We start from the raw sequence: 288,358 nt of genomic DNA, 5'->3' as shown, positions 1-288,358 counted from the left end.
ACCATTGCTCTGTGAAAATCATATTCTAGGGATCAAAATAAGAAACTTTGCCGAAGGAACCATACATCTAAAACGAATTCTGATGCCCCCCAATTTGGGTCGAACTTTTTAGTTTCATTTCTCATGTAAAGACCAAAAATGGTGATATTTTGAAATGATTGTATGGGGAACCCCCCAGGGGAGTTCCAGGGGGTGTGTCACTGGCATGGGTGGATCGGCCGTCCAAAGTTAGTGGGGGTCGGTCATACATTTGAACTCGATTGGAGCACTCTAAATGGGTCAAAGTGGGATTTTTCGTTCGACCCAAATTGGGGGACATCAGAATCCGTCTTAGATGTATGGTTCCTTCGGCAAAGTTTCTTATTTTGATCCCTAGAATACGATTTTCACAGAGCAATGAGCGATTTTTAAATCGACCCGCCCTAATATATATAATTTTAATAAAATAAATGATATATGAAAATTTCAATCGGAAGAAACTGAAATTGATACATTTGCCACTAAATTATTCCTACTTCCTGAAATATAACACCCTTTATATATGGTTTGTCCACATTAGCTCCATTCAATTCGGTGTCGAATTTATGCTGACCGAATACTATCCTGCGGAATTTGACGCTTCTATTTGGTTGATTCGAGAATTGCCACTACCATATATAAGGGCAAATTTAAAATCTGGCACAGTTTTCAGTGAAAATCGTATTTAATGTGCTAATTTTTTCTCATTAACTCGGTGTTTGCCTTTTATATCATAATTTGAAGCATTTATGTGGAGTGGTAAGATTTACAGCCACCATTTTGTTATACATTATTCGTCCATAAGACGCATATAATCACACTCGACACATACCGTTTTGCAATAAGGTTAATAACAGTAAAATTTTATAATCCAATAAAATTGTTAGTACATTGAGAAAAATTTCCAAATTCAGTAATTCATGCCATTAGGGATTCGGCATTTGACACTGAGGTTGAGTTTGTACTGATTAACTTGAACCACTTGAACCGAAGTGCACTCCACTCCTCACTCACATTAGTTTAAATGTGTTTTGAATATTTGGGGCTGACTTAAATGCTGCTGTAACGTTTAATTAACCTCATAACAGGGAATTACAAAATACAAACAAATATTTGTTGCAATAATGGGCTACTCGGCTACTGTGTCTTGGGTTAATAAACTGGATACTGAGTTCCGTAAAGCGGAAGTAATGGACAGTATACTACTGGAGTTAATCTGGTCACACGTGAGTAATCAGAACACACTGAAATTTATTGCGGCTATTGCACCCTTATGCGTGAATTTTATTCTACAAGCGAGGAGTATCAAAACACCGTACTCACCAAATTGGATTTGCATTGCCATTGTATTGACGGTTCCGCTCAATAATGCAAATCTGGTTACCAGCATTTAATAAAATCACAAAAATTATTTGGAATTTTGTGCATAAATTTATTATTTTAAAATATATATATAATAATTAATCTGGATTTAATGACTGAGTTTTAATTAAACTCAACCTACAATTCAATTAATTAGCTGATTTGTGACTGGTCAGGTCAAGCCAATGTGTGCATCGGATTGCGGGCGGAGGTGTTTTGTTTTTGTTTAAGACGATAATTAATTTGGTTTTTTACAACACATTTCGCTCTAGAATTTTTAATCAGTTTTTAAATTTCTAAATTTCTTCAATAGATATTAGCTGCTCGTCAAACTACCCAACTGCAAGTGGGAGTGATTCGCATTTAAAGCCACGCAAAACAAGAAAATAAATTGGGAGTTTTCAACAGGAACATAACATAACTTTCGGAGAGGCTATTTGAGATTCGGTAGCGGCGGGCTGATCACCTACCTGCCAGAAAGCAAAATAGATTAACGAAACCAACTCAAGACTGAGTCTTGTCGAGGCCCCATGCTCCCGAGTGGAGTGAACAAGGAAAAAAAAATTTGAGAATCGGTGGGAAATTTTTATAAAGTCTAAACGTTGTTCGTCGGGGAGCGCCTTTTTTGAATAGACAAGAAATTATGGCTTTTTGGAACGAGGTTGGAATTTGCTTTTTAAAAGTATTGTTTTTTGAGTGCATTTCAAAAGGTGCATCCAGAAACGGAACAGAGATGGCCGGCATGGTCCAATGTACTATATGTATAGGAAACCCGTCATTCTGGCGGAGCAACAAAGATTTGAAATGATCGTAAAATTCAGAAATTGAAGGGCTATTAGAAACTCTGGGCGAAGGTTTGGTCCAAGTACTACTTTGGACTGCGTTTGAGAGAAAGATTCTGTGGAAGATTTTTGGACCTTTGCACGTTAGTGACGGCGAGTATCGCAAGCGATGGAACGATGTGTATGAGCTTTACGATGTCATAGACATCGCGCAGCGAGTAAAGATTCAGCGGCTTCGTTGGCTGGGTCATGTCGTCCGAATGGATATGAACGCTCCCTACGATACGAATGTATTCGATTTGGTACCAGCTGGTGGTAGCACAGGAAGAGGAAGGCTTTCTCTGTGTTGGGAAGATTAGATGGAAAAGGACTTGGCTGGAAAAAGAAGAAAAAAAGAAGAAGAAGAAGTAATGGAAATACAAACTGGCGCAAAATTCATCACCCTATCGAAATATTTATAATTTTTGCAAATGGTGTCGTAGGTCAATCATATTTGACACTTGTAAACTAGATAGCTGCAGTATATAGACACAGACAACCAACGTGGCGCGTAAAGGTCAAAATAAAGATTTCTATTGCTCAAAATATTTTTTTTTATCATTTAGCAAAAAAATTATTAAAAAACAAAATTGGATTATTATTTTTGCGTCCCCCTGCTGCATCTCTATTATTTGAAAAGCCATTTGTTTTTCGGTTTCAGAACTAGTTTCTTTTTTATTGCATTTTGCTCTATTGGCCGCATCATCCGTAACACTTTTTTTCACTATTGCTTCAGCGCATACATAATTTTCGTTATTTATGTCAGGGATAAATAATAATATAAAATAATAATAAATAAATAAAATAAAATTAATTGCACGATTTGTTTGAAATATGTCTTTATAGCCTAGACTGATGGTATTAGTCTTTATTAATGACGTTAATCGGTATTAACGACTTAATTGGGAATTATCTCAGAAATTAAGTGCAACTAATGAGAACTTAACTAGACTTAAATCTCATTATTTAAACGAATTAGGGAAATTTTCGTTGGGAACATTGCCAAAAATTAACAGTTATTATTATTGTGAATGAAAAATATTTTTTTTTTCCTTGTTCATATCTCTCGCGAACATAGGGCCTCGACAAGACTCTTCCATCGTACACGGTTCTGTGCTGCTGCTTTCGCACCGTCCCATGAGATGTCGGCGTCTACTAGTTCACGTAGCATTGACCTTCTCCAAGTGTTTTGTGGTTGACCGCGACCTCTGCTCCCTTTGCGGGTTCCAGTCCAGTGCCAATCTCGTGATGCTAGCTGGTGGTTCTCGCAATAGCCACTTCCTGCGTTTGATTTGCCTAAGGAAGGGTTCCTCGTTCGTTATCTCCACAGTACGTCGTTACTGATGGTGTTTGGTCAGAATATTCTGCAGATGATGCGGAGGAATTTGTTGATAGAGGATTGTAGCCTCTATGTGATGGTGTTAGAGACCAGCCATGTTTCGCTTCCAACAATACTGACTTCAGGCATGAACCGAATATTCGTAGTTTTGTGAACTCCCCATACTCTACGCATTCGCCCGAATGTCGCCCTTGCTTTGTTTAGCCTGCAGTTGACATCTTCATCTGCGGTGATGATGCGGCCGAGGTAGCAGAAGCTTTCGACGAATTCCACCAGGCATCTGGTTATAGAGACTTATAAAAAGAAGAACAAGAAAGACTGAAAACAATCATTGCAGCATTCAAATTCCGAATATGATGAGCAAAACAGGAGTAAATATTTTATAGCAATTTTTGAGATTAAAAATGCGTTTGTCCAATTAAAGATGGCAAGCAGAAAGGAATGTTCGACTTGTACGGAAAGGGATGAGCAGGCGCTCATAACCGGATATAACGCGCTAATGATTTGTGCGCAAAAAGAAATGCCCACCTATACAATGGGCAAGTACAGCGCGATGGAGATCCATGTAAAAATAAAAAACGTGATGAAAAAATACAGATTGTTTAACAAAATTTTTCCATTTTACCCATTAACTAACTTGCTAAGTTTTGCAGAAAAGTGAAAGGCGGAAATTGAGAAATAGCTCTTTAAGATTTTTTTTAAATTATTTTTTGGTACCAAGGCAGCTAATACCCGTATTGTCACCTGCCATCCATCTTTTAATGACAAAGTTATCCAATAGACAAATCAGCTGTCTGCCACGCCATAATTTTAATCACAATTAACCGCGCCTTTAATCCCGATTAACGCCGCCGTCCGTCTAGGCCATTATCCAAAACTCTATGTATATGTCTAGAAAAAACACCCGTTTCTTACGAGTGTAAGAACAGCAATCAATATATACATCACTAAATCGTTACGAACAACGTTACGTAGTTTTATTTTCATTTAATCATAATTAACTTTTCAAGTGCAAGAAATTTATTTGACTAAATTTTTATGCTTTTCCTTAAAGGCCACATTTGCATTTTAAAGTGAAATTTTTAATATTATACTTACCACTTCCAAATGCATATAATTACTCTTCGTTGCAAGTTTAATTGCTTCCATTAATTTTATCGTTGCACTTCTAATTGCGCATCAATGAAAAAAGCAATTTTTGAATGGCATACGAGTACTTGGTTAGGGTTAGAGCAAACCAGAAAGGGCGCGAGCATCGTAGGCGGCTTGAAGGGAATATCACGTTTAATAAAAATCACGATTGATTTTAATGATCGCGTAACGAAGTTTTACATCATTCTATCTTAAGTGATCAATTTTACGTTTTTTATGTAGGTACACCTGCTGGCAAATGTTAATGTGTTATTTTATTTCGTTGTCTTCGTTGCCTATGTGCAGCGAAAAGTTTTTCTTGAGGTTTGGAATTTTAACCCAGCTCTCTATTTGTAGGAAAATATCAAGATACTCACCATAAACGGAGAGGAAGATCGGCATATTATATTCAAGGGGGGTTCAATAAGTACCCGTGTTAGAAATGAAAACCATTTTTTTAACATTTTTTTTTTAATTTTCAACATAGTTCCCCTTTAGAAAGATACACTTCTCCCAACGCTCCGCCCAATTTTTAGCCCCTCCAAAAATAGGATTTGTCGAACTCTCCAAAATACGTCTCTGTCTCGACGATGATTTCCTCGTTTGAACTAAATTTTTTTCCCGCGAGCCATTTCTTCATGTTAGGGGAGAAGAAAAATTCACAGGGAGCCAGATTGGGTGAATACGGGGCATGCGGCAGCAATTCATGCAGTTTGGCGGTGACAACTCCGGATGAATGTGTTGGTGCGCTGTCGTAAGGAAACCGATGGGACTGTCTTCGCATTCTTTGGAGCAGAATCACCAGGAGAAATCCATTGTTTTGATTGTTGCTTATTTTCTGATGTATAATGATGAGTCCAGGTTTCATCATCGGTGATAACTTGACGCAAAAATTTCTTTCGGGTCTCGCTTAGAAGTTAACAGCCGCATACGCTTGTTGTTGCTTTTGAACAATCGCGGCACCCATCGGGTATACAATTTTTTCATCGTCAACTTATTGGGTAAAATATTAATTGCCGTTCCGGTGGACAAACCTATGGTCTCTGTTACTTCGCGCACTTTCGTTCGTCGATCAGCGAGAAGCGAGAATCATGTCGTAGACTTTTTGAATGATTTCCTCGGTAACCACGTCTGCCGGGCGTCCTGGTCGCTCCTCATCAAAAACGGATGTTCGCCCACGCTTAAACTGTGGGGGTGAATTGCTACACGACACTGGAGATGGTTAGGAAACAAAAGCGGGAGCATCTGGCGCAGCTCGATGATCTATTCTCGGCCCCGTTATCTGGAATCTAAGCTACGACGAGACCTTGAGCATAGAAATTCCGGAAGATACATATCTAATGGGATATAGGTATATATATATATAATATATAATTGGCACGTACACCCTGTTTGGGTGTTTGGCCTAGCTCCTCCTCCTGTGGAGGGACCTACAGTTTCAAGTCGACTCCGAACGGCAGATATTTTTATGAGGAGCTTTTTCATAGGACCGAAGTCATGCTCATGACACGAGATCACATGCAAATCGAGGAGAGCATGCAAAAAGGCGACATGGCTCTAGTGATCCAAAATGTAATGAAATAGACCTTGACATAGATATGTATATTACAATAAAGCTAAGCCTCACAAGCAAACACGCAGAAGACGAGCCTACAGCATGAAAGCTAGTAACAAATTCGGTGAACCTAGACGTGGGTGAATAGAATTGGTCTTTATGGATGCCGTTCTGGGCCCTCCCGAAGTAATGCAGAAAGTAGTGCCAGGTAGGGTGACTCCCCAGAAGGAGAGGAGGGACTCTTTTGGTGGCCACACACCACTCAAAGCAGTCGACGACGGTCGCATTCTGAACCGTACCTCACCCAACACAAAAAAATTAAAAAAAAAATATGGGGTTAAGCTAAATTAGTTTTTAGAACTTTTTCTAAACACATTCAAGATTTTTTAGGAATCAATTTTTCAGTAAAAAATATTTACATTTGGAGAGGTTATAGGATTTTGTATGCAATTTTTTGAAATTGCGAATTTTTAAGCAAACATATTTGTTTAGTTTTCTGCTTTATTATAGTTTTATTATATAAGTTAAAAAAATGCTTCTGCGACAAGTCTACTACCGACATGTTACAAATATATACTTATATGTGTGTGTATAATTAGTGCTTACACCCGTTTCGAATATTCTGTCGAGCTCTTTCTCCTATTTGGGGTGTGCGTGTTGCAGTTTTTACAGTTTCAAGCCGACTCCTAATGGTAGATATTTTTTATGAGGAGCGGAAATACACTCGGAGGTTTGCCATTGCCTGCCGATGGGCTACCGCTCTTAGAAAACCTTTTTCTTAATTTTGGTGTTTCACCGAGATTCGAGCCTACGTTCTCTCCAAATTCCGAGTGGTAGTCATGCACCAACCATTCGGCTACGGCAGACGCCATTTATTTATTTTTTGTTAGCGCAAGCAATTATTACGTAGACTCTTAGAACTACTTAGATCTACTGTATGCTGAGCATTAGAAACGGTAAACAGACCGCTCCTGATGTTGGGGAGGTAGGGTAGTCGGACTGACCTGCTAACATGGTAATATTTTGGAGTATCTGATGCAGGTGCTTATAAATCAGGTTGTTTAATGGACTACGAATTGTGATCTAAAATTCATATACTTTCTGGTAGGTTGAAGTGCCTGGGTTGTAGTTAGAACTGAAATCACCCTGAAAATTCTATATTGCAGAATCCAATGTGGCCACTCGCTCAATCTTAAATATTTTTCTTTAAACATTTTTGTTAAAGACTTGATATAACAGGGAATTAATTTCTGGTAAATTGCGTAAGTAATTCTGCTTCTGCTAAAAGTTAGAGCTCACATCATAAACGAGAATCTGATAAGTGCGAAAATATGTCATGCAGACTACGACTTAACAATAAACAAATTCCAGCTTGAAGCTTAAATAAGAACGCAAGTATGCTTAGATGCTACCGTAGATAGGTATGTGCATATGTGTCTTGGCCAGTTTTTCATGCGGCAATGTTCTAATTAATATGCAAATTACGGCAAATATTTTTGCGAATGTTAATAGTAATTTATTAATTTGTTATTTTCTGGGATTGTTTTAATTAATTTCTTAGCGAGTGTTTGGACGTGAAATCGATTCAAGTCGTCTTATATATTTATATACATACATACATATATTTGTTGGCGCCAGTGAGCTGGCATTTATGGAGATTAATTGCACAGTTACAAAAAATGCAAAAATTTTTCTTAATATTTATTGCTCTTCTCCTTTCTTTAACACATCGGTTATTTGATAAATGTTGCTGTTGATAGGAATTGAAATTTCTCTTCTCCACTCATTTGTTGATGCTCATAAGGTAGTTCCAGTATTTTACTTCTAGAGATTTTATTGCTAAATAAAATTTTAATAGAGAAGTAAAATAAAGGGCCACAAATGCTTTATTGAATGCTTTTATATCCAATTATCTAAAAATTGCCTACCCTTATTCCGATCTGAAGAAAAAAAGACAATATTCGCGACAGTATTCGTACAGTCTGTACTAAAAGAGCTATATTTTCTCAGTAAATATTTGGGCAGCATGATACTCTGAGTATGATGTACCGAATGCAGGGGTGTGGCCAATATCAGACTGTTAATTCGCTCTCTTCGAATTTGAAAAATTAGCGATTAACTAACGTAACCGGAGTCATACTAGCGTTTTTTTTACGAAAAAACTCAAACTTTAGTGATATGCGAAAAAAATCAATACAATCTACCTTCACGTTACTTCATTGCCGTCTGAACAATGGCTAATTGGACGAGTGTCGGAATAAGTGTGAAATGAGTGAGCGGAATTCTGCTACTGAGAGCCCAGTGACGTGGCAGCCGAAGTTACTCTCACAATTTTGCTTCGGATAGCCAAACTTGGTAATTTATCATCCTTAGTTCTGAGGATGGGAGCACTCAGGTTTGCATGAGCTTGGCCGCTCTGCGTGCTCCGGTTGTTCATAGAAAGAGATTGGCTTAAATTTTATAGAATATTGCATGTGCCGGCCGACATTATTCTGCAGTACAAATGTATTTTGTTGTTGTTGTAGCAGTAACTTTGTGCTGTCACTGTTATGTAATCACCGGTCATCTTCGTCTAGCTCATTTATTGGTAGGCTCAGGAAACATGTTGTTTCGACAGGTTTGGTCCAGAGGGAGAGGGGTGTTAGATGAGTCGGTTTGAAGGGGCATGTGAAGAGGTGGTTAGTGTCGTGCGGGGTACCTTCACATGCCGGACATGTGTTTGGTATATCGAGGTCGATTCTGGATAAGTAGGAGTTTAACCTGCTACAGTATCCAGAACGTAAGTGTGCCAAGCTTACGCGAGACTCTCGGGGAAGTTGGAGCTCTTCGTCTGCAATGGGTGGTGGTTGGACTCCGATGACGGCATTCGGGGGCCGGGAGCTTAAGAAAGTGGTAAGAGTCTCCCGATGAATGTCGTTGATTGTCTGTCTGTACACTATCCGATCCAGTAGTTGCCGGTCTCTTTTGTCCTGACATGCCTGGGAGGGGGCTTAGGCTCAAGTAGGTGTCTGCATGGGTGAGACCTGCGGTAACATCCTAGCAGGAACTGCTTGCTGAGCAGTTTATTATGCTCCTTCACTGGTTGTATATGCGCCTCGTCGTCATGAAGATGTTGTGTTGGGGACATCAGAAGACTGTCGCAGTCTTTATGTCAGTGTTTTGGCAGGTCTGTAGCTTTGTCCACTGCGAATCACTGGTTTCAGGCGACCAGACAGGCGCAGCATAGTTTAGAACCAGCCGGCCTATATTGCCTTAAATGTCGAAAGCAACATTTCTTTGTCTTTGTCCCAAGTGCTGCCGCCAAGCGATTTGAGGATCTTGTTGCGATTCTGGGCTTTAGTGGCAATAGTGGTTGTGTGCGCAGAGAAGGAGAGCAAACTGTCGAAGGTAACTCCCAATATTCTGGGGTTGTTTACAGTCGGGATTGGAGTGCCATCGACTTTTACCTTTTACCCTGCCTAGTGCACCGTAAAAATTTATTTTGTCTCAAGCCTTGGTTTTTTATTCAAGTTCAAGGTTTTTAGTTACACATAATCTAAAATCATAGTACTTGTATGAATTTCTGGTACCTTTGAGTCACTTTAAATAGCACTTGTCCTTCGATAACTACTGAAAAGCAAATACTTTCACAGAGACGGAAATATCTCCGAAATTTACATATAAGTAGAAACATCATGGTTGTAAAGGGTTAAGGTGTGGCCCTTTAGCACTGCGACCATATTGATCTATTGTGCACCCTATGCTGTCTATTGACTGTTAAGTATGCTTATGAATTGTACCAGCTCCTTCTGAGGGAGTGATTGAAGGTCTTCATCTGTAAGCATGAACTTGTTTAAAAACCTTTTCCTTCTATGCGTCAACCCCGGACATTCGATAATGAGATGTTCTATAGACTCCTCATCTTCGCAGCAGAATCTGCAGGTGCTGGTGTTAGTTATGCCTAATTTATGTAAGTGTTTGTTGCAGGTGAAGTGACCCGTGAGGGCCATGTTAGTTCTTTTACATATAAGTAATAATTTATATTGCGATTTAAAATTAAATTAAACGCACGACATATTTTTTAGCGTTTGCCTCTGTGTTGTTAGCTATTAAATTCCACTGTCGTACATGTAACAGCCACTAATAATTTATTTGGGAAACGAAATGTAAATATTTTAGCTTTTTATATTTTAATTAGCGCCACTTCATAAAAAGACAGGGGCGAAAGTAATGACTAGTTGGAGCACGTCTTCTGTCGCTTGCCAATATAGTGTGACAGAAAAGAAATGTGTCGGAAACAACACATATTTCTGTATGTTAAGTCTAAATGATTAGAGCGATGTTGCAAAGTATAAAAACAAAACAAAAATAAACTATTTAATTGATTATTCAGCATCACTGAACTGATAAGGCATACCTATATACCCGCGGTATTAGGGGTGTCATTACTTGTATGGTTTTTTGTTATTGTTTGTGATGAAATTTGGAATCTTTGAATTTTGAGTTTATATAAGAAACTAGATTAGAAATTATATTAAAAGCAGCCAAATATGCGTATTAATGGGACGATGTCAAAGTCAGATAATCAAAGCCACAATTTTGGACAATCTCCCAAAAATTCAGCATTGAATGAAGGGCGTCGCAATTATTGGGAGAAAGTGGAAGAAATTTTGCCAGTTTTTGTCGAGGCGCAGGAGTTTGATCTTACCTTAAGAATAAAAGTGTTGAAGCTACTGAAAAAGTAAAGAAAAAATCACTGTACAGGATTGCCCGTATTCGACGGACCCATGTGTTTTTTGGGCCCATTCCAACCGACGAGGCTTGTCCGCAGGCAACAATCTTTGCGTTTGAATCTTATACGGGAATAAATGCAAATCAATGCGGATAATTCGTTGTAAAGTGGTCCGAGCAATGCCCAACTGCTGAGAACGGCGATATTGGGATGTCCTTGGCGACGTCTCAACACTGGCAAGAGCAATATTCTCATCCGATCGCTTTGGTCGTACAAACCTTTTATACGCACGTTGAGTTTTCACAATTGACTTCTTTTGTTGAATGTAAATTTCAACAATTTGTGAGCGTTCGCGTGGCGTGTACTGTTCCATGATAAAAATTTGCTTGGACTGACGCTTCCAACGCGGTATGTCATTAAGCGATCTGACGTCTTTGTCAAAAGATACAGGGTTGCCAGATGGGTCCGACGAATATTGGCTACCCTGTAATATTTCCAGTTCTTAAATTGTTGTTTTTTAATAGTTAGTTTTTTATAAGGTAGCAAACTTGGAGGTTAATGATGCAGGAGGTTCCAATCTGATGAACTTTTTAGACTAAATAAGTCGCAACACTTCATTATGGTGTGATCTCCAAAAGGAAATATATGAGTACACTGGAAATCCATACCAAGAGGCACTATTTCAAATCCCTAGCGCAGTAAATGAGGGGAGGCTGCCGTGGTTTTGTAACATCTCAAAACCATCTGTAAAACATAACAGTTGATTTTTAGATTTACTAAAGCTGTAATTAAAGGTTTTTAACCCGCTAATGCGGTATTCTATGTACCATGAAAGGAGCTTTAAAGTTGAGGTCCACTAGAACCCTAAGAAGTGGCGGCCACTTTAAAGATTCTGTGACTGCTAGCAAAAGACTCTGCATATTTACTCAAGCTTCTTCTCCAATTCGTGGATGCATCTAACGTTCTATTCTGCCTACGAATGGTAAAAGGTTTTTAGAGGAAACAGTAGGAGTCTTGACGACTAACATAAACCACTAATAAGTACTGCGGAAGTAAACTATTTTACAAACATTCATAGGTAATAAATAACATAAAATATTTATAAAAGTTCTTTAAAAAGACGAGCCTAGATGTTGTTTCAAAATAAAATATTTAAAAATTTAGATTCTTTCAGGTTACATCACTTTTTATTTATTCAAAATATGGCTCTTAGCAATTATATCTGAAATAATGTAACTACGGAATTAAAATTTTCTAGGACTCGTTCACGCATTATCGCATTGTGTTCAGCAATCTCGATAAGAATATTGTGTTTCAACTCTGGAATCGTTCTTGGCTCATTCACATAAATCTTGCTTTTCAAAAAGTCGGACCAATAATTTTGTATTACTACCGAATGACAGTTGATTTTTTACAAATCATAACATAGCATAACATCACATAATATAGCAGAGCATAGCATTACATAATATATCACTTCATAAAATACAAAACTAAAAATAGGGACTTACCTTCTTCTTCTTAATTGGCGCGACAACCGCTTAAGCGATTTTGACCGAGTTTAACAAAGTGAAGCCAAGTCCTTCTCCACCTGATCTTTCCAACGCAGAGGAGGCCTTCCTCTTCCTCTACTACCACCAGCTGGTACCGCATCGAATACTTTCAGAGCCGGAGCGTTTGTATCCATTCTATGTCGTCGTAAAGCTCATACAGCTCATCGTTCCATCGCTTGCGATATTCGCCGTTGCCAACGTGCAAAGGTCCAAGAATCTTCCTCTGAAATACTCCAAGCGTCGCTTCATCGGATGTTGCCATCGTCCAAGCTTCTGCGCCATACGTTAGGACGGGCATGGTGAGAGCCTTGTAGAGTGTTAGTTTCGTTCGTCGAGAGAGGGCTTTACTGCTCAGTTGCCTACTTAATCCAAAGTAACACTTGTTGGCAAGAGAGATTCTACGTTAGGACTTACCTAATGTGTATATATTTATGAACAAGAAAAACAATAATGATTTGGAGAAAGAAGGCTGAGGAACCTCTTTTTGCTGTGAAGAAAATGGGAGCTGGGAATTCCCGTCAGGGAATTTCAAGTCGTTCAAACAAACAAATAACTAAACAAAAAGAAAGAAAAAAAACAATGAATGCAGCAAATACAAAACGCCTTGGGGAACAAAATGTACATTTCTTTTCTTCTGCCTATATTTCTCTCGGCCGCCGTAGCCGAATGGGTTGGTGCGTGATTACCATTCGGAATTCACAGAGAGGTCGTTGGTTCGAATCTCGGTGAAGGCAAAATTAATAAAAACATTTTTCTAATAGCGGTCGCCCCTCGGCAGGCAATGGCAAACCTCCGAGTGTATTTCTGCCATGAAAAAGCTCCTCATAAAAATATCTGCCGTTCGGAGTCGGCTTGAAACTGTAGGTCCCTCCATTTGTGGAACAACATCAAGACGCACACCACAAATAGGAGGAGGAGCTCGGCCAAACACCTAACAGAAGTGTACGCGCCAATTATTTATTTATTTTTTATTTTATATTTCTCTCACTTCTGGCACTCTAAAATCTGTTAACTCATTGTGTTATTATTAAAATTTATTGGGTTTTTAAAGTAGACGAGATGATATTTCTACTATGAGGCTTCTGTTATGAATAGGGTTGTATTACTTTTATTGACTGCGTGAGCGAACCGGATGCGCAAATCTCTTGGTAAGCCGTCAAAGTGAAATGTTGCTTTTGTTAATATGTATTTTAAAGCGTTCAATATTTGCGAATTGTAATATAAGGCGATAACTGGAAACGATTGGTGATGTGCGGGAATTTTAATTAATACCTTTTACATACAAATCTGCATATTCATGTTTACTTGCAGAAATAAGTGTCAAAATTTGTGTTATTCTGCGATGCCCATTCTCGCATTGCCCAACGGCGTTAGAGTGTAGTGATTATGGCGTTCGTGGGGCTTTGACTTCTAAGCCGGGAAGTTTTAGAATGTGGTATTTGTTATACGTATATATGTAGATATACTTATACTAGTATGGGTGTACTTATGTATGTAAGTATTTATTCTTTTCACTTGTTTCGGCTTTATTAATGAATTAATAGCTTAAAAACAAATGTTTACGTCAGTTTGAATTGCAAATAAATAAGAAAATAAAAAAAGTTATGCTATTCTTGTACTTTAACTCACTAGCGGTTCAGGAAAAAGCTGCCATCGAAAGTTATGACGTCGCTATTTAATAAAATGTTTAATGATTTATAGCTAAAAAAGTCATGACTTCATTACGGACAGAAAATGTTCCTTCAGCAAGAATTTTGAATTTAAATTGCAAGACCAGTCGTTTTGAGTTCATTCCATAATATACTTGTAGTTGGTACTATTCTATTTTCATCAAGTATGGCGCCATTTTGGCCAATAACGTCTGTGAAAGGCAACTTCGAAGGCAATTTTATAATTCAGCTACTGAAGAAGTTCTCGCTCTTATTGACCAGCTAGTTTTCATAAGCCTTTAGGATAATATTGCGAGTACTTGAAATACTGATATGAAATACTTGATGCTGGGTCTCAATTATACAGTGCATACAGTCGAATCTCCCATCCCATTTCTTAGAGCTTCTGGTGTGTCGTTAAATAAATGTGTGGCCTGTCGTTGGTTTGATGGAACCCAATACTTTTTCTATTTGCCTATTCTGGCAGATTAGTCTCTATTTACATACATCAGTGCAGTGTCAGTTCACTATCTGTGCCAATCAGTGGTACCAATTTACACACATTCACAGTTTGCCGACGTATTTAAAAATTCAGAAATTCAGCACTGATGGTAAACAACTTAATTGTGCCGGACTTCTCTGAATAGGTCCAATTGACACTAAGCGACAATATTTTATTTTCCACTAACTCTGATACTGAACTTGCACGACACTGAAGTTTATGGTCGGGCGCCTGTTTCTATCTGGTCAGTAGTTGGCAGTAGAGGGCCAAATTGAGTGATAAGACCAATGGAAGCAATTCAGGGCGAATTATTTTCTTCCGATTACGCAAATCACACAACAAAACTTTCATGGCCATTAGTACGGCCCGGCGATCGCTTACCCCGATTAGATCACTATCCGTCAGACTATGTATAATCGATGATTATAGCGCAGATTAATATTAATATATTTGCATTAAAGGTTTGACATTTTTAAAACCATACATACATATATATGTACAGGGTCCGGCACTCGAACTGTAACCAACATAGTTGGATAAATGACAGTCCAGCACATTGTTTACCAGCACGAGAGTAAACGCGAAAAAAGAAAATCAGTAATGGATTTCAAACGTTGCGTTATATATATTTGGCTGAAAAATCGCAACCAGTTTTTTGTTTATCGCACCATTACTCGTTAAAATGATACTGGCAGCATCGCGAAAGGGCATGGAGGTGGTCATCAAAAGATTTATGTGAACGTCACGTGAAATGGTTTAAAAAGTGAAGAAGTAACTTGAATGGCATCCCCGACGAAGTGCCAATTAAATAGCAAAAGAACTGAAAATATCTGATCGTAACATTAATCGCATACTGAAAAATGATCTCAAAGTCAAGTCTTACAAGATCTAAAAGGCGCATGATCTCTCGCCAAAGCAGCAACAAGTCAGACTTGAGAAAGCGAAGGAGTTGCTTCGCTTGGTCGAAAGCGGTAAATTTCAAAACATTGTGTTTTCTTACGAAATTTTTGTTTTTAAATTGAGCAATTCGTAACTAAAAAAACCTAAAACGATAAGGTTCATTTGACCGAGGCAGCACCCGCCACAGGTAATGGTTTGGGCCGCTGTAACCGCAGATGAGTGCTCTCCAATCGTTTCAATCGAGCTTGGCGTATAGTTTGAATGCAGTTTTAAAATCTAATAACCAGTTAATCTTTTTGGTTGTTATTTTCCTAACACATAACATCCATTTTTCATTGCCAGTTACCATTTGCATCAAAAGTGAGTCAATGACGTCCCATTTTAAGAAAGTCGGCAATTCATTCCAAAAGCCCAATTCGTATGCCCATAAATTGAGCTTTTTCTTGAGATCAGCGTTGCGCAAATGTTTCCAGGTGTGTTTTGGCTAAAGTGCTACTTTTAAGCACAGGATTAGGTAGGGGTTCATATACCGGCCCGACTCTCAATTTCTATGATTTATCGGCTTCCTCGACTATTGACCTACTAGCGAGTGCTTCATCTTCGACGTCCATATTATTAGAATGGAAGCGCTGTAATATAAATTTTCATATCACGAATGATGGATTACAAGATTTATCTATTCGAAGCAAAGTCGTGAGAGTAACTTTGGCCACTACGTTGTAGGGAATTCGACAGTACAATTGTGCCCGCTCATTTCACAAGTATTCTTTCGCTCTTCCAAACAATCGTTGTTCAGACAGAAACGAAATAAAATGAGTAAAGGCTATGTGTTTTTTTTTAAACACCAAAACAATCTCAACCGCAGTCATATTTTTTATTACGTCAGAAAATCAGCTGATTCCTTCACATTTGCTAGGAACCGTGGACCGGTTTGATGTCGGCCACGCCTTCGGATGGTACGGCCACCGTTTTTTCGTATTGAATTTCACGCTGCATTGTATACATTTCTTTTACGGCCTTCAACTTTTCACCCTGCTCGAAGTGGTACTACAGAATTGATCGATTTTTCACTTTTCTTACCCTGTGGAATAGCGTAACACACAACTGGCTTCCTAAAATACGAAGCTGTTGAAGAACTTTTTTTTAAGTTTAATGTCATCCTTGAATCACCACTGAATGTCATATTCAGATATATATAATGTAAACAACGTAATGGTCAGATGGTTGATAAAAACAAACAGTAATGCGAGGGTTGCCTTTTATATTTTGTGCCTAATAATGAAAACAGTGAAACACTAATCAAATGAAAGGTTCCACACGCATTAAATCTAAAATCTAAACATCTACGTGGTCGTACCTAATGCCCTATAGAGATTGGTTGGCGTAAGGGGCGCTGGATAGTTCGCACACTCCGCAAACTCGTCGAACATACATATTTTAAGGCAAATGCTGAGATGGAGTCCTCACGGTTCTCGACGACGTAGTGTTTAAGCGAACACTTAGCGCAGAGTCATTGATATAGAACTCGACGCTGCAAGCTACAACTAGAATGAAATTTGTCGGGCAGCACCTAACAGATATTGATATCATCGGCCCTAACGACCGCGCTGTTAGTTCTGACTTTTCCAAACTAAATAAAGAAGCAAAGTGCCCGTCATAACGTCTGGCGCAGAAGTTTGGGCGATGACAACATCCGATGAGGCGTCCTATGGAGTGTTTGAGAAAAATATTCTGTGGAAGATTTTTGGATCTTTGCACATTAGCAACGGCGAGTATCGTAGGCGATAGAAAGATGAGCCATATCAGTTTGACGCAGCAGTGCAGCGAATAAAGCTTCAGCGGCTCTGTTGGCTGGGTCATATCGATCGAATGGAAACAAACGATCCGGTTTTGAAAGCATTCGATGCGCTACCAGCGGGTGGTTACAGAGGAAGAAGAAGGCTGATCGTTCATGATTCATGCAGAATCGCTGAACCACTTCATGATTCATGCAGAACTGATTCCGATTATCGTCTCTGGTTCCTGTGTAAGGTAAAAAATACCAAACTTTTTGATAAAAATACCGCATCACAACTCATCACACGAAGTGTTGCAAAGGCGCGAAATACAAAAGCATAGCAAAGGTGAATCAATTGCGCATTTGTACTGTGACGCTAAAGGTAAATTATCGCAAGCTTTATTGCTTTTAGCTTAATGATTGCTATCAGCTAATATAGATTTTATTATTATTATTTAGAATGTTTGACATTTAATTTGATTTTGCTTTTGTCGAACGATTTGATGAGTTCCATGAACTGCAGATATGAATTTATTAAAAGAGTTGTTTATTTGCGGTACTGCGCATGTTTTTGCTTGCAATAACTGCTTTGACGTCTCAAATATTTCGGTGAATTTGTTTGGTTTTAATTTACAACTTCTATATTTGATATATATCTGTACAATTATTGAAATTTTTTCATATATTTTTATGTGAGATTTATTTATTGTTTTGTTGAAGAGACACTAAGTTTTATAAAAACACAAACTAGTTGTAATTTCGTGCATAGCTAATCGAATGTGTTAAAATATGCTCTTTGCGTTCTTCTCTCACTTCAAGGCTAACAAACCGCTTTCACAAGGTGAACGACTTTCTCATAAAACCAGCTGCCCAGCAACAACATAAAACTAGTCCGTTTATCACTGCGACGCGCAAGCAAGGCGATTGGGAATAGCTGAAGTGCCAAATATGTAGGTTAATGAAACCAACATTGATTCTAATTCCCGTGGGTTGATGTTCTCATTTAACAGTTTGCAAATTTTTTGCTTTAAGCTTTCAATATTGACTTCTTGAGAAATGGCGTTCGAGCTCGAAAATGATCACCTTTTGAACATTTCTTGTGTGTTTAGTGATTTTTTAATATTAGTTACTGGTTTTTTATATACCTATGAGTCGTTTTCTTTGAAAGTGATGTAAGTCTATTTTCTCAAAAAATTAGTTCATGATAAAAATGAATATAATTTACTATGAACTTTTTATTTTTAAACTGTTTCCAAAAAAATCTGTTAAAATTTTCATCGCTTTTATCATTATAAATTTTCGTAGTTAATGAAGTTACAAATATAATGACATTGAAAATGTTCTAAGTCTACTTTCATATCTGTAAACGGCCATATTTTCCCTGATTTTTATTAAAATTATTTAAAATGAAGAAGTCAATATATTTTTTTCTAAATTGGCATACAGATTATTTATACATTAAAATAGTATAATTTTATTTTTTTATTTTAATCATTTAAAAAGGCGGATGTACGCTCAATTCTTCTAGGAAGGTCGCAGCGACTTGAATACAAAAACCCAAAAAGTTTTTTGTTTATTAATGCCATAACTTTTATATGAAAAAAAATTCGGGTGATAAAATGCTTCAAAAAACAAAAATGATTTTTGGGGCGAATCTTCCTACCATTTCTGTTTCGAAAAAATAATTTTTTCGAAAAATTTTCGAAAACTTGTAAATTCCCATAGAAAGTAATATTATAAAAAAAAATGTGCGCAAAATTTTAGGGAGATCGGCCAATAACCTTTCGAGTTATCGTGCACTCCAATTCGAAAAATAGAGAAAAACGCGTCTACAGAGTAAAACGCAAATAATAGAGTCGTCACGGTTGACGATCTATACCACTGTGTGACAAAAAAAAAAAATTATATATACTTTTATGGAGACCTAGCACAACTTATGGCTATAGAAAAACTAAACAAAATGGTATAGGAGAAATTTCCAATACACCCCCAAAATCTCATTTTATGGCCATAAAACCGTTTTTCAGTAGGTTGATGTGAAGAATCACTCCTAACTTCGCCAATTTCCATCCGATTTCGAATTTGTTAAATTAAATTTACTATAACAGTAGTGTACTAAAAAAAATCCTCAATAACGGATAATATCGTAAAAATTATGTCAAAGTTGAAAAAATAGAGAAAAAATAAAAAAAATCCAAATACTTCCGTCTACAGTATCGTCAGTTGTCATTTCAGAAAAATTGTCAACACACTGTCAAAAAGGCTTGTTTTTGTTCTTTCGAACTAAAAAAACAAATTCGAAATCGGATGGAAATTGGTGAAGTTAGGAGTGATTCTTCACATCCACCTACTGAAAAACGGTTTTATGGCCATAAAACGAGATTTTGGGGGTGTATTGGAAATTTCTCCTATACCATTTTTCTTAGTTTTACTATACCTACAAGTTATACTAGGTCTCCATAAAAGTATAAAATCACTGTCGCACAGTGTAATATAAGAAATACTTAAATTTACGTTCTAAACATTTTTTGACATATTCTTAAAGGATTATATTAACATTTGATGAAAAAAAAACAATTTTTTTTTTCGAAATTTTACAGGTATCTGTCCCCTTAAGGGGTTACTACGTCTAGCAGCGCCAAAAATGCGCTAAAAAAACTGTTTTTGGGATAACAATAGAAATAAATATGAAAGAATGTTATATTATACATTGTTTATTAATACCTACTTAAACTAAAAAAAAAAATAAATTTAATTTTTCTTTACAAAAATTAGTATATGACTGAAATCACGTGACCCAATGTACAAAGTACAATGAAAAATTGCTCCACGGTCAGCAACATTTCTCCTTGAAATGTTGATGGAACTGTAAAAAGTAAAAAAATTCTTGTAAAATAAAGTTGTTTATAGTCTGTCGAGCCGAATTTTTGAATTTCGAAAAATTTTGCAATTTACGGCATTTAAAAAAAAAATTATGTGTTTTACGTCATAAATGTCACACTTTAATTATGTTTATAAAATTTTTTAATAAAAATATCAAAAGTCCGACTCGACGGACTCTAGAGAAACACTTTCGAATATTTAAAAAAATATTAAAAACTGTATGAGTTATCATGCAGACCGTGCCGGAAAAAGTAGTTTCGAGAAAAACGAGTTTAAAGTTTGAGGTACAGGAGCGCCCGGACCCTATGTGGTGTTAATGGGCTGTAGAAGCTATAATATTGGGAATTTCCGCATGAAATTTTCCTAGTATGTTTTTAAGATACTATATTTTCGAAATATCGAAAAAATCGATTTTTTGAAAATTCTGGACGTATGTAACCCTTTAAAAAAATATTACTATTTCGTTCAAAATTGTACTACATAATTTCTTTAGTACATTTTTTTATGTGTAGCAACATCGTAATATAATAAAAATAATAAAAAAATAAAAAAAAAAAACAAAGTATATAAGCTATACTGCAAATCTTAAAATAACGCAGAACTTTATGAAGCGTGCAATCGGTTGCAAAAGGAGTTTGATGTTCTGAACAAATTCTATACCAGAACTTTATTTCTAAAGTAGAGAGTGGTATCAAGGAAAATAGTACATCCTTTTGGCAGTTTATTATCGATAAAAAATCACCAGAATTCCGGATAAAATGCATTATGGGAATCGTTGTCGAACCCACAAAAATTGGTAACTTGTTTGCAAATTTTTTCGTTCTGTTTATGTTTGACAATCTGATACCGGAATAGAAAATACCTCTTTTAACAGCTCACAAATAATTAAAGCTTTCCAGCTCTTGGAAATGACCCAACTCTTGGAGAAGATGGTTCCCCTCCTATATTATTAAAAAGCTGTGCTACATCGTTAGCCCAACCATCAATAATCCTCTTTAATAAATTACTGAATACTGGTGAATTCTTACATAATGGGAAAAAATCGTTTATCATACCGATTCATAAGTCTGCAAGCAAGTCGGATGTCCAAAATTACCGCCCTATTTGCAAAATCTCTTGCATACCTAAACTTTTTGGAAAACTGGTTCATTATTTGATTTTCTTCTAAATTTCAGATCTCATATCACCTTATTCTTTCCACTGTGCCAGACTCCATAATGCTATACGCCTCTCCAATCTGGGCTGGAGCAAAAAAGTGTCATTTTGAAGAAGTACTACAGGTCGGTAGAACAAGTGCGTTGAGGACCGCGTGCGCCTATAGAACGGTGTCGGGCGATGCAATCTGCGTCATAGCAAGCAAAACGCCTATAAACTTCCGGGAAAACTTACAGAAAAGGTTGTACTGCTCGAAAGGTACGAAGCCGACAGAGGAACTCAAACAAACAGAACGTTCTGCCTCGATAGCCGACTGCCAATCAAAATGGGAACAATAATCAAAAGGCCAGTGGACGCATAGGTTGATTCCACGGATTAACGAGTGGATCTGTCAAAAACACGGAGACGTTGATTACTTCCTAACGCAGCTATTAAGTGGACACAGATGCTTCCAAAAATATCAGCATCGCCTAGACTTAGCTGGTAGTCCTTATTGTCCAGAATGCTTGGACACGAAAAGGAGACGGTCGAACTCGTGGCTTTTTATTGCAGCAGGTTCGTTAAACAAGAATAACTGTTGTGTTTCTGACACACAATAACCTAGTTCCACAAATTATCGTGGAACTTCGCAACATTGATTGGAGGCGAAGGAATGATGCGAGACGCACGTTGCAGCAACGACAACTGTGGCATTGATAAAATGCAGCTATCGAATATAACAGGCAAACAAAGCGATGTCATATTTACCGAGGTTTCGAAAGCGTTCGATAGAGTCAGCCATAGTACCCTACTTAAAAAGCTGGGCTCAATTGGTCTTCATCCTAGCTTATTTACTATCTAACAGATAGAACTCGATTCGTTCGTATAAACAATATAAAATCTGATGCTATCAAAGATACCGAAAACATTCTGTCTTAACAAGATGGGATGCTTGGTGTGATGATAACTCCTTACCTCTTAATGCTGGTAAATGGCAGCACTTGTCCTTCAGTAGAAGCGAAGTTACGATTAATTTCAATTACAAGTTGGGCACTATCACCGCCACAAACCAAAATTTATGAAAAGAAAGACTTGGGGGTCATATTTACATCGAAAATTTCGTTTTCTAAACATAAATACTTTATGATTGCCAAGTCTAGATCTATGCTTAACTTTGTAATAGGGAATTCAAAGGAGTTCCAGGATATTTCTACGCCGAAGAATTTGTATTTTTCTCTTGTTAGATCAAAACCTTGGATATTGCAGCATTATTTGGGATCTATTCTACATGGCTTCATCTTTGAGTATTGAGAAGGTTTAGAAACGTTTCACTAGATGTGCCATTCATTCCCTTCGTTGGCCTTGTAGTTTGCCTGCATATAAAAGTAGATTCCTTTTGTTAACATTACCAACATTAGGAATGCGAAGAAAAATGCTAAAGCTAATACAGTCGAACTTCTCTACAGTGAACTTCTATATAATGAAGCTCTCCTTATAATGAACTGGTTTCGAAGACACTGCTTTTTCGTTCTACTTTCGGTGTATTTTTGTCTCCTTATAATGAATTTCTATATAGTGAAGTTTTCTATATAATGAACAAATTTTACAGCTGGAAATTCAAGCGTCCTAAGTTTTTGTCTCCATATAGTAAATTTTTTCAAAAGTTTTCTGTTGCAAAAAATTACAGTTAGATGTGGACAAACTGTAATGAGGGGAATCCCAAAATTAAAACAGAAAGAGCTGAGCTATTACAGTTTTATTCAGTGATTGAAGTTAAAATGACGGATCGAAGCAGCATTTCGCTTGAAAAAAAGTTATTAATGATTAACAAAATTAATGAAGGAAAGAAAAAAAAAAAGATATTGCCAATGAGTTCGGAGTTCTTCCCAGCACTTTATCAAATATTTTAAAAAATAAGGAAGTGATTTTAAATGATTTTGAATGGGTAACGAACGTCTTACCGAAATTAATTGGAAATTACAACATTAACGGCATTTTTAATGCCGACGAGACTGCTTTGTTTTTCAAATGCTTGCCAACTAAAACACTGGCATTCAAAAATGAAAAATACTTTGGTGGGAAGCAAAGCAAGGAGAGAATAACTGTCCTGGTGGGAAGCAATATGACTGGATCAGAAAAGCTAAAATTGCTGGTAATCGGAAAGGCCAAAAATCCGAGGTGCTTCAAGGGAATAAAATCTTTAGGTGTCGATTATGAGTTTAACAAAAAAGCATGGATGACCAGTGAGATTTTTACGAAATGGATTGTAAAACTCGACAAAAAATTTAGTGATCAAAACAGAAAGGTGTTGTTTTTTGTTGATTACTGCACTGCCCACCCTAAAGATGTAAGAGACAAGTTGAGAAACATTAATCTCGCTTATTTTCCTCCCAACATGACTTCGTTACTGCAACCAATGGACCAAGGCATTATCTACAACATGAAACAACATTACAGAAAACGAATTTTAACGAATATATTAACTCAAGTGGATGAGGGAAATTCTGTTATGGCCATAGACTTGCTGCAAGCAGTTCGAAATCTTAGCAATGTATGGAATGCCTATGTTAAACCAGAAATAATTGCCAACTGTTTTAAAAAGGCTGGATTTTCAAAAGATGCTATGCAGACTCCATTTGAGCATTGGGATGAAGAGGACCTTCTTTCAATATCGGATTTGGCTGCTTTACAGTCTTCATTTAAAAAAGTAGCAAATATCGAAGCATCGTTTGATGACTACGTAAATGTTGATAATGGTGTGCAGACTTGGGACAACCCATCCGAAGATGATATTCTCAACAGCATTTTTGAAATTCGCGGAGTTCCAGCTGAACCTGGTAAGCATTTATCTTTTTATAGTCAAACAAAAATTTAATATGTAAATATTATTTCAGATAACGATGAACACGATTTGACCGTTGAAGAATTGGCAGAAACTGAGGAGGTATTACCTACGCTGATACAAGCTGCTTCATCCATTAGCGTAATTAGAACCTTTGTGGAAATGAGGAGTGACGTGCCGATTAATGCTTTCAACTCTCTACATGATTTGGAAACTTTTATTGAAAATGAAAAATGGAAGACTGTAATTCAAACCAAACTCACTGATTACACTGCCCTGCATCGGTTTTGCGAATAAGATGGGACCTAGTGATCCCGAAAGAAATTTTCGCGCTAAGCACGAATCCGAGTTCAAAAATTTTCCATCACGTCAGGTTTTCGAGAAAAAGGGGGTTGAAACCCCTAAAAATAGCGTATTTGGCCATTTTTCAAAAATTGTGGAGCAGAACCCTAACGTGCTACGATCTTCGTTATTGTCAGTAATTGAAGGTTGAACTTTGCTCTTTGAAATAAGCCCAAATCCAAATTGTTCGCATGCACCCTTAGAGTAGGGGGTGTACTTATGTCTACGGGGGTAGAGAAAAATGAACATAGGAACTTATCTACACCCAAGATAAGATATAATGAAAAGTGCAGTGTTCCTAAGGTATTTAGTGTCGCTGATTACAAATCTGAAGTCAAACATTCCATTTAAAAAGAAATAAAAAAAATATTGTATATGTAATATTAACATCGCCTCCATAAGTTCCTATGTTCATTTTTTTCCCTACCCCCGTAGACATAAGTACACCCCCTACTCTAAGGGTGCATGCGAACAATTTGGGTTTAGGCTTATTTCAAAGAGCAAAGTTCAACCTTCAATTACTGACAATAACGATGATCGTAGCACGTCAGGGTTCTGCTCCACAATTTTGAAAAAATGGCCAAATACGCTATTTTTAGGGGTTTCAACCCCCTTTTTTTTGAAAACCTGACGTGATGGAAAATTTTTGAACTCGGATTCGTGCTCAGCGCGAAAATTCCCTTCGGGAACACTAGGTCACATCTTATTCGCATCAGAAAAATTGAAATTTGAAGGGCAGTGTTATTTTAAATAAAATTACATAAAAAATCAATGTTTCTTTATAATGAAGTTTCTATATAGTGAAGTGATTTTCAGGTCCCGTGCGAATTCACTATATGGAAGTTCGACTGTACTTTTTAACTGTCCTACCCGTAACCTTAGATTCAACAATACACTCAAATTGCTTCTTGTTCCTTGAAATATATTATTTAGAAAATGTAATCATGCAACAACATGTAACAGCCCACAGCGATATGTGCACTGGACCAAATAGAAAATAGGTTTTAATGTGGCTTCAAATTGTTTAGTTACCCAAGAACGGCGTAGAAATCATTAGCCCAAAATTTGTATATTCTGAGCATTCTTTTTTACCAAATGATGCCAATGTTGGAGCTATTGAGAGTACTATAAGAAGAAAAAGACTCTCTGTATGTGCCTAAAGATTAATATACCATCATAAAACAATGCTGAAAATATAAAAAGTTTATTTTGCAGGGAAAGAAATAAGCTGACTTTGTTTCTTCAAAACCCTTAGAAGATGCAATTCTATGTAGGCGAAAAAATGTAAATGGGGAAGAAGTAAATTGGTTGATGATATGTTAGATAAGGGTTTTAAAAAGCAAGCCATATAAAGGGTAGTTAAATTTCAAGGGCCGATGTTGAATGTGAACCACACCTAAACGTCAATGACACAGTTGGACTTCTTTCTTTGGGGTTATTTGAAAGAAAAGGTGTACATCGATAAGCTAGCATCAATTCAAGAGCTAAAGGATGAGATAATTCGGCACATTAACGGCATAGAACCTCAATTATGCCTCAGCGTCATCGAAAATTTGGACCATCGGATGGCCGTAATACGTAATTGAGCCATACCAATATTATCATAATAAAGAAAAATGACAATAATTTCCTAAAAAAATTGTATTTCATTCAAAATCTTGAAACTTAACCACCCTTTACAATATTCATTAAAACCTCATTTAGTGCGAATGAGGGTTTTAAAAGACTAAATTTATTGCTGTCACGGAGCAGACGACAGAACTTTTATATCATCCAGACCCCCACATTTGAAAAATTTACAAATATGATTGATTTGTACAGTGACGATTACTGGTGTTTTGAAGGGAAAGTAAGAGTAACGCGAAGTGAGATCGGACAGTGTAGCCACCAGCGAATCGCTGCGTACTTTAAAATGAAAGCTCCGCCATGCATTTGTATACAACTAAGGATCAATTAGCTTCTTTCTATATATTGCTGATTTGTATTATTAATAACAATTGCAAAAAATTATAATTGCTAAAAGAGGATTTCGTTTGATTGAACTGTTGATTCAGGTTTGTGTCTTAAGTCTTTCGAGTTGATTTAATACTCGGTTAGTTGAAGTCTTAGGTGAGATGCATGAGTACAGGTACGTCAATCGAAAAATTATTTAATTGCTATAGATTACTAATTTATACATGCGCGAGTATATGTTCAATACAAAAAATCATTACACCTCGATTTCGTTTCAACTTAAATTATCTAAGAAATATGCAAATAATCTTTTTGGCAGCATTACCAAATAGACTCATTTATTTTGCAAATATTCAAGCAATTATTAATTATTTATTTGGACAGCCTATTAAAATATCAATTAATTAATTAGCGAGGTAGCTTTCTAAATTAGTAAACTGTATTGTTTATTTGGTTAAAATGACAAAAACAAAAAAAAAGCAAAAAATAAATAAAAGCATTCAATAAAAAGGTAGAATACGCTTGGGATCAGAGTTAAGTTTTATTTGAAAATAAGTATGAGTTCAAACGCTCATGGTTTTTAAATGCATGTGCGCGTAAATACTTCTATACTTATAATGAGGACGTAAATCATATGCTGGAATTTCTCCTCCAATCTCTGGCGAGCGTCTTATTGATCTCCTCGAAGCGGTTTTCAGTTTCGTGCCACCCGATGGCTCACCTTGCCTGTCAAAGGTTATTTCATGCATGCTAAAGAGAATGGAGGCCAGAGAAAAAACAAAATGGGTTAGTATTAAATATATAATTTGGATGCGGGAGGAAGATACATCTTTTTGTGAGTGTTTAAATGTTGAATGAAATATGAGCCTAAAAAAAAACAATAGCGTTTTCGGGATGTTTCATTGCGTCTCCACATACCCCTATTTTAAGAAAAGTGCAACTAAATGTCTCGTAAGGTTTGTGGTGGCTTTTGGAATATATGCTTCAACAGATAGAATGTGGTTCATATGATTTCAATGCCTTAAAAGTCGTGATTTTTATGCGAGAGACGAACGTTAAAGAGGAATCTATCACTGCGGATCGATATCGAGTGTAATAAATGCATTCCATTCAAGCAACTAAAGGAAATCGAGAGACCGAGGCAATACACAGACAATACACAATCATCGCATAGCCGATTTGTTCTAGTTCGGCAAGCCGTTTCTATCTCATGCTAACCAATAAGAGCGTCAACCAAAATCAACAAGTGAACTTTTCTAATGTAAGAGAAGCCTTTCTCTTCCTTTGCTACCTTCTGCAGGTACCTATCGAACACTTTCGTAGCTACAGAAATTTTAGCAATTAGTATGACCTGAATTAGCCAACGGAACTGCTTCGGATAAAAACGTTTTCGCATTCATAAGCGGCATCATACAGTGCCATTTATGTCCATTTGTGAGATAACATCGAGGCGCACATAAACAGTTATGTAGAAACTTGGTTAAACACCTAATAAAGGCGAGTATACTCGTATGTATATACATACTACCTTAAGGGGTAACACCACTGTACACGCGTAAAATAAACACGATTTTTAAAGAATTTTTTTGTACAGAAGGAAAGGGAAAGGAATCACTCTGATTTGGGAAGTTATTACTTATATACTAAAATACAAAACTACAAAGTTTGATCGAAAATTTTTACAAAATGACGGCATTGGAGACATTTTTGTAATGTGGTTTCTCTTGAAGGAGCTCCGCGGCACGCAGCACAGAGGGTGCAAATTTTAATCTGGAACAAAGAAACATTTTTTTTCTTAATCTAGATAAAAATAGTTAGAGAAACACGTAGGGGATTTAAAAAATATTTATTTTTGTGGAATTAGCAAGCATTTGAAGGAAAAAACTCCATTTTGGACTAAAAAAACGGCATTTAAATAATTATAACAATCGTTTAAATTAATCTATCGAAAAACCCCTACGCTCTTCTCTTAAGAAGGTTATTATACAGACGTAGTGAAAAACCTGATTAAAAATATTAAAAATTGTTTGAGTTATGCTGCGTGCCAATTTCAGAAAACGTGTTTTGAGAAAAACGCATTTAAAGTATGGAAATTTGGAGAAGTCGTTAGGTAGCAGTCACTAACGATTGGTTAAAAGCTTAAAATATTTAAGAAATAAACTTCGGTAACGTATAAAACTTTTTGTTCTGTGTTTTAAAAGGTTCAAAGAATTTGTTAAGCTTATAAAAAAAAAATCAATTTTTTGAAATTTCTACAGTGGTGTTACCCCTTAATCAAAAAGTTCCCAGAATAAACGCCGGGTGACGCTCTAAGTTCACTGATTTGAGTTCGGTTTTTTTGTTTGTTAGATTGCCACATCTGCGATTAATATTCCTACCAAAAGTTACGCCGTCTCTGCGCGAGCTTTCGATTTTTTACAGTCGCAAAAATGAATTTGAATTAGCCATTCTCTTTCCATCTCAGCAGGAGTAGAGTGAGGGACTCTCGCTAAAAAACTTCGAATTTACAGTCTATACAGATGGCTCTAAAATGGTTTGTGGTATTGGAGTTCGTGATTCGTTCCCATAGATTTAAAATGTACGTCTTCCTAATGCGTGCAGTGATTTCCAGGCGGAAGTACTGGTCATATGGGGAAGCTTTTAGGTTACTAATCGCAGATTTCTCTTTTAAGGGCAATAACGCTTTTCTATCGGATAGCTAAGCTGCAATCCACTAGGTGAACTCAAGAATAAAATTTTTTCCAAAGTACTCCGAATTGCGGATTGTAGATGGAGAGAACAGGCGACTTGTAAAATTAACAGAACATTATGGCCCACCTACAACCTCAAACAAACGTAAACATTGATAAAAATGAAACGACGGGACGCTTGGAGATTCACGGGAGTTATAACTGGCTTTTGGTATGTCGGGGAGACAAGCATCCAAAATGGGATTCCCTCACAGCACTCACTATTACAGTTGTACGCAACCTAAGAAAAAGAAAACAATTTTCCATTTCCTCTGTGAAGAAGAGAATGTAAACTCTGGGCCAAAATGGGAATCCCTCACAGCACTCACTATTACAGTTGTACGCAACCTAAGAAAAAGATTTTCCATTTCCTCTGTGAAGAAGAGAATGTAAACTCTGGGCAAACCTCTGTTCGAAAGTCTCGAACAACTGTCTGGCTTAGACATTAAAAACCTAAGAAGGTTCTTAAACTGCACAGACTTGATATAGTCATGCTGTAAATAATCATTAAAAAAGTTGGTAGTGGATGTGATAAAAAAAAATGGTATTGGATGTGGCAAAAGAATGGTGTGGAAGCGCTAGTAGGATTCTGAGTGACTTATCATTTTAACCAACGACAAATTAACCATCAGAGAGCTTGCATAGTTCTTGAACATTGCTTACGAATCCGTTCTGGACAGCGTAGTTAATGATTTGGGTTTGCGCCGTGTTGCTCCTAAAGGATCTGAATTTAATGATAGAAAGAGACCTCGTTGATATCGCCAAAGATATGATTTCCAAGGCTGATTTCGACCTCAAAATATATCAAACGCATCACTTATACTAGACACGAGACGTGGGTTTATGAGTAAGACACGCATTTCAGACATCAGGCGAATGATTGGAGAGGTCCAAATGAACCAAGGCCAAAAAAAACATATATTTTTCTTTGCTCACGGTTCTTATGAATGACAATGGTACCATAAGAACTATTTTGGGCGTTTTGAGATCTTTAGGTGAAGCAATTCGCCACAAAAGTAAGAATTTGCGTGAAAACAACTCGTGGACGCGTTTTAACAGCTAAAAGGTAGTAAAGGAAAAATTGAAGACGGCTCTGATGGCTATACCGAAAATAGAGATCCCTAATGTTTTGAGTGCTGGAGCAAACGCTGGCGTAAGTGCGTTGCAGTTGATGGGGAATACTTTGAAAGCCATAATACCACTTTATATACATACATATATATATACGAAAAAAATAATAATTCGATTTTCTTACATTTAATAATTAAATGTCAGCATTTTTATAGCATAAAAGTATGCACGCTCACTATTTTCTGCTTTGTGACTAGTGATTTGCGGCTCATCAAAATCACTTGGCTCCATTTATGATAAATGTTGATGCACTGCAAAAACGAGTTCACATTTTTTTAACTCAATTGTTTTTGTGCTAAAGGTTGTTTTTTTATTGGTTGCTGATATTTTCGTGTCGCACGTTGACTGAGAGCTGATTCGCTTAAATTGGATATTTGATGGCATGTGCACAAATTCCAGACTTTCAAATTAGAACCTTAACAAATTAGAAATGTCTTAAAATGGATACACAAACACATACATCAGTAGTAAATACTCATATACACGTATGCCCAAGTATACTTTCAATTACATACTCAAAGTGTCAGTCAACCTGATGTACAATGATGTGACCTTGGCCGAGTCAATAAACTTAATATCAATTTTATTAGTGCTAATCAAAAGTGAAGATGCCAAAAATGAATTCAAGAAATTGTATTATTTGCTCTGCGTTACCAAACTGCATTATAAAAATTTGACGTCATATGTTGCAAAGATTCCAGTATAATTAAAATAAAGTAATTGGAATTTCCTTTCACAAAGCATGAACTAGATTTATCTACAATACAAAGTATTAAATCCGTTCTTGACTTGATGGATTGACATGAGAGTTCTAATCAGATTCAAGTTGAGCAACTCATTAATCCAACGTATAAAGATTAAAACGACGAATTGTGCACGAGCTTTTAACTGACGTCTTAGGTAATCAATAGAATTTTTAAGTGATCCCCTTCATGGCTCCATAGCTTTTATTCATTCAATTTGCACCTTAACCGCAAGTAATTTACCGCATGTCCTGGACTTAGGCATGCGGAAAAGTAATTCACAACTATGTGACAAAATTCACTAGCCGCGAAGTCCGCTATGGCTCATCCAAATTTGATTTCCAATGAAATTCGGTTGAAATGAGTGACAATTCATATTCTAAAAATATCGATTGATTTGGTTTTAACTTTTAACGGCTAACTCGTAATGAAATAGCACAATCATTTGTGTGTATGTGTGTGTGGGAGAGTATGTGAATGTGCATATGTAGATAAAGCGAAATTTACGGAGTAATAAAAACAGGTGACGGTGAAGAGATCACAACGTAACATCGCCTATAAACTATTTACAAATATTAACAGGTCATTAAAAATGTGATGACAATACAATTGGGGAATCCGTTAATTGAAAAAATCGTAAAAAATCACGATTTAACAACAGACAGATCAAAGATGAGCACAAAGAGAAAGAGAAAGGGAGAACAAAATAAAAAAGAGTGAGATGAAGCGCTTATACGACGCGTAATATTTTGTGAAACAAAGTCAAACAAATTTTTTGATCTGTTGAAAAAATATTTCGATAATTTCGAGCCACTGCCCTAGTCATGTCTTGAATAACGAAATCTATCTTCCGAGTGAAACAGTGTGAAAAATCACGCTCTTCGGGAATTATGATATTCAATAAGTTCACCATGGTGGGTACTTAGTACAAGGGCGGTTCAATAAGTACCCGTGTTTGATGACAGAGGGCGTTTCTGAGGGAAGTTGGTGTTAGTATCGTGTGCTGCCATCTATGTATCAGACGACAGCAAAACAAATTTCAGACTGATTGATAGGGTAGTTTGGATTTGGCAGCTTTTCGAGTAAGACGAAGAGAAAAGTTTCGTTCGGCAATTCGCTTTTTGTTTTTGGGTGGTAACGAATGCGGAGAGATAAAAGCAAAGTTGGGTGCTGTCTATGGGGGCGCTTCGCCATCTATTACCACACTTAGATATTGGTTCAACGAGTGTAAACGTGGGCGAACATCCGCTTTTAATGAGAAGCGACCAGCAGACGTGGTTAAAGAGTCATTCAAAAAGTCCACAATGAAAATGTGTCGACCGGAATGGAAATTAATATTATACATGATAAGTTGGCGCTGAAAAAATTATTTGCTCGATGGGTGCCACGATTGCTCAGAAGCAACAACAAGCGGATGCGGCTGTTCACTTCGAAGCAGTGTTTGGAGCAATTTAAGCGAGATCCGAAGAAATTTTTGCATCGAGTTATCACCGATGATAAAACCTGGATTCATCATTACTCACCAGAAGCTAATCAACAATCAAAACAATGGATTTCTGAATCTGCTCCAAAGAAGTCGAAGACAGTCCTATCGGTCGTGGCGATGATTTTTTGGGATGCGAACAGTGTCATTCTCATGAATGTTTTAGAAAAAGGAAGAACGATCACTGGACAATATTACAGTGAGTTATGGGACTGCTTTCAGAACAAATTGAAGAAGACATGGCCGCATTTGGCGAAAAGGGAAGTGCTGTTTCCCCATATTCATCGGCAGTTGTCGCCGTCAAACTGCATGAGTTGCGTTATGAATTGCTGCCGCATCGTATTCACCTGATCTAGCTCCCTGTGGCTTTTTCTTGTTCTCTAAGATGAAATGGCTCGCGAGAAAAAAATGTAGTTCAAACGAGGAAGTCATCGAGTTCGACGCATCCTATTTTTTGGAGGAGTTAAAAAAATGGCCGGAGCGTTGGGAGAAGTGTATCTTTCGAAAATGGGACTATTTTGAAATATAAATTAAAAATAGACAAAATGGTGCCTTCATTTCTAGCATTACATTTTGGTTCCGACTATTTGGCTTTTTATCTATTATCCATATACTGAAACGATTCAAATTTTATTAATCGAATTGATTCAATAGAATTCAAGTAAACGAATCTTTGCATACATACACATGCATGTACAAACCAACAAATTTGTTGGTCAATTGAGATAATAATCACCTGTTGCAAATAGAATATCGTTCCTTCCTTTGATCAAGACCAAAGTACCAACAGCTTAAATGATAGATAGCTGAGTTCCAATCCTACAGAGATTCCTCTTGTCATGGACATGAACTTTTCAACCACTGTTATGGTTTTAGGTGCTATGAGCAACAAAGGACATGCCATGTCAACACAATTTTTTACTCAAGGATTTCGAGTGAATTCTGCTGCATATATCGAGGTTCTAGATGCAGTGATGAAACCCTGGATTTATAGTGTCCGTAGTGATAGACCATACATCTTTCAGCATCACTCTGCGCCTTCACACAAAGCGATTTTGACACAAGATTTGCATGGCTGAAAATTTCTCATTGACTACATAACAACCAGACCAAAAAAAGTCGTTTCGAGATAATTGAGTTTAAAGTTTTGGGAGTGGCCGCGTAACGAATCTGACTCTACCTGCTAAAACGGCTGTAGAATCGAAAATACTGGGAATATCCTTCCAAAAATTCGACTGTATATTCTTAAAAGCCTGTACTTTCGAAAAGTCGATTTTTTGATTTAGACCATCGGGATCCCTTAAGGGGTTATACGCAGTTATGACTTTCAAAAAAATCGATTTTTTTTTATTACATTTTTGTAATGTACATATATTCAAAAGTATACGCACGAAATTTGAAGTAGATCTAAGCAATACTTTCGGAGTTATACCTAAATATGTAGAGATGCCTCGGCACGTTTTAAGGTAGGTATTGAAACTTTAAACGTGTTTTTTTCAAAACGGCATTTTTCAAGTCGGTGTACACGATATCTCGAAAACGGCTTGTTTGATCGGTCAACCGTCTAACTCAATCTTTAAAGATACATTTTCTAGTAATTAATCGTTCCTTTTGTAAATCTGATACTTATTTTCCATTTTATAATCAATTTACGGCCAAATTTTAACGTAAAAATCGAAATCATTTCTTTTAAAAGCTGCCATTTTGTGAAAATTCACTATTTTGATTAGCCGAACGATTAGTTACTAGATAATCTAATATATTAACAAAATTTGTTTGGTTTTTTGATTTCAGATAATCCAATCCTGAGTTACGATGTACACCGTAAATCGTCTTTCTTTAAAGGAGGTTCCAGAAATCGCCTGCTGCGCGCTCTATAATCAACATTTTCATAAATAAAAAATTTTGTTACGTTCTTGAAGGATGCTTTTATAACCGCCAAAAATTTTCAAATTAAAATATTCTGAAGTTTCTTCAGGATAAATCCTTGACAACCCGTCTTTTATTTGCTTCATAACTGCGTATAACCCCTTAAGGCGCATTTGATGCGGGCATAAAATCGTTTGCGGACCCGTATCGAGGAGGTTAATAAAGCTAATGGAAGTTTTATTGAATGATTTAAAAAAAAATCGTGAAGTTTCATTGAGTTTTGTTCTTAATAAAAGGAATTAATTTTACTCTAAAGAGGTCCTTAAAAAAACGTACGCACCCAGCGTACAACTCTTCCTCTTACATAATTCCTATACTACCTTCTTCTCTTTTTTGGCTGCTGCATAGTGTATTTTATATCAAATTTTGCAGCACCGCCTTTCTCTAACTCAACCATTTGCTTCAAATATGAATTGTTGTTCACTTTCACAGACTTTATTTCTCACAGCCTTGTAAACTAAGCAAAACACTGTGGTGTGGTTATTGATAAATCGCTTACGTCTATTCGAATTACTTATCATCGATCGATGACGTCGTAAGAATTCTACCAGGCTCAAGCGCAGAACAGATTCCCTCCGTGGTGAGCGAGCAGTGGAGAGTGTATACCGAAGTGGCTTTAGCAAAGTATTAATTTTGGTGAATGGTAAATATACATACATACATATGTATTTGTTGCTGTAGCTGATGCTGTTAAACTGGTCTACTGCGCCATTCCAATTAATTAAAAAATTTGTCAAGCGTTAAAAACTGTATTAAGGCTTTTAAATAGCTTCTCATTATTCCTCTGACTGACTATTAATCTCACATTCTCGGTGGCTCCAGTTGGTCGCGGGGACCTGTTTCGCCATGCCTTCTTGCCCTTATTTGCGTTTATAGCTGTAGCCACTGGTATATGTAGCCACTGGTATATGTAGCCACTGGTATTCTTCATTGGGTCGCATAAGCTGTTCAATTGACGTCAAAATATTTCTTTGTCATAGTGTAATAAGAAGTGCGAAATTCTTTGCGTCGTCAGTCACACCCTGCTCGTCTTGAACCGTGCCCATAATGTGTTTGTTGTAAAAATTTATGTATAGTTCTTTGGAATGCCGATTTTGGTTGGTTGGCGGATGCCGTTTTTTGTTTACATTTTCATTGTTTTATGATGTTGATGCTGTTGCTGCATATTTTACTTTGACTTTATGCTCCGGGCGTTTATTATGTGAGCTTTTTATTTTTAGGAATTTCTTTGTATCATTGGCGTTAGCTGGCTGGTGAAATTATGTAGCTAAACGAATATGCTGAGTGCCAAAGGCGTATAGTGGAGATTTGCGTGTTATCAATGGCTAATTTGTTTACTATTGTTTTGCAGGTCTTTAGGGTAACCAGATGCGTGTAAATCGCTGTAACTGAAATTATGTTTTTATTCTGTTTTCGGACTCAGTCATCTTTCAATTTTATATTCTTGTATTGAAAAGAATAAAGAAATAATAGATGGATAATGTGGACCACTACCTGCGAAAAAATTTATGGAAGAGAAAACCATCTATAGCCAGGATGATGCAATGGAGGAGAGAAAAGGGATATAGGCTGGAGAATTTCCCCAAGCCATCCCCAAAGGGCACGCTAAAGAATCTCAAGCACCTAGCCCCCAGAGCCGGGTATTTGCAGAGGAAGTGCTCAACAGTCTTTTTCTCTGCAGGATCCCCACAGCTTCTGCAACAGGGGTTGTACGGAAGTCCAACCTTCTCCGCATGAGTTCCGATCAGCCAGTGACCAGTGAGGAATTCCCATCATCTTAAGCGTCTTGTTTCGATCGCATTACTTCCATTGTCGCTGCTAAAACAAGCAAAAAACAAAGAAGTTACACATTGCATTAGTGGCACCAGAAAGAGGAGGCGGGCGACCGCGGTAACAGCGCAGACACACCAAATTTAGCGAAATCTTCAACCATCCTTCTGGCAGAAAAATATGCAACACAGATGGCGCTCTAAACAATTAGAAGGTGTTGTTCCTAAGCAACGACAGGTGGGCATTCCCACTATTTAGGACTGGTAGGACATATTAATGAAACCTACGCAAGACTGAGCCTTGCAAAGAGGTCCTATGCTCCTGATTGGAGTGAGCAAGGAAACCCAATTTTTTCTGAAATATAGAATTATTTGATTTTAGGCTTTTTATTATTTTTATAACAATTAATGAAAAAAACTTTGGCATGAAAAATATTATGAATATTGCAAAAAGTTTCTTAATTATGTGAGTACAAGTTTATATACTATTTGCTGAGGAGCTGCTAAGTCTCTTAAATAAATAGAAAATAAATTTGTTTAGGTTTCAATGTACACTACCGCACATTGAAACATTTCTGCGGTATGAAAGACGCGTAATTCGCTTGGATATTCAAATGATGAGTTTATTACTTGAGTGTAAAAAGTTTTCCAATCGCAATTAGGCGGGCAGTCACCTTAAATTCCATCGAAAATTGATAACAACGTACACACGAGTATATTTCAGGAATTCCAGATAAATATTATATTTAAATTTGATGTTAACTCATTGACATCAACACAGAGTTGAAACGATATTAACGAAATTACACGAAAACAAATAAATAAATGGGGGAAAAATACCGCGCCGTCGAACTTGTTCGCTATCACCGTAGCAGCTCGAGCTCAAGTTGTGGCTCACGCTGAGGCTGGCGATAAGGCTGCCGAACATAGCGCTAGCGGCGTGAGCGAAAACTTTTCGAGCCAGTTTGTATCTCAAAAGTTAGTTTGCAGTAGCGAAAATAACAAAGTCAAAAAATGCCAACACAAACAATAATAAGACAACAAAACAAAAAACAAAAAAAAAAAAACAAAAAACGTTTGCAAACGAAAAACAACCGCAACAATAAACAACCGGCAAATTTAGCGGATTTCAGTCGGGTTCGAAATAAAATTTCACGTCTCAGTTAGAATGAGCTTAGATTTAAATGAGTGTTCGAGGTGAGAAGACCTTACGAAATATTTAAAACGGACTATTCGTATACAACTAAGTGAAAGGCGCTAAAAAATTTTCCTCAAAGAAATCTTAAATAAATTCAAAATTTTGTTAAAAGAAAAAAGTGCACGCTAAAGTGAAAGAGTGTAAACAAAAAAGAAAAAACAAACAGTTCGGGGCAAATTGATTGCAAACAGTTTAAGGAAAAAATGAGTTTACAAAGAACATTACTTGCAGTGCTGAGCAGTTATGTCGTGTTGTGCACCCTCATGAGTCCATCTCAAGTGCATGGCTATTCCATTGGTCAATCGAAATTCGGACGTATAGAAAAGTTTCCCTACCAAGTGATGTTAATTGGCAAGCAGTTGTGGCGAAAACGCATCCTTTGTGGTGGCACTTTGCTCGATCAGCGCTGGATACTCACCGCTGGACACTGCACTATGGGCGTCACACACTTTGACATCTACTTGGGTGCACTCACCATCGAAGATACCGCAGAAATGGGGAGTCTCGTGCTGCGATCCAACAAATTCATCGTGCACGAACGCTTTGATCCCGAAACAGCTGCCAATGACATCGCACTCGTTAAGCTGCCTATGGATGTGGCCTTCACACAGCGCATACAACCCGCCTCCCTGCCGTATACTAACCGCAATGACCTATTGACCGGTGCCAAAGTAGTAGCTACCGGCTGGGGTGCCAACAATGAAATGTCTAACTACAACCCCATGCAATTCACCGAATTGCGTGTGATCTCAAACACGGAGTGCGCCCATGAATTCGACGTAGTTACGGATGGGGTGCTGTGTGCAAAAGGTTTGCGCGATGAAACTGTTTGCTCTGGTGATTCCGGTGGTCCATTGGTGCTGAAGAACACCCAAATGGTAGTGGGCATCACAAGTTTTGGACCTGCCGATGGTTGTGAGACAAATGTACCGGGTGGATTCACACGAGTCACGCATTACCTGGATTGGATCGAAATGAAAACGGGGAAAAAGCGTACAAAAGCAGAACAACAAGGGCAACGATCACAGGCACCCTTAATGCAACGTTTACAAAAGCTGTCACATAGTTCACAAGCGCAAGCGCCAACGCCAATGCGAAGTGCGGTGCGAGTTAACGATAATGTGGTGTAACTTAGTTAGCACAGCGTCAGCGATGGGCGGGTATTGAACAAAATTTTTAAAAAGGAGTTGAAAAACACTCGTGTTTTGACTGACTGAAAACAAAGCTTTAATTAGTGATTATTAATTGTACGTATTTATTGTTTAAAATTATGAAAATACTTTTAGTTGTAAAAATTAACAAACAAAAAAACAAAAACGTTTGGATAAAAGGAAAGAGAAACGCGACAGGAGCTTAGTTTTAGCTGCACAGCTAAGCGGAAGGCATGAAATTCACCTGCGTGTGCGCTTAAATTGTGAACGAAACTCGCTCGAGGCGTTTGATAAGAGACGCGAGCGTAGTAGGCGCGCCATTGAAGACACTCGAATTTCCTGAAATTTGAGTTAAATGGTTTTTTCGTTATGCGAAATGGAATTATGTGATATTTGTAATTAGTGAATGAATAGCAAATTTGTGTACAGCTGTTGTTGCTCTATATTGTACGGAGCGAGTATATATTTAATTTAGTTAATGTATCGATTCACTTGTACATACATACATACGCACGTGTATAGTATTAGGAATGAGATTTAATGTACAATATTATTTATTTTAATTAGTTGCACGAAAAGAATTAGTTACGTGCTTGCATGACAATATTTGTTGGTCCAATATATTTGTATATATGTAGATGCGTACGCCTATTTCTTTATGTTGTTTTATCCACTAAATATCACTAAATGAAATTTAATTACTTAAAGACAAAAACAAGTTATGCAGTTATCAGCAAATATTTATTCTACTATTTACACAATCTTAAGAAAAAAAAACAAAAACAACAAAAAAGAAAAAAGAAAAAAAACATAGGAAAATGAATAAATAATTTAAAGAATACTAAAACATAAAATCATTTCGGGTTTTTCAATTTGACTCGTTACATACACGTGCGATCGACAAGTTTAATGGGCAATGCGATTATATTGAGTATTTTATTTATTATACACTCGAAGTAGTCAGGATCTGAGTGATTATTTATTGCCTTTTGCATATGATGACTGATACAAGGCAGGCTCTGAGGTCATTGGAATCTCTGAGATACTTTGCTGAGAGACATTGGTAATTTGGTGGAATCAAGGGTATTTATTTATTCAACGAAATGGAATTAGGGGAGAACAGAGTGTGTTACATTTAATCAGAATTTGAACTAAAATATTATATTAAGTAAATTTCAAGCTACAAATTGTGGGAGGGAAATGTGAAAAATTAACTACAAAGAAAATGTTGCAGAATGGAAAAACCGAAATATTCATTTATAAATTTCTGCGGGACCGTGAAAATTATTGTCAAAGAAAAATATAATCCTTAACAAATTTTCTACTTTCTTTTACATTATTTTGCTATTAAAAAAATGAAAGCATTTTAGAAATGTTACAACACTTTTATTAAAAAAAAAACACTTTATTTGGGTTTTTAGACACTTTTTCTTAAAATTAATGCTAATTATTGTTTTTTCTTCTTTGTTTTTAAATATATAATTGAAATCGAGAATTTCCCACATTCATATAAATTATAAAAAAAAAATTTGGGTTTATACACACTTTTTCTTAAAATGAATGCAAAGCAATGATTTTTTCTTCTTTCATTTCAAATATTAATTAAAATACAGAATTAAAAAAAATTGAGAATTATAAACAAAAAAATTGGCTTTATACACACTTTTTCTTAAAATTAATGCAAATCAATGGTTTTTTCGTCTTTCTTTTCAAATATATAATTGAAATATAGAATTTCCCACATTCATATAAATTATAAAAAAACATTGAGAATCGTAGAAAAAAAATTTAAATGGCCTAGGTCATCTCCCTTGCAAAAAAGACCTCATAATTTATGGTACAAATTGAGAAATGCGGAGAGGCAAGGTCGCCTGCATACTCGAAAAGAGAAAGCAGTATTTGACTCAAATTTTAACGTGTAAATGAGAGAAGTGAATGATTTTGAGTACGTTTAATGAGAGAATTGTGTATGTAGGTCCAGGCTTTCGCTGATTTTTTACCGGTTTGGCTCAAGAGATGGAGGGAATATTATAGTGCCGCTACTTTGCTCTCAGCGAATCTGACAAAATCTATGTGTGTGTGACGTCGCACCTGTACAATTCGTTTTAGTAATTTCTTCTTCTTCTTCTTGTTGCACTCTTGTTCGCATTTTCACATCTCCCTCATGTACCTGCATCAATTTAACGGCACGCACTCTCTGATCGGCCCAATCTTGTTTCTATTAATCCCTGACTTTTGCCATTTTTGTACACCGCACTTAAGAAAATATGAAAGACTGTAAAATAAGGTGTTTTCATTGATATATAGAAGTTTATAGTTTACCTGTGAAACCATACCAACTAAACCCAATAAATAGTTGGTTTTGAAATTTCTATTCTGTGTACTCGAACATATTATGAGCAAAGATCTATGACTTATTTATAGGTGCAACATCAGTCTTTAGTAAAATAACCTTCAAATAGTCGTGTTGAGTCTAGTGATAACGCTCACTTCTAACACTCACTTTGTCAATAAGCTAAAGTATCACATTTTGAATGGCTACTCATCAAGTGACTCATCAGCAATAGGGTTGCCTATTGTGGGACACACTCAGACTGTTAGCTCATTGTGATGCCGCGTGTCCTTATCTCTCGTAAAACCAATGTGTAGTTCTCAAAAATTTTAGACTATCACTCCTTTCAGCAGAACTGAGATTTTCCAATTCATTAAAAAATGTTTTATTTAAAAGTATAGACAGCTTCTGTAAAAGTTAAGCGTTTGCGAACTCATCCTCTACACAAACTCAACGTTTTCTTTCTTCCATGTTTGATGTTTCATGTTCCGATTCGAAAGCAGGGGTTTGTGGGGATAACCTCTTGTACATGGAAATGTACGTTAGCCCTCGACCTAAATATTTTGTCTCTCAAGTGGCTTCCAAAAGTTAGAAATAGGTAGAAATATGTAGATAGAAATAGTTTTTTAATTTGAAATACAGGGTGGCTGATGAAAGCCGCTACCAAAAAAAAATTGAATAACTTTTTTTCTTTTTAAGTTATCTGTTCCATTTTTGTTTTAATTTGCAGATTGATGGATAACTGGGACACGCAAACAAGAATTTGGATAGTCCGCCGCTATCACGCACTGGAGTCCGTAGTTTTGGTACATAGAGAGTACAGACGGATGTTTGGCGGCGATCCCCCGAGCAGATGGACTATAATGAGACTGGTGAATAATTTTGCTGAGCAAGGAACAGTCGCAAGAAGGCCTTATCATCGAAACCCACCAGTTCGGACGGAGGAAACGATCGCTGCTGTAGCTGCAGCTATACAAAGCAATCCAAGGGTTTCAACAAGAAGCTTATCTGCTCAACTTGGTGTCAGCCGACAGTCTTTGCAAACAATAATGCACAAAGATTTAGACTTATTTCCCTACAAAATTCAAATGGTTAACAAACTGAATGCAGCAGACTTGCCGATTCGCTTGGAATTTTGCCAGAAGATCCTGCAAATGGTGGAATAAGACCAAAACATGTTAAACTGCCTTTTCATGTCTGATGAGGCCCATTTCGATTTAAACGGCAATGTGAACAAACAAAATTGTCGAATATGGAGTACTTCTAACCCACAGATACTCCACGAGACGGAATTGCATCCTCTTCGCGTGACAGTGTGGTGTGCGGTTTCTTCACGCTGTATTGTCGGGCCTTATTTTTTTGAAGAAAATGGTCACACCGTTACGGTTACTGGAGACCGTTATTTGAAAATGCTGAAAGAATTTTTCTATCCAGAACTACGCCGAAAGAGAATTCCTTTCAACTCTGTGTGGTTTCAACAAGATGGGGCAACGTCTCACATAGCCCAGACTGTTATGACAGAGTTGCGACGAAAATTTCCCAATAAACTGATTTCAAGAAACTCCGAATTTCGTTGACCCCCCAGGTCGCCTGACCTTACTGCACCTGACTTTTTCTTGTGGGGTTTATGTAAACAAGAAGTTTATAAAACAAAGCCAACAAATTTGGATGAACTAAAACAATCCATTCGGGCAACAATTGCGGCTATTCCTGTCCCAACTCTCAAAGCAGCAATGAACAACTTTTTACTAAGATGCCGCACTTGTGTCAACGAGCATGGGGGGCATTTAAATTCAATTATTTTTAAAACTAGTTAAGCTACATTTAATAAAATTTAATGACCTTGAAAACTGAAAACAACTTGAAAAAAAATAAATGAATTCCATACACTAAAAAAAAAGTTATTTGAGTTTCTTAATGTAGCAAAATTCATCAGCCACCCTGTATAACATTAAAAACAACGTGTATCCCAAAAAAACCCGACGACTTTCAAAGCATAGTACGAAAAACGGTAAATATTTGCTTACATTCTTCTTCTTGGCATTACAATCCTTACCATTGCTTCATTCACAACCTCTCGCACTCGTCTCTATCTAAGGCTACTTCTTTCCACCGTCACACGTTCAGCTTTGCAAGGTCATCTTCAACATCTTCAAGCCATCCCTTTCTGGGGCGTCCTCTAAACACGTGTCCATCTTATCCTCTGAGATTTTTTAAATCTTATCACAGTTTTGTTTTTTGCTAAAAGTTTCAGTTCGTGATTATAACTTATTCGATAAGTTCGGTACTGCAGTCTTATTGATCCATAAATTTTATTTCCATTAGCTGATTAATATCAGTAGTTTTAGACGTCCACAGTTCGCAACCACAGGTAAGCACAGGGCGATCAAGGTTTTGTATATCCTTAACTTTTGGTCGAGAGATAATAATTTTGCCTTAAGTAGTTTCAAATTAGAGTAATAAGACTTATTTACTGCTAAGCCTCTGCCACTAATTTTCAATGACGTATCCTTATTGGCTGATATTTTGATACCCAAATAGATAAACTCTTGCACACTCTCGAAAGCATAGTCTCCGATCAGCAGGTCATCATGCCTTAAATCGGAGCTGCACCAGACTATAAACTTCGTTTTTTCTTAACCCAGTAGTTCTTACTATTTTTTATAGTTTTTTAAACGCACTCTGTAACTCACTCCTGCTTTTCGCCATGATAAGTTTATCATCTGCATATGCACAAAGCTGGAACGGCTTGTTCTATATAGTCCCATTTGGATTTAGTTCGGTAATTGCTGAGTGCAGGACCAGGTTGAATATCAATGTTGATAAAGCGTCTCCCTGTTTAACGCCCGATATAATGGGAAATGAGTCAGAACACTCTCCTTGCACAATAAGCTTCGCCTTGGTATTTCTAAGCATCATAATAGAAAGCTCAATTAGCTTTAGCTCCTGAAGCTAAGCAACAACGAACTATTTCTCAGTAAATTGCTGTGGAAGCACAATGTTGTGGAAAGGGGGGGAAACGCCAGTAATGCGCTGTACGCATGTAAAAGAATGCTGGGCGTTACTTGGGGTCTATCACCCTGATGCATTGGTGCTACACGGCAATAGTTAGACCGATATTGCTGTATGAGGCCTTAGTATGGTGGACTGCGACAAGAAAACTGACATACTTAATGTCACTGGAAAGGATTCAGCGACTCGCTGTTCTGCGCATAACAGGAGCGCTGAAAACCACTCCAACGGCTGCGCTGGAGATGATACTTAGCATGCCACGTATTGACCTTATGGCGGAAAATCTGGCAGCGAAATCCTCGGGGAGATTAGTGGCTGCTGCAAAATTCACCTGTAGATTCTTCGGACATAGCTCAATAGGAAAGAGAACTACATGACTTCGTACTTTAATTGGAAGAGAAGGTTTCGTACTATAATTGAAGACGAGGGATGGCACAAAGGCATGAAGCCTGGCCATAAGACTTTTCATATCTACACAGACGGTGCTAAAACTTTAGACGCATGGGAGCGGGCATTTACTGCTCAAAACTAGGGATTAGGCAGCCTATCAAGCTGCTTTTGCTGTTAATACATATATAGGTATTCGTGTATAGGAATTATCAGGCTTGATAACCATTCAATAGACACGCTATTATTTCACCATATATTTACTATTTTTGTTTATATTATGATGTCGAATTTCCTCTAGTTTCTTCTGTACTAAAAAAATCCTTGTGCTTTGAAATAACTTTTTTTAATTAATCTCTGATATCAAGTACTTCAGTCCGCATCGTCTGTGGTTTTATTTTATTTTTTAATTAAATATATTTCAAAATGGATTGGGTAGTATGGTATAAACGAGTATACTATATGTCCTCAGCAGTATGCGCTGTAAATATATAAATATATATATATGGTTTTTTCTTTTTTTAAGTCCAAAAGTCTTAAATCATAGTTGAATAGCACAGAGCTGACTAGAATTGAAGTATTCTAATACAATTTATGTTAAAACAAAAACGAAAATTTCCACATCGTCTATGATTAATCCATTCAACTGATAAAGACACCAATATGACTTGGCAGATCTTTTCAAACTAGCATATAAACCGGCATATAAAAGCAAAAACAACATAAACTAGAAATCAAAAGTCAACAAATCAAATTAGCATAAATTCAAAATAGACCAGAAAATGCGTTGCCTCTGTGACTGAGAGCGTGCGTCCAACGAATTGGTAGCATCGTCATGAATAGACCAAACATTACGTTCTTACTAATCTACGCATTACTAACAAATATAATTAAAGACTTGTGTATAATTTAAAGAATGTAACGCTGCAAAAAAGTGTTTTTTTGGAGAAAATAAAAGTATTTAAATGAAGCAGGAGTTACGCATGACAAAGTTAAAGAACAATAAAGCCGCGGGAGCAGAGGGCTGCCGGATAAGCTATTCAAACATCGTAAGGTGCATACATCAGTTCCTAAGCAAAATATGATAGTACGAAAGCATGCCTGCCGATTGGAATTTAAGTGTGCTCTGCCCAATCCATAAGAAGGGTGATTCTGCAATAGGTGCCAATTACCGCGGGATGAGTCTTCTAAATGTCGCCTATAAGGTTCTAGCGAGCATATTGTGTGAAAGGGTGAAGCCCACCATCAATCAACTGATTGGACCTTATCAGTGTGGCTTTATACCTGGAAATTCCAACATCAACCAATTATTCACAATATGTCAAGACTTGGAAAATCGATAAGGCGATACACACCATCTTTTCGTTGACTTCAAAGCTGTATTCGACAGTACGGAAAGGAGTTCCCTATATGCCATGAGGTCTGGATTTGGTATCCCCGCAAAACTAATACGGTTATGCAAGATGACTGTGCTCAACACCAGCAGCGCCATCAGAATTGGGAAGGACCTCTCCGAACCGTTTGATACCTAACGAGGTTTCAGACATGCTGACTCGTTGTCGTGTAACTTCTTTAATCTTTAATCTGATGAAAAGGTAGTGCCAGCCGCACATCTTAATCGCTCAGGCTCAATTTTCCATAAGAGCGTACAATTGCTGGTGTATGCCGGTGACTTGATATCATCTGCGCTGTTAATTCTGCCTTTTCCAAACTGGATAAAGAAGCAAAGCGAATGGGTTTGGTAGTGAACGAGGACAAAACGAAGTACCTTCTGTTATTAAACAAACAGTCGGCGCACTCGCGTATCGGCACCCACGTCACTGTTGACGGTTATACTTTCGAGGTTGTTAGAAACATCGTTTATTAAGAAACCAGCATTAACATCGATAACAATGTCAGCCTTGAAATCCAACAAAGTATCTTTCTAGCCAACAAGTGCTACTTTGGACTAAGCAGGCAACTGAGCAGTAAAGTCCTCTCTCGACGAACAAAACTAACACTCTACCAGGCTCTCATCATGACAATATCCGAAGAGCAGTCCCTGGGAGTGCTTGAGAGAAATATTCTGCGGAAGATTTTTGGACCTTTGTACGTTGCAGACGGCGATGTAACAATAAGCTGTATGAGCTTTCACCGACATAGAGCAGCCCCCTCTGCGTTAGAAAGATCCAGTATTTTCGTTGGCTAAGTCATGTCGTCCGAATGGAATTAAATGCTCCTGTTCTGAAAGTATTCCATGTGGTACCAGCTGGTTGTAGCAGGCGAAGAAGAAGGCCCCCTCTGCATTGGAAAGATCAGGTCGGGAAGGAATTGGTTTCATTTGTCCAATTGGCGCCGGTTAGCACGAGAAAGAAACAACTGGCCCGCTTTGTTAAACTCCCCCAAAATTGCATAAACGGTTATCGCGCCAATCAAGAAGAAGAAGAAGAAGAAGGAGAAGAAGCTATAAACTTATAGCGCCAGTGATCTGAATGAGATCCCTACTGTTGACATAAACATCAAAAAACAGTTTTTTTGATAGTGGATGCTCGTCGGCCGATGACTGTATAGCATTTATTGCTATTCCTCCATGAAAAATCGTCTCATATCTCTTATATCTCCATTTAAAGTGCACCTAATGGGTTCTGAAACACAATTGATTATTCTGCGTCAAAGATTTCTAATAAAATTTAGCAATTTGACTCAGCAGAATTTCCTACAGGGATATGGGTATCTTTTTCAAGTTTTTTAAGAATTGTTTTTCATAGGGCAATCTACGTGGAGAAGGCAAACGCAATGACGTACATTTCCCCAAAGTAAGAGTGTGAACCAAACAAGAACCCTTTTGTTTATTTATTGTTAATGAATTATGAGAGATAAACATTTACTAGTGTTGCGTCAATGCACCATTATTAAGTAGAAACTACGAGATTAAAAGTATAAGCCGGCGTATTTTCATTTATACGCTATTGTACAGATTATTATTAAAAATAATAAATAATCACTTTAATTTAAGGCAATTTTTATTCTCTCAAGCGCTTATTAAACTCTCGGGTCTATGTGCTTACAGGTCAGTTCAAAATTTTGTAGCTGGGTTTAAAGTAAAACATTGGCAATACTTTTGTTTTGGATTTGTTTACAAACAGCGACTAGCTATAAGTAAATTTGAGTGCAAATTGTAAGTTTTAAACAAATTACTCGTGCCGTAGTTTCTTCATTGCCAAATTTTTGTTTGACAAATTGCTGAGAAAACGAAAAGAGTCAAAGGGCACTTTAAAGTAGGTCACAATTTATCGCCTCGGTTTGCAAAGCGTTCTCTATCAGTGAGATGAGGAAACGGTCATAAGTGAAATAAAGCAGCATAAACGTTGAAAAAATATGGTAGATATGTAAAGGGTGATAAATTTAGAGGTAGCGGATTTCAAATTGAAATAAAATGACGAAAATTGAGCAATCTTTATTATTTTTGTGTAGAACCATTCATGACATTTAATTTTTAAAGATAATTCCTTTCAAACGTTGGCCGCAACTGCGCCATAATTCGGTCATCCGTGAACGTCAACTTTGAATGACCCGCTTTAGAACATCGGTAAATAAATAAATAAATAAATAAAAGTCCGTCTTGTTAGAATCAAATGATGTGTAAATCGGGGGCTTCAATTTGGGGGCAGTTGCTGAAGTCAGCGGAGGTAACGTGAACTGCATAGGCAGGATCTACATATCAAGGCTTTACACACATATCCGCTAAGGATTGGAGTCCAATCAGCTTTTAATCTGCTTCTTTCTTGTTAAAGACTTTTGAAAGACTCATTGGTCTGAACATAAAGTATGAAATTCCCCTCGGTGGCGGAGAAGGCAGTGTATCAGCAAAAGTGGTTGTATTCTTTGATATTGAAACCTCTGAATGAACTCTAAGTCGGAACCGATCTCATCAGGTTTGCCTAGAACGCACCTGTTTTGAAAGCTGCGATGCTGGTGAGAGCAGAGAAAGATAAAGGCCTTATTTTTGTTGGACAATTCATGTGGAGGAGTACTTGACTTTACTTGCCGTGCCTAGCACGTGTAAGAGACGATTGCCACGCTTTGTTGAGCTCAGCAAATCGTTTAAGCGGTTATCGGGCAAGCCAAGAAGAAGAAGACCAAGATAAAAATATATATATATATATCAGTATATAGTTTAATCAACATTTCATAGTCTGATAGAATTTAAACTGCGTACACAACCATTCATACATCAACAAAGCATTGGGCGCGCACTGTGGTAAAGTGGTACAACCGGAAAGCTTGAGTTATTTACGGGCGTTAATAGTTTCATTAAAGTTCTATTTGAAGCTATGATATGCACATGTATGTGTGTATTTGTCTGACTTATGCTTCATACATACGCAAATACCAATTTTTCTTGTTTTACTCGAAGATATTTACGCCGTCACTTTTTAATGATTCATTTTTCATGATAACTTCCAGCTTAGTTGCAGTTTAAAACTAGATGTTTAATATTTACGTATGTCCATGTGTACGGGTATGTATATATAAGTAGTTATCTATGCATATAAATGATTTCCCAGTTTTCAAACGGCGGTAGGCATAAATGGACTTGCACAAAGCACTTGTATCCACGCAGATAAAATGACCTAGGCGGCAGAGTAGATGAACCTTATACAAATGTAACTGTACGGATACATGGTGCCGCAAAATTATTCACCCTAACGGAAGAAGCAGCAGTATACAAACAAAGCAAGCAATGGAACGCGGAAAGTTTAAAATAAAGATTTCCAACACTAAAAACAATTTTTTTTAATTTAGTACAAAAGTTATTCACAAATAAAAATGGATGATTAATTTTGCACCACTTTGTACTTGTATATGTAAGTATATTGGTCTAAATACGTATCCTTTCTTATCCTCCCAGTTTTGTGCTCATCACCGAAGAGATGAATAAATTGTGAAGCAAACATTTTCCCATTTCGGTAATTATTTTATAACAAAAGTTTTGCTAATAATAATTTAAATAATATAACATCTTGTTTTGGTAACTTAGCAGCCATGGCAAATTTCATTTTAATTAAAACTCGGTAAGTCCATAAGTCGGGTATTGTTGCCTAAAATTAACGGTTTGTTAAAAACTAATATTAATTTAATTTTTTTTCTAAATATAGTCGGTGCAAGAAATGATGATTGATGACATAACTTAATTTACCTTGTATTGGAATTAACCCATATACACACACTGTGTCCAGATTGCAAAAGAAAAAAAATATTTGACTAGTGTGCGCACATTCGGCTTTTATAGTGTGTTTAGTGAACCAGTTTCATAGGTAAGTGATTACCAATTTTTTTTATATAATTTTATTTGTGACGCACGTTACATGAAAAGAACGAATATCACCTTGACCAAACAGCTCCCGGAATACATTCAGAAAATTGGAAATGCAAGTTTATTCCTCAAAAGTGATATAATCACCTTCAAGAACTCCCCATGAAGTGGAACGCCCTTGTGGCAGCGTTTTATCCAACTCTCAAAACATTTCGGCATCGCTACTTTCCATTACTTCCTTTCGGCTATTAAAACGCCAAAGTAGTTCCCCGTAGTGGGTTTTTACCTCGATCAAACAGAAAAAATCGCTTAGCCCATATCAGGTGCTGTTTTCTCTAGAGTATAATTACTGAAACAGTTTCCTGACATTTCTAAGGTTTTTGCACCATTGAATCTATTTTTGGCGCAAAATTTAACACAAACTCGTTGTTACAGATACATTTACATTTTGAAAACTGTAAAAAATCAAAAACACGCGCCGATTTAGATTTACTCAAGATGGCGATACAATTTTGGTAGATATTACAACCTAAAAAAAACTGAAATCAGTTGACTTAGAGCAATGGCGGTTGTTCCGATAACTTTTTGATCGAGGTGGTATATTCTACACTATAAAAAATTATTATCTTGCGCATCGAAAATAAGTGTTTGAACCCGGTGCCCCGTTGGAAGATGGCACTTTCAAATAATATAACTTTCTTTGTGTTTTCTTCTTAATAAAATGAAATGTTTGCAATTAATAAAGAAATTGGTATAATTCCACAGCGAAATAAATGTTTGCTTGGGCCCATATGGGTTAAAATATGGATGGCATATGTGTATATGTAGCTTGCAAACTTCGCAGCATCCTTAGCTGACTCTTTTCTGTTTTTGCATTTGTATTTTACTTTTTCTAATTAGTGGTCTTTGACCCTTCAGCGTTGCGTATGTACATATTTTATGAGTCTATGTTATAATGAGCTACATACAATACATACGTATTAACTCTAGCAGCTATATTTGTAAGTAATCCATTTAAATTTGGAACAAAAGTGTTGAGAAATAAAATAGAGTGCAAATAAAAACGGGGAAAAAATTAAAAATATGAAATACTGTTATAAAAAAAGTATTTTGCAGTCCTTGACCCCTATTTAATTTATAAAAGTAGAGCATTTAGTTTTTTTATTGTACAATTTTTAGTAAGTGTGTTCGTGTAGCTAATACAAGTTGGGCAAAAAAAGACCTACCAATGTCGTTGTTGGTGGCCTTGGGGCAGCAGTGCTTGCACTGAATTTGAACTGAATTTTGTACGGGTCCGCTTAAAATGCAACTTTCAAAATGTCCGGAATGTTGTTTTCGAAAAGCCTAAGTAAATATTTGTGCTGCTACAACAACACGACCAGTTGAGGAAGTTCCATAATCTGCAACCCCCTGCTGCACAGCTTCCACGTTATTATTAATCATTTTTTTATGGAGGTTGAATTAGTTTTAAAGGTTTTTTTCGAAGATTTGGGGCTTTATTGTGAAAAAACGGTACAAAATATTTTATTCGAAGTATTGGCCATCGCTAGCTACAACTTTCGCCCATCTTTCGGGCAATTTCCGGATGCCGTTTCTCCAAAATTCTGGCCGCTGCTTGGCTATCCATGACTCAACCCATATTTTGGTAGCCTCGTACGAGGAGAACCGCTGGTCCGCCAAATCGAGACTCATATGCCGGAACAAATGATAATCGGAGGGAGCTATGTCTGGACTATACGGCGGGTGGGGTAACACTTCCCAGCCAAGCGTTCCAAGGTAGTTTTTGACAGGTTGAGCAACATGCGGCCGAGCGTTGTCATGTTGCAAAATAACCTTGTCGTGCCGTTTTTCTTTCAATGCCCGGGTTAAACGCATCAATTGCAGTCGGTAACGATCCCCCGTGATTGTTTCGCCCGGTTGGAGCAGCTCAAAATATACGACGCCGACCTGATCCCACCAAATGCAGAGCATGATTTTCTTGCCGTGAATATTCTGCTTGGCCGTCGACGTTGATGCGTGGCCAGGCAAACCCCATGATTTTTTGCGTTTTGGGTTATCGTACTGGACCCATTTTTCGTCGCCAGTCACCACCCGATGCAAAAAACCCTTCCGATTTTGTCGCTCGATCAGCAATTCGCACGTAAAAAGTCGCCGTTAGACGTCGCGCAGCTTCAACTCGTACGGGACCCAATGCCCTTGCTTTTGGATCATTCCCATCGCTTTTAGACGCTTGCAAACGGTTGATTTATCAACGCCCAATGATTCAGCAAGCTCTTCTTGGGTTTGGCACGAGTCCTCGTTTACCAATTCCCCCAATTCAGCGTCCTCGAACTTTTTGGGCTGGCCAAGACGCTCCTTGTCTTCGGTGTGAAAATCACCACTTTTGAATCGTCGAAACCAGTACTCACATGTTGAAATCGACGGAGTATGGTCTGGGTAGGCCTCCTGCAGCAATTCACGGGCTTGGGCTGTATTTTTTTTCAAATTGAAGCAGAAAAGCAAAGCTTCCCGCAAATTGCGTTTCGACGGCACGAAAGTTGACATACTCGGAGCACGAAAACACTGCGTTGTTTATACTTCAGCGAAATGGCAGATACTGATAAACAAAGCCTAGGGATGAGGCTTTGTCATGAATATATATTCAGTATTGCCAACGCGATAAAGTGATAAATAGCGCCATCTGTGTGTCACCTTTAAAACTAATTCAACCTCCAATAGTTTAATATTTGTCATCAGAAATAATGATTATTTTTTGTCTTATTTTTTTATGAAAAATAAAACTAAGTTTTCGGTATATTTTTTATTCTGAAATAATTTTTTTTTTTTAGTTCAATATTTTTTAACAGAAATAATGATAATTTTTTTAGTTTAATATTTTTCATCATAAATAATAATAATTTTTTAGTCTTTTTTGTTTTTTTTTTATCAGAAAAAAACTCAATTTTCGAGGGCGTTTTTCGCTCAGAAATATTGAAAATTTGTTTAGTTTAATAGTTTTCATCATAAGTAATAATAATTTTTTTAGTCCTATTTTTTTATCAGAAATAAAACTCAGTTTTCGAGTGTATTTTTCGCTCTGAAACATTTAAACATTTTTTTTATTTTATATTTTTTATCAGAAATAATGATAATTTTTTTAGTTTAATATTTTCTATCATAAGTAATGATTAGTTGTTTATTTTATTTCTTAGAAATAAAAAATTAGTTTTTAGTTGTATTTATATTTTTTTTTTCCAGATCGAAAATACCCTAAACTCGCCTGAACTCAAATTAAAGCAATGAAATATATCATTGTTATTGATGGCAAATTTAAAAGTCTCAAAATAATTATTAAATATAATTTTTTTTTTCATAAAATTCATAAAATCCTTATGATGTTAATGTTACATTTAGTAAATCCTCCAGAGTTCTCTTTCTGATTTCAAAAATTAGGCTTATTAGAATGAATACGAGTACATGAACGAGGAGCAAATTATTTCAACCCCATAGGATTAGTGTTTGCCGATTCGACTAACATAATTTATATTAAAGTATATTTCGGAGCACAGTTTTTCTATCACTTTGCTGTTCGCTTTCAAATGTCGTTTAATCTCAGTTGCCGCTGTTTTTGTAGAACTACTTTGCATGCAGTATACATATTCATCAGGGCGGGTCGTTTTAGAAATCGCTCATTGCTCTGTGAAAATCGTATTCTAGGGATCAAAATAAGAAACTTTGCCGAAGGAACCATACCTCTAAAACGAATTCTGATGTCCCCCAATTTGGGTCGAACGAAAAATCTCACTTTGACCCATTTAGAGTGCTCCAATCGAGTCCAAATGTATGACCGACCGCCACTAACTTTGGACGGCCGACCCACCCATGCCAGTGGCACACCCCCTGGAACTCCTCTGGGGGGTTTCCCATACAATCATTTCAAAATATCACCATTTTTGGCCTTGACATGAGAAAAGAAACTAAAAAGTTCGACCCAAATTGGGGGACAACAGAATTCGTTTTAGAGGTATGGTTCCTTCGGCAAAGTTTCTTATTTTGATCCCTAGAATATGATTTTCACAGAGCAATGGGCGATTTTTTTGCCTCCCCCCAAATCGACCCGGCCTAATATTCATATTAACATTGCAGAAAGTTCTGTTGTTTTACAGTTTGAAGCTCATGTTAGACTATTCGACTTAAAACCTGTGTTGTTCTTGTGTTAGGGGGAAAGGGCTTGTGTTTTTGCTATTTCAGGATGGAAAAATGAATTTCAAAAAACTTAACTGACAAGTTTATAAAAAAAGCCCGCGGAATGACAAAGTTTACATGTGCGAAGTGCAATAAAAACAAAGAGGAGAGCACAAAGTGGAAGTCTGCAACAATTGCTCTTAAAACTACAAATATTATATTTTTTAAGCACTATATATTTTTTATTTTATGTGGTTTAGTTTTTAATAAATTTTGTGATTACGAAATTTTTTCGTTTATATATTTTTTGTACCCCAAATCCAAAAGATGTGCGAAAATTGTTTTTCAAAATGAATTTTTAAAATTTCAGTAATCACAAACTGGCAAAACTTTTATTTTATTATACTTATTGAGAAGAAGTAAAACATTTATATTAAGCTTTTGTTGATGATTAATGCATAGGAACTGAAAAAATCACTAACACTAAGAATTATCATTTGCGCTTACAAAATAGTATTAGTTTCAATCTGTATCAAAAAAGTGATTGCATAAACACTGTGAAATCATCGTTTCTTTAAGACAAACTCATATATACCTATATATAATATGTAGTTGGGTATGAACGGGTATGCTTATTAATTTGTATTTATTGTAATCTTTTATGCCTGCAAAAAACAAAACTGCCCACTTCTTTATTTGCCTGCACAGCTTAAGAAAAAGCTGTGAAAAGTAAAGAAAATATTCTAAATAAATTTCGCACAGTGATTTACATTTCCTTTATAAAAACGGAAATCTGGCGCGTTGATGTTGTCACTGACGATTATAAAGCGTTGGCTTTTGAAATTATGATCAGAATTTGTGCCATAAATTTTTTCATACTGTAAATATTCCGTAGCGGAAATTTAGGTAATTAAAAATTATACACAGAAGCATTCTGTTAAGAGGAGCTGGGAAAAATTAAAATTAAAAAAAAATAAAAATATAAAAATAAAGAGCTGCAAAAAACTGATTGCGACGCAACCGCTACCAGAAAAAGTGTCAGCGATAATTCGCTACGCAATAAGTCAGCTGTGGATAGTTGGAAAATAAATAAAAATTAAATAGATACTTTTTCCGCTTTTCTATAAATGGACTAAAAAGTAGAAAATAATAAAATTTTCGAAAATTTTTTCCCATCAAGTACCGCTAAGAACGTTTTACCGCCCCTATTCCCACAAACCGGGGCCATGAGGTCGATAGATATATCTCCCTGCTGATTGCAAAAAATGCTGCGCCTGGGACAATGCGTTTGGTTTTGTAGTTTAGCGGATCTCCTCACATTTCACAATCGAGATGAATGCCTAGGTATTTCACCGCTTTTTGAGTTACTAGGGATGTGTCGCCTAATTGCAAAAAAAAAGAAGCCATATGGGGCTATTTTCTACGCCCTTATAACTTTGTCCCAAAGGTCCTAATGAAATCTCGGATAAACAGAAAAACGAGTTGATATAAACCTGGAAATAAAAACTCGAGAAAAACTACGAGAGCGGTTCAATAAGTACCCGTGTTTGAAGACAGAGGGCATTTCTGAGGGAAGTTGTTGTTAGCATCGTATGCTGCCATCTATCAAACGACGGAAAAATAAATTTCAGACTGATTGATAGGTTAGTTTGGATTTAGGAGCTATTCGAATAAGACGAGTTTCGTGATTTTCACTAAGATGGAAAACTAGCAGTATCGTTCAGTAATTCGCCATTGGTTTTTGGTTTGGAGATAAAAGCAAAATTGAATGCTGTCAACTTCGAAGCAGTGTTTGGAGCAATTTAAGCGAGATTCGAGGGAATTTTGGCATCGAGTTGTCACCGTTGATGAAACCTGAATTCATCATAACACACTTGAAAATAAGCAACAATCAAAATAATAGATTTCTCCGGGTGAATCTGCTCCATAGAAGCCGAAGACAGTCCCATCGGCCAGAAAGGTCGTGGCGATGATTTTTCGTATGCGAACGGCGTCAACCTCATGAATTTTTTAGAAAAAGAAAGAACGATCACTAGGTAATAGTACAGTGAGTTATTGGACTGCTTTGACAAAAAATTGAAGGAGACACGACTGCATTTGGGGAAAAAGGAGGGGCTATTTCACCACGATAAGACACCAGCACATTTGTCCGGAGCCGTCGCCGCCAAACTGCATGAATTCCGTTATGAATTGCTGCCACACCCCCCGTATTCACCCGATCTGGCCCCCTGCGACTTCCTATGAAGAAATGGCTCGCGAGAAAAAAATGTAGTTCAGGCGAGGAAGTATCGCCGAGGTAGAGGCGTATTTTGGAGAGCTCGTCAAATTCTATTTTTTGGAGGGGTTAAAGAAATGACTGGTGCGTGGGAGAAGTATATCTTTCTAAAAGGGGACTATGTTGAAAAAAAAAAATAAAAAAAAATGGTGTCTTCATTTCTAACACGGGTACTTATTTAACCCCCCTCCTACACCTAATAAAAAGAGCAATAATTGAAAAACGGCTTCACTACTTGACGTACTGAAAATACCAATAATTTTTAAGACAAAAATTATCTGAATAAAACACAATTTTTCTTTCTGTTCTTATTTTTTTCTATTTTAGATTGCTTTCAGTTTTTTTTTCTATTGCTTTTTGGTGTTTGTTTTACAATAAATAAATAAAGTACATAGTAAGTTTTTATTAAAGCACACATTTCCTCTATATAAGTAGATCTTATTATTGCACTAAAGTACAATTTAATAATAATTTTCTATACACTTATGCAACTTTTTCGTTGGCGGCCAGTTACTCAAGCGTTGACGGTATATATGTACATGTATTTGAGCATGCAGTTCTGCTCACCGCAAAAAAATTGTTCGCATATCATTTAAAGTATTTCTTAAGTAAATTGTTTCTTTTGGTTTCTGCCTCTAAATTAGCTAATATCAATTGCTTGGGTTCGTATGCCTGTTTCAATTGTGCTACAGCATTTTTACGTGCATCAACGTTAATTTTGTTATTTATGTATGTGGTATGCACTAAATATTCATTATAGAGTCATTAATTAGGCGCATGCAACCGCTTGAGCCTTCTTTTGAATCAGACAATCCAATGCACGTTGCACATCAACAAAAATTTCGTCAGCGGAACGTTCGGCATTGAGCTGAAAATAAATGAAATGCAGAAATAGAAAAAGAAAATTTATAAGTAGCGTGAGCGTATAATCTAAAGCTAGTTGAAAATTGTTTGCAGTCAAAATCTGTGCATTTCTCACAAAACAACTTAAGACGACTTAGCATTTTTTGCATATAAAGCAAATGTTCGATTTTAGTGCACTATTTTAATTATCAAAAATTTCAAGCTGTGGCCAGAATATACATCTTAATAAGATGAAGACTGTTGAAGTTATATATTTTATTGTGTCCAAAATTCAACTAAATTTTTTCTCTTTCTGCTTATGAGATTTCGATGCACTTGCACTTACCGTTATTGTTTTATCTGTGTATTGCTCCAGAATGGCATTAGTATTTGTTCGAAAAGTCGTGAGACGAGTTTTGATGGTTGCTTCATTGTCATCGGCGCGCACTTCTGTCGAAGCAGCTGCACGTCCCAAAATGCGTTGGACCATAACATCCTAGACAAAAAAGAGATAAAAATTAATGGATACATTTAAAGGGAATAAAAACATATAAATACGTAAAAAAATAAAAATATAATTTTGTCCATTGGAAAGCACGTAGGGATAAGGGGGTGCAGATTGCATGTCACTATACTTCACTTTAATGGACACTTATTTCTAGACTCGAAAAATGAAAATTCATGGACGTCACTACATACTCGCACAAAATTACTATTACAAATACAACAACGTTTTAGAAAATCACTTCTCTAGAACTCCCTAGCAACGATAAAATTACTATATAGCAATGGAAACATTTTTGGGGAATATTTGAAAAAAAAGGATGTAGAGGGGGTATAGTGGGGTGTATCACCATACTAAAACTGAAAGCCGCATCCTCCGCAGGCTTCTAGTTTTTAAATAATTTATTGTTAAATTTTTGTAATTTAGCGAAAAATTTGTGTTGCCAAACACCTCAAAAAAGAAAAGAGTTCATGTGCATGTATTGGGTTGGGGAATAAGTTCATAGCGTTTTTATATTTTCTTTTATTTTACAACGATTTGTTGGCTGCTTGGCAAATAGTAAGTATTTATTCGATAGAACTCTTTTCACCCTACAAAACTGTGTTAATTGTATTTTTGAGTTATTTAATTTTTTATTACAATAGTTTTGAGGCTTAGAAATGGAATACCCAGGAGAATAAAGGCAACATTCCAATACCTGCTTTTCTTTGCTTATCATCGAAACCAAAAAGCTGTCGATGCAGCCAGAGACATTTGCGACGTGTATGGAGAAGGCGTCATAGGCGAATCTACAGCATGTAAATGGTTTACAAGGTTCAAAAATGGCGACTTTGGCGTCGATGATGTCGATGACACGTCTCGCAGCGGAAGACCTTCTGAATTCGATGAAGAACGTCTCAAATCACTCTTGAAGGAGAGCGATCGCCAAGTCAGTCGTGAATTAACAAAAAAGTTTAACTGTCATCATAAAACGATTCTCAATCACCCTCATTCAATGGGGGTTCACCGAAAAATTGGAAGCCTGGATGTCTCGCGAGCTATTAAATTGCTTCTCGGCATCTCGCCCGCCATTGAGCAACACGCGGTCATAAACAGCGTTTTTGTACCGAATTGTCACGGGAAATGAGAAATGGTGCCTATAGATCAATATGAAACAAAGATAGAAGCCAAGAGATATGTGTTTGGTGGGACTGGGAGGGCATGGTACACTGGGAAACGCTCGAAAAGAATGCCACAGTCAACAAGGAGCCCTATATTGCCCAGCTACACCCGTGAATGAGGCTATTCGACTCAAAAGACTTAATCGGCATGGTCAAGCCATACTCCTTCACGACAACGTCACACCCCATGTGGCACAAGTCGTAAAAGCTGAATTCCAAGAGCTCGAATGGGAGGTTTTTCAGCATCCGCCGTATTCGTCGGGCCTCTTTCCGCTCCTTGTCAAACCATATGAAGGGCGTTACCTTCGATAACAAAGAGGTCTTTAAAAACTTTATCAACAACTTCTTTGTCACCAAACCAGGCGATTTTGGCGGGACGGCATTAACAAATTGGTCGAGAGATGGGGAAGAGGTTGTACACAACAACGGCGAATATATAATTGATTAACTTATTGATATAATTATTGTTTTTTGTTTGAATAAAAGTCTTCGGTAAAAACGCTACGAACTTATTCGCCAACCTAATATTTTTATTTTCATTTGCATGCATCTGGCAACACTTTTTCTTTTTTGTCAATTGCAATGGATTGTTATTCCCGTTTAAATTGGAAGGTGATGATATTGATAAATGCATTTGCATTTAATTATTCATAGAAATATTTTGAATACAAAAACCGGTTGTTTTTTTAGCTGCATGAGAATTATCGATATCGTTGACTATGGTTTGACAGCTGGGAATGGCAAACTGTGTTGATATTTCTGTTCAGTAAGGCTTGGCAAGTCATCATGAATCGTTTCACGCCAGAACAACGCTTCCAAATTGTGGAAATTTACTTTGAAAATAATAAATAAATCTGTTCGGGAAGTTTATAGAGCACTGCCAGCATCATCGGCCCTTATTTCTTTCGAAATGAGGAAGTAGCTGCCAATATGGTGAATGGCAAGCGCTATCGAGTCATGCTGCATGCATTTTTGTTGCCAAAATTTAATCAGCTAAACATCGAGGACATTTGGTTCCAACAAGACGTTGCAACTTGCCATACAGCGCGCTTAACAATTGATGTAAAGGGTTTTCCAAGAACAGGTGTTACAGGTGAATGGATTGCGCTATCGAGAGATGATTAACGATTTTTTATGGCCGGAATTGGATGACATTGATCTGGATAACGTTTATTTTCAACCCAACGGTGCTACGTGCCCCACAAGCAACGAAACCATTGATCTTTTACGGGAAAAGTTTCCGGGCCGTGTTATCGCTCGAAGAGATGATCACAATTGGCCACCGAGATCTTGTGATTTAACACCCTGTGACTTTTTTCTTTGGGGTCACGTGAACGAGAAGGTCTACGCCAACAGCCCAGGGTCGATTCAAGACCTCAAAGTAGGAATTCATGAAGCTAGGAGGACATAGGACACCTCTTATTAAAAAACCCTTTATTACAATATCCAAGCCACTATTGACGCCATAGGGCCAGATTTATTGGAAGAAGTAGTCAAAAATTGAACCATGTAATTCGTGGCCGCGGCGGACATGTGTCGGATATCATATTAAAAAAGTAGGTTAGGTTAGGTTAGCCTGGTTGGCAACAAGCCACGCATAGACCTTTTGGTCCCTAGCGATACCAGATGGAGACCGACCTCTATGAATGGCTAAAGTAGGCATCATGTAGGATGTCAGCGCTTTTGGCCAATCTAAGCAGCGCTGGGAGATCCGCTTTTGAGACGTCATCCAGACCCTCAAACAATAGGGCTCCTAGTCATTTTAAACGCGTTTTTGATAATGCCGGACAAACGCACAGAAGTGTTCTAAAGTTTCCTCAACATCCTCTCTGCATTTCCTGCATTTGTGTGTTATCAAACCCTATCTTGTTCGCATGTGCAGCCAATAGATTATGACCTGTTAGCATACCTATGATAGTTCAGTTTTTTGTCTTTAGTTTTACACATGACTTTTGTTGTTTTGCATGTTGTTAGATTAGTCCACCTAGCTTCCACTCGCCTTTTCATGTAGTCGTCCATTTCATTGTATATTATATTTAGCGGTTTGGTATGTCGTTCTCTTGTTCATAAGGTAGTCTAACAGCGCTTTTTGCTATCTCATCTACTATTTCGTTCCCCATAATGCCTTTGTGACCCGACACCCAATAGATATGCAGCCTACTGTTTGGCTTTCTATGGCCTCACTGCTTCGTCGAACATTTTTGGACTTAATACAATATGAGCTTATTGCTTTTATTGCTGATTGACTTTCCTCGTATATAATAATTGTTGAGTTCTTTCTTGTTCTAGTGTAGGCTTTCCCCACAGCAAAAGTAAATGACATGAAATTATCTACCAGATTATAATAAAAACAATTCACAAAAATATTTCTGTCTGGTATTACCATTTTGAGTTCTCAAGGTATTAAAAAAACACCCGATATAATTAAATGTTTTCATCGAGGTGAGTTTTACAATTGGGTAACGTTTGTAAATTTAAAAAAATGAACTCCAAAATTTTTAACTTAAGTTTAACGCTTAATCCAAATTGCAGTCGTAATAAACTTCCCCCAGGCAGTGAGTAAACATATTCACTATTACATGTTTCTGTACCAATGAGACAATAGGCCTCCTCTATTCGCCATTTCCCCGCTCGTTATCTCTACGCTCGATTAACTTGACGAAAAATGAAGAACAAAGTTATCGAATAAGATAAGCCGCTAGCGAGTATGGCTATAGCTCATTCGACTGGTATAACGCACTGCTTTACAAACACATGCAATTTAAGGCAGCTCTATTCCCGCGTTGCCAATACCAGTTGCTTCATCTGCTCGCCACTTGCTAACGCTTGGCGAAAAGAGGCCTTAAATATTTACCGAAGTATCGAAAACGTCGCTGCTTCAGGAATTGCGTAGAAGTCTTGGTTTACAAGATAAAACTAACTTAGTAACGAAGCCTCTTGAATAACTTAATCCCTGACAATCCTCCAATTGGTATCTTTAAAAGCTGTTTTCCTTTTACGATATTTGATTTGTTTTTTCGTACTTTTTTCCCTTGTTACGAATTATTACAATCGTAAAATCGCGTTCGAGGTGTCGAAAATCTTGCAATGGAAGGAAAATTACGACAGGAAAATGATATTTAATTTTGAGGGGAAGTTGCAACTTCTTGCCGGTCAAATATTTTGCAGCAAACATTTGCAAACTACATAGAAAAACAGCTGATTTAGCATATGGCTGCAATTTTGTCAACAAAGCGATTGAGTCTGAAAAAATTTCATATATTTATATATTTATGTATATATATAAGTAAATATATTTGTATTCGAACTATTTAGTTAATTGTATTAATTTAATCAGATCTACGTTAAATTTTTTTTTTTAAATTTACATGTATCTCTCTTTGTGAGGGAACACTTGAAAAATTCTCGGGAAAATTCGTTGCTGGATAATTCTTATTGAACTTTTCTACGAAGAAACCTTTAAATATCGTTTTACTAAGAACAGAACAAGGAATAAAGAGCAAAATGAATTTTTCGAAGTAAGTAATATAATTTGAAAAAAAAAATTCTTTTCAAGGTAATGCAATTCTAAAGCGGACTAAAAGCGGCGATTCGAATCGTTTAAGGGGGCATATCCTGCAGCACTTTCAAATTTTCATTTTTTTGTTTTGCTTTAAAAATTCATTTACAATCTAAAGAATATCTTTTCAATGTTTCAAGCTTAATATAAAGTTTAAAAAGCATCTATAAAGTCAGTGCAGTGATGAGCGGCGAACGAAAGATGAGTAAGAACAAAAACTTTAATCGCGTTAGGGCCACCATTTTTTTTTTTTTTAAGTTTTTGTATATTCACTTAAGCACGAATATTACTATTTAATTTATTTTAAAATAATAAATACTCTCAGTTTTTCGCAAAAAATTAAATAATTGAAAACCTTTCAGATATCGCCTGATAAATAAATCTATATATATTTATATATATACCTATATATATATATATTTGGCGCTCACGCCCGTTTTGGGTGTTTGGCCGAGCTCCTCCTCCTGTTTGTGGCGTACATCTTGATGTTGTTTCACAAATGGAGGGACCTACAGTTTCAAGCCGACTCCGAACGGCAGATAGTTTTCTTATGAGGAACTTTTTCAGGGCAAAAAAACACTCGGAGGTTTGCCATTGCCTGCCGAGGGCGACCGCTATTGGAAAAAACTCTTTTTTCATTTTGCTCTTTCACGTTCTCTCCGAATGCCGAATAATAGTCACGAACCAACTCGTTCGGCTATCGCGGCCGAATCGAGAATCTATCGAGAATAAAACATCAACTAAGGATCAAATTGAGTTTTATGCGTGATTAAGTTCCTCACTAAGCAAGGAAAATCACAACAAATGAGATACATTACATGGCTATTAGAGATTCTTATTCATAAAAACACTGATTTATAGTGGTATAGTCTATTCAAGCCAGACAAAAGATCAATTACAATCAGCCCTCAGGCCTGCCGGCAGACATCAAAAACAAAAAAAGAAAACCTCTTCTGGATTATGATCGTCTAAAACAGAAACAAATCGTAGAATAGGCTCAGCATCAGCTACCATCATTTTGAATATCCTCTCTAATAATCTTGATACACCTATTATATATAATATAGATATATACAAGGTGAAGTCCAAAATAAACAAGACTGGCGTCTTAAAAATATTTTTGATGGCGCCATCTTTTGAATGAGTTAGTGCGTTGGAAGTTACATCCCTAGCTGACAATCAGTGAAAGCTTGGTGACATTCGTTTCAGTGGAAGCGAAGCTATTGCGTCTTAAAGTGCCAGTATGTTTATGTCATCGGTACAAAAAAGAGTTTCGAACAGAGAGCTAATATTAAATTTTGTTTTAAAATTGGTAAAACCTTAACCGAAACATTTTAATTGATGAAAAAAGTTTATGGCGATGATTGTCTATCTCGTGCCAGAGTTCATGAGTGGTGTATACGTTTCAGAGATGGATGACAATGAACATACGGGCCGACTAAAATCAGTAATCACCGAAAACTCCATCAAAATTGTTGGCAAATTTATCAAAAATTAACCAAACTCCTCGTTCAAATTCATGGAATCGGAGTTGAATAACTCCAAAACATCAATTTATCGCATTTTAACTGATTATTTGGGCTTACGAAAGGTTTGTGAACGTTTCATTCCGCAGAAGTTAACTGAGTTCCAAAAATTGCTCAGAATTCAATATTCGAAAGAACTCATTAAAGAGGCGAGAAAAGACGACGCTTATTGCATGTTAACGCACCATCTCATCGATCCACTCTTGTGACTGATTTTTTTATGATTTACTGAAAGGAAAAGGTTTTGACTCCGTAAAGGTCATCCAAAGGCTTGTACCGTCATTCTGAAGAACAATCCAGTCAGTGACCAATCGAAACACTCTTTTCGATCGCGCAAAATAGTGTATTGAGGCCAGAGGGGACTATTTTGAATAAATAAACTCGAAGTTATCAGAACAAAGCTCCTGTCGTTTATATTTTAGCTCAGTCCCAACATAAAAATCTACTTCTTGTGTTTATAGCCCATCATCCATCGTACAAATTTCTACATTCCCGCACCAATAGAACCATGCGTAATACTCACATCTGAACAATCAAAGTAGATAATCAAATCCGCCGGCGCAATGTTTCGCTCAAAAGCTGCACCCTGATCCTTCTCTCGCGGATAGCTGTAAAATAAGCATATTAATGTTTATGTAAAAAGCTAGAAAAATACAATATTTTATTCACAGACCCATCAATTAGAAAGCCTTTCGCATCGCACTTATTATCGGCAATAGCACTGGCTAGCAGGCACAATACTGCTTCATTAGGCACCAATTTACCTTCCTTCATTATGGCTTCCAGCTCGCGGCCCTTATCAGAACCTGAGGCGACCTAGAAGAGGTAAAACAATTTAAAGTGAATATTTTAAATGAATTTCAGTGTATTTCTAATGGTTAATTAGTTACTTCTGCACGCAGCAAATCGCCAGAGCTGAGATGTGTAAATCCGTATTTCTCGACAATTTTAGCGCATTGTGTACCTTTGCCGCAACCGGGACCACCCAAAATCCAAACAATTGGCACGCCAACCTGTAAAATTGGAGAAAATATGAAGTGAGTTGTTGAGAAGAATTTCTTTTTTTTATATAATATATAAATTTTAATACACGCCATTTAAGCACAACCACGACGTCTTTTCAATACCAATCAATTAATTTTAATTTTATTTTGATAATTTTTTTTTTAGCAGACAGGCAGGAAAAAGCAAGACCATTTTCGATTGTTAATTAAAAACAAGTTGAGAGAAAAAATAGAGAGATATGTCTAGATTAATAGGTAACATATACGCAATTTTGGATTTTAGCTGGATTAATAAATATTTATCACCAAGCGTTTTGCCCTGTGTTATGAAATGCATTCGAAATTTTTCAAAGATTATATTATATTTTGTATTTTGAAGCACACTAAGCAACACCCGTGCATTTTGAGTAATTCTGGAGAGACAATTTTTTTCTAATTTTTTCCACCATTGTTTAGAACTACATTACGATACGATTACTTGAACCTTGTTTTGGTTTTGTTTTTTTACTTACGCCAATTTGTGCCCTTCGAAGTTTGGCGGCTTTCGCTTTGTCATTGGCTTCCTTCTTTATCGCCATTTGATGACACATAAACAACTGGACAAACACATATGCACATAGTAGTGTAGTTGGAGAAGATATGAGTAAATATACAAATAGTAACAGTGAGGTATGTAGGTGGACAGTTGTAAAGTAATATAATACTTAATTCAAACTGCAAGAATTTATATCAGCAGCAGATGTAAGGTTAAAAAACGCCTTGTTACTATTTAAAAGCAGCTTAAAAATTTCGAGATGATTGTAAATTGCTTTGTTAAAAGTTTTCGGATTTATATGTGTGAGTAGGGTTTACGTATTTGCGATGTATTTTTATTATAAAGGGTGATCAATTTGGAGGCATCGGATTTAAATTGAAATAAAACAGCGAAACTTCAAATTCATTGGACAATCTTTATTATTTTTCTGCGGACATTTATTTTTTAAAGATAATCACTTTCAAGTATTGGCCGCAACTGCGCCGTAATTCGGCCATCCGTAAACACTAATTTTGAATGACTCCCTGGAGGATTTCGGTCGCTATCTTGTGAACGACTTTAGTAATGTTGGCTTCCAATGTCTCAATGGACGCTGATTTATCCACAAGGTATTTAGACTTTACGAAGTGTGTTCAAAAAGTATCGCGAATTTTGAATTTTCGCAGGTTACGTATATTCAAATTTCGTCATTTCGAAATTCGGCCATTTTGAAAGTTCAGTTAATGGTTGACTGCTTTGCTTGCACGTGTTTCGGCTCGTCTTCGATTTTTACCTATTCAAAAAGATGGATCAAAGAACCTGTATCAAACTTTGTGTGAAAAACGAAATTAAGTGCGCGGGCGCATTCCGAATGTTGACTGTGTCATACGGAGAAACTGCTTTGAACCAAAGCAACGCTTATCGGTGGTACAAAATGTTCTCAGAAGGCCGAGAAGATGTGAACGACGAAAAGCGTACCGGACGCCGGACGCCCGAGCACTTCAACAGCAGACGAAAAAATTGATGAAGTGAAGAAAATGGTATTGGCTGAGGACCTAGACATATCGATAGGCTCGTGCCATTCCATTTTTTCAATGATTTGGGCATGGGACGGGGCGCCGCAAAATTCGTACCAAAACTGCTCAATTTCGACCAAAAGCAACATCGCATGAACATTGCTAATGAGATGTTCGACTATGTCCTACAAACGACCCAAATTTGCTCCCGAGGATCGTAACTGGTGACGAATCGTGGGTTTATGGTTATCACGTGGAAACCAAAGCTCAATCATCTCAATAGAAGCTGCCGCACGAACCAAGACCGAAAAAAGCGCGCCAAGTTCGGTCGAATGTAAAAGTTTTGCTTACGGTGTTCTTCGAATGTAGAGGCATTGTGCATCATGAGTTCTTGCCACACGGTAAAACTGTCAATGAGGAATATTACCTGCAAGTTATGCTCAATTTGCTCGAAGCAATCCGCCAGAAACGCACGGATTTGTGGAAGAAAAAAAATTGGCTCTTGTATCACGATAACGCCCCTGCTCACACATCGTTGCTTGTTAGCGACAATCCAAGAGAGACGAGAGAAAAATTCCTCACCGAAACGACTACGCATTAAATCCATAGTTCCACGGGCTGTATAGTAAGTAGCGCCGTCTTGTTGGACCCAAATGTGTTGGAGATCGAGGGCTTCAATTTCCGTTATCAAAAAGTCGTTTATCATACCGCAATAACTGTTACATTGGCATCAGCCTCGTCTTTGAAGAAATATGGGCCGATGATTCCTACAGCGCATAGGCCAAACCAGACGGTTGTTTTCAACGGATTTACTGAATGTTTCTTTATGGCTTCGGATTGCTCTTCGGCCCAAATACGTCAATTCTGCTTATTGGTATAGCCATTAAGCCAAAAATGGGCATCATTGCTATACACCACAAGCTGGCCTGAGCGCGCGATGAACACTTTTCACAGAGCGTCGATTTTCGTAATGTAGGGTTATGATTTGTGACTGTTGTTGAGGCGTAAGTCTCTCCATGATGAAATGTCAATGAATACTGAAAGAAGTTCTGTATTTAGTTTAAAAGTAGTCACGCGCGATCTGTAAAAAAAATCCTATTGGAAAAAGTACCTCCAATCCGATCACCCTTTATATACAGCTGTGGACATAGAAATAGCGCACTTGGTTTATTTTATTTATTCATTAATGTCTAACAAAATTCAGAACAGACATTTAAGATATAAATTCCAAACTAAAATACAAATTTTACAATATTTAATATTAAAACATCAACACGTCCTTGTCTTCGGTCAACAGTGAGCAAACGCGGCACCCACTTTGAACAGAGCTTTCGCATAGTTAAATGCTCAAGCAATATAATGCCAACTCTTTCTTTTGGTATCTTTACGATGTCAGCTAACTCACGCAACTTCACTTTTCGGTCATTCAAAACGAATTTTTGAATTTTTTTATGTTTTCAGGTGTTACCATCTCATTTGGACGTCCTCTGGGTTGTGCATCAACGGTGTCTGGTTTATCATATTTGAAGTCAGCAAACCAGTGTTTTATTGTTGTTTCTGATGGAGCGGAGTCCCCAAAACACTTTTCAAGCCATAGCTTCGCTTGAACGGTATTTTTTCACATCAAGACGTAGTGTAAAATTAAAACACCAAATTCGTTTTGATCCATTGATTTGAAAATAACAAAAGTAGCATCACTTTTAGCACAATAACTAACGAAGTAATGAATAGAATCCTGAAATTTTAACAACTGTCTTTTTAATGTTACTGTTAACTGAAAAAGATGTGAATGCAATAAAACTAGTGCCATCTATGCGTTAGGCCCGGGACGTTTCAGCACATGTGTAATGCACGTACAACAACAAACTATGCGTGGCATCTTTCCTTACCTTTTAAAAGGCTCTAAGCGTTCGAGCAGCCACATTTTTTTATTTGCATAATTAAAGACTGGCAATCTGCCATTGCCGAGTAATTATCACAAGTATACGAACACTCACCGACATGCACTGTCCTTGCATAAAACTAAAATTCATTACTTATTCCAATTCATAGACGTGCATATGTGCGGAAAAGCAAATAATGTGTGTCGCTGAACTTTTTTTCTTTCCGTTTGACAAAAGTTCTGCATGACCTTCATAATTTCCCTAATGATTTATTGCATTTTATTTATAGGTACACTCATGAGAACTGAAACCTGGTTTGCGCGTTGGAGGTAGAAAAATTAAAAAATATATTATTAGATTTAATAACTGTCGTAGTTGTTAAAATAGTTTAAAACAACGGCCGAGACTCTTCATTTAACTATGCAAATAAGAATATTCAGCACAACATCCAACCATAGCCATTTACTTTGAATCCGATAATCTTTTTTTTCAGTTTTCAGCTATTGGCTAATTGGCTGAAGCAGACGTCAATTCATATGTGACCGACATTGGCGGAGAGTGAGTGCGAATTTGACGTACACGTATTGATCCATGCGTACAGGTATACAATTGCCACACTAAAAATGTGCATAAACCAGAATGGAATAATAAAAAAGAAAATAAGTGTATTAGTTGGTGGGGGCCAAGCGAGCTATCGATATAAGTACAATATACAAGGAGTATAGAATACAAGATGTGCCCATCCAAAGCAAAATTGAGAGAGCAACTTTGGCTGCTACGTCATGGAACTTTTGTCAGCAGAATTGTGCCCCCTCTTTTCTCACGTATTCTGGCGCTCTTCCAATCAGTCTTTGTTAAGATATATACATAAGTACATAGATGACTACATGCAAAACTCTTTCATTTTATGGGCTACCAGACATAAGACGCCAAAAATTACTGACGAAAACAGTTCAGAAGGATTTGCAGGAATTTATACTCAAATGAGAGAGAAAAATAAAAATGAAGAGGGTAAATATTAAAGTTCATGTTTTAAGCTATCAAATTATATGGTAATCTATGTTTTTGACGTCGGTTCGAATCTCGGTGAAAGCAAAATTAATAAAAAACATTTTTCTAATAGCGGTCGCCCCTCGGCAGGCAATGGCAAACCTCCGAGTGTATTTCTGCCATGAAAAAGCTCCTCATAAAAATATCTGCCGTTCGGAGTCGGCTTGAAACTGTAGGTCCCTCCATTTGTGGAACAACATCAAGACGCACACCACAAATAGGAGGAGGAGCTCGGCCAAACATCTAAACAGAAGTGTACGCGCCAATTATTTATTTTTTTTATGTTTTTGACGTGATAACGTCTTATAATTCGATTTAACAGGCTGCACGCACGAAAAAATGTGTCGTTACCTTGCTCATTAGTGTTACCTTGCTCTTTAGTGTTACCTTGCTCATATGTAGTTACCTTGCTCATATGTAGTTACCTTGCTCATTAGTGTTACCTTGCTCTTTAGTGTTACCTTGCTCTTTAGTGTTACCTTGCTCATTAGTGTTACCTTGCTCTTTAGTGTTACCTTGCTCATTAGTGTTACCTTGCTCTTTAGTGTTACCTTGCTCATTAGTGTTACCTTGCTCTTTAGTGTTACCTTGCTCATTAGTGTTACCTTGCTCATTAGTGTTACCTTGCTCATTTGTCGTTACCTTGCTCATTGCATTGCATGAACTGCAAGCGAAAGCGCGGAACGAACGACAAAGCAAACAAAGCAAACGAACGGCAACGTTCGACATCTTGCTCTCTCCTACTTAAGTGGGCGTATATATGTATGTATATGCGCATATGTAATATACATATATAAATTCACGTATTTGTATTTGCATATGCCTTCTTATTGATTATTATTAATTTGATTCACTTGAAGAATTTAAAATAAAATCAAGTTTGTTAATAACACCTGTTGTTTTAATGTTATAATTATTAATTTTTTTATTATATATGAAGGAAAAAATGTATTTTAATATTTACCATATACCTTATAAGATATGTTGTCTATACTAATCTTATAAAGAGGAAAACTTTGTTTGTTTGTAATGAATAGGCTCAAAACTACTGGACCGATTTTAAAAATTCTTTCACCATTCGAAAACTACATCATCCACGAGTAACATGGATTATATTTTATTTTGGAAATAGGATGTGTATGTACAATATGGGTATCAAATGGAAGCTGTTGGTGAATGCTTTAGTCCAGAGTATTTTTTATGCCGCTCCGTGACTAGGGTCTCGAGATAGAGACCAAAACGTGGACCCTAGAATGTGTTTGTACAATATGGATATCAAATTGAAGCTGTTGGTGAATGCTTTCGTACAGAGTATTTTTCATGCCGCTCCGTGACTGGGGTCTCGAGATATAGGTCAAAACGTGGACCCGGGTAACCTTTGGTTGTGTATGTACAATATGGGTATCAAATGAAAGCTGTTGATAAGTGCTTTAATACGGGGTAATTTTCATACCTATTGATGACTAGGGTCTGGAAATATATGCCAAAACGTGGACCCGCCGTGTCTTTGCACCGAATTAAACCAAACTTACACACATTGTTAAGGAGGTATTGAAGATGGTTTCCGTATAGTTTGGATACCAATTGGTAGATAGGGTCTCGAGATATAGGTCAAAACGTGGACCCGGGTAACCTTCGGATGTGTATGTACAATATGGGTATCAAATGGAAGCTGTTGGTGAATGCTTTAGTTCAGAGTATTTCCATCCGCTCCGTGACTAGGGTCTCGAGATAGAGACCAAAACGTGGACCCTAGAATGTGTTTGTACAATATGGATATCAAATGAAAGCTGTTGATAAGTGCTTTAATACGGGGTAATTTTCATACCTATTGATGACTAGGGCCTCGAAATATATGCCAAAACGTGCACCCGCCGTGTCTTTGAACCGAATTAAACCAAACTTACACACATTGTTAAGTAGGTATTGAAGATGATTTCCGTATAGTTTGAATACCTATTGGTAGATAGGGTCTCGAGATATAGGTCAAAACGTGGACCCGGGTAACCTTCGGACGTGTATGTACAATATGGGTATCAAATGAAAGCTGTTGGTGAATGCTTTATGATATGATATGTTATGTTATGTTATGTTATGTTATGTGATGTGATGTTATGTGATGTTATGTTATGTTATGTTATGTTATGTTATGTTATGTTATGTTATGTTATGTTATGTTATGTTATGTTATGTTATGTTATGCTATGTTATGTTATGTTATGTTATGTTATGTTATGTTATGTTATGTTATGTTATGTTATGTTATATTATGTTATGTTAATGTTAACTCATTCTCTATATCCATACAAAATATCTATCAAACAAATAAAATTAAATATTTCTTTTGAAAAATGCAACCATTCAATCAGTATTTTCTTATGACGTTATCACGTTAAACTATCGTCAGTAAACCGACTTTACAGACAACCTCTTTTTTTTTTTAATTACAAAATAAAGGATAAGGGAGTTCGAGGGTGAATCGGGTGACAATAAAAATTGAACCATGATCTCTTTAATTTGTGATATTCTTAACCTATGTGATGTTTTTCTCAACCTACAAAAAATTAAAACTTTTCTTATAATTTCACTGTACTAATGGCATCTCATAGAGACCCGACTATAGCATAAACAAATTTACAAAACGACATAAGCAAAACACTGAACTGGTTCAAAAAATGGAATATACAAATTAATGGCGACACAACAATTCAAGTCAATTACACGAACAGAAAGGTAACCATAGACTCATTAAAGATTGGAAACTCTGATGCGAATCCTGATACGAAAGCTAAATTCTTAGGCATTTCAATTGCCTCTTAACTAAACTAAAAAAACCCGTATAATAAAAAAAGGAATGAAATTAAAAATCGCTTTCGGCAACTCTACTGGCTGCTAGGTCCTCAGTCAAAGCTTCTGCTGGCAAACAAAACCTTAGTCTACAAAACGACAACTGCACCAATTCGGAAATATGGAATAGAAGTTTGGGGCACAGCTTCTAAATCCAATTTGACAATACTGCAATGCACCCAGTCAAAGATACTAAGAACAATAACAAATACACGATTGTATATACCAAACGCTGGCATTCACCGCAATTTAAACAACGACACAGTTGACGAAGCAAAAGGCACATCGGCAGATTCTGACAATACATTATGGCATGCGGTAAAAAATGAACAGTTACCTTTGGATACGCATTTGTTGAGATGAAAAGGCAAAAGAAAACATAAAAACTTAAACAATAGAATGAGGAATAAGCGTCGAACATATTTTATTTTATTTATCTTCATCACCAGAGTCAACTATGGTAAAACCAATTTGTCGTAATTTTTATGCTAATTTCTGAATTAAAAATATATACACTCAACGTATTTATTGCATTGCCAGATGTTTTGTTGATATTTCAGTAGCACTTTGGTGTCACATGCGTGATGGTTTTCTATTGTCCTATGGCATTTGTTTGACAGTTGTAGCCATTCACAAATACAGCCAATATAACAATGGGAAAAGATAAATATGCGGGTATTTGTACAGAAGTACATAAATGCTTGGACAATTATTGATTATTCATGTTTTGAAAACAAAATTATTAATTGATATCGAGGAAAAAATAATATTTTGGCATAATGGTAGAGCGTTTTACCTATGAAGGCGGGAGACTGGTTTTCAATGATTTCAAGTAATCTGAATAGTGTGAATTGCGGGTTTATGCAAAGGATTCTGTTAAACCTTTTAATCCTTAATTTAATTAAAATTTAGGAGAAGTTTTGCTTAAGACTTTTAAGGTCCTCGACTCATTTGAAATGGTGTTTTTTGAGTGAAAAAAGATTTTTTGTTCTGTTTCTCCGTATTTTTTTTTAATTAACTTTATTTTTAATTTTAAGTCATTTTATTTTTCATTTAATAAGAGAATATTCAAGAGCAAAATCAGATGAATAATTTTGCTCCACTTTGTATATGGCAAACTGTTAAGGTCCTCGCCTCGTTTGAAATAGTGTTTCTAAGCGAGTAAAACGGAAACGAAAAAAGAGTTTTCTTTTTTATTCTGAGTATTTTATGTTTTGATCCATTGTTAAGAAATTACAATGGACACATATGTAGGTATATAGTCGGTTCTACTGAACCAATTTAGATGAAATAAAATGAGGTAGAATTAATGTTGTTATCGTGTGAACTATGTATGATCATTTGGAAAAAAAATTGTAGTATTTTTTAAGACGACCTTAAAAAAAGTAAAAAAAGGTCAAAAAACGGGTTTTCATCTTTGAACGTCCGCCATTTTGTAATTCTTTTTTTTAAAGATCGTTCACACGATAACGACATTTATACTGAAAAAGGACACGGAATCCGTGTCGCCAACGACCTGTTTTGGAAGACCATTTTTTGAAGGCTGACAACTTTTTGAACGAACCTCGTATGACCAAAAAAATGTTTGTATTTTAACAATGGATCAAAAAATGAAATACTCAAAACAAAAATAATTGGTTTTTAAAGAAACACCCAAAAACCATCATTTCAAGCACAAAAATTGATCATCCGATATTGCTTTTCAATATTCTTTTACTAGATAAAAAATAAAATGATTTAAAATAAACAATACAATTTTATTTCATTTTTAATCATTATTTCTATTTCATAAATCATTAATCATAAATCAGTATTTTGTTTAAAAAATCTTTTTTTATTTTATTATATTAAAAAAAAAATTTTTTTTAGTGATGTAAATCTTTTTAATATTTAGACCTTAACACACTCACATAGCTTTCCTATTTGCTTTCTGCTGCAGCTGCCTAGTACAGAAGTGTGTGAAATGTGATTGTCGTACCACACCATTTACAAAAATTATAAATCTTCCTATAGGGTGATTAATTTTGCTCCATTGTATTGGACATATTCTCATAAACTTAAAAAAATTGTAGAAAATCCCGAAAAATTCCATGCAAATCGGTTGCAAAATTAGTTTCAAAATGTCTCGGGTAGGGGTTAGTACACTGGCACTCAGATGAAGGTAAGGTTTTCCTTGAGTTTTGTAAAAATATCGAAAAAATTTTCTCGAGTTATAGCTTCCGAGAGCGTAGGAAGTGGACGCAGTTTTTATTCCATCGCAATAATATTTATGTCGAATCTAAATGCGATGAGAAGCAACATCAAGTTTGCACGAGATTTAGTAAATCGACTCTCCTCATCATTCTGAGCATTTTAGTATACTGTCAACGCCAAAAAAAAGGCTTACGCCACATATTGGCCACTTTTGACCAATTAATTAGTTTTTAATGAAAATATAATTTATATTACAACAAAAAACAAAGAACGCAAAATTTCAAACTTTGCACAAAATTTATAAAAAATTGTGGGGTATATTCTTCTATGATATATAAAATGTCGAGCATGCGTTAAATGGCGAAAATGCACTTTGTGCGCCTCAAAAAAAACTAAAAAATTCTCAAAAAGTGCAAGTATAATTGGCTTAATAAACTTGCCAAAACTTTTGTATAAGTATTTTTACGCAGTATGACCTGATGCGGTGTTCACATCGTGAGATATGGCTCACTAAAGGCATCTGACACCTGATATTATCTTTTATGCACTCATATCGACATAAATTTCAAAAAAAATTATAATTAAAATTAAAATTTTTTTGTTTTATATCCGTTTAGCCTTTTGAAAATTTCTATATTTTTGTATTTAAAGAAAAACAGTGCGTGTAGCGTAATACACATAACAGAAGTCAAACTTGCAAGGCAGACAAAGAAAAAGGGAAAGACCCGAGAGAGAATGAGAGAGAGAGAGAGAGAGAGAAGGAATATATATCTAAATAAATTCACAACATTTGCAGAGAATACGAATAGACAAAATTTACAAAAAACGGAGAAGAGTCGACCGGTGTAGGTAAAAGCCGGACACAAACCGCGGCAACAACGCGCACTACTCCGAGCTTTTATCACACGCACAAACGCAGCGATTCGAGGACCGCAGCAACGGCACAAATGACCGCAAGGCAATACAAATAAATCCGACGTCGGAATGGATAGCACTTTATAGTACGCACAAGCACTAGCCAGGAAACGGAAATAAGAGCCAAAAAGTAGGCACAAAAAATTCGGACCGAAAAACGCCCCAAAAAGTAGGCACCAAGGAAATATAACGCCAAAAAGTAGGCACCAAAAATATATTTCCTCTCAGTTTGGACCAACAAACAAGCGCCAAGAAGTAGGCAATGTTATTTCTCCCTAGAAATTAGCAACCACAAGAAAAACTCAGGAAAAATAGCCTAAAGTGTATCTTGGATATATATAAGGTTAAGTTCTCTCTCTCTCCTTTTCCTCTACGTTACATCTTTTTTCTCTCTCGCGGAACGAAAATGCCCAAAATGTTGCATGGCCTTGAAATTTTACTCTCCATTCTCGGTCGTCCATCGACGCCTAAGAAGTTTCACTTCAAAAATAAATAAATAATTGGCGTGCACACTTCTGTTGAGTGTTTGGCCGAGCTTCTACTCCGATTTGTGGTGTGCCTCTTGATGTGGTTCCACAAATGGAGTGGCCTACAGTTTTAAAGGGACTCTGACCAGCAAATGGTTTTTATGAGTAGCTTTTTTATGCACTCGGGGGCGACCGCTTTGAGAAAAACGTTTCTCTATCATTTTGTTGTTTCATGCAAGAAGATTCGAACCTACGCACTCCCGCTCGGTAGTTACGCAAAGGAAGTGGTGAAAATTAGCCTCCCATTGTCAATCCACACCAACGTTTTCTTTTAAGACTTAATAAATTGCGCATTGAAAGCATTGAACTGTTAAATAAATAAGCAAAGATAGTGTGATCTACATATGTATGTATGAAAACAAACAAAAGTTTCAACCCGCGGTTTGATAAATTTGTTGGCATTTGAATAAAAAAATTTACTATTGTATTTAAACACAAACGATACAGTAATTCTGAACTCTGTGCAGGGAATAAAAATAGCTGCTTAGTGGCGTTCAAACATTTTGCAAAAGTTATATAGGTAGGTGAGAAATAAATATGTAAATATTTACAAAAACAAATGTAAGTATATACATATATGCAATTATGTAATTTATTTAAATATATTTATTTTTATTAATCTTGGCCGCGATGTACTTTTCACGAACACAAGAGCGGCACAACGAATGCGCCTGCAAACTATACGAGTATACTCAATACAAATACAACACGAAGGAAATCTCCCAATTTGTAAAAGCCTCATGAAGTTGAAAAGAAATATAAATATAGCGACACGTTGCCAATGAAAAATTCGCGCCCGCAAGCATCTGAAGGCGAAGGCGAAGGCAACGAGAAAGGCTAGCATGACAAACATATTACATTTTTTCATTAACTTATAGAAATCACTTTTTTCTTCTATTTTGTTTTTGTGTCTTTCGTTTTCGTGTTTTATGTTTCCGCGGGTTTTCCTACTTTCTCTTTTCCTATATTTCGACTGGGGCAACTTAAGCTAAATAAAATTTTAAATGGATTAGTAAAAATAAAGTCAGCATAATTTATGAATTGAGAATTTTATAAAAAAAATATATTTTTGCGCCAAGTTTTGCTATTTATTATATAATATAAGTATGTACTTGAGTGTGTAAATACTTGTATGTACCCTTAGCTCTAGCTCAGTCATGTATACATATGTTTCACCAGGAAATTACTTAAAAACTCACACTCAGGTGTAAAATCGCAAAACACTCAAAATCAACTCTAAATCAATAATCAAATGTAGTGATTTGTTTATAATTTGTTTGAAAAACGTTCAGTTAATTGTAAGAGATTTGGTAAATATTTTTGTACGCTGAGGAATTGTATGAATGAGATACAAAACATGTACGCAGTATTGCATGTTCACCTATAAATACACAAAAAAAACAATGTATACATATATATGCACATACACAGCTGTATATATATATGTGCATAACACAGCTACATATAACTAAAACGGAACATGAAAAAATGTTTTTAAGTTTTTTAAATAAATTTTTCTTGTTTTAAAATTTATTAAACAAAATGTATAATTTATTATAGATCAAAATATTTAACAAATAAATAATAGATCCCATTTGAAACGCTAAAATGACGAACTAGAAAAAGTCTACGCTCATTTTTAAAAAATTGAATATGTACATATTTAGTCCCATTCTTCATAGGGATGATATAGTTTCACCCAAACCAATACTCTTCAGGAACTTCCCAGTTATAATTAATGAACGCACAGACTGGAGAACTAATTCTATCACTTTCAAACCTGGCTCTCAGCTATGGTTTACTGATGGGTCCAAATTGGAAAATGGTAGAACAGGGGCAGGAATCAATGGGCCTAAATTCAAAAAATCGAATCCGATAGGATTCTACCCAACAATATTCCAGGCAGAAATACATGCAATTGAAATATGTGTGAGAGAATGCCTTACCAAGAAAATGAGAGGCCATATAGCGTTTGCTTTTTGAACCACCTATTTTTTTGAGAATGCTAACACAAATGACATGACAAATGCTATGCGAACCATCCAGAGACGATTGATGCTTTAAAACACGAAATCGAAGTTGTCATTCATTAAATTGGAGCCCAAACAATCGAAAATGTGCTTAAAAATTGGGTTGATCGAATGGCCTACTGTAAAGCCAGTCGTGGCAGTCATTTGAACGATATTATTTTTCATTCATAAATGACAATGTTCAATCTTCAAAATAAAAAAAAAGTTTGAAAAAATATTGATTAGTTTTTTTTATAGCCGATTCAAAAAGTAAATTTTACATGGCCCAGCCTATATGTATATTCAAAAGCTCTCAAAAAATATGCCTGTCCTTAGCAAGTTAGCGATATTTCATCACATATGTACCTAAGTCTATTGGTCACAGAGTTTACTAATTTGGTAGATTCTTCGGCAGTAAACTTCTCACATATCCTCAAAATAACATTTTTCAGGGCAAGAACATAGAAGGTGCTTTAGAGTTTCCCTCTCTTCTAGTTCATGGCAAAATCTGCAGCTATCATTGTATGTAATTCCCATCTTGTATGCGTGTGCCGCTAACAAATTGTGCCCTGTCAGTATACCTACGATAGTTCTGCTTTCCTTTCTAGGCAGGGCTAGTACGAATCTGGTGTATTTATCTGCATTCTGTGTCTTGCAAGTGGCTAGATTATTCCACCTCCTATTTATCCGTATTTTGATGTCCATAATTAAAGGTTTCAGTATGTAGTTTTCTTGTTCGAATTGTATGTAAACGCCGCTTTTGGCAATCCCATTACAATTTCGTGTCCTGTAATGCCCTTATGTCCGGGTACCCAATAGATGTATAACCGTTTGTCTGTGGCTAGTCCCTCTATAGCTTCCCTGGTCCTAAGAATTTAATGAAATTTCATATGAGTTTATTGCCTTTATTGCCGCTTGTCTGTCAACGTATATATTTATGTTGGAGTTGCTGTGATGTCCTTGCTAGTGCTATTTCTACAGCCTTTCCTACCGCAAAGACTTCTGCTTGAAAAATACTGCAATGGTTAGGGAGCTTAATTGGCCGCCTGATGTCCAGGTCTGCGAAATAAATCCCTGCACCTACGCCGTCCATGCACACAACGGACCCATTTCGTGGTCTAAGTGGCATCGTTGTCTCTATGTGCGATGCGGCTGCTAAACCTACTCCGTCCATCATTTTCGAGCCGTCAGTAAACATATTAACCCACACCATCATCCCATCACCACCTTGTTGCACTGTTGGTAATCAATTTACGTTATTCAGCGTTGTACCAGAGTTCCTCCACACAATTGTTCTTTCTTTGATACCAAAAATGCAAAACTTGCTTTCATCCGAAAAAATAGCCTTCTGGAGGCAATGCGTTTTTGCATACCTATCAGCGAAATAAATGACTTTTTCCTAGGAAGTTTTAAATGATAGCCGGTTTTTCTTAATACTCTTCTGGCATTTAAAGCACTCATATAATTTTTGCAACCTATTCCTTATATCATCTTTCACTTTTAGAGCAGTTATCTTTACATCTTTCTTCACAAGCTTTTTAACACTGAAATCCCCGAAGAATTGGCCAGCTGAGGATCAGCGGTTACCCACAGAGACCAGAGCCAATAATCGGAATCAGTTTTGCAGGAATCAGGAATTGGGTCAGCGATTATAGGTATATGCAATTTACATAGCGATGGTCCGGATAAGAACGCTGTAGAACTGCCAAGTGCTTTGCGACAAGCCCGAACAGAAAGCTGTCGAACTTTCTTCTAAAACTTGGATGAAAATACGTTGGATTGATGGTCGGTATTATTACAGCACACAATCTATGGGCTCAACATATGACCACCACTCGAATCATTGAGGACCTGATTTGCTTGTCTTACTTAGAAGAGGCGGATTCGCTCTCTGAGTGTCCTACATTTGCTAGAGCAAGGCTACGAATTTCGGATTCCGTATTCGGATTCTGTCATGGGAATGAGTAATATTCGTTCTCTCAAACTTGAGGATATTCTCAGATTTATCAAATAATCGGGAAAATGCTCACACGACTAAATATCTTCGAGTCTTTCTTTTTCTATACGTTACTTCTCTCCTTTCCTTCTTGACTATCTTCTCCTTTAACTATCCAGAGCTTTAAATACCATAGGCTTTTTAGCCTGAGTATTTTAGGAGTTACCAAATCTTTTGGTGCTTCTTGGCTGGACTTTTCCAAATTTCAATTGCAATATCACAATCCATTGATGGTAAGCGTACTTTTAGTTAAATTTTGTTAAATACCAGGGTGCAATGACAGGGACGAGCATGTACAGATGAGTTTATGCCTTGTACCAATCAAATCGCCTAAAATTTTTCGATTCACTTTTTTATTCCGGACGCTGTTGGACGATTGCAATGGCCGAATATATATGCTCAACTTTGTGAAAATGACGTCATCTGCTCTCAATACAAAGAGTTGCCGAAATAAAAAATACGAGCTTAAAAGATCCTGTAAGGGGGCGTCCATAAATTACGTGAGATGTTTAAGGGGGGGAGGGGGTCGAGTCAAATCTCATCTAATCTTACGTTGGAGAGAGGGGGGGTCTCGGCAAATATCACGCAATTTTTTTTCTGATTGAAACAAAAAAAAATTATACTATTTTGGTCCATTATCCCGATTGTACATGCTTAAGATTTAATCTCAAGCGTAATCGTAGTATGATTAAGATCATTCACTAATTCGTTCGAAAGAAAATAATTTCATTCATACTTCGACGTTATACATTACTACTGTCAAACCACCATATTTGTTTTATACCAAATAGCTCAATTTAATCTGAATTAAGTACAGTGTAGCCCGTCGGTTGTTTTCGCGCCGCTATGAGTCGAACGCCCTATCACTCAGGTTGACGTTTGACAATTCCGGACTTTAAAGAACATGACGGAAAATCATTTGCTCCATTTCTAATACGCGTACCGATTCAACCGCTGAATGCCTTCATCAGCACGCCTATTGATCTCTATTGCCCAAGTATACGTGATGATTTAGAGAAAATATGCTGCAGTACATGCGGTATTTACTTCGCATCTATCACAAGAGCTGCAGAGCACAGGAGAGCAGCTCACATTGCGCCAGCTAAGCAAGCGCGTATGTTCCGCAAAGTGCGACCCTCACGGATTGTCACAAGACGAGCTAATGAGTTACTGTGCGCAAGCGTCAACGGCTAAGAGTGGCTAGATTAGAACGAAGTTGAAGGAGCACATGAATTTACTGAAAATCATATGGACATGTTGGTCCCAATAGTCTCTCTTGAAACCGCGCATGATTCTCCATGGACTGAATTAGAGTAGATATTCTTTTTTTAATCGCAGTAGTTACGATTTAAGTCTTCTATTGTCAAATTTTTATTACACTTATAACTCTCAGCAATATTGATTACTAGTCTTAACTAGTCGTAAATAAAAGCACGAAGCAAATTTTTTTTCTTTTTACAATAACAATCCAACGCGTTTACATAAGAAACCCACATTTTGAAAAATCTCACGTGAGATTGGGGGATGGGGGAGGGGGTTGAATAAAATCTCACGACATCTCACCAGGGGGGGAGGGAGGTTCAGAAAATTGAAAAAAACACCTTACGTAATTTATGGACGCCCCCTAACTGTATACGGCGTAAGCTTTGTGTGTATTGTGGTCGATGATGTTTATCAGCACGATCGACGATGACTTTGATGGGTGGAAAATGTAATAAAATGTTAGGCATAGACTGATGGTTTGCTGTAAAGTTTTACCAGGAATTTTACAATTTTTAAATAAACATACAATAATTGTTTACCATAGGGCAAGGCAACGTTCTATCATTGCACGAGCTGACAGGAAACTATTATTATTCTCATTGTTTATAGAAGAGCCACTTGAAGGTGAAAACAAAAATAAAATACATACCCATAGTGGCGGTGCGAAAAATTCACTTGCAAAATAGCAAAAGCGCACTAAAATTTATAATCGAGCAATTTTCAATTTTTCTCCTTAGCGTAAAATGATTTATAGTGAAAACACATAGCCACTGAATAGGAATAGAAGTGAGCTCAAATGTAGTAAACAAGTTTATATTAAACAAAATCAGCTGAAAACAGTGTAGAGTTTGGGGCTCGTTTTTCTGTAATAGTTGAACTACGATGGATTTTTTAAACTGATTTTAAGACCGCAAAATTCGGCGTTTTGACGCTGCTGATGCTCTCAAAAGTATCTCAATTTAAAGCATATTCGCATGGGCCCACTGTATTTAGGAGAAATTTCGCTGGCATTGCCGAAGAGAGAAATACTTTAAAATCTATTGCCCTTTGTTTTAAGCAACAGATATTTAACATTTATATTTTTGGAAAAACCCAAACTAAATTGAAAGGTTTAAAGGTCACTTCAGTTTGAAAGATAGAGCAACACAAAATATAATTATTAAGGTAGTAAGCTGTTACAAAAATTATTTATATTATCATAATTAGAAGGAGCTACTTGATTTTATAAAAAATACTGGTTTACTGCAGTATATGCCTAAAAAGTTCTGAATGCTGGAAAATTAATATCTAATTCATCTTGCCCACAAAAAAATTAAATTTATAGGTACAAGGTGGCACAAAATAATCACCCTATTGGAAGATTTTTTTGCCAATGGCGTCGTAAGTCAATCATTTTGAACTCCTAGTTGCCATAGTTCACTCCTCCTATATTTATTGTATAAAAAAATTACGTTCTGTTTGGTTGGCAATGGTAGGTACTTCTACGCCCGCCTCAACTCCCGACACATGTTCTCCAAAGAACGTACGAAGTCAAAATGATACGGATGTGGTGAACTGATGCAGAATCAGTGCCTTGAGGTTTTTCAATATCCTTGGGAGCAGCAGCTATTTTAATTAATATTCCTGGTCAACATATTCAAATTCTTGACTATTGAACGATTAGGCTCCCTTTGTAAGTAAATTCTTTACTTTTTATCTGCTGTTGTCGCTTTCTGGCGGCTGGCTTTTTATTAGATCCAGTCTTCTTGGAACGATGAGCTGTATGAGCTTTACGACGACATAGACATAGCGCAGCGAATAAAGATCCAGCGGCTACGTTGGCTGGGTCATGTCGTCCGAATGGATACAAACGCTCCGGCTTTGAAAGTATTTGATGCGGTACCAGCTGGTGGTAGCAGAGGAAGGGGGCGGCCTCCTCTGCGTTGGAAAGATCAGGTGGAGAAGGACTTGGCTTCACTTGGTGTGTCCAACTGGCGCCGGTTAGCACGAGAAAGAAACGACTGGCGCGCTTTGCTAAACTCGGCCAAAATCGCGTAAGCGGTTATAGCGCCAATTAAGAAGAAGAAGAAGTCTTCTTGGATTTAGCAGCAGTTGCTTTTGCTTTAGCTGCCTTTGGCTTAGCAGTTGCAGACTTGGCTTTAGTTGGTTTCACTTTAATGCACTGCCCTTTTTTGCATTCTTTGCTTTATCCTTTTTATATGTTTCTTCTTTTCAGCTAATTTCTTATTGGCAACAGCTCTTTTCACTTTTTTCTCACCACTTTCCGCCTTGCCGCCTTTACTCAACGACTCTTTCTTGGATACAAAGAGACAAGCGATGAAGTGCGTAAAGATCAAAATAAAGATTTTCATCACACAGAAGAGTTTTTTTTTTTTTTTAGTAAAAAAGTTATTTGCAACCAAAATTATGATTAATGATGCGCCATTTAAGTGTCTATATTTATCTCATTTCTTATATGCCGTTTCTTAAAAATGTTATATAAAAAAATGTAACACGGAAAATGTAACGGAACACTGAATTTGTTCACTTTATTAGTATCAGTCTGGGGTCGTGTTTTTATCAAAAAGAATGCAAAAACAATTATTTCTGTTATTTTGTGCCGTAAATTAATTTGTGACAAAATCTAAAAAAATGTGTGTTTACATTTTAGAACATTTGGCGTGAAAATTTCGTTCCACCAAATGCTTTCAAAGTGTTTTTACACACTATCGGGAACATTTCAAAATAAATTAGTTTATAGTTTTTTCCCAATAGGAATGCGGGTTTTAATGAGAAGGACACAATGGAGTTACATACAAACTATCGAACAAAATGGTGTGTATTTGAACTAAGTACGTAAATCCGATCATTCTATCTATGCTAAATTAAGTAATCAGTGCCATGCAAATACTAAGTTGTTCAATAAGTTTTACGGTTCGAAAAGAAAAACACAATTTTACGGTTTGAAATGCACTTCATTATTCAGTATAGTCTCCCTGAGCATCAATACACTTGTTACAACGAGATTCGTATTTATGAGTTTTATCCCTGAAGTGAGAATCTGGAAGAGCTGCAAAAACGCTCCCACAGCTGTTATGACGTTATGATTTGATGAAAGTCGTTTTCCAGGCATGCATTTTTGTAGATCTGAAAACGGATGAAAGTCACTAGGGGCCAAATCTGGTGAATACGGTGGATGCTTCAACAATTCGAACTTTAATCCATGGATTTTAGCCATTGTCAAAAAATGATCTGGTGACACGGTGCATTGCTCTGATGAAAAATATTCTTTTGCTTTGCAAACTGAATCTTTTTTCAAGAAGTTTTTCCTTCAGTTAGTCTAAAAGGTTGAAATAATATTCAGAATTTATTGTTTTACCAGTTTGCAAGTAAACCACAAACAAAATTTCTTTCGCATCCCAAAAAAACTGTTGCTAACACCTTCTTGACCGATTTATAGACACGAACTCGTTTCGGAGTCCGAAGAGCCAGTTTTACACCATTCTTTAGCCTGCTGTTTTGATTCAGTATTATTCTGATAGATCCAAATCTCATCCATTATGATCAATAGGCGCACAAAATCCACTTTAGCCATTCGAAAACGCTCTAAATGGGGCTGAGAAACTCGCACTTGAATGTGTTTTTGTTCTATTGTTAGCGAATGCGGCACTCATTATACACACAGCTTTCTGAAGCTCAATATTTCGGTCAAAATATTGCTTACACTGCCCAATGAGATGCCTAGGGCTTCTACTAAATCTCTTTCAGTCACTCGACGATTTTCCAAAACGATTTACTGTATTTTTTTTACGATTTCTGATGTTGTTGCTGTTTCTGTTTTTGGACGTCCTTGACGTGGATCATCTTCACGGCTTGTACAACCAAGTTTAAATTCAGCAACCCTTATTACTACTGTACTAATTGATGGAAAAGTCCTTATACACTTTCAACATTCGTTTATAAATTTCTGTTGCTTTTGAATCGTCCAAAAATCAAAATTCAATAAGCGCATGTTACTTGGTTTTTTCCATTGTAGAAAATACGTCGTAGGTGACACGTCGATACTAAATGGCTTGTAAACAGAGAATGATTTGACAGATTGAAATAAAACTTCACTTACGTTCAAATTAAGAGTGTGCCAACATAACAAAAAAAAAAATTGGCTAGTCGCAACGTCCTCTCTTATCGAGCCGCAACACTTATTGAACAACCTAGTATATTGTATTTATTTTTATTACTTTTACTTTTTATTACTCTTTACATGAGTGCGCAGGAATTAAGAGCTAGAAAATGTTGACATATTTTGCTCGCTTCATATGTAAACACCCACTTTTTATAAAAAAAAATTAATGGGAAAATTTTTTGAAAAAAAAAAAAATTTAAAACAACTAATTTAATTTATAAAAAACTAGATTTCTGGAAGTATTCTCAAATCGGTCCACTTCACGCAAATCTTATTTTTTCGAAGTGTTTGAGCGGAAATCTCAAATTTTAAAATTTTGGTGAACCGTAACTTCTTTAGCAAGGCACACTGATATACATGTAATGTATGTATATCACACAATTTTTTTCTTTTATTCTACCAAATATATCACCACATATTTTATATCACGGGGCATAAAGTATTTTGTTTTAGCATTCAGGAAAACATTATAGCATAATTTTAAATAATTTGTAAGAATTTGCACCCACACATTTTTTGTCTGTTAATTTATGTCGTCTGACGCTGCACAATAAAGAAATACAATAGTCAAAAAAAGAAAACAGATACGCGATTATTTATCACACCTCCACGGCAGTTTTCATTCTGATCCTAATCACATGATTTTCGAAATTCATAAAGCTAATTTTTCTTCACACGCACTCACATAATTTATAGAGGTTTATTAACCCTGCGAAATTGTCGTAGATGTCGCAACATGCGATTTTTTCACTTTCCACAAATCATTGCTGAAAACGAATCGTCTTTAATTTTAATATAAACTACAGATCACTCGATGTGACGCCCCCGGCCGATTACTGACTGATAACTAAAAGCAGTTAAACACAAATTGTTTGTCAAGCAACAGCCGCGAAATATGCGATTATCACCGGCTTTTTGCGGCAAAAGAGGTTCACTTATCATATGTTAATATGAACAATCAACGTAATTTTGTTTTTGTTTACTTTTATGAAACCAAACGAAAAATATACGGAATGGGTAGATTAAAAAGCAACGCACCAACAAAGTTCGTTCGCCGGCTTTGGATTTTGGATCGAATGGCAATACGTAAATTGTGCACAATAATACGATTTGTGTGTGGAATAGTGATTTCGCTGGAGCAATGGCGCCACAGCACTTTCAACTGAGGCGTGACAAAAATTTGAAATGAGTATTGGTGTTGAACAACTAACGGTGATGACTCGCACCTTTCGAATAGCTGCTAATTTTATGCCATAATAAATCGATAAAATCCCCAATATTAACAGAAGCAACTCTTTGACGTCAAAGCTCCGGGAATGCAGACATTCCACTTTAGTATTATTTACGAAGCACAACAACCAAAAAACCAGCTGCCCCTTTTTCTGCGGTATTTCTCATCCCGGAGCATCATTTCGTTATATTGACTGGTTTTGTTATGCGTTTTTTGCCAGACTATTGTTGTATGCAAATCATTGCTAATAACAATAAATAAAGAAATTTGGAAGTAGCAAAAAACTGGGGAATACGAGTATTCGAGTGGATTAGGTAAAAAAGATAGGAATTTTTTAAATCGTGAATTTTTTGGTAGGCTGACTAATTAACAGGTTGGAAGCCGTATTGCTGACTTTATACCATATTAGGGTTATGGCTTTGGTTGTTTTTATTTATTTTTATGTTTTTGTTTTTGCGTAAATGTCTTATGTATGCAACTACTTATAAATATTTGTATGTTCTAATATAAATTTGTGCGCAGTATGAGCTTTACTGTGGCAAAAATATACTCGTATGTGGAGCAACAAACAAAAATCCTGTGGCTCCCATGACTAGGTCATGTCCCATGTCAGCGTTCCAACGCTGAAAGTATTTAATGCGATAACCGCAGGAGTCGGCGTAAAATTGTAAGCCCCTCCATTTGTGGAACAACATCAAGACGAACGCCACAAATAAGCGGAGGAGCTCAGACAAATACCCAAAAAGGGTGTAAGAGCCAATTATATACATATATATGCGAGTATATATAAATGCGGGTGGTGGCGCGCGAGAGAGTGAGGAGTGAAAACTTCACTCACTGCTTTTGATTGACCTTAGTTGAGAAAGACGGTGTTGGGTGTTTTCTTACCAAATAAAAATAATGTGAAGTAGTCGTTAAATGGCGAGAATTCACAGCACCGCGACCAAAAAAAAATTCTCCAAAATAAGTGCGATTTTTTACTTGCTTTACACTGGCAATTATGATACTATACCAAAATGAAATGATCTTTAAACTATAAAAAAAAACTAATGATAAAATTGCGTACTTGAAATTTTTTCAGAAATTCTGAGTAAATAGTTTGAAATTTGATGAAAATTTGCCGAATTCTTACACATTTTTTACAAAGTTTGAAACCTTGCTTTACCATAAACGGTTTTTATTGTAGAAGAAGAATTTAAACTAAAAATTAAATAAACAATTAATCAAAACTTGTGAAGCTGTGGAGGGTGTACACTTTCTTTTGGCATTAACTGTATATGTATATACTTTAAGTTGCAACCTAAAAGCTTAAATTTGTTTTTGATGATAAATGCCAAAGACTAAACTCTTTGGTATACAAGTTTTCTTTTTTTTGCTTCACTGTATGTTTAAATTAATAAAAATATCAACAAGAAGTAAAAAACAATATTCCCTACGAATGACAATGTGTGCTAATTAATTGTATGGCTAAACTTTCCACGATATATTTGAATGGGGGGCGGAGTGGAAGGGGCGTGGCACCGCCCACCACGCCCAATAGAAAGAGCAAGGTAACAACATTATAAAGATGTAAGTCCCAACCTCCTGGGTCCCTATAGCACCCCCAGGAAAAGCTAAAAAAATAGGTTTTTTACGATCGTATTTTCATCTTGTACTGAAATATCGTTAATTGTTAACCCAGCAAGCATTTAACTTAGGTTTTATAGTTCATAATATTTATGAAAATGTTGTATTATGGTAAAATATATAAGTGACGCTGAAATTTTGTTATTTGTATAAAAATTTTATTTTATAAACAGTTTGTTTTTTTTTTTTTGTAACATGTAACACACAGATATATACCAGGGCACTGTAGGGCTGAGCAACTTGCAAGAGAAGACACCTGTATGCCAAACATAAGTAATTTTATGGTGGCGGTACCTCTCGCAACTTGTAAGCTTCTTGTTATGGACACACTAATCAGTTTTGTAAATCAAAGCTGGATTATTGTGACTACCTGTGAAATTGCTAGCCAAAAAAAGGCCAAGGCTAAATCTACGTCTGTCCAAGAATATTATAAAATTGAGTAGATTTCCAATTAGGACCTTAGTAGGGGCCCTCACAGGACATTGTCTCAAAGGAAATCATGAAAGGAGATTAGGCGCCTACATGCATGATTTCTGTTGTAGCTGCAGGAATGAGGAGGAGTTGGAAACCTATTTTGCACACTCTAGCCAAAGCAGGAACCGATATTTAAGATCCTACTTATTAACGAATATAGATAATCTATACACTTGAGGTATCAACAACTTTCTACGCTTTGTCAAAAGCTCAGGATGGTTCAATATGGAGAGGGAAATGTAGCCCAGCCCCTGCGGCTCACAATGGAAACATTTTGTGGCTTAAGTGGCATCGCGGTCTCTATGTGCAATGCGGCTGCCAAACCTAACCTAACCTAACCTAACATGTATATATATACATACATATGTACATTTTCAAACAAAAAAACGCCGCAGGCTAATTTTTCTTCAAAATTTTCACTTTTTATGAAAATATTATTTTATCGCGATTTTTTAATATAAATTTTCATTATTTTTGAAAATAATGATTTATCGATTTATCGCGCGATCTTTTATTATAAATTTTCAATTTGTATGAAAATATTTTATCGCAATTTTTTAGTCCAAATTTTCACTATTTTTGAAAATCATGATTTATCGAAGGCCAAAAGTTAATTTAACTCTTTTAAAAACTACAAAGTTCTAAATAATCTCATTGTTGGTTACTGGGTTTTTTCTGTTTCGCTTCATTCTTTTCTCACTAACGTTCCTTTGACAGTTCGTGCTGCACATTTATTTTGCACTTTATTACAAATGTTTAGAAGAACATTTGTAATAAAAGAATTTTAATAAAACTCGTCGTATTATTACTTAAAAATAGCTTTAAATCAAATTTTGAATTAATAAAGTGTGTTTATAAGTGAATATTGTTACCTTTCTGTGTTTGTATTTAAGTAAAATGAGCGTCTGTAATAGGGCATTTTTTCAAGCTTATGCAAAGAAGATGTATTTTTAACGTTAAATATTGCTATTAATTCTTAATGATAACTTATAAAAAGTACTATGAATCAAAAGGCTGATATAGTGACTACATTTGTGTGTTATACTATAATTTCAAAATTCTACAATTATGCGTACATATGTATATTCTTAGATACATACATATACTCGAATACTTCAACCATTAGGACACAAATGATCGTTTAGGTTGCAGCGTCGGCCACCAGTCACACTACAGATACAACATTATTATCAACCATTGATTAAATTATATTTGGCATTACTCCATTTGTGGAAAAACATCAAGACGCACACCACAAATAGGAGGAGGAGCTCGGCCAAACACCCAAAAAAGGGTGCACGCGCCAATTATATATGTATATAAATATATATTACTTTAACGGTTCCTAAATTCTTCCATGAGTACGCACATTTGCACACAAATATACTGGAATACATTATACGCAATACGTGTAATTTGTTTGTGTAAAAATAAGGAAAAAGTTTGTTGTACATGCTTACATATGTATGCACTTATAAACATTGAAAAATTATGTACCTACATAAGTTTAGCTAATTGTTTGCACGCGCAAAGAGCAAATATGTTTTCTATTTCGCTTTTTTATACTCATGTCGCGTTGCGGCCACGATTGAGGTCAAGGTCGTTCTCAGTAGTGGCCGAGTGAGTAAAGAGCAAGCATTCTTAGCAGCAACTCGCTGACTACTTTGCACACACCCTCTTGGTGGCACTGCGTACGTTTCCCTCCCACATTGAGGCGAAACTGCATTTAATGAATAACAGTTGTTAGTAGGGCAATGTCAATTCGAAAAAGGTTAAAATGTGTGCTGTGCAGCTAAAGGGAAAGCTTCTTTCTATATTGTGACCCTTCAAATATCGTAAATTAGTAATAAAATGTAATCACAAATTTTCGAAACTGCCTATGGACCCATTAACCATCTACCCGCACTTCTTCACTCACTATTCACTTACCATGATTATTAAAAGTAGTTTTTGTGATTTGCGAACGACTTTAGTAATATTTTAGAAATATTTGTTGTTATGCTTTTGCAAATTCTACTGCACTGCTGCTCAGTTGTTTCTCGCCGCTATTTAAAAATTGTTTAGCTGTGGCAATTGAATTATGAATTGCACGAACGAATTTTCGCGATGCTAATGCCAATATTACACTTATTGGGAAGTGTGTGCACGTGAATTTTCCTCTCCTGCGAGATTTCGGATCAAAATTGATTATTCAAACAGTGACACTTCCGCTCACGACGAACGTTTGAAAATGACTGAAATTGTAGACAGGCAGCGCGGATGCAAGAAATTGTGAGCTACATATGTGTTTATTTGTTTCACATCGTCGCTAGCACTTTTCGTTTATGTATTTATTTTCTGCCCACGCCAATGAGGAAAATTCAGGATGCCTAGCAAATGTTTTTTATACAATTTGGTTTGAAGCTATCGGAAAATTTTTAAAATGTTATTGCACCGAACGGTGATTGAGTAAAACTATTTTAGCTGACTTAACAATCGGTACCATACGAGCGGTTTTTTGTTTTAACCAATAATAGAGAAATGTCAACAAAATTTATAGCTCCCACCCACGCTCATGCATTTGCTGTCCAGCAGCTTATATGTGTGCGTGTCGGGTGGCACACGTACTTGCTTCGTGTCACACATACTTGTTGTCGGCTTTTGCATGATGAAAATCACAAATTGTAGATATTAGCGTCATGCCCCCGACACGCACACATGTAAGCTGCTGGACAGCATGCATGAGCGTGAATCGAAGATATTAGAGCACCAAAAAAGAATTTTACTATTAAAAAATTATGCAAATGCAACCCTTCCCGCGGCTGATTAGCGCTGCCACTTTACTGTGATGTTGTAAAAAATTAGTGGCAGTTGAATTAAGTATTGATAACCGGAATAAAATTTAATTAGGAATTTTGAGCTCTTTTATTAAAATACTAGCAAATACAGAGAGTCCCTTGTTCTGTTGTTACGACAAAGCAGGCTATTATAACGCCATAATTTTTATTTTTCTTATCTTCTGTAAGAATAAAAGAAATGCTTGGATTTCCCACTTGAGAGCAAACGACATACATAAATCTAACTGATCGTGCGAAAAACACAGATTTCTGAGATTTAATTCACAAACTTGTAGTTATTGCTTGCCATTTTTATATTGCTATGGAGACGAACGGAAAACTATCAGCGTTTGAATCCAAATGGCATGCTTATGGGGAACATAGGAAACATCCTTTCTTTTTGAAAACTTCACTTGATAATGTTGGGCAACTGTTTATTTTTAAGCAAGTCTCGTTTCATTACAGGACCGGCGAAGAGAACTGTTGCAACAACAATAATTACTGGTGAACCAACTTAAGATGCCTTAGGTTAACTGAAAAGCCAAGTTATGCTTGCACTGAAAAACTGACCCTTAAAAAATAATCAAATAAAATAATTGCTGCGTACACTTTTGCTACGTGTTTGACCAAGCTCCTCCTTCTATTTGTCGTGTGCGTCTTGATGTTGCTCCACAAATGAAGGGACTAACAGTCCTAAGCCAATTTCGACGGTCAAAAGGTTTCTGTATAGACCTGTATGTGTCTGTGCGTGCACTCATGAGAGTGGATGCCGTTTCATTGCAGTCAGCGAGAGTGGCCTTACCTGAGTGAGGGGAAGAAGTTAGTTACGGTGAATAGGTGTGAGCACATGGACGGCGAGCATAATATATTTGTAACTATTAAACGAATTAATAAACATTTTAAATACACGTATTTGTGCGACTCGGTATTGGGTATAGATAATATAAAAGGTGAGTTATTACAATGGCGACAAGGATGGGATCGAAAAGATCAGATACATATATATATAAAAAAAAAAAAAAAAAAAATTAAATTAGATTTTCACAATTGGAAGTGGCGGCAGTGTCAGCCATTTTCTTTTGTGGATTTTGTTCAGACGAATACGTACTCGCTGAAGTTGCAGTATTGGTAACGAGAAAATGTTTTATAACAAATATTTCGCTAAAACTGAGACACATTAAATTGTGCTATTGATAAATAGATACGATAACCGAAAGTAACAAATCGGAGGTAGATTAAATAAACCTAAATTAGCACATTCAATTGTGCATATCAGAAATAATCAAAGGCGATCTAATTACCTGATTTCAGATTGCAAGTGACGAATTAAATTTTGTCTAGAGCAGACACGAAAGGTGACGAATTGAATTTTGTCAGTGGTGCAGGTGCTAAAGACACTGCAGTCGTTACAAACGAACCGAGTGGGAGGCAACCCAAAGGTAACAAATTTGCGCATTTAATTGGGCATTTAAAGGTGTAACTTAATTTGTTGATTTCAGCTAAAGTTGAAGCAGTACATTTAATTGTACAAAATGTCAGAAATCCGTCCGTTTCTGTGCGATAATATTGATAGAGCGCTGGTACGATCAGAATGGGAAAAGTGGCATAGGTCCTTCTCTTTATATCTTCAGGCAGAAGATATAAATGATGAAATAAAGAAAAAGAACAAACTGTTACATTTGGGCGGTCCACAGCTACAGGAAGTGGCATTTAATATTCCGGGTGCTTTGGTTGAATCCGATGGGAAGACAAATGTTTTCAAAGTACTGGTAGACAAGCTGGATGAATATTTTTCACCAAAACGTAACTCGACTTTTGAGAGGCACCTGTTTCGTAATCTGTCCCCTAGCGAGGGCGAGAATTTTAATAAATACTTGTTGCGGCTTAGAAATCAAGTGTCTAAGTGCGACTTTGGGAAAACTGCGTCGGAAATAATCGAAATTTGCGTGAAAGACAAAATTATTGACTCTTGGGCCCCTGTTGACCTTAAAAGGAAACTGCTCGAAAAGGAACAAAGTCTGAATGAAATAATCGAGTCCTGCCAAATCTACGAGCAAATCAGTAAGCAATCGGGGTCGATGTTCACAAAACCAAGCGAAGAAAAGGTCAACAGAATTTCAGCCAAAACATCCGGATGGAGACATGAGTTGGACGAGTGTATGAGATGCGGTCAAAAAGGTCACGGGAATAAAGACTTAAAATGTCCAGCGAGATTCCTAAAATGCAATAAATGTGGTCTGGTGGGACATTTCGCAAGAAAATGTAAGACCAAAAAGCGAAAACACAACAGCAGTGGACATAGTTCACCCAAAAAGCGGTCATCGGGGTCGTTTAGGGTGCGTAATGTAGAGGAAGAAAGCGAACCGGAAGAAGTTCGAGAGCTGAATTGCTTCAAGATTACAAATGACGCGTATGATGATGAAAACCTAAGATGTGACATTGGTGGTTGTGGCATACCAATGATTATTGACTCGGGTACGCGATTCAACTTGGTTAGCGAAAATGATTTTAAATCGCTAAAGAACAATGCAGCAGTTCTATGGAATGAACGAAATGACTCGTCCACTCATTTCAAAGCTTATGCGTCGAACCAAACACTTAGTGTCCTGCGGGTATTCGAAGCACCAATAGGAATACGTAATATAGAAAGAATTGCTACCTTCTATGTGATCAAAAATGGATGTCAGTCACTATTAGGGCGCGACACGGCAACGAAGCTAGGGGTGCTGAGACTGGGAACAAACGTAAACCGTGTGGATAGAGTAGAACCTTTCCCAAAGATGCTTGGGGTGGAAATTAAATTATCAATAAATCCAGATGTTAAGCCGGTACAACAGGCAATGCGACGAGTCCCTGTGGCGTTGGAGAAGAAGGTCTAAGATAAAATAGACCACATGCTTGCACTGGATATAATCGAGCCAGTGTCGGGACCCACATCGTGGATTTCACCAATAGTGATCGTCTTCAAAGAAGGGGGCGAAATGAGACTGTGCATCGATATGCGCAGGGCAAATCAAGCCGTATTACGCGAGAATTATCCACTCCCCACCTTTGAGGTATTTATGACCAAACTAAGAGGAGCCAAATTCTTTTCAAGAATTGACCTGAAATGGGCATACCACCAGTTAGAGTTGCACAAGTCCAGTCGCCACATCACGACGTTTATCTCACACAAGGGCGTTTTTCAGTACAAGAGACTGATGTTTGGAATAAACTCAGCTCCTGAAATATTTCAACGCGTGATAGAAAAGCTTTTATGCTCGTGCAAAAACGCACTAAATTACATAGATGATATCATCATATTCGGAAGAACAGAGCTGGAACACGATGAAGCCGTCAAAAAAGTGGTAGACGTATTCAAAAACAACAATCTCCTACTGAATGAAGCGAAATGTGTGTGGAAGGTAAGGCAACTCAAGTTTCTTGGCCATTTGATATCCGATGGGGGCATCGCACCAGATCCTAGTAAAGTCCAGACGATCAGGGATTTTCGGGCTCCACAATCAAAGGAAGAGTTGAGGAGTTTCTTAGGGTTGGTAACGTACGTAGGCAAATTCATCCCCGATCTCGCCAGCACGACTGAATCGCTAAGATGTTTATTGAAACTAAATTGCAAGTTCACTTGGGGTGAACCCCAAAAAGATGCGTTCAACAAACTAAAACTCGCACTCTCTGAGATACCTAAGTTGGCATATTTTGACCCTAACAAAAAAACGCGGGTCATAGCGGACGCTAGTCCAGTTGCGCTAGGCGCGGTATTGTTGCAAACCGATCTCGCTGGCGAAGCCCAAGTCATATCATTCGCAAGTAAAAGTCTTTCAGACACAGAGAAGCGATACTCTCAAACGGAAAAAGAGAGTCTGGCACTGGTGTGGGCGGTCGAGAGGTATTACTATTACCTGATGGGGTTGGAATTCGAGCTAGTCACTGACCATAAGCCGCTAGAGACAATCTTCAAGCCGACGTCGAAACCACCTGCTAGGATAGAGAGGTGGCTCCTTCGGTTACAGCCTTTCAAATTTAAGGTCATATATCGGCCAGGCAAAGAGAATATTGCAGACTCCGTGTCAAGGCTCTGCAAAGTCGTGAATGCAAGCACTTTTGACAACGACCACAACCATAACATTTTTCACATTGTCGAGAGCTCCATACCTTCAGCTATGGGAATATGCGAGATTGCGAAGGAAAGTACCAAGGATCAGGAATTGGTAAATGCTGCATCATACGTGAAAGATGGCTTGTGGGAGACGGACAAAACTAGCACGTTTTATCCATTCCGGTACGAATTGTCAGCGGTAGGCGACATCTTACTTCGAGGCACTCGAATCGTTATACCAAAAACCTTAAGAGAGCAAACGCTACAGCTGGCCCATGAAGGACATCCGGGGGAATCGGCCATGAAGCGGAGATTACGGTCCAAAGTGTGGTGGCCATTAATAGACAGAGATGCGGAATCATTTGTGAAAAGATGCGTAGATTGCTTACTAGTTTCTCAGCCAAATAAACCAGCACCAATGCAAAGGCACTCGTTCCCGAATGGACCATGGCAATGCGTGGCCACTGATCTTCTCGGTCCACTCCCAAATGATGAATACGTATTGGTATTGATCGACTATTATTCCCGATATCAAGAGGTCAAGTTCACTAAAAGAATTACATCTGAAGTCATAATTTCCATTCTGCGAGAAATTTTTAGTCGGTTGGGGATACCAAATTCATTAAGAGCGGACAACGGCCGGCAGTTTGTGAGCGCGGAGTTTAAGAGTTTCTGTCAAACCCACAACATGGAACTAATCACAACCCCTCCATACTGGCCGCAGGCTAATGGAGAGGTCGAAAATATGAACCGCTCGTTAGTGAAACGGTTAATAATAGCACACAACAACAAAAGAGACTACAAGAAGGAAATTCAGGACTTTACGCTCATGTACAATGTTACCCCTCACGGTACAACTGGGACATCACCATCTGAACTTTTGTTCAACCGCGTTATCAGAGATAAGATCCCGGGGATACAAGACTTGACAGGCGATATGCTGGATTCAGCGGCCAGAGACTTAGACATGATCAACAAATGGAAGGGGAAAGAGAAGGCAGATACGAAGCGCGGAGTGAAAGAACCTGATATTGAAGTGGGAGATAAAGTGCTTCTACGAAATGTTATATTCCCACACAAACTCACACCAACGTTCGATCCAACGGAGTATGTAGTAAAGGAAGTGAATGGAAACGAGGTGACGATAGCGGCGAATGGGAAGTCGTTGAGAAGAAACATAAGCCATGTAAAAAGACTGCCGGTTACCAAAAACGCTAATCCTTCTGTTTCAGGAGAACACCAAAACGCCGCAGGATTAACCACACCGGTTACTACCACGACAACAGTACCAGCGAAGGTCGCAAGTGACATGGTTCCACAAAGCGAGGCGTCGTCAGCAAGACCGCATAAGGCTGTAACAGTTTCATCATCAACAATTCCTACTGCCTCAAATTCATAGCTGGAAAGAAGACTCAAAAATAAGGAAGAGATGTATAGACCTGTATGTGTCTGTGCGTGCACTCATGAGAGTGGATGCCGTTTCATTGCAGTCAGCGAGAGTGGCCTTACCTGAGTGAGGGGAAGAAGTTAGTTACGGTGAATAGGTGTGAGCACATGGACGGCGAGCATAATATATTTGTAACTATTAAACGAATTAATAAACATTTTAAATACACGTATTTGTGCGACTCGGTATTGGGTATAGATAATATAAAAGGTGAGTTATTACAGTTTCTATGAGCAGCTTTTTCATGACAGAAATGCACTCGGAGGCGCCTGCTGAGGGCCGACTACTACTAGAAACGTCTTCTAATATTTGATGTTCTTACATGGAGATTCGAATCTACGTACTCCAAAAATGGTAGCCACGCACCCACTCATTCGGCTACGGCGGCCGTTGTTGTGGTCCTTAGGAATTCAAAACATCATAAGGATAGTTACCAATTTATTTGAATTCTTAACGATATTAATTGATTTATACGTTTGTATGTTTGTTTGAATTTACAGCACATTTGCATATAAGAAAGTTGTCTATATGGAAGAAATGGATATAAGAAAGCTTTTGCCTTCACCAAGTAGTTTTCTATAATGCGAAGTTTTCAGAAAAGAAATAAATGCATTAAATAAATGTTAACAATTTCGTCAAAATTGAAAGAGTCGTGTCAGTCATAGAAAGCACACAAACATATATCCTCTTTTATATATGTACATATTATTAACATTTCGAAAATGACTCAGCTTTAAACTTGCATAACAGCTTATGAACTAAAGTTTAAGATAATCAGCTGAAATAATACACAAACGCTTGTATTTGCTTGGATTCTGCCACGGAAACTACCAGAAGCGGCACTGGGTATTTCTGCAAATTATATGTGTGAGCTATTTCTGCGTGCGTAGGGAACGGTTCTTGCACTCCTAGTATCAGTAAGCGAAACGTTGGTGGTTTTGGTGCGCTTTTTTTGAAGCCATCATTGTGTAGGTATAAATCGAAAGTAATTTGTAAATTGCGCAACTCATCCTCATTACTTGTGGCCCTGTCACCCATTTCGATTATATCGAATTTGGCGAACGCCGTTTTAAATTCTTTGAACTCTGGCTCATCTTTGAGACAATCCAGAAAACTTTTTTGGCTAGAAGCTATTTCTAAACATCTTCGTTTAATTTCTATGGCGTTCTCAGTTTCATCGCCCGTGGCTTTTCGTTTTCCTGTTGACACTATTTTCCGATCAAAACTTATTGCTGATGAATTGTCCTCTTCCATTGGTTTTTGTGCTGGTACTTCCTGTTTTGTAATACACTCCTTGATATGCTTTATTTCTTTTTTGACTTTGACAAAGTCTGCCGATTTTTTCACATATTCTGGTATTGCTCTATTATTTACAATGCTTAATGCGAGTGCCCAAGCACAATCCTCTTTCGTAGGCTCGTCTTGATTGTAATAGGCCACGTTTTGGTGGCGCACTAATATATAGCCAATGCGCGTGAGATGGGAGTAAACAAGATATTCATTAAATTTCGTACTAGGCGACTCTCCGAGCAACAGCAAATAAGCCTGTTCCACCGACATTATCATTGTGCAGTACTCTAACTGCAGACGATCCTGTTGGCACATTTGTGTACACAATTAAAAACCATTAGGCAAATATTAATGCATTATTTACCATTTCTAAAAGAAATAAAGCTTCGTAATTTTCCAAAAAGGCACGTCCTCCATGACTATAGCCAAAATGACCAAATTTTCCATCTTTACGCAAGACGTGCACAGCCTTCTCGTCTGCATCCCAAGCAGCCAGCGCTCGGCCGCCCAACCGATCTATGCGTGGCATTGAAAGTTTTCTACGTAAATCATCTAAAATAGAATAAACCAATGGTTTAAATAAATTTCCTTGCGCTGTGATTTTTATTTGAAATACCATAGAGTTTATTAAGTTCTAGGGCTTCTTCCTCGGTGCCTTCGGATATTGTACGTTTGGGTCCAAACGGACAATTCATGTCAATTTTAGAGCAGCGATTTTATAATTTAAACTTTTAATTAAAACATAGGGCACGTTTGACTTATTTCAATAAAAATTTCTTAATGCAGCCGATTAAAGTGTAAATGATAGAAGTTGGTAAGCAAAACAAAAAAGAAGGAACATCACGCAGCAGAAGAACGATGAAAATAGTGCTGCCACATCTGGAAAATTTGAAGGTTGAATTTATAGCTCTTAAATATCTCAATTTGCAGTCTCCACGCTTTCGTCGATATCAACTTTCGTTAAGTGGTGAAGGGTTGTAATCTTACATTGTTATACCCAACAACAACAGCCAATTCAATATGTATAGCGTTTGTATTCAATAAAATATTGCTTAGTCTAATAACAAATAAACAAAATAATAATAAAATTAAAGAACCACAAAAACAAAAAATTCTTATCATACAAAACCATTTCCCCGTTCGGGGGCGAGATAAAACTGTAGGTCCCTCCATTTGCGGAACAACATCAAGACGTACACACAAATTAGAGGAGGACCGCGGCTAACTCCCAAATAAATGATGTAAACGCAAAGTATATGTATGTATTTACAAATATGTATATATTCTAATAACAATTGTTATAAGAAATTATAACCTAATTATTTATACATACACATACATAATAGGTGTTAGACTGATATTCTCTTCCAATGTGCTGATCTTGTTTCATATATGTAACGCCCTTCAGTTTCGCACCGCCTTCTAATGATATATAGATGGTCTTTATGAGAAGATTTTCCATGGCGATTTACGCTTGGGCGTTTGCCCATGTATCCTTAGGGGTGATACTGCAGTCTAAAATTTTTCTTGTAGTCTCATATAAAGATTGTCGATAGTTGATGTTATATACAGATAAATGGATATGGTCTAAGAAGCCATTTTTTTCGCCTAAAGGATTGAGTTGAAGCTAATGTATAGAGCAAAGACCAATTCTTTGTTATGAATAAATTTCTATCGATATATACATTTATATGCCTTCATTCAATCAATGCCCATCACGCATCTTAAATAAAGTACCAATTATAAAAATAAAAAAAAAGAGGTGTGTGTGTCAGCTCCGACACGCGACTGGAGTTTACTCCTTAAGAACGATTACCGTGATATTTAAAAATATATTTAATATGCAAAAGGAGTAAATGAAGACCTTTTCTATATTGCTGGAAAAATATAAATTTATTTATTCTATTCGCAATAGTAAGCCACCTGGAATGAACAATTTTTTTGGGGTTTTTCTTTTTTAAGCTGTCGTTGCAATGTCCACTTATAATAGCACTACAAATATCAAATAGGTATTTCTGAAATCTTTTTCACTGGATATATCTGGTAGTGTGAATATAATTGGTTTATAATTGACGAAAGAAAGCTTCTCACAATCCTTCAATTTTTTCTCTATTTCACCGTTAAAGCTTTCAGACGTAGAGCCATCAATGTATTCAAACAAATGTCTAAGCGGTAGTTCATTGGGGTGTAATTGGCAGATGAACCATTGTAAGGGTTTTTGAAGACAATCTCCTCCAAAGGTTCAGACGATATCACTGATATATGTAGGTTCTCAACGAACGTACAAGCACTAGATAGGAAACGGAAATAAGCACCAAAATGAGGGCAGTGTTATTTCTGACTAGAAATTAGCAACCACAAGGAAATATATATTTCCTACAAGTTTACACCAACAACCAAGCGCTACATGGCAGGCAGTGCTATTTCTCACTGGAAATTAGGAACCACAAGGAAAATATATTTCCTACAAGTTTGCACCAACAAAGTAGCGCCACAAGGTAGGCAGTGCTTTTTCTCACTAGAAATTAGCACCCACAAGGAAAATATATTTCCTACAAGTTTGCACCAACAAAGTAGCGCCACAAGGTAGGCAGTGCTTTTTCTCACTGGAAATTAGGAACCACAAGGAAATATATATTTCTGACAAGTTTGCACCAACAACGAAGCGCTACAAGGTAGGCAGTGCTATTTCTCACTGAAAATTAGGAACCACAAGGAAAATATATTTCCTACAAGTTTGCACCAACAACCAAGCGCCACAAGGTATGCAGTGCTTTTTCTCACTAGAAATTAGCACCCACAAAGAAAATATATTTCCTACAAGTTTGCACCAACAAAGTAGCGCCACAAGGTAGGCAGTGCTTTTTCTCACTGTAAATTAGGAACCACAAGGAAAATATATTTCCTACAAGTTTGCACCATCAAAGTAGCGCCACAAGGTAGGCAGTGCTTTTTCTCACTAGAATATAGAAAAAGGGCAACACGTCACTTTCGTCAGCGTACACTTCCGGTGATTCACACGATTTTACTACCCATAATTTTCATACCATGGGCTTTATATATCGTTTCTTAAGGAGTAAACTCCAAAAAATTATTGGCGCGTACATTTCTGGAAGGTGTTTGGTCGAGTTCCTCCTCTTATTTATGGTGGTATTGATATTGTTCCACAGATGAAAATATATACTATATACGCCACCTCTCCGTTAGAATTGGAGAGTACCTCTCCTAGCCGTTTGATACCAAACGAGGTTTCTGACAGGGTGACTCGCTGTCGTGTGACTTCTTTACCCTGATGTTGGAGAGGATCGTGCGAGCCGCAGAACTTAATCGCTCAGGCGCGTGCGCATCGGCACCCATGTCACTGTTGACAGTTATAATTTCGAGGTTGTAAAAGACTTCATTTATTTAGGAACCAACATTAACACCGATAACAATGTCAGCCTAGAAATCCAACGTAGAACCTCTCTCTTGCCAACAAGTCCTACTTTGAACTAAGCAGGCAACTGAGTTGTAAAGCCCTTTCTCGACGAACAAAACTAACACTCTAAAAGGCTCTCGTCATGCCCATCCTAACGTATGGTGCAGAAATTTGGACGATAACAACATCCGATGAGGCGTCACTTGGAGTTTTTGAGAGAAAGATTTTGTGGAAAATTTTTGGACCTTTGTACGTTCATGACGGCGAGTATCGTAGGCGATGGAACAAGAATCTGTAAGAGTTTTACGACGACATAGACATAGCGCAGCCAATAAAGACCCAGCGGCTACGTTGGTTGGCTCATGTCGTCCGAATGGCTCCGACTCTGAAAGTATTCGATGCGGTACTAGCTGGTGGTAGTAGAAGAAGATGGAAGAGGAAGGTCTTCTCTGCGTTGGAAAGATCAGGTGGAGAAGGACTTGGCTTCACTTGTTGTTTCCAACTGGCGCCAGTTAGGACGAGAAAGAATGGACTGGCGCGCTTTGTTGAAATCGGCCAATATCGCTTAAGCGTTTATCACGCCAATGGAGAAGAAGAAGAAGAGGAAGGTATACTAGAAGGCTTGGTTAAGCTAACATTGAATCTTACAAAGTAATTTAAGGAAAAAATTTGAATCAAATCAGCCGAAAGCTTTCGGAATGACGAAAATATTTCTTACCCGGCACTAGATTGCGATCCACAGTACTCGAGCATAATATTATCACAGGATAATAAACAGTTCAAGTGAACATTGGCTGCTTAAATGGCCAATAGGTATGCACTCCCTTCTGTTAAAGTCACTACGACTCTGTGCTCGAAATCTGCTAAGATCTGCTTGTTGCTAAATAACTTACGTGTTCCAAAGCTATTAAATTAACTGCACAAATTCTATAAATCTATATAATACTTCCAACATTTATTTCGATTCGTTGTATCCTTAGTAAAATTGGAACAATACTTTTCCAAAGCCAAACGACTTTCAACAAAAAAATTATCAATTACACACTTAAAATAGTACATCTGTACATACATACAAACATTTTTCGTTAGTAAATTGGAAAAGGGTGTCGATATTGTGTTGATGCATAGTTAACCCTTATCTTTTTACCAGCGCATTTACATACCGCATATACTTTTCAAAAGTGACACAACTCAAAATTAAAGAAAAAAACACCAGTTTTTTTACATTTTATACAATCAAAAGTTTCCTTACATTTTATACAATCAAATTGCACATCTTTAATAGCCAGCAAAGAAGCAACGCAGTTTCTGTTGTAAATTTCTGTCAGCACGGTTATGTTTCTCCGCGTACTGTAATAAGTGACCCTTTTGCGTTTTCTGGCAAACCAAAAAATTGATTTGTATCTTCGTTGAAAAATATGTGCGATATGCGTATGCTACCTGCATACTCCTTGAGGCTTTTAATCGTACTGCGCGTGGAGTTTGAGTACTTAGAAATTACTTTTGCATGAAACTCAAAAGAAACGAAAGTCTCTTGCGTCACAGTGTTCGAAGCGAAGTTGGAATTTGAATTGTTCCCAACTCAAATGCTTAGACATCTGCTTCCTCGCGCTTTCCGTTCGACTGTATAACCTCTATTTAGAAATTTAATACCTTGCATTGGCTTTTGTATTTGTAAAACTACCAAACTATAATTCTGCCGGAGGTGGGTGCGGTTGCTTGTGCTAAAATTAACCCTGGTAATTCGTCAGCATCTAAATCGTTACTAAATGTGTGTAATAACAGAATAAATACAATATAATTAATTTTCACAATTTTGTTTTCTTTTTCAAAAGTCAGTTGTGGGAATATATGCAGTAAAATGCTTTGCGTATAGCAAGGCGAATCCTATACAAGGTGATATCAGTAGAACAGCTGATATGTTTTTCTTGCGATTGGGTGGTTTGAATATCAATATAAGCCTTTTTTGTGTTTTATTGGCTTGCCTACACTGTGATTGAAATTTTGGCATACAAACCACCAAACTGCAAAAACAAATTTTGTACATGTACATTTCGTTTTTTCTTTAATACTAACTATCTATCACCTTGTATGCATTCGCCTTTCTTTGTATGTGAGTAGCTTAGAGAAGAAGAGAGAATGTTAGTGCACAATGAGAATAGCAGTGAGAGGATCACAAAATACTTTACAATAAATAAATAGGTGAAGAAAAGAAACAAAAGGAATTTTAGTGGCGGTTACAATTTAATGTTCGTTAATTTTTTCTATCTACTAACTCTATGTATGGTGTTTTTTGTTTTTCTTGTTTTTGTTTTGGAAAATGGAAATTATTAATAAATATTAAAAAGTCGACTTTGTGCTTAAAAATAACATTTTTTACAGCTAATTAAAAGAATACATTGAAGAGCAGTTCACGCTCACAAACACATGAATTTGCAACTGACCCACACACATGTATGTATGTATGAATGTAGGTTATCAATGACCAACACATCGGTTAATTGGAGTGTTACTGATATGCGACGCTTTTTGACGGTTACATGAGTTGAACGTTTTTTGTTTGTTTCAATTTGTTGGGCGGTGATTTTGCACATTCAGAGCTTATTTATTGCACACATATGCGTGTTCAAACAGTTCACAGTTCAGTAATGGAAATCCAAGCTAGGTGACACTGGGATGCAGTTGCGTGGGAGAGAGACACGTTAAAATAGGCGTAAACGTGCACGACGATTTCAGGCAATAGTCGCAACAAATAGACGATGTTCTCTTATGGTCTACGAAAAATAAAAAAAAACAAAAACAAAGACAAAATTGAAATCAAAGGAGAAAATTATTGGTTATACATGTAGAGAATTGAGAAAAATGACAAATTTTGTGTTAAAAAGCAAAGTGTTTTAAAGTAAATAGGTAACAAACAAATAAAAAATGATGAACGCTAAATAGTTAGAATTACAAAAAAGCAATTTGTAGTACAAAAGAAAGCCACAATAAGGATAGTAAACGTTGAGAGTAAGCAAAAGCGGTTGGGAAAATAAATATGAGTACCCTAATCCCGAACAGTTTTTCTTTACTAATAAAACTTTTATAAAATTATGGCAGTAAACGAAATATTCAAGATGCGAATTCAATTTAGCACAAACACTTGAATTTAAGAATTATTTAAAAAAATTTTAAGCCATCTGCGCCGGCCGAGTGAGTCTAACAACTCGCTTTAACTACGAAAACTGCATTGTAAGTAAAAAAGGTTGCCTACAAAAAAGTGAAATAAAGTTTGTAATATGCAATACATCTTTTTTGAGCAATTTTAACAAAAATAAAAAAAATTTCATAGTCTTAAAGTTCACTTTACTTTCACAAACTACTTAATCAAAAACCTTGAATAGCGTTAGACGATTTTTAAAACTTCGAAAAATCAACAGTTTGTTATAAAATTACAAAAACAAAAAAAATACATCAAAAGCTTTGTGAAATATTTAACAAACACTTTTTATGTGATTTGCGCTTTATATCAACCATTAGAACGGAGCTTAAAAATTGATGCATTGTTAACCGTAAAAGCAATTTTGAAAATCCAAAAATCAATAGTCTTCTAGTATCTGCATATAATAACTCTTGAAATATTTACTAAAATTTTGTATGTAACTTTGGCAGAAAAAAGTTTCAAAAACCCTTAAAGCTCAGTTTATTTAGAGCTGGCTTACAAACTGCGTGGCAGCAAATAATTTTATAACTCCTTTAAAATCCGATATTTGTGCAAAATACACGCATAAAAAGTGTGTGCCACTTTTAATAAAATTTTTAAAGCCACACACAAATATATTTTATTTATAATAAAAAATAAAAATAAAAAAAGTGGCATTTAAAACCTAACTTGACCAACTCAATACAAAATTAGTATTGCTGCTACAGTAAAAAAATATATGTACATATACACATGCAACTGCTCTCAACTTATCTAAGCGTGAAAAAGTGTGAACAATTAGTTCTCTTGCGAATTGCATTTTCACAACCTGCAGTTAAGCCAAGCCATATGGCATCTCTGCCTGATTAGCTGAAGCCGCCCGCGCTTTGGGTATGAAATAATCTTTTTATTTTCAAATTAATTCTTTTTAAATAAATGCAAATTGTTTTTTTTTTTGGTTTTTTATATTTTATGTTTTATTTTCACTTAAAGCCAATCGTATTTTGCAATAAATCGTTGGTCATTTTTTTATATTTTTTTTTTATATTCAAACAACATCTTTATGTAAAATTGTTGCTTTTTAGACATTTTTAATGCTCGTTTAAATTTAAAATCATTATACAGCGTTTGTTAATTAAAGTTTATAGAAAAAATATCACTTACAGAGTTATTTTTCTAATATAAAATATTTTTTTTTTAATCAATCTGTTAATAATATATTAATATTTATTTATTTTTTTTATTTTTCAATTAAATCCATTCAACTTAAGGCCTATCTGTATTTGCTTGTTTTTATCATTAGCAAAATTCTTTGAGTTTATGCAAATATTTGTTTAGTGCCTAAATTAGGAGTTCTGTACTTGACAAACGGACGGTTTATATACAAACAACAACAAAAATTAAATAAAATTAAAAACAACAGAAGAATGGAGGAAGGATATAATTGCAAATAATTTTCGTCCTACAGACTAACTTAGTACGAGTAATTTTTTGATACTCAAAACTTTGATATTGTATTTTTTTTATTTTTCAGATATTTTTTTTTTATAGTTATAATGCTTTCTTTTTTGATTTCTAACACAATGTCTCGGATAAACAACATATCCAATGTTTGTAGCTTTAAATCTAACTAGTAATAAAAAACAACTTTTTGAAACAAAAGCATTCAAAATCATTCAATAATAACCTAACTACATACAATATAGAATACTAATCACAAGGCAAATAGATACTTGTCGGTTAGTTTTGCTATCACTCGCTCGATTACTCAATTACTCAATTAATAAGCTAATTGTCATGCGCTTTTCATACTCAGGCTCACGATCCAAGCTCTCGATTTTCAGCGAGTTGTTCAAAAAACGTTTTGGAAAAGGGGAGTAGGCGCATTTGCGCAGTAACTTGACTCTTTGTATGCGCATGGTACAATACCTATGTAGTTAGTCATTTGAATTACAAAGTGTTTGTTGTTATCCTGTGTTACTCAGAGAAACTGTTTGAAAGCGCGGCAAGTGGCTGGGGGAAATTGAGAAAAGACTTTGTTATGTGGGGCTCAAAAGAGAGGCGCGAAAAGGAGTATTTAAATTTGTTATTTGCTTAGTGAGAAAAAATAAATATATTTAGGTATGCAGCATAGTTTATAACAGAGAATAGCTCCAAGTATAGCAGTTGAAAAGCGTTGCGGGCAACCAACACCATTGTAGATTAGATAGCAGTGGATAACAGTGATTGCATAATATGTATGTACATGTATCGATACAGTTGTATGTGGATGAGAGCAGAATTTGTGTGTAGAATATTGGATGAATATGGAATGGGAATGAAAATAGGAATGAGCCGTCACGGCATGCCAGCTGTTAACCAGCATATCTAGTTGATACAACAATGCGACTGTCCGCTAAGGCTACACTGATAAAGGGAGTAGAGGAGAGAGTGTAGAGGAGAGAGTGTTAAACACTACCTTTAATATTTCCCCCCTCTGTCTAAGACGGTATAGCGATATCTCCTAAAATACTTCTCTGAATTTCTAGCTCAGAAGGGGAACTAAAAAGTACTTCTACATTCGTGCTCACGACAGTTGGTTCTATGTTACCGGACTTACATCCATCCAATAACTGTTACTCCAGCAGTATTCCCCAAACATTTATGGGGAACGTTTATGCTGTTACAACAACAATTTGAATTTCTGGCTCTCACACAATAATCGCATATATCCCACATAATTTGTCCTTAACGCTGCCATCAGATTGTGTGGATGTCCATGTTCTAAATCTTAGCTATAACGCACTATTTCTGACCTTATGAACTGTAATATCCCTCAATAATTTGGAAAAATATATAGCCTTAGCTTATCGTGATGGGCAGCGATCCAAGGATATAAACTCAAATAGCACTGGATAAGGAATTTTTGATTTTTATTTCCCCTACTATTTAAATAAGTGTTTCTTTATATTTAATTTAATTTGAAGCCGGAATATATAACTACATACCATTGCATTGGAATAAAATTCGACATTTTCAAGTATTCAAAAGCTTAATCAAAAATTAGACACTATTTGCCATAGATAACGCGAAGTACCATCAAATACAAGTACAAGCGAAAATTTTAAAGTTCATGTAGGCAGTATACTAACGACCCCAATACTACTACTAATTCCTTCCCCTCCCCCTTCTCTATGGGTCTAATTATTATGATAATTAATACTTTAATCTCGGGTCAATTGCTATTTGTGTATTAGGGGTTATGAGCAGAATTAGCGTAAGCACAACGTGATGATTATGGGAAAACAACACTAGTGAGTTACAGTTATGTTTACATATGTATAGTATGTTATAATGAGTTTTGACGAATAAGGTGAAGCAATTGGATTAGGAGAAAGACATAGAGCGAGACAAGTTAACTGCTAATTGGTCGGTAATATGTTGTCACGCTGATGGTTTTGGTTGGAAGTTTGATTTACATACACTTATACATTTATTGTATTATACATTGTGCGATCTGATTGGCGAATTCGATTGATTGGAATTGGTTTTGTTGCTTTGTTTACTTGGACTGACTGATACGAATGAGTAGTATACGAGTACGAGTAAAGTGTTTGTGTGTGAGATGCTTACTTTTTGATCAGCGAACGAACTTTTTTGATTGTTCGATTCAGAATAGTCTTATTGTTTGCGTTGTTGTTGCTGTTATTGTGGGAGTTTCCTGTCGCATTGCTACCCAATGATGTTGTCGAAGTCTTGCCACTATTCTGACTACCGCGGTGTGTATGGGCCGATGCGCGCGTCTGCGCTCTCAGCATACTGCCACACGAGGTGCTACTGCTACGCAGCGATAGTGAATCCTCCCGCTCATCTTCTGTTGAGCTAATACCTTCGGGGCTTCGCCGAACAACTGCCGCCCCATGATGATGTTTGCGTACGACGTTGCGTTCGGGCGTGGTCGCCGCACTGGATGTCGACGAGTCACATTGCATTACACTGCCAGCGCGTTGTGGCATTGGTTGTGTGCGTGTACCACGATTGAGATCGGGCGTTATTGGCGTGGCAAGGTTCTGCATACTCTGTGTACCCTCCATGGGTGCAGGTTGTGGCATCGTAATTACCGCCAACGTTTTCTCATCTAGAAAATGATCGAGTGAGCGCGATTTGCGATGCTGCGGATTTGGTGGCAAATTTGTCTTCTCACGTTTCGCCACGATTTCCGGTTCAATTAGTTCCGAAAGTGAACCCACCGACGAAGCGTAATCGTTGCCAGGCTGCAGAGTACTTGTCGAACTGGCGTTGGTGAGCGCCGTGCTACCGGCAGCGACCAGCGCCGCCATCTCTGCAATTCGGTCATTGGGATCCAAACCATCGGTTGTGTCCAACAACCCGTCGACACTATGACTACGATAACTCGCTGCACCACCTGCAGCCGAACCGTTGCTATTGTTGTTGCCGCTACTGCCATTCGCATTGCAAATACCGCCAGCTGAGCTACGTCGGGGCGGGCGATAGCCATATGGCGACACGTTTTGCATGGAACCACCCATGAGCAACGCCTTTTGCTGTGCCGACGTCTGTTGGGTGCGGTATGGCGGCAGTACGTTACGCTTCGAACCACGCCCGAACATGCTCAGCTGCCCATTGCTGCCTAAGGGGCCGCAGCTGCCGCCAATGCGCTGTCTGGCCGGTGAGGGAGATTGCCGGTATCTATTTGCCTGGTGATTAGCTGCTAGTTTGTAATTAGTGTTAATTAGATATGAACGATCAGTAAAAATTTGCTTTTGAATTTGTTTTGTAGAAGAAGGGGTGAATAATTACGGCTTACGATTGCTAGACCTACTAAATACAAATACGTATACTCGCGCGTAAATAATTTAAAACTTAGTAATTTAAGGTGTAATCAAATAGATAACAGTAAATAGAAATAGGGTAAGTTCGAGTTAGGAATTTGGAGTATGGTTTGGGATTCTTGAGGCGATACTGTTTTTGCTGTTTTTTTTTTTTTTTTGTTTGTGACTTCCTTACTAACTTCTAGTCTAAATTAATTTCTATTTATTAATAATATAAGCTTGTATATGAATATTCGAAGAGTTTGCGATTGCATAAACATTACGTTCATAATCATTCATCAATCAATCTCATCAATCATTTCTGATCGTCTCATAGCTTTTATGATAACCTTCATGTTTTCATCACTCAATCATCATCTTCATATGATTTCATATTGCGGGGCAATCCAGGCTACTCTTTATCAACGCTGGATCGCCCCGTACTATGTATTCGTATTGGTTGTATTTGTAGTTGTCGTATTTTGTTGTGCCCCACCTTGTCCGCTGCTATTCGCCGCACCACCGGCGCTGCTGCCGCCACTGCCACCGCCACCGACACTGCCGCCACTCACACTCTGCTGATAGTCGGAATCGTTGCTGTGCATTCTTTGGTAAGTCACCGAACCGGGTGTGCTGGGCATACCTACGAGGCGATCCAAATTCTTTTCACCGCGCATAAATCTAAAGCGAAAAGAAGAGAGTAACATTATTGAGAAAGCTGCGAAAATAAATGCCAACAACTTCTTAAGTAGGTAGAGAATGTTACGAGTATATAGAAAGTGCATTGCCGTGCGACTTCGTTAAAGTGTATTGAATTAAAATTGGATAAGTCCGCCCAGATATTTGCTAGCGCATGAAATTTGTAAGCATTATGTATGTATGCATGTACTTTGATAGGTATGCTTTTTATTATATAAGGCAAAAACCTATTTTTCTATAGTATTTTATTAAATTATTTTTGGTCTAATAATTAATGGTTTCTATAAGTAATCAGAGCAAATGAATAGTTGAGAATAGCAATGAATGGTAAGCCACCCAAGCATGCCTGAAGCCATGTCTCTGAAACCACTGAAGTTAATCAGATATACGCTCAAAAGTCATTGGACCTAAAAGAATATTGACAAGTCGCGGATTATATTCATCGATCCATCATTTTCATCAACTCCCTTGCCTTTAGGGCTGTTTAAGAAATTTATTAAGCTTTATGCCTAGTTATTAATGTAATCAGATATCATCACCACTTATTGCAGGCTAAGAGCTTCAAGCAGCACGAGGCGCTAGTTCTACACTAATAAAGGGTGGGCCATATAGCGTTTGCTTTTTGAACCACCTTTTTTTTGACAATGGTAACACAAATGACATGTCAAATGTGTTCATAATTTACTTAAAGGTTTGACATTTACGAAATGGGACACTATACGCTTGAACAAAATTGGGAAATATTGAAAACCAATGCGTTTTCGGTTCGCTCAATGGGCAGAAAATCGTTTGACCGAAGATGAGCATTTTTACCAAAAAATCATCTTTTCTGATGAAGCTCATTCTCACATCGGAGCTACGTCAATAAGCAAAATTGTCGGATTTGGGGCTCAGAAAATCCACACGTTACTGTAGAGAAGCAAATGCATCCACAACGAGTCACTGTTTGGTGCGGTTTTTGGTCTGGCGGCATCATCGGGCCTTTTTTTTTCGAAAATGAGCGACGAGCCGCGGTTACAGTAAATGGCGAGCGTTACCGTGACATGCTCAACGAGTTTTTGTTTCCAAAAATTGAAGAGGGTGACATGGAGGACATAACTTGTCACACTGCCAAAGTTACACTCGAACTTTTGGACCTTACACACATCGAAAATCGTATGAATAATCCAGCCGTTATTTCTCAATTCACTACTTGTTTGGCTATTGTAGTCGACCAACCAACCGGAGCCGATACGCTCACAGCGAAGAAAGATTGTCGTGTTTGTTTACAAGGAGGAGAAAAGCTTCGTAGAAAAACTGTTCTCTATTGTATTGTATGCAAGAATCCAGTATATCAACAGCACTCAAAAATGTCTTATACATGTTTTGCTTGCCTTCCACCGCATCCTTAAATAAATTTCATTTCATATCTTACCATAAATTTCATTGTAATCAACTTTTTTTCTTCAACATTCTTTGAAATGAGTCATAATAAAGAATAGCAAAATACCAATAACAAAAACATCCTTTTTTTCACAAACCCAAATATTTTCAGCGATTACAATATTTTTGCTTCTGTAGGGAGCTCAATGCAAGTCAAACCAATGAAAAAAGTACAATACGAAATTAAAAATATATACCTGCGATACTTATACATGAATTATAAATGTGAACAAGGTATTTTTGTGAATGGGTCCCTCATGGCAGTGGAATAGCTAATTTGTTTTTGTTTCTCTCGATTTGTTGGTTTTAAAACTTTTATCTGCTTTTTTCGTTTATTCGGTTGTTTGCATATATTTTGATTGAAATTTCGACAGTCCAATCAACAAATTGCAAAAACAAAACACGTGCAAAATATAAAAACTTTCAAACAGGGTTTCGTACTACCGCTATCAGCTTGTAACGATGTGAACGACTCATCCAACTGCTAAACACAAACATAGACAAGAAAAAAATGGAGCATCTGTAAACTGTAAATGTAAAATATAACCTACTTAGAGTATTCTTTTTGCAGATCGCATCCAAAAGAATGAAGCAACTGTGCCGATATACTCGACCTGGGAAGGAACCTTACATAACACTAAGCCGGTGTAAAGAATTCAGAAGATGTGGCCAAACTCAGACCGTTAACTAACTCTCAGCGATTTTGAAGGAATTTGCTGATTTGCTGACGTAACAGGGGATGTGACAGGAATTGTTTACCACAAAACTGAGATTGTGTTGGTGATATAAAAAAACAACACAGTCTTTGCTACTTCGTTGCCATCTGCACAACGACTGATTGGAAGAGCATAAGAATACGTGTGAAATGAGCGGTCAGACAACAATTTTGTTTCGTATGGCCAAACCTTGTAATTTACATTCTTGACACTAACCATCTTTTGAGTTGCGCTCTCAAACCAACTCATCTATCAGGAAAACGTTCCTTTGGTCCAACCTTGTCGACGTTGCTCGTTTTTTTGGGTCCAACTAAATTAGACCATAACAATAATAATGAAAACTTGACTAAAACCGTGAAAGTGATGTAGATAACTAAAGGGCCTTTCAAAAATGACGTCTAGATGTCAGTAGTGAATAATTCCTAGACAGTACCGTCCTTATGTCATCTTTAATATTTGCGAAGTAGACAAATTCTCAACTTCACACTATAAAACAACGCGTTAAGATTACTGAAACTTTTTATCAAAATGGTCGAACTTTAGAACAGCATATCGCAATTTCGTAATTTTTTTGGTGGAAATAATAGTCAGAATGAGTGGACAATTCAAAGGTTGTTGAAAGGATATCAAGAAACTGGTTCTGTAGAGGAGGAAAAAATGACTGACAGACCAAAAAGTGGACGTTCTGTTACGAATTTTGCTGGTGTGACGCAAAGTGTTGCTGAACAACCTTCATCAGCGATATCTCGGCATGCTCAACAATTAGGTATCTATTCATGAATCGACGGCGACAGTTTGTCGGATTTTACCTGTAGACGAGCTCATTGTGGACATTTCAATGATGTAATTTTTCATATATGTATAATCGTTAAGAGCCGTATTTGGAATAAAAAATAGTGAAAGTCGAATGAACCTAAATTTTGACATGTCTTATTTTAAAACAACATCTAGGTGCGTATTTTGAAAGAACCTCTACTTCTGACAGGAGAATAGTAAAGAGAATATACTACTACTACAGTTCACAAATAGTAGACGAGTAAATTGTTTAGCCTACGTGCCCGCAGCTTTCTGTGTAACAAACACTTTTTTTGCTTGTATTTTTTTTTTGTGTAAAGTGACCTTAGTTTTAAATCTGAAAATATAGGTATCTAAGCTGCGTTCATTGGGGAAGGACTTTTACGTGGCGGGTCACAAACCCAGTGCACATCCAGATATCCTGGAATGCTTCGCCTTCTCTCATTAGTTCGCTCTCAAACGGATGTTCGAGAGCTACCCAGAGGATAATTGGGCGAAGATCGAAATTTGTGAGCTGCTTGGAACGTAGGTAAGTGAATGGCAATCAGAGGCTCTCCGCGTTACAACTAGTAAATAGAAAAACTAGTTAGTTGTTTTGTCACTGGCTACCCTGGATGCAGGGAGAATAGAATGGGCAGTCTTTGTCAGAACGACTACTTGGATCTACTCGGTTTTCGATGAAATGTTATCATAGTTCCGGTGCAGCTGAAAGTCGCGAAGCATTTTAAACCCTGCCTCACCGCAAAAAAAAACAAAAAAAAAGAAGTTGTTTTGACATCGTTAGGTTTTACTCAGCTCCTGTAAGCTGTCTTATCTCTCTTTAGCGATTTCTCGGTCGTGAACGGTGTTGAAACTGTAAGCGCTGTTAGCCCACTGTTGGTTTAAATGTGAGTAAAATAGGACTCTGTTAGCAGTTAGATTAACATGCGGTAAAATGAGTTGCGTGACTGTTATAATTTATGGATTCGTTACACTTAATTTGCTTTTTTAACATCAAGTAGTTGCTTTAAAATTTATATTTGCAACAAAGTTTTTAGCCACGGCTATATTTGGGTGGCCAGAGAAAATTTATTTAGATGAGAGTACTCATAAATGTAAAACCGGGTTAGTGAATGCTATAAAATAATGTAAAGTTAAAATTGATTGCCATAAATGAGTGTACAAGTATGAGTGTATACGTATGTATATAAGTATATTTGTTTTGTTTTAAATTAGGTTTCATTCCAAGCGTAATTTCGGGAAAAAATTTGCATTAAAGCATGCGTAGCTATTTCAATGACTATGTGAGTGTGTATGTGGGGAAATGAAGGAAAGTGAATGCATTTACATATTTACGTATTTGTTTTTTTTTTTTTTTGGTTTTTTCATTATCAAAGTGACTCCAATTTTTTATGATATTTTCTATGAGAGACAAATTCATAGTTTTCAAATAAAATTTTTTTCCCCATCATGCGTTGGATAGGAGTAAATAGAAATTTCGTACTATACCAATTCTATTAAATTACGGCAAATAATGAAACATTTGGAAAATATATAAATATTCTGGGTGGGTATATCATAAGAAGGCTATATTAGATTATTATAGAAATTCGATGATATTAAGAGTGCAGTAATGATTCCTCGGACCTATGCCGTAGCGAAAACTGTGAAATTGAGTATTTTGCAAAAAATGAAAATTAGAGACTAGACAAGTTAATACCTTTCAGGCATAAGCCGGCGATAATAATCGGTCACAAGCGCGCTAATCCGCTACTGGAATTTTATAAAGATATCCATCTGGTGTAGCAGTGAAATGATTTGAAAAATCGAGAAAAAGTGTAGAACGAAAAATTGGAGTTTCAATAAACTATGTACTAATATGTTTCTTTTCATTGCAAGCAAATTTTCAGATTATCTCTTTGTACGTAAACCTCATAGCGAAAATAAAATACAAAATCTACAAAGTGCTGTCTCAAAAATCAAACAAATACATATGCAAGTATGTACGTATGTAGGAATATTACTATGCCTTGCAATAGCTACCTCTCTAGTTTATCGATGCAGGCATCCTGATAGTCATGTATCCACGTGACGCCGTTGAAATGACAAACGCTGCGCATATCTTCCGGTAATCGGTCGGTTTCGGGCCACGCAAATTGTTGATCTATTATTGGAATAATATTACAATTTGATTTCAAAGCGGCCACGATTTCCTGCAAAATTGCAATAAAACAAAAAACAAATCATCAAACAATGCGACCGCTGAATGCTGCATGTAAAATGTGAACGAACTACTCACGCGATGCACCCAATCCTTGCCTTCTTCGTCATCAACACACCGTTGCAGCGCATTTGGTGTTAATACTAAAACGAAATTTTTCGCCTGACGAATACTATTTAGCAGTCCATTATCGAATTTGCCCGCTTCCAGGCGCTCAACATCGATGAACACCGAGAAACCGCGCAGTTGCAAGTGAACCTGTCAGCAAATATGAGTAAACATTTAATTATAAGTAGTTGCCTTTGAATTTTCGCCTACGTGCAACGCGCCAGACGTACCTTCAACAAACTGGCCAATTGCGAGCCATTCGAACGCCGATAGCTGACAAAAACGTCCAACGTCTTTGCCATATTCTCTTCGGACGAGCTGGGTAGTGAATTTTCTAGGTTTTTTACCGCGTTCAGTATGCGCAGCCGATGTATTGAATTCTTGATGCCACACTCCGCAATCAGCATATCTTCATTCAGCTGTGGCAATGAATTCCGATCTATGCCTGCGTGTAGCATTGCATATGTGTAGGTGCCGTATTCCGGTCCGATTTCGGCCAAGAACTGGTGCATTTTCGCTGTGTCCTTGGAGGAGTAGTCAGCCATGCGTTTGAGATTTTGCAGCTCACGTTCAAAGCGTTTCAGCAGTATGCCATTCGAGATGCCAATGTCGTCACGCAAATTCTCCTCGTTTAACTTTAACAATAGATCACCATCTACTTGTGATTCTTCGAATTGTTTCACAAATTGGCCAAAGTTGATTTGTTTCACCCACTCTTGCACGTCTTCGACAGACCACAGTGGCACTTGCTGCGACAATTTATGAGGTACAGTTTCGCCGATGAGACGTAGCGCTTGCGCTGCGAATTTGGAGGCAATTGCATTGGGGCAACTCGCTACAGTCTTTAGTGCTTCGATGGCGCCGATCTCGTGAAATATTTCGGTGTTTCCCTGTTCGCGCTTGATACCCGCCTCCATGCAGAAATGGAAGGCGGCCAGATTGCGAGCTTCTTCGCGATTCGAACTTAGAACTGGCACCAGTCGTTCTAGCCAATGTTTGCTTTGGCCGTGTGCGTGCGCTAGATTTGAGCGCGCGAATTCCGATGGGTCGTGTGTGGTGACGAAGGGTTCCACCAAATCGAGGCAACCTGACTTCAGCACTTCAGCTTCGATCTCTTTATTGGCGACTAGTACGGCGATCGCAAGACAGGCATAGTACTTTATGTTGTCGTCGTCATGGAACGCTAGCGGGAATAGCCACATGGGTACCTTGCGGAAGATCATAGCTTCTTGATTTTCGGCGCCACCATACAAAGACAGATTAGCTAAGGCACTTGCACAATGTCGCAATGTTTCCACATCATTTGTACGGCATTCGAAGAGCACTGCATCCAAGCCACCTAATTTGATGACATCGGAACATGTGACTTCCGAGTGTTTGAATAGGTGTTCTAGTATGCCGGTGCCCACACGTGAATGTTCGGTATTTGGTTCTTTTGTGCACATACAGGCCACATTCACCACTTTGTCGAGTCCATTGTCTACAACATGTGTACGATTCTCTGTCGTTAGGCATTGCTCTAACAACTTGGCCGATGAGAATTTGATTTTCATATCACCCTGCACACAGTTCTTCATGAGCAAATCTAGACCGCCGCTATTGCGCAGCGAATTGCACAAACTATAGCCGAGCTCGTGTCCATGTGTGGGCACAGCCCAGGCACGTTGCATAACTTCATTGATTTTCTCCAAATACATTGACTTCTCTTGAGCAGCCTTTGAATCCTCCAGTGTATTCACGAACGATGTCAACACGCCGGAGTACTTGGCAATCGCTTGCTCGATCTCACGTTGACCGCTGCCGGATGTCAGTGCTTTCAGGTCATCCAACTTAAGATCGTGCAGCTTGATGAGTGCACCATTGGTAGCGGACATTTGCGAAGAGGACGAGATCATGCTACTGCCCGAACTGGAGACACCCTTATGCGTCATTGTGTAATTCGCTTGCGATGCAGACGAGACGTGCTTCTCTTGGCTGATGATGCCGTTTGAGGTCATCGTTTGTGATTGCTGCGATTGTGAGATGGCTTTTTTGTCGGCGGAGAAGGTATCACTTTGCACTTTAATACTGGCGGCGGCCACATTATTGCTGGCCTGTTGGGTAATATCGCCAGTGCGTAAGGAGAGAGCTTCCTGAAATGAGTAAAGAAATGCATAGCGTCAGTAACTACAAAGATACAATTGTGTATGATAGGAGATCTTGTAAGTTTTGATAGCTTTGAGATATGGAGGGGCTAACAAAAGCAGTACACAATTTTTCAGAACACTTAAAAAGATAAAAAGAGGAAAAAAGTTCCAGGAACAATGAATAGAAAGCAATACAAGTATATAACACATATTTAGTTCACAGGATGATATTTACAGTATGCCTAAAAAAATATGAAAACTTTAGGCGCAACACCAAAACAATTAAACTCCGCGCTCATAGTTAACATTTTTGAAATTCTTGGAGTAGAATTTATGGGGCTTTGCGCTGAAGAGTTGGTGAAGAAGTTGACTAGTGGAAACTCGGCCAAAAATATTGGATTTGTAATATTTACAATTTTTTAGAGAACCGATTGACATTCAAAATTTCAAAATTTGATTAGGACTATCTACACTGGTTGTCATGTATGAATGCAATTCTTTGCGCAATTCCTCTTTCTTGAGTTTTTGCGCTCAATTGACTCAGTCGTTTTTGTATACCTTGTTCCGTTCGACCACGATGGGTATTTCGCGAACATTTTTCAAAACACCACCTGTTGCAGTGCTGCTAAGGTTCGGGTTACTCGAATATGTTCCAGATGTATGGCTTGCGTTTGCACTTGTGTTCATTGCTGTTGTTGAAGCTGTAGTGTTGGCTGTTGTTGGTGGTTGTTGTGGTATTGATTGTTGTTGTAGTTGGATGTGTGCGTGTGGTGGGAGTGGCGGCAGAGATGCGGTTTGAGGCGAGCTAAAATGCTGAAATGGTGGACAAGAGTTTTTACGTACAGAGCGAGAGGCAGAAGCTGCCGCAGCGGATGCGGACGAAGACGAAGATGAGGAGGAGGACGATGCAGACATACGCGCAGCTGAACTTGATGAACCAGACGCTGATGACGATTTTGAAGATGAGGACGATGATGACGCAGATTGCTTGGAAGACGACGATTGAGCCTGCGATTTAGATGTAGTGGCGGAGTTGGACAGTGAGGAGTTTTTCGTGGTGGCAACGTTGTCATTGATTGTGACGGCGTTAGGCGGTCCGGGTGGACCCGAAACTACTTGTATAGGTTGTGGTGGGGGCGAAAGCGGACAGGTGGGCGAGAAGCGGCTAATGGGGGGACCACCATTTGTAGTGTTGATCGGAGGTGGCGAAAGTGGCATTTCTACGATGGGGCTGGGTGAACGAGCGGGCACAAAATCCGATTGGCCACTTGAGCGGAAAATTCCTTTACGTATGGACCAAGGCGCTTGATGGGACATTTTGCCGCTACCGTTTGTGTGCTTACTTTTTGTTTTGGCAAAAATTTTGTGTCCTATTTTTTCTTTTTATTTTCAATTGAGATAGTTTTTTTTTATTATTTTACTGTTGTAATGTTTTTGCTTGAATTTTCGAGCCAATTGCTAGACCATGAGACAAATGCAAAATTATATAGTGAAAACACCTGCGCATTTACGAAATTCCACACGTTTCAATTGCGAGCGCACCTTGTCAGTTGCACCAGAATTGGCGACGACTGTGACTTTAGAAAAATAATCTGCAAAAATTTCACACAATTTTTCATATAAGCATACGACATATAACACAAATTATGTATGTATGTACAATACTAAAGTAATTGTTAGCATATGAGGAGGCGCTGTGGCATTGTGTTCTTGAAGGAAAGAGCGATGCGGCGCATTTAGTACCCGCGCGTACGTCAACAAAAGCGATATTACTTGTGTGGCGGAAAAATAGAAATTCAATTTATTTATACACATATTTCGACCCAAGTATATTATGTATGCATGAGTGTATGTATACAAGTCAGTGTGTTATTATTTTATCTTCACGGATCAGTTAAAAAAAATTTTCATTAGCTACGCGTGCGCTTCACACTGATCGACATATTGACGCGAACAGTTAATGATTTGTATAGACAACAGAATAAGAAGTACAACACAATTGAAAGGGGAAGTAAGTGGGATTTTATATACAACAATAATTGCACATAATTTTATTTAGAGCACAAGTGTGAACAACACAAAGAGATGTGGAAGGCAAAAAATATTTTTGACAGCTTACGTATGGGTAATTAACGGAGATCTTGTAACGCTTCATTTTGTTGAAATTGCAAATTTATTATATAGAATTATTTCTCTTTATTATTTTTAAGCTTTAATAAAATGTGCTTTGCAGTTCTTTTGGGCTTTAAAAGCTTGGTTTAGTAGGACTATTTTTATTAAGTTCATCAATAAAACCACCTTTAATTTTTTTGCGTAATTTTTTAATATTAACAATTTTGCTTTTGGTTTAATTTAGCTTTTAAAGTAAGTTGTTACAATTTTTAAAAATTTCTTTAACTACATTTTCAAAACAATGGAACCGAATTTCAAGTTTCGTTGAGTTTAAAAACTTTCGTTAAATTTTCTAACATTCGTTCAGTTTGAAAAATTTGGTTAATATTTTTAGTTTTCATGAATTTTTTAAATTTTTGTTTAGTGTAAAATCAGCTTCTTCATCTTTAATAGTGTTTTCAACATCTTTAATAGAGTTTAAAAATGCTTGCCTACTTTGTTTGTTTTCTGCCAGTTTAAAAACTGTCTTAAAGTTTTAAAATGTAACGGAATACATACTTTTAAAATTTTCATTTATTTTTACAGCCGCGGATATTTGAACATCTTTAATAGAGTTGAAAATATTTATCAACTATATGTGTTCTCTGTCAGTTGAAAAACTTGTTAAATTTTAAAATATAACGGAATGCTACTGGGCTTCTAGTATTGACATTTTTGATTTAAATTTTACATAATTTTTAAGGTAAGCGTTTTTGTTTTTGATAAAAACATAGCTTCAAAGTTTCGTTAAGTTGAAATTTGTAGTTAAATTTTATAAATAACTTTTTTTAAAAATCAAATTTAAGTTTCGTTAAGTTTTAAAACAAAAATTTATTATTATAACTTTAGTTCAATTTTTTAATATAAATAACTTTTTTTATGTTTTAAAAAACGAAATCTCAAAGTTTCGTTAAGTTTTAAAACTTTCGTTAAATTTTTAAATTGTGTTAAGTTTCAAAATCTTCACTAAGTTTCATTTTCTAACAATAATTAAGTTTCAAAATTTTCATAAATTTTTTTAGCTTTAATAAAAATGTTAAGTTTCCGTTTAAGGGGAAACCCGCTGGAACATTTGAAAATATTTATCAATTTTATGTGTTCTCTGTCAGTTGAAAAATGTTTAAGTTTTAAAATATAGGGGAAGCATACTGGAGTTTTAGTATTAACATTTTTGATTATAATTTTACACAATTTTTGAGGTAAGCGGATATAATTTTAATATTACTTTTGCTAATTTTGTAGAAACCAAATTTCACGGTTTCGTTAAGTTCTAAATTTGTAAAGACCAAATTTCAAAGTTTCGTTAGGTTCTAAATTTGTAATTAAGTTTGTAAATAACTTTTTTTAATTTTTATAAAAACCAAATTTAATTATCGTTCAGTTTAGAAACTCAAAATTTTTTTTGCAATAACTTTAGTTAAATTTTCTAAATAACTTTTGTTGTGTTTATGTAATCGAAATTTTAAAGTTTCGTTAAGTTTTAAAACTTAAGTTCATTTTTTTTAATTTTGTTAAGTTTCAAAATTTTCGTTAAATTTGTACCCTGCGTTGTCCTTAGGCTTCTAAACGTTCATTGAAGATTGAAAATGTGTAATAAGTTCTAAAACACGTTTTTTTAATAGAGTATTAAAACTCCTGAGTCTAATTTTATTTATTGTAGTTTTTTAGGTAAGTCGCATAAGTTTAAGAACGAAGTTAATTAAATTTAAAAGCCACTGAATTCAAATAAATTTTTTATTTGTTATTAGTTCTCAATTATTTAACTTTCATTAAGCATTAAAATTTTGCCTAAGTTTCAAATTCACTATTACTAAACAACATTCATTAAGTTTGAAAAGCATGGCTAAGTTTTAAAATGTAAAATGTTATATATTAAAAATATGTTTCGTTAGGCTTAACGAATACAAAAATTGTATTATTAGTTCGTTTGCTACTTAGCGGCGAAATAATAAAAACTGAACTTAAGTTTCGTTAAGTTCGAAAATGTTCGTTAAGTACGAAAACTTTCGTTAAGTTTGAAAACTTTCGTTGAGCTCGAAAACTTTCGTTAAGTTCAAAAATTTTAATTAAAGCTAGAAATTTATAAAAATTTAAATTCTTTAAGAAATGCAATAACTGATTTTAAACTGTATATAAAATGAACTTTGATTTGTGTGTGAATTTTCGAAAAAAAAAATTTATTTTAATAATTCAAAAGCGAAGATTTTTTGGTTCTTGTTTCAGCAATATGATAGCTTTTTCATGGCGGAAATACACTCGGAGGTTTGCCATTGTCTATATATGCACATACATACATATATGCGCCTTGTTGTCTGTCCTTAAATATAAAAACGTCGCCCAATGTCGTTTTGGTGCAGGGCGAAAACTTTTGGTTAGTTTATAAGAAGAAATGTAACTGATTTCGATATTGTGAGCTTTTATTTAGATTTATTTGTGAGGTAGTTACGTATGTGTGTATATAAAAAATGCATTTTTTTTCAAATTATTTTTAACAAAGCTTTCCGAATAGTGTACTAGACTATTTTTTATGCTTTTTTCAAATTATTTTCAACTAATTGTGTACTTTATTGTTTTTTGACTTTTTTGATTATTTTTTCTCTAAATAGCAAAATAGATTAAGAATTTGAATTTTTAACGAAAATTAAAAATCTTATTATCCACGCGCTAATGACTTTTTTTTAAAGGACGCGCCAATTGACGTTCAAGTCTATCACCAGTCAACGAAGGTCGAATCTATTTTTCCCACACATTTTTCGACTTTGTTTTGGGCATTTCGCGTTAACATAGCGTATAAATACAATTCGGAAGTATTCTATCTATAAAATACATATTCACTTTGTACTACATATGTATAAGATAGAAGAAGAAGAGCAAAATGAATTTTTCACACGCATACGCTTAGATTCAATATTTTATTTCGATCTTCTCGTACTCTCGTAGCGCGCTCAACCGTCGTTCATTCAACGGTGGCCGCGACAGACGCAACACAATTTTCACGGAAAACCTCGCAACCACTGAACCACGTCTCGATCGTTTAGCTGTTGGCGAAAGACTGAAATTGTCGAATGCAAAAAGATTGGGGGTTCATACTGTTAGGCGTTGATGGTGGCGAAAGTCGAAGAAGGCGAAAAACAACAAAACCAAAGGAATTAAAACAAAAATAATTTCCAATCGTTGAGAGGCAGGCTCTTGGCAGATGAGCAACGCAAAAGAGCAAAGTTTGGGGCGCTGAGAGCAAAAGGAAAATGTGCTTTGTAAATATTTAAATATATGTAAGTATATGAACTTGAACTTGGCACACTGTAACTCTTTAGAGGCGCACATACACCCACAAACTCATTGACCGCAGGCAGGGTAGCATATGCGATCTAGTAGTGGTAGTAAGGGTAGTGGATCTTCGCTGAGCACGAGTGATCGTATGAACTCTTTCAATGATGCAAAAAATAATTTTTTAATTAGTGGGAGAAGGATGTTCGAATACAAGTCCGCTGCTTACAGCTTTAAATTCGCTCATGGCGCAAAAATTTCATTAATTTATTAATTAATTTACATTGCTAACACTTTTTGTGATTAAAACGATCTGCATTTATTATTTTATTTGAATATATGCATGTATGGTCGTTATAAAAAAATTATGATGTCAATCCAATAAAAAGTGAATTTATTTTATTTTTTCTCGCAAACGTGATGTTTGCTGTTGCTATTGCATTGGCGTTTTGCCAACATCTAGCATATGTATGTATGTGTGTTATTTATTATATTTTTTTCATCAACTTTTTCGTTAATAGAAGTGTCAGTTGAGATTTTGTTTAACATAGACGCCTAACACAGAGCAGGTCGAAAAAGCAGCAGTTTCATACATTTTGTGAAAAAGTGGTTCAGAACGAAAATTAGCTTATGCTTTATGTTGATAAGTTTTTCTAAGATTTAAAAGAAATTTTTTGAAAATGTGATAGGAATTTGCAGGGAATGACAAATGTAAAAAAAATGTTTTGCTACATAAAGCCGCAAACAGAACTCTGATTGTACATCGCTAAAATTTTGTTTCTCATAGAACATCTTAACATCGCTAAAATGTTGTTCCTCATAGAACTAAAAGCTCCAAGTCATCATCGTCTAATGTGCTTATGCGTGGCAAACATATAGCAGGTGCCAGGTTCGATAATAACTGCGGGCATTAAATAGCAACAAGTTTTTTTTTAATAGCGGTCGCCCTCCCTTCGGCGATGGCAAAGCTCCTCTCACCAGTTATTCGTAGGCGTCTTATGTAAAACCGTAGGTCTCTTCATTTGCGGAACAACATCAAGACTCACATTCCAATTCGGAGGAGACGTTTGGCCTTACAATTATTTTTAAGAATATTTTAGCCAATCTGTTTCTATAATAAAAATTTGGTTTTTATCATCGAAATGATTCTGCGGAGGAATATATCCTTGGCTGCTGTTTACGTCGAAGCTGCCGAGGTACAACGCCGTTTGGAGGAGACATTTTCAATCATTTTAATGCTGATATTTAGAAAGTAACAAATACTGAATAAGCCCAACTGAAATCGATTACCCTTTCCCCAAACCCACCCACCCACTCAAAGGCTTCTCCATGGACTTGGAAGGGAAATAAAATTTTTCACGGATGGATTCAAGCTAGAAAATAATACCTAATAATAGAAAATAAAGTAAGCTATGGAGTTTTTTTTCAAAAGAAATATGGCTAGAATCATCTGTCCGACTTCCGCACCGCTGTAGCGTTTACTAAGCAGAAGTCTTAGCCACAAAGGAGGTAACTGTGTACCCTTAACACGTACGCCGTAACAAAAACTACGATAGATATCTTCTCGGATAGCCAGGCGACCATCAAATCAATGGAGGCATTTACACTAAGACCAAAGATTGCTCAGGAATGCCTGGCAGCTCTAATTGATATTAGCACCACCTTCAAGGCCAGTCTTATATGGATTCCGGGACATAGAGCCATTGAAGGAAATTGCAAGGCCAATGAGCTCGCTAGAGAGGGTATTAATCTTCCACGTCTTGAAAACAGAGGAAAGATAGGAATTGCTATGGCAATTTGTCAATTAAGGACAAAAAAATATTCTCCGAGAGGCCAATATATCAAGCAAATACTTGTGTTACAATAAGGCTAATTTGGCCGCAAATGGATAAGAAAAAGGCAGGAGAATTGCTTAACCTGTCACGACAGAACATCTCGAAGGTTGTGGCTTATGTCACCGGTCATTGGCTATTAGGTAGGCTATGAGTATTTTCTCATGAATACTACAGAAGTTCTAGAGACAATGAAGAGGGAGAAACAGTGGAACACTTCCTTAGGTAGGAATAAAGCAAGGTTGTTAGGAAAATACTCTTTTTGACTCTCTTACTGAAATATCCGGTGTGGGATACGTCCTATCTTACGCTTCATAAGAGCGTCTAAATGGTTTCATGATGAATAAACACTGAGGTTCCAATGTTACTCAGTCGTACCACAACGTACGTATATGACCTGAGTGAGTTGGCTATTCTAAATCGACTGCCACAAAAATCGAACCTAATCGAAATCCAACTGAAATGTTTTGGTGGCAGTCTAACTCTCGATTTATTGTCATTGCAAGTGATAGGCATAAAGATAAGATACACGTGAAATTAATTAGCTCACGGCCATAAACGCAATGCTGCTGAATAAAATAATATATCATGGAAAAGGGATATTTCCATTGAATTGGATATTCAACGTAATGCTTTGGAATATGAATATAAGCAGTTAACCCATCGAGGGGCATATGAGTTTTTTATTTCATTTGTGAGTATAGTGCAAATATATTAATATTTTAAAATTAGCTGTATTCATGAAGTTTATTTAATACGCAAAGCCATTTTTTTTTGCCAGTTTCCAGACAGTGGACTAGTCTGTCTGGTGCTTCGACCACAATCTCATAGGAAAGGTTTGATCAATTTTAGAGATGTCTATGGTCTCATTAATTATCTGGATTTACTGGAGCTTCAATACACCGCGAATAGCATTGCGTTTTCAATTTTCACTTTCCGTTGCAAGTTAAAGTTTTGAATCATATTATTGGAATTAAGTACCCATTACAAGGTCTCTTAATGAACTTAGTGCAATTTTTAATAGTCTCTGTCTTCACCCTTCCTATACCAGCAAAACCTGCGTGACCGAAACTCTAACACAATTACACTCTTTTGTATGTTACAAACACATATGCACTGGTATTTGTTTGAAAATCGACTTTTTTTTTGGTTCTCCGTCACCTTTGGAAAATGTGTAAGCAGTAAACAAACTTTTTTCATATATTTTTTCTTATTTTTGCATCAGTAAAAATAAATAAACGCCGTAACCGAATGGGTTGATGCGTGACTACCATTCAGAATTCACAAAGAGAACGTTGGTTCGAATCTCGGTGAAAACACCAAAATTAAGAAAAATATTTTTCTAATAGCAGTCGCCCTTCGGCAGACAATGGCAAACCTCCGAATGTATTTCTGCCATGAAAAAGCTCCTCATCAAAATATCTGCTGTTCGGAGTCGGCTTGAAACTGTAGGTCTCTCCATTTGTGGATCAACATAACATCAAGACGCACACCACAAATCCCATTAAACTAAAACAAAATAAAGTAAATATATAAAAAATTTTTTTTTTTGGGATTCGAGCCCAGGATTTTGGATCGGAAGCCCACATTGCTAGCCGCTCGGCTATCGCGCTATGCTGTCGGTGGTGCGCTAAAAGCTATTTTGTTTGTCGCTACGTTTATATGTAACTGGAAATCACACGTACACACAATTTTTCGCACGACTTTCCCGACACTCTTAACAAAGTGATTGTAATGAGCAATGTTCGGTGACCGTTTAACGGTCACGCGTCAAATTACTTTTAAGCCTAATCTTTAAGTTATGCCTCTCCAGTCTGCAAGGTTCTGTAATCATAGATTTAATAAATGAAATGAAATAAAACAGATACGGGAGCGAATATTTTGTCTCAGTTGGGTCGAATCCTTGAAAAGTTTGATATCACAGAGAGAAAAGTCCACATTTTTATCAATTTAATGATATAGTACTCGTACATAAAACTAGTTGTGGGTCTTACAAGGACGCGAAAAGTGTTAGTTAAGCCTTTCTGTTAGAATATCGAATGCTAATTAACATTATAATATAATTTTTGTAGTGCATTTAAGCAAAATTATGTAAATGTCAAATATATTCTGTGCTCGTCCGTTTCGAAAGTGAACGAAAATAGGTAAAGCGTCTTTCAAAATACGCGCCTAGATGTAGTTAAACATTTACAAATTTTATTCTTTTAGGCTTTACTATTTTTATTCAAAATACGGCTCTTAACAGATATGTTATATGTGAGAAATAAAACCCTTTAAATGTCCCCCATGAGCTCGTCTACAGGTAAAATCCGCCAAAATGTCGCCATCGATTCATAAATTCCCAATTGTTGAGAATGTCGAGATATCAATGCCGCAAGTTGTTCAGCAACACTTTGCGCTACAGCAGCATATTCTTAACTGAACGTCCAGTTTTTGGACAGCCAATACTTTTTCCATCGTCGACAGATCCAGTTTCTGGATATTCTTTCAACAACCTTTGAGTTGTCGACTTATTCGGCGGATTATTTCCAAAAAAAAAAAATTCAAGAATTGTGCGATATGAATGGATCGACCATTTTCATTTCGATCATTTCAATAATTTTAATGTGTTGCTCTATGATCTAAAATTGTACATCTGTCCTCTTGAACAATGGCAAAGATGACATAAAAAAGGTACCGTCTAGGAGTTATTCATTACTCACATCTAGGCGACATAGACCTGGCGGCTACGCTGGCTATATCATGTCGTCCGAATGGAAACAAACGCTCTGGCTCTGTAAGTATTCGATGCGGTACCAGCTGGTGGTAGCAGAGGACGAGGAAAGCCTCCGTAACCGGTTATTGCGCCAATTAAGAAGAAGAAGGCATCTAGGTGTCACTTTTGAAAGTCCTTTTATTTTTAAATAACCTTTTTCAATTATTGTCAACATAAAAAAAAATCGATTATTAATATAACTGCTATGCTTCGCGAGTTAAGCCATGGATGCAAGCGCGAGCAAAAGATTGCCCAAATTGTCAGTGGTTTGACCAAGTTATTGCAGATTAAAAAAATTGAAAATTGGAGTTAAAAACGCGATGCGTGCAAGGCGATTATGAACGGCGCTAAAGCTATCAATGAGCTGTACTGCTGCCTGATGATGGTGTTAAAGATGTGACAGAAAAAAATGTATTTGAAAAACTCGCGTGGGTACTTAAATTCAAATCTTATCAAATACAAGGTGGCACAAAATTAATCACTCTATAAGAAAAATTAAAATTTATTAATATATACGTGAATTATATTTAACACTTTTGAACTAGACCACTGCGGTACCCAAACAAACAAGCAATGGAGCGCGTAAAGGTCAAAATAAAGATTCCTATCACTTAAAATCATGTTTACTTATGTTTAGTAAAATATTATTATTAATAAATGAAATCGGATGATTAATTTTGCACCACCTTGCACTACAAGATACGATATGTAAGCATACAATAATATTATATTATGTAAGATGCACAGTTATGCTTTCTACACTTATTTTTTGAAAGGAGCCACGCTTGGGCACTTTGACATAATAACAAGGCGACGTCGACAAATATACATAATATTTATTTTAAGAAGAGCACATATCCTTATTCACTCATTTACCTTTAACTTTCCGAATATGGATTGCGGACGCGCTCGCTTTGTATAATGGCATACGGCTGTTCCTTGTGTTAAACAATGACTTGGAGTTAGTAGACATCTTGTAAGCAACATACTGGCTTATCACAAAAATTGGTGTAACAAACGCGACGCGACAGATTGGCCAGCCATATGTTGTTCACTTGAAAGCCACTTTATTCCAACTAAATTTCATTTATATAATAAATTTGGAAAATACCTATTGTACATTTCCAAGCAAGCAACCAACGGAAAACACGCGCTGCTCCTTTTCCAACCTAACGACGTACAAAAGGCAAATGCAAAGGCTAAGAGCACCAAAGTGAAAATCGATATTCTTTTGTTGGTTGTGAGTTAACGCCCTTGGCATTGCAAGTGAAAGTGGTGTGACGCTTTTCCCATTTACTTTTAGCCCTTTAACAAACCAACTAATCTCTTCTTTTGCAAAGCATTGGCAATGAAAGAAATCATGCGATTTTAAATATTTAATAATTAAACTTCATATTTCACTTCACTTCCATTTCGTAGTTATATTTCGTTTATACTTTTCCATGCGTCTACTTCGAAGTTGAAGAAGAAGAAGAAGAAGAAGAAGAAGAAGAAGAAGAAGAAGGAGTTTCCGTTTTACACTCTCTTTCCAACCGAATGTCCTCTATTGAATTGTCCTTCGAGCAGTGGGAATTCCTTAAGCTTCTTATTTTACCAACATTTATTAAAAAAAAGAACCGTTAGTTAATCACTGTCACCGTCAGCCTTGCGTGTCAGTGTCGACTTGACTTATGTCGACGAAATAAAATATAATTTCACAAAACGAAAGATTATCCGCTATGGAATGGCGTGGCGCGAAAATGGGATTGTTTTATATGGCGCAATACACAAATTTACATACACAAACGCATGTACGAGTACAAGGAACATGCAAATATGCAATTTATCCAAAATGTGTGTAAATGTAAATGCGTATGAGTATAAGGCAGAGACTACCAAGTATCGGCTCGGTTGTTCGTAAGTGCGATTGTTGGGGTAAATTTTTCTAAGGGCGGGGGATTCCCAGATATGATACAGGGAATTTTATTGTACGCTTATTCTAATAAACTGTCAGCAATGGCGGCCGAAGTAGTCGTATGAGTTTGTACGCGCCTGACATTTGTTGGGTATTGGTTCGAACTCACTGTGAGAATGAGAGCAAAAAAATTAAAACTAGCAGACATTCAAAAGCCAAAACCTTCAAGTACCTAAGAGTAAACTCAAGTGGTACGAGTACAGCTGATCTGCTTAACTGCATAAACGTCAGACTGTAGGCGACAAATAGAAGCTCTTTCGCACACCTGAAACTACTTAAAACCAACGCATAGAAGTGGAACATGGGTTCTGACTACTACTCTAAAAAACTATCTCTTAGATTTTGAGCGTAAAATTTTGAGAATTTTCGATTCTGTACGAGACCCTGCGGCTTCTTTATAGAGTAAATCCTAACAATAACATCGAAGAACTGATAAACGGACAAAATATAGTGCACTTCAGAGAATCGCAACGTCTTCGATGGTTAGGACCCGTACTTCAAATGGATGACAACAGAATTGCAAAGAAGATTTTTAACTGTGTGAATTTGGGCAGTAGCAAGGTGGCGGACGGCCACCAAGTAGATGAACAAATGATGTGGAAGACAACCAGTGTAGCATGAACATACGAAGAAGCCAAGCAGTTAGCCGAGACGTATGAAGCGTAATAGTAATGGAAACACCGGCTCACTCCGAGGTGTAAATGTTGTGCTGATGATGATGAGTAACAGCCATCATTCAGTACGCATTAGTCGTTCGGAGTAGAAGTAAAACTGTAGATTCCATCTATAGAAGGCCAACAGGATGCATACCACAATCCGGAGGAGAACCTCTACAAGCCGGATGAGAATCTCGGCCAGACACGTAATAAAGGACGTAATCGTCAATTTATACAACAAATATATTAAGGTGGCCCCAAAAAGTATACCGAAAATAAAAAAAAACGATATACTTACATGTATGTACTTTTGTTTTTTAATTTTTAAAACTATTTTGAATTTTGGGAAACCAAACCAAACTGAAAATCAATTAATTTTTTTCGGTCATCCTATTGTATATATGTAAGTATACACTTATTATATATACTGTAAGGTCTCGTTTTTCGCGGATTATTCTTATACGATTTTAAAGTTGTGCGGTTTGTATTTCGTCCAAAAATTTCTTAGATAATTATACTCAGGCTTATTTAGGCTTGTTTAGAAAGTCCGGTTATAGACAGTCACCAAAAATCGTGGAATGCTAAAAACTCACACAATTTTTCAATCATTCGTCCATTTAACCATCGTCTTTATCGCAAATATCTATTGCAGAGACTGTCTCTTCTGATGATGAAGGTGGTTTGGAACCACTACCCAAACGGTACAAACAATTTCCAGGTAGTGATAATTATTGCAAAATACAATATAAAACTACATTACTTTTCAATAAAATGAAATTAATTAAGTTTGTATATCAGTTTATTTTAAGCTTTTATATGAATTTCTCTCAGACATGCGAAGTAATTTATTAAGCAGCCTATTTCTTTCCATTTCTGCAAACTCTTTTATGCGGTATTGAGTGAATTTTAACTGGTTGTTTTGGTTTTATGCGACATTAGAAAATTACGGAACGCATCTCTACTTTTTCAAGGGAAGTGAAGCCGTTTTTGTGCGAATTTTTTAGATGCGCTTTTCTGTTAAACGTATTCACTGCATAAAACGAGAACTTACAGTATATAACTAGCGCTTACACCAATTCTGTTTTGAAGTTTTCCATAAATGGAGGGACTTACAGTTTTATGCCGCTTCCGAACGGCAGAGGAGCGACCGCTATTAGAACAAATTTTTTCTATCAATTGGTGCCTCGTGCGCGGAGTTTCGAGCCCGTGCATTTCCGAGTGGCAGTCATGCAGCAACTCATTTGGCTACGGCGCTCACTAATCTACATATATGTATACATGCATTCATATGTAAATGATATAGTGACATTTGAGTATTTGAAGGCTGCTATGCTGTTGCGAGTTGTTGGGCTTTCCCTTCTTTTGCTCTGCAATTTCATCACATAAATGTTTGCATGCAAACGCACGAATTGTGGCATTCCTCACAAAGCTTTAGCTTCAAAACATTGTAAGTCAAATACGTGCATGCCAGCATTCCCTGCAGAAAAATCCAGTATTTTTTGCAGAAAAATATACTAGTAGAAAATTTAGACTAAAACACATTCCAGCTCGTTTTGGAATAAGCAAGGGCTGAAGTGGCAATGCATATACTTCATGTATTTTTCGATGTAAGATATTCACTTCGACTTGATTATGTATGGTTCCTTCTTTTCTTTACAACATTTCATCCAGGCCTAAAGCTTAGAAGTCGAAGAGGTAAACGTGCGTGCCTTTCCTTTGAGCAGACTTCATACTCTGCAATAGCCTTGAGGTTGCCTGAAAGCATTCTCAGTTTGTTTTTTTGGATACATTTGTTAGGATACAATTCTGAGGTTGGAATTGGTTGTCTGTTGGATATCTTGTAGTTGTTGTAAACATTCCAAATTGTTGTTGTGGAATACTATATAACTGCGATTCGTGCATTCCATGTACCGTAGAAGGGTTTTGTAAGACTGGTGAAATACCCTGAGGTATTAAATAAAACTAAATTTCAAAGACATCATAAAAAGTTTTGCTCGCTCCTAGTAATTCACTCTAAAGACAGTGGCGAAATGTGTAGCGAAGTGGTTTGTAATATCACCGAAATAGCAAAAGTGGCAAACATGAATTTTCATTTGGTCGAACTTTTCCTGCCGGGCAACCAAGTGTTAAGGATTTGTCATAGCAATAAGCTTTTTCCAAACTATTTGGGTCAATCTCAAGTTTATGCCAATCATATTTAAATAAATGGAACAATGGCGTTCGCGTGTGCTTGCGCATACCGGTTAATAATCTGAGTGTTGTCACGTCGTGCTCGATATAAACTTCTCGAGCATGAGACAACATAAATGATGCGGTTTGTTCTAATAGCGGCGCGCCCTAGGCAAGCAATGGCTAACCTCAGAGTGTATTTCGGTCATTTCCATTTGTACCCAATTTACAATTGTAGGTCATTACGTTTGTAATAAGTATTAAAACACACATTTAAAAATCTAAGATAAGGTTGTCAAGTATTAGTGAGTCGTAAATTGTCGTATTGCAAACTCTGTGTAGTGCAAAAGATAACGAACTCATCAATTCATCGCTTGCGTATATTAAATACTAATTATTTATGGTTTAAACCCAAGCAGAAAATAATCGATATCCTTATGAAGACTCGTGTATGCGGGCGTGTCTAGTAATCCAAATATAATTTAGATAATGCTCAACTTTGATTAACTAGAACTTCAGAGGGTTCTGTTTTTATGAAAAGTTTCCAACATGATCATGTCTACAATAATAAATAGGCAGGTCTACTTTATATGTACATACGTTTAAAGGACTTGCATTTAACTTTCTTTTCGCTTGTAAGTATGCAGCGAGTTGCGCTTTTTGTTTGCCATTTCATTCCCCTAGTAAATCTAAAATTCCGTATGAAATGGTAAACTGAAAGCATGCAATGGCAGTGATACAAAAATAAAATAATTTTTCCCTTTTATGGTAGTTTTTGAACAGAAAAAGAAAATGAGGTATTTGTACATATTTGCACGTTGACTATAAACATCCAAATGTAAAAAAAAAAAAAATCATTGCCATTCTATTAACTAAACCTCATTCAAATGCAGGCACCTAGAGAGCTTTTTCTATTATAACATACGTTAAAGGTAAAAACAGAAATCGGTTAGGGCCACATAAACTAAACTGCTTTCCGAGCCTCGTTTGCTTCCAAAAATTACTAATTGTATTCATTTTGAGGGACTGCTGCGTGACTAACATTCGGTAGGCCCCAGGCATGAAACACCAATTAATAGAAACTGTTTTCCTTAATAGCGGCTGCCCTTTGTCAAGCGATGGTGAGCTTCTAGGTGCATTTCTGTCATGAAAAAGTTCCTCATAAAAATTCATCTGCCGTTCGGAGGCGACATAAAACTGTAGATCCCTCCATTTGTGGGGAAAATATCAAGACACAGACCAAAAATTGGAGGAGCAGCTCCCCCAAACACCCAACAAAGAATGTAAGTGCCAATTATTATTATTATTATTATTATTATTAACTGTTTTGAGGTTATGAAAAATTATGAGAAATTGTACAAAGAAAAATATATTTAATCCCAGTGGATGTAATTGAAAATAGTACAGATTCAATTTATAAATAGATATGTGGATATATGTATGTACCTTATAAAGGGTTTTCCAAACAGAGGTGTTATTTTGATATTCAAAGAAATATTCTATTTTTTAGTATATATGATCGGATGTTTATTTCATTATAAAGAGGAAGGTATGCCGTTAATAGTGGAAAGTAACATGAGGCAAACGACCACACCGATCACGCTTACAGGACAATATCCTTTTCATGAAATTTTCCATAACCGAATTGTAAAGTGGCTGCCCCATGTCCTCGATAGCCTCACGAATTCCATCTTTGAGGTCTTGAATCGACCCTGGGCTGTTGGCGTAGACCTTCTCTTTCACGTGACTACAAAGAAAAAAGTCGCAAGGTGTTAAATCGCAAGATCTCGGTGGTCAATTGTGATCACCTCTTCGAGAGATAACACGGTCCGGAAACTTTTCCCGTAAAATATCAATGGTTTCGTAGCTTGTGTGGCACGTAGCGCCGTCTTGTTGAAAATAAACGTTGTCCAGATCAATACCATCCAAGTTCGGCCATAAAAAATCGTTAATCATCTCTCGTGTTTAACACCTAACACTTGTTATTAGAAAACCCTTGTTTTTCTTTCATTTATGTGTTCAAGTGTAGTAAAAAACTAGGGGCTCTTCTATCCGTAGAAGTGAAACAACAGAAAAAACTTTATATTGAATTCATTTTTAATTATGGTTAATAAAAATAATAATAATAATTCTTTCAAGTACATTTAAAGTTTGCTTTACCACAACTTTACTTTCGTTTAGTTCACCCTTATTATCCGTATATACATATGTATATATATATATACAAGTATGTGCATTAGGGTGTCCCAGGCTACAAGGGGGAATTTTTTTTTTCGGAATTTCAATACGCATACCCTTTATTTTGTTTCCATTTGACTCTAAAAACTTAAATATAAAATATTATTGAGATCGGATGTCATTAACCCGTGCCGACTTGATGTCAAACTTTAAGTTTAAAAATTAGTATGAAAGCTATAGACTCACAATAGAGAAAAGTTTAATTGAATTTTTAGATTAATTAAATAAATAAAAATAAAACACATATTTCGTATTTATTTTCTTTTTATTATAAAAGGGACATCAATCATCGAATTTTCTTTTCAAAGTTTGCTTTTTACAGTCAGGATATTCCTGTCTGTGTTCTTGTACGCTACGTAATAAAAATTGTTTTTGCTCCTCTTGAACAGTGATCAAACCATGGAAGTCTTGCATTAACTTAACCGCTCTTTCTACCGTATCATTAACTGCTTTGAGTTCTAGCAGCTTCTTTTTAGCCTGTAGAAACGAATCATCATTTGACCACGAAGAGGGGCACTTGTTCAGAAAACTGTCGGCAATCTGTAGTCGATTAAACAAGAACTTGCTTTTGACAGAGACGAAGTCATCAATGTTTCTCTCTGAAATTAAAACAGATAGATCAGTTATCAATTATACCTATTAGCAAACTTAGTTCTTGACTAATGGGATGTCTGGGCTTGTAGTTACTTGACTGATTTTCGCTTCAAACACGCCTTTAAGTACTAATTCGTAAACGTGATGACGGCAAGCAAAAATATGCACTTCTCTACCCAGGTTTTGTTCGAGAAGCACACATACTCCATTTATGCGGCCTGTGTCAGAAGCAGTAGTATCTCAACAGAGAATCTGCATTTTGTCTTCAAGGTTCCAGTTCGTAATAGCATTCCAAACTGCGTCTGCCTGTTCCCTTCCTGTCGAGCTATCCAATTTAGGAACAGCAATAATTTGTTCTTTATTATCGTATGTAATAACTACCGATAGGCGTTCTTCTTTACTTTTACGTGAATCCAGAGCTGGTAACAGTTTTCCATCCCAGTGGACAGTTACCGTGTCCGGGACCTTGTTTTGAAAATCAATTTTTATAGCTTCAGCCCGTTCTTTTCGCATTTCCGTACGAACTCTATGGATAGAGGACTTGCTTATAGGGAATTCATCCGTATTGTGCCCCAGAGCCTCAATAGTAGCTTCAATTATAAATACAGAATCCCTCACACTTAACTGACACCTGTCTAATGCGGTAACTAACTTGGGAGTTATGATATTTTTCCGCATAGAAGTTTTATCGGGCTGAGAGGAGGCTTCTATTGCGCTGGGCCTATATTTTTCTAATTCTATTATTTCAGAATCAGAAGATGACTTTTCTAGTGGTGGTTCGCAAGATGATGTTGATGGTGCTAAGGATGAAAAATTTTTTGCACGCCGCTTTTCCTCCTCGATGATTCTAAGGCGCGTCCTTTCCTCTTTTTTGTTAGTTTTTTGTCCACTCCGGCTAAGTGACCGGGCCGACCTGGTTCTCTTTGGCGCTGCAAGAAGATCTTATCTTCATTTATTTTAATCCATTGAAGAGCATTGGCATGTGCGATGTCAAACAAATTGTTTAAGTTTGAAACAAACTCCTGTCGACGCTGTTCAAACACTTCTTGAGTTTTTTTCGCATTTTTTTGCAATTCTCTCCAAACTTGGTATAAGTTAACTAGTTTCTTAACACAGTTAGATATTGATCTGGTCGGTATACGTGCCTTTTCCCAATAAATAATACACTCATGAATTGTGAGATTTGCACTTTCATTGACACTTAAGTTCACTTCACGAATATTATAGAACAAAACTGCCAGTACTTGCCCTTTAGAGGGAAGTTTAGAACCGGTAATTTGATGTTTTACGTCCCCTATTGAAAATATCTCTTTTTTGGAACTTCGTAACTCCACTGACATGTTGACTACACGAAAAAAACGCGATTACTAATAAAACAAACAAGTAATTACTCGCAATCCATCCGACAGTGCGCGCGCGCCGTACTATACAAATACCTTTAGGTTTCCGTGCAACTCGGCACGTTTTGCCGTGATTCTAAATAGATGAAACTTTATTTTTAGATGTTTTGAGACCATTCAAACAAAATACGAGGGTATGCGTTAAAAAAAAACACATTAATTTTTTTGGGACACTCTAACGCCATGTCGATGTGGCGTTTGCGTTCGACGCTTATTTCTTCTATATAATCCCAACAGAAAATTAGAAAAAAATCATAAGGTATCTTCTAAGCTTTAACTAACCATATCCGAAGAGATTTTTTCAAAATTATTTACTTTAATAATATTTTATCATAAACAAATGGAATGAAACATGCACCGTGCAGTAGTTTCATAAGAACTCATTATTTCTCAACGAATTGGCCGGACACGAACGACTCATCGACATGGAATTAAGGATCAGTATATCTCATCTATCTCAATCGATCGAATGATAGTTCCATAAAAACCGACTCGGATATGGCGATCTTATATTTGGCCAAGGATTTATTTATGCTTGTGCTGCTACAACAACAATAATTCTCTAATTCTCGTAATTTAGAATGAATAAGGGAATTTTTGATATCAATATTGCCGAAAATGTACAGTTAATATCTATTGTAAATGAAAAATTATGAAAGTTTTAAAGAGAAGAACTAGAAAGACTGGATGCAATGATAGTTTGCACTAATACACCTCGAAGTTTCATTAATTGTTTTTATATTTTGGAACTGTTGAAAATAAAAATATTACACCAAAAAATATTAGACCTGTCTATATTGATTTTCTAATAGCGGGCGCCCCTCGGCAGGCAATGGCAAACCTCCGAGTGTATTTCTGCAATGAAAAAGCTCGTCATAAAAATATCTGCTGTTCGGAGTCGGCTTGAAACTGTAGGTCCCTCCATTTGTGGAACAACATCAAGACGCACACCACAAATAGGAGGAGGAGCTCGGCCAAACACCCTAAAAGGGTGTACGCGCCAATTATATATATATACCTATATTGTCAATAAGTAATTTGTTTGCTGCTATTGCAATGGCCCTTCAGGATTTCAAAAACAAAATTGTTCAAAAATGATTACATATTCACTTTAGCTCGATATGACTACCTTTTGCCTTGACTATAGCCTTGAAACGGTCAAAAACTGAGTTGCATGCTGCACGAATGTGATCTTAAGGTATTTTGGCCCATTCTCGTATAATCGCTTTTTTCAGCGCATCCATACTGGCATATTTTTTAGTCCTCATCTTGCTCTCCAAAATGGACCAGATGGAATAGTCCATCGGATTTCCGTCTGTCGAATTCGAAAGCAATTGTGTAAACGAAATGAAGTGTGGAACATGATTTTTTATGAGACGATGCTGAGTCCTGTTGGAACGTCCATGGTCTATGACCGAAATGTTTGCGTGTGCACGGCTCTAAAGCAACTTCTAAAACATTTTTCCGATAATAAGTCGCATTCACTTTGACACCAGGCTCGATAAAAACGAGTGGCGAGCGTCCATCGGCGTTCACTGCGGCCCAAACCATTACTTGCGATGGGAAATTACTTCGAGTGGCCATACGTAGGCTCAAATTCTCGTATGAGCGTTCGGTCAAGTAAACACGATCGTTTTGAGTGTTTATGAACTGCTCAATTGGGAAAGTTTTTTCATCAGAAAACACAATGTTAAGAAATTGGCCACGTTCGTGCAAACGCAACAACTACTTTGCTCTTTCGCACCGAACTTTTTTTTGCTGGGGTGAAAGATCGGGTGCCTTTTGGAACTTGTAAGCCTTGACCGTTAGCTCATTTTTCAATATGCGTCGAATGCTGTCTTGCGATATTTTCAGTTCTTTTTCTTCCATTTCGACGTGGATTTCGATCAAGTCGAACCTTCACTTTCCGAACCATTTCTGGCGTTGTTGCGGTTTTTTTGGTCCACCTCCATAGCGTTTTGCAATGCTACCAGTATCATTGTAACGTTTTATTCACTTTGACTTTGTGACTGAGCTTACGAACAATGGCTGGTTGTGATTTTCCAGCCAAATATAACGCAATCACACTATTACATTTGAATTCCATCACAGAAACAAAATTCAACAAAACTCAGACGCAAATGCTTTTGATGGCTTATAAACAATATATTGAACTGTCATTAGAACAATTTTGACGTTGATGTCATGAGCTGTTTTACAGATACAAGCAGTGGGAAGTTGGTAACACTTCATATAGTTCACCCTGTATTTCTTATTATCACATTACAAGAGGTCAGTTAGAGTTTTTCGTTTAAGTCTCTTCTTATTGAATTTTTCTTCAGCTTCCTCATCGTCGGATTTGTGTGCGTCAGAAGTCTGCTCATGTGCCTTCTGCTCGTAGTTTGTATATTATTACTTCGTCAATTGTGTCGATGTTTAAGTCCCGGTGAACGCCAGCGTTTGGCATATACCATCGGGCATTTGTTATTGTCCTAAGTATCTTGGACTGGACACTTTGCAGTATTGTCAAATTGGATTCAGAAGAGGTGCCCCAAACTTCTATACCATACTTCCGAATTGGTGCAGTTGTCGTTTTCTAGATTAAGATTTTGTTTTGCAGCGGGAGCTTAGACTGAGGTCCTACCAGACAGTACAGTTGCCGAAAGCAAGTTTTAATTTCATTTCTTTTTTTGTATTATATGGTCCTTCCCGTTTAGTTTAGAGTAAATTGTAATGCCAAGTCTTTAGCCTTTATATCAGTATTCGCGTCAGAGTTTCCAATCTTTAATGAGTCTATGGTTACCTTTCTGTTCGTGTAATTGTAATTCTAATATACGATTAAAATAAAGAATATTTCTTAGTGGCAGGGTAGCTAATATTTGTTGCCTGCGATCCATCTTTTACTGACAAAACTACCAAATAAGCCAATCAGCTCTTCACTAATTCGCGTAACAACCGTCTTTCATACCAGTACATTTTTAATAAGAATCATTAGCGCCGTCTTTCTAGGCGCCCTAATGGTTGCAAAAAAATAATGAAATTAAATAATTGCTATATTAACAGTAAATATAAAACCTTCAACTCCATATTTTTACTGTATTAAAACCTTATTTTGAAACGACTTGCTTTTCAAGATTTTTCAAAAGCAAAGTTTTTCTCTAAAAGCGCCGCGCTGTTTCATTTATTTTCAAAGCTATCAAAACCGTTGTCAAATAAATTTTCTCTCCTATTCCAAATTTTCATCTCCAACTCACCTGTATAACGGCGGCATTTTCCTCGGTTTTCACGCCATCCATTTCAGTGCGATTTCGCATCGCTGCTGCCGCTTTAGCTTCCTGATAATCGATATCACCCGTTTGTAGCCGTTTCATTTCGGCCAAATTACTAGTTGCTTGCTCCGTACTGAAACCATCGGCTACAACTTTCGTCTTCGATTCGGTCTTTGTACGTTTCTCTTCGAATTTAACGGTATCAACAATTTTGCCCGATCCATTCAGTCCATTGGTCATAAGTTTGCCATTCGAAGCGCTTACCAAGTCGGCCAAATTGTGATGATCATCATCAGTATCGGGAAATGTAACCAATGGTTCTGCATCGCTGTCGACGAGATTTTCAATGGATGACCGGATTCTAAATACAAACAAATTTTAAAACACATTATTATAAGCATTAATTGGAATTCAAGAGAATGTGATGGAGTTCAACGTACTTTTTCTTCAACTTATTGATGGCATCCGAACTGTTCAGCGCATTCAATTGTGTGAGATCGTTTATGGATGGCTGATGCGCTGATGCTGATATGGCCAAGTTGTTGTTGCTACCCAGACCACCGCTACTCGTGTTATTGGTATTACGACCGACCAGATCGGTGATTTCGGACATGGAATTTTTGATTTCGCTCAAATCGCGTTTCAGTGCTGCCGTCTTCATTTCGGACGATGATGTGGACGAGGAGGACGTGGACGAAGATGATGATGATGTGATGTGATGTAAACGTTTCTTTTCAACGCGTGTTGTTGTGCTGCTGTTGACGACCTGAAAGCAAAGTAATATAAACCGAAAAATTGAATAAAAAATATAAAAATGTACTTTCTTTGTTTTTGTTGCAATAATACAATAAATATTTGCATTTTCCAAAGATAAAGACAATTAATGAAGAAGATAAATTCGGCGCAGTTTTTATACATTACGAGACGCTGGTAGTAATTGAAAAGCGTCTAAGATGTACGAGAAGAAGCAAACGTCAAAAAGGGCAGGTGTAAATGTAAACAAAATGTCTAGATTTAGGAAATGTTAGGAATGTTACATTATGTTATCTGTCTGTTGGCTTAAAGAGATTGGGAAATTGTGCTGCAGATTCTTTCAAAAGTATGTATAGGCAATGTGGGTATAAATAAATATAAATTTGCATGTTTGAACAACATCGCAAAGATATTTTTGCAATGAGTTGGCTGTACTAAAAATACGCTACTCTCGCAACTAATTAATGTTTTCATTGTAAAAATACTGTTATTGTTTTTTTTTTGTCTTTTTGTTAAATGCTTGTAATCATCGTTGAACAAGCGGAAATATTTTGTCTTGTTTTTTTTTTTTGGCACGAGCGTGGGGATTTGACTAAACGCGCGTTGCTGGGAAAATGAAAATGAGTGATTGAATCAGAGAGAGAGAGAGAGAGAGAGAGAGAGGGAAAATAAAATGCAAATATGAATAGAAAACGAACAGAGAAAACATAGCAGAAAGTTAGAAATACTCAAAAGCCAATCTCGGAGATAACCAGCTTTTATCAGCGTGCTAAATTTAAATGGCTATTCACACTAAAAAAAGCGGTGTATTAGTTAGGCAGAACAGTTTTGTGTGCATGGAGAGGTATTTGTAAAAATAATTACTGTTGTAAATTCACTTACAATTTATCAATAACTTCAACGTCGCTTAGAAATCTTTGTATGTGTGTATGTAAATTTATCGCTGTATGTTCGCTCATAATTTCTGGAGCGCAACAGGGAGCGGCGCGAAAATGTATACAGTTATTAATTATTTTGCACAAGCTGATTATACTTAAAAAAAAGGAGGTAAAAATGAGCAAAAAAAAGCAAAACTTTTCCCATTAGTCAAACATTTGCGATGGTTTTGCAATTTCACGAAAATTACCGCTGAGTCCCTCATTAACTAAGGCACCAATTTGAAATAAATATGCAAAAAAAAAAACAAAACAAACAAAAAAATAAATTAATTAATTAACGTGCAACAAAAGCCACAGTTATAAAGAATTTCCAGGTTCATAACTATTAATGTAATTTGACATTAAAGCTCAATGGCACAATGACAGGAGGGCACTAAAAAAAGTCCTGAAAGCCTTTGAAAATACGTAATGGGCTAATGGAGGGTCGCAAAGAGTGTTCTTTTATATAAAAGATATTTCTTAAACCTATTGAACAATAGATGTTTTTATTCCTCTTTATTAACCTCCTTCTGCCAATAGGCTCCAAGGCTGCAAACAAAAAAACCGAGTAAATTCCAGTTCTTCCCTTCCGTTTTTGTAGTTGTAGCAGTTCACTAGGCTCTGTCAGGGCAGTGTAGTCACCGATCCTCATCGCCTAACTCATATAACGGTAGGCCCAGGAAACGACTGTTTCGACAGATTGGCTTCAGAGCGAGAGAGGTGTTAGATCAGTGGGTTTGAGAGGGCATGTGAATATGTAGTTATTGAGTTCGAGTTATTGAGTATGCCGGGGTTCTGGATAAGTAAGAGTTTAACATTCTAAATATAATATCCAGCCCGTAATTAAGTCAAAGTTACGCGGGCCTCACGAGGCAGCTAAAGCACTTCATCAGCAATGGGTGGTGGTTGGACTCCGATAACGGCATTCGGGGGTCGGAAGTTTAGTAAGATGGTAAGAGTCTCCCGGTGAATATCGTTTAATGTCTGTCTATGTACTGTGCGATCAAGTAGTTGCAGTCATGTTTGGTCCTGGATCTCGTCGGTGTAGTCGAAGAGATGACTCTTGACTCGTCTGTGAGGTGGTTCAGATTCTAGCAAATGTCTGCGGGGCTGATTCCTGGGGCAACACGCAAGCGGGAATTGCTTACGGAGTATTCCACTATGCTCCTTCACGGGGAGCATGGAAGCCTTTTCCGAGAAGGAGAGCAAACTGTCGAAGGTGAGACCCAAAATTTGGAGTGCAGTTTGGCTTCCTTCGACCCGAATGAAATGTGTAGGAGCTTTACAATATAAGAGTGTAGAATGTCTCTCGGGGCTAGAGCTTCAGAGCTTACTCAGATTCGTAAAAGACGCATGCTTATTACAAGAAGCCTGCTACAAGGAAACGTAAGGTCATGCTCCATCTGGAGCCACTAAGGTCGAATAAATCTATGTGATGGCTTTCAGCCAGCCAGGTCAACCTAATCTTGGTTTCCTTCGACCAGGTGGTAAAGAGGGTCGCCATGCATTTAGTGGGGAAATCTGAAAATTGCTCGCAGAGAACAAGCGAGAAGGGCAGGCGAGATACTTTGTCTTCACTTTCACTGTCAATACTGCATAGTATTTAACATCTGAGCCGCTGTCTGCACACTGCGTGCAAGATTTTTTAAAGGAAGACTTTGAGCTTTTCTAGTAGGAAATTGGATCATCATTTGCGTTATTCGTTTAGTAAATAGGCTGAAAATCAGCGGAAAAGTGAACCACATTTTTACCGTGAAATTATTCTATCGATGTGGCTCAATTCAGGCTTAATGAGTAAAAAATAAGCTGAATTTGCTAAATAATTTACATTACAATTAATCGACAGAAGGCTATAAAGACTCCAATACATTAGGTAAGGAGCACTTTCCTATTGCTAAGGCAATTGATTCAATACTAAAGCATTCGTGACTTTTCGTGCAAAATTATTTCACAGGACAGACTGGCATGCCATATACTGAAATATCCAGCCTTTTCTTGAAGCAAACTTTTAGTGACCGAGTCATCCCAAGTAACGGATCTGTCAACTGCTCAACTACATCATGTGATTAAACTCCTTTCGACCACTTTTTGTGCGAGCGCATAAAAATAGTAGCCTATGCAGATGAATCAGTGCTGATAGACAACCTGTAAGCCAATATTGGGAAATAGTTAGAAAGTGTTCCAAAATCTATAGTTTTTGTTCATTGGGTGTAAAAATCTATGCAAAAAACCAAAAAACATAACGAACAAAGTAGAAAAACTATAGTTAAACTGCGCAAATATTTATTTACAATCGGCTCACATGGCTGCACAAATTACTCTGGCACGACTAACCGGCTACCAATACACATAAGCATGCACAAAAGCCATAAAAATAAAAAATCATTAAAACTGATTACCGCCAAGCAGGCATATAGGCATGTTAGCAGAGTTTATGGCAGCACGAAAAGCCAAACTATATAATAAAATAAAATGAAAATAATTATATATGCAGTATAAAACCCCAGAAGCATTTACCGCAAAGCTTAATTGTAAATTCCCCACATTGAGCGAAACTATTTCTTAGCGAATTACAAAAAACCAAAAAAAAAAAGAAATAGCAAAAATATTTGTATTTATAAAGAACACTGAGTGTGATTTGGTAAACTTAATTTGCCAACGGGTCGTATACGTAACAAAATGTCTTTCATTTGTGCCAACATTTCTTAGAGCAAATAGTACGCGAAATTTATAATTTTAAATTAATTTGTTGCTTTATATGTCTGGTAAAATGTTGCAAATTCGATTTTTTCTCAAGAATGTGACAGGTGCATGGCCTGAACAGGGAGAATGGAAGAATATTTCTGTTGTTTTCGGGGTTCTTGCAGAGGATAGGAAATCATGCATCTTTTTTTTTTTTGTAACTCGAAAAGACGCCAACGAAGTTATCGATTGCGATAATTACAAGTATAGATTTCAAATACTAACTGCAGTTAAGCAAAATATAAAACCAGCAATGAACAGCAGAGAGCTAGTAAAGAGCGTAAGTATGCGTGCATGTGTGCAACGGGAGCGCAATGAATAGGGAGAGAAAAGCACTCCGTTTTACTCCAGCAGTCGAACAGGCAAATTGGTGTCACTTGATTGTTTTGAACAGTGGGCAGAAGATGTTGGTTGCAATAAATATATTTTTTTATTATTATTTTATTGTTCATTACAATACTTATTTAATTTGTTAAACGAAATATTTTTCATTTTGAGAATTTTTCATTTGAAGGAGTTACATAAATTTTCATCGCATTTACCTCAACGTTAGCACATTAAAAAGCGTGCGTTTGCATTCAGTGCTCATCGTTTGCATCACTGCGTACGAGGATTGCTATTCATATTTTTAGCTCCATTGGAAAGTTTGACAACATTGTATCATAAACACACTTGGAAAGTTTTGATGTGAGAGCCGATATTAGCCAATTTATCAGCTAACTCGTTCCCTGTAATACCACAATGTCCAGGCACCCAAATAAGACTAACTTTGTTGTGTTTTGCAACACTGCTCAGTTTTGTCTTACATTTACCGACTAACTTCGAATAGCAGCGTGCGTTAGTTGCAGCTTGACTGTCACTAAAAACTCCAATACTGCTACCCGCCACTTTTTCTCAATTAAGAGAGCCATGTTAGTGTTTTTTAAAAATCGTCTTGGCAAAAACAAAAAAAAGGGATTAAATTGTGAAAATTTTCGTGCGATTATTTTCTATAGGACAAGATTACATCGTTGAACCAAAATTATTATACGGCGAGTAAGAAAATTTTGGTGCCGTTAGTGCCATCGCTTGTTTTGCAGCACTACTATGGTTTATGAGAATACCAGCTGTACATACATTTATAGATGCTCTTAATCAAGTGGTGGACATTGTCTCGAATGACCTAATAAAATTCATCAGAAACACCTTATGATTCAGTCAAAGGGATAAACAAGACAATGGGACTTCACTTTTAGTTAAAGTGCGTCGCTGTTTTCGGCAAAAGCCTCTGCAATCAATCAGAATATTCTCGCACTGCTACGTACCATCAAAATTAAAAGTATAGCGACCTTTGCTATTTTGGCCATAAGACAACTTTCTTAAGTTTTACATTATCAAGTAATCATTTTATAAGTGTTTGTGTGTGTGTGTAAATGTATGAATGTCTTTTCAAAATCTCGCTATTAGTAATCATTTCTAATTTTGGTTAAGCTGCCTTTATGTGTATTTTATTTAAATTTATGCAATGTTTCTGTTTTTATGCAATTATTTAGCTTAGGTGAAATGTCATGTTTTACGCTTAGGCGTTCAAGATTTTACTATATACCCACTACATATGTACGTAGGTTTGTATATGCTCCCATATGGGTGTATATGTAAGGTAATTACCGGCACATTGTGTCATTCAGTGCCCATTCAGTTTTGCCGCCTTTTTGAGCTACTTGTGCGTAGGCGTGTGTGGCGACCAAAAGTCGCACTTTTGCTAATGACATTTAATTTTTATAAGGAAATAAGCTGTCTGGAAGCTAATACTAAAATGAAATAATTGTGAAATTTTGTATTTTTAAATTTTTTCTATCCCAGACTAAGAGGGCAATTTGACTGTCATCAGCTTAATGCTTCTTGATGCCAACTCATCCTCGACAATTAGGAAAACATTACCAATGTTCATCGGAAATGAGAAACTCAAAATAGCATTTTGAAATTCACAAAATCGAAAATTCAAAGGAAATTGAAAATTACATATTTATTTAAAATAGTTGATGTTTGAGATTTATTTATAAAATTAGTGTTAATTCAGAAAATTAAAATTGTTAATAAGTATATTAGTAAAATTTCTTGCGTGTAGGCATTTAACTCAAGCGAATGCATTTTATAAATTATGAGTCTGGGAAAATTGGCTAATTTTAGTGATGTGATAAATGATGTTGACTGTTTTCTTCGATTGCCAAGGCGTAGTGCACCATGTGTGCTTTCCATCGGACCAGACAGCCAATAAAGAATTATATTTATCCGTTTTGAAGCGTTTGAGAGATGCTGTACGTCGCAAACGGCCGGAAATGGGGGCAAACAATTCTTGGATTTTGCATGATGATAACGCGCCATCGCACCGAGCCCAAATTGTGCTAGATTATTTGACCAAACACCAAGTAAATAGCATCGAGCGAGCACCGCATTCACCTGATATGGCCCCGTGCGACTTCTTTTTGTTTCCCTTCAACTTGGAAGGAGATTTCAGTCGATAGAGGAGATCAAAGTGAATGCGGTGAAGGAGCTGAAGGCCATCCCTTCGTTGAGCTACTAAGGGTGCATGGAGAACTGGGTTAAACGTTGGCACACGTATGCTGCCTCAGACGGGTCATATTTTGAAGGAGATAAAATTAATTTGACTGAAAGTTAACTCTGTTTTGTTTTATGTAAACATTCCCGGTACTTTCTGATCATAGGGTACTTATGCACACATAATTAAGTCACTTTATCCTTTTACAATGTTCACAAAATTTTTCATGCTAGTTTCTTTCGTTAATTTTATATGAAAATATAATTCATTGTATAGCGAAGGCTCTACAAATCAAAGTTCCAAGCTTCGTACGAACATCATACAAATTTCAAAAATTGTCGTCGAAATTTTTTAACTTTTTAATCAGAATCTTTAGAAAACTTTTGACATTTTTGACAATTTTCTTCCATGCTAAAGATTTCCGAATGTGTGCTTTAAATGCCAGAAAACGTTCGCCATTGTATGCAAAAAAAAAAAAAAAAATGAAAAAAGTTGTGAAAAATCAGCGCGATTTTTAAGCAACTTCAACTTTATGCTATTAAAATTGAATGGGCTGTAAAAATGCATGTTCAAAAGTTTTCTAAAAATTCGAATTAAAAAGTTGAAAATATTAGTATATTTTTTTTTTTGAAATTTGGAACTGTTTTCACTTTTCTAAAATACCTATAGTAGTCTTCCTTTCTAGATAATTCTCCTCATTGCACATAAAAGTTGTTATTAGCAGCCTAAGGAAAGCGATTAACCACCCTTTATATGATGGGTGGATGCAATTTAGCTTCGACTGCCTGTCCGTCCAAGCACACGAAAAGCTCGAGCAAATATTGAGATATATTAACTTGACTCGGGTTCACATTCACTCTTACTTTAGGAACGAATTGAAATGGGCAAAATTTTTATTTTGATTGCCGTCCGTCCGCCCATTGATTGATTCCATACATACGTTAATGCCCTTGATATATGTATGTACATGTATGTATACTTAACAGGTGGCGCAAAATTAATCAATTATGGAAAGATTTATAATATTTGCAAATATCGTCCTACGGCAATCATATTTGACACTTGTGAGCTAGACAGCTGCAGCATACAAACAGACAAGCAATGGAGCACGTAAGGGTCAAAATAAAGATTTCCGTCATTCAAAATAATTTTTTTTTTAGTAAAAAGTTGAATGGTTAATTTTGCGCCACCCGATTAATTTTGCGCCACCCTTTATATAATTTTTGGCAAAGAGTATACGATAAGTCTTAGAAGAAACAGAAAAAGTGACAGTTCTTGGTCAGATATAAATCCGGGTTGCCCCAGTAGTGTAGAACCGACTGTAGTAGGAACGAGCTAGAGTAGCTCTAGTCTAAGGCGAAGCCCCAATCTTGAGGGCAGTTCTTTGTTGAGTAACCTGAGTGTGAGTACCTGCATGTTCTACTCTTTTATGTCTTTTGTGAAGTTCAGGGGCAGTGGTACATCAGAAATCATGACCATAAAATCATCATATCATCTCCATCAACCAGCTGTTTGCGTCCATAGTTGAACATAGGCCTCATCCACTGATTTCCAATTTTCTCTATCTTGTGCTGCTTTTAGTCATAAAGTCAAAAAGTCTTAGTTACTTCTAAGGTTATGAGCACTTACATACTTACATCGTGAGTGTGTTGTACAGGTATACACCATTTTTGGGTAGGTCGTCAGTTCTTTGTGACGAAACCCCACTCGGTTTTTGAGACATTACAACTAATTGTGGCAGAGCCTGCATTCGGAGTTTCCAGTTTCTGAATTATGAAGTTTATGAATGTTATCGATGCCCACCATGGTGGTGATAGGACCCTACTCTGTGGCGTACTTTTGTGATCGGTTATGTGATCTTTTAAAAACTGCATTCCACAAAGGTAATTCTACAGCTTAGCATATTTTCTTAGCATTTATCTTAGTAGGAGCTAACCCTGAATGAAATTAACAGCAATTAATTTCAACATCAATATGGAAGAAGTTTCGGCTGCCTTTTGCTTAACTGTAAATGTGTTAGCTTGATATTTATGCCCGTACTTATATTCAAATGTTCTTTCTCAGGCAATGGCAGACCTTCGAGTGCATTTCTGCAATGAAAAAGCTGCTCATAAAAAACCATCTACCATTCGGAGGTGGCATAAAACGTTGGAGCTCTCCTAACATCAAGACGCACACCATAAATATATATATATATATGTATATATAATAATTCTTTCTAGATCTTGTTTTTCATATCAACTAAATTTGTGTACTTATGTACTTACATGCCATACATTTGATTAAGTTGCTCGATCATTCAAACTTTCAATGACTGCTTAATAAATTTTTTACTTTGTTTTTTGAGTCACAACACATTTCTTTGTTTTTACTGATCTTATCGAAAGCTTATCGAGCATATTAATTTATCAGTCATATCAAGCTAAGAATGTTAAGTCATAGATATGAGTTCTACAAAAAATGGCGAACTAAGACTATGTAGTTGCATACGGAGCGACATTTCGACCAGTTTTAAATACTTTTCTTTATTGTTTTTTTAATTTCGATTAAGTTTTCTTTATAATCTAGTTCATTCTACAACAAATGCCATATATGTAAATAAAAGTTTTAGATTTTGTAACTGATTTGTTAAATTTTGAAAATTTTTTATCAAAAAACCTTCGTGTATTCATAAAAACAAAAAAGCCTATGTTATGTATATAAAGTTAAAATACATAAATCTTTGTTGTTATAAACAGCAAAATAGAAGATCTATAGAAAAATAAAATTGTATTTGTAGTCATAAAGAATATCTCAACCGCTGGTTTATCTTTTAAGGGGTTAGGAGGAGGTGAGAGGCCCGAAAAAATTAATTTTCAATCATTTTTTTTTTGCTGGGCAATTGCTTTGTTTTCAAACAGCTTTTAAATTACAGTTCAAAAAACATAGTTTTGAGAAAAATGCGTTTAAAGTTTTGCTTTCCGCTCCGGAGCGCCCGAGTGCCCTTTGTTAATTGTTGAATAACTCGAAAAGTATTTGTCGGATTCATTTCAAATTTTCACACAATATTTTTAAGCTATTGCGCTTAAAGAAAATTAATCCAATTTTTTGAAAATTTTGACTACCCCTAACCCCTTAAATGTCGTGTTATTTCGACACTGACAGCTACATAAATATTTCGAGCTCAAAAAAGTGCTAGAATCTGAATGACATAACCCCGTTACTGAGACGCAACGTTAGGAAATATTGAAATGGGGATGCTATGCTGCAAAAGCAGTTTAAATTTAAAAAGAGCAAACTTCGCGTGAAGTCTTTTATTTGTCGCATGTGGTTCTGTAAACAAATCTTTGCTGAACTCCCTGAAATAATAAGACGAAAACGACCCGATCTACGGAAAGGCAAGAAGTGTTCTGCACCGGCGCCATTTTATTATACATTGCCTTCCAAGATTTCTAGTTAAATTTAACTTCCCAATGAGAGACTATACACCTTAATAGCCGAAAGGAATAGTGTGTGACTTCTATTTGCTACCTTAGTTGAAGTCTGATTTAAAAGGAACAAAATTTGAGTTCGTTGAAGCTATGCAAAAGAAAGTTGACAAAAAAAGATTTTCAGCACAAACTTTATAGCTAACGGAGAGTACTACAGACACTCGATATAGACTATCTGAAAATTATGTCCCAAGCAGTGTGGGAAAGTTACAGAATAGCTGTGAAGTGCTTTTTCCTTCACACGATCTTGTTGCAACGCCTATAGCGGAAGAATATGCGTAGCCTTTCCTTATACTCACCCACTAGGAAATGTAATATAAAGGCTATGGTGGCATATTAGGTATATGTACGAGTAAGTATGTATGTATGTTAGAACACCCACAAATTGTATGGGAGTTTCAAATGTGTTTAACTTTGGCACTTCCCGCGCATTCTCAGACAGCTTAGAGATGAAAAAAGATGTGCAAAAAAAAAAACGTGGCTTCTGTGGTGGAGAAAACCTAGTCTGCTTGGACTAAAAGCACAAAAATTTACTACCAAATGGGGTAAAACTTGAAATACATTTGAGTAAACGATATGTCGAATGAAAGTGCAAGGTGGCACAAAATTAATCAACTCGAATATTTATAAAATTTACAAATGGCGTCGTACGTCAATCATATTTGGCTCTCGTGAAGTAGACAACTGCCATATGCAAACAGACAAACAATGGAACGCTTAAAGGTCAAAATAAAGATTTCCATCATACTAAATTTTTTTTATTTATTAAAATAGTTAATCAGAAACAAAATTGGATGATTCATTTTGCGCCACCTTGTGCATACATTAAATTTACTTATATATCAAGTTAGAACTTCTGCAGTTCAAGCATTTATTTTCGCTGTTAAAAAATAGTTTTTAAAACTAATAATTATCTTGATCTCTAAAGATTCAAGGACGGATGCTCAAGTAAGTTAAAAGTATACTCGTATATGAAAGAAATATTCCTGCTTTTATTCTACATGACAGTGTTTTAGTATTATTTTTCACCAAACCACTTTTGGAAGAGAAATCGATGGTTTTCGAGAAAAGCGACACAACTCGAAATTAACTCAAATTCGGAGTTTTGCCGTTAAAAGCAAAAATCAACTACAGAGTTTATATATTTTTATCTGGAAAAGCGTCATAAGCGAATCTTGAAGCAATTCTGAGAGATGGCGTTAGTGTCGTTTTGTCAGGTGATCGAATTGGCGCGTCACTTATCTAGAAAACTGACCCAACTCAGTATTTTGTATTTTTGAATTATGTCACTTTTCTTGAAACTTGAAACGAGTATACTTTTAACTTTCTTGGGCCACACACAATTTTTTGGTTTTTTTAAGTTTAGTGCTTTAAACCCAAACTGACTAGGTTTTCCCCACAACAAATGTCCAGTTTTTGCTTGCAGGCCTTTTTTTTATCTACAAGCTATCCCGGAAATGCGCGCGGGGTAGCGGAAATAAACATTTTTGTATTTGTGGTTGCTCTAATGTAATAGGTTGGCAACTAAGTAATTGGGGAGTTTTTTTAGAAAACCAAAGACAATGTTTTCATGGAACTAAATAACTTTATTCTGTAATATATTGCCCATTTTAATCAATGACCTTTTGCCACCATTCAGGCATGATCATAATCCCACATTCATAAAACTTCTGGTTTTTATTAGCAAAAAACTGTATCAGATACAATTTGAGATCATCATCGTTATTGAAATTTTTACCATTCAAGGAGTTTTGTAAGGAGCGAAACAAAAAGCAATCAGATGGTGCAAGCTGACGACTATATGGTGGATGTGGCAAAACATCCCAGCCGAGCTCCAATAATTTTTGCCGAGTGGCCGAAGATGTGGGATGGTGGGGATGTTGGGTGGTAAGAGTTTAAAGTAGACAATTACTTTGTATTCCCACCAAACTGATAACAAAACATGCTTTTGATGAATATCAGCTTTTGATGTTGTTTGAGTTGGTTCACCTGACCTGCTCCATGATCGTTTCCGCTTAATATTGTTGTAAACCACCCATTTTCATCGCCAGTTATCAGTCGTTTTAAAAATTGATCATTTTCATTACGTTTCTTTAGCAAATCGCAGCTGTTAATGCGTTGCGTTAGTTCGTGAGGAATCCATGTATCGAGTGTTTGAACATAGCCAAGTAATTTTCATTGCATGTATGTGACACATGAGGCTTCTCTGCAATCCCACGTGTTGTACTGTCATCAACTTCAACTGGACGACCAGAGCGTTTTTCATCTTTGAGTGAAAAATCACCAGAACGAAATTTGACACTGCCTTTCTTTTAAGGCTTCGTCACCATAAACAGCCTATAACTTTTTATGAGCTTGCTGTGCGGTTTTCTCTTTGCCGAAATAAAAAACCAAAATATGACGAAAATGTCCCTTTTCATTTTACATTTTTCAACGAATGCCAAACGAAAACTACGCAAACGATCAAACAACTTTTTTTACTGATTGCCAGCTGAATTGCCAACTATCAAATATGAGTGAAATCCGCAATTACTTAGTTGCCAACCCAATGCTTCAAGACTCTTTACAATCCAATTTCTGCCACAAGCTGTGCTACACCCACGTCTCTGGTTTTAATTATAAAAGAAAAATAAAAAAAATACCCTATAACCTGGGACGTCGGGGTGCGGTTGAAACTTTATTCCATTTGGTTGACTCCTGCCGAGACAATGCAAGTTTGCTGCTAATAAATTTTTTTATAGTTTACTAAACTAGTTTTCAGTGGTTTTGATGCCCATTGCCTCGCACTCCATAAAGTTCTGTCACATTCCCCGCCATTCATGCACTTCAAATCACACATAAAAATTACCATTCTACTAACCTCGCAACAGCTCGACAATTGCAAATTGTTTTGCGTCGTTTGTTTAGTTTTTCTCTCTTTCCGCTTTTTGTGTTTCACGTTGATCGCCGCTCGATCAATAAATTTATTTTTACTTTAATGCTTTTGCAATTCGCTAACCGGTTCGCCTCTTCCTTTTACCACACGTTTCTATATCAACTTTTACTTTGTACTTTAGTATCACTTCTTTTTGAGAATCAAAATTGCAAACTTGTGTATTTACTTGAGGGTGTGTGCGTGTGTTTGTGTGTGTGTACTTTCGAAAATGTATACTTTATTGTTTCATTAAAGATTGGCTGCTATCTTAAGCGCACATTGTTCACATGTAGGTATGTGCTCGTATGTAGGTACGTGTGATACACCGCAAGTGGTGCTCTAACAGCACTTGGGACACGTTCGTTGTTTTTATTAATTTATTTGTGTACTTAAGCACATACATATAAGGTTTTCATAGAACTTGATTAATAGTTCTGTTATGCACTCAAGTCCATTTGGCTTATTTTTAAGCTTTGGCACACACGTTTTTTTCACAATCAGCACACAATTTCTTGCATCTAACTATTTACAGTTTGTGCTGCTTAGCGTATTTCGCTTGTCTTATTTGCTTGGTATGTAATCTATAAAAAAAATGTATTTCTGCAACAGTTTTCTCTGTTTTCTCACTGCAGTAATAGTCGTATATTTTTGTGACGCTTTGCTTTTCAATTTCACTGCAATACTTTAAGCACTTTTTCTTGCACTATTGTCTAATTCAATATTTGTGGGCTGTGTGTAATGCACAGTTTGTATAAGTATCTTTTATTTATCACTCGTTCGTGCAGTATTCGCAACTGCTTCACCTTTAATTAGCTGCTTTGGATCTACCCAGTGTCTTTGTGGGTACAGTACCTTTTTTCATGTACTATGCGCAATTAACTTTTTTCTGCGTCTCTCTATCTACAAGTGTTTGCTTCACTTTTGCTATTTTAGCTTAAGTCTCTCAGCTGATAACAGAGATATGGCAAGAAAATTTCTTTACTTTTTTATGTTTTATGATTTCGCTTTATTTCAGATTGTTCACCAAAAATATTATCGCATTCTGCTTTAACTGATTCTATACCCAGTTAAATTTGTTCGATAATGTTTTCATTTAGTTCCGCGGCTGGTTAGTCACTTTGGAAAAAATTCGCTTATAAAAAACTGTAACTAATGCGCCTTTTGTTACGCTCTTCGTTTTGATTAAATTTATTTAAAGTCAAGTATCACTCGTTTCCGTTATTTTACTATTTTCGTTATTTATTTTTTATGCTTTTCGTTGTTTTTCCTTTTTCGTTTGTTTTTATATAGTTTTACTTACAGCTTTTAGCTTTTCTTTATTTGTTTGATTTAATTTATTTTGTTGATAGATCGTCGTTTTCTTGCAGCTGCATCAAAAACTAAAATATTTTTTCAGCAGTTTTTCGTTTGTTTTGCTGAAATCGCTTTTGTTTATTTTTCGTTTGTTTTTTATTCTTCGTTTAAATATTTAAATTTTTATTAACAAAATAATTAAATTTTTTTTAACTTAATTCGTTTTTTCGATATTGGTTCTTCTTTGTTTATTTTTTTTTTTAATTTACTTCGTTTGAATTTGGTTTCGTTTGCGATTCGGCGTTTTACGTTTGTCTCCTGCACAAAATTTTATATCATCTATATTAATTTTCTGCTTTTCTATTTGGATCGTGCAACGGGTGTCGATCATTCGATTATGTGATTACTGATCTTCTTCCGATGCCCAACGTTCGCTCGCTCGCTCGTTTCGTTTCGTTATGAATGCAATGCTCAAAAAATATCTGTCAGCTAAACTCGACTACCGTTAAAAGCACTTAAAAAGCTTTGAGCTTCAAGCTTTGGGACTTCTAATTAATTCCACATACGCTCTGCTGTACTTTTGAGAATCGTTGTTTTTGTTTTTGTTGTTGCTATTATTATTTATTCTTATCTAGCATGTCACGATCGCCACCATTGCGATACGCTTTTGAGTAGGCCTTTGCTATAGTTGAGTAGTTGACGTACAGATATATATATGCATGAATGGAACGATACATGCCCTGTCAGAAATATCATAGTCAACTATTAAAATGGACAACTTTTAACCCAAGCACTGCGTTTAAGTTTTGATTGGTTTCAAATATAGTAAGGGCGAAAATATAAAAAAAATGTTCAGGCGGAGTTGCCTTACAACTGTAATGTAATTATTTACAATTATATTTCATATAAATAAATAAAAAACATCTGTTCTGAAACAAAAAGCGCAAAATAATTATATTTTCGTTATGAATCAATTTGTTTACTTATGCTCCGGTGTCGGCTTAAAACTATAGGTCCCTCCATGTGTGAAACAACATCAAGACGCATGCGGAGGGACGCAAGTAGGAGGAGGAGCTCGACCAAATACCCAAAAAGGGTGTAGGATATGTATGTACATACGTGCTATAAGTAAGCGAGTTGCATTTAATTTTCTTCTCGCCTGTAAGTATGCAACAAGTAGCACTTTTTTGATTATTGTTTTATTTGCCCATCGAATCAATCACTGCATTTCTCATACGCCTAATGAAATGTCAAATTGAAAGCATAGCAGCCGAGCTAACTGCTTTAAATATGGATATTAAACATGCAACTAAGACTAAAGAAAAGTGCACAGTTTGTACCGACCACTCATCAATTCTCTTCAAAATCTCTGGACAGGGAGCCAGTGGGGGAAAAAATGCATGATGGAATTAAAAATGAGATGGCGACTATCGTGGTACTGTTACTTTGCGCTCTGCAAATTTGACAATGAGTTACGTCGTTTTAGCACCAGTATGGCCAGATTACCATTTTCGTAACTTGGTTTAGCATTTTTTGTTTGTTATTTAGTCTCGGAGTTTTAGTTCTTTTTTCATAACATTTTTTTAGTAATGTTTATAATTTTGTAAAATATAAATTTTTTAAAAGTTAGTTAGTTCAATAATTCACCCAGTTTTATTTAGCTTTACTTTTTTTTAACATCTGGCCGCATTGGCCGCAGTTGCGTTTGTTGTTGGTGTTCTTCTGCTTCCAGCAGTCAAATCCCTCTCTCGCTACTGCAGTGTTGCCTAGCTTTAGATATAAAAACTCTCTAAAGTGCCCATTTAAAGAAAATAAAACGCCAAATTTTTATTGAATTACCTAAAGAACTTTGTATGCGTGACAAATTGTCATTAAAATGTACGTTTTTTTTAAATAAATGTTATGTATAATTTAATTTATTACTATTTGTTTTGTTAAGCGAAACTCTTTTGTTAAGGGAACGACTTTTTTTGCTATATTTGGGGTTATGTACAATAACTAGATAAGGTACTATTTTTATAAAAATGTCATTATAGTTTCTTTAGTATTTTCTGGTATTATTAATATTAGAAGAGTTGAGATAGGGACATTTAATATTCTTTCATAACCTTAAAAGAAGCAAAAAATTAAATTCACACTTTCAAAATATCAAATTTTATAAGAACCAACTAACTTTCATCTTCTCAGAGTGGCCTTTTTTAATCTTCTTTTGTATAATAATACAGTTTTTTTTTAACTTAAAGTTTCGGTAGCTTTAAATTAAAAAAAAGAAACAAACACGCAACTTCAAAATTCTCGCATTTTCGGTATAAAAAAGCACTAAATTTATTGCGAAGAGCAAATGGTTGGCAACACTGCACAATTCAGCTAATGTGACGTCACTCACTCTCTGATGGGCGAAGTCTCACTTCTATTATTCTTGGGCGACAAGTACTTATACCTAATTTTCGTTTTACACGATTTTCAATATTTTAAGAATTTTTCTTGAATTTCATATAGCGTGAGATTTTTCGACGCATGTATCAAATTAGTCTCAGGAAAAGTCGCTGAGGCTCGGCAGATTTTGCTCTCACCGTTTCATAATTTATTTCTTATAATATATTTAATGAATTAATATGTGTAAGCACAAAATAAATTCTTAAACGAAATCTAAAAATAATGTTTTTAATAATGTTTTCACCTAATTCTCTTTTTGCACGAATGTTTTGGGAACGTACTATCTACCGTGTTAAAAGAGAATCAGGTGTATACATAATATAAGTGCATCTAAGTATGGTTAAGAAATAGTGCATCTATAATGAGCTCAAAGTTAATTGAATTTCCTACAGGGATAGTTACATTTGTAAGCACATATGATCACGTATGTATTTGCGAATGAGAGCGTTGGAGCCGATCACTGGCACCTGCGAATTGTATATTTCTGCTGTCAACTCAAAAGTTTTATAAACGCTCGCATGAGCTCAACGAATTCTCGGAATTCTCGCTTCATCTACTAATTAGCAACTCAAATATTGTCAAAAGTTTTTTTTCCTTTTGTTTGTGTATGTATGTACAGACTTATGTTTAGTTTTTTCCCCTTTGGCTTTTTTAAAAATTCTAAGTTATTCAAATTAAATGAGTGAAATGGTGAAGAGAAAAATCAATTCAATGACATTTTCGTTTGTACCAAATCATTTGATCTTTTATCTGCCTCTGTAAAAATTCGTTTATGCTGATGTTCGGCTGGTTGAAAGCTCACGTAATTCTTAATAATAATACACCTCAGCGGTGTGTTTTTTGATTGATTTTGCTTTTCATAAAAACTTAATCAGATATTTTTTTATTAGTAATTTCCTATGGGTTTTCAACTTAGCATTTACAGCGGTGAGCACATAATGAACTACAATAAAGTAAAAAAGTTATTAAATTTTTTAAAATTTAGTTAAATAAAACTTTTTTACAGTTTACCAAGTAAATAGAAATAAATCGAGCACCTGAAATGATTTGGTGTGATTTTGTTTTGTTAAGAAAAAATTTTGAAATGAGCATTCGAAATGGGTCTTAGGCACCGAATTACATCCTTCAATTGGCTAATGTCTTTTATAATTATGTGGTCACCACTGTAGTTGACTGGTCACTTTTTTGTAGAAATATTATTGACAGGCCTATGATTCGGTGCGCGATAAACATTGTGTTTATTTAATATACCATATGCATGCATGTGTGTGTGTATGCACTTAAGTGTGTCTATACAACTGTATTTTTTATTTTTTGATTTCACATACAAATCCGAATAATTTGCGGTGAGCTGTCAGCTCCCGATATTGCATTTAATTTAAAACGCACTAATTCTGATTTCTTAGCTAAAACTAATTTTTCTCTATGATATATTTACGACCAATATATGGACTTCAATGACACCCTAAGTGACGCTGCTAAATACTCATATCAACGTATCTGCCATAACAACATTTGTTTCTCTCTCTTGTTTGTGCGCGTGCGTAAAAAAAATAAAAAAGGTCGTGGTATGCGCAAAAAATTTATTTCTGTGCCAGAGACGGGATTCGAACCCGCGCCTACTTATAGTAGACTGACTTAACCACCTCTATTGAGGGTTATCCATCAGCGCCTTCGTCCTCTCAGCCACTCTGGCTATGCGATGTTGGATTGTATTTTTGCTATTTTCCATATCCGTTAACTTGATTTGGGAATCTGAATAATGATGATAGAACAAAAGATGATCTAATGTGTAATGAAATTTCGACACATTTCGACACACATATTAATTTTTTATAAAAAAGAACTCAGTTATCCTTCCGAATTTCAAAGAACAGTTTAATTTTATATCAATAAAATAAATTGACTCTAATTTGTGAGAGTGGATCTTATTTTTCTATTGCAAATAAATCTGTTCAATAAGAAATCACGCCTGAAAGTAGGCCGTTGTAGTAATTTTTATTATTGTACTTCGATCCTAATGAGCAGGAAAGATGCTATTACCAATTTAAGGTGACTGGTTTAAAGCAATTCAATAAACTTTTAACAGATATACCCGGATTAATAGTTTTCAGACACAGAAAAGATAAAATACGTATTTACGTAACTTTCAAACTCAAATTGGAAGCAGAGAAGTGTACAGAAGAAATCACCAAAAATTTCTGTGGTTACCTCCACCTTTTGATATTTATGTTCGGTCAAATTCTTATTTCGAATTCCATATTCTTTGTGGCCCATCATGAATTTGTTCCCGAAAGACAGTCAAAAAAAATTTAGACATTTATTTGAGCAGCAGGAAAGTAGATCTGGCCCAGAGTAATACTTTCTGAATTTTTTGGACACCCCGAAGTAAATCAGTTTAAGACTATCCTAACACAAAGCTAAGCATCTAGCAGCGCTTAAGGTTAAATGTTTGAAAATGCTAAGTTGTACTGCTGAGTTATACGCAATCATTATGGTGGGGAACTATTTTGGACGGCGTGTGGCTATACTGCCAAAGCGGGCGCTGATCAATCCTTATTGACGTAGAAATCAATTCCACTTGTAGCAACACCTCTCTGTTGGCTATCGACGTTAGTTCTTGTTAATCAAAGCGCATTTATTAAAGGTGGTGGGACTACACCCACAACAATGTTTGATACGTTTGATTGTCACGGCAAAGTATTGGAAAAGTGGAAAACAAAAAATGAATTCGCTTTGCTTTATTCTGTGTTGACAGCAACATGGATACAGCGAAAAAAAAAAAAATTAGCTGATTTACCAACACCCCCTTTAATAGATTCGCCTTGTTGTAAATGAACGAATTTTCCGCCCAGTTATAACTAAGAAGCGGCCGCCGTAGCCGAATGGGTTGGTGCGTGACTACCATTCAGAATTCACAGAGAGAACGTGGGTTCGAATCTCGGTGAAACACCAAAATTAAGAAAAAACATTTTTCTAATAGCAGTCGCCCATCGCCAGGCAATGGCAAACCTCCGAGTATATTTCTGCCATGAAAAAGCTCCTCCTAAATACAAAAATATCTGCCGTTCGGAGTCGGCTTAAAACTGTAGGTCCCTCCATTTGTGGAACAACATCAAGACGCACACCACAAATAAGGAGGAGGAGCTCGGCCAAACACCCAAAACGGTTGTAAGCACCAATTATATATATAACTGAGAGGCATCGCGAGGCTTTACTTACATAGACTAAGTTTGACCTATAAATAAGGTGGCCTATAATCGCTGTTTTCCAATAGCAGTCGCCCCTCGACAGGCAATGGCAAACCTTCGAGTGCACATCTGCCATGAAAAAGCTCTTCATAAAAAATTAATCTGACGTTCGGACACGGCCTAAAAACTCCATTTGTGGAGCAACATCAAAACGTACGCCATAAATATACATTTGCTAGTATTCTGCATCCCTTTGGCACTTTTTGGTAATTAGTAACTTTTCGTGGTTCAATTTTACTCATATCAGTTTGCTTGCTGTATTCGCGCTAAGGGATTTGAATTTACGAACAACAAAAAACCCTGTAAGTGCCTTGAAAACTTCAATATTTACAAAAAGTACGGACTTTCCGTTTATAAGTTTGTCATGTCGATATGTAGATTAGATGATTTATGGTCAATGACACGAAATATAACAATGGCAGACTGTATTAAGCTTTGACTTGATTTACCAGAAAATCTCCACCAACTGACAAATATTCGCATCATAATTCGCAAAGTATTTCAGCATGACCATGCAATGAAATGATAACACAACAACAATTTAACATTTTGATAAAAATTTACCGGCTAACACAGAAAAAGAGGTAAAAAAACTCTCTAAAACTGAACATCCAAACGTGGCAAATCATAAAATAAATAGCTTCAAAGTGAAGTGGGTTTCTATTGTCACACACTCACATTCACACATTCCAACACAAATTCAGGCGAAACTCACTTAGCTAACTCACAACTACGAGTACATTGAGTGTCAAGCGATGAGCCTTAATGGCTAGTGGCGTCGCTGGTGGGTTGTGGGAATAGGTGAATCAGATGAGTGAAGTGTGTAATCGAAAATTAGTAAAAAAAGCGCAAGAAATTGGTAGCCTGACAAGTTCGGTAAAAAAATGTTGATATACGAGTCCGATTAAGTTCGAATACCTCTTTTAATTTGGTAACAGTAGAGACCATTGGGACTAAAATTAAAAAAAAAATGGTAGACAACATTAGTCCTCTATTCTATTTGCTCCTCAAGCTTTTCAATTGAAAGTCGGCACGAACCACGTGCAATTAAGTCTCTATGATAAAACGGTGCTAAATACCCCGAAAGTGGCCGTTAAATACAGGAAGGAACATTATGTCCATAACTCCATTAATTCTCCAATTTCCAAGCCAAACTGAGTTGAAACAATTTTATTTAAAGTTCAATTCCCTGTACTTTTTTTTATTAGGTACAATTTTCTTAAATGACAATATAAAAAAAAACAACATTGCAATACGTATTCACTTCTTTTCTATAATTACACTGGAAATACTTTTTCAAGAAATTTGGGGACCAATTTTTTGATCGAAATTTAACAGGTATATTTACAATGCACAAGAAGGCATACATATAAATGGTGTGATTATTAAGAACATCAGGTATGCTGATGACACGACACTTGTCACGGACAGTAACAAAGATCTACAAGGCCTTTTAGATAAGGTTGGTGAATACAGTAATAAATACGGCCTCAAGATCAATGTCACTAACCCTAAATTCAAGGTGTAACCAGACACAAAAAGTATTTATAATAAATTAATCTTACCCATTTAAAGTGAACCCATAGAAAGAGTATGCAAATTCAGATCCCTTGGATGTTGGATTAATGAGAACTGGGACTACACCAAAGAAATTAAAACAGGAATAGAAATGGTCAGTACTTTTGTATGCCATGAAGATATGGGCCCGAGTAAACCGGAGTAGGCAGCTTTTAACTGCGAAGGAGTGCAACTTACTTACGGCATATTCTACGAAATCACTGGCAGAAAATGTTGCAACTCGTCATGGAAGATAAAATAGAAGGAAGTCGAAGTATTAGAAGAAAACAAATATCATGATGGTTGCTCAATATTAGACACTAGACAGGCATAGGAAGCATCAGAAAGTTGTGGAATGTGGCAAGACACAGAGAAGCTTTTAACGAAATCACAAAGAATATTTGTTAGAAGCTTAAAATTGTAAATTTTGTAAAATTTAATTGTAATGAAACTTGAATTGTACGATCGCTTGAATATGAAAATAAAGAACAAGATAAAATAAAGAAATATAGAGGGATAAGGCAGCGCCATTTTTACTCTAGAATAACTTTGTATTAAAAAATTATTTTTATTTTAACTCTGGTCATTAGTAGACAACACTGGAAACTAAAGGGTTAAGACCCAATCGCTCAGTTGGTCTGTTAAAATGTTTTCATGTTCACAGTCTGACTCAGTTCATAATTCAGTCTTATTAAAGGATAGATAGCATTGATTATGTAGCTCCAAGTTCGATCTCGCACACAAACATTTCTTTGAGAGTGATCATGACTGGATTGAGATCGGACAAAAACTTGACTGCTAAGTGTAGTATGAATGCGCAAACTGTTTCTAATTTGCTAATATTTTACCTGACCGAAAATGAACCAAGGGCAAGCCGAGATCGGCACTATGCAGTGGATCGTCTTAATTTTGTAAGCGGCAAAATAACAGGACACTGCTATTCGTTTGCTAATACTCTGCATACCTTTGGCACATTGGCAACAGGTAACTTTTTGTGGTTTGAATACCAAAACATAATCGGCATCAAATTTTACTCATATCTGTAGCCTTATATACTATGGCAAGTATAACATACAATACATATATACTAGGCCGGGTCGATTTGTGGGGAGGCAAAAAAATCGCCCATTGCTCTGTGAAAATCATATTCTAGGGATCAAAATAAGAAACTTTGCCGAAGGAACCATACCTCTAAAACGAATTCTGATGTCCCCCAATTTGGGTAGAACTTTTTAGATTCTTTTCTCATGTAAAAGAGAAAAATGGTGATATTTTGAAATGATTGTATGGGGAACCCCCCAGGGGAGTTCCAGGGGGTGTGCCACTGGCATGGGTGGATCGGCCGTCCAAAGTTAGTGGCGGTCGGTCATACATTTGGACTCGATTGGAGCACTCTAAATGGGTCAAAGTGGGATTTTTCGTTCGACCCAAATTGGGGGACATCAGAATTCGTTTTAGAGGTATGGTTCCTTCGGCAAAGTTTCTTATTTTGATCCCTAGAATACGATTTTCACAGAGCAATGAGCGATTTTTAAATCGACCCGCCCTAATAAATACTCATTCCTGCCATAAGTTCTGTTACAAGTTAAGTCCGTTATAGATATGAAATTAGAATACCTTTCTTAATGATGTTAGATTTATTAATCATATATTAAAAAATATATATTGTATATTTTTTATTTTCATTCGAAATGGTCACCATTTGCTTTTCCACAAGCCTGCAAACGATTAGGCCATTCAGCTTTTGCAGCATGCACGTTTTCCATGGATATTGGCGTCGCTGCTCGAACCAAAGATTGGGTGAGGCTCTCCATTTTCTGTGAAGTCTTCAATCGGCCATATTTTCCAATTCTAACCACAAACTGTAGTACAACGGATTCAAATCTGGACTTCCAGGCGGCCAATTTTCTGTGGCTATGAACTCAGGAATATTATTTTTTAGCCACTGCTGGGTGGTTTTTGCCTTACGGGTTGGAGCGGAATCTTGCTGGAATATCTAACGCTCTCCATTGAAAAGAGTATTGTTTAACTGCTTCATCACAGCTTCAAAGACATTCTCCTGGAACACTTTTGCCCCGGTATCAAACCCCTTTCCGCAGAAATAAAGAGATGCAACGTCTTTAAAAGACACTCCCCACCAAACCATTACGTGGACTGAACCTGTGGAACAACACTTTTCCGTCTCTAGAAGTTTAAGCAGAGCTTTGCCGTTTTGCTTAATAAAAATTTCTTCAATAGTAAACATTTTTTCATCTGCGAAAAGAATATTTTCATGGCCGTTGACCGCGTGCCATTGAAGAAGGCGCTTGCATCTGTCAAGCCCGATTTTCTTTAAGCGCGCTTTCAAAAGATGACCAGTTGAGCGACGGGAGGCTTTCATGTGGATATCATCTCTAATTAGTCTTGACATGGACCTGATCTATACATTTATTTCCCTGAACATGATTCTCTGCTTCCAAGAGGATTTCTGCGAATTCTTTCTTCAAGGACTTTTATGGCTGCACTGGATCGAACCACGCGAGTAGGACCACTTCTGTGTCTATCCGTCACTTCAGACGTTTGCGAAAAAGATTGATAGTGCGGTAAACAAACTTTCCCGACATATTAAGTTTTTTCGGCAATTCGTTAATCTCACTTGAACCTTTACCACGCTTTTGTAATGCAATCACTGAAATGCGATTTTTCTTAGCTCTCCACTCCATTGTTAACAAGCGAAATTTGCACCGAAACTGAGTATAATTTCTTAGTAGACAATGCATACGAACAAAAGCAAAAATAATAGAGCAAATCTCTGCGAATTCGTTCTCGCCGTATGCATTGTAAAATTTGTCACAGAATTTTTGGCAAGACTAAGTAATACATATGGATTCAAACCCAATAATTTCACGTGCAGCATCAGATTCGAGAAGGAAGTGGGGGGAGCAGTACACCACCTTTGCCACTGTTCCACATTGGCTTAGAAGCGACTGCGATACTTCTATAAGTACTTTCTCGAATGCCGAGCGGATCTATCTATACTCAGCAAGTATTCACAACTCTTTGCGCTTCATAACACAAACTCAATGGTTACATTTTAAGCGAAAATTTACAAGCTTCGAGCTCTGGCTTCAATAGTAACGCAAAGGGATCTACAGCGTTAGTAAGTCTCGTACACTCTATGAATGTAAGATGATAACCACCCTAGCCTAACCGAAAGTTTTTTAAGAAATAAAAAAACGGTTTCAACTTTGTTCAAATTTCTTACTGATCTGTTTAGACTACTCCATACATACATGCATGTGAAAACAAGGGAAAACCACATCTGAGATGAGTGCTTTAGATGAAAAGTAGAAACATGACGGCACTGTCACGTTTTCTGATAAGAAACACACAAAAAAAAAAGAGCGAATAAAATGTCACAAATGAATAATTACAAAGAAAAGTATGAGCAACCACCTGGAGGTGAATATAATTTTATAACCAAAAAAGGTAAAATATATACAAATAATAAATACTGAAGTTCATGAACCAAATGTCTGTATTTGAGCAGAATTATGGAGAGCAGACGGCTTCATTCTTAACACTTGTGAAAACGTTTCGTGTGTATATTTGCATATTTTGAGTAGTAATAAATGTATGTATGTATTATATGTCAATATACCGGAACGAACGCCCACTCAAAACAGAACAAACGCTTTGAGTTAGACGAAAATATAAGCAGAAGAAGAAAATAAAAACAGCAGAAAAAACAGCGAATACAGTACGTACTCGGTAGCCATAACCCTCAAGGCAAATCGTGCAATTCGTTGCTTAATGAAACTCTCTAAAACACAGCATTGTAACTTTATAAGTAAAACTACAAAAAATAAATTTAGCTTCAGTCTTTTTTTTCTTTATTTTTTTTGTCCGGACAACTAGCAAGTACTGCACTCAGACTTAGAATTAAGTCCATTGTACTACACTCGGAATCTCTTTTAATTTTCTTTAAATCTACCCGACCTCCGAAAAAATCTGAGTAGATCTGGTGTTGCCAAGGAGCCAAGGAGGTCGCTTCTTAACACATCAGTACCAAAGACCTCAAGCCTGATTCGAGTGAAGACGGGGCAGACGCACAGGAAGTGGTCCGCCGTCTTATCCTCCTGTTCACAAGCTGGACAGAGTACACTGCTTGAGATGCCTACCTTTTCCATGTGCTTCGCCCACAGAAAGTGGCCTTAGTCACTTCAACTATGATATCATTGATTATGCATGTCTTTCTGTAAGTTCCCTGTTGTACTATAGTTATAGCCTAGACTGGCGGCAGCGTTAGTCGAGACTACTGGCATAGTTGATTCTGATTAAAATTGTAGTGTGACAGACGGTTGCTTATTGGATAGTTTTGCCAGTACGGGTATTAGCTGCCCTGATACTAAGAAATATTCTGTTTTTTTTTTTAAAATCTTAAACTGTAAGTTTCCAAACTGCTCCGAAATATCAAAAGAATTAATGAAATTTCGAACTAGCTTTGCATCCAGCCTTTCATGTTCTTCTCTTTAAAAATCCCATTATGTTTCATTCACAATAAATATTAATAGTAAATTTTCGGCAATGTTGCTATCAAAAATTTCCCTAATCCGCTCAAATTACGAAAATTAAGTCTAGTTGTCAATCCGAATTAGTTGCACTTAATTTCTGAGATAATTCCAAATTAACGCTACCGTCTCTCTAGGCCATTACTTACTTACTACTGTCCTGATTTCCTCGTGAAGCATAGAGCCATCAACCCTTAGAGGACGCGTTGTAGGTAGCGGATAGCGAATGCTTCCCAGATATGGACGGTAGGAGAGAAATGAATTATCTCTCATGGACCAAACAAGCACGAAGAAAGAAAACTTCGTTAAAAAACAATATAAGCCTCAGTGTCTGCTTCCCATGTTAGGTGCGGTTGGAGCGGGATACGACTTCGAAACAAGCGGCTCGCTACGTAAATGTGCTCAACGGTCTTTCAAATCATCAAATATTAGCTGTTTACCAATGGAAATGTGTCTCCATGGGGTAATCGGTTAACACCCGCAAATATTCCTTGCACAAAATGCATCCGGCGCAACGGATATGGAGGTGCCAAATTCGTGCAGAAATGTCAACATGATGAACGAAACCAACGCAATAGATCCTAATAGAGTTATTTTCTGAAAAATCGGTTATATATATTTACTCACAAATACAAATGTAATAGGGATTTCACAGAATTTGTAATTGCTTAAGAAGCATTTAGAATCTAAGAAAGAACTTTTTACAGTTTACCAACTAAATAGAAACAAGTAGAGAACCAGAAATAATTTTATTTTACTTTGTACTTTTAAGGAAAAATTCTGAAATGAGCTTTCGAAATGGGTCTCGAACACCAAATTACATCCTTCAATTGGCGTATGATTCGGTGCGCAATAAACATTGTTTTTATTTAACATATCATATGCGGGTATGTGTGTATGTATGTACCTAAGTGTGTCTATAAAAATGTAGTTTTAATTCATTGATTTCACATGCAATACCGAATAATTTGCGGTGAGCTGTCACATCCTGGTATTGCATTTAATTTAAAACGCACTAATTCTGATTTCTTAACAAAAACAAACTTTTCTATATGACATATTTCCGACCAATATATGGAATTCTATGACACCTCAAATGACGCGGCTAAATACTCATATCAACGTATCTTCCATATCCAACACTTGTTTCTCTTCACTCGGTTTAGTTGTTTTTGCGTATGCGTAAAAAAAATAAAAAAAAAAGATCTTGGATGCGTAAAAAATTTATTTCTATGCCAGAGGCGGGATTCGAACCCGCTCTACATTGTAGACTGACTTCGTTCACGCCAATATTGAGGGTGTCCCGTCAGCGCCGTAACCTTTCGGCCACTCTGGCTATGTGTTGTCGCATGTTATTTTGCGTATTTGCCATATCCGCTAACTTGATCTGGAAATCTGAATATTAATAATCGAACAAATGCTGGCCTAATGTTTCTTAAAATGTCGACACATTGCATATGAATTTTCTACAAAAAAGAACTCAGTTAACCTTCCGTACTTCGAAGGAATTTTTCGTTTCAAATGAATAAAATAAATGGCTGTTATTCAAATTACCAGAATAGAAAAATATGCGTACATACAAATTTACTTTTCGCAAAAATGCCACTATAACAGCAGGATAATGGTGTGCAAGTCTTTTTGGTGGACTCTAAACAGTAAAAGTGGGTGTGTCTTATTTTGGTCTAGTACAATAAATTCTGTGCAATTGCAGGTCACGCCTGAAAGTAGGCAGTTGTAGTAGTTTTCGTTCGTTCCTGATAGACACGAAAGATCCTATTAAGCTTTAAAGGTGACCAGCTTAAAGCCATTCTAGTTTTATAGACTTAACTTTCAAACTCCAATTGGAAGTAGAGAAGTGTACAGAAGAGATCGTCAAAACACTTAACATTTATGCTCAGTTAAACTCTTATTTCGAGCTCCCTATTAAATGTGGGGCATCATGAATTCGTTCGGTAATTTCTGATGAAGCATATAAAATTGAATAAAAAATCACCTTCTATAAACATTTAACGGTGAAATAAATGCTTACGAAATTATAATTTGCACAAATTTTGAAATCCATACACATGCATATATTAAATACTCAGGAGAAACCTTTATTAACAAATATCTACATTTTCCTATTTAATATATTCTTAGAATAATGAACTCAACCTCGGTAGGAGCAATAGCTCAATGAGAGAAACTACCTCGTTTTCTATTAGTTGAGTTTAACGAGTGCGCACTGTATATACGTTGCGCAAAATTTCGCTACTCTCCCTAAACACGCGCCACTGCCGGGCCGGTTCGCTCTGTAGATGAATCATAGGCGCATTTTTAACTCGCCCTGCTGTGCTAGCCAGACATATCCACTGAACATACATACATACACACATTCGAACAAATGAGCATGCAAACGTGCTTATGAAGTGCTGTCATATTTATTATATATTTTGCATGTATGTGCGTGTATGTATATGCGTATTATGTGCTAATGGAGCGCTTTATGAGCAAATTGGCGACTGCTTGTGAGCTTTTTCCTGGCGCGCAAATTACATCAAAATCGTTATGGTGATTTGCTTGTACCCAGACATACATATGTATGTATTTATGGGTTCGTCTACATAATTTCCATGAAGGATCGTAAATGTTGGTGATTGTTTTTGTTCGGAGATCATTGACAGCTGTGAAGCCATTAACGAGGTTTTAGTACTTAAAATTTTATGTTTAAAATGCTAAACTATTTTGATGTTCTAGAAATGTCAAAATGCCACACAAGTTTTACATTTTTATCATGGCGGAGCTCACGAGCAACCAAACGTGTTTCTCAAAATTCTGCAAAGGTGATCGCAATTTAAAGCCATTTAAAACGGCGTTAATAGCCGTCGCCCACGGCGGCACGTTCTACAGTGGATCAATGTGAGTCAACATATAATATTTCCAATAGATAACTGCATATAAGGCCGGGTCGATTTGTGGGGAGGCAAAAAAAATCGCCCATTGCTCTGTGAAAATCATATTCTAGGGATCAAAATAAGAAACTTTGCCGAAGGAACCATACCTCTAAAACGAATTCTGAGGTCCCCCAATTTGGGTCGAACTTTTTAGTTTCTTTTCTCATGTAAGGGCCAAAAATGGTGATATTTTGAAATGATTGCATGGGGAACCTCCCAGGGGAGTTCCAGGGGGTGTGCCACTGGCAAGGGTGGAGCGGCCGTCCAAAGTTAGTGGGGGTCGGTCATACATTTGAACTCGATTGGAGCACTCTAAATGGGTCAAAGTGGAGTTTTTCGTCGACCCAAATTGGGGGACATCTGAATTCGTTTTAGAGGTATGGTTCCTTCGGCAAAGTTTCTTATTTTGATCCCTAGAATACGATTTTCACAGAGCAATGAGCGATTTTTAAATCGGCCCGCCCTACTGCATATGTATTTATGTGGGTGCGAAACTCTTTTTCTCGATAACGCTATAAGAGTGTGCATTTTTTATAACTTTAACCAGTGATGCCACCTTCGAAGAAACATTAATTGGGTATTTTGTGAATAAAAGTTGGGAATTTGCGCACCATCATTGAGAAAAAATATTTCCGAATACTTTTGTGAGGCACTATATATATTATGTTACAAAAATTATTTCTTGTTAGAATTTGATATTATCAACTGTGTACAAATGTGCATGTAACGAATGCACCAATGCGTTTAAAAATGATTTTTTTGCATGGACACTTGACGTACAGCAGTAAAAATAATTTCCATTCTCTGTTGAAGGTTGAGGTACGGTGCACTAGACAGGGCTAGGTTACTGGGACGGCAGACCTTGGCCTGGAAAAACCGGAGTCATTCCGGTAACGTAGAACCAGCTGCTATGAGAATGTAATGCTGCCCTCCTACTCCCACTCTACACGAAACATGTTTCCCCAGCCACACATCAGCGTGGATTCCGAAGAGGTACAGCACCACTACAGAACTCACCGCCATAAACACACAAATTAACCAAAACCACCCCTTCGAGCTGGACCTGAAGAAGGCTTTCGAATCAGTCTGCCACTCCACACAACAGTCGACACTCTCGTCGGGTCTGACGAGGTGATCCGCGCATTATTTGAATGGTCGGCACTCGTCAGTCATTTTCCGAGACCAAAACTCAAACCAAAGAAGGAAGGCGTTTCGCAGGGTGGTGCCCTATCACCCTTGCTTTTCAACTTCTACATATTGCAGCTTCCCCAGCCATCAGAGGAAGTCTCCCTGGTTTCCTATGCTGGCAATTGTTCGATAATGGCGTCGGGCAGTGACATCGATGGCCTGTGCGCCGAAGTAAACGTTTGCCTCACCAGCCTTTCTCGCTTTTTCACTGCGAGAAATCTCCAACTTTAGCGATTAAGTATCTCGGCGTCATGCTCGATATGAGGCTAAGCTTCCAACATCATTTGGCAGCAGTTCATTGTAAAGCAGCGGCTGTCAATGGCGCGCTCGAAAGAATTGTGAGCTTGCCCCACATACCATTGGTGTGACGGCACCTTTGATGATGTTTCTGACATTTTGATTTACAACTCCTGATTAAAAAAAACAAAAACAAAAAAGGGCGAGTCCATCTATGCATACACAGATGGTTCAAAGCTCAACGGCATGGTGCGCGGAGGTGTATACTCCGAACATACTGTAGTGCCTTTCATTCTAACCAGTCTTCAACCTAACCTAACTCCGTTTACCTTGAAAATTGCAGAGTTAGTGGAGGTACGGTTATGCTTGTTGCGCTTTGGATGTTTCATCAGTTACTTATTTTACCCTTTCTGTGTCTGAAATTTGTTATCCCGAAATCAGTTAGGTACGTCCGTTAAAAGTTTACAAAAGTAGAACTTCTTTAAGGTGGTCACCTTAAAAGCTTAATAGCATCTTTCGTGTCCATCAGGATCGAACTAAAACTACTACAACAGCCTACTTTCAGGCGTGACTTCTGATTTGTATTTAATCAGGGTTTATTGCACTACAAAAATAAGATCCACTTTCACAGTTTAGAGTCCATTTATCTTATTTATTTGAAATGAATAAGTCCTTCGAAACGCGGACGGATAATTGAGTTCTGTTTTATAGAAAATTCATATGCAATGTGCCGACATTTTACTAAACATTAGACCAGCTTTTGTTCGATTATCATTACTCAGATTCCCAGATGAAGTTAGCGGATATGGAAAAATGAAAAATAACATTTAATATTATATAGCCAGAGTGGTCGAGATTTTGAGGCGCTGGCGGACTCTCAGAGACCAGGTCAGTCTACTACAAGTAAGAGCGGGTTCGAATCCTCTCTCTGGCATAGAAATAAATTTTTTTATTCGATTATTAATATTCAGATTCCCAGATCAAGTTAGCGGATATGGAAAATACGCAAAATAACATGCGACAACACATAGCCAGAGTGGCCGAAAGGTTACGGCGCTGACGGGACACCCTCAATATTGGCGTGAACGAAGTCAGTCTACAATGTAGAGCGGGTTCGAATCCCGTCTCTGGCATAGAAATAAATTTTTTACGCATCCAAGATCTTTTTTTTATTTTTTTTACGCATGCGCAAAAACAAATAAACCGAGTGAAGAGAAACAAGTGTCTTGATATGGAAGATACGTTTTATATGAGTATTTAGCAGCGTCGTTTAGGGTTTCATAGAATTCCATATATTGGTCGTAAATATGGCATAAAGAAAAACTTGTTTTTGTTAAGAAATCAAAATAAATGATATTTATAGTGAACCTTATATAAAATGGCAAATATGCTTTTCTGTCTGCAATTATTTCGTATTGAGAAATTATTTATATGGAGCCAAGACATTTATTAGTTCTCTAGACAAATAGGTTTATTTAACTAAAAATATTGCATAAAAAAGTATCATGTTACTTTAATTATATCTTTAATTTTCTTCCTGGTTCTTAATAATTTCCAAACGTGGATATTTTTACACATTTTGGTGTTTCTTCTTCAACAAAAAATTTAACCCTAAACAGTTGATTGTTTACTACCTCCTATTTTATAGATATCAAAATTTGCCAAGTGACTAAAAACAAAGTTAAAATATGAAATAGGAACGAAATGTAAATTTTGATACCAGGACATATTTAGTGGTACATTTCCTCTGCCTATATAACAAATTGCCTACAGATTTCAAAAACGAAAGGGAGAAAATCATGGAAGGAAATTTCGTCGCCACTGCCCATTTTTTGTGTTCTTTAATTTTTTTTTGTTTTTTTATCTTTATTATTGTTATTATTTCTACAACAATGTCAGCTGTTTACGGTTATGCGATGACTAATGAACATCAGCTTTAAGGTTATAGCTGTGGCGTTTCTTCTATAAGCTCAAATAAATAATTAAAAAGCGTTGTGTTCTTGACAAATCCAAGGTTGGCTAGTTTTACAATCATCTTCACAGCTTTTTGGTAATTGTTTTTCATCAAAACTGCACTCAAATTGGCAGTGAACACAAATAAATCCAAATCCTTTGTCGGAGAAGAGACAAGACATCACTGAGCCCTTTAGACACTGAGGTATTTGTGAGGCCAACAATGAGAAGTTTTATAGTCAGCTTTATTTACACGCTGATATATTTTTCCCTCAACGGAACGGAGATTTAATATCACAACGACAAGGGGAAAGTACATAGTTTTTTCCAGGGCTGGAACAAAAAATTAGTAGTTTCTTAAGGGGGCAGCTTCTCCAGCGCTTTCAAATTTTCCACTTTTTTTTGCTTTAATAACTCATTTACAATCTGAGGAGTACAATGTTTTAAGCTTAATAGAAAGTCTAAAAAGTACCTATAAAGTTAGTCAAGTGATGAGCGTCAAACGAAAGATGTAGAAGAGTAAGAACGAATACTTTTATCGCATTTGTCTCGAAATACGTTGGTTTCCGTGCTGCCGAATATAACTCAAAAAGCAATCAAGATAAAAAAAAAATAATATATTAATAATTGGCGCATACACTTCTGTTAGGTGTTTGGCCGAGCTCCTCCTCCTATTTGTGGTGTGCGTCTTGATGTTGTTCCACAAATGGAGGGACCTACAGTTTCAAGCCGACTCCGAACATCTGCCATTTTATGAGGAGCTTTTTCATCACAGATATACATTCGGAGGTTTGCCATTGCCTGCCGAGGGCGACTGCTATTAGAAAAATGTTTTTATTAATTAAAGCAATCAAGATACCAACTTAAAATTTCACAGGGATATTCTTTAACATATTGGCCTTTCCTAGTACCTCAAATTTTATATTAATTATTACTAAAAATATTCTTTTGATCAATTTGTTTATAAAAAAATTGTAATTTTTTTCTTTATCAATTCAAATTTAAATTTTTTGTTTTCATTAACAATAGGTAAGTGCAAAGCGGACCAGCTTATTTTAATGAAAATTATTGTCTCGTTGATTACAAGAGACGGTACATTCCATTACGCAAATTGAAGGAGCCTCGTTTGAGTAGCTGTAGCGCCGCCATTTTATTTTTTTATTTAAAAAATTGAATTCATTCATTGAACGTTAATATTAATATGTAATTTATTTTAAGATAATAAATACCTCAATTTTCGCAAAAAATTATTGAAAAACTCGTTTTCTGGAGGAGCTGGCCCCCCTTAAGCTCGTTTGCAATGAATGGTAACGGTCCTGATGTCTAAGCACGTATTTGATACTCAGCTGTCTTGCAGGGTACATCTAAGAATACACATTTAGGTGCTGGTCACATTGTGGATCTCTAAGTATGTTGAACATACATACATCATGCTGTGCTTGAATCAGTTGGGGGGCGCTATAAAAGTCCATCAAATTAATGGGTTCTGGTTAAAAGTTGTGCGAAAAGCGACGCCAACAAATGGATGAATGTATTTTATTTAGCTAGAAATTAGGAACTATTTGGGAGAAGTGTGGGCACAATTATACCTGTACATATGTAGATGCATTTCTCTTTCGGCTTCATTAATAACCAATTTTAGTTTGGGATTAATGACTCATGCAGTAGAGCCTATGGATTACTGGATATGGATAATCGTCAATTGGGAGCTTTATTTTTATATTTATATTTTGAGTGGTGAATGACGCGATACAAAGCGTTCTAATTTGTCTGGCTTATACATATAAATGAAATGTAAGTGTTTTTATTTGACTTTCACAAGTCAAGTTGTCCGATTTTTAAGGAACTTTTACTGGCGCTTAAAGCAGTTCTCATACTAAAGATAGTTCATGGCTATGGCATGATTTGGCTTGTATTCACAACTGGCTCGGTGAAAATAAAAACACAACTTCAAAAGAATAAATGCAGAAGAACTTCTTCTCAAATTTATGCGGTCAGCTTAAAATATTTCATGGTGTAGAGAGGCGCTTAACCTTTTAGTAACCAGTGTCGCCCACAAGTGATGAGAGTTGAAAAAAAAGCTTTTTTGATACAAACTTATTCTAGGGTAGTAATGACGTGCCCTAATCCCTCTGTATCCCTTTGCCTAACACTGATTTTTTAATAGAAAATTTTCTATGAATATTTCCTGTTAAATTTCAATCAAGGGTGCACAAATTTCCTAAAAACAGTATTTCCCATGTGATTATTGAAATAAAAAAATGAAAACCTAGTAAATTATTTTTTTATTATTATTTTAAAAATTCAGACTTAATAAATACTATTTTATAGCTAATTTTTTTTTTATCTTAAATTTAAAACTATGAATATAAGAATAAGAATTCGAAATGTAAGTTATTTATTTATTTTTTGCCATCAAATACACATATACAACAAAAAAAAAACTTTTTTCAACTAGGCTAAGCAATTGGAGAGCTAGTGTAGTTAGAAGCCAGATCTCTCAGAACTCTCCTACTCTCCGATCGCCACTTTTGAGTTATTAAGTATCGTTTTGTTATAGAGATTTAATGAGTCCAGGTCCATGCTCTCTTCCAATTGCAAAGTAAGAGCGCACAGAAGTAAGAGCGAACAGAAAAGAGGAGTAGTGTTGCCTACCAATGTTTTTTTTGTTTTTTTGTTTTTTTTTTATATAATACAGGGTGGCGCACGAATCGTGCTACAAAAACAAAACGTAATAACTTTTTTTCTGTGTGAGTAATCGGCTTTTTTTTTTTATTTTGCAGATTAGTATTTAGATTTACAAAAAATGGAGGCTTGGGATACCGAAAAGAGGATTTGGATAGTGCAGCGGTACCATGCTTTGCAGTCCATCATTTCCGTCCAAAGGGAATTTAGGCGGGAGTTTGGCGGCACTCCCCCGAGCAGATGGACCATTATGAGGCTGGTGAACATGTTTGCTGAATCTGGAAGCATCGCACACAGACCGTACCATCGAGATCCCCATGTTCGGGTCGAAGCCACAATCGCGGCTGTAGCATCGTCAATTCAGGCAAATCCAAGAGTTTCGACTCGTAACTTGTCGGCGCAAATTGAAGTTAGCAGACGGTCATTGCAGCGGATAGTTCATGATGACTTAAACTTGTTTCCGTACAAAGTTCAAATCACAAGCAAATTAAACCCTCTGGATTTGCCTATTCGCCTGGAATTTTGCCAAAAAATTATTGAAATGGCCGAAGAAGACAACAACTTCATAAATTCCTTGTTTATGTCTGATGAGGCCCATTTTGATCTAAACGGCAATGTAAACAAGCAAAATTGCCGTATATGGAGTCAATCAAATCCGCAAATACTCCATGAGATGGAACTGCACCCAGAACGAGTCACAGTGTGGTGCGCAGTTTCATCAAGGTGCATTGTCGGGCCATACTTCTTCGAAGAAAACGGTGTAACAGCGACTGTAAATGGGGACCGTTATTTAAACATGTTGAAGGAGTTTTTTTATCCAGAACTGCGGCGAAGACGTATCCCTTTTAACAGCATTTGGTTCCAGCAAGATGGAGCAACTGCACATATAGCCAGACCGGTTATGGAGGAGCTCCAACGAAAATTTAGAAATAAATTGATATCCAGAAATTCCACTTTCCGCTGGCCCTCAAGGTCACCTGACCTCACTGCACCAGATTTTTTTTTATGGGGTTATCTCAAACAAGAGGTGTATAAAGCAAAACCAAGTAATTTGACTGAATTGAAGCAGTCCATCACAACAATAATTGAGGCGATCCCGACTTCAACCCTTCAGTGCGCAATGAACAATTTTCTCATCAGTTGTCGCATATGCGTCAATGAGCATGGAGGTCATTTACGTTCTATTATTTTCAAAACTAATTAGTTACATAAAATAAAATTGAATTATCTATACAATAAAAAAACAAAAAGTTAAATACATTGATTAGAAAAAAAGTTATTACGTTTTGTTTTTGTAGCACGATTCGTGCGCCACCCTGTACTAATCTACATCACATATTTGCTCTAGAGTGAAATACTGCCCACCAAATTACAACAAATATTTGAACTTAAAGCCGTACATATATATTTTCACTCATTTTTGAATGCACACTTCCTCCACCTGATTCGCCTATTCACACTACCCACCAGCGACGCCACTAGCCATTAAGGCTCGTCGCTTGATACTCAATGTACTCGTGTTTGTGAGTTGGCTAAGTGAGTTTCCCCAGAATTTGTGTCGGAATGTGTGAATGTGAGTGTGTGACAACGAAAACCCACTTCACTTTGAAGTTATTTATTTTATGATTTGCTCCGTTTGAATGTTCGGCTTAAGAGAGTTTTTTTAACTCTTTTTGTGTGTTAGCCGGCAAATTTTTATCAAAATGTTTAATTGTTGTTGTGATATCATTTCATTGCATTGTCATGCTGAAATACTTTGCGAATTATGATACGAATATTTGCCAGTTGATAGAGATGAATTTTCTGGTGAATCAAGTCAAAAGTATTACAATTTCATTATACAATGTCTACCATTGCCATATTAGGTGATATTGATCATAAATCACTGGTCTACATACTGGCATGATAAACTTACAAACCGAAAGTCCGGACATTTGTAAATATTGAAGTTTTCATGACATTTACATGGTTTTTTGTTGTTGTAAAATTCAAATGTAAAATTGTATGCCATTATATTCTGGTATTTGAACCATGAAAAAACACCATTCAACAATTTGCCATAGAAAAGCAGAATTCTAGCAAACAAAAGCAGGTCAACTCATGTGACCCACAATGAATATAGAATTCGAAGTAAGAATTTGACCGAATACATATACCAATTCACGGATTTAATCACCGAAATGTTTTGACGATCTCATCTGCACTCCTCTCCATCTAATTTAAGTTTGAAAGTTACGTAGTTACGTATTTTACCCTTTTTGCGTCAAAAAGTTGTTGTCTATAAATCAATTAGGTATATCTGTTAAAAGTTTATAAAACTAGAATGGCTTTAAGCTGGTCACCTTAAAAGCTTAATAGGATCTTTCGTGTCCACCAGGATCGAACTAAAACTACTACAACTGCCTACTTTCAGGCGTGATCTCCAATTGCACAGATTTTAGTGCACTAGACAAAAATAAGACACACCCACTTTCACAGCTTAGAGTCCACCTTGGAGACTTGCGTACTCTCCTGCTGTTGTAGTGGTCCTTTTGCGAAAAGTAAATTTGTATGTACGCATATTTTTCTATTCGGATAATTTTAGTAAAAGCCATTTATTTTATTTATTTGAAACGAAAAAGTCTTTCAAAATACGGAAGGATAACTGAGTTCTTTTTTATAGAAAATTCATATGCAAATGTGTCGACATTTAATGAAAAATTAGGACAGCTTTTATTCGATCCACATTGCATACCAGATCCAGTTAGCGGATAAGGAAAAATGCAAAATAACAATTGATGTCGTATAGCCAGAGTAGTTGCAGGCGCTGGCGGACTCTCAGAGCCCAGGTCAGTCTACTTCAAGTAGGCGCGGGTTCGAATCCCGCCTCTGGCAAAGAAATAAATTTTTTGCGCAGGGCTACAAACAAATAAATCGAATAGTGAAGAAAAATAAGTGTGTTGATATGACAAATACGTTGGCATGAGTGTTTAACAGCATCAGTTAAAATGCCATAGAGTTTGATATTTCGGTTGTAAATATGTCATTTACAAATTTTTATGTTTTTGCTGAGACATCAGTACTAGAAAGGAAAGAATCGGAATTAGGTTTTGACAACTCAAAGCAAATTATTCAGTATTGAACATATAAGAAAGCAAGGAATTAAAAATACAGCTGAATACTTGAATATATTCCACAAAAACAATGTTTATCGCGCGCAATCGTAAGATTGCCCATAATATTTCTATAAATCCATAATATCGTTAATTAAGAGCTATGTGGAGTCTATTGCCAAAATAAAAAAAAAAAAACCTTTTCTTCACTTCGAGTATGTCACTTTCGACATATGTACTGAAAATGCCCATATGTATGTATGTATGTATAATACATATAATATATATGCAGTGCAATCCAACTTTATTGTTTTTAAATTATTTTGTTTACTCTTTTTCGACTTTACTGGCATTTAGCGATAAGCAAATTATTTATTTACATTATTAGATACCTACGCAAGCCCCATCAACGTAATCGTCAAGTGTGCCAGTAACTCACAATTTTAACTATATTTGCTGATAAGTCACTTTTTCTCCGATTAAATACCTTCAGCTTTTTATGAGACCACCTTTAGTTGAGGTGATATTTAAAATGAGCTCGTAATCATTTAAAAATAACACAATTATTCCATCATTCGCCACCAAAATTGCCACTGTAAAAATTTGAAAAAGTTAGAGTTAAAAAAAAGTTTCATAAATTTCCAAGCCTGCACACACAACATCACTCGCTTATAAGTAGGTTATCTGGTGAGTTATCTGGTTGCGCTTTATCGTCCAACTATGTCAAGTATTTATTTGGCATGGCAAATTGTCTGCTCGCACAGGTAAATCATTTCCCCTCACATGAACGCTGACGAGCAGTGGCTTTTTTGGCATAAGATGCAGGAGAGTGTGAGAGATCACTATGCACTTTTACTCAATCTAAATTAAGTGATGTTGTTTTTGCAATAATGTCGCATTCATTCCGCCTTCCGCCAAGCGTGTTTTTGTTTTTCTTCAACTGCTCTACTCTGACCAGGTGCAGGGGTGGCATTTTCTACCCTCTACAAAAGGTGAGGATGAGCATTATTCAGGTAATTTTTGTTTAGCTGTGCGTGTTATCTGCGTTAATGAGTTGAGATTTTTTTCAAGAAAAGAAAACACGAAAAGATTAGTTCATCCACAGGAGTCATGAAGCGCATATGGAAGAGATCATCTGTGTGAATGTGAGGAAATTGAAAGGTCTATCTATAATTTTACAATCTTTATTAATTCTTTGAAATCAACGAGGGCGGTTAAATAAGTATCCGTGATTTATGGCAGAGAGCTTTCCGACGGCAAGACAAATTTCAGACTGATTGATAGGTTAGTTTGGATTTGGCAGCTATTCGAGTTTCATGATTTTCGCTAAGGTGGAAAAAGAGAAGTTTCGACGATAATTCGCTTTTTGTTTTTGAATGGGAAAATGCGAGAAGAAAAAAGCAAAGTTGGATGCTCTCTATAGGAACGCTCCGGCATCTATGGCCACAGTTTAATATTGGCTCAAAGAATTCAAACGTGGGCGAACATACGACTCTGATGAGGAGCGTACAGGACGGCAGACGTGGTTACCGATGAAATCATTCAAAAAGTCCACGACATGGTTCTCGCTGATCGACGAACGAAAGGACGAGAAGTAACGAGGCCATAGGTGTGTCGACCGGAACGGCAATTAATATTTTTCGTGCTAAGTTGGATGAAAAAATTGTGGGTCCGATGGGTGCCGCGTTTGCTGCACGAGCAACATCAAGGTAATGTGGCTATCCACTTCGAAGCAATGTTTGGAGTAATTTAAGCGAGATCTGAAGGAATGTTTGCGTCTATTCATCGTTACATACAAGAAACTAGACAACAATCAAAACAATGGATTTCTCCCTGTGAATCTGCTCCAAAGAAGGTGAAGACAATCCCAACGATTGGAAAGCTCATGGTGACGATTTTTTGGGATGCGAACGACGTCATCCTCATGGATTTTTTAGAAAAAGGAAGAACGATCACTGCGCAACAGTATAGTGGGTTGTTGGAACGCTTTCACAAAATAATGAAGAAGATTCGGCTACATTTGGCGAACAAGAAGGTACTGTTTCACCTCGATAACGCACTAGCACTTTTAACCAGAAATGTCGCCGGCAAAGTGCGAGAATTGCGTTATGAATTGCTGCCGCACCCCCCGTATTCATCTGATCTGGCTCCGCGCAACTTTTTCTTGTTCCCTAATATGAAGAAATGGCTCGCAAAATTTGTTTCAAACAAGGAGGCCATCGCCAAGAAAGAGGCGTATTTTGGAGAGTTCAACAAATCCTATTTTTGGAGGGGTTAAAAATGTGGCCGGAGCGTTGGGAGAAGTGTATCTTTCTAAAAGAGGACTATGTTGAAAAAAACAACATTTTGAAAGAATGGGGTGTTCATTTCTAACACGGGTACTGATTGAACCCTCTCGTATATTTATTCCTTCCGCTTCATAGTAAAGTCTAGGCCCAAAAATTTGCCGCACTACTACCGATATGTTTTGTCTGTAGATCTACTAGAAGGAAATTTAGTGCCGCATGCAATGCTTTCGATGGCGTTCGATTGGCATTGCACCGCACTGCTTCATACATGCGAGTCTTTGAACCTTTTTCAACCCTTTTAATGTTCACACCCTTCTCAAGGGCATTTCACCACAATATACATATATGCCGTTGTATATAGCCAATGTATTACTCTGGGTTCCATTCCCCTCTTTTCCCCAATTAATCTTCTGCAGGAAAACAACGCCCTCATTGCTTTGCGTATTCTACCTGCAACTGTGAGTCTCGAATTTAGCTTCTTACGCAGCACGGCCTAGCCCTTTCCGTTACTCTAAGGGTGCTTCACCTAGGGATATTTATTTAAGAACAGGTGTCTTATATCTCCTGCTAGAAAGTATCGCATCCGTTATTTCCAACATAAAAAAGAAATAATTTTGTATTATATTTGTTCCAAATTTTTGATTTGAAAGTTAATTTTAAAAACTATTCTCGAACCAAATTTTCAAGCAGAATAAAAAAAAATTAGCTCTATACAAGTAAATATTTATTAATACGAGAAGATATCTTCGAGACGAGTGTACCGACATAAAAAATAATAACAATCGAAAGTCGAATGTACGTAGCCCGCGAAATTTGAAACCTTCACCTTATTTTTTGAACACACCTCGTACATACGGTTGATTGCGAACGAGAAGCTAAGAGAGCTTCGTTTATGTGAATAAAATCGTCGGGTTGGGTTGTGTTACCTTTATTTCTATCATTTAATCACCAATTTCTAATAATCAATTGATTTATGACTGTGTTAACACAGTTTTAATTGTTTTAAATTCCGCGTAGTTATCGCAACTGTTTTGTTTCGAGCTGGCGACTCCATACAGTTTGTCAAGAATGACTTTTGAAAATAAATTCAATTTTTCGACTTCATTAGCAACTTTTGTACTGATTCATATTTGTTCACAGCGGGAATTTATAAAAAGCCGTTCAAATTCTTTGGAAAAACAACAACTAAAACAACAAAAACAAATGACACACTATTTTGACACTGTTAATAAACTGTTTTTACATTTTGCTTTTTCAATTTCTTTAGGATGTGTTGCGCGATTATCTTCGCTTTACCGTTATCTCTGATTTGCAATGATCACTTTGACGCTTTCGCTTTACAATTCAGTGAAAAACGGACTTCAAATTTAAGGGGTTAGGGGTAGTCAGGATTTTCAAAAAATTTGATTCTTTTTTACATTTTTTATTAAGTATAATATCTTAAAAATATTGTGTGAAAATTTGAAGTGATTCCCACAAATACTTTTCGAGTTATTCAACAATTAACAAAGGGCGCTCGGGCGCTCCATAGCTCGATAGCAAAACTTTAAATGCGTTTTTATCAAAACTATGTTTTTTGAACTGGTGATTATTGTAACTTAAAAACCGCTTGGTAGATTTCAATAAGATTTATACTGCTTTTGAAAAGCATAAAAAACTCATGCATGATCGAAGGATTTTTTTCCAAAATTTCGATTTTTTTTTGTCGGTTTTTTCTCTGAGAAATCCTGAGGCCGCTATATTGTTAATTTTGAAAACAAAAAGCTTCGAGCAGGCACCAGATTATCTATAAATAAAACTAATTTCTCTTGTCCGATTGATTCTATATGAATCTCCAAGGACTTGTGATGAAACGGGCTCTACACAAACTTTTACAATTATTCATTTTTTTTTTTTTTGAAATTTTGCTAAAGTCAAGCCGAAGCATGACGTATTAATGCTATGTTTTTATTTTTGTAAAATAAAGTAACTGACTAGCAAAAAAAAATTATAATCATTTTTTCGGGCCTATGACTACCCCTAACCCGTTAAACATTGTGTTTTTAAAATAATAAAAGGCAAACTGTCAAAAAATCGCTCTCAAAAATCGCTTCGATTTTTAACAAATTTTTTTCAGCATTTTCTTCCATAAAAGCAAATGTCCGAGAGTATTTTTTAAATAATTGAGGATTAGATTTCCAGTTAAAAAGAACTGGCGCATTTCTTTCTGCAGTTGCGCTGGCCTTTCTGTCAAAAAACGAAATCGACTTTGTTTCTTATCGATATGCTGCTATAATATCGACTGGTCAAAACGTGAATTTTTTTGTCCAATATTTTATTTTTTGTCTAAAATTTTTTTTAGGCCACGATGTTCACTATTTTGAATAATTATTTTTTTTTAATAAAGTTTATGTAGGACTAGCCTTATGGCTGTAGTTCTTCAGTTGTGAATTATAAATCTGGGTGTACCCTCCTATTTGTGGTGTGTGATATTGATATTTTTCCACTACATTTTCAAGCCAACTCCGAACGGCAGATGGTTTTTTTACAAGAAGCTTTTCTCAAGGCAGAAATTCGCTAGGAGGTTTGCCATTGCCTCCTGAGAGGCCACCGATATCAAAAAAAAAAAGGTTTCTATAATTTGATGTTTTATGACCAGAAATTCAAGTCTGCGTACTTCCGAACGGTAGTCACGCTCCAACTCATTCGACTACGGCGGCCGCTAAATTCTGAATTAATTCTGCACTCGAAAGAACTACCTAAATTTAGAACAAATTTTTTTTGTTCCTGACAGTGTCGGGCTTTTTTATACATAATATATAAAAAGCAACTCCAGCATTCGTTACATGTAAATTATCAAAAATCGACGGGGTTTCGGAGCTACTTCAAATTTGCAATTTATTATATTAGCTCTCCGTTGGACAGCTTTTTTAAAACCTTCGGTTTGGCACCTGGCTCTGTTTTAAAAGGTTATATACATAAATCGATATAAAATTAAATTTTAGGAAGTTAGCTGGAAGCTCAAGTCGTTAGGTATAATAGAAATATGTTAAATTCACGTTCAAAACCGAAAAAGCCAGTCTGGTCAGACCCGGGTGCCCAACGGAGGGTTAAAACTGAATGTGCTTTAACACTGCATAGCCAAATTTTTTAAAAATTTTGATTACACAATTTGAAATTTTATTAACATTTCTTTGAATTTTTTTCATAATTTTTAATAATAAAATATTTAAGTTTTGGTTTTATGTATTATGAAAACTCTATTTTTATTAAAAAAGATACGAAAAATGTTTGCATAAAAACGTTGTGAATATTGTATGAAAAGCAATGTCTCATTTGGACTATGAGTAACTGTGTATTTTCCACAATGATCCCATATCGTGCAAACACCGTTTTTTATAACCAAAAGTTAATTTGCGAGTTTTAATACAAAATAACTTTTTTCTCTTTTTTTTCTTTTTTGAAATGTGCGGAAAGCCGCACTAATTCCAAGTTGCCTTTACTAAATTCTCTCATTTAAATGTCCATATCCCCGTAAGTTTGCCGCTGATTTGCTTGAAAATTTTGACAAAAAACTAAAAAAGCGTTAAGCTTTAGAAAAATGCAAAAAAATCGATCTTTTTCTGTACAATTTTAGGAAAGTACACGTTAGTTAACATTTCAAACACAAATATCCATCCTATGTATATATATACATATATACGTATGTATGTACATAGCATATGCACCAATTCTCATTCATCATTTACGCGCCCCTTTTTAATGCACTTTCACTTTGCCTTTCCATCTACTCGCTTTACTACGCTCATAAATATTTGTATTTACACACTTATACGCCTAACATTGCCTACTTTTAGGCTTAAAATTACGCTCATATTCTCTACAACCTACATGTGCCCAGCAACTAAAGGTAATGAGTGAGCAGCGAGAAGCCTATGGCCCTTATTATGAGCAACATTCGATCTTCGACTGTAGTCGAAAGTGCTGATCGAACGAATTTTCATTTGGTATTATGGTGCTCATTCGTTGAAGAATAGGACTATTGTGAATTTCGATCGCTCGACGCATTTACAATAGATAATTTTTTCTCAGCTGATACAGCAAATCAAAATAAAAGAACATCCGATTGTGTTGAAATTCTTTGTTAACAACATTTTTAAAAGTTAAAAAAAGTATTTTTTGTGAAAATGAGTACAACGGAGTTGTGGTTCGACGATTCATCGGACTATGAAAGATTAGTGGAACTAGCTAGAAGTAGAAAACAGTTGAGGGGCGCATCCAACCCCCTAGAAATGGCTTCCACTAAGTAAGTTTAGAATTTTCAAAATGTGTTGACGTACTTAATATTACAGAAATTTCCTTACAGATTTTTAAAGAACTTTAGATTATCTTAAGAGGCGTTTATGAACCTACTGTTCAGTACAGAAAACAAGTTGCAGCAGTGCACCCGAGCCAAATTGATTCCAAATATTTTAAAGCTAGCCACAGTTCTGCGAGTTTGTGCTCAGGGATCGTACCAATTGAGTATTGGTAATGAAGGTATGCTAGGACTTGCTCAACCCAATGTGTACGATGATGCTGAAGATATTGAAGTGGAGTCAAATAACGGAGAATTAGAAAACATAAGAAATGAAATTTTGAGAATATTAAAAATCTAAAAAGTATTAAATAGAAACCTTTACACCACACTTTCTGTTTTATTTTTGTTATAAATTTTCTTTATTCAATTATTCGTCATTCGAAAAAAATATGAAAATGTATTTCTATAAACATCACAAAAAAAAACCATTATTAAGCTTAATCCATTTTGCTGCCGTTCTCACTGGTGGTCCCAAGCAATTCAGCTCCGTTGTAAATTCCTCCCATTTTTTTGCTGCTTGAACTTTGGTGCAAATCCCTTTTGCGAATTGTGGATTCGCCTTTCTAATTGTTGTTTGGTACTCACGACTTTCGACCTGCATAAAATTAACAAAATTAGTATATATTTATTATTTGGTTACTATAAAACCATAAATAATCGCAAACAACTTACACTTTAACAAGTTTTCCCACAATACGCTGCACAATCGAAAGCAAAATTGCATTCGACTCTAAATTCGGTAAACAACGAAAATTTCGATAGGGTTGAACCGCTCATAATACCAAATTGACATTCGATTTTCGATCTTCGACAACCAGCGAATATCGAAGATCGAATACAACTCATAATAGGGGCCTATATTGCATATTAATTCAAAAATGCGTTATTGTCTTAGGAAAATATTGCATTACTCTTATGTCTACGAAGAATGAATTATATGATAAGTTATTATTTAAATATATTTTTCTTGAATAGATAATATAATTAATCAGTTCTAATGCGTAATATTACGGCGCATACATTTTATAATAAGTTTTGCAACATTTATACGCTGTTAATTTCAACAAAAATAATTGAAATTTTTTTTACTGTTAAAATAACATGGCACCAGAATATAAAGGTACAAAAGCAAAACCGTACAAATACAACACATTCTACATTTACGAAAAAGAGAATTTACTGGGCAGTCATATTTGAAAGTATTGTTTTGTTATATTACATAGATTCTCCCTGCTCGCTGTCTCTTCGTTCGGCTAACTTGGCGAAAAATTTGCATGTGAAAGCAACAACAAAGTTATCGAGCAAACCACTTGCTAACACTTCCCGAAAAGAGAAGACCTATTACCTTCTCGTTTCCGAAGAAAACATACATAATTTATTATATTAGGTCTCTTCTATTCGCCATTTCCCCGCTCGCTATCTCTATACTCAAATAAACTTGATGAAAAATTTGCAAGAGAAAGCAAGAACAAAGTTATCGAGCAAGATTCGCCGCTAGCGAGTATGGACACATCAGACTGGTATACCGCACTGCCTTATCAAAACCTGTAATTTAAGGCAGTTCTATTCCCGCGCTGTACCAGTTGCTTAATCTATTCGCCGCTTACCAACTCTTCTGGGGAAAAGAAGGGGCCTACTATATATTTAGTTCTAAGTGCGTTGCATTGCACTCTTGCCTGCTGAGTGGATGTAACATACAAACTACATATACACTACAGTTTGCATGTTTGGGATTTAAGTCTCTCTCATTTCTCATTTTTCCCCACTCACCTGCTGCGATGTGGATGATGTTTCCTTAACACTACTACTGGAACTGGAACTTGTATTTATATGTCGCCCCACGGTCGTTGTTGTTGCACTGCTCAACCCATTGCTGCCATTGCTGCTACCTGCCGTGAGGCCATTAATTGCGGGCGTTGTTACTGTGGCCACTGTGCCGCCACCACTTGTCGTAGGTGTAGTGCCATTTTTCTTGTGGAAATTTTCAATTAACGACGATGCTGGACTGGCAACACCGCTATGTGAACTATCCGAAAAATCTGACATCTAAAAATTGAAATAAAAAAACAACAAATTTTTCATATTAGATTTTTTTCTCAGCATTAATGTTTTTTCTTAGAAAAAATATGTATATTGACGTTAATTAAATTCACTACATATATAATATTACGAAATTTCATTGAATAATCAAGAAAGAAGCAGCAAGTGTAGCTTATTGAAAACGACAGTTTCGTAGAAGTTACACACTCGTGCATGCTCTTATGTACATATTTAATTACTTGTGTATATTTGTACAAGAGTAACTTGAGAAGACTTGTGTAGTCTAGTTGCTATTATTATTGATTTATATGTAATTTGCTTTTGATAAGCACTCCACTACAAATCACATGCAATAAGTTTGAGTACAATATTTGCTAGACAATCTGTCGACGAGTATTGCTTTAGAAAAATATTGAAAGAAAAATTAGCACAGCCACAAACTTTATACCGCGATAAGCTGTAGCTGTATTCAATTTTGTTACATAAAATTGTAGTGCAAAAAAAAAAAACAAAAAAAAAAAAAAAAAATAGTATGCTAAAGTTTGATTGACGACGCGCAATTTCTTAGCTTAGTGCTCAGTATGATATAAAGATAATCAGCTCAATTTAAAAAAAAAGCGAAATAGTAATAAATAATTTTTCAGTAATTCAGAAGAACGCTTATAAAATTGATTATTATCAGAAATTGCCGACGAATACTCGTATTTATATACATACATATGTATGTATGTATGTACCTACAAAGTCAGCTATAAGCCTGTAAAAATTCAAATCCGAATGTGAACTGTCAAAGTGTAGGCTATTTATCTCTTGCAATCTTTTCAACTCATTTTTTCTGCATCCATTCTCACTCACATTGATCAAAAGAATCAACACAAATATCAAGTCTTGGATTTTTTCATCGAATTGTGAAATACGAAGACCTGACTGAGATTTCCAAACTTACCACCCACGCTTAGCCATTCGTTAGGTTTGCTGATGGAGCGCAAAACGCCGCGTATATTTGAATTTCTTACATCAGAATTGGATTAAAACCCACGCAACTACAGAGAGCGGACATAATACAAACATGTATGCATGCAAATCTAGAGAGGAACATATTTATGCCGATGCTGAAGATAAGATTTAAAAAAATTTTTTTTCATGTAGGTATAGGCCACAAGCACTTATATGTGTATGTATGTATATGGCGTGACCATGGCTATAAAACTAAACTCTTATTACTCATAAACAAATTTTTCTATAACCGCCTAATTCATGCAGAACGTTTGGTGGTAGTGGGTAAAAATTTCATTACATGGCCATTACCGGCTGCACGACACGAAAATTAAGTGTTGGTATTTTAAGCAAAGCACGAAATAAGGCGCAAGTAAATACAAATTGTCTAATAGTTCTGCAGAAAGCATTAGATATTCCTCAGAATAGTGAAAAGGATTTTAATCAAATGTACTCGAATTTCAACTTTTCTGTATGGTGCTCCAGAAAGGTGCGTTGTATTTAAAAAAAATGTTAAGTGTACTTCAGAAAGCGTAAAACACATTTAATATTATATGACACTTGAAAATACCTAAAATAAATTTTTATAATAATAATTATAATATTTGATACCTTTTCTGGTACATTCATAGTTCCGAATTATATTTATCATTATTGAATTTTTACCTACTCTGAGAGTAAACGCGAAACAAGAAAATCAGTAATGGATTTCAAACGTAATAGTGCGATTGGATTATATTTGGCTAGAAAATCACAACCTGTGACTGTTCGTGAGCTCGAGCACCTTAAAGTAAATAAAGTTTTTGTTTATCGCGCCATTACTCGTTAGAATGATACTGGTAGCATCGCGAGACGTCATGGAGGTGGTCATCAAAAGACTGAAACGTCACGTGAAATAGTTCAAAAAGTGAAGAAGCGACTTGAGCGAAATTCCCGACGAAGTGCCAATGAAATGGCGAAAGAACTGAAAATATCTGACTGTAGCATACGCTGCATAATGAAAAATGATCTCTAAGTCAAGCCTTACAAGATCTCAAAGGCGTATGATCTCTCACCAAAGCAGCAACAATTCAGACTTGAGAGAGCGAAGGAGTTGCTTCGCTTGGCCGAAAGCGGTCAATTTCCAAACATTGTGTTTTATGACGAGAAAATTTTTCAAATTGAGCAATTCGTAAACTCCCAAAACGATAGGGTTCATTTGACCCACCGTTCATATGAGAATTTAAGTCATCGATTGGCCACCTGGCCACAGGTAACGGTTTAGGCTGCTGCACCCGCCACAGGTAATGGTTTGAGCCGCTGTAACCGCAGATGGGCGCTCTTTAATTGTTTTTATCGAGCCTGGCGTCAAGATAAATACGAAATATTATCGGGAAAGTATTCCGGAGGTTGCCTTGAAGCCGTGGGCGGACAAACATTTCCGTGGCAGACGTAGTCAGACATGGACGTTTCAGCAAGACTCGGCACCGTCTCACAAATATTGAGTGAACCAAGAATGGCTAAAAAACAACGTTCCGAACTTCATAACGTACACACAATGGCTCTCAAATTCACCAGACGCGAATCCGGTGGATTATTTGCTTTGGGCCATTTTGGAGAGCAAGGTCCGAACTAAAAGATTCACCAGTCTCGAGGCGCTGAAAAAAAGCCATTGTACGCGAGTGGGCCAAAATACCTGCAAGTCATATTCGGGCAGCTTGCGATTCATTTCTGGACCAGCTCAAGGCCAGAGTCAAGGCAAAATGTGGTCGGTCATAACGAGAAAAAGTGAAATGATTCTTAATTGTGTATTATTTTCACACATTTGTTACTTTGAATTGAACAAAAGTTATTTTCCAAACTACATTTATGGCGACCTTTGTAATTTGTTACACTTCCAGTGCCGGACCCTGTATTAGCGGTCGCCCCCCGGCAGGCAATGGCAAACCTCCCTGAGTCTTGAAACAGCTCCTCATAAAAAAATTAACTGCCCTGCGGACTCGGCTTAGAACTGTAGGTCCCTCCATCTGTTGAACAAAATCAAGACGCACGTCACAAATGAGAGAACGAGCTCTTCCAAACACCCAAAAAAGTTGTAAGCGCCAATTTTATATATGTATATGTATAAATTATTTTCAAATTTTACATAGAATTATGATGAAAATATAGTAAGCTAGAACTGCTGAGAGACATTTTTGGCATTTTGACTTTTGCAAACCATTTAATCTCAAACTCTCACTTCCTTTGCTTCTTTTTGTTATGTCTTTTTTCATTGAAATATTCTTACAAATAAAATTAACTCTTATGATAAAAACTTGCTTATATTTTAATATCATGCAAATGAGTATGTAAAATTGCGCAGGTATTCCTGAGTGCTTTTGCCACATCACTTTTATTACAAAGAATGGATGCTCCAATATTAGCGCAAGAATGAACCTCAACACTTCCGAATTTCACAGCGCTACAAGACCAAACCGGAACTCTTTAATTGGTTAGGCAAGCAAATTGAAAGATGCCTTTGTTTTCGTATGGTTATGTAACTCTAGCATTACAAACATATCCTCGCTACTTCAGACCCAACCCAGCCCGACTAAAAACAAATCAAATAATTTTCAAACATTAAATTAAAAAAAACTGAATAAATTAAAGGTATGAATAGCTCAATATGCATATTAATTGCCACAAGTAGGTCGCAAAATCATAAATCATTAAATTGTAAATGACAAATGTGCGCAGATAATGAAATACTGCTAATGACTTCATTTTGGTTACTGAAACCTGCTCACACTCGCATTTAATGAAAGATTCAAAATGCTCAAGCGAGAATAATTTAGGTGTAAATACTCGTATAAAATACAAAGTCTCTTATCGACAACATTTAATCCCACCAAACGAACGCACGCATTACAAATGCCTCTAATTTAAAAAAATCATTGGAGCTTTAGAAAATGACAACCGAATTGGTGGTGGCGTTGGTAAAGTTTGAAGTCTCAATTTTTCAACCAACTTAAGCCATTAGAATAGTTAATTTCATATATAAAAATTTGCTATAGCGCTAATAAATTTTCAATTGTGGATGAGTTACTTCGCATTTGTCAGCTATAAAAACTTTAATACCTGTACTATTGTGTACATATGTATGTGAACAATGAACGAGTATATAAATGTTCGTATGCAAATGAGTGAATTGTGTGTTGTAACAAAAAGAGTTACATTTCATACAAATAAAAGCACAATGCAACACCGACGATGATGACTAGTTACAAGCCAAGTTAATAGCTTGAACGGTGCATATTCACTTACATATAAGTATAATATATTTCGATGGATAAACTTTGCATGTTTAATTACGTGAAAAAAGCAACGCCGCATAAATCTGAAATGCAAATCGTGTTGTCAAAGGAAATCCCACGTTTTGCACTTTTGTATGCATAGAAAATGAATTGTGAAAACACAAATGCACATAAACGTATGTGAAGCTTAAAATTTAAATCACATATGAGCAGCTAGTAAGTGCCGAGTATGTAGCACATTTCCTGTAGGAAAAAACTCCTCTACTGAAAAAGTTTTTGGTACTGGAACTCAAAATGCCTACATAGCCCGTTTCACTTTAAAACATAGACAAATGTACTTGAGAAAATGTAAAATATATTTAATAATAATAAATTTTTATTTTCGAAAACGTGAAACATATTTCAGAATAGTCCATAGTAATTTAGAAAACGTGAAACATATTTCAGAATAGTTGATTGAAATTTAGAAAACACAAAATATATTTTAGAATAATCAATTAGAATTAAGAAAACATAAAATATATTTCATAATAGTCAATTGTGATTTAGAAAATGTAAAATTTACTTGAGAATAGTCAATAGAAATTTAGAAAATGTAAAATATGTTTCAGAATAGTCAATCGTAATTAAGAAAGCGAGAAGGATATTTCAGAATAGTCCATAGTAATTTAGGAAACGTGAAACATATTTCAGAATAGTTGATTGAAATTTAGAAAGCACAAAATATATTTGAGAATAGTCAATTGTAACTTGAAAAACGTAAAATATATTTCAGAATAGTCAATTGGAATTAAGAAAACGTTAAATATATTTCAGAACAGTCAATTGTAACTTAAAAAACGTAAAATGTATTTCAGAATAGTCAATCGTAATTAAGAAAGCGTTAAATAATAGGACTATGAATAAGTTCGTGCGGTTTTTTTTCGAAATTTGAAACTTTATTGACGTAAAATGGTTACAAATTTAATATTCAAAATATTGTCCATCGCTTACTACTACTTTTTCCCATCTTTCTGGCAATTCACGGATTCCCTTTGTGAAAAATTCGGTCGGTTTTGCCGCAATCCACGAATCGATCCATTTTTTGACTTCATCGTAATTACGGAAGTGCTGGTCAGCCAGGCCATGTTGCATCGATCGGAAGAGATAGTAATCGGATGGCGCAAGGTCTGGACTATACGGCGGGTGGGGTAGGACATCCCATTTGAGCGTTTCTAAGTATGTTTTGACCACTTGTGCAACATGTGGCCGAGCATTGTCATGTTGCAAAATAACTTTGTCGTGTCTATCGGCGTATTGCGGCCGTTTTTCTCGCAGTGCTCGGCTCAAACGCATCAATTGTCGTCGGTAGACATCCCCCGTAATCGTTTCATTCGGTTTCAGTAGCTCATAATACACAACACCCAGCTGGTCCCACCAGATACACAGCATAACCTTCAGGCCATGAATATTCTGCGCCGACGTCGATGTTGAAGCATGGCCAGGGTATCCATACGTTGCCCGACGTTTTGGATTGTCGTAATGGACCCACTTTTCATCGCCAGTCACAATTCGATGCAAAAAACCCTTTCTTTTGTGCCGTTGAAGCAGTTGTTCGCATGCCATAAAACGGCGTTCAACGTCTCTTGGCTTCAATTCATACGGCACCCAATGGCCTACCTTTCGGATCATTCCCATGGCTTTTAAACGTTTGGAAATGGTTGATTGATCAACTCCCAAAGTTTTTGCAACCTCTTCTTGCGTTTGAGCCGGATCTTGATCGAGCAATTCCTCCAATTCGGTATCCATGAACTTTGGCGGCGCACCCTCGCGTTCTTCGTCTTCCAAGCCAAAATCACCACTTTTAAAGCGTGCAAACCACTTCTGGCACGTTCGCTCAGATAGAGCATGCTCACCATAAACTTCCACCAAGATACGATGACTTTCGGCTGCTTTTTTCTCCATATTAAAATAATGAAGAAGAATTCCCCGCAAAAACACATTATTTGGCACGAAATTCGACATTTTCAAGTGTGGTAAAAATATTGTTGTTTACGCTTCAAATAAAAAACTTATACTGACGTTTGTGCCTTACGACAGTAGCTCTCCAATGAATGTTTGGAAATGTGGATCGATGGAATAATAATCAAGTTACGCCATCTGTTGTAAAACCGTAACGAACTTATTCATAGTCCTATTATATTTTAAAATAGTCAATTGTAATTTAGAAAACACAAAATATATTTCAGAATAGTTAATTGGAATTAAGAAAACGTTAAGCATATTTCAGAAGAGTCGATTGAAATTTAGAAAACACAAAATATATTTCAGAATAGTTAATTGGAATTAAGAAAACGTTAAGCATATTTCAGAATAGTCAATTGGAATTAAGAAAACGTTAAATATATTTCAGAATAGTCAATAGAAACTTGAAAAACGTAAAATATATTTCAGAACAGTCAATTGTAACTTAAAAATCGTAAAATATATTTTATAACAGTCAATTGGAATTAAGAAAAAGTAAAATACAGTAGGTTCTGTTTTTATGCGGTAGATACGTTCCGCAAGAAACAGCATAAAAAAAACAGCATAAAAAAAGCTACTAGTTCTATAGTAAAACTATAGATACGTTTCAAATGCTAAAACCGCACAAATCTGAAATAATGTAATAAAATCGCATAAAAAAGGGCACTAGTCCCATATTATAACTATAGATACGTTCCATAGACCACATGAATCTGAAATAATTAAATAAAATCGCATAAACAAAATATTGTATTTTTGAAAATTATATCTTTATTTAAGAAACGTCAGAATCGAAAAATAAATTTAAGTCAGAAATAGAATCAGACAATACCCACATGTTGCGCGTTCGTTTAGGATTTGGCGTAAAATCACTTTCGTCACTTTAGGAAATGTACACGTTATGTTACGTACATAGTACATAGTTATGCAGGCGGTTCCATACTTGTAGGGTTAGCTTTTCTGATGTAATCTGTGATGAGTTTTTGCTTAGCTGGTTTAGAATCTTGTTTATATGAACAATTCCGGATAGGTCGACATGCATTTTGTAATTAAAAAAAAAACCGCACTATTTCAAAACCGCATAAAAAAAAGCCGCATAAAAACAGAACCTACTGTATATTTCAGAATAGTCCAATGTGCTTTAGAAAACGTATAATATAACTCGGAATAGTCATTTTACTTCAAAAAGCGTAGAATATTTTTCATATAAGTCAATTATAATTTAGAAAGTGTTGAATATATAATATTTACTTCTGAATAGTCAATTGCTCCATTCGATACATTCTAGAGAGTGTTAACTCTACTCCAGAAGGTATGGGAAGTACAAATCGCTCAGTTGTGCAAGAAATGTCATAATCCAAGCAAAATGTGTTTAAATAAATATCCAGAAATTATCGCCAGCTCTTTTTTTTAACAGTATCTCAGATGAAAATTTTACTTAGGGAGGCATAGGAAATTGAAAACTCTGAATCCAATTTAGTTCCTTGTTTTTGGATTACGATACTTTTGTGCGAAAGGAGCAATATGTACTTTAAATATATTTATAAATTTTCTAAAGCAAAATTGATATCTTTTGATGTATGTACATTCCACACTCTTTGAAATATTTACATGCATGTAGCACTTTCTGAACATGTCTTCAAGAGCAATGGACTATTTTGACGCATATTTGATGCTTTCCGAGTTTCTCATGAAAAAGAATATTATGAATATATGCAAAACTAATATTACTAATTCGCCGCAAAGAAAGCATTTCGCTTGACATATCGAGTGTATTGATATCTGGCCTCAGAGTATGTAATTTTGGCTTCATTCAAAATTAAAAGCAAATAATCGCGCTAAGGCTTTTTCGAATGATTTTTTTTTTTTTTTTTTTTTTTTTTTTTGAAATAAATATATTATAAATATTTATTGAGCCAAATTAAAAATTTTGTAGAAAGCACACTTAACAAATCTAAGTGCAATTATTTACGAAGAAATGAAATAAAAAATGAACATTTTGTTTACCCAATCGTTGAATTGAGCATAGAACTTAATGAGTATTTCGCCAATATACGCCACCGCGATTATTGCGACAACGGCAGCAGCGCCAGTTATATTTTAGATATGAATGTAGAGGATAAAATAGGCTCGGAACTAGCGAAAAAGGGCTACGGAGTGTAATAGATTTCAACTGTCGACCTTAATACTACTTCCAAAGTAACAAAAAAGGATGCAACAGTGGACAATTAACACTTCAAAAAAGAAAAAAAAAAAACAAACAAACAAACAAAAAAACGGAGTTGATTAATTAATTAATTTAATTAATTATGGTTCTAAAATCATTAGAAGGAAACCAGTTTGGTACAAGTGGATTTCCCTTCAGGGCTACTCTGCTTACACCTATCTGTATGCAAGTATGTGTGCATATGTACACTTTATGCATTTGCCGCTGTTTGTTACAGTTGTTGATTTTATACCTTTTTGAAATTATCTGTATACATTTATCTGTAACATAAAAAACAATTTTAATATTTTTCTATAATAGATAAATGCATTGCTAATAATTATATTCAAATGTAAGCAGAATATATTTAGATGCGATTAAAATATTGGCCTCAATCCTATGCGCAAATACATAAATAAGTGTAAGTACATATTAATGTCTACAAAGTATTTATTTGCCTTAGTACGGCCAGACAACTAAAAGGAGAAAATACTAATGACCCAGCTGGAAAAAATAATCAGCCTAATCTTAATCGTGAGTTATAGAGCACACAAAAATAAAAGTGGTAAAAAGCACCAAAATTTGTTTTTGTATTCAGCCCAGTTGCAATTATTCTCTAGAATTTGTATTCTTGCGGATTTATGTTTTCACTCTAAAAAAATCCTCCGATTCTTAACTCTTGTGGAAAAGATTTTCCCCCAAATTTTGGGAGTAAGAAATTCGAGTTTCGAAACAGCTGACTTCTGCATTATTGACAGTTCCAAGTGGTGTAAAATGTGTGCAAGTTTAAGTTATTTCAAATAAAGTTAACAAAAAAGTGGGAAAAAGTGCATAAAATTATTAAATAATGCATAAAACAGATCTTTGACTACTAGCAGACGCAGAAACTGCAGAATTCGAGCACCATACACAGGCGCCAAAAGCTTTAAGAAGGCATATTCGGCCTAAAGCAAAGTCACTTGAAGAATTGTCGCAATTCTCGTGAGTACTGCAAATATCTTTTATTAAAGTTTCCGTTATTTTTCCATCTTTATACAGGTTTGATGAATATTATTGACTAAAAACCATTGGCTTTCAATATTGGTTAGAGGGGCGTAGAATCCACACGTGCCTAATAATGCCAAAGGCATTGAACGTTTCGCTTATGGTAAAACTTAGTAAAGCTTTGCACAACTGGTTTGCTGAAGTTGGATAGCAAACGGAGATCGGAAAAGAGAGGACATTTCTTTGACCCAATAAACTGTCAATAAAGCTCCAGATGAGTTGGTTGACATTTTTAATACACATTTATGTTCAAAGTGGATCATCATTCACAACATTACAATGCGGGGTGCGTCAAAGCTTCCTTCACAAAACTCCTCCAAAGTGTTCTATCGCTTGCTTTTCCTTCGTAGTTGCGAATTCCCATTGCTGTGAGATCGCTTCCTACTGCGTCTACTCGTATCCATCGGTTTCTCGATCTTCTCGTTTAAAGTGGATAAATGCATGTTAAGCAGAAGAAAATACGTTCAAATTCTTATTACTAACGCACAAAGATTAAGCATCATATTATATTACTCTTCTTTTTTTGTTTTTGAATTTGTGATGCCTATTTTCTCCCAAAACACAATTTCCGTTTTTCGAAGCTCGTTTGTGATAGGAGGAAATGGAGAATGGGAAAAATTCGCTGGGCTGGAAAACTGTCTCAGGCTATCCCCAAAAGGCACACTAAGAAACCTCAAGCGTCTAACCGCTAGACCAGGACATTTGCAAAGAAAGTCTCTTAGTAGGATCCCAACAGCTTCTGCAATGGGTGTTGTACAGACGTCCAAGCTTCTCTGCATGAGTTCCGATCACACAGTGCCCAGTGAACACCGCTATGAGTTTGGAAATTGAATTGCGAGGGATCACCAGCACTTTAAGCATCCCGCTGCTGTCGTACTGAGGGCAGAGCGATTTTGAGACAACACAGATTGTTTTTGAGACAAGACAGAACTCCATCTGTCTTGCGCTTTTTTTTTTTAAGAAATTATGCAGTTTCCTTTTAACAACGGTCAAGGGGACACCGTTGTCTGCAATGGGGATAACTGAAACCAGTTCTGTTGACCCTTTCCTGGCCAGCTCATTGGCAATTTCACTTCCTTCTACGTTCCTATACCCTGGAACGCATAAAATAAGGGAAATGTTTCCCGCACGTTCGAGACCCTCCCTACAGGAGTTGACCAGAAGAGAGCTGGCAGGGCCTTGATCGCACTTTGTTATACTAACATTTAATGAGGTATAAAATTGCATGCACAAAAATATCGCCATCACGCCCCTACTAATGTACGACTCCGTATTTGTGACGGCTAACTAGGCAAAGACGAACTTCAGTAACCATGGACTGGGAAACGTAGGCGCACCTACACTTCGCAATCTCCGTGCGCTAAGACCCTTTACTCGTCTGCGAGTTGGTTGTACAATTATAAACCATGCCAATCTATTACTTCGACCCCTGAGTGATACTCGTCCATTCTGCACGGAAATCGCAAAGCCTAGACACATCCTAATCCCAAAAATTGGTACATGCCGATAAGAGATTTTGGAATATGCCGACTCCATCGTGATGCTAAAAAATCCCAGCATCAAAAGTGTGCAATTAATGTATGACTTTCTGAAAGAATCGCTTAAAGCAAAACTAAGAACTGAGGATATATTTATAATATCTGAACCATCTCCAAGAGTAAGCTTTACAATTAAGGCACGATTTTTCAAAAAGTTCCTACAACCCACACCATCATTCATGTACGAGTACTTTATTTTTTTACATACATAAATACAAACAAAGGTGGCACAAAATTAATCAGCCTATCGGAAGATTTTTAATTTTTGCAAATAGCTTCGTACGTCGATCGTATTTGACGCTTCTGAACTAGATTGCTGCGCTATGCTAACAAAGAAGCGAAAATGGAGCGCGAAAAAGTCAAAATAGAGATTTTCATTACTCTTCACTTTCTTTTTTTAATTTAATAAAAAAGTTGTGCAAAAACAAAATTGGATGATTCGTTTTGCGCCACCTTGTATATACATATGTACATAAGTATGAAATCAAACAACTGTTTTGTAATCGAAAGTAACTTGCAATATCCATTAATATTCTCGTACACTTGTCCACTTCTACGCGTACGAGTGCACGAATGTTGTAGAACTTTGAACTTTTTTAATAAGGAATTCATTTTCAACGCCGTTTCTCTGTTTCGCTTTACTTACTTCTAACTTAATTGATTACGCTTCATTGTCTATTATGAAATTCTCAAGACAGGAAATGGTTTGTGCGCTTTGATGTTGATTTGATTTATGGCTGCCGGCGCTGAGAAGGTGTAATCTTAGAAATCCTAAAATAGAATAGTTAACACTCTCATTTGCGAGTGTGTGTGTATGATCGTATGTATGTATATGGGTAGAAGTGAGTTAGCTTGGGATGTCAATTCATGGATAGCGCTGTGGAGTTACTGCATGAGTGTGTATTTATACAATTCTGATATAAATCGATGTGTGCTTTATGATACTAATAACTGGTTAATTGCACCTAAATGCCCGTACATGGATATTGAAATCAAAACATTATTGATAGGACAACCATAAAGTAGTAGCAAGTTTTTTTATTATAACAGCAATCAGACAATCCTTAATACGGTCTAGTTTTTATAAACTTTTATTTTTTTAATTTTTTTACAAATATTTCTTAGTTCATAAAAAATACCAATTTATGACATATTATATTTGAAAATAAAAAAATGGAAAAAAAAAATCCTTAATATTGCTACTGATATGCTGATATTTATCAATCACTTCTCAACCTTCCTCCAGCTCGATAACTGAATTATGAAATAAGTACACACCTTGTAATTTCAACAAAACTTTATTGCACGTTTAAACTCTTATACGAGGGTCACTTCCGACACACCACGTGTGATGAGCTGTAATCCGATATTTTCATCGAAAAGTTTGCTATTCTTTAGCATAAACTAATATGTACATTTTGATTTACGAGCTTGATTTGTTCTTTTTCAGTGAGTTGCAAAATTCATCTCGCCCAAAGGCTTGAAATCTCTTCTTCTTCTTAATTGGCGCGATAACCGCTTACGCGATTTTGGCCGAGTTTAACAAAGCGCGCTAGTCGTTTCTTTCTCGTGCTAACCGGCGCCCGTTGGACACACCTAGTGAAGCCAAGTAATTCCCCATCTAATATTTCCAACGCAAAGGAGACTTTCTTCTTCCTCTGCTACCACCAGCTGGTACCGCGTCGAATACTTTCAGAGCCGGAGCGTTTGTATCCATTCGGACGACATGACCCAACCAACGTAGCCACTGAATCTTTATTCGTTGCGCTATGTCTATGTCGTTGTAAAGCTCATACAGCTCATCGTTCCATCGCCTGCGCCAACGTGCAAAGGTTCAAAAATCTTACGCAGAATCTTTCTCTCAAACACTCCAAGCGTCGCTTCATCGGATGTTGTCATCGTCCACGCTCCAGGCTGACATTATTATCGGTGTTAATGCTGGTTTCTAGATAAACGAAATCTCAATCTTAAAATAATAACTGTCAGCAGTGACGTGGGTGCCGATACACGAGTGCACTGACTGTTTGTTTGAAGACAGGAGGTACTTCGTTTTGTCCTCATTCACCACCAAACCCATTCGCTTTGCCTCTTTATTCAGTTTGGAGAAGGCAGAACTAACAGTGCGGTTGTTAAGGCCGATGATATTGATATCATCGGCATACGCCAACAATTGTACGCTCTTATAAAATATTGTGCCTGAGCGATTAAGTTCTGCTGCTCGTACGATGCTCTCCAACATCAGGTTCAAGAAGTCACACGAAAGCGAGTCGCCCTGTCTGAAACCTCGTTTGGTCCTTCCCAATTCTGATGGCGCTGCTGGTGTTGAGCAACGTCATCTTGCAAAGCCGTATTAGTTTTGTGGGGATATCAAACTCAGACATCGCGGCATACAGATAACTCCTTTTCGTACTGTCGAATGCCGCTTGGATGTTGACGAAAAGATGGTGTGTGTCGATTCTCCATTCAGGGGTTTTTTCCAAGATTTGGCGTATTGTAAATATTTGGTCGATGGTACACTTTCCGGGTCTTAAGTCACACTGATAAGGTCCAATCAGTTGGTTAATGGTGGGCTTCAGCCTTTCACACAATACGCTCGCTAGAACCTTGTAGACGATATTTAGAAGACTAGTCCCGAGGTAATTGGCACAGATTGCAGGATAACCCTTCTTATGGATTGGGCAGAGCAAACTTAAATTCCAATCGGCAGGCATGCTTTCATCCGACCATATTTTGCATAGAAGCTGATGCATGCACCTTACCAGCTACTCGCTGCCGTGTTTCAATAGCTCAGCCAGCAGTCCGTCAGCTTCCGTGACTTTGTTGTTCCTTAGCCGTGTTATCGTTAATTTCACCTCGTCATGATCGGGTAGCGGAACGATAATCCCGTCGTCAACGATTGGGGTATCGGGATCTTCACATTCTCTGTGACATGCGCAACTATCATTTCTAAATTTCTAAATAACACTCCCGTCAAAAGACCAATACCAGTAGCAAACACAGCTGGTGGCTCGATGTCGCTCCAATTAATTCACCTGTAAATTTTATAAGTTTACACATTTGTCAAGCAACAACAAGCGGACGACGGTCAAGTGGCAATCATCTCGAAAACTTATGAAATCTGTAAAAGCAGCTTTGATTTAGGCGGCTACCGATTTAAATGCTAATACTGAGAGATTGATAGATGAGATGAGTGTCACAAACAACGCAAAGTAAGCAGCAAAAGCAAAAAAATTTCGAGAACAAACAATAAATTGTAATAAATTTGTTGCTAAGCTTGTCTGAGAAAGTATTAGCCTTAAGCGGATTTTAAATTAGGCATTTTTGAATTTATTGATTTGCTAATAAAAATTGACGTTCGTATTTGTTCTTGCTCTTAAGAGCAGGATGACGCGCCACGCTTGTTGCCAGCCGTGTCATATTTCATGATTTTTTTATTTTGTTTTTTGGCTAAGTTTTTGCATAAAATGTCTGCGTTAAATTGGAAATATGTATGTATGCATGAATGAGCGTAAAATAGCTGAAAGCCGAAGAATATGTATTGTATATAAATGGTTTCTGCTGTATGCTTTGATGCTTTAAATCATTATAACATTAATGCGGCACATCTGTCAAATAACTTTTGGTAAAAGAAATTTGATGATGAAGAAGTATGATGCTTAAAATTTTAAGAATTATAGCAATTTTATTTATTTCTATTCTAAAATATTCTAAAAAATTTCATTTTTCGTTTTCCACAATGCACTAATTTTAGTAAATTAAAGAACAAAACAAATTTCTGTCATTTAATGGAAATAAATCATTAAAAATATTTGTCTGCAAAAATGTTTGCCTTTATTTAATTGTTGGTTCTATGCGTTGAAAAACTGTATATAAATTGGCAGCAAGCACGCAATATGACGTGCCAAAAATGAACGAAATGTCAACAAAGTTATTTGCACAAACAAATGTAGTGCCATTAAATGAACTAAACAATTTCGCACAAATTTTTTCGGCAAGCATGAAAGTGCAAAGTACGAAAAATTGTGTATGTGTTCATGCATGTATGTATGTACTTATATATCATTTTTAGTAATGTTAATGGATTATTTCAACGCTACAAAAATAAATTTCCATTTTTATGCAGAAAAAGTTCAAGAACCTGTTGAGATACTTAAAAGCGGACATACTGGTAGTCCTGAAATTTTATCCTGAAAAACGACAACACCTGAAAAATATGTACGTAGTACAGGATGTATAACTTTCTCACAAATAATCATTCTCCTCTCTTGGCGTGAAACAACTGCTGAGAGAACAATTCTCTTTGATAGTTATCGCCTATCGGCAGACAACGGCACACTTTCGAGTGTATTTCGATCATGAAAATATTTCCCATTTAAAAGGACAACAGCATATAGTACTTTTGTTTCTTTTCAGCCCTAACTTTCCATACTACAGCCTGATTTCCACCCGAAAAATATACATTTTTTTTTTAAATCCGCCATTTTGTTATTTTTCAAAAAAATGTTCCATTGTAGCACCTGCCAGAATGAAAAGCCTACAGAATAATAATGAGTTTAACTTTTTCGTTTCAGATGTCCTGAAGGACCAAAATCCTGTTGACAAGCCACATAATATACATAACTTTTTGATGCCAAAGGTATCTTCAAATTTTGATTTTATTTTTTACGAATGCGAATCTGTGATCTGTTCGCGTGCATACTTTCAGATGTCGATTTTGTGGGTAAATTTTCAATGGCTTTCAGGCCTAATTTGGGCTCTATCTCGGCAAATATGGCGTCGAATATTATCCTTCATAGCTTCAATGGTTTCTAGGTTATTAACATAAACTCTATCTTTAATAAGGCTGCATAAAAAATAGTCCACAGGTATTATATTGGAAGATTGTTGCAGCCAAATTGCTTCAGTGTATCGTAAAATTACCGCCAAAAACCTGCTGGCAACGTGCCCACACAGGAAGAAATAAACCTCAGTAAAATAGGACAAATGGTAATAAGTATTAATGGTTGTACGAGTTAGGCTAAAGCCTTTATGCACTGCGACCAGACTGATCTATTGTGCGCCTCTAATTACATAATTATAATTATTTAGTATGCCGAGGAATCGAACCAGCTCCTTCGGAGGGAGCAGTTATAGGTCTTCCTACTCTAGTAGCTACGAGCCCATGATTCTGTGTCTCCTGTGGCCGAATGCCTCACAGTTGGTAAGTGTTCCATAGGCTCCTCTTCATCACAGCAGAACCTGCGTGATCTTCTAGTAGAAAACACTATTATGTTAAAGTGTTTATTACAGGCAAAGTGACCTGTAAGTGCTCCACAGAGTAATCTGAGGCCCTTTTTATGTAGGGTTAGAGCAGATTTTACTCTGTTGGCATTTAGGTTGAAAAACTTTTTGGAGTGATTAAGGCCGCTTGTGCCGTTCCAGTGTTCCCTGATTTTAGTTTGGATCTATTTTTGGTTACCTGTTTTATATTCTTTTTGTTAAAGCCGAAAAATGGTGTTGGTCCAATAAATAGCCCTTCTGCCCCTTTTTTATGCCAAATACTAAAATTCATTGAGGAAGTTGGACTAAGAGAAATGCTTCGAATGCACGAAGGGGGCAAAATGTATATTTCAGGTCACAGTGTTAAATTTTCTCATAATGATAATAAATCGTGAAATTATTTTTCCCGTGAGTTGCACTTGCAATAGACGTGTTGTTTCTTTTACTACGTGGCATGATGCAACGTTTTGTTGAAACCACATATCACCAATACCCACATTGTCATCAAAGCTATTCAACCGTCGTTTTACTAAAGACTACAAATTGTCTAAAAATTTGAGATGGTCGGGGTTTCAGAATGGCTGGCTATTGAATTATTTCGAATTGATTGTTATTTTACCAATTTTCTAATGATTTGATGAGTACTTTGTGTCGTTATCTTGTTGAATAACTATCCTTTCTCCTCTTAACCCACAGCTAATGAGCAACTTCTCTTTTGATAGACTTTCGTGCTCATTACTCCTCACACTACATCTGACGGGCATATCCCAAACTGGGAGAAACACAAATATGATATACAAAGCAACTTTGGCTGTGAGAGTAACTTCGGCTGCCTTGTGATAGGGGATTCGACAGCATAGTTACATATGTCCGCTTATTTCACAGTTATTGTTATGCTATTCGGCTCAGTGTTGTTGTTCCTTGTTCCGATGAAAGTGAAGTGACATGAGCAATGACTGCTTTGATTTTTTCGTATATTACCAACTCAATCTTGGTTTTATCGCAAACACACCACTGTCACATACCTGGTTACATCAACAAATTAGCTGAGTTCTTCAAAATCGCTGAGAGCCGTTTAACAGTCTTCTGAATGCTCTCCACCGTAGGAGAAACACACTCAGATTAGATAACAAGCAAATTGTTAGTTTCTTTTACTTAATGACTTTGGGATGCTTTGCCAGACTTCGAACTTTATTTGACTTGCATTTATCTCACCTATCTGTACCTGTTTCCAATTATCAATAGTCCAATGCTGCTGAGCTAACTAAAGCAAAAAGTATTGGAGTCTTGTAATTTTTGTCTGAAAATGTTAACGTTTTTGGCTATTTTGCATCAAAAATGCAATCTTTTAAAGTTTTCATTTTTCATGGCATTAAAGATCGCGCAAAATACCAAATGGTGTACGGCCATTTGTCACACCTGTATTGGTACATTCTTCTGTTTGTTCTGTTTGTTCTTTTTTTTCTGTTTTCTGTTTCTTGTTTTTTTATTAATTTTCAGTTCCACACCTTTCGATATCTATAATTCAGCGGCAATTTCCCTTGTTGAGTTGCCTTCTAAAAGCAATTCTTAAATTTTTGAAGCATTTTCATGGGCGGCTCTTTAATTTTACGCTTTAGCAACAAAGCTCCATGTGTGTGGAACATTGGTGAGGGGAACTATTTGGGGCGCGGGACATTGCTTACAAGTGGATGTTGTTTTTGTTTGTAAGTTCATGCTTTCTCAGGCTTCAGCTATGTACCTTAAATTAACTAACCTGTCTCCTGTCTGACTAAAGGTGCACATTAGGGTGCATCACTCCCTATACAAACAAAGAAAAAATCGGCACTGTTCTTCCATTTGAATTATAAATTTTTAAAATTTTTACACTTCTACTAAAATATTTCAAAAAAATATTAAAAATTACGATTCGACAACTGATTTAAAAACATGCAAATTTTTAGTGATATTTTTTTATGGCTACCAAATAATTTCAGAAAAATATTAAAAATTACGATTCTACACTAAAGAGGGAGTTTTTATAAAAAAAAATAGTTTTTAAAAATAGTTTTCACAAAAAATACTACCAGATGATAGCAAGCGTAAAAGTGAGGCATATTTATTTATTTTTTTTGAATTATATCTACAGAAACAAAATAATGATAGTTGATAGTACAGAAAAACGTGAACGGGCTAATTTTTCCACATATGAAAAGAATGAAAAAATATTCTTCAAATAATATCTTAGAAGTGTAAATCGGTAACGATTTGGTTGAGTTTTTCCAGTTGCTCTTCAAACTATCTTCCAAAAAGAAAGTCAGAAACATGATAAAAAGAGTTCATTATTTTGATTCCGCTGATAAAATTTGTAAATATTTTTTCGAAGTCCTTTTAAATAGCATTTTTAAAGGCCTTAAGCTTGAAATAGAGCTTTTTAATAGAAGATAATCTAAGGAAATATTTTGAATAAAGTATTTTTAAAAACTAATTTTATTTAAACAAAAACGTGTCAGCCGAAAGCGTCGTTGTTGTTGTTTTAGCAGCATAAACATTTCCCATAAATGTTGAGGAGTGCTGCCAATGTGACATCCTTGGCTGGATATGTAAGTAAATCCGGGCCATTCCGATAGCGCACAATCAACCCTTGTGTGAAGGCTTCATAGTTAAGACATACTTTTTTCTATGTGTTGTACTTTTATTTATAAAAAAAATAAATAAATAATTGGCGCGTACACTTCTGTTAGGTGTTTGGCCGAGCTCCTCCTCCTATTTGTGGTGTGCGTCTTGATGTTGTTCCACAAATGGAGGGACCTACAGTTTCAAGCCGACTCCGAACGGCAGATATTTTTATGAGGAGCTTTTCATGGCAGAAATACACTCGGAGGTTTGCCATTGAATGCCGAGGGGCGACCGCTATTAGAGAAATGTTTTTATTAATTTTGCTTTCACCGAGATTCGAACCAACGACCTCTCTGTGAATTCCGAATGGTAATCACGCACCAACCCATTCGGCTACGGCGGCCTTTTATTTATATATTTAGTTTAATAAATAAATAAATAATCCTATAGAAAATATTCGATTTTATTGGTATTTTCAAATCCGAATAGCTCATCCAACACTTAAAACTTTTTCGAAATATTTCGGCGTAGGTCTTAAAATATGCCAAGTTTTATAATTCCAATGTAAAAGCCGCATCTTTTTTTGAGGCACCCTACATATGCACATATGAACGATTGTGGCTTATGAAAAGTTGTATGTTCACATTTGCTCCTAAGTGTACATATTTACAGCAGTAAGCTTTATGGCTGTGTGCGGACTTAAAGTAAGTAAGTAAATTTTATTAAAACATGTCACTACTACTGCTTTCGCCATAGCGCGTGCGCCCACAATTACATAGCCGTGCATTACTTTTTTCAGGGATTGGCCGCTGAGCACACTTTAACATTGCGTGCCAAATGTCAACGCGAGACATTCATAAAGGCGTGTGAGGAACAAGTTTTGAGAGCACAATGCTGTGAAGCATACAACAAGCACAAGCACAAACAACAATGTTGCACAACACACGCAGGCACCTTTTTGTTTTTGTTTTGCCACGACACTTGCAACATTTTTCCAAGAACTCGTAACACAGCAAGCCAATTCCATTTACAGTCGTTATGTGAAAAAAGAATCCAAGTAAAGTTGAAACAAAAATCGATTTCCAAGCACGAAAGCACACACAAACACAGACTACGCCAAAAAGGCGATGCCTCTTCATGAATCACTACTGAAAGTTCGAGATGCAAAGTGCAAAGCAAAATTGGTCAAAAGTAATTTGGTTTGATCTGCCAATTTTGGTAGTAGCAGTGAAGAAGGAAAAGAAACAAGTAAATTCGATTTTTTACATATTTGGGATTGGATTGCGGGAAATGCTAAAAAAGCGTGTTTGTGGTGACTGTTTTGAAAAAAAAATATTTGTTTCCTTTAAAATTTTTTTAATTTTATCGTATTTTTTATTTTCATCAATTCATCATCAAAAGCAGTGGACAGAAGGCAAACTCGAACAGAATTCAAGCATTTGAATTTAAATATAATATATAGGTATTCGTGTCTGACATATATAAGTACATACATACATTTGCGTGCATAATATTATAGTCAAACTAGGGCAAACATTAGGCGCCTCTGGTTGCCAAGTGGAAGTTGGCGTGCAAAAATTGATTGTGGCGTCGAGTATACGAAAATGCTTGTACGAGTACATACAACAGTGAGTGATTAGTATTTTCCACTTATGAGTGAGTGGGAGCCTGCATAACTTATTACTGCTTTGATTATCATGCAGTTAGTAGTTTTCCTCTGTAAATATTCGCCTTTGCTATTGCTATCAACTACGGCTACGTGCATAAATGCACGGCGCCCTGGTACTCCTCTTTGCATTGCATTTCAAAGCAAACGCGAAGACTAGTGGGAAAACCCGTTTTACGATACAAGGCACCGAGCAGAAGAAAAAGTTGTGAAATTATAATTTACTATAAAAAATTAGTACTTATATATATAATATTTAACTATCGCTGACATATCTACCTACGACTACATGCGGATTTACACTTACCCCTAGACTACTAAACTATTTTTAAAAAGGGGAATTACTAACCATGGACCAATTTTACTCACAATAAAATTTTTTTAATGAGAAACACCATTTCCTTTGTTTCAATAAACTCATTTTTTTTAAGAAAAAATTTTGCTTGTTATCCAAAAAACTTTGAATATTGAATTGAAAAAGTTGAATTTGTAACTACTACCTTGATTAAATTATTTTATGCCCAAGCCCCGTTACTTCATATTATGCGTATTCTTTGAGCTATCGATAATTCATGTCCTTCGTACAATGGTAGGGTTAGGCCAGGTTTAATAGCTCGTAACAGTAAGACCCATTCGGGAGTGCGTGCATTCGAATCTCCGTGCATGAAACAGCCAAATGATAGAAAAAGTTTTTTCTAATAGCGCTCGCCCCTGAGCAGGCAACGGAAAACCTCCGAGTATATTTCTACCGTTCCGTTCCTAACATTTTTAAAGACTATTTGGGTAGCACCAGCAAATATCGCCAGAGCCCTCTAGCTAAGAATATACTATAGACAAAGTTTCAATTTAACGGGTGACGGAATTGAAGTCTAGTGCTGTTGGCGATGACGGGAGATCTCCGTAGCTTGTGAAAATGGTGCCGCCATTTATTCTAGAAACTCTCCCACATATCGTAAAGCACTGCTTGCTAACATCGTGGGGAAAGGCGGTTATTATTCCTATTGCTAAAAGGACCATTGCCACCAAACCCTAGGATTATAGGGTAATAAGCACTTTGTCCATTTTTCCGTAAGTGTGACAGCACAAGTCTCAAACTCTGTCCAAGACTGTCACCTTGTACCCTCATTCTAGTCATGTTTTAGGCCTAAGCATAACTGCTGAGAAAAGTATTTTAGTACAGTATTCCTAAGGCTTTTGACTTAGTAAATCATGCACTTCTTTGCGCAAAGCTAAGATACTACTTTGGATTTTCTGGTTGCTCTGTAAAGCTGCCTGCTGCAAATTTTGTATCGTTGTGCCGGAACAACCTGTGATTGGTCCCCTTTGTTTGGTCTCTTTGTCAATGATGTGTTCTCTGTCTGTCAATAAGTCAATTACCACACTGATGCTGGCGACATTCAATTGTATTCGTCTAGCCGTGTTTGATTTGTTGGCACTATGTGCAGACTATATTGTTGTTTTTGTAGCAACATGAACATTCCCCATACAAGTACGGGAAAGCTGCTGGGGTGACAGTCCTTGGCCGTGGAAACGATAGGCAGGTAATAATTTGCTTTACTTAAATCCCGCACAGCCATATGAATGTGTTGTCTCTTGGGTAGTGCAGTTGAAGATATTCGAAACTTTTTGTTGGTAATAGTGTGAGTGTGCTTACGTTTACAGACAAGATTAAAAACTTAGTATTCGTTGTTAATTCTATAAGGTAGCGCACAATTAATCAAGGAGGGGCGATGGTGGTTTGGGGATGAAATACTAAGCGTTAAAGCTCATTATCGAATATCACTCTATATACCATTCTTAGATTCGTTTATTCACAATCTAAAAGAGAGATTTTCAAAACTTTAAGTTATACTCAAAGGCTTTCAAATAGTGTTGAGCTTTTTATAGTGATGCCTTAGAAGATGATTTTGAAAAAATCCAAATGGATTTAAATCTTAGACATAAGCAAATTTCCAATATGAACTCCGAGGCAAGGTCAAAAATGGTTTTCAAAGCCATTGAACTGGGGTGGAAAGATACACTGCCGTATGTTTAAAATTTAGTAACTATTCTAGCAACTCTTCCCATAAACACTTGCGAAAATGAAAGAAAAAGTGTATGGGGATAGAAATGGTTTAGTCCACGATTGCCTCAAACTACCTTAAAACACTTTATGACTCTATTCCAACTCGCATTTTATTACATATACATACATTATTAAGTGAAAAAAAAAATGTTTATTACATATAAGGCGTTTTTCAATAGGTGCGCTTCAACTTTTTTCCGATAGTGAGGGCGAACGACGCAATATTTTTTATTTTTCGCTTGTCATTTGTAAACTTCATTAGTATACATTTCATCATGGAACGCTACGCACTTGAGCAACGCTTGCAAATCATTGAATTTTATTATAAAAATGCGTGTTCTGTTAAGAAAGTTTAAAGTCGAAAAATCATCTTCAGTGATGAAGCTCACTTTTGGCTCAATGGCTTTGTCAACAAGCAAAATATGCGTTACTGGGCAGAAAGCAATCCCCACGTGATTCATGAGGCACCGTTGCATCCCGAAAAAATCACTGTTTGGTGTGGTTTACATGCCGGCGGCGTAATTGGCCCATATTTTTTCGTTGACGAGAACGATCGCCACGTTACTGTGAATGGAAATCGATACCGCGACATGATAAACGATTATATTTGGCCGCAATTGAATGGTATGGACTTAGACGACATGTGGTTTCAACAGGACGGGGCCACACAGCACACGCTACAATTGATTTGTTGAAGAGTAAGTTCGATGAGCGCATTATTTCCAGAAATGGACCGGTCGAATGGCCGCCGCGCTCGTGTGATTTGACGCCTCTAGACTATTTTCTTTGGGGTTATGTGAAGTCATTGGTCTACAGTAACAAGCCGGCGACGATTTGTGAGCTCAATGCCAATATTGAACGCGAAATTGCTGGAATTTCGGCCGATTTATGCAAAAGAGTGGTCGAAAGTTGGGTTAAACGATTGGACTTCGTAAAACGTGCACGCGGTGGTCATGCAAAAGAAATCGAATTTCATACCTAAATGTATATGTTCAAACTCGATAATAAAAAAAAAAATTTGTTAAAAAAGTCGAACCGTTTGTGTTTTATTCAAAAAAGTTCAAAAGTTGAAGCGCTCTTACTGAAAAACGCTTTACATACATTATTAAGGGGGAAAAAATTACAGTTGACAACCAAAACGTGTTTTTATCTTAACATTTTCCTCGGAGGATTTCATCAATTGAACCAAGAACTATTACTTATTCAGGCAAAGAGGTTTTAATTTTCAACTGCCAACGCAAGAATAGGATTTTTACCAACTACTTTTTTTAGAACATAACAAATTTATTGGCCGAAACAATTTTTTTGGCGACTCGGAAAATATATTTAACACAAAAACAAATGGAAATTATCTGGTCAAGTTATTATTTGATTAAGTAAGAGCGGTTGCATGAGACAACACATCTTTTTATGCGTTTAGAAAAAAAAGTCCATGGTGGAAAGAATTCATTTCATTTGAAAGCAGTTTTTTTCGTTTTATTATAAATTCTTTTTTTTTCGATTGAGAGGAGCACTTCCGAAAAAAGATAGTTACTAGTTGCGCGCCTGCTCATACTCATATGCAACTACGAGCATATCTATGTATATACAAGATTTTAAGTGCAGGAAATATTTATTTTGACCTTTACGCACTCAATTACTTGTCTGTTTGTATATTGCAGTTTGATTGACGTGCGACACCATTTCCCAAATTTATAAATTTTCTGATAGGGTAATTAATTTTGCGCCACATTGTGCATATGTTTGCCCAATGTCAAAACTCTTCAATATCGAACCCAACGAATCCTATGAAGGCGAATAGAATTTTATTTTGAGCTCATGTCCATGGAGCATCTGGTCAACTACATCGTATTAGATTTGCAACTAAGTATAAGGAAATCAGTTCTTTCAAAGAAAGTCTGTAACATCTCGCAAGTAAACACTACGAGAATATCTCAGAGAGAAGAGTTTCAATGAGAGTTTCACTTTATGTGAAAGCTTAGAAGAGAAAAAGTTGTGTTTTCAGATACTGTTAAGATATTTAAAGATCTTGTGATATTGCAAAACTTCAAATATGGCCAAAAATCGTATTTCAAGGTACACATTTTTTATGACTAATATTTCGCATTTTTTTCCTTATTTGCATATAGAAGTATGAAAAAGCGCAAATACATTATATGTCCTTAGTTAAAAGCAAAAAATAATAATAATTAAAAAGAAATAGTCTCATATGTGGTACATGCATGAAACGAGTCAGCAAAGGATGTCTAGCATGCAGAAAAGCTTATTGCCTGCATTTTTCAACACTCTGTTCACACTAAGTAAGCCCTTTTCCCCCTTTTTTCATTGTAGATACTAATAAATAATAATAAAAAAAAAATCTCCCATTCCATTCCTCACCACAAAAATTTAACCTTCCCCTCCTTACTCCCGCATAATAGTCTGCGCATAATTTATATTTTTATTATTTAATCTGCGCACACACAGTTACATATTGCATCAGAAGAGGAAGCGGGGGACCGTGGTAATAGCGCAGACACACGAAATTTAGCGAAGTCCTCAACCATCTGAGCGATCCTTCTGCCAGAAAAATGTGAGACACAGATGGCGTTGCCACACATCACTGTACACAGCCGCAATATTTTTCTGCCAAATACCTGGAAAAATGTATCCAAAGTCAGCTTGGATTTCGCATATACAGTGGCGAGCAGTACTTACAATATTTTTCGAGGGGAAATTTTTGTTTTATTTATTTTTTCTTTAATTCTATTCATTACTTAACCAAGATCATAGTATGTATGTATCTATGTACGAAGGCACAATTCCATGTAATGCGATAAGCACTTAGAAGTTGCCAGAAGAGATCTGCTGTGGTAACAGAAGTTTATTGCATATAATATTTTTTTCTTCAACTATATTTACATGTATAATAATAATTTTCATTATTGCCTTCAAGTAAACCCACATATTACCTCTAACCTCAAAAGTACTAATCAAAATTTATTGATTTTTTTTTTAATTGATTGATTTAATTTTGCCCCCCAGCTGCTTGTCATCATAAATTTGTATCTACATTTTTAATTAGCGGCTTGATTTCATAAGCGCACAATTTAATTGCTTCGATTTAAATATTCAGCAAGTTTTATATTTTCATGACTGCAGGGAAATTAATTTATGAAATCCCCTACATCGACTTAAACGCCATGACATGCAACTAAGCTCGTTGTTGTATAGCCCCTGGTGGTGTTAAAACATTGACTGTAGGAAAACGAAAAAAAATTAATTTACAAAAGTAAACACTTACGCGCTTAGCGAAGGCACTAAAATGATTTTAATTCTTATTTATCGCCAGTTTCATTGAATATTTAACAATTTTCCTAAAAAGTTCACTCGAAGAAACTGAGAGTAAGCGCTTAACTGAAGCACACATACGCGTGCATACTCGAACAGAAAGCATAGATGTGAGCGCAGATGTGAGCACCACCCAGGCAGCCAAAATCGCAAGAGTGAAAAAGCAAAAATGATAGAATACGAGATTGCGCTCATCAGAAACGTGTGCCGTCATAACGGTACATTTACGTAAGAGAGGAAATTGCGCAAACAACACAGGAGTAAATTGTACAAGTGTGATGTTACACACACAGAGAATCCGTTAAATTCACTGAGAGCGTAATAGCGGTACGCCACGCTTAGATTCTGTGCTTCGCGATGAAAAGGAAATTGGGGGATATTATGTCTCTTTATTATTATTATCTTGTTGGCGTTTGTTCTTTTTTTTCATTCGTTTTTACAAACAAAATTGGTGAAAAAACTAACCGAAAATATTGTAATTTCTTTGGCCGAAAGCTATGCTTTTATACATGAAAATACGTATAAGTGACTGATATTGGAAACTTTCAGGCGCATTTAAGAGAAATTTTGTGGGTTCGACATGAAATTCTGCCGAGCGAGCGCAGGATGGTTCCAAGCTTCAAAGGCAGGTGTTTCCAAAAAGAATAGAAATTAGTTTTTCTGTATCTGCGGATAATTTAAGGAGTCCTTTTCAGAAAGTGATGAGCGAATAGCGGAGCTCGCACGGAGTTTGGGTGGGTTAACTTAGAGAGCTTTATGGGACGTTGAATTCTTTCAATTAAGTGAGGCACAAAGGCACACGTTTTTTTATAAACATATACGTATTACGAAGGTCTTTCCCCCGGCGAATGTGCTCATGTGGAAATCTTTTCGGAGCCTTTCTTGGAAGGAGTAATAAATTGCGAACCTTTCGGACTCCACTGGTTGGCTGGGATATATGTGAATACCTATGAATAGGTAAATGTGTATTTGAAACGAACAAAAAAAATTAATGAATTCAACTAGCGTACAAAATTCGTTAATTGCCATTAATTATTAATTAAATAAGCTCAGTTAAGGCATAACGATTTAAAAGTAAAATCCATTTATAATTTTTTAGGAGTGTTTTAGCTTTTATGATTTCGATTCTGCGTGGCGTATAAGTAACAATTGGTTGACGCCGATTAAATTAGTTTAAGCGCCAAAGAAGCAATTTAAAACAGATCCTCATATGCATACGTACAAGTACCTTCTATGCATATACATATACAAACACACATAAGAAACAAAGCTAAAATCAAACTAAATCGAGTATAACATCGCTAATGGCTTTTAAAAATATATACACACATACATATGTACATACATACGTATGTGGTACAATACTTAATAAATTCAAACGTTCATTTTATTTAAAGCTACAATCCATTTTTATACGCTTCCCTGCTCATAACGACGTACACACAAAATACAACCGTCTCTGATTAATAAGGCGACAGAGCGCCGCAAGAAGGCAGGAGGCAGACGGCAACCAGCAGCGAACTGGCATTTGGAAAAACAAAAATATCTTCACGTATGTATTTTTTTGGCAAACACAAAATGCATTACGAATTGTTTTAACGTATTTTATTATGACACTTATTTGTATTTTATATTTTGCAGTTATTTTTTTCTGATTTGCCCTACTCATCGCTTGTCACTACTTTTAGCGCTTCTTTTGAATGAAATTCCTCTGCTCTCAAGGTTAAATGCATTTTAATATATCAATAAAAATTCGATTTGAATTGAAACGCCTGTCCGCACCAGCTGGACAACTGATTGGGCTTGCGGCGCACGCGTTAGACGTTTTCGGCTCATACCGGCTGATTGGCTCGAAATTATTTTTCATATTTATTTTTTATTATTTTGCGCATTGAAATGCTCTTTTTTTTTTTGGTTTTCTTTTCATGCGTTTTTGATGATGATTTTTTTTAGCTGCTTTTCGTTATTTACTCGGTCGAAAGTGCAAATGTACTCGGCTTATGGCATAAATACATGCAATGATAAATAATAACTCAACACATAGAGATGTATGCAGGTATGAAATATATGCAGATACGATCTACTGTAACAAGTAAGGAAGCTTTATTATAAAAGGAAAATAACAATTTTTTGCAATTTTTGCGTCGTACGCCAGTCATATTTGACACTTGTGAACTTCACAACTGAAGTATACAAATAGACAATTAACGGAGCGCGTAAAGGTCAAAATAAAGATTTCCATCTCCCAATTCACCGTTTTTATTTAGCAAAAAAGTTATTCCAAAACGTAACTGGATGAATAATTTTGCACCTTCTTAAACATATTATAAATAGAGGATATATTATTTTGAAAGTTCCGAGGCAACATACAATCGATTTTAAATTTTTTAAATGTATTGCCAAGCTCGACGATTTCCCGCAATAAAAAGGATCAAAAAATCTGAATTAATCGTACCAGACTTGGCCATTTCTAACTCTATTTGTTTTCAAAATAGAAAATACCTAAGAAAAGACGGATATTTGTTCGCGTCGCTGGAAAAGCTCTCGCCATAACAAAGCGCTTTGTTATAAAAGATGGTTTGAGGATTGAACAAAGTGTAATGCCCGCAGATGTAATAGACTTGTGCATCTGAAGGGGACTACTTTGAATTAGAGAAAACACATATTAATGAATAAATAAATGTTTTCCAAGAAAAATAAAGTCAACTTACTTGCTGAATAAATTTCGTGGCTGTTCAACCAACCGCAATGAAATTTTTGTGCGTTGTTGTAAACACTACCAGGAATATTCGTTTGAACGAACTATTTACAGTATAAAAAGTACACTTTGGTGCATACTTGGAAATATCTTCACTATCTGAATAGAAATGTTCACACAAACAATAAACCCGCTAGATGTTGCTGGGCTCGTTTACACCACTGTCGGTTGTACGTTAGCGGAACGACCCGGATTTATATTCGCCCAAGAATTGTCACTCCAGCAGCATTCCGCGTATATGTATGGAGAATATTTGAGATGCTACAACAACAACAATTTGTCACTGGCGCAAAAAATTGCGGAAAAAAGGATTTTCGGCCCATTTGATCTGCATCTCCCATTTATTTTTATTTTGAATGCCGGTTTTAATATCTAATAATAATAATAATTGGTGCTTAAACCCTTCCTGGGTGTATGACCGAGCTCCCCCTCCTATTTAAGGCGTGCGTCTTGATGTTGTTCCACAAATGGAAGGAATAGTTTTAAGCCGACTCCGAACGACAGATATTTTTTATGAGGAGGAGGAAATACACACGGAGGTTTGTCATTGTCTGCCGAGGGGTGACCGCTTTTAGAAAAACCTCTTTCTATCATTTTTATGTTTCATGCACGGATATTCGAACCTACGCACTTCCGAATGGTAGTCACGCACCAACCCATTCGGCTACGGTGGTTGCCGGATTTTAATATCAGTGATTCTCAAAAAAAAAAAAAAAATTTTATATTCTCTAAGGCCAAACTAGTAACCCTCATAGTTAACATCTCTTGTTTTTTTGTAGAGAAGCAAATCTCGTCTCATTACCAAATTTTTGTGCAGCCTGTTTAACCCTTACGAGCATGGTGGGAAGCCAGGTTCCCACCTTCTTTTTTCTCAACTTTTCTCTACAGATTTGATATTTATGAAAATGGGACCGAGAAAATTTATTTATATGATAATCCATATATCAAAGAATGTAACTGAAACTAAGAAAATTGTTTTGCGTGAATTTATAAACAATTACAGATAAACAAATTGAAAAAATCGTCTATTTTCAGGAAAAAATTCATTTTTCAACAAAGTACATAATGTATAAAGATGGGACATGATACTATAAGGTTTTTGGGGTTGCTGATTACGAATCTGAGGTCAGATTTGAGAAATTCAATATGGCGGATACAAAATGGCGGACATATTTTTTGAAAAATTGTTGGATACTCACCAAGTTTGATATTAGGGAGTTTTTGGGGTCGCTGATTACGAATTTTGGGTCAGATTTGAGAAATTCAAAATGGCGGATACAAAATGGCGGACATATTTTTTGAAAACTTGTTGGATACCAAAAACTCCCTAATATCAAACTTGGTGAGTATCCAACAAGTTTTCAAAAAATATGTCCGCCATTTTGTATCCGCCATATTGAATTTCTCAAATCTGACTCAAGGTTCGTAATCAGCGACCCCAAAAACCCCCTAATGTCAAATTTGGTAAGTTTCCAAAAAATTTTTCAAAAAATAGGTCCGCCATTTTGTATCCGCCATATTGAATTTCTCAAATCTGACCTCAGATTCGTAATCAGCGACCCCTGAAACCCTTAAAATTACATGCAATCATAAAAGCGGTTGGTAAGTAAAATGTGTGCTTCAAAGGGTTAATACAAATTTTACTAAATAATAAAACTTACATTCGCTGGATTCTTATACAGTTTGGTTAATTTTATGGGTCAAATGTGATGGATCTATAGAAAACATGGGGACGTTGATTTCTTCCTAACGCAGCTATTAAGTGGTAACGGATGCTTCCAAAAATATCAGCATCGCCTAGACTTGACTAGTAGTCGTTATTGTCAAGAATTCTGGGACGAAGAGGAGACGGCCGAACATGTGGCTTTTTATTGCAGCAGGTTCGTAAAGGAACGCCATGACCTAGCAAGAACAACTGTTGTGTTTCTGACGCCCAATAACGTAGTTTCACAATCGCTTGAGTCGAATGAAAAAAGAAGGGTGGAACACGCTTTTGCAACATGAATTATCGTGGAGCATCGCAACATTGATTGGAGGCGAAGGAATGATGCGACACGAACGTGGCAGTAACGACAACTGTCGTATTGATAAAATGCAACAAGACGAACAGCAGAGGAATATAATTGACGACTGAGCTTATTGCTCACGACGGCCTCCAGACGTAATTACCAAAACGGTATCCCTGTAGGATGAACCGTCAGACTTGAGGTACTTTTAGTGGCGTTAAATACGCACACTGACTAAAGCTTTCGATTGCTTTCACACCTCGTTAAAAAAACAAGAATGGGCCAAGAGATTCAACAATGACTTTGACAGTCTCACGTCAATCGGGCATATGTTACCAGAACGACGCAAATTTATATGCGCCAATAGATTGTCTCCTCAGCAGCATTGCCCTTATTCTAGGAGTATGGTGCCCTACTATTATGTACCTATGTATGTATGCATGTATAATACAAGCATTCAGCACTTCCCATATGTGGGTATGTACATATCTTCAAACATTTATTTGCGTCAGTACGGTATTTGTAAATATGTATGTTTTCCCACAATGAATGCGATTGTTTGCGCATACGAGTACTAAAGCCACCGCTCTCCTCTACAGGGACTCATATGAGAATGTACAAAACAAATATTTTCTGCACATATACGCATCTACATATGTACACAGTCGAGTGTACCAAAATATGTACGTGTGCATATGTATGTGAGTATTTGGCGCACAGATAAAAGTGACAAAGGCATCAAAGTATTATAGTATTCCACTTTTGCGAAAATGCACTGAATGCTTGATTGTCTATTAAATCGCCAACTTAGAGGCTTCGTTTCGGTTAAATAAAGTTTGTTTGAATGCCGACAATGTTTTTGCTGGCATTGTTGGTACAAGCAAAGTAGTTACGGCTAATGCAAGGGCTTTCAGTACACTCATAAAAATTTAGTTTTTTTCTTGAATAACAATCCGATTATTTATAGAAATAAACAGTAGAAAAAAAGTTGCACCGGAGCTAATAAGGGGGAGGGAGGTGCAAGACATAATTTTCATTAAATTAATTTATGGTTATTCGATTGCTTCAATGATTGATTTATTTTTTATTGCTATTTTATTTACTTAAGTTAATCTGCCGGACTTGACCTTCACAGATTCAAATTCAAACTACTAATAAAAACTAAATAAATTATAATTTAATTGCTGAAATATTCACAAAGGAATTTTTTGAAATATTCTCTGCTTGATTTAACATCAATTTGTGCCGAAATAACATTAAACAGCGACGGAAACTTGTGAATCGATTCATTCAAGCCATAAGTTGCTCTGCGATATTTTAGTTAAAATATGGATTTATCTCTTAGAGGAATGAAACGAATGTTAAAGGACAACAGAGATAATAGTTCAAGTGAATCCAAACTTTTATCAACAATGTCCTTTACAAAAGTACTACCATGAGTTTTTCTTCATTTTGAAAGACTTAGTAAGTTCAACATTTGGGAACTCGGCAGCCGAATTCTGCACGATCATTTCCCACATATCCACACACTCGTCCAATCAGTGATTGTTCAGATGGCAACGAAGTAAGACGACGAATTAGCAAAGGCTTTGTGGATTTTTTCGTATATGACCAAAACAATCTCAGGTTTTTTGTGAATACACTTCATGTGACGTCAGACAATCAGTTGATTCTTCCGAATTCGCTGAGACCCGGTTAACGGCCGGCTCTTGGCCACACCTTCTGAATTCTTTTCACCATGGCTTGATAACAGACATTATATATTGGCATTGAATCGTGGGAAAACATTAGGCAAAGAGCAAATTTAGTGAATTTTTTTTTTTTTTTGTTTTAGTGAATACCCTCTAGTGAATCAGAATGTACGATGAACCCAAGATCAGAAATAAAGCATGCATAATGAAGAATGATCTGACTAGGCATGAAAATATGCGTTTTAGTATCAGTGGCACAATGAATTCTACGCTATATTTTTTCTTAAAAACTTTTGAGAAAAAATGATATTTTTGGAAAAAAATATTTTGTCTCAAATCTGTTTTTTAAGGTTCTTTTTAACATTTTTAAAACTTTTTTTTTAATTTCGTTGTATAAAATAAACTTTTTAAAACGAGTATTGTGGAGAAAAAATCACCTTTTTTGTTAAACGTTTTTGGGAAAAAAATATTTTGAGTTAGTTTTTTTTTGGTCATTTTTACAAACAGTTCTTTCATATTTTGTTTATTATTTTAAAATGGCTTATTTTTAACATTTTTAAAAAATTTTTATTTTAATTTAGTAGCATAAAATAAACGTTTTAAAACGAATATTACGGAAAAATATTTTGCATTAAACCTTTTTTTTAATTTGTTGGTTATATTTCAAAAACAGTTTTGCCATATTTTGCTTATTATGAAATCTTAAAGTCGTCCTAAAAGTCCTGTTTTTATATTTTTTTTTAAATTTGTTTTTAGCTTCGTAGTATAAAATAAACTTTTTAAAACGAATATTTTGGGGAAAAACCATCTTTTTTTGTTAAAAATTTTAGGGAAAAAATATTTTGTGTGAAAACTTTTTTGTTATGGTCATTTGTAAAAAACAGTTCTTGCATATTTTCTTTGTTATTTTAAAGGCGTCCTAAAAGCCCTTTTTAACATTTCTTGAACTTTTTTTTAAATTTAGTTGTATAAAATAAACTTTTTAAAACGATTATCGGGGAGAAATTTTTTTTTTTGTGAAAATTAAAAAAAAAAATTTTTGTGTAAGTTTTTTTTTAATTTGTTGTCATTTTTAAAAACAGTTTTTTCATATTTTGTCTATTAGATTAAAGTCGGTTCTTTTTTAATATGGTTTTTAAACTTTTTTTAACTTCGTAGTACAAAATACAAGTTTTGAAACGATATTTGGGGGGAAAAATCATATTTTTCATTAAAAAATTTTCGGAAAAAATTATATTTTTTCTTAGAAACTTGAGGGGAAAAAATATTTTGTGTTAACTTTTTTTTTAATTGTTCATCATTTAAACAAAAACATTTATTTCATATTTTGTCTATTAGTTTAAAATTACATAATGGGGTGCTCATAACTTTTCGGGGAATACTCAAATACTCAGCGAATTAGTGAAAAATATCATGTATTAGATTACTGGTTTTCAAACATCATAAACAAATAATTTTTTAAGGAAAGGCTATCTTTAAAAAACTTTTAAACAAAATGTTCAACATTGACTTAAACTCAAAATAATTAAAATTTTTTTTTTAGTTTTTCATCACCGTTACAACATCACTGTAATCGAATGGGCTTATGACTTACTACAACGCGGCGTCAGGCCATCATCAGGCATCATATCGCACCGCTGCTGGCAATGGCAAGCACCCGAGCTCATTTCTGCTATGAAATAGTTTCTCGGAAAAACGAAAGATGGCATAAAACTATAGGGTGATGCCGGCAAAAAGCACAGCCATACACCAGGAAAAGTACAGCCATGCACCTAACGAAAGATGAAGGCAATAATCATGTGTTTACATGTAAAAAAAAAACTATTTTTTCTATTAAAAATCACCTTTAAAAATTTACTGCAATCCAATATTTTTTATCATAATATGTACTACCAATTCACTCAAGAGGGTTCGATTTATGCCTTTGCCCATCAAAAAGTTTACTTCTAATTAAAAGCACAATAAAATAATTAAAATGACAATCACAAAGCGTTGCATATCAAATTGATATATGTATGTGCATACTCGAAGTTCAAGCAAGTGCTAAGCGAAAGCACGCACACGCACACACACGTACAAATACAATACATGCACAAATAAATCTGCGAGTATTCGAGAGGTGTACACAGAGAAGATAAAGAACATATTTTATGGCATTATCGCCATTATAAATAAAGTATCATAAGAACTAACTTTGAATGGTGTGCTAAAATCAGAGCAGAACTGTGCGAGCGAGCATTTCGGCAACAACAGCAACTTGACGACCTGAAGAGTTTGAGCTCCGCTTAGTTTAACAGTCGTCTCACACCTGTTCTGCGAAAAGCCGGGGTTGCTCAATCGTATTTTTTTCTGCATATATTAAGAGTACTTAACGTCTCTTATTCTCATATATCGGTATTCGCAGATCTATAGGAAATTAATATCATTACCGTCCTGGCTTTGAAAAGTTGATTACTCAGGATACAACAGAAACTATGTTATTGCGATAGATTGTTCGCAGATTTTTGAATTTAGTATATCTTTGTATTAGGAATAATAATCGCGTACGCGGATGATATCGCAATAGTGGTAAGGAACAAAAGATATCTCATTGAAACCTTCTGTAATATTGAATTTCGTGCAAAATCAGTAGGCCTTAGAATAAATGAAGGCAAAACTAAATATCTGAAGGTCTCCCGCAACGAAGAAAGACGAAGTCCTAAAAACATCCAAATCGGGACATTAACCATTGAAGGTGTTCAACATTTCAAATATTTGGGAGTGTTAATAAAAAATTACAACACTAGTTACGACACAATACAAGACAGAGTAATGGCAGCAAACAAAGCATATTACGCCCACACAAAATTGCTGAAGTCCAAACTGCTCACACGTGAATGTAAAGTCCGCCTCTACCAGTCAATAACACTACCGGTGCTGTCCTACTGCTGCGAGTGCGGGACATTGACAAGCAACGACGAAAGTAGCTTAAGAATTTTCGAACGAAAAGTCGTCCGAAGGGTGTTTGGCCCCATACGCTGCAACGATGGAGCGTACCGAATACGCTACAGCGATGAGTTGCTAAACTTATGCCTCGGAGAAGACGTCTGTATTTACATTAAATCCCAAAGGCTTCGATGGCTAGGACACACTGTGCGTATGGAAGACAGCCGCCCCCAAAAATCTTTTTTATCAACGAATTGTCTAATGACCCGAGCCCGAGGTTAACCTGGCTTGACCAAGCCATAGCCGACCTGAAAAAGCTACGAGTTAGAAGCTGGAGATCTGTTGCTATGAACCGTGCAGATTGGAGGAGGATTGTGGATGAAGCTTAAGCTCACCCTGAGCTGTAATCGCTGCTTGATGATGATATCTTTGTATTTCTATATTTTTTTTTTTTTCAGAACAGACTTCAGAACCTATTATTATTTTTATTATTATTTATTAAAATATAATTAAAATTATATATTAGATTAATCTAATATAAAAGCTCTAGCTACCAGGGCTATCGACTTTCAGAACCCAAATATTAGCTGTATCTCCAAGTAATAACTGATCAAATTGTCTGAATCCAAGGTGGCTTATATGTCCTATAATTCACATAACTCACGTGCTGACTAGAAATTACTATTAACACTGTGAAGTTATAGTTTGAGTTTTATTGCCAGTCTGAATGTTAATATATAAGTTTACACGCCTGCTTTATGAATTGCTTTCACGTATGATTTTAGCTTCCATTTCCATAGCAAACATTTCTGCTTGGAAAATATTGCAATGAGTAGCAATTCTTTGCAATTTTGGCTTTCAAACTCTTCAATAACGCCATATAATATTCACTGTTGATGGTATTTCCCGTCACGAGATAGTCGCTGAATATTACATCACGCACATCCCAAAATACCGACGCCATAACCTTTTCAGCCGATTGTGTTGCTTTGCGGCGCTATGGACGAGGTTCACCAGTTGCTGTCAACTCAAATTACGATCGTTTTGATTCCTGACAGAAGTTATAGATCCATTGCCACATATCGAGACAAAAATTCCGGTTTATTGCGTTTAAATATCGCCAAACACTGCTCAGAATCATCAACACGTTCTGCTTTTTGGTCAACAGTGAACAAACGCGGCATCACCTTTGAGAGCTTCCTCATAGTCAAATGCTCATGCAATATAAAGCCAACAAGTTGTTTTGATATCTTTACGATGTGAGTAAACTCACGCAACTTCACTTTTTGATCATTCAAAACGATTTTGTGGATTTTTTTGATGTTTTCTGGTGTTACCACCTCATTTGGACGTCCTCTGGGTTGTGCATCATCGGTGACTCTACGATCACTTTGGAGGCAGCAAACCATCGTTTTATGGCTGGTTTGTTGTTTCTAATGGAGCGGAGTCCCCATAACACTTTTCCAGCATTGATTCGCTTAAACGTTATTTGTATTTTTTCCCGTCAAGAAGCAGGGTAAGATTAAAAGACGAATTTCTTTTTGATTAATTGCTTTGAAAATTACAAAAGTAGCGCCACTCTTAGCACAATAACTCACGAACTAATGAATAGAATATCATGAAATTTTAGCAACTGCCGTTTTAAGGTTAATAATAACTGAAAAAGAATGAATGCAATAAAACGAATGACATCTATGTGTTAGACCCGGGACTTTTCGGCCCATGCATTATTATGTCATTCAGGCAGGACCACCGAAAATTTTGATGCAAAGACAAATTTTTAAATAATTTTTTTTTCTGTGCATAACTACAAAAATTATGAAGGCAACTATTATAAGCAATCTGGTTGATAGTGCCGCCCGTGGCTGTCTGGCTGGCAGACATTGACAGCGCAAGCACATTGACAGCGCAAACAAATTTGCATGAACGCGTTTATTTTATTCTTATTTTTATTTCTCTTCGTTTCCAGTTTAGAGCTCCGCGCTTTTCTAATTGAATCAAACGAGTTTTCTTTCAATAATTTATTGGTGATTTAATTAAATGCATTGATATGACCAGACGAGCCTGTACGTATGTGCATAGCGGCGTACTGGGTGTGTAGTGTGGGCCAATCTGTGACGTTCGAAAGTGCTGATCTCGTAGAGAAAGCATTTCCGGCTGCGAGATGTACGTGCTCGTGCATATGCGCTCTGAATTGCTTGTGCATGTGTTAGTGAAGTGTTTGTGTTTTTGTATAGTTTCCACATCAGCGTACCCCAGTGCCAATTGTTGTCGACTTAATGTGTAATTACTGTAAATTTACAGCGCTAGTCACAGGCGACAGGTAGTGGAAATAAAACAATTTAGAGAAAAGCAATGCCATTTTTCGTTGAATTCCAAATGGTTACTAATCACCTGAACTTGACCACACGGCGGCGGCAGGTGCATTACCCAATACTCAAAACAAAGGAATACTTTTGCAATGGTGATTATGCATAAATACAAGCATATATGTATGTATGAACAAGGTGGCGCAAAGTTTATCATTTTCCAATCAATTTTGTTTTTGAGTACAATAATTTTTTTACTAAATAAACAAAATGATTTTGAGTAATGGAAATCTTTATTTCGACATACGACGCCTTTTGCAAAAATTATATGTAAGTCTTACGATAAAGTGATTAATTTTGCGCTACTCTATATATATATATATATATATATATATACAGTTGCGAACACGAAAATAGCAGTATCACAAAAATATTCGAGTTTTACACAAAATTTTAATTTTTATTATTATTTTGAAATATTATTATCTTCCTTAACCGAACACAATTTATTATTTAATTCAATTCCATAAAGAAAAATAAAACTTTTTATAACAAAAGATAGAAGTTCCGGGCTACCATTAAAATATCAGGTCAGTCCATTAGTTCGTGCGTATTTTACCCATAATTTCACTTTTGTACGATTTTTGCATACAAAAAATTATATAAAGGAACTATTTGTATTTTCTTTGATATATTGTGCATTCGACAAGTGATTTTAATCGCGGATAGAAGCACGTGTTGTTAAAAAATAAAATGGAATCTTCGAACGCGTATAAGAGGCATATTTTGAATTTTTTGTATAAAAGTGATAAAAATACAACAACTGCTGCTGCAGAAATAAACACCGTGCCCTGAGAGGATACCGTGAGTATAAGGACTGCGCAAAAGTGGTTTTCAAAATTCCGAAGTGGTAACTGCGACGTGGAGGATGCCCCGCGCGCTGGTCGTCCTGAAGTCTTTAACTCCGACGCATTGCTCGAACTTGTGGAAGCTGAGCCAAATTTTGACAGTCTATATGATAGCTCAGAGTTTAAATTCATCGCATGGAACAGTTCACAGTTCACAGGCACCTGGTTCAGTTGGGAAAGGTTTCAAAGCTGGGAAAATGGGTTCCGCATAGACTTTTCGTCGCCAACCTTCAACAGAGAGGGAATGTATGACCTCAGCTGCTGCAACGGCTTGAAAATGAAAGTTTTTTGAACCGTATCGTTACTGGTGATGAAAAATGGGTCCTTTACAATAATCCTGTTCGCAAACGCCAATGGTTAGATGAAGATGAAACACCAGAACCGACCCCAACAGATGGCCTTCACCTCAAGAAGATTCTCCTGTCTATTTGGTGGCATATGGCCGGTATTGTTTATTATGAACTTCTAGAACCAAACCAGACGATAACTGCTGATTATTATTCCCAACAGCTATCAAACCTGAATGAGGCAGTTAAAAAAGATCGACCGTCATTAGTGAATAGACGCAAAATTTTGTTTCACCACGACAACGCAAGACCTCATACCGCAAGGCAAACATTAGGCAAGCTGAATGAGCTCGAATGGGAGCTAATGCCGCATCCACCATACTCTCCGGATATTGCACCTTGTGATTATCACCTTTTCCGTAGACTTCAATCCCATATGAGTAACAAGAACTACTCCTCAAAAGAAGCTATGAAAAGGGATATCGAAGCGTATTTTGGCTCCAAGGACAAACAATTTTTTGGGCAGGGAATTACAAATTTTCCAAAACGTTGGGAAGACATTGTAAATAATGAAGGAAAATATATTATTGATTAATAAATACTTTAAACATCTTTTTTATTCATTTTAAAACCACCTTTAAAAAACGCACGAACTTATGGACTGACCTAATAATTTAGACTAATTTATTATCACATGAAGCCTTTTGTAGACTTTATTTTGAGTCTGGCGAGACTTTTTGGATTTGCAATTATTCCTGTGACAAGAGGGTTTGAGTGCGATTGGCGTCGAATTTTCAGTGATGTGGTCACGATGAATTTGTGTATTTATGATACTCGTATAATGAGGGGCGTCTGAGACCATTTTAAGAGTTAGCTGCAGTGCCCCAAAGTTGAGTGCCATATTTCCATATCGGTTTCAAGATAGCTTAGTAAAATGAGAGCTTACCTTCGAGAGAAACATGAGAATTTCGATGTAGTAACCAATAAAGACTTCTGAGTTTGATTCCTAGCGCTTTCTGCATGGTGAAAATATGTAAGTTTGCTATCAAGATGCATGCCGTGATATTTTGTGACGATGTTTTGGAGGATAATTATATTATTGAGCTTAACAGGTGGGCAATTTTTTCGATTTAGTATAAAAGTGACGTAGGAAGATTTTGACTCGTTTGGATTAATGTGTCACTCTTTCAACCAATTGGTTATTTTATCAAATCCTTTCTGGGAGTCAATTGCGAGTACGGCAATGCCATCCTCGAACGTTCCAACTATTGTTTCCTCAGGAGCTGGAAGATAGTATGTGTATAAAAAGTATAGGATGGGGCCTACAATACTGCCTTGGGGTACACCAGCTGAACTGTCACATCGTTCAGACTGTTCTTCGCCTTATTTGACAATGAAATATCGATTTTTGAGATAGGACTTAATAAATATGTAATAATTTATGGGAAGAGTGTCTATTATTTTATAAAGTAAGCCATCATGCCAAATGCGGTCAAAGGCTTGAGATATATCAAGAAAAGCCGTTGTGCAATATTTTTTTGTATGCTGTTTATGCGTCTATGGGCTTGTTCGATGGTACTGTGTTTTTTTCTGAAACCAAATGGGTGATTTGGAATTATATTTCGGTCTTCAATTTTAGGCATCATTCTTTTGAGGAAAAAGGATACCATTACTTTAGACGCAATAGGCAAGAAGCTTAGGAGCTTCGACTTTTACAGCGCTTTTTCTTGCTTTGAGGATCATTTTAACTTGAGCTACTTTCCATTGAGGCGGCCCAAACCAGATAATGTAATAGAATTATATACATATGTATGTACGTATCAATGAGTGTGACCTTATAATTATGTCACTAACTTAACAAACCTACATACCTGCATTTATTTAATTTTAATTATGCACATCAAATGCAAAACAAATTCAGCATTTATTTTTATAACCGCAACCAATTGATGCTGCCTGTTGTCTATTTTAATATATTAGCTCAAACAAATAACAGAAACCGACCGACGGTGGCTCTGCATATGGGTACATCGTCGGCATTCGGTCACACACGATTTGCATTGGCGGCACGTTGAACGGACTGGCAGTGTGTCAAATGTTGCTACAACGGCTACCATCAACGTGCGCCAGTCCCAGTGCCACGGCCACTGATTGACGGCTTAGCTAATGAGCAAATCACATTCGCAGTCGCTCTGCAACAATTGAGCTTGACTAATCACAGGTGAACGAATGCACGGCAATTTTGAACTTGACAATTGAAATTAGACATGCAATTAAACAAACACACAATTACATATGTATTTGTAAAATTGAAATTGACGAAATTGAAAATATTTATTTGAGGTACGAAAATATTTTCACGTGATTGATGTAAATGTGCTGAGATGGAAATTTTTATAATAAGTAGATATGTTTGGCATTCGGGCCACGCCAGCAATCGAGAGAGTTCTTAGGAGCTCATGAAAAACAGTTTGGGATAAATAATTATGAAATCCTAAGGCCCTCGCCTCATTTAGAATGGTGTCTTTTTGGTGTTTCGTTAAAAGCAGGTAAGGCGGAAAGGAAAACAAATTTTTTTATTTTTCTTTTGAGTATTTTATTTTTTTATCCATTGTTAAAAAATAAGAATTTTTTTTGGCCACACGAGGTTCGTTCAAAAAGTTTTCAGTCTTCAAAATATGGTTCTACTGAACCACCGGTTCTACTGAACCGATTTTGATGAACTAAAATTTAAATGACGTAGAATTGATGTCATTATCGTTTGAGCTGCGATCATTCCGAAAATAAATTGTTTAGTATTTTTTTCGGATTTTCAAATTAAAAAAAGGGTCAAACAATATTTTTTCATCTTTGAACTTTCATCTTTGAATGTTTGCCATTTTGTAATTTTTTTTTTGTTAAAAATCGTAGTTCACATGGTAACGACATTCATACTAAGTCAGAAACTTTTTGTCGTTTTGATTTCAGACATCTGTGAGTTCCGGAATCCGTGTCGGCAGCGACATACCTTTTGTGGAAGATCATTTTTTGAAGGCTGCCATCTTTTTAAACGAACCTTGTAGAGCCAAAAAAAAATTTTTATTTTTTAGCAATGGATCTAGAAATAAAATACCGAAAACTAAAATTAAAAACCTTTTTTGTTTCCGTTTTGCACATTTTTAAATAAACACCCAGCAAGCAAGCACCATTTCAAGTCAGGAGAGGTCCTGAAGCGAAACTAGTCTAAGCTGGGAACGTTAGCAGTGCAATACAGTTAGAAAGCACTGTCGGCAGTGCTAACAAAGTCATTATTAATGCATTTGAGGACAGTTGCCCAATAAGTAAAGTAAATACTGTCAAAGCAGCTCCTTTACTTTCCAGTTAGGTGCTGAATTCATAGAAACCTTCATATAAAGGCTCGAATCTTATCAAATTATTAACACAAAATTTATAAATCCGGTCACTTTTTGCACATAAAAGACCAGTATAATCCACAATTGCTTAAAGCAAAGTCGCTCATTTGACAACTTAAATTTCACCAGAAGCCAAGTGCTCGTAATCCTAGCAACATACCAACAACAGCCCACACACTTACGCACTCCAGCCGAAGGACACGCCACAAGTGCAATGTGCCTTGAACACTGGCGCAAAAAGAATCAATTCGAGATGCAAATTTCAATGAACCTGTAGTGTTGGTGTAGAGTATAAGTTCCTACGCAGCAACCTTGGCTGTCTAGGTGTAGTTTTCTACAAAACAATAACAAAGTGCTAGACGGACGAACAGCAGCTGTAGGCAGTTGACAGCAAACGTTGTTGTAAATCACTTAAAAGAGTCATAAATCGTAAAAAATTCGACACTTGACAAAAGCGAGCAATGAAGCGGAAAGATGAGTGTACTTGTGTATATATATATATATGTGTGTGTGTGTTCATAAATAAGAAACCAACGCAACAAGGAGGCGTTGTTCAATTGCACTTATACGAAAAAAAAAATTAAGGCAGATACGTATGAAATTGATTAAAAATTGGTGCAAAAACACAAAAAAACAGCAAAGGTGTTAACTCAATTTTTTTGCTAGAGGTAAGCGCAAGAATAAAAGCGAGGTGTGGCGCAATGACAACGCCTTGTTCTCTATCGTATCTTACTTGACTTGATAAATGAAAATAAACAAAAAAGCACTGAGTGTAAAAATAGTTAAAGGCTTTCGCAATTATGGCAGAACTAACGGATATATGTAGGTGAAATGAGTACGAGTATTTTCGAAGTTAGTGGAAGTGGAAGTGGAAGTGGAAGCGGAGACAGTGGAACGACAAAGCAAGAAATGTGGGTTTTACCAGAAATTCCATGGGTTTTTTGAATCGGAAGCTCTGCCAGTCAGCATTGTGAACTCAGGTGAGACATAGATCTGGAATACACTGAAAGTGATAGAACCAATCCTTTCGACAATTAACAGCCGCTTTTAACAATGTTAGACTCAAAGACTAAAGACCTAAACATTTTTTAGAGTAAGCATATTAAGTCTATTATGGTTAAAGTATACAAACCGAAAGCCACTAACTAGGTTTTGTTGCAACGCATCACTAAAAAGGATAATCTTTATAAATGGAAGAGTGAAAAAATCTGGAATAACTTTGTACTCATTTGTGAGAATAATACTTGGAAGGCAGTGAAGCTTAAGTGAGAAATATTTATAGCAGCTCTCTTGAAAGTGTAGTGAGAGAGAGGTGAGTCTAGTTCAGTCAAAATCTTAGCGCAGTTAGACAATGATTTTTTTATAGCAATAGTGCTGATGAAGCAAAAAGTTCTCAGCGTTTTCCGGCAAAAGTCTTTAGTAGCCATATTTCATTTTGCAAGTTTTGTGCTGAGCGAAGTCGGTTGTGTGTTATAGTGTTGTGAAAGGGAATTAAAAAAATATGTTAGCTGTTTGGGTATCCAATAAAATATGGAAGGCGACAGTGATTCTAATCTAGTAATATGGATATCGAAGATGATGTGGTTCTAGTAGGCCAATATGGAACAATAAACCCCACAATGTGCTAAAATTAAAAAAAAGTATACCTTCGTAGGTTTTGACGATGAATTGGATAACTGCGGATCGGCGCTTATACCACGTGAGCAGTGCCAATAATCGGAATCAGTTCTACAGGAATCATGTATTAGCGCAGTGATTATGTTTGTAATTTACATGAAATGCGATAGAACGCTGCAGAATGACAAAGAGTTTTATGACAAGCCCGAATAGCAAACTGTCGAACTTTCTTCTAAAACTTGAAAGAAAAGACATTGATTCCGATTTGCCTGCCTTACTTTTTGCTAGAACAAGGCTAAAATTGTGAGATCCGATGTTATGGCAATGAGTAATATTCGTTCTCTCAAGCCGGAGGATATTTTCAGATTTGCCAAAATATCTGGAAAATTCTCACAGTACTCTCTATCTCGCTATCTCTGTCTCTATTCTGTCCTATCTCTTTCCTGTGGCAGTCTCTCCTTTCCCCCTTGACCAACTACCCTTTTACTTTCCAGAACTTCGAATACAAATGGGCCTTTTAGCCTGAGTGTTTTAGTATATTACCAATCTCTCAGTGCTTCTTCGCCCGCCTTTTTCAAATTTCAGTTTCAGAAGACTTTGTATAATACAATAGATCTATTTTGGTCGCAGTGCGCAGTAACCTAATAATAAAAGTTATCATAATAATAATAATAGTAGGCTAATAAAGATAAAATCATAGAAATTCTCGAGTTGAATCTTCCAGTAACTAGAACTTAGACATCGTATGAAATCATTTGATTGAAGCTGATCTGAGGAAGAAGCTTAATGTAGGGTACAATAAGAATTAATTAAAAAAAAACTTTTGGACCAGATTAACACCTACGATTCTTACCTGAAACTTTACAAAACTCGACTCATTTTTAGAAGAGGGTGGTAACTAGCAACGAAAAGTGGGTTAAGAGCAGAAGAGATAAATAAATATGAAAAGCACACTTCTTTTAGGTGTTTGGCCGAGCTCCTCCTCGGGGGCGTCTTGATGCTGCTCCACAAATGGAAGGACCTACAGTTTTAAAGCGACTCCAAACGGCAAATGGTTTTTTTCGAGGAGTTTTTTCATGGAACAAATACACTCGCAGGGTTGGTCTTTGCCTGCCGAGGGGCAACCGCTATAAAAAAAAAAACTTTTTCTCTCTCATTTTGCTGTTTCATGTACGTGGAATACAAGAATGATAACCAAAAAGGATTGTAATCAAATTATGGGGAGTCGGCGCACATGATCCACAAGCCCGGATTAACGATTAAGAAAATGTTGCTCTAAATTTGAAAAGATTGCAAGAAAATCATGCACGATAAGCTGCTCGCAGCAGGTCCTAGGTTTTTTAGAATTTATTGGTCGCACAAATATCATCTCAGGAAGGGCCATGTGATCATACGGTGTTCAATAGAGACAAGTGCTTCTTAAGTTGCCTTCGAAATGGAGAAAACTTATCGAACAAAACTTTTCGTTTATTTAATCGACAGTGGTTACGCCGAACAATATTAATTTCTTCATCGAAATAAAGCGAAAAAATTGTCAGAACTTTTCACTTCGTCTATTGAAGAGTCTTCTATCAAAATCTTACAGGTAAGAGGTACACGATTTGTCTGCATAGAAATGTCACTTAATTCCTGTTGTTAACTGCTGGTACAGGAGTTTACTAGCATTTTCGAGGGTGAGCAAACTTTTGGATACCAAAATAAATATGTTTCAAGAAGGTTTTTAAAATTTTTTTTGCAGGCGATTATTATGGAGAGACTTAAAATTAAAAATAGGGAAATAAAAGTAAAGTGGAAACCACGTCCTAGTTATTCCAAACCGTGGCGTTCGACAATCTAAGTAAACATACGCATTCGTTGCCATGGAGAAAACTTTGCAGGGAATAAAATGGCAATTAATACCACTATGCTAGCTTCTAAATCCGTCAAACAGGGCACGCAGTGGGAAAAAGTAATTCAAATACACTGAATACGCAGTGCTACTGATCGTTTTTATAAAACCTAAATTCGCTATCGCTTTTGAGTTATGCACATCCTATCGCAGGATTTATAATTTTTTCAAACGGCGTCTCACGTTAAATGGCGGTCGTCGTAGCCGAATGGGTTGGGGATGTTGTTTGCTTGACTATCATTCGGAATTAAGAGAGAACGTAGGTTCGAATCTCGGTGAAACACCAAAATGAAGAAAAACATTCTTCTAGTAGAGGTCGCCCCTCAGCAGGCAATGACAAACCTCCGAGTGTATTTCTGCCATGAAAAAGCTTCTCATAAAAAATATCTGCCGTTCAGAGAGGGCCTGAAACTGTAGGTTCCTCCATTTGTGGAACAACATCAAGGCGCACACCACAAATAGGAGGAGGAGCTCGGTCAAACACCCAAGAAGGGTGTAAGCGGCCAGTCATATTTAACACTTTTTGGACTAGACAGGTGCAGTATGCAAACAAACAACAACAAACTAAAAATATTCGAATAAATAAGCAATGAAGCGCGTAAAGATTTCTATCCCTTAAAATCATTTTTAATTTCATTTAGTAAAACAAACTATGCAGAAATAAAATTGGATGATGAATTTTGCGCCGCCTTGTATATTTCTGTAATAATTATTTTGACTGTACTAAACATATTTCTGTCAGCAGAATGGGACCAATTTTAATTAATTACAATAGAAAAATGTGCAATTGTTGTCAGCAGCAGCAGAGTATCAAAAGTCGAAGAGGTAGAATCCCATCGGCACATCCCTAAAAAATTCCCTGCACTTCATAAACATCGAACGGAAAAACATACACGCACAGAAATTAGATTTATATTGCAAGTTTTGTAGTGATTTTCATAGTTTTTTCCCGAAATTTCATAATTATTCGTAATTTTTTAGTTGGAAATTTAGTTTAACTTTTGCTAGATTGTGGAATAGTATATTATTAAAAAATATGTTTGACAAACTAAAAACAAGGCTAACTGCAGATTCAAATGCAATTAAACTCATTTTACTGAAACTGGCGCTGGTAGCTCCTCTTTCTCGTTGTCGATCTCCCTCAATTCAAATTCGAAAAACTAGTAAACCCATGACTTCTTGGGATTTTCAAGCTTATAAATTTCAATTTCACATATCTGGAAAACAAAAGCGAACCTAGAAAACCGGTCAGCACCATTGGACTCAACGCACTTGAATTATGTGTTTCCGCTAGGTGCCTTGCTCGACGGACGAGCAGTGCCCCTTATGCGAGCCAAATGTAATACATAAACTTTCATACCTTTTATTTACAAATCCCGTGTACACTTCGAGCATAAATTATAAGAAATTGTCGGCATATGCTGCTGAAAACATACCTTGTTACTAGAGGCTCTCCTCACCACGCTCGATTACCTTGGCTTTGAAATTTATTTTTATTGGCTTTTGCACGATTTAATTTTTATATCGAAATAGAAATTTTTTTCTGCTATTTAGAGACGCACTTGAAATTTTTAGTTACACTCAACAATGTTGCAGCACATAACTCGATCCACTCGCCACTGCCCTGCACTTGTTGCACGTCAAGGGCACTTGGATTCTCATTTATTTAAATTCATTTAATTAAATTTATTTATTTGTTGCATTGTTTGCACCGCAAATGGGTGGCACTGAAAACCTCTGCACTAGCCACTCGGCGGGTTGGCTGGCTGGCAGGTGCTGTTACGCTATTTCTGGCCGCTACTACAAAATTACTCACGACCAATTACCTGCAGTACGGACACAAATTGATTTATTTTTAAGCGATTCACATGATTTTTTTAGATTTTTTAAATAAACATTTTTGTATTCTCATATAACTGCACACACACACATATGCCGATACATTTGACAGAATTTCCTACCAAAAAAAGCGCAATCGATGCGAGTCAGCTGCTACAACAAAGCGCATGCCAGAAACCTACAATATCCCCAAAAATTGCAAACAACGAAACAAGATTAAAAAAAAAAACAACAATACAAATAACGAGATTCAACATAATAAATCACCTACCGCGTGCGCCTAACAAATGTTAAATGACTATGAGGAAGACAGGGTGGCGACGGTGGCGCAGTTGAGGATGCCCGTTGGCTATAATTAATAGCAAAAACAAAAACTCCATTTCGCGCACTGTTTTGCCGGTTTCACCTTCGATTAGCTGCTCGTCCAACGGTTCGTGTGTCGATTTACTATTTCTTTGTTTGAAATATCCACGTGCAGCTATACTCGTATGTGTGTAAATAAAGGGCCTTTCAAAAGATGCGCCTAGATTTTGTTTTAAAATAAAATATGCACAAATTTAGATGCTCTCAGGTTTCACTATTTTTATTATTTTTATTCAAAATAACAATATGAAAAATGACATCACTTAGATGTTCACCATTCTTTAAAAACCCGCCAAGCTGTCTATTCATGAATGTTGGGAACGCCAAGATGGTGGAATGGTGGATGTGGAAGGTTGTTCAGCAACACTTTGCGCTACAGCAGCATTATTCCCAAAACCACGTCCAGTTTTTGTTCTGTCAGTACTTTTTCTATACTCGACAGAACCAGTTTGATAAATTTTTTCACCAACTTTTCCATTCGGACGATTATTTCCACCAAAAAAAATCACGAATTTGCGATATATTGCTTTTAAAGATCGACCATTTTCATAATAAATTTCAATAAATTTAAGCTGTACAATTTTTCATCTGTCTACTTCACATAAAAAAGTTGCCGTCTAGGAATTATTCGCCACTAACATTTAGGCGTCGCTTTTGAAAGACCCTTAACGCAGGTACAGATGTATGTGAAAGGCTGAGATTACGCCGCCAGCATCTTGCGTCAATTCAATTGCAATGCGAATGATGCTCCCATTAATGACGATACCACTATTGTTGTTGTTAAATATATAATATTATAAATGCTTTTTATATCTTTTTGTTTATAGTTCATTGCTGCTGTTGTTTAGAGTGGTTTTGGCTTTGAGCCAAAAACGTAATGTTGAACAAGGCCACAAAGATAAATATAAATAATTATAATACAAATTTAAGATTAAAAAATTCTCATCAGGAAAAAGCAAAGCGCGCAAAAGGCGGAAACTAAAACTAAAAGGAATGCTTAATGAAAACAACAGAAAGTGCCGAATCTTTTCTATTCAAATAGACTTTAGGAATTTTACTAAGTTGTGAAATTTGAGCTCAATGCTTCGATGCGATTATTATTTTGTTTATACTTAAAGTTTGCGATAGAAATGGATTTGTAAGCGGAACTACCTCAGATCGCTTGACGTGAAGGTAAAGCAGTTGTTTTTCATATCGTATGCGTGTTGCAACGCCTGAACATACCAGGCAACAAGAAGGCAGATGAGCTTGCATGAGAGAGATCTACTAAGCCGCTTTTCCCGACTTGGAAGATGTTAGGCATACCGTTTGCTTTCTGAAAGCTTAGGCATACTCTTTCTGGGATAATCTTCGGCAATAGAACCTGTACTATGCGGAAACACGTTAGCTGCAACATAGCCATACGCATATGGCCAAAATGGAGCATGAGAAGACGCCTAAGCATGAGCTGGGGGACATGCAGAATGACTGAGAGCCGCCCACAATGACTTTTGCAAAATCTGCTATGCTGAAGAATAGTCTGAAACTATCAGGCGGTACCTCTGCGTTACTGCACTCTTTTATATTAGTATCGGGTGCTTTGAGTACTTAAAATTGTAAAACAAAACAGAAATATTGATGGAACGAATTTTTTAATTATATGGCAACCTCTGTTCCATGGCAGCCACTTGATTGTGCTAGCTATCATATGAGCGTACAAGTCTGCGTGTAATATCTTTAGAAGGATAAAATAATATTTGCTTTCCAATGAGTCAATGTAAGCTGCAAATTTAAAGAACATTCAACTGCATCGAGGCGAAATAAAAGATATACTGCAGGAAAGGAAAAGAAAGGCGGGGATAAAGGCGGTGAAGAGTTACGCACAAAACGTAAGAAAATTTGCAAGTAAGAGTGATGAAGAATACATTACAAGCAAATAAAAAGGAGTGAGTGCTAAAATCTAAAAAAATAAGGACAGATTTTGCTCACAAAAATTTATAGAACAAATGAGATTAGAAGAAGGAACATCTTTTTTTGATTTCTGGAGCCGACTCCGAACGGCACTCGGAGATTTTTCCCAGCGCGACCGCTATTAGAAAAATGTTTTTCTTAATTTTGGTGTTTCACCGAGATTCGACCCTACGTTCTCTCTGAATTACGAATCGTAGACACGCACCAATCCATTCGGCTACGGCGGCCGGAGTAAAAGATTTAAAACCCCAGAATATGACACTTTGAACAAAAAGTTCATGTAACAAGCGCCAGATGACGCTCTAAGTCAATTGATTTAAATTCTATTTTCCTTTTGTTGGGTTGCAATATCTATGATTAACATTTCTACCAAAATTCAATTTCTATATCTTGACATTAGTAAAAGTTGCGCCGTATACCTCTGCAAGTGTTCTCGATTTTTTCCAGTTTTAAAAATGGATTTCAAATTGCAACAAATTTGTATTAAATTTTGCGTTAAAAATGGATTCAAAGGTGGCAAAACTCGGCAATGATACTTTCAAGAAAACAGCAGTTTACGAGTGGAATGCACGTTTCAGAAGAGATCGTGAGTTCATCGAGGAAGATGAACGTTATGGCATCGAAAGTAAAGTGAGAGAAAAGTTAATCAATAACCACAAATTGGTGGTCCTGGTAGAGGACTTGAACATTGCTTATGAATCCCTACAGGATATTGCAGTTATTGATTTGGGCTTGCGCCGTGTTGCTGCAAAGTTGGTCCCAAAGGACTTAAATTTAATGCAAAAAAGAGACCGCGTGGATATCGCTAAATATATGATAACCAAGACTGAGTCCGACCTAACATTCATCACAAGCTTCATTACTTATACTAGAGCCTCGTCTTGTGGGTTTATGAGTACAACACGCTCTCTAGTCATCAGGCGAGTGAGTGGAGAGCTCCGAATGAACCAAGTCTAAAAAACACGTCGTTTTTAGTAAAAAAAGGAGGTGAAGTTTACGTTTTTTATAGATTACTCGATTTCTTGCTAGAGTGTCAAACAGTTAATAGCATAAGAACCATTACTTGGTCGTTACGAGGCGTTTACGTGAAGCAATTCGCCAAAGAAGAAAGGATTTGTGGGCAAACAACTCATGGATTTTACTCCATGATAACGCACCGTCGCACAGGGTCAAGAACGAAACGAATACCATTCAACAGCAATCGAGTGCACCTGATATAGAAAAATCGACAACGGTTCTAATGGCTATACCGAAAATAGAGTCCCAGAAATATGTTGAGAATTGAAGATGATAATGTAATGTCACGAATAAGCTTATATTTTGAGTTTCTGAATACATATATTCCGGGAAATTTTTGATTAAGGTGGTATACCAAAGCTCCGATGGGTGTTTGGCCCCATACGCTGCAACGATGGAATGTACCGAATACGCTACAATGGCGAGTTGCTAAGCTTATGCCAGAGAGAAGATGTCGTGAAACACATTAAATCCCAAAGGCTTCGATGTTTAAGGCACACTGTGCGCATGGAAGACAGCCGTCCCAAAAATTTTTTTAACAACGAATTGTCTAACGACCCGAGCCCGAAGACGTCCAAGGTTTACCTGGCTTGACTAAGGCATAGCCGACCTGGAAAAACTACGGGTTAGGAGCTGGAGATGTATTACTATGAACGTGCAGATTGGAAGAGGATTGTGGATGAAGTTAAAGCTCACCCTGAGCTGTAATCGCTACTTGATGATGATGATGGTATACCTGAGCACTACAGTTGGTTATTTAGTAGATTTTGAAATTTGTTTAAAAAAGCAATTCTATGCAAGTTTAGTACAAAACTTAACCGTCATAAAAATTTTTTATTATTCGACACCATAAAAAGCCGGAAAAAACATATCACAATAAAATTTTTTTTTTAATTGCTCAAAAGCAAGGGCTTGATTATTTCGTAACAACAAATACTTATATGGGTTCGGCCACTCACACAATTCTATTCTATTAAATCCATTTTGAAATTTTGCTCGGTGCACACAATTCGTTGTGGTTGACTGAGGCACCGCTGCGATTGCCATGAAGAGTATAGTAAGTATTAGATGATGATGCTGAAGGGAATACACCTGAGCAGCTTTGACAAAACATCTTATCATTGATTAACGCAATTTCATTTTAGACCAATAACACTGAAAAAATTAAAACTTGTGTTGAGGCACTTTTAGAAAACTTAGCGTAGGTTGTAGGCGCAGTAAAATTAAGAAGAATACTTTGGGAGAAATTTCCCGAGCACGCCCAAAATTAGTTGCTCATAAGCTGCTCACAAGAAACGGTTTTTTAGGTTTTTTTGTGATATGAAAAACAAGTTTTATTTGTGTAATAAATTCTGCTTAACACTTTCAGAAAATTTTGACCTAAATAATTATTGTCGAATTTCCCCAAGAATGATAGATACTCGTACTATATAGGTTTGCTCGTTAGGTATGATGAAAAAAAACATTTGAGGGGAACTTTGGATTCTACGTCATTGGTTTTGTTTTTCACAAAATTTAGTTTTAGCTTAGTGAAATACAAAATAATTGACGTAGAATCCAAAGTTCCCTCAAAATTTGGATCTAACACAAAACAATGCCAAATAGCAAACATGGCTCAAGTTGCATTATACGACGTAGTAGAACCCAAAGAGTGAAATAATCTTACCATTTGATATACAAAATAAATCTGCTTTAGTGGCGCTTAAATGCACTAATGAACTTTTGATGTCCAGGAATCTCAATATTAGCATTGTAAGCATTTATAGAACCCTTAAAATTTCATGAAAATGGTTACTCCTTCCATGCGCTATAAAATATTTTTGGCAAGGCTGGCATGCACAATTTTTTATTTATTTATTCACCTTCAATTGAAAACAATTTGTTGTTTCATATTACGAGTACTAAAAACACTTTCTTCACCACTTTTTTAGGATTCCCACTTTTTTTATCACTTATTATAAAACTTCTGTAAACTCTTTTATGTAAAATGAATAAGCACTCATTTACAAACACTTTCCAGTATTTATTATAAATTAATTTATTCGTTTATCATTTGAAAATCAACCGCTGCTTTTAAAAAAAACGACGCGCAAAAACGCGTCGTCTATCGACTGCGTACGCGCGTTGTAAGCCCGGAACTGAATCCAACTAAAACGAAATGAAATAAACTGAAGCAAACCGAAACTAAAAGCCCCACAAACGCAACTGAATCGGCATGATGCGAAACAACTCGCGCGATTGTATGTTTTTGGTGGCAAAGCAGTGACAATCGCAAAAACTAAAAAATTATTCAAAAGCCACTTGGCAAACCCACAGCAAACTTGAAGCACTACCACCACCACCAACGTTGAGTGCTGCCAAGTTGTGCCGTTAAGTGCGCACAAACTATGTGCCCTACCAGCCACTGGCAACAATAACAAATATTACGATTTGGCACCCATAGAACGTGAACAACAATAACGCACACACACACACATGTATTTATGTTTGTATGTATATGTAAGTAAGTGTACGCAAGCATGTATTAGTGGTCGTTGGGCGATTTTTTCACCTTTCGTATTATCTATGTACGAAATTGGCGGGCAAAACAGAAAGGCGAAAATATTCCCTTTTTATATTGCACCATACAAATTTCCCATTATTCATTTGCCCAGTTCCCCTTTCGTAAATTCTGCTTTTTCTTCGTGTTGCTTTTCATTCGTTGCCTTTGCGCGACTGGCTTTTGTCAACAAAAGCAGCGATTGATTATAAATGAGCGAACGTTGATATACCAATACAATGGCTCGCAGTAACACAGATACTAAATGTACACACACATGCATGGATATCTAAGTAGAATGAGCGCGGAAATGCTTGGGTACGCAAGTTTATTTGTTTGTGTATGTATCAGCACATTTATCCATACACCAGGGATTTAATCACTTTTTCATATTCTGCCGTTCGGGTTTCTATGCATCGCTCTTCTATTTTAATTCACTTTTTGTATATGTTTTTATAAGCAATAATCTTGCAATCTTTATTGAACTTTTTATTTTGGTTATTTCTGCGTTTCTATTTGCAACTTTTGAAGCGTGACCAACATGTGCATGTCGCTGGCAAATTGTTTGAAAGACTGACTGCTGGAAATAAACAATTTCTCGGCAGCTGTTTTGTTAGTAAAAACCAGGGGGAGGCAATATGAGAGAGCGAATGATGTGTGTGAGTGCTTGTGTGATTAGCGAGAGCGTGGCTAGGTATTACCAGCTGCAAGAACTGTTTCTCAGTTTTACTATGTATAATATTTGCCAAATAAATCATTGATAATACAAATAATTATGCACATACATACATACACACATATCTGCATATTAGATTTTTTTGGTACAATATCAGCTTTTCAAAGAAGTTTCAGCAGAATATACCACCTTGATCAAAAAGTTCCCGGGAAAAGTGCCAGGTGACGCTCTAAGTCAATTGATTTGTGTTCTGATTTTTTGTTGGTGGGTTGCCATATCTGTGATTCACATTTCTACCATATTTTTTTACCATTGCTTGACATTTGTAAAAGTTACACCATCTTGAGTAAATCTACCTCTGCAAATGGTTTCGATTTTTTACAGTTTTAAAAATGGATTTCAAATTGCAACAACAAGTTTGTATTAAATTTTGCGTTAAAAATATATTCAATGGCGCGAAAACCTTAGAAATGTTGGGAAACTGTTTCGGTAATGATAATATACTTTAAAGGAAAGGGCCATTTATGAGTGACATGAACGCTTCAGAAGAGATCGTGAGGCCATCGAGGATGACGAACGTAGCAGCAGGCCGTTGACATGGAAAATATCAAGAAAATTAAAAAAGAAAAGTTGATCAATAAATGTAAATCAATGAATAATCACCAGAGAAGAGCAGGCAGAGGACTTGAACATTGTTTATGAATCCGTTGAGGATATTGGTTAATGGTTAATGATTTGTATTTGCGTCGTGTGGCTGCAAAGTTGGTTTCAAATGAATTTCGTGAAAAAAAGGGACCGCGTTGAAATCGCCAAAGCCATGATTTCCATTACTTTTTCTGGAGACGACACATGGCTTTATGAGTACGATACACAATTCCGACATCAGGTAAGTAGGCGCGTGAGTGGAGTACTCCGAATGAACGAATGAACTAAGACCAAAAACACACCGACGTTTTCAGTCAAAAAAGAAAGCGATGCTCACTGTTTTTATAGACTTATGGACTACAACGCTATCGTAAACAACAATTTTTTGCCAGAAGGTCAGACAGTTAATAAGGACTATTATTTGGGCGTTATGAGGTGTTACGTTTACGTGACAAAATTCATCAAAAAAAGAAAGAATTTGTGGGAAAACAACTTATGGGTTTTGCAACTGGATAAAGCACCGCCACACAGTGTCACCATTATCCTTGAATATCATCCCACAGCCATCGAATTCTCCTAATATGTTTGATCGCATCAAATAAAGGACTACGGGAACTCCTTTCGACAGCCAAAAGGAAGCGATGGAAAAATTGAAGATGGCTCGATGGGTATACCGAAAAAAGCATTCCAGATATGTTTCGAGAGCCGGTTCAAAAGCTGGCATAGTGCGTTACAGTTGATGAGGAGTACTTTGAAGGTGATAATATCACTTGGTATCTTGGAATATATTCTGGGAACTTTTTGATCAAGGTGGTATTATATATATATATATGTATATAATTGGCGCTTACACCCTTTATTGAGTGTTCCTCCTATTTGAGGCGTGCTTCTTGATGTTGTTCCACAATTGGAGCGACCTACATTTTTAAGCCAACCCCGAGCGGCTAATGGTTTATTATGAGCAGCCTTTTCATTGCAGAAATGCAATCGGACGTTTGTTATAGCCTGCCTAGGGTCGACCGCGAATAGAAAAAAACTTTTTCTATCATTTCGCTTTTGATCTACGGAGATTCGAACCAGTGCACTTCCAACTCATTCGGCTACGACGGTCATCTGTATTTATTTATTGTCTTAATTAAATTAAATTAATATGAAACTAATGAATAATTAGCTGGCTCACTAAGTGCAGTTTTGTCTTATGTCGTTTTTGCCTTAAATAAATGCTTCAAGGACTTGAAACCACAATAAAAAATTCATGACTTGCAGGGCACCCTGCGAACCCACTCAATATATTTTTAGCCATTTTAAATTTACTATAATACGACTCTTACGACACACAAGTGTTTATTCTAATTGGTTTACAATTTGTATGCGATTTTGACATTTCTTCTCTAACATTTGCCCTGCCCATTCGCTTGTTTGTGACGTCGAAGGGCAGTATCTTTTCATCTAACACTTATGTATGACTGACTACTTACTTCGTTGCAGTTTTATTTATACTAACTTAGACGAATTTGGAACAACTTTGTTTTAAATTCAATTATTGAGCAAAAACACAGGGTTGCCCTTTGGCAGGTTTCTTTTAAAAAATGCTAAATAAAGCACAGTTCACCACTTCTGACTGATTTTTTTTCTAATTTGAAAATACGCGATTGCCTGTGCAGGAGCCCATCACATCAGCTCATTTCCAGTAGTTTTCAATTTATAAGACAGGGATATATTTATGAATTTCTGGCAATTTTTTTAGCGGAAAATAAATTATGTAGTTCAAAAATAGTATCTTGTTAAAGGAACTGGCGTATGACACACCCTTTATATGGCGCGTATTTGCTCAATGGTTTTCTGTAGATAACTTATCCCTTTTGTGAAGTAAATCACACAAGCAATGGAATATTTTACAAAACAACGTAAAGTAGATACTGAGCGTAAAATGTTTTTATTTACTTTTTAGCTTATCAGTGTAGATTTTTTTTATTTTTAGATATATATTTATGTGCATATGTATGGATACATCCATACAAGGTGGCGCTCAGAGTTGCCTCAGCCTGCCACACTGTCTCTGGTACTGCTGTCTTCGTGATCTGCGGTGAGAACCGTCGAGCTCATGGCCCGGGAACGAATGGAGCTTTGGAGCTTGAGACTCCAAGAAGAAACTAGCATCGCGGAACGAAGATGCCAAACCATACTGCGGTGGCAAAGCCGAAGGGACACTGAACCGAGTGGCAGACTGACGACGAAACTTATTCAATCATTTGCAAATGGCTCCAAAGGAAGTTCGGGGAAGTTAACTATTTCATGACTCAGTTCCTCTCGGGCCACGGCTGCTTCCGGATAAAGCATGAAAGATGGCTACAAATATAGGGGGGGAGGGGGTGTGGGTAAATGGAATTGGTCCTTTACAGGTATGCATGCCGTTTTGGGCTCACATACACAACTTAGTGAAAAAAGTTTTTAACTCGTCGAGCAAACAAAACTACCATCATCACTATAAAGAGCAAAATTCCACCGATATGAAGCCGAATTACCCACCAGTTTGCTCTAGTCAATGCCTCAAAAAGTTCGTGCGCCTTAGAATAGGCCACATTTTAAGAATACACTCCCACCTCCTAAAAAAATCCGACAAACCAAGCTGTGCTCACTTCCATTCCGCCAACCTGTCCGCTATTCATATACTGGATGAATGCCCTGCTTTACACCCAAACAGGGAAATCACATTTGGTAACATGAAGCCCACCAAGCTGCTGAAGCCACCGAACGTTGATAAAATCGGTGTTATTAACAAATTCTTAAAGCTGTGTAATATCTAAGACACATAAATACATTTGGCAACGTACATACAAAATTAAACTTCTTAAAATATATGGATGCAAGATAGATTTTAGAGACTCTTTAAATATGTAGTAGTCCCTAGACCCTAGTAGCTTATCTTTATCATAATTAGTTCTCATGCAAATAAGTAAATAAAAAAATCCATCACACGGAAACATTTTTTATATTATTTTTTTTTTATTTAAGAAAAAATTAATTAAAAAACAAAAAAGTCTGATTAATTTCGTGTCACCTTGTATTTCAGTAATCAATTTTCGATACCTGCAAGTCGCTTCGTTTTATAACCGTCACAACTTGCTTGACGAAAAATCAAAAATATATGGCTTCATGACCGTCAAACTGCACGAAACTGTGTAGTTCATATTTTCCTTTTATTTTATTTTACAAAAATTCTACTCAACACGAATGATCGCTAATAATTATGCGGGAGTATATCAGACAATAACAAACCTCCGAGTGTATTTCTGTCATGAAAAAGCCACTCATAAAAAAATCATTTGCCGTTGGAAGTCGGCTTAAAACTGTAGGCCCTTTCGTTTGTGGAACTCAATAGGACTCAAACAAACACTCAATAAAGGGTGTAAGCGCCAGTTATATATATATATATAAGATTATATAAGTGCATATGTCTAAATGATGGACTTTGCCGGACAGTACTAGTCCAGAGGGTCTGAATTTTTTTTCACGGAAGATTAAATTTCAAAATTTTACGGCCAAAGTGCAAATAGTTTATAGAAAATATTATATATAAAATGACTTCAAATAGATAGTAATTTCTGTCCTCATACGACTATAGTAGAGTCCAACGATAAATAAAGGGTGTTTTTTTAGAGGTTAGGTTTTCAAGATGAAATAAAACGTATATAATTTAATGTTATGGCCAAGAATTTAGCTTTATTATAAAGATAAGGGTTTGCCATTATGTTTTAAAAATGATTTCGGGCAAGTGGCCGCCGCGGCTGGCTCGAATAAATTCCAGCCGAGAGGCCCAATTTTCGACCACTTTTTGCAGCAATTAGAGCCGTATGTCAGCAATAACGCGCCGAATATTCTCTTCCAAGACGTCAATCGTCTCGGGCTTATCTGCGTAGACAAGCGACTTCACATAGCCCCACAAGAAATAGTCCAGCGGTGTTATATCGCACGATCTTGGAGGCCACGCCACAGGTCCACGGCGCGAGATAATGCGCTCACCAAAAGTTTCCTTCAATAAATCGATTGTTGCGTTGGCTGTATGGCATGTAGCGCCGTCTTGTTGGAACCAAAGGTCGTCCACATCAACATCGTCCAATTCAGGCGCGAAAAAGTCATTAATCATGGCTCTATAGCGCTCTCCATTGACTGTAACATTGTGGATTATGTTCACTCCAAATGCGACAATTTTGCTTATTGACATACCCATTCAACCAAAAGTGAGCTTCATCGCTGAACGGAATTTTCTTGTGAAAATCGGGATCGGTGGCCATCTCGTTTTGGGCCCATTCACCGAACGTGCGACGCGCTTGATGGTCGTTCGGCTTCAATTCTTGCACGAGTTGGATTTTGTAAGCCCGCAAACCAAGATCCTTCCGCAAAATCTTCCACAAAGTGGATAGGCACATCTCCAATTGCTGCGCGAGTTGGCGGATGGACTCATTCGGGTCTTCTTCGATACTCTGCTCCACAGCAGCAATAGCGTCTTCGGTGCGCACTGTACGATGTCTCTGAGGATGCGTATTATCCACTAGAGCAATCGTGGTGCGAAACCGATCCATGGTTAATCGAATTAGTGACTCTGATGGACGATTATGTCGACCGAATATTGGACGCAGCGCGCGATGCGTCGCGCGAACCGAACCATTATTTTCGTAATAAATTTGCACGATTTGCTAACGTTGTTCAGATGTAAGTCTATTCATTATGAAATGGCAAACCAAACTGAGCATAAATCAAGTGACAGCTGTCAAAAAGACCATCTCAGAAAAAAGTAGTACCAACTTAAAAACCTAACCTCTAAAAAAAACACACTCTATTAGTTTGTGGAAAACAAAATCATTATTTTTGCGCAAAATTTTTACACAAATTATATAAAACTGTTTGACAGCTGATCTTTAGTTTCTGGGCGATACCGGTCAATTTCAGTTATTTCTTTGACTTAATCGACATTTTTATTAACACCAAAATATCGATGAAACCAAAATTGCACGTAATTAGCTCTTATAGTATCGCTACCATAAACCCATTCACAATTTCAGCCAGGCCTGCTTGTATGTTCGCCTTTATCAAAGGAAAACTGTAAAATGTACCGAATTTCCTTTTTTTACGTCCATTGTGAACACCCTGTAACTCACAACTGAATGGAAAAAACAAAAAACTGGAAATGATTTTTCTTAGTGTGACAACCAGCATAAACTTCAAATTATTTGGTATGTATAGGGTTTTTCAGTAAGAGCGCTTCAACTTTTGAACTTTTTTGAATAAAACACAAACGATTTGACTTTTTTAACTAATTTTTTTTTTTATTATCGAGTTTGAACATATACATTTAAGTATGAAATTCGATTTCTTTTGCATGACCACCGCGTGCACGTTTTACGAAGTCCAATCATTGAACTCAATTTTCGACCACTCTTTTGCATAAATCGGCCGAAATTCCAGCAATTTCGCGTTCAATATTGGCTCTGAGCTCACAAATCGTCGCCGGCTTGTTACTGTAGACCAATGACTTCACATAACCCCAAAACGGGACGGCTTGTTACATGGACCGCAGCAACAGAACGATTGTTTTCATAAAAAATTTGCACGATTTGCAATCGTTGCTCAAGTGTGTAGCGTTCCATGATGAAATGTATACTAATGAAGTTTACAAATAACAAGCGAAAAAAGTTGAAGCACACCTATTGAACAACCCTATAGTTACTTTACGAGATATCGATCACTACAGCCATCCAGAAAATAATGGATTTCTTTTTCCCCAAACTAATACTTTTGTGGCATATTTTAACTCTCTACCTCCCACCCGAATGAATATTTTTGACCTTTTCTCAAAACATGTCTAGTGCAAGTTCATTAAAAAAGCAGTTCGGGGGTTAAATTGCTCCACAGACAATTTTACTGGGGGTCACCGAAGAGGAAAAAATACGGTGGGTTAAGATGAGTGCACAAGAAAGCTTTGACTAAGGTAATGTTTGGTGTACGTACATATAAACGCATAAAACTAATACCTTTAACTTTAACATTATCTTTCCAGATCAGTGTTTGGCATCTAGCGTTACAGCCAGACATTTTGCAGTTTTGGCATGTAGGAACGAGACTCCATAAATGGAAATTGATTGTATGTAAATTATTTTGATTCGAACAAATTTATTCATTTAACTCATACAAAAATCGGTGACTTCGGTTAAAAATTTATTGAAATAAAAAAATCAAAAACAACTGAATAGTTAAATAAACAGTCAATAAATATAACTAAATGATCCATGAATTCTTTCTCAAAGTATGGGCCATAAAAATACAAACTTATGATGGCCATTCATAGATTTAGTTTCGCGAAATTTTATACTCGTTTTGTGGTGTCTAATTTATCGAGCTGAATAATTTATTTAAAACGCTTTAATTAAGAGTATCGCTGCCATTCATAAATATGTGATATCTATGCGTTTAATGTCGTCGAAGTCACAGCACGACGAATAACTCATAGTCATGCCGAACTTAAATTATGTATTAAATACAGTTGTGTTTGAGAAAAGAACAACATTTCATAGGCCGGCCGGCCGGCTAGCTGGCTAGTGGCTGATTGGTTGGCTGACTGTTGGCAGCGTGCACATAACAAATTTCACACTTTATTGGGGTCAAAAGTGACAGCAGCATAATAACAGCAGGATGTATGCATACACATACATATACACACACATACATATGTACTTGTATGTGTGCATGTGCTCTTTTAGTGAATGTTTGCAAGCATCTGTACATAAGCTGAATATAGCAATCGTAAACATTGACGAGCGAAAATGCATTAAAATGAACAAAAATAAATAAGTGAAAGAAAAACATATTGCGGCTATTTGATGCTGCAACGCTTTCGAGGATCTGCCAGTTGCTATGGTGGCCTGATGCTACTACTCTTGGTTTACCACTGCGCTCTGGTGACTTGTGTACAAATTAATTGCAGTCAGCAGTCATGTCAGAGCTGCCAGTACAACTTTGGTGATTGTATTTGTACGCAATGGATGTTGTTGCTTTGTTGCTGGGGAATTACAACCGACAATTTAAGCTTGAATGAATTCAACGACTGATTGGTAAGTAGTTGGTTGTTGTTTTTGTGGCTACTTATTTTTTAATTGTTTTAATTTTTCTTTTGCTCTTTTGCCCCCATCGCTGGGTATGTTTGTACAGGGTGGGCCATATAGCGTTTGCTGTTTGAACCACCTATTTTTTTGAGAATGGTAACACAAATGACATGTCAAATGTGTTCATAATTTACTTAAAGGTTTGACATTTACGAAATGGGACGCTATACGCTTGAACAAAATTGGGAAATATTGAAAACCTATTTCCAAAGTGGTGAGTCTTCTTCTTCTTCCGCGGTTACAGTAAATGGCGAGCGTTACCGTGACATGCTCAACGAGTTTTTGTTTCCAAAAATTGGAGAGGATGACATGGACGACATTTGATTTCAACAGGACGGTGCAACTTGTCACTCTGCCAAAGTTTCACTCGAACTTTTGGCTACCGTTTTTGAATTCCGATATCAATTAGCCGCCTCGGAGCTGTGATTTAAGCCCGTTGGACTATTTTTTGTGGGGAGCCGTTAAGGACAATTGCTATGCGAACCATCCAGAGACGATTAATGCTTTAAAACACGAAATCGAAGTTGCCATTCATGAAATTGGAGCCCAAACAATCGAAATTGTGCTTAAAAATTGGGTTGATCGAATGGCCTACTGTAAAGCCAGTCGGGGCAGTCATTTGAACGATATTATTTTTCATTCATAAATGACAATGTTCAATCTTCAAAATAAGAAAAAAAGTTTGAAAAAATATTGATCGTTTTTTTTTATAGCCGATTCAAAAAGCAAATTTTACATGGCCCACCCTATATGTATTGGCATGCATACATACATATGTGTTTATATGTACGGGGAAGTGAATATTAGGGTTGCAATTTTTTTTCGATTTCGGGATTTTCGGGATTTCACTATTACGATAACGCGATTCAGGGACTATTGGGATTTAAATATTCAATATTTTGCCACAAGTTAACTCCAAACAAAATCGCATGCATATTTTTTGAGAAGCTCTTCTACGATATAGTAAATACGAAATAAATATTATTTTATAGATTTATTCAAGCAGATTGCAATAGAATGAAAAATTGCAGTGCTTATGACAAAGAAATATAACGAAGATGAGAATAACGAAAAAAAACAGAGGATAACGAAAGAAACAGTTATGGGAAGTGTTGCCATATGCATATATTTCCAACAAATATACTTTTTCATATAGAGTGAAAATTATTGCATTAGTTGTTGTTGTTGTTCTTGAAGTGATTCAGTTTTTCTACGAAAATAATCCTAATTAGTGACCAGCACCGTTTTAATACCACTGTCCTCGTGCGATGATGTCTTGTTTTTTTTTGTGTTTTGATTGCTTCTAAGTCAGATCCATTTAATGAGGTCCATTTAGTGAGTATAGCAGCAAGTTCTTTATCTCGATATCTGAGATCTCATTAATTTGCTATAATAAAGGCTTACCGAAAGAGCGAGGTCGTGCCCTAGCCTGCCCTGGACATTCAAAGAAAAGACTTTCCTTCACCCCTTCCGCTTGACAGCTTCTGCAGATGGGATTGAAGGGGAGGTTGGGTTTGGCTGCATGATCCCCTACCTTCCAATGATCTGTAAGAGTTGCAGTGGTGCGTGAAATGTTTGATCGAGAGCATCCTAACAGGTAATTCGTCTCTTGGATTTTGTACGACGGTCATGTTTTTCTTGATGTCGTACACGTAGTTAATTGTTTGCACCTTCTTTCGGCTACACCATAGTAGTGTGACGCAATGGATGTATTTATTGTTTTGAATGGGGTAGCAACTGCGATCGCCTTTGTTATGTCTAGTTTCGAACCTTTTCGTGCTAGCTTGTCGTCTTTCTTATGACCCTCTATATTCCTATGTCCTGGAACCCCTATCAGAGTAATTTGAAGCCAATGACCAAGCAGTTCCAGTTTCTCTCTACATTGTGAAACTAGTTTGGATGAAATGCAGTTGGAGTCTAAGGCCTTCATAGCTGCTTGACTGTCTGAAAAGATAGCTATCCTTACACCAACTTCGTTGCACAGTTCTAGTGATTTGCATGCTTCTCTGATCGCTAATAGTTCTGCCTGAAACTCGCTGGCATAGTCAGGAAGTCGAATTCACTGAGATAAGTTGAGCGGCCCTAAATGGAAGCCAGCTCTCACACCACAGTTCATCTTAGAACCGTCGGTGTAGATTTCAATATCGTATCTTCCAGTCGACTTCCCTTTGCCCCATTCGGCTCTCGGTGGAAAACCTACCGCAAAGTCTTTCTTGAAGTTAAGGTCCGGGACTGTGTAGTCTGATCTGTTTTTGAGCAGCGAGGGTCCCTGTAGGAGGATCTTACTGTGACCGTGCGACCTTGTTGTCCAGCTTCCTATGTCTCTGAGTCTCACCTTGCTACAAGTAGCGATTGTGTTGTTATGTAAGCCTAATGGTAGTAGGCGAGTTAGTACATTGAGCGCTTCGGTAGGACTGGTGCTAGGCGCTCCTGTAGTTAAGATATACGCTGTTCTTTGTATTTCTGCTAAGCTTTGTTTCTTTGTATTTCTTTTATATTGCGGGTCACCAGACTAGTGCCGCATATGTTAGTATTGGTCTTACAATGGCTATGAAGGACCAATTGGATAGTTTTGGTTGGAGACTCCATTTTTTACCCAACATTTTCTTACACGTGTAAAGTGCTATATTCGCTTTCTTTTCTACGTTGGACCTCCAGCTGAGTTTGCTTCGGAGCTTATTACAAAAAGCCAACTACAAACAAGGAAACGCAAGGTCAAGCTCCATCTGGTACCACTTAGAACCAATAGGTCTATGTGATGGCTTTCAGCCAGCCAGGTCAACCTAACCCAACCTTGGTTCATTTACAGAAAACCTCTACTCCGACTCCAGATTCCATCTTGGAGCCGTCAGAGGTTCCAGTTTCGGTGTATATTTTCCCCTCGTTCCAATCCTGCCTGCTCGGAAAGATTGCCCTGGCATGACCCTCAAACTCTGGTTTATGGATAGAGAGATCTGTGTGAAGTTCAGAGAAATACGTTGTCAACTGCCCACCCAAATGGAGAGAGTACTTTACTGCTAAATTGCCTACTTCAATGATTGCCACTACTGCGATTTAGTAATTTCCTATAAAAGTGGATCTATTTTGAATGGAAGAAAGCAATTCGTGTGTGAAGTATTAACAAATGTCCTTTTTTTTATTTGAAAGACCCAAGGGCGGAATCGTACGGCCTTGGTGGTCAATTCACGTAATCTCCGTGAGAGATTAGCATAATACAAAATCGTTCATACAGAAGGCAAATCATGTAGTAGACTGTGTACCATGTAGCGTCTTCCAGCTGAAACCACAGATCGTCCACGTTCACGTCCAAATCGTGCAATTTCTGCTAAAAGATTTTCATAATAATCGCTCTGTATGGTTCGTCGTTAACGGTGACGGCTTAGCTAAACCACTTTACCACACTAATGGCACCAACCAGTGATGTTGGTTAGCGCACTCGTGCCGCAATTTTACTTGTTAACATTGCCATGGATTTGGAAACGAACTTCATCGTTAAATGTCATAAAATCAGTACTATATTTTTCTCATGCGGCTCAAACATGTAACTTGGCATGGAAATTTGTTATAACCGCCACAGCCTGGCAACCTGGGTCCCTCCCTATTGGGAAACCATTCACATATTTTTGCTTTTAGATCAATAAATCAAGAATTTTTACTATCAAGAGCTTAAATATATGTATGTAAGTAGCATTAGAACTCAGCACTTTATGATTATTATCAGGTAGACGGCGTTATTTCAATTTGAGTAGTTCTGCTAATATCCACTTGACTGTACCATTCTCCCAACTTATGTCTCTAATGCCAGAGAGTGTCACACTAATGGCAAATATCACACCTTTTTGGTAAAGAACCTTTTTTAACATTTTCTCGCAGTAGATGCAACAAAATATTTGTAAAAGCTTTGCAAGCTTTTAAGGGCAAGTACATGCTGAGCTATAATTAAATCTTAAAAACTATACCGCGTAGCCGAAGGCCGTAGTAGGCAGCATTTGTCTTTAGTGGATTAATTATTTATAATTAGTTCTCATTAGTTCTTCACTTCGTGTTTCTAACTGGCGCCGGTTATCTCGAGAAAGAAACGACTGGCGCGCTTTAATAAACTAATAAACTCGGGCAAAATCGCGTAAGCGGTTATCGCTCTAATCAGGAAGAAGACAGTTCTCATGTAAATAAATAAATAAAATAATGCGTATCTCAAATTGTAATCACTAAAAATGTACCTTGTTTTTATTACTAAAAGCACAAGTTATACTACTGTGGGCAAAAAGTAAGGTGAATTTATTTGTCAAACTTCGCGGGATTAAAATTTCGCTCTAGTTATTTTTTTCATGAGTTGGCAGCACTGTTAATAACATCTGGGCCAACTTTCATGTGAATGTCATCATCAGTAATATATTTACGCTTGTGTTTACCAAACGACTAAGAGTGCAGTTTTCGATTTTTACAATGTCTGATTTGATTGAGCAGAGAAGTGCAATCAAATTTTGTTTGCGGAATGAAATTTCGGCTGCGGAAACGTTTAGCATGTTGCAGAAGGCATTTGGTGATTCGACCATGAAGAATGTTTATAAGTGGTACAAAGACTTCAAAGAGGGTCGAGAACGTGTTGATGACTTGGAGCGCTCCGGACGACCATCGACGTCAACAGATGACCAACACGTCAATAAAGTGAAGGAGTTAGTGCTCAAAAATCGTCGGTTGACTGTTAAAGACCTTACTGATATGATCGGAATATCAGAAGGATCTGTGAAAACCATTTTGAAAGACCATTTGGGCCTACGAAAAGTCAAATCGCGTTTGGTATCGAAAACTCTCAATTTCTTGGAAAAAAGTCGTCGCGTTGATGTGTGTGAAACAATGCTTTCAGACTATCAGGACAAGCTCAAATGCATCATTATATAGTAAACTCGTACTCTTGTCACATGGAAGGTAAACGTTTGCTTGTACTGACTTGCAAAGCATTTTTGAAATCAGCAGCAGAAATATACCCAAAACAAGAGCCATTTCCATAATCTTTATTCACTATTTTAGAAACCAGAATTATGGTAAAGAGTTACATTTTTTTAGATTTTAAATTTTTGTTACATTTTTGCAATTTGTCTAAAACTAAGATTTTTCGATTTCCAATCCAAATTCGCGGCTCCATTTAGAAAATATTTCGACTACGCACTGCTGTACAATGTTTTCTTTCATACTCTTGGTATAGTTTTGCGATAATTTCACTTAAAAAAATATACTCCATATTTTTTTTTTATTTCTAGAGCATCATAGTGTATAAGTTCCAGACGCTTTTAATTGAAAATCGCTGACGTCAAAAGTTAAAAAAACCAAAAGGTCTAGACATTAAACTTTGTATGGAGGAAAATTTTTAAATGAGCTGGCAGGAAAAGTGCTTATGGACTTGAGCACTTGACTAGCCATAAAAAATGAGAAATTATAGAGAATGCGCATATAAATGCGCAAACAAATGTATTTCTATATGTATGAACGGAGCCACACACACACACATACACACATCTAGTGTGTCCGCCATAACACCCAGTAAGCACGAAATGAGCATAGGAAATATTTTTGGTACACAGATAAGCTTCAGAATACTGCGAGTGATTAGTTTTTGTATTTTAAAGTTTTCACACAAAAAACTGCTGCGCTTATCGGGCGATTAAATAAATCAAAAAGAGTACATTTCATTCTTATTTCTGTACATGGAGCGAAGGAAATTATTATGTGTGGGAATAAGTGTCCGTCCTCGTAAAAGAGGTGTCGCTGCTGATACTATTTTTGTGTGCGCTCTAGTAATATATTGGTGATTCGAAGGTGTATATGAGAGGTCTCGATCGCAGTAGTTGACATTCGTTTTACGCGCAAAGATAAAAAAATAAAAATAAAAAAAACATTTTTAATACAAAATTTTTTATTTTTTTTATGTCTTTTAAAGAATATTTGGTATGTGTTATAGCAGAATAAGCAATAAAAATGAGTTTATAGTTTAACAAAAAACAAAATGCCTTGTAGAATAATGTGGAAAGTAATAAACTAACAGTTCATTTATATCTCCATCATCGCCACTCGAAGCCCAGTGAACGAGTTTGTTGGGTATTCTTGGGTAGGAAAGTGCACAAATATCAAATGGGTTGGACTTTGAAATCTTCATGGGAAGTGCTTATGTACCGACAGCTACTGCTGCTTGCAAGATATTTATGTTTACGCTTATACACGCTTTCATACATGGCTCCATATAAAAATACAAACATACTTATGTTTAAATATAGAAGATACATTTTTTCTGCAAGTATTTCGCTTTGTTGCAAACAAAAAACTGACTGCCACTGTGTTGGTGAAACGATGAATGACTTCAATCCGCAGATATCAAACAACACTATGTTTATACAAATTTATATTTACTTATGTATGTATGTATATACACAAATAATCATAAAATTCTATGTTCTTTCTTCTAGAGGTAATTCGCAGTAATAGGGTATTACTTCATAAAAACTTTTATGAATACAATTGTAGAAATTTATGCCACATAAAAATCCTTTAACTTTGAATTTTCGTCTGAATTTTAGTAGCGCCAGCTTATCGCCTATTTTAAAAGCTTTTTGCAAACGAAATTTTTTCAAAAACGTGTGGACCACAAAACAGATTCTCCAAAACAATTTTTTATTATAAACAATTATAGCAAAATAAATGGCAATCACTGTGAAAAACGTAATCATTGAAAGGCGCGTGCGAGAGTCTATAAACAAACATACATATACTATAGGTGCAGATGTATTTATACATATATACTTTATATGTATTGTATATATTTATATAATATATTGTATAAGAGTAATACCCAGCAAGAAAAAATATTCTCCAACGTACTCTAGTTGAGTTTCAACATCCCTTGCGCAAAGTTTACACGCCCCAACCGTTGTATCAACATGGGCATGTTGGATTAACGTCATGTGTACTTAGTTTTGCCATAAATTCTGTGAAAAATTTTACAACGCATACGGTTAAAAAATTCGCTATCCGTTATTTTTGCTTTTGTTCGTATGGAGTGTCTACTCATAAATGATACTCAGAGTGGGGAGCTAAGGAAAATCGCATTGCAGTGATTCCATTAAAGAAGGGAGGTAAAAGTGCAAGTGAGATTTACGAATTGCTGAAAAAACTGAATATTTTGAGAATGTTTGTTTACCGCACGATCAATCATTTTCCCTAAACATCTGAAGTGACAGACAGGAAAAAAATGGTCCTCCTCGTGTGGTTCGAGCCAGTGCAGCCATAAATGCCGTTCGAGAAAGAATTTGCAAAAATCCCCTTAGAAAGCAGAAAATCATGTCCAGGGAAATGAATGTATCGATCAGGTCCGTATCAAGACTAATTAGAGATGATCTCCACATGAAAGCCCTCCGTCGCTCCACTGGCCATCTTTTGAAAGCGCGCTTAATGAAAATCGGACTTGACAGATGCAAGCGCCTTCTTCAGTGGCACGCGGTCAACGGCCATGAAAATATTCTTTTCGCAGATGAAAAAATGTTTACTATTGAAGAAATTTTTATTAAGCAAAACGACAAAATCTCTACTTAAACTTCTAGAGACGGAAAAGTGTCGTTCCAAAGGTTCAGTCTACGTAATGGTTTGGTGGGGAGTGTCTTGTAAAGACGTTACATTGCTTCATTTCTGCGAAAAAAGGGTTAAGACCGGACATAAAGCAGTTGAACAATACTCTTTTCAATGGAGAGCGTTTGATCTTCCAGCAAGATTCCGCTCCAGCCCATAAGGCAAAAACGCCCCAGTAGCGGCTAAAAAACAATATTCCTGGGTTCATAGCCACAGACGATTGGCCGTCTCTAACTCCAGATTTGAATCGATTGAACTACAGTTTGTGATCAAAATAGGAGAATATGGCCTGTCGAAGACCTCACTGGAAGCGTCGTCAATACTCATGGAAACCGTGCCTGCTCCAATAGCTGAATGGCCTAATCGTTTACAGACTTGTGTAAAAGCAAATGGTGACCATTTTGAATGAAAATTAATTTTTTTTTTAATATTTATATGATTGAATAAAATTAACTTCATTAAAAAGGTATTTTAATTTCATATCTATAAGCGACTTAACTTGTAACAGAACTTATGGCAGAACTAAGTACTATGATTGTACAACCGATTTTCATGTTGGTCCAACGGTTGTATGAAAATTTTAATGTTTTAATTTTTGCTGGGCGCAGCTAGCGGTCGTACAATGAATTGGGACGTGTATACGCTGGCCGCATTAAGTTTAAGTTTTTCTTTTTGCTTGAAAAAATTTTAAACTTGAAAATCTCGAGCCAGGAAATTTTGATGGCTCCTAAAACACTCAGATTAAAAAGCCCATTGTGTTTAGAGCTCTGGAAAGAGGGTAGGTAGTCAAGGAGGGAAAGGAGAAAAGTATCAGAGAAAGAGATAGGAAAGAATAGAGGCAGAGACAGAGGTAGTAAGTCCTGTGAGAATTTTCCAGATTCTTTGGCAAATCTGTAAATATCCTCCAGTTTTAGAGACATCGGAACCCAAAACTGGTAGCCGTGCTCTAGCAAAGGCAAGACACTCACAGAGAAAGTGTTCAGTGCTATCCGCCTCCTCCAAGCAAGACAGGCACATTGGGTCCTCAATGATTCCAATGGTGGTCATATGCTGACCCCATGGGTTTTGTTCTGTAATAATACCGACCATCAACCGAACGTCTTTCCTTCCAAGTTTTAGTAGAAAGTCGGACAGTTTTCTGTTCGGACTTGTCACAAAACACTTTGCAGTTCCGCAGCGTTCTAGACCAGGCCATCGCTCTCTGAACACCGGAGTGTCCGCAACCCATATATGTAAGTACAAGCCTGTTTTGTCTTGCGACAGACGGTTTCCCGCTCCATTTCCTCTCGATTATTCATTTGGCTACTTTCAGGATGGCAAGAACTTACGTTTGGAAAACAGTTGCCATTTCTTTTGCTTAGTTATACAGAAAAAAAAATTAAAAATATTAAAAAAAAATTTAAAAATTTAAAAGTAAAGAAAAAAGAGTTAAAAAGAAAATAAATATTAATAATAAATAAAATCTAAAAAATTTCATTAATTATAACTATTATTTCTTTTTACTTATTTAAACAAAACAATAAAAAATATAAATAAAATATAAAAAAAAATTTTAATAACAAAATAAATAAAAAAATAAAAAATATAAAATAAAAATTTAAAAGAAAATAAAAGATAATAAATAAAATAAAATTACATCAATTATTGCTAATGAACAGAGACCTCCTACCCCGTTATCGGCATCCCCCTGACAGTTGTTAAAGGAGAATTGCATAATTTATTGCTCAGAAAAACGCAGAAAAGATGGAGCTCCATTTCTTCATGCGCTATTTCGAAAACCCTTTGTCCCCAGTCCAATATGTGGAGGGCTCAGAAAGTCCGGGGGACTTCACGCCTTTCAATTTCCAAACTCCTAGGTTTGTTAACCGCTCATTAGACGATCGGCACACCCGCGTAAAAGCTAGGGTTACCATTTAATCCCCAGGGTAGTACTTCAACCATTTCACCTACCTACCTACCTAATATTGAACAAATTTCATTTGATTCGCAAATGAGAATAGTAAAGTGTATACAGTGCACTCGCGAAAACTCGAACTAATGAAAACCAGCCCTGTCCGAGTTATCGAAATGTTCGAGTTTTCGAACGTTATGTATTTTTAATATATAACGTTATGTATTTTTAATATATATACATATATGTATTCGTTTTAACAGTTTTTATACCCTGTCCATTTTTATGGCATAGTTAATCAAAGAGATTATCTGGTTTCATGTTTTGTAGTTCATTGCCAATTTATTTAATAAAAAATGTCCATTCTTGGCCTCGTTAATTATTTCAGCCTTTTTTGATAAACTCAAATCATTTAGTTATCGCCCCATTATAAAACGCAAATAAATTTGATCTTAACCGCGCAAAATCCCGGGTATCACTGACAAATATCAATCAATTTAAAAGAAAAGTTCCATAATTAGCAAGAAACCTAGCCAGTGTGGCGCCTTAGAATGAAACAAAAGACGCACATGCAAAACGACAGTTTCTCACATGTTTTTGCATGGAAAAAGAAAATAATTGTTCGAGTTTTAGAGTAGTCAATGGAGAAAAAAAAATGTTCAAGTTTCCGAATGTTCGAGTTATCGTGTGTTCGAGTTTTCGCGAGTGCACTGTACTATACTATGCAATGGAGCGTAAAGCTGAAAATAAAAATTTCCATCACTAAAAATAATTTTTGTTTTTTTACTTAGTAACAAAGTTATTCAAAAACGAAACTGGATGATTAATTTTGCGCCACCTTGTCCACACTAGGTTGAATCAATTAAATTTATTCGTTCCTTTTTTTCATTTGCCTAAATACGATACAGTCAATTAAATTTAGCATCAATAGTTTCGGACCTCTAATTTATCTCCCTACTATGTGCATGTATGTGTTTATTGCAATGGAAGATTACCAGAAATGTTTGCTTTTCTCAAGCGCACTTTCACCAGAATTACCTTGAACTACCCAATTCGGTAACTCACGAGGTTTTGTAATCACTAACTTCACATGTGCAAGACAGTTTTTCCTGTTTACTTGTTTTTATTCTCTTTTCACATTTGTTTGTTTTTTGTAATTATTTGACGAAGGTATGTGTGGAATGCTGCCTTGGTTCTATCACAAAGAAAACAATACTTAACCGGTTATTGACTTGCGCACAGTTACTTTCATAATTCCAGCTGTGTGCGTGAAGGTATTAGGCGAAGTTAGTGTGATTGTGTGTGGCTTTTTGTTATTTCGGAATTCCAGCACATAATCTGGATCTTTTATGAGTTATACTTGCCTTGTAATAAAAAAAGGAAATATTTCTAAGCACCACCTATCTATGTATGTATTTACTATTGATCCATGCAGAGCAGACGATGATTACCTACGGGTTTGTTGTTGTACACTTATTTTTTATTTCTTTTTGTTTTTGTTTTTGTAACGTGGTATTTCATCTTTCTCTAAATAGAGATAATAGTACGACACACACACTCTCTCTCTCGCTTTATCTCTTTCTCTCTCACTCTCTCTCTGCATTTATCTTACACATTAACTTCTTTACCTTGGTTACCTGTGTGTGATGGTGACTTCTGGGGAAGATCAGTCTTGAGCGTATGGTTGTACCGGGCATTGCGGTTGTTGTTGCTGTTGGTGGCCCTATTGTTGGTTGCTGTTGGGTTATCAGTGGACTACGCGTCGATTTAACAGCCATTGTTTTTATTGCTGATGAATTTGTCTTGCTGCTGTTTCTTATTCCTGCTCTAATTGTAAAGCACTATTTTATACCACTTTTATGTCGCAGGCTTTGTTCACTTTTTAATTTTTTGTTGTTTGGGCTGTCTACTTCAGTGCACTTTGGAGCACATATTTGGAATTCCAGATGATTTTTTTTTTTTTTTTTGGTGCTGAATGATTTTCGGTATTCTCACTTATTTCGCATTTTATTGGATTTATTTCATAGATAAACACATAAATGCATTTTGGTTTTGTTTAATGAACTTTTAAGTTTTTGAACAATATTTTTGCTATACTGATATTTATATATCTTTTGCATGCTTACTGCACTTTGAAAGGGCGAAAAATTGTATGGTTAGTATTTCAAAAAGGCGGCCGCCGCAGCCGAATGGGTTGGTGCGTGACTACCATTCGGAATGCACAGAGAGATCGTCGGTTCCGAATCTCGGTGAAACACCAAAAGTAAGAAAAATATTTTAATAGCGGTTGCCCCTCGGCAGGCAATGGCAAACCTCCGAGTGTATTTCTGCCATGAAAAAGCTCCTCATAAAAAATATCTGCCGTTCGGAGTCAGTTTGAAACTGTAAATCCCTCCATTTGTGGAACAACATCAAGACGCACACCACACCCAAAAAGGGTGTACGCACCAATTATATATATATTTCAAAAAGGGTCTAGTAGGTTGATACAATGGCAACGTTTGCTCTGAGTTACTCACTCTCTGACTCAATTTGGGTAAAATAAGTGCGTTAATTTTAAATAAATTTGCGGCAAATTCTTAACACAAAAAAATTTAAATTGTAGACATAAAAGCAACAGGAATTTCTCATAGTTGTGCTTTTAATTTTGTTTTTTTAGCATTTATATTATTCAACATAACTGTAACAAGGCGAATCTATTAAAGGCGGTGTTGCAAAATCAGCTCATTTTTTTTTTTTTTTTTTTCTTTCGCCGTGTCCATGTGGCTGTCAGCTTAGACTGAAACAAGGCGAATTCATTATTTGTTTTCTAGTTTCCCAATACTTTGCTTTGGCAATCAAACGTACAAAATATTATTGTTAGTCTAGTGCCACCACCTGTAATGAATGTGCCTTGATGTAAATTTGTTGTAATATTTAGCTAGCAAATACATTTTGATATTCATTCATTTCCATTCCATTCATTTTCTATTAAATTTGTACAATACAACGGAAGTTGCATCATTTGTGCAACTCTGCTCTTTATGTGCAATTTTTACTTGTAAAAATAAATAATTCCTCATCGGAAGAAAAGGTACTACCACCCAGGATATTTTTAGTGCGGAGAGTGGCAGTGTTTGGACGGGTCGTTCCGGTAACTTAAACCGACTGTCGTGGGAGATTTGCAGTCTACTGTTTTCGTTTCTGTAGGTATTCCAACCAAATTTTCTTCTTGATGGTGCGAATGTGAAGCTACTGGGCTATGCAGATGAAGTTCCACCATTTCTTTAGAGAAATAGCCTAAAAGGTCTGAACATTTGCAGATGATGCCTGAGGCCACCGTAGCCGAATGGGTTGGTGTGTGACTACGATTAAATGGAAATATGAAACATCAAAATGGGACAAAAAGTTGTTTCTAATAGCGAACATCACTCGGCAGGCCATGACAAACCTGCGAGTGTATCTCTGTGATGAAAAAGTTTCTCATAAAACAGCATCAGCTGTTCGGGAACGGCGTAAAGCTGTACTTCCTCCATTTGAGGAACAACCCCAAGACACACATCATAATCAGTAGAGGAATTCGGTCAAGCAATTAACAAAGAATGTAAGCGCCAATTATAAATAATAATAATTGAAAAGAGGCCTGAAAGATATCTAACAACATTTCTTTCGACCAACCAACACTCCCAATTCCACTTTCCTGCTCGCTTAGTCCCGATTTACACACAGAGACAAGTGGAAGGGAGGCACTGGTTATTATCTTTTGATTTTTCATTCGCGTTCATACGGGCAAAATTGTTTTTGGCAACATTCTTTGCTGTTTACTCCTTTAAATATGACACTAGAAAATAAGAAGCACAAATCGTATCGCCAGTACGGGAAACAAAAACCAACCCTCTCTCTTCCTCATCCGTCCTTCCCTCGCGCACAAGATGTTTCCCTTCCCTGTGTAAATCGAGACACAAGATAATATTCGCCTCAGAAAAGTGGATTCTACTGAAAAGGTTATGCATGCCGAGTCTATTTTAGAAATAAAAAGATGTCTTGGACGTCACTCAATTGGCTCTCTGCCTTGCTTGCGTAGACTCTGTCGCTTATAAATTGTGATTTTTTTGATGGCAAGAAAGAGTACAAATAAAGGGCTGCTTTCAATCACTTTTCATTGCATTTATAATATTCATCAAAATTTAATATTTAGCTTCATAGTTGTTTTCTTGCTTGGTGAGGAATTTAATCGCTACACGAAATCCGATTTGCTCCTTAGTTGATGTTTTTCCTCTCGATTTATTTGGTTAGGCGGCCATATACTCAAATATTATAAAGTCCAAAAGCCTTGCCAAAGTATTCAATTACTATTTCACAATATTTCCTATTGCATAAAACATCTATTTCAACTATTTACTACAAAACAAATCGATTCCAGTAATCACACAGTGAGAATTCATTAATAGATGACCGATATGGCCTTATAAGGCAATGCAAGCGGACTTACTATACAAAAGTGATTATATAAATTTATATTATGGTGCTTACATAAGTATAAGTGCATTTATACGCTTGTAGATCTGTAAATGATTTCCAGTTTTTACTTCAAGCTTACGATTTAAGACGCCAGTAAAACCGCAACCGCTTACCAAACTCAAACCAAACTGGTGCCGTGTCGCGGTTAGCATCTGCCTGCGTAGGCAGGTTATCAAGAAAGAAAAATGAATTGCACAACTTTGAATCCAAAAGAAAAGGCACAGAAAAGGGATTATAACAAGTCGTATGACGCTGACGATATTAACAAAACGACACAAGCAACGCCCATACATGCTGTCATAATTTTTTTCCATTTCCAACGAAATGTCAATAAACTTGCAAAAATGAAAAATAAATAAAAATGGTAAGGAAGTGCTATGTATTTATGTAAATTTGGTCCGCACCGAACTTTGTATACCTGCGCACATTTTAGTAAAATTTAATTGAGGCTGGCTGTTAATTTTTGAAATCAAACAAATTCATAGACGATGAGAGTAAGGTTTGTAACTTCAGATGGACGGAAAGAAATTTGGTTTTAATAAATAAAAAGTGGGAGTAGTATTTAACTGATCTCAATAATAACTGCCTTCGAATCACCAACTACCTAGCGAATAGTGAATAGGATAAAAAGAATCTCTTGAGTCCAAAGTTGTATGTGATTTGGCAGCACTGCCAATATTTTCGTTTCGACAAACTGTTATGTAATAACATTGCTTTTCAAAGCATCCCGCTTGAAAGTATGCGAATTGGTTTGATTACGTCATAGGAGGTCAAAAAACAACCAGGAAACTTTCATGTAATTCCGTTGCTTTTCAAGATAGCCCGCCTGAAAGTATGCAAAGTAAAGGGTTTTCCAATAACAGGTGTTATTATGAATAGCCTATCGCTATCGAGAGATGATTTACAATTTTTTATGACAGGAATTGGATGGTATTGATCTGAACAACGTATTTTCGGCAGTATTTTCAACAAGACGGCGCCACGTGCCACGCAAGCAACGAAACCATTGATCTTTTACGGGTAAAGTTTCCGGAACGTGTTATCTCTCGAAGAGGTGATCACAATTGGCCACAGAGATTTTGTGATTTAACACCTTGTGACTTTTTTCTTTGAGGTCACATGAAAGAGAAGGTCTACACCAACAGCCCACTGCCGATTCAAGACCTCGAAGATGGAATTCGTGAGGCTATCGAAGGCAACCACTTTGCAATTCGGTTATGGAAAATTTCATGAAAAGGATATTGTCCTGTAAGCGTGGTCGTGGTGGTCATTTGTCTGATGTTATTTTCCACTATTAACGGCATAACTTCCTCTTTATAATGAAATAAACATCCGATCATTTATATTAAAAAATAGCATTTTTCTTTGAATATCAAAATAGCACCTCTTATTGGAAAACCCTTTACAATAAAAGAAGTGTCGCTACTTATACTTGGTAGCGCTGACCTATCCCTTGTGAGCTAAGTCTAAAAGCAAAGTCGCTCGAATATCGCCAAACTTTTAAATACATACACATCTTTCGCTTGGCGAGCAGACAAGTAGTGAATCGAAAGCAGCTAATAATTGAGTCGGATCTAAATGAGCTGGGAGTAAAATGTGCACCAAATCTGATGAGTTTTATTACGTCATGCGGTAAACGGATGTGCCACCGCGCACTCTTCAAAATTTTTCCTTCGTCGTATTTTTTTTCACTTTTAACAAATTTGAGTGATTTTCCTTCATTTATTTGAGGGATATCAAGATTGTTCCTTCAGCTAAAACTACAACTACATGAGAAGTGGGCATGGTTATTGACCGATTTCGCCATTTCAATAAAAACCAACTTACAAGAAGAGAAACACACAAAAGTCCAGGTTTCATTGAGTTATCGTGCGCACGGACAAACAGATATAACGAAATCGACTTCCCTCATCATTCTGAACCTTTTAGCATATATACCTATACCTAGCTCTATTCCTCTGCGCTGTTACCTACAACCGTTATGTGAACACATAAATTATAATACCCGCAAGTGCACGCATTTATAAAAAGACAAATGTGAAATTTCAAAAAAGTATTAAAAATGTCTGCAAATAAAAAACAAACAATTTTTCTTACAATCACCTTTTAAGGCCCGGCGGAAATGCAATTGGCCACTTGGCCGCAAGTCAATTGCCTATGGCGCAGTGCGTCACGCCAACCCAAATGCGAGCGGCATGTGCGCGCATGCGTCGTAGCGTAAGAGGAAATGGCTTTTGACATAGTTGGAAGTGCATCCATACATTACAGCAGAGTAAAACCAAACAAAAACAAAAAGCCGCAGATATGTCTGTATAGTTGAGTGCTAATTTTGTATAAATAATTTTTTACGTCGCAGGCGGCCTCAACTAGAAACGGAAGTTGCAATTTGCACGTGGGTCGCAGCGTTGACTTGATTGGACCAAGCTGTTTAGCCGATACGCATGCGAGTATACTCGTACTTGTTTGCCGTCTATGCGACGACAATAATGCGTAGGTTTCTTGGCGTCACCAACTCACCTATGCATTTAACATTTTCTTATCTCTTTAACGTCGCCTTTATCTAATGTTTTTGGATAGCTGGAGACTTCGTTAGTGACAAGTTGGTAGCAGGAAAGTCAAGGTTTGTAATTTATTAGGTACTTGAATTGGCTAGAGGTTAATGTGAGTCAGTCACGTTCACGCCAATTTGGGCATGAAACGAGAAATCGAATATAAATAATAACCTAGGCGAGTAGCAGAACGTTGGGTATAAAATGCTTGCGTACTAACCTGTTTGATAGCTTTCCGATACAAGTGTGCTACTTACATTTATTACAACTCTACATGGGTAATTTTTTTATTTTTACTTTTATTTTTCAAAATATGAAGCCAAAAATTGTTTCGAATCTAGTAATCAACTACTAAGAAAATTCGATTAATGCCGTATTTAATATTGGGTTGGCAACTAAGTAATTGCGGATTTCACTCATAGATGGCTTCAGTTGAATTTTTAGGTTTGCAGACGTAGTACAAATGTAAAACACATTTTGTTATTTGATAGTTGGCAGTTCAGCTGTCAAGCAGTAAAAAAAGTTTTTTGATCGGTTGTGTAGTTTTCGTTTGGCGTTCGTTGAAAAATGGAAAATCAAAAGGAACATTTTCGTCATATTTTGCTTTTTTTATTTCCGCAAAGGGAAAACCGCACAGCAAACTCATAAAAAGTTATAGGCTGTTTATGGTGACGAAGCCTTAAGGGGGGGGTAGGGTGTTTAGGGTAAAAAAAAAATCGATTTTGGTTTATTTGAGAAAATGAATGTACATAATCTCAAGAATGTTGTGTCCAAATTTTAAGTCAATCGGTGCAAAACTCACAAAGTTAGAGCATTATAACCGTTGGCCGCTCCGACTCGGCTACCTGCTATGGTCGAACTTTAAATCGATTTTCTCGAAAACGACGTTTTTCAAGTCGGTGGACACTTTTTCTCTGAATCTACTCGACCGATCTTCCTGAAATTTTGTACACACTTTCTCTACATAATTACCGAGGTAACCCCGGGAGGTTTTTTTTTAATTTTTATTTATTTTACAATAAACAATATTATGCGATTTATCGTCTAAAAATCGCACTTCTACTTCAAATTTAAAAAAAATTTAAAAAAAATTAAAAAAAAATTTTTTTTAATAAAAACTCAACAGGGTTACCTCGGACAATTGATTACCTAATGAAAACTCTTTGATTTTTTGATTTCAGATGATCCAATGCTGAGAAAAACTGTCCACGGCAAATTGCCTTTTTTTCGAGACGTCTGCGTAGATCTGCTGTCAACGGCTCAATTTTGTATATTTTCTTGTGAAAATTTTTGAAAACCCCGGAAGGTTTTTTTTTAATTTTTATTTATTTTACAATAAACAATATTATGCGATTTATCGTCTAAAAATCGCACTTCTACTTCAAATTTAAAAAAAATTTAAAAAAAATTTTTTTTTAATAAAAACTCAACAATAATAAAAACTCGCTATAAGAAAAATGATATCGTTTTTGTGCCTAGGGAAGCGAACACTTCCAATTGCCCAGAACGTTGGCCAATCGAGTAATATTAGGGCCTAGTAAAAAGAAAATTAAAGAGAGAAAAACAGATATCTAGGGAAGCCAAAGATATTAATGGGATTCAAGAAGGAGCATTGGGAGAAATATATCTTTCTAAAAGGGGGCTATGTTGAAAGCCAAAAAAAAAATTTTTTTTGAAAAAATTGTGTCTTCATTTCCAACACGGACACTTATTGAACGCCTCATACGTATGTATGTATGTGCGATATACTCGTATTAGACCGTTCGCCTGGACTGCGCACGGCAGCAAAAATGTAGCGCTTCAAAAATAATTTTCACTTCTCAGCAAATTCTACGTCACACAAATCTTAAATATGCAAATATTTTATACAACTAACTGTTAATTTTTAAGTTCAATTTATGAAGTTGCTTATACACACAATTCCTAGTATTCGCTGCTTTATTTGCCCAATATAAGCCAAACATTTAATTTTGTAAAATTCCATTCCATGCATTTCGCTTCTTCTGAAATAAATAAGCACCGACTTATAACCCTTCTTCTTTGCATGTGTGGTTTCTTTCATATAAAAATCAACCAACCAGTTCCCTGCAAAACATGCCCATGTTCGTTTATTCTTTTGTTAGAACGCCATTCCCCAACATTTTTGGAATAACTACTTGGTTACTCATTTCTTTCTTCTTTTTTCGCATTAAAACTCATAATTTTTACTTAAATATTTTGTTGGCTGAACTTTTAATATTTCATTAACCAATAATTTTGCGCTCTTCACAGCAATTTTCGTTAACAATTTATCTCGAGTAGGTGCGTTATTGTGCCTGCCAATCCTCCATAATTTGCACATTTACGTCTGACACTTTTTGCCTCACAGCGATACACTCGCACTCCCTCCTACCTTTATTTGCACATTTGTTTATTTATTTTGTTAAATTACTTTGCTATTTGCGTAATTTCTGCCGCTCTTTTGTTTGTTTATTTTGTTTAATTGCTCTCCTTTTACCTACGGTTTTTTCCCCTGTCAACAATTACGATAAACTTCTCATACAAGGTGATTGCAGTAGTGCAAAAAACAAATTAAATCTGCACACAACTATACAATTTGGTAGTGTGAGCATCAAATCTATCAGAATGTAAATAAATAAACGAAACAACAACAAAAACATCATATCACTTTGCCATTCAAACCATTAAATCGTAAGAAAAAAAAAAAAACAAATCTACTGCTCTTCCGCCATCACTTTGTATGCATCCGCCTTGATCTACTGTCTTCGCAGTGGATTCCGTCGCTTCGTCGGTTTCGTTATGACGTTTTCGAAATTATCGTTCTGTTTACATATTGACTTTTCAGTGCATTGACGTCTATAGAAGTTGCCTTTTCGACTTTGTTGTTGGTTACATGAGGAATCTTTTACATACAAATACAGATATTTACGTTAATTTGTTATTAATTCTATTCACTTCGCAATAACCCATCAATCAAGTTTTCCTGAATTATAATCAGTAAGGCATTCATTTTTAAGCTGTATTGGATCGATAAGCGAGGCTCTATGGCTATTGTACTAATGGTATGCGAAGCCCCGCTCCACGTTTTCTGTACATAGAGAGATAGAGACCAGTGCGGTCCTGCAGAACCGAATTCAAATTAATAGGCGAGCATATTTCACGAGCCCCTACAGTCTGCCATATAATAATTTAACAAAAAATACGGAAATTCTTTAGAGATGACTAGAAACAGGATTGCGGACCTTGGTCTTCCCTCTGCATAGTATTTATGATGCCTTACCGACCTCCTGATAGCATAACCCTTCCGCATATTAGCTCATCTACCCAAAACTAAACGAATCCATTTCGTCCATCAAACTGAAAACCCTTTAGCCGTAAAGTCTGAAGAGCTATTTAATGAAATCGCTTATTTTTCGCCAAAAGGTTCCCAATAGGTAAAGATCATGAAAACCAATATCCCTTGAGGCCTTATAAGGTATTTTACTATTAAAAATTAAATAAGTGCAAATCCGGTAGTGAAGTTTTGAGAGACTTCGACTTGGGTTCCTCCTGATTCTGCAATTTTTTTTTTGTTAGCTAAGTTAGAAATATGTGAATTTAAGTCTTCATTTAGAAAATGTGACGCAAAATGTAGAACGGCTAAATGGGCCATACATTTACCTCCGACTAATGCGAAGCGTGATTAGGAATAGAACAGCTTAGGTCGTGCTGCTTCGAGCTATTAGTATAGGAAGTTGGTAAGTCAGTTTTTCAAACTTGACTGTAACCTTTTCAATACTTTGAACTGAGAAGTCATGCGAAGAGTAGAATCTCCAGCTAGCGTTTTTGTATTTTGTGTAGTCAATTCATTGAACTCATCGAGTATTCGATGTGCTAAAGTCTCAATTCGAGACCGCATAGAAAAAATATTAAGATACTAGATTTACATTTTTTTAAAAGAAATAAGATTTTTTTTTAAACTTATCTGAAATACTTAGTCGTATGATGACACAAAGAAAGATACCAAAAATATAAAATTGAAACTTTGTGTGCCCACCTTCATAAGCGCTGACCAGAGAAAGCTAGGCTAGTAAGCTTTATGAACCTTTCGCCTTCAATATTCACATTTTTTGTAATGCGGGTGTCGTTCGAAAAGTCCGTACAAAGTCAGAAAGATGGCATTACTGGCGCATATCGAATTTATGTTTAGTTAGTAGCATGATTTATCGGAACTCACACTAAGTTTCAGCCAGACCGATCTATAAGTATTTCTTTGTGTTTGGTATGCGTTGCAATCGAGAAAGTTTAGTGATTTTTCTTTTCAATCACGAAAACACACCAGCCCACACCTCAGCAGTTGTAATCGTTAATTTCCAGTTCCAACTTGTTTCACACCACCCCTATTCTCCAAACTTGGTTCCCTCAGATCCTTCGGACTGCTATGTGTTTCGCAATTCGAAGAAATGACTGGCGGATTAAAGATTTCATGCAAACGAGGAGGTGATTGCAGAAACGAATAGCTATTTTTCAGACTTGCTCAAATTCTATTGTTCGTATGGAATCAACAAACTAGAAAAGCGTTGGACGGAGAGTGTGTGTAAGCTTAAAAGGAGACTATGTTGAAAAATAAAAAAGGTTTACCCCAAACAATTAAGTACTTTTTTATTTTTCAAACGATTCTCGTAGTTAGACGGCAGTCCAGGTATGCACTCAGGTGCGAATCGACCAACTTGTTTTATGAATTCTAGTTCTAGAGACCGAATCCAAGCAAACAAGGCTCTATCGACTTCTTATTTTCTCAATAGAGGAGAAGGCAAACAAAGCAACTACCAACAGCGCTAATCTGCGTAAATGAACATATGGCTTGTTTTTTAACTGAATAGCAATAAACACTACTAATGGTTTATTGGTAAGAAGTAGAGATAGAGTCTGTTCAACACTTTCTTTGAGAATGTCCTCTACTTCGAAGAATGTGTTTCAAATTTTGGGAGAACCAGTTCCTCGAGGGGCTGACGCAGTCTTGCTGCGAAGGTTCATTGCATCCTCCAAAAGAACATAAAAGCTTATTGAAATATGGAACATAAAATATTTCTGGGCACCGTATTGGCTCTTATAACCACCACGTGAACTTTATTTAGAAGCAGCCCAACATTTTCAAAAATAAATATCATCATTTGTCCGCAATAAAAATACAACCTTGGGCAGCGGTTTTCTATTTGCACGTCTCAAAAAGAGGAGACTTCAAGACTCCAATGTGACGCTGTGGCGCCAAGAAGGTTGAGACATTTCAACCGGTTGCGAAAGGAAGAAAGGCTTAGCCCAACCCAGCTCTATCTTAGGTTTATTAAGGAGCTGGGTTTAGATGCGGTATTAAGATGAGTAGAGGGCCCAAAAGACCATGAGGTCGAATTCCATTTTTTGTTTTCATTCATTCATTCAATAAAAAAAAATAATAATTGTGCGTCTTCATGTTGTTCCACAAATGGAGGGACCTACAGTTTTAACTCAGCTCCGAACTGCAAATGGTTTTTATGAAGCAATTTTTCATGCCAGAAATGAATTTGAAGGTTTGGCATTGCCTGCCAAGGGGCGATCGATAAGAGAAGACACTTTTTCTATTATTTGATGTTCGAGCCTACTCATTCCCGAATGGTAGCCGCAACTCGCTTGGTCTAGCCTAAAAGTGCCACACCCACCTAACCAAAGATATCAACCACTGAAAGCACCATCAGCAACTTGCGCACATCTGACTATGAACTCCATCTCTATGTCGCTTCATAGCTCGCCTTTCAGTCGTTTAGTCGTTATCTTTTGTTCTCTCAAAAGACAAAGTTCATGAGTTCAAAAACTTTAAAACGTTCCAATTTTTTCTTAAAAACGCTAAGCATTACGCTTCGCTTTTGAAAAATTGCATAGACATTTCTTAGAAAACAAAAAGTTTATAAACAGAGGTAAGCAAAACTTTTACTAAATGAGCATTCAACAGAAATATTCTTTTTGCGTGTGTTTTAATGCGTGCAAGGTACGCGCCCACACTCAAGTTCAAAAGCATACCATTTAAAGTTTCCATGTGCACAACAAAAATAAATTTCAGCTAATTAACTAGAAACTAGTTCGCTGCTCTTGGTGGTGGGAAGACATTTCCATGTATGTAAATAAAAGTGAATGGATCTGGAAGTTTCTAGTGGTTTCTGCTGATAGCAATAAACCACTGACAACTACATGAATACACGCATACATACATATATATATGTGCATATATAAGTGGTAGGCAAATCGAAAATAACTATATTAAATAAAAAAAAGAATTTATGAAGCATGTATGTACATGCACATCTACACATCTACTTATGCAGGACACTCCATAAGTTCGTGCGTACTTTACCCATAATTTCACTCTTGTACGATTTTTGCATACAAAAATTATTCGCGGAACTATTTATATTTTCTTTGATATATAGTGCATTCATCAAGTGATTTTAATCGCGGATACTCGTAGAAGCACGTGTTGTTAAAAAATAAAATGGAATCTTCGAACGCGTATAAGAGGCATATTTTGTATTTTTTTTATAAAAGTGGTAAAAATGCAACAACTGCTGCTGCAGGAATAAACACTGTTCACGTGAGTGTAAGGACTGCGCAAAAGTGGTTTTCAAACTTCCGAAGTGGTAACTGCGACGTGGAAGATGCCCCGCGCGCTGGTCATCCTGAAGTCTTTAACTCCGACGCCTTGCTCGAACTCGTGGAAGCTGAGCAAAATTTGACAGTCGATATGATAGCCCAGAGGTTAAATTCATCGCATGGAACAGTTCACAGGCATCTAGTTCAGTTGGGAAAGGTTTCAAAGCTGGGAAAATGGGTTCCGCATAGACTTTCCGTCGCCAACCTTCAGCAGAGAGCGAATGTGTGTTCTCAGCTGCTGCAACGGCTTGAAAATGAAAGTTTTTTGAACCGTATCGATACTGGTGATGAAAATGGGTCCTTTACAATAATCCGGTTCGCAAACGCCAATGGTTAGATAAAGATGAAACACCAGAACCGACCCCTACAGATGGCCTTCACCCCAATAAGATTCTCCTGTCTATTTGGTGGGATATGGCCGGTATTGTTTATTATGAACTTCTAGAACCAAACCAGACGATAACTGCTGATTATTATTCCCATCAGCTATCAAACCTGAATGAGACACTTAACAAAAATCTACCGTCTTTAGTGAATAGACGCAAAGTTTTGTTTCACCACGACAACGCAAGGCCTCATACCGCAAGGCAAACATTAGGCAAGCTGAACGAGCTCGAATGGGAGCTAATGCCACATCCACCATACTCTCCGGATATTGCACCTTGTGATTATCACCTTTTCCGTGGACTTCAATCCCATATGAGTAACAAGAACTACTCCTCAAAAGAAGCTATAAAAAGGGATATCGAAGCGTATTTTGGCTCCAAGGACAAACAGTTTTTTGAGCAGGGAATTAAAAATTTGCCTAAACGTTGGGAAGACATTGTAAATAATGAAGGAAAATATATTATTGATTAATAAATACTTTAAACATATTTTTTATTAATTTTAAAACCACCTTTAAAAAACACACGAACTTATGGACTGACCTAATATTTATTTATGTGGTAAGAGGGTATGCTGCGCATGGCGTGCGTGAAAATCCACTTGACTTATTTTGACTGATAAAAATTTTATGAAAATTAAAATTCCAAAAAAAAGAGAATCGCACTTGAAATAAGCACTAAAAAATATTTGAAGTCAAAAACATTTTTTTTTTTCATTTTTATAGTCGTTTAATCTTACTTCATTACTTAATTTTTTTTAGAAATTTTAGTAATATTTTTTTTTGTTTCTGCATACTTACGTACACATTTATATATATGTACATATGTCTGTTTATATTCTTAATTTGTTATGTCAATTTGTTTGTTTGCCTCTTACGCGTTATCAGCTGTGCTTAAGTTGGCGCAACATGGATTGCGCGGAAGAATTAAATAAATAAATATTATATTTATGTGCATATGTGCATATGTATGTGTGATGTATCTATGTATGTCAAGAAAGTGTGCAAAAACAGAACTGAATGGAGACGCACACATGCACACATTTGAAGAGAGAAAATCAGCCAGTGATTATTCTGCGCGTCAAAATAAGAGGCAGAACAAGTGTTTTAAAGTTCAAGTAAATATCGCAGAAGCAATTTATTTTTAATTTCTAAACAACCGAAGAAAACAAATTAAATGATCACACAAAGCACATTTGTTTGAACAGCTGAATTAGTGAATTACAAAACTAGACGAAAGTGAGCCAATTTAATGCCAACGCGCGCCGTTGCTGAACCTAACTTTTTATTGGGCGCACAAATAGAAACACACAGTGACAGATGAGAAACGTCACAACTAGGCATCTATAGTATTTAGCGGAGTCTTCAATATTTTTTCTTTTATGTGTGAAAATGAAATGTTGCTTATTGCCTTCAACTGAAAAAAATGTAGTGTAAATGCCTCAAGCTGTTGTAGAAAGTAACTTTGCGGCTATGGAGTCAAGCTGTTATAAATGAGCTAACGATGAACCGGATGGAGGAAATAAACTCTAAACAGAGATCCATCCCAGATCCCATCACCTAAATGAAGAACTTGGAAGTAGGTTAGTAGACCATTTTGGTCTATAGCGTTAGCAGATCAGAGTCCTATTTAGCGAAACTATGCATCACTCAAGATGTGCGTACTGTTCGCAAATTTTAAGAGTCGCTCGAGCTCCAGTTCAGGCATAGATTCTAGCCTTTCAAAGCTGTTAGCGCTCAAGTAGCGTAGTCTAGTTTTCGAGAGAGCCGGACAGTAGCATAGAAGATGATCCAAGTTTTCTCTTGTACCCGGCTCATTATATTTCCTTTAAACGTCGTTAATGGTTAAATTGCAAATGCAAACTTTGCAATTGGTTAGCCTAAGCCCTCTGTCTTTTGCCTTTCTTAGCATGCGTTCCTTTAGTTCTTTTTGAATTGTACGCAGGAGTTGAAGTATCTGATTTATTTGATCCCCTGCAAGTTTCGCGCCTTCTTTAGCTATTCCAAATCCACTGTCTCTTTTCCCTCTATGCCTTTATGCCCAGCAACTTGGAGGTAACTAAGTAGTCTATTCCTCATGCTTCGAAAGCATCTAAATGATCCAAAAACAAGGATGTTGAATAGCGTGTGAATTGGGGCCAAGGGACGCCGCGTGATGTTCTTTCACGTACCAAAAGGTTCTCCAACAAAAAAACAGTGAAAGCTTGGCATACTACTATGGTTGGCGTGGAAAAATGGAGCCACTGGAGCAGAAGGAAGTGGCACAAAAATCATGGGAGACCAAAAATCATCAGTCAAGACGGGCAAGTCAAAAAATTCATGGCTCGAAACTCATGTTGTGCGTGAGCTGACAAAACCTGATGCAACAATCAGAAAAGCCTCCTACCGAACTCTGCAAATGCATTTGAAGCGAGTAATGAGAATTAGCCAGCACAGCAAAGCAATGTTTGGCATACAAACAAAAAAGTGCTTAGTTCTTAATAAAAATGGATAACGCATTCATAGGTAATTGATGGGGCAGAGTAAACTTATACTGATGTGACATCAAAGGCGTTTTCTCGGTGTAAAAACGCTGAAATGCGAAGGTTTACCCCACCAGCCTTGTAACCCATGTATAGCTTTTTCCGTCTGCTGGCAGTTCCGGTGGATAACGCATAGCCCTTTAGCTGAACAGCACTTTTAAAAACAAAAATACTCTGGCGGAAGGCCCAAAAATTTGATTAGTGCGTGCATCACTCTGAAAGACGTGGAGTTTCTTCGTGGCAGAGCCCATAGGCTACCAATAATATAAAAAAAATTTGTGCTTAGCTCAGTGCAATCTTTTCAAGGCAGTCGGGTCAATGTTACAGAAAATTTTAAGTTGCTACAACAGCAACAACATTTTCAAAATTAAGTCTCATTATTTGTCCGCAATAAAGATACAACCTTGGGCAGCGGTTTTCTATTTGTACGTCTCAAAAAGAGGAGACTTTTAAACTACATCACACCTTCTTCTGGAATGTGATCCTATGGCGCGAAGAAGGTAAAGACATCTCGGAGGGGTGCGAAAGGAAGAAAGGCTCTCCCCAACACAGCTCTATAGTAGGTTTATTAGGGGAACTGGGTTTGAATGCGGCATTCAGATGAGTAGAGTGCACAAGAGATCATGAGGTCGAATTGCAAACTTTATTTTCATTCAACCCATTCATTCAATAAAAAAATAAATATATAATTGCCGCGTACACTTCTATGAGGTGTTTGGCCGAGTTTCGAGCTAGGAGGTATCTGTGGCGTGCGTCTTGATATTGTTCTACTAGTGGACGGACCTACAATTTTAAATCGACTCTGAACGGCAAAAACTTGTTCTTGGCAGAAATATACTCAGAGGTTGGCCATTGCCTGCCTGCTATTAGAAAAAACGTTTTCTATCTTTTTGCTGTTTCATGCACGGGGATTCCAATCTACGCACTCCGAATGGTAGTCAAGCACAAACCATTGAGCTACGGTGGCCTAAGGGGGACTTCAAGTATTATTGAGGATCGGGAAAAGCGTTGGCACAAGCATATTATATCCGAAGAATACTAATTTCTACTTTAAAGAAAATATTTTCGAAGCAAGTATTTTTCGAGAAGAACAAAAAGTCACATCAGGCAGTACAATGCATACCCGGAGAGGGACCGCTCGATGCGGATTTTGGAGCGGTAGCATCATTGACCTATTTTTCTTTAAAAAAGTTGCTGGAAACACCATTTTAGCGATCAACGGTGAGTGGGTATGATCATGATAAACGCACGGGAAATTTAATGCATGGATTTGGATGATCTTTGCTTTCAGCAAAATGCCGCGCCATGCCACACAGCCCCTACCACAATCGATCTTTTGCGCGCCAATTTCCAAAAATTAATTTATCTGCCGTCTCGGCGATGTCAATTGTCCACCTCGGATTTGACGCTCTTGGACATTTTTGAGTTGTTCTGGTACGGATAAAGGTTATGCAGACAGTCCATTAATGATTCTGACCCTTAAAGCGAATGTCGAGCAAGCAATTCGATAGGTCTTGGAAAACTGGGCTAACAGGATACGCTACTACGAAGACAGCCGAGATAACCATATGGACGAAATCGTATTCCATAAATAATAGGAATGTTTGCTCTATATAATATGTTCCCACCAAAGTCAAGCCCTGGGCTTTCAGGATTTGGGCTTGAGAGAATTGTCAACTGTTTCCACTGCGGGTTTGATGGAAATCTTTTTAAACTATAATTCGTTTGTTGCAGTGTTATGATGTACATATATTTTTAAATCTTAAATGCAGGCAGCCAGTCAAATTGTCTGGATATTGACAAGCTGTGAAACATTGTTGCCATGTTTCCATAAGAGTGCAATAGGAAAAGAGAGCAAATAAGGTAAATGAATACTATTGCCTCCATTTAGATTAGATTAGATTTGTGGGCGGTTGGACAGGTAAAAGCACTCAGTCAGGAGACCATTGTACTACATCCGGATAGATTTCAGTAGAAAGAATAGAGATAGGAAAGATAAAATGTGGGTGATAACATGGATAAATTAGTTTGAGGTCACTCTTCCACAAATCTCTTGGATTCATTGATGAATCTTAAGAGATCCGGAAGAGTACGAACTTTATCCATACTCAGTATATCGCAAACCAATATCCTAAGTCTGATTCTGGAAAACGCCGGACAGCTACAGAGAAAATGCTTTGCAGTGCCGTCATTCTCAAGACACGATAGGCATGTCGGGCTGTTTACGACCCCCATGGCAGTCATATGCTGACCACAGGCGTTGTGCCCTGTGATTACACCTACCAGTACGCTCAGGTACTTTCTGCAGAGTTTTAGGAGAAAGGTCGCTATTTTCCTCTTTGGTTCTTTCACAAAGCACTTGGCTACTCTGCACGAATTCAACCCAGACCAACGTCCTCTATGGGTAGATCTCACGAAGACGTCAATCCATAGTTGAATCGATGCAGAATTGACACTTAGAAACCTAGGGTTCAGGGCCTAGTGGCATACTTTCAAAGCCTTTATTAGCCTCTTTATCAGCTAACTCGTTCCCTGTAATACCACAATATCCAGGCACCCAAATAAGCCTAACTTTGTTGTGCTTTGCAGTAGTTGTTTGGCTGGTGTTTGCGCTTAGAAACGCTAGCTAAGCGTTAAATTAGTATAAATCTATAACATATCAAGAAAAATATTAATATTTTTGTAATTTTTTTTGAATTTTTAGAAAAAAAAAAACACTCCTATATGGACGCCCCAATATGAGTTTCCAAATTATTTTCATAAATTTTCTTTTTGACGTTTGCTTTTTCATTCACCTTCATTCATTGATTTTTACGTAGGCATGCTTGGCACTATTTTTGGTTCCACTATTTGATAATTTTAGATTTATTTACACAAGTGTTTGTAAATATTTATTTATGCACACACATTTGCTGCCGCACTGTTCAACTGATAAAGCATTAAGTTGAGAATTTTTGATATTTCACGCATATTCACATGGCCACCATAAAATATGTATGTATGTATATGCAAGTATAATACACACAAATGTCCAAACTAGTTTATTGACTCGAACCAAAACTATTGCCACCAATTGTACTCGTATGCCGCAGATACATACATACTTATGTGCATATGTAAGTATATTTTAGATGTAATTTATCAGGCCGCGCCTACTCTACGACACATGCTTCACTGCACACTTCACTTGAGCTGCCGTCTTACTCGATTTGCTTTGGATTTGATTAAAGACGGCTTTTGTTGTTTTATTTTTAAACTCTTTTACTATTTTATGAAACTTCCACACTGCTTTTTAACATTAAGAAATTCTACAAAATTTAATGATTTTTTCTTTATTCAAAGATTCTTCCTTTAACTTTTATCATCTTCCACTTTATACTTTGCTTCTTCTTTATTATTTTTGTATTTTTTTTTTCCTTTGGTTCCAAACTATCAGCTTTGTAGCCACTTGACTTTTTGTCGCTGCTGTATTGCACGATCAATCGATCACTTTGCTTTAAAATTGCTTCTTCTCGACCCGTCGTCGCTGCTCTACACACACACTCGCTCGTCGGTTGCGTTGCGCTGCGTTGCGTTACGGCTCGTTTAAGCGTCTTTTACACTGAATGTTCGAAACAAGACTGAATGCATCCAAATGGATGTGGAGCGTTTTGGAGCGCGTTGTTTGCTGTCTGCTGTCTGCTCTGCTCTGCGTCTTCTCCTATTCTTCTTTGGCCCGTCTCCATTCTTGGCGCTCGCCCGCTTGCTGGTCTCTGGCTTGTTGGCCGATCAGCGGCAACCGTTGTGGTTTTTCGAAATTCTCTTTCTACAACCGACCGACAACGCGTTATTTATGTGTGTGTGATTTTATGTATCTGTGTGTCTCACCCGCTCTTTCTTGTACTCGTATGTACGCGCGTATGCGTACCTCTCTAAACACATGTTTTTGTATGGCCATAGTTGTTGCTGCATATCAAATCTTCTACTTGTTCTTATATTGCTGCTGTTTTTATTCGGTTTTCGTTTCTCCTGCTCGCGTTATTTTTCATGATTGCGGTTGCTATTGTTATTGTTAGCTGCGTAAACGCGTTTTTCGTACTAAACTTATATGTATGGATATGTTTTTAGTTTTATTATTATTTATTCTTTCGAAACTATGTATTTGGTGCCCGAACGCGTCCTGACCCCAACACAACACGTTGTACGTTGTTCGCCGACTTGGATTTATTTCGTTCGAAGCGCTATGGGAATTGGGATTTCGCTGACGCAGCTACTCAGCACATTACTATTTTCTGTGAGTATTCGGATTTGCCTTTTTTCTCTACACAACGCGGTGCAGTTTATTTTTGTACTCGGCCACAACGCCTGCAACTGAATTTATGCTTGCAATCTTCGATTTGTTTTTAGTTTCTGCTTTAGCAATCATTCGTTGCCTGCAGCCGTGTGCTCCTTTGCTTCATAATGCAGCACACCAACACTTTATTTAACGCCAACAAATCACATGCATAATTTTAGCATCACTTTGGTTGGCGTACTAACGAGCTGCCGTTGATTTGTTGTTATTTTTAAGTTTTCCCCTTCAGTTATTCATTTGGTTGCATTTTGGAAATTCTCTTATTTCATGGCAAGAATGCAGTGCCATTGATTATTCTTGCTGCGATACATCATTCAACATCATTAGCATTTCAAAGTAGAGTGAGAAAATATTTGGTGTTATGTAAGTATGTATGTGTAAGTGTAAGTGTGTAGGTGTAAGTAACTCCGGATTATCATAAAGCATTCGTCAAAAAATGCACATCGAATAAAGGGTTACAAAAAATCTCGAATGAGACCTATAGTACGTTTCCCGAGGCTCTCCGTAGAAAACTATGCAATAGGCGGCCGTTGGGCACCCGGGTCTGGCCAGACTTTTTCGACTTTGTACGTAAATTTAACATATTTCTATTATTGCTAACGACTTCAGCTTCCAGCTGGCTTCCTAAAATTTAATTTTGTATCGATTTATGGATGCTAACCATTTGAAGCGGCTTCTCAAACAGGACAAAAAAGGCCAGGCCTGGGTGCCCAAGCAAAAGCTTTAAAAAAGGTGTCTAACGGAGGGTTAAGCGTTGTGCCCAACATTTCGTTCACCATGAACTGAGCAAGTCAAGATTATTTGCAAATAACTCCGCAAACAAAGGTGGAAAAATTATATTAAATTTGAGCTCAGCAGCCATCTGTACCGATCGGACCATGGAAATGCAAGTGATGACCTGAATGATTAATTCAGCAAATCGTAACTATTTAGTCTTCACTATTTCGCCAAACTGCCGTAAAATCGGGTTGTAGCGAAAGCTCATCGAAACCAAGTTCTGAAACAGCAGCGTATATATGTATGTAAGGTTGCAGATCTATTGACATAGAAAAACATTTTGGCAGCACTGGAAAAGAGCACGGTCTATTGAAATTTGCTTAATATCAGAAAAGAGAGTTGGCAGCATTTAATATAGTGAGTTCAGAGATATAACCATAATCGATAGCGGTGAATCTGTGGCGTTAACCGAGTCGAAAAATAACAAGTAGAAGAGTGTCGAATCGCATACGCCTTTTAATTCAACTCAAATCTTAAACACTCGTATAATAAACCACTATTATTTTATAAAATCCGGCTCACATTGACCAGTCTTGAATTGGTAAACAGTGGATTACTGAACATAGGTGAAATATTAAGAGAAATCAACGTGATCTGTCGCCTGGTGATCGGGATCGTTGCTGCTATTATTTGAGAAGGATAAATGCTAGAAGAATCGGATTTTCGGCAAACGATTTCTACCACAGTTGCCGAAATTGAAAATCTCAAAATAAAAATGTACATTAGGGAGGGTCAGTTTTTTTTTTTTTTACTTCGTTCCAGCATATTCGGAGTGGAAAGTGGAAAGAATTTACCTTCGACATCGATTTTTATTTTAGGAAACCAAATTACATTCGTAACGAAGAAATTTGCCATATCTCACAAACAGTGACTAAAAAATGATGTCAACGAGTCAACGACGCAGCATACAGTTTACTTCACCCGTATTCTTCTCGAACACCGTTAAAACGAATAACGGTAGCAGAACTTACGGAGAGCGAGTAGTAAAAGAACTTAAATTATCAGAAGAAAGTTTCTGAATACAAGGTGAAGTCCAAAATAAACAAGACTGGGGTCATAAAAATGTTTTTAATGGCGCCCTAGCTGACTTCCAGTGAAAACTTGGTGACATTCGGTTCAGTGGAAACGAAGTTATTGCGCCTAAAGTGTCAAAAATGAGATTCGAACAAGGAGCTAATATCACTTACCGTTTACCGATTTATCGCATTTGAAAAGGTCTGGGCACGTTTCATTCCGCACAAGTTAACTGAGAACCAAAATTTGTTCAGAATTCAACATTCGAAAGACCTCATTAAAGAGGAGAGAAAAGACGAGAAATTCCTTTACAACATTGTAACTGGTTATCAAACATGGTACATATTTCCAACATGAGCCTGAAACTAAGCAGCAAAGTGCCGAATGGAAGGCCCCAGACGAGTCACCACCCAAAAAATCGCAATTGGAGAAATCAAAAATCAAGTCTATGTCGACAAGAAGTTCGTGCCAACGGGCCAAACCGTCAATGCGATTTTCTATCTTGGCGTTTTAAAGCGTTTGTTACATCGCATTCGTCGAATTCGCCCTGAATACCGCGAAGGAGAAAGCTGGCGCTTATTGCATTATCTCATCGATCCACTCTTGTGACTGATTTTTTGACTAAAAATCGCATTTTAATCATCAATCACTCATCGTATTCAACTAATATCCTCAAAGATATTCCGGTCAATGGCCTGAAACACTCTTTCGAAGAGCTTTTAGATGGCGCAAAATAGTGTATCGAAGCCAGAGGGCACTATTTGGAATAAATGAACTAAAAGTTATCAGAACAAAGCTCCTGTCGTTGCTATTTTAGCTCAGTCTTGTTTATTTTGGGCTTCACCTTGTATACTATTGTAGTTGCAATTGTACAACGGTGGTGAAAAGTGTCTAAGCGTCGTAAATGTCTAAAAATGTATATCTTTATTTAAAGAACCTCCTGATAGGATTACAAAGCTAATTACACTTAATTATCTTTTTACACAAATCGTTTTGTTTTAACACAATTCCCCATAGCTTCCGAATAGAGCGAGATTTTTCGGCGTATGTACGAAGCGTTTCAATTAGACACAGGAAATGTATCTGAGACTCGGTAGATTTTGTTCTCGTCGTTTAAAAATTTATTTCTTATAATAAATTTAATTAATGAAAAAAATTAGATTCGTAAGTGAACACCAAAAAGATTTTTTAATATTGTTTTCACCTAATTCTCTTTTTAAACGAATTTTTATTTACACGAATTTTTTGGGAACAAATCTATCGAGCAAAATGAGAAGGTGTATATGTAATTTTTTAATGCTGTAGTAGGAAAAGTAACTATATGTATTTTTTTAACACAAAAATTGTATTTTTACATGTTTTTTCTAATTATATATTTTTTTCTAATAGATTTTCTTCTTCGAATTTTTGTCTAGAATCCGAATCTGCTCGAAACGATGACGAGAAAAATCATTCCATATAAATTTATCCACCCTAATGTGCATGTGAATATCTATGACTAATAGACTATGCTGAATTTGGCCAAGATAACTGAAGCACTTCACATTGAGAAAACCACCAGATAGCATCACGTGAATGGCACTGGACGGGAACTCGCAAGGGAACAGAGGTCGTGGTCGACCAAAAAACACTTGGAGAAGGTCGAAGCTGCGCGAACTAGCAGATGCCGAAATCTCATGGGACGGTGCAAAAACAACAACACGGAACCGTGTACGATGGAAGAGTCTTGTCGAGGCCCTATGCTTCCGAGAGGAGTGAACAAGAAAAACAAAACAAAAAACCCATACAAAAACAAAACTGAACCACTTAAAGCCAATTTAGGTAGAAGTAAAATCTGTGGGCAAATTTCCGTTTTGGTGATGAAAGATGTATTACAAACATACAAAAGAAACATATAGAACTTTTGGAGGCAACAAATTGCAATACTCGTATACCAAATAATTTAGTAGCGCAATAGAGCTTATTTGACTGTGGCGAATTTTCAAACTGAGTTTAACTCCGCAAAATTAAGCATTTAAACTTAATTTTAAAAAAATGATTTAAAAATAAATAAATTAATAAAAATAATTATTTTGTTTTATTAATAAAAAAACTAAATTAATAAAACTTAATCCATGGAGAGTGGCAACTGTGGATAAAGTACCTTTGCATTTGTATATGGATATGTATGTAACAAATGGCGCAAAATTAATCATCCAAAATTGTTTTGGAATAGCCTTTTTTGGTTTTTTAATAACTTTTTTAGTAAATCAAACAAAAATATTTTGAGTGATGGAAATCTTTATTTGCTCTTTACGCACTCCATTGCCTGTATGTTTGTGTACTGCAGCAGTCAAGGTCACAAGTGTCAAATATGATTGACGTGCGACGCCATTTGCAAAAATTAAAAATTTTCCGATAGGGTGATTAATTTTGCGCCACCTTTGTATGTACATTCACATAGGCAAAATTTTAAGAAAAGAAATTTCGAGTTTTCGAAAATACAATTTTCCTAATGGCGAATTTTAAGAAATCTTTACACAGTAAATTACTTATCTCGAAAAACCGTATCTTTGTTTACATGAAATCAATTGATTATAAATATTTTGCTTCAATTTGGCGTTTTTCTTGCAGGTAAATTTAAATCCATACAAACAGATGGTATTTACCGGCACAATTCTGTTAAAATCTGGCGAATAAGCATTAAAATTTTCCCAGAAATTTTTTACATTAATCGAAATGCGAAGGAAAGACGTTTGCACAATACCCTCTGATCAATAAGTACCGGGAAGGTGATGTTGACTGTTTTCTTCGATTGCCAAGGCGTAGTAGACCACGAGCTCCTTCCATCGGGTCAGGGAGTCAATAAAGAATATTATTTATCCGTTTTGAAGCGTACGTCGCAAACGGCCGGAAGTGTGGGCAAACAATTCTTGGATTTTGCATGATGATAACACGCCATCGCGCCGAGCACAAATTGTGCTGGATTATTTGACCAAACACCAAGTAAATATCATCCTGCAAGCACCGTATTCACCTGATATGGCCCCGTGCGACTTCTTTTTGTTTCCCAAGTTGAAGTTACCACTTCGTGGAAGCAGATTTCAGTCGATAGAGGAAATCAAAGAGAATGCGACGAAGGAGCTGAAGGCCATCCCTTCGTCAGCCTACCAGGGGTGCATTGAAGACTGGGTTAAACGTTGGCACATGTGTGTTGCCTCAGACGGGTCATATTTGGAAGGAGATAAAATAAAGTTACCTGAAATTTAACTTTTTTGTTTTATTTAAACATTCCCGGTACTTTCTGATCATAGGGTACATGCATACATACATACATACATACACACATACATACATACATATAGGTATACTAATTGTTCATTTTTGCTCTTGACTCAACGATTCATCGTTAGTGGCGACTGTCTATGCGCGCCCCTAAAATATTAGAAGAACGAAAAAAAATTAAAATTCAAAAAAATAAATGAAAAAACAAAAATTAAAAAAATAAACAAATAAAAAAAATAAATAACGAAAAAAAGTGAAAAAAAATAAAATAAAAATATAAACAAAACGCGAAAGAATTGAAATAAACGTGATTGCGATGTTAGCGCGAAAATTTTCTAATTTTCTGTGTTTTTTTTTAATATTTCCCGCCAAGAACGTGACTTCACAGTTAGTAATTATGCAATGTATTACTTTATTTAATCGAATTAAATTTCATTATTTCGCAATTGTACTAATACTTATAAAGTTATAATTCACATACATGTCTACATATTTATGCGCTGCATATGTACATAATAATGTATACATATATGTATGTATGTATGCTATATTATATATTCAAAACAATCTAAACTGAATTTTATTGAAACTTCGAGAAACTTAAATTTAAAATTTACAGTTTCAGGAAACCGACAAGGTCAACTCAAAGCGGTTATAGTAAATTAGTTGCGCCTGTACCGCCTTGAACTTCCGATCAAATGCAGCTAAACCAACCACTATGATTACTATTTAATTGTTGTAATTAAAGCAAACATGCGTACAAATAAGTGTAGCGGAAAACGCCCATGCACGCCATAGGAAATGACAAAATTATTTATCATTTGAAAAATTTGTTTTTTATTTATTTTCGAATCGCTTACCGCCAACACGAATGCACGCTGATTTTTCAATGAATGCATATTTTTTTCTTCATTCAACAGGTGGTTGTGGGTTGGTTGTTTGATTAATTTACTTTAAAATTGTTTCTTGTTTATCTTATTTACCTCAAAAAGTACCTCCACCAATGCAAATCAGTTGTTGGTCTCTTTAAACGCTCATGAACCAACAACATAGCAGCATCATAAACTCACTATTAAATGTTTAGGTCATTGGCCAAGAAGGTCAACAAAATCCGCATTCACTATTTCGGTGTTTATTAGTATTTATTTTTATTTTTTTGTTTTGTGCCGTTGTGATGAACTGAGCAAATTTTCAATACTTCTAGAAAATCAAATTGTGTATATTTTTGTATTTATGCAATTTTGTGTAGAGTTTAATTCACTAATTTTATAGCTGATAGTTGCTTAAGCCACTGTGATTTAAGCTAAAAAAGTTGGTTTTAGGAGAGGTTAAATTTTTTGTATGGTATATGAAATGTGCGTTTTATATTCACACAATTTTTATAGCCTGCTAGTTCTGTTAGATCTCAAAGGCAGCGTTTTAACCCACATACTCGAATGTAGTAAACCAATGTTTAAAGCCATTTTCATGCACGCGAATTACACATTTTATGCACAATGAAGTGAATACGGCGGAGGGAGGGTCTGGCCGATATTATACTGAAAACAGTGACCGACGTAAACGCAGTCCCCTGTCAGCTGTTATGATCAAACTAATGAGAACCCCATGTAAATGAAAAATGACTTCCTTCCGTATTGTAGTATCGTAGATTTTATTTCACGATATTTGAAAATTCCCGTAGAACCCTGTCAGTGAGAGAATGATTCTCCGGAAGATTTTTGGACTTTTGCATGTCAGCAACGGCGAGTATAGCAGACAATAGAACGATGAGCTGTATGAGCTTCACATCGACATACCTAGACATAGTGCAGTTATGGCTGGGTCATGTCATCAAAAAGTATATAAGCGCTCGGGCCCTAAAAGTATTCGTTAAGGTGCCCGCTGCTGATAGCAGAGGAAGAGGAAGGTCTCATCTGCGTTGGAAAGGTCAGGTGGAGAAGGACTTGGCTTCACTTGGTGTGCCCAACTGGCGCCGGCTAGCTCGTGAAAAAAACGAGTTGGTGTGCTTTGTTAAACTCGGCCAAAATCGCGTAAGCGGCTATCCCGCCAATCAACAAGAAGTAAATCTTGCTTGCGCTGATTGGAAGTTAAGCTCGAAAAAGTAGATAATCTGGTTATATGCTAACCTATTATAATGCATTTTTAAGAAATCCCGTGTGTGAAGCAAATACACAACCATCCTCCAGCTTATATGTCCAAGCGTTGAAATTTTAAAATAATTCCGGAATCTACATTTACAGCAGAAATAGGCTTTGAGTTGGCTTTTCACAAAACTTCATGCAGATATGTGCCACAATAATATTACATGGAGTCACAGCGGATTGTCTTCCTCAGATCAATTTTCATTCACAGCACAAAACAAAACAATAAATCCCTTCCCCCGTATGCCAGCATGACCAGCACTTTTTTATAGATAAAATGTGAATAAATATATGCCTTTCCATTCCAGCTATTCTAGTGAAGCTATTGCCAATTGAGGGCTCAAAGTTGGTTTTAGTTGATGACAGTACATTTTCTAAATATTTCGCCAACTTAGTCATTGTAAATTACAAAATACTTCGTTATATAAATAAATAATGGCTTGCTTCCTTTAAATTTTCTCAAAACACATTTGCTGGCCTTGAGAGCTATCATGAGTCTCTATTATTCTTTTCACAACTACGCTTAGCCCTACTTTATTTTATTTTGTTTGGTTCCCAATTTCATTCATAAAAATCCACATATGTACACACGCATATACTCGTACATATGTATATTTGTAAACATATCAGCATTCAGCGAGTGGACAAATAAATCTGAATGATGAAAATACGTAATTGAAGCTAATAAATAGTAATAAAAAACCCACAAAGAAGGTTGTGAATAGAATCTCTACTATGAATCATCAAACAGTTTCCAAGAAATTAGCAAACTGGGCTTTTCACACGCTTTAAAAAACTATCGCCGAGCTCTTTTTTTACATTTAATGAAAGGTTGAGCTTGACCAACGTCACAGCGGTGGCGTGTTTCTCCGATGCAGCTATCACACGAGTCACGCGTGCTCATATGCCCAATATATTCACTCCCATGTACGTACATACGTTCGGAGCGTCATCGTTGAGCTTTCATTCATGTTTTTTTATTTTAAGTTCCTCTCCCTTCACGATTTTGTCCATGTCCACATGTCAGCCAGTGTGTCGTCTAGCTGCATGGCTAACGCATGACTCGCTCGGAATGTCACCAGCAGTCAAGCTTAGACGTACGTATGTACGTAGTTAATATGTAACAGCGTATCTTCTTTCATGACTTTCGCCCAAACCACCGCTGACTCATCATCAAGTGCGCAAAGCTTTGATGGCAGGTCGAGTGAAGTGCGGCGTGGGACCGACCAGGCGCGAGTCACACTCTCACCAACAAGCCAATCAACCGAACGCCCTATTGCAACGCCACTTGATCATGCCAATTGACTGCGCCACATCAGAAAATTAGTGGAGGCCTGGCGCAACAATTCACCGGAATACAATTTTAAATCAAAATCTTTGGCCATGAGTCACTGGCGCTGCACGAGCTGCAGGCTGGTTCCGTTTGAAGAGACCAAGCGCTCAGCTTTATTGCCGTCTTGGATGATAATGAGCCACTGAATATGTATTTTTCTCATGTATGCTGCTTAATATACAGCCATGTGCAAATACAAACAAGCACACATACATACAGAAGTGCTGGAACTTCATAGGCGGGCATGACGAATTTCTCACGTTTCTCGCACGCTCGTGATAATACGAGTAACTTGGCTGAAAGGGACGACCGTGACAGCCACACCGGCGTACACGGATCAAGAGAAATTTGTGAATTGAAGCTGAGAAAACATCCGGTATTTGAATATTTTTAAGGAATGTGTGAAACAGTGATGCCCAATGGAGGTCGCACGATTCCTCATAAACTTATCGGAGGTTTTAAAAGTACAGGATTTAGAGAACTT

The 288,358-nt window shown here is 36.5% G+C and overlaps 7 protein-coding genes and 1 long non-coding RNA gene across 19 annotated transcripts; 5 read left to right on the top strand and 3 right to left on the bottom strand.

Annotated features, from left to right (window-relative positions):
- The first annotated feature begins 22,790 nt into the window (after positions 1-22,790).
- Positions 22,791-24,480, top strand: LOC128860706 (tigger transposable element-derived protein 6-like). The gene is made up of 2 exons (XM_054098381.1): positions 22,791-24,172; positions 24,230-24,480. Exons 1-2 carry the CDS (start codon positions 23,458-23,460, stop codon positions 24,472-24,474), a joined length of 960 nt encoding a protein of 319 aa, XP_053954356.1. The 5' UTR covers positions 22,791-23,457; the 3' UTR covers positions 24,475-24,480.
- Positions 24,481-37,452: 12,972 nt separating this feature from the next.
- Positions 37,453-39,396, top strand: LOC128860232 (brachyurin). Its single transcript, XM_054097613.1, has one exon. The coding sequence runs from the start codon at positions 37,658-37,660 to the stop codon at positions 38,582-38,584; it is 927 nt and encodes a 308-aa protein (XP_053953588.1). The 5' UTR covers positions 37,453-37,657; the 3' UTR covers positions 38,585-39,396.
- Positions 39,397-48,907: 9,511 nt separating this feature from the next.
- LOC128860301 (uncharacterized) lies at positions 48,908-49,627 on the top strand. Its single transcript, XR_008454238.1, has 3 exons — positions 48,908-49,285; positions 49,360-49,390; positions 49,475-49,627. It is a non-coding gene; the product is annotated as an uncharacterized LOC128860301 (long non-coding RNA).
- Positions 49,628-56,709: 7,082 nt separating this feature from the next.
- Positions 56,710-90,834, bottom strand: LOC128860300 (adenylate kinase isoenzyme 1). 2 transcript variants are annotated; one of them, XM_054097742.1, is made up of 7 exons: positions 90,304-90,834; positions 65,181-65,264; positions 64,555-64,677; positions 64,338-64,480; positions 64,188-64,272; positions 57,261-57,410; positions 56,710-56,939 (listed from the first exon to the last, which is right to left on the bottom strand). In XM_054097742.1, the coding sequence occupies exons 1-7, from the start codon at positions 90,304-90,306 to the stop codon at positions 56,841-56,843; spliced, it is 687 nt and encodes a 228-aa protein (XP_053953717.1). In that variant the 5' UTR covers positions 90,307-90,834; the 3' UTR covers positions 56,710-56,840. The 2 variants fall into 2 exon arrangements, with proteins under 2 accessions (XP_053953717.1, XP_053953718.1); XM_054097743.1 differs by lacking the exon at positions 65,181-65,264 and having other exon boundaries at positions 90,304-90,830.
- Positions 90,835-91,706: 872 nt separating this feature from the next.
- LOC128860298 (uncharacterized) lies at positions 91,707-94,306 on the top strand. Its single transcript, XM_054097739.1, has 2 exons — positions 91,707-92,629; positions 92,690-94,306. The coding sequence occupies exon 2, from the start codon at positions 92,723-92,725 to the stop codon at positions 94,067-94,069; it is 1,347 nt and encodes a 448-aa protein (XP_053953714.1). The 5' UTR covers positions 91,707-92,629; positions 92,690-92,722; the 3' UTR covers positions 94,070-94,306.
- On the top strand, positions 94,085-96,685 carry LOC128861095 (uncharacterized protein K02A2.6-like). The gene has a single exon (XM_054098989.1). The coding sequence runs from the start codon at positions 94,085-94,087 to the stop codon at positions 96,683-96,685; it is 2,601 nt and encodes an 866-aa protein (XP_053954964.1).
- A 473-nt stretch (positions 96,686-97,158) lies between these two features.
- On the bottom strand, positions 97,159-98,850 carry LOC128860299 (uncharacterized). Its single transcript, XM_054097741.1, has 3 exons — positions 98,640-98,850; positions 98,388-98,575; positions 97,159-98,326 (listed from the first exon to the last, which is right to left on the bottom strand). The coding sequence occupies exons 1-3, from the start codon at positions 98,716-98,718 to the stop codon at positions 97,508-97,510; spliced, it is 1,086 nt and encodes a 361-aa protein (XP_053953716.1). The 5' UTR covers positions 98,719-98,850; the 3' UTR covers positions 97,159-97,507.
- Positions 98,851-102,366: 3,516 nt separating this feature from the next.
- On the bottom strand, positions 102,367-260,505 carry LOC128860293 (NAD(+) hydrolase sarm1). Of its 11 annotated transcripts, XM_054097729.1 has the most exons (11): positions 239,731-240,007; positions 234,136-234,525; positions 186,671-186,946; positions 140,204-140,529; positions 139,749-140,124; positions 115,604-117,505; positions 115,344-115,523; positions 115,088-115,257; positions 109,930-110,114; positions 108,235-109,333; positions 102,367-103,206 (listed from the first exon to the last, which is right to left on the bottom strand). In XM_054097729.1, exons 3-11 carry the CDS (start codon positions 186,944-186,946, stop codon positions 103,122-103,124), a joined length of 4,599 nt encoding a protein of 1,532 aa, XP_053953704.1. In that variant the 5' UTR covers positions 234,136-234,525; positions 239,731-240,007; the 3' UTR covers positions 102,367-103,121. The 11 variants fall into 11 exon arrangements, with proteins under 11 accessions (XP_053953704.1, XP_053953699.1, XP_053953700.1 ...); XM_054097724.1 differs by lacking the exons at positions 234,136-234,525; positions 239,731-240,007 and adding an exon at positions 260,025-260,503; XM_054097725.1 differs by lacking the exons at positions 234,136-234,525; positions 239,731-240,007 and adding an exon at positions 260,025-260,503 and having other exon boundaries at positions 108,235-109,330.
- Between the last annotated feature and the right edge of the window lie 27,853 nt (positions 260,506-288,358).

The sequence above is a fragment of the Anastrepha ludens genome, chromosome 4 (assembly GCF_028408465.1).
Source record: "Anastrepha ludens isolate Willacy chromosome 4, idAnaLude1.1, whole genome shotgun sequence".
Lineage (NCBI taxonomy): Eukaryota > Metazoa > Arthropoda > Insecta > Diptera > Tephritidae > Anastrepha > Anastrepha ludens.
This window is presented reverse-complemented; position numbering and strand designations above follow the sequence as displayed.

Coding starts and splice junctions, on each gene's coding strand:
- LOC128860706 (XM_054098381.1), top strand. CDS start 23,458: ATGACTGGATCAGAAAAGCTAAAATTGCTGGTAATCGGAAAGGCCAAA. Junction 24,173..24,229: donor CGGAGTTCCAGCTGAACCTG/GTAAGCATTTAT, acceptor ATATTATTTCAG/ATAACGATGAACACGATTTG.
- LOC128860232 (XM_054097613.1), top strand. CDS start 37,658: ATGAGTTTACAAAGAACATTACTTGCAGTGCTGAGCAGTTATGTCGTG.
- LOC128860300 (XM_054097742.1), bottom strand. Junction 64,273..64,337: donor AAAGGCTTTCTAATTGATGG/GTCTGTGAATAA, acceptor CTTATTTTACAG/CTATCCGCGAGAGAAGGATC. Junction 56,940..57,260: donor ACACAGATAAAACAATAACG/GTAAGTGCAAGT, acceptor ATTTATTTTCAG/CTCAATGCCGAACGTTCCGC.
- LOC128860298 (XM_054097739.1), top strand. CDS start 92,723: ATGTCAGAAATCCGTCCGTTTCTGTGCGATAATATTGATAGAGCGCTG.
- LOC128861095 (XM_054098989.1), top strand. CDS start 94,085: ATGCTTGCACTGGATATAATCGAGCCAGTGTCGGGACCCACATCGTGG.
- LOC128860299 (XM_054097741.1), bottom strand. CDS start 98,718: ATGAATTGTCCGTTTGGACCCAAACGTACAATATCCGAAGGCACCGAG. Junction 98,576..98,639: donor AGAACTTAATAAACTCTATG/GTATTTCAAATA, acceptor ATTCTATTTTAG/ATGATTTACGTAGAAAACTT. Junction 98,327..98,387: donor CTTTATTTCTTTTAGAAATG/GTAAATAATGCA, acceptor ATGTGCCAACAG/GATCGTCTGCAGTTAGAGTA.
- LOC128860293 (XM_054097724.1), bottom strand. CDS start 260,174: ATGGCTGTTAAATCGACGCGTAGTCCACTGATAACCCAACAGCAACCA. Junction 117,506..139,748: donor AAAATGCCGCCGTTATACAG/GTGAGTTGGAGA, acceptor TACTCATTTCAG/GAAGCTCTCTCCTTACGCAC. Junction 110,115..115,087: donor TGCATCGATAAACTAGAGAG/GTAGCTATTGCA, acceptor TTTTCGCTTTAG/ATTTATGCGCGGTGAAAAGA.